We start from the raw sequence: 288,358 nt of genomic DNA on the forward strand, positions 1-288,358 counted from the left end.
CTCACAACTTAAGAACACATGCAGAAGGCTCATGGGTGATAATCATTGAGCAAAATGGTCTAATTCCATGGCCAGCCTGCTGGTCACAGAATCACATAAAATCCAACAAGCAATACAACTTTTTAGAGTGTGTACTTCAGGGGTACAATCCTAAGGTGTATACGTTTCTAAATTATAAGTTACAAAAACTTAGCTCCTTTTGATTTGCATGTGGGAATCTAATTTTGCAGTTTCTGCCAAGGATTCGTGGCCTCCACTCTCTTATTTCTGATGTCTTTTAACCCAAATGCTCCTTTTAGCCTTTAACCTGATATGTGTCTTCTTACTTGCCTTCAATTTCTACCTTTGCCCTATATCTTCCTGATTGTCACACATCAAAAGAGAGTTACTATTTAACATTGCAAAATATTCAGCTCATCAGTACCTTACTGGATATTTTTCAGAATAAAGTTGATCTCAGGGGAAAAAAAATGTATGGGCAAGTTAGGAATCCTGGCTTTTATTTTAATAATTAAAGATTAGAGCTGGAAGATCTGAAGAGTTTGTTCTATTATGACCCAGTGATAGAGATCTGATGCACAAAGAGCCCCTGATAAACAACAATTTGTTTAATGATAGCGCTATTTAGGAGAAACCCAAGACTGCTCCAGAATCACTGAAGAGTTTTCTTTCTGTGATTGATTGAGTTGTCCTTCCAAATCTAGGGTAAGGCCACTGGCATGGCAATTTCAGAAAAAGAGCATCTGCTTGCAATATACCTGGCTGCTGGATGTATTCTGGAATTTAATTTCTACTGCTGCCAATCTCTTGACCTTCAAAACACAAACATTGATCCTGGAAAAAAGGGTTTTATGGTTCAGTTTCATGACTTTTTTTGTCCCAAATGGGCCACTGATTAGGAAATCTTATTTATGTAAGTTGAAGATTTTAAAATATAATCCAAACATCCAGAGGGACAGAGACCCCCCTTAATGAAATTTTAGGGAGATTTGGTCTTTTATGTGCAGAACAAATTTCCCATCTCTGTCCAACATTGATTCTCTTTCTTAATTCTTTGTTGCTAGCAAATGTGACAAAGTCTTATTTTCTCCTAACAGGTACTACCCCCTCCTGCATATGTACAATCATTTCATCTCCATTCCCTCTCCAAGCCACTAGCTGATTTTTTTTTTAAGTGCTCAGACTAGAAGAGTGTGGCATGAAGTACACCTATTCAAATTAGTCACTGCAAATACAAACAGAGAGGTTCAAAATATTGCATTTGATCATTTTTTCTGTAATTTGCTGTTCATTCGGATGTTTTGTGTATGTTGATTAAATATGCACTTTCTACTGCCTGGGGAGCCAGAGCCCCTCACAGCAGACCAGTGTTATCTGGTCCCAGGAGACTGCAGCACTCCAGAGGGGCACTGTCACACGGACTACCTGCTTCAGCTTGTCTTAGCAACAATGATCACCATATGTGAAGCTGCAGGAAAACAGATGCTGTTTTTCCATTTGTGAAATCAAGTTGTTGGAAAGTAGTCAGGTTTCCAATGTACGAAAGCTCATCTAATCAACCTACGGAGACTGTGTGAGCTTTCTCAGAAATATTTGACAACATTCCCCAAGTACTGGTGACTAGAAACATATATGAAATCATACTTCCAAAATGATAATCCTTTCCCATACTTGTGTTGATAGTATCTGTTTTGATAGGTGAAAATGGAGTCTCTAACTTTCTTGAACAAAGGAAATATATAACCCAGTTTTCAGTTACAAAAAGGGCTTCAGGGCACAGTCTCTAGGTATTGGGTGGATTTACTGTAACATTTTATTTTATTATATGAGTCACAAGTATCAGTGATTATTTCTCCCCTGATGACCGGAACAAGAATGTGATTCATAATCCCCTTCTTATCAATTCAAACGTAAGTCTCCACAAAAGCCCAGTAAACGTTCTGTTCTGCACTCCCGTCTCACTCTTGCCCATATAGCAAGGACTTAACATTATTCTGCAATTTGTATAACAAAATATTTTACTCTTGCTGTTTGCAAAGCTCCTCTTCATTCATAAAACGTGACCTGCTTCTCAGAGTCACTGCCCTTAGCAAAGTATAGTTTGAAACTGATTAGCTAGAATACATACCATACCATGTCAGGAAGGAAAGAAATGTTGGAGAAATATAGTCATTTGCAACCAGATCAACTGCAGATATTAATTTATATGCAATTATTACTGTCTTAAAAGTTTTTTTTTTAACTTAGAAAGGTAGATAAAATCTGAATAGGAGCAGTACAAAATTCACATCCAAGGAATCTGACTGGTAATTCTGTTTCCATCCTGGTTTTATTACAGTCTGACATTTAACTTTTCTGTATATGAAATGTAAGTAATAATGCATAAAAAGTTGTCATAATAAGAAATACAACAAGCTTTAAGAACTAAAAATCTATAAAATACTCTGGTATTAATAACCTCTATTTTCCTCACTCATGAGTTTGTCCTGGACACCCTGGGTATCCTGAGCCAGGAGACGCAGCTTCCTAGAACAGTCATCTCCCTGACATGACTAAGAAACCAATGAATGATGACTTCATCATAGTAAAAATTGTTGTTTGTTCAGAAGACAAATACATTTTGCCTCCTTAGATTAATTTAGGAGTTAGCATTTGAGCTTGGCGTTGAAATGTAGAGATTCAATAGGATGGGTGTTTCCCATAGGAAAGAAACGGCAGGAGTAGGACAAACTTGCTAGCAGGAGAGCACAGGGCATTTGCAGGGGTGAGGGGTTTTAAGTTAATTTGGTCAGAGAAAGTTGAAGTCTAGTGAAGGAGAGCAAGGGGAAAAAGACAAGTAAGTTAAGGCCAGATCATGAATAGTCCTAAATGATGGTCTAAAGAATTCAGATGTGACTCTGAGCAGTGGAAGAGTTAGACAGCTTTTTGCAGCTGAGAATCAAGGTCAGAGCTGCACTTTGAAGATCAGCTTGGGATTTTGGTGCATAGCATAGGCTGAGCTTACTATGGGCTAACAGTCTCTTTATTAAAAGAGGAATCAACTATGGTAAAGTTCAGGAGGGAAAGACCAGAAACATGAAACAGTTATAAATAAGTGCCAGGGTATAATTAAAACTGTGTGGTAACAACAGTTGTCACTGAACTTTATAGTCTACAAATCACTTTCATAGTAATCTCAGCCCCTCAATAAATACTTCCTGAATGACTGAACAGTCACTCTTCGAGGTAAATAGGAAAGGTAAGGTATCTGAGAATTGAAGGCACATAGGCTGTAGGTGTTGATATAGGACTCAAAGCCAGATCTCATGGTACCTAATCTTCTACTTCTTATAGACTGATATGCAGGAGTTAAAGGGGAAAGGCATATCATTAAGTTCTTCTACCTGTCAGTTTACTAAGTACTACAGAGTAAAGGAAGAGAAAATATAGATTATGCTAGGTTTTAGCCCATGAATAATAGTTAAATATTTCTGTGTACAAAGCATTCCTTAAGTGGACATTTAATGACCAAGTATTATGACTGCTCATGGATATGATAGAAGTCTCTCATCAAAGATTTTGGACACATAAATGGCACCATTTCTCAGCCCTCTTGGCAATTCTGAAAGCTACGCAAGAATCTTTGAATAAATTGGATTTCTGCTTAAATTCGCCAAAACTGATTTGGTCTACTAAGAACCCTGACTGATACATAATTCTAGTAAATAGGTGTTACAAAGTCTTGCAAAGTTTCTGTACCTTCTCAAGTATGAGGACCCACATCAGAATCCCGGCTCATTACATTCTATGCATTTTGGGACATGTCCCTTGACCTGGATGAGCATATTTTATATCTATAAAATTGTAGAAATAATTTCTATCCCATCTACCTTTATCAAACAAATAAATGCATGCAAAATTAATCTATCAGAAGTAGAGTGATTTATGTTAAAGAAGTGAAAGATTTCATTTGCCCAGAGTATCAGAATTATTTTGGTATCATATTTCACCAATTGATGAGAAACAAATAAATATATTATTTTGAATGTTATTCGAAAGGGAAAAGTTATTTTATTCCTGATTTTTATGCTCTGCTATCCTCTTCCGTATTCTCAAGACATAATGACTTAATACTGCTCAAGGAAAAGAAGAGAACTCACTCAGTTTTCTGAGTCTACAAAGTTCTCAGAAAACTACTCAGCCATTCCACTGTGTGACGGAGAAGCTGAAGTGTTCCTGGGAGCTTGAAACTCAATATAGAAGAATTTCAGAGGTTGGGATACAGTGTATGGGTAACAAGGAGCAGAAACCTTCAACTCAGCAGTCTGATTCCCATTGGAAGATAGGCCAGTCAGCTTAAAATGCACATATGTGGCAGCCAAGTTCATGACCACCCCCTCATGTCATGAAGGGAAGATGCTCTCCTCCCTCTAGTAAATCTTTCTAGCCTATCTTCTTTCCTCAGAGTTACAACCTCCTGCTCTTCACTTTTGACAGATGACCAGGATTATGATAATGGAAACCATGTGCTGGAGATGTTTGTGGCATGGAGGGTTCAAGTTACTCTGTGGGCAAGTGTCACTTGCATTGGCTTTTGGCCACAGTGAGAGACATGGAAACAAGGCTTCCAAGTTGATTGGCAGCAGTTCCAAATTGTGCAAGCATCCAGGCTATAATATGACAGAAGGATGTTTTATTGAGAGGAATAAAAAGACCACAAATATTTTGTATCTGTAACTGGTAAATGGCAATTTCCTCAAGTCTCACAATGACCCAAAATGTTGCTTGCAGAGGCTAGATATTTGGAAGTTGTTTTATGAGCTATTCCTAAAAAGCTCTTATATTTTTCACTTGTGTTCATTCCAATAAATATTAAATGACCATCTAACATGAAGTAGATCCTGATGATATGAAGAAGAAAAATACACAGGCTTGTCCTTTTGGGATTTATAACATGGAAAATTATCTTCTGTTGGTGTGAAAACTCCACTGAGTTGGTCTGACCTGTTAACTTCTTCCTGAGTAGTAGAGAAGAGTAGTCCATCATCATGTTTATTTCATGACATTGCCTCTATTTTTAGATGGCTGCTGTTTTTTTGTTCAGAGTCCCACATTGTGTGTGTATATATATATATACACACACAAATCATTGTAAGGATTTCATTGTACTTTAGGATTTTAACACAGTTAACAGAGGCTGAGGCTTTCTATCACCTTTATACCACAGTGGCATTGTGGTAAGTCCTGTGTGATATCTAGCCGTATTATTGTCTCAGTTGAGAAAGCTTGCTTGTTTTCTGCATTTCTGAAACTATTTGGTTTTTTATTGGTTTATTTTTTATACAGTGACCTTGAGTAAAATATCCTTTATTTGTTTAGTTTGTTCAAGGGGAACAGGATCCAATCCATTAGCAAATATTGTCAGTTCTATCTTCAAAGAATGTCCTGTATCTGATCACTTTTATCTCCTCCATCCTTACTACCACAATCCAAGCTACTGTAATGTCTTGCCTGGAAAACAGCGATCATCTCTTACGTCTTTCTTGTTCTCCCCCTGTCTTATGACAGTCTATGCTGCACATAGCAGGCAGAGTGATGTTTGTAAAATGCAATCCAGATCCTGTCACTTCCCTACCATCAAGCCATTCCATCCCAGAGTCAAACTAAAGCCTTCAGGTTCCCATGAATTATAAGAGGGTTGGTGGTCGGAAATGGTGAGAAAGTTAACCTGGAGCCAGGTCTGATGTTTTTCATTTCCTCCCTTTCAAGCCTCACCCTCTGCTGGCCTGGTTATTATTTGAATAAGCAAAATCAGGAATTTGAGCCTACAGCTCCCTTTACCTGGACCTCTCTTCCCCCATACTTCTTAGGCTTTGCTTTCTCATTTCATTCTTTTTTTTTAATAATAATTTTTATTATATTATGTTAGTCACCATACAGTACATCCCTAGTTTTTGATGTAAAGTTCCATGGTTCATATATTGCAATATATGCCCTCCTTAATACCCATTACCAGCCTATCCCATTCCCCCACCCCCCTCCCCTCTGAAGCCCTCAGTTTGTTTCCCAGAGTCCATAGTCTCTCATGGTTCATTCCCCCTTCTGTTTACCCCCCCTTTCTTCTTCCCTTTCTTCTCCTACTGATCTTCCTACTTATTATGTTCCATAAATGAGTGAAACCATATGATAATTGTCTTTCTCTGCTTGACTTAAATGCTTTCTCATTTCATTCTAGTCTAATCAAATGTCCCTTTCTCAGAGAGACCTCTGCCCACCCCCATGTACATATCACCTTCCCACTGCCACCACCCTTTATCCTCTTATTCTGTGGTGTACCTTCACAGAACTTAAAACCACATAACTTTAAAGAATCCCTTTATTCCTGTTTTCTCCACTAGAATGTAAGCTCCATGACGGCAGGAACATTACTTTGTTCACTATTGCCTACAATAGGGACTGGCATAAAGAAAATATCTCATAGATACTTATTGAATGAATGAATCATCATATTTCATCCTCACCAAAAATATGAGATGCTCTTAACCTCAGTTAAAAGAAGAGGAGCCTGAGGTTCAGAAAGGTTAAATTATTTGCGGTTAAGTATGAGACAGATCCAAAGTATAAATTCAGTGCCTCCTGATATCGAGGCTTTGCTCATTCTTCCAAAGTTCTTTTCATATACATTATTTGAGCTAGTTCTTTGGATAAATAGTTTGGATGTTTATTCAAATATTTATTAAAGAATAGATTTTAAATGTATTTGAGAAAAATAACTCTAGCAATTTTAATTCTATCATTTAAAGTTTAAAGCAAAGAAATAACTTTTACAAGTCATCAGCATCTTTCATGGAATTTCTTCAGGATCATGGGAACCAGGGGCACTGCATCAGCAGCCAGCTTTCTCCTTAGCTACATATCCCTCCATCTGCACTGGTCTTACCACCCACTGCCCCCATGCTCCTGCCCTAAACCATAGTTTTGCATCATAATTGGAAGTGGACATTTTAAGATAAAAGCTGTACCTGGCAAATAAAGAAACATATTTGTTCTAAGTTTAATTAAATAAGTCTGGGCAGCCTTTTTGCAATATGGAGATTAACTGTCAAATTTATGTTAATATGATCTCAGAGAACGAAGCTGCTATAAAAAGTTTCTCCCCTCACCCCTCGCTTAAGCTCCTCATGTTGCCTTATTGAAGTTTCTTTAAATTGGTTGTGTTTTATTAAAATATCACCGGGTCAGTTCTGCAAGAACAAGGTAGTTAAAAATATCTAACAAATTCCAAATGTTAGTTTAAAGACATCGATACAAATAAACTGAAATCATATCTATTATACAGAGAGAAAACTGTCACAATGGTTGAATTTTCAGCATCTCTTTGGAATCATTCAATGCCAAGTTCTTCTTTATCTGATTAACACAGGATTATAAAGATCTTCTGAGCACTCTCAGTATTATACAAAGAGCCTTTCATTTCTCTGAGTATCCCCTCCTTTTTTTTTTTTTGCGTGTGAAAAAAATGTGCCACCCAATTTTTTTATTTTGTGATTTAAGAAAAAAATGCTAACAGTTTGAATCATGAATCCTGTTGTGGGGACTGAGTTAATTAAAAACCTGATGTATACATACAGCTGATCCTACTCACCCTAATGAAGAACATTAATTCTAGGACATGTGTGGCTGTAGTCACATTGCTACAAATTACTGGACTCTTTCCTTTATCTGTTTCCAAGAAAGTCTCCCCCTGTTAGTTAGGAAAAAAGAAAAATATGACGCCTTAGTTCTGGGTAGCATAAATTACACGCATCAATCAGAGAAAGCTTAAATTAAAATACACATTTGGCAAACAAATATGAATATGTTGATCTCATCTGTGAATCAAAATGATTTAGTGCCAGTGCTGACCCCCCACTGTTCAACATGAAGGTCACCGTGAGCAGCTTCTTTCTCATTGAGAAATGTTTTCATGTCTTTTAAGGATACAATTTTATGTATGCCTTAATGTTCAATGTAACTAGTGATTCCTATGTAGAGAGACTGATTTATTTTATAAAGAAAATACAGGCTCATTTTTATTTATGTAATCCAAAACAGATAGCTAAATTAAAATGTAGGGAAAAAAATACAGTGGTTTATGGTTTCTGGGCTGAGGATTCTCCAATGTGTTTATGATATTTTCTAATCTAGCAGAATACTATTTGTGAAATGGAATGCTACACCTTTCCGATATTGAGTGACCATAAATCAGTCTGCTCTTATCACCTACTGCATACATTCTTGGAACAGGGATAACTACTTGAGAGATGCCCATTATATGGCAAACCTTAAGTAGAGATGATCTTGGGTCTTTCAGGTTGCCATGTCTCGAAAATATCTGTAGGCAAAGCAGGCAGATTGAGTAAGGCAATGATCTTCCTGGACAGAAGCATGTTTTATGTTACAACATTTATTTTGAATATTCATGTTGTATTTTCTTGCTAAGATTTCATTCTCATAACTACAAACCAGTATAATGATCCTGTCTGTATTAAAGGGAGGAGTAGCGATGCATGCCTTTGATAGTTAGGTTGCAACTCAATACTGAGAACCTTCACAGCTAAACGGAATAAAGCAAATAACAAAACCAAGATAAAACTGTACAACATGTACATTCTAGTCTGCAAAATTACCTGAGGAACTTATTAAATTATAGATTTCCAGGCCTTACTCCTCCAAATTCCAATTCATACGTCTGGAATGAGGAATGAGATCTGCATTTCTCAGTAGTTTTCTAGGTATTTTTTTATTAAATATTACTCAGAAAAAACTTTGAGTAAGACTGCTGGAAAGATGAGTAGGTGAAAAGAAGACCAAGTGATACAGAATCAGTTTGTTTTCAGCAATATGACAGAAGATTATATCAAGAGATTAAATCCTGAGTTGGGATGAGCAATTTCTGCACAAACACTCACTTTCGACAGCAGAAAGCAGGCTTCTAGAGGGGTGTATCATGACAGCTATTTTACATTGAGGTGATTTTTTTTTTTTTTTTTTTTTTTTTTTTGCTGTTGGGGGGAGGGCAGGAGAAGTAAACATTATCAGAGAAGGGAGTTACCCAGAATAAGGCACCTTTTAGCTAAACAGCCAAACTTCTCAGATTTTTTTAAGCAAATTCCAATTTCAAGTATTCAGTTGCATTATCCTCATACTATGTGAACCAATTTTTTATTCAGGAAATATGATCACTATGTTTCTTGGGGAAATTCGCAGACAGACTCAGGTTTACATTCTAAGGTACTAATATACAAGCATGGAAACTTCTAGAAGGAAGAAATCCACTGAAGCAGGGTGAAATAATTATCATTATGTCTTACATATTTTGGGAGGTGGAAGAAAATAGTTTTGTCTATTCCTTCTATGATGCAATTAAGAACACTGAAGTCTTCAGAAAAGTAAAATTACGTGACAAGAAAGCTGATTGAGGAATATTGTGTCTTGAGGAGGAAAAACCCCAAGTCAATTTTGCATAGATCCATGTTGATTGTTAAGATGGCCAAGATGAATGGATTGGTTGTGCCACAGTCTGTTCATTTGGCTCAGATAGGCACTGCCAAGAGTTACTTGGGTACAGTTTTGCTCTGTGCTAATTAGAGTTGGTCAAATGGTCCTCTGATGAATTTCCTTCCCTAGATAGAATTTGAGAGGAAATACAACAAAGGAATTATCGGGGGTGCGGATTATCTATAGGGGCATCTATAGTGGATCCAGGAATGAAGAACCTTGTCTCAAATTCTCAGAAATTTTACTCCCCAACTAATGCAACCCCGTTAAAAGTTCTTTTTTAGTGGGCACACAACCAATACTGCATATGCTGATGGCATTTTCACATACAAATCTGATAGTTAGGCACGCCATTACCCAATTTACACATGCAAATGCAGTAATTGTGTGCACTGGGTGCTCAGGGAAACCTGGCACACGCCCAAAATGGAGGCCTTTTCAAAGCATGGCCAACCCACCAAATTCTTTTTCCACAGCAACTCACAGTACTGTCTTACCTCTATTATACAAAATTCTGTGGGATTCTGGGAGAAAGGATATATGCTTTGTGAATTTTCCTGAATAACCAAAACTTTTTATCTCTATTTGATTTGGACATGTTTTAAGTTCTCTTTCTTTTTCTTCAAATAATTGACTATAGACTTTCTCCCCTTTGTAGTAATCCACCATTTCATTCCTCTGCTTTAAAAAATCAACTCTAATTAGAAAGTACAAATTCTCTCATTATGACTTATTCTCATCTAGACCTTGAAATGAGAATGATTATGAATTGTTCTAAGAAATGATTTGTGCTTTTAAAAGAATGGAGATTACTGTTTACAGCTATGTGCACATGAGTTTACTCCAAGATGCATTTGATTATTCTAATTTACTGAGCTGCTGCAGAAGCAGCCATTAACTATTTCCTGTTTCTTTGTTTATGTATATCAGATATTCTGGGGCCTCTTGACTACTCAGGCAGTACAATGCAGGCAAAGTAATTTAAGAAAAATAAATAGGATTGAGTATATATGCTTTGCCAGTGTTTCTCAGAAAGGAGAAGTCTAAGAGTCTGATATCGATCATGGCAAGATTTTTAGGTTAGCCATTTATAGCAGGAAAATCAGAGGAAATATTTGCCTCTATTTAACAAAATGTGTCCAAAGTAGAGAAATATGGGATATTTTGAGAGGAAAACTTTCAATTAGAAATTATAACTCATTATTTGGGGCACCTGGGTAGCACAGTCGTTGAGCATCTGCCTTCGCCTCAGGGCGTGATCCCGGCGTTCTGGGATCGAGCCCCACATCGGGCTCCTCCGCTGGGAGCCTGCTTCTTCCTCTCCCACTCCCCTGCTGTGTTCCCTCTCTCGCTGGCTGTCTCTCTGTCATATAAATAAATAAAATCTTAAAAAAAAAGAAATTATAACTCATTATTTATTCAGAAAATATTTACTGTGTACTTATTACATTGTTTTTAAGGATCCTTTTATTTCCTTGCTCTGTTCTGGTTTCTATGTACATTCTTATCTCATCTCTATATGTCCCTAAACTAATGGGATTCTCTAGGATTCCAGATTTCAGTCCTCAACCTTTTATTCATTTTACTACCTCTTCTTGAGAAGCCTCATTTTCATTTTTGACCTGCTTATCTTTCTCCAGACTAGACTTCTCTTCTATATTCCAAATTTTTTTCCAGAAGCTTTTTCCTATTCCCATTGGAATGTTCAATGTGCAACAATCTTAACAGGTCCAAGTAGGATTTATATCTTCCCTCTACTTCATACTGGAATCATCTTTAGGTTCTCTCTGGATCTTCAGTCCACATATTCTATTGGTCACTGAGTGCAGTAGTACTCTAATTCAAAATATTTCATCTTGAATCTGTCCCCTCGGGTCTCTTCCTACTGCCTGCTTGAGTTCAGGACAATTGCAATGGTTTTGTAATTGTCATAGGTCTCCACCCTAGGTAACTCTATTTTCACTCTCTCACTTGGGTTGTTTTCTTAAAGTGTACTATGATTATACACTGTTTCACTTAGTGCCTTTCATTTCTCCCACCACATACATGCTAGAGTCCAAATTCCATTGTTTGCTGTGCCAGGTTTAATTGCATTGCCCCTGACTATCTGGTGTCACTGAATAAAGGATCGAGTTTCACCCTGCAATGTTACTGCTCATGCCATTTCCATCTATCAATAAGTTCCTCCCTCCTTATTAGCATTATCTTTCATTCTGTTGCTTTTATTCTTTTCATCCTTCAAAGTTCACCTTAAATGCTTTCTTTTTTATGAAACTCTTATAGCACCTTCTCCAGCAATGGAACAAACTATGTTTTCTTCTCTGTAATGATATCACTTTTTAACATATTAATTACCTACCTTTTTGCATAATAAGTGCTGACAAAGAGTTACCTGTTTCCACATTAGATTATACACTTCTTAAATCAGGAATTATAGTTTATTGATTGACTGTCAATGTCCCCCAGCCAAAGACCTACAAAAATACATTTACAGTTAAAGTTAAATTTATTGCTGTTTCAAAGAGGAAGACTATTAACCATAGGACATGTTAAAATGTTGGAAATGTCTAATTATATATAGTATTCAGGTTCACATTAGGTGCTTTTAGGGAGTATTTAGGGAAGCAAAGCTTTGTTTTTGGATTTGATGCTGACTTGAAGTGCAAGTAATTCTGATTGGTGATCCCAAAAAGTCTAACTAGAAGTAAGAAAACACAGACTGAACTTAGAGCTGTAATTGCCAAAGAATAAGTAGTCATATACATTAGCCATGATAGGTGGATGCTTGATAGTTCTTGTGGTTTAAAAATGTTCATGTTTTGTTTGTGTTTGGACAGAATTATGATATGCTCTTGCTTTTGTCTTGATCCTTCACTGTCATGGTCAGATAAGAGACCTTATCTGGTATTGGTGTTCAGAGAAATTGTTTATGTTTAACTGGAGAACATCAATACCTGGCTATGAGAATCAGGACAGCGCCTAGCAACACCAGGACCTGATAATGCCAGGAAAATTTTTAGCTGTCAGGTCCTGCTTTTTTTCTTCAGTCCTCCTTTTTGACCAAGAGAAGACAAATACAGACCATGGGATATTAATCCATGATATTTACATTTTCTTCATTGCCAGGATGTTGCTGATCAAGATCAGGAGGGTGTCCAGAGAGCATGATTGGTTATTGTACAAAGGTTAGTCCATCCTTTTCCTTTTCTTAAGAGGTGAGTTGTTGAGTCACCCTAATGTAAAAATGGCTGTGCTGTAGCACTTAAGATTCTGAATAAGATACATCAGCTAACTATAAAACAATTACCACAGAAAAATGATTACTAGTCCTTCTAACAAGTCTTGAAGCCAGGAGTATAAAGATTATAAAACCTAATCCAATGAAACGTGTACCAGAATCCAACTGTGTGTATTATTTTTCTTAGTCATGGGTTGTTTTACTTGCCTTGTAACATAAAGGTCAGGCAAAGAAGTATTTACTTTAGGATTCCTCTTCCTTAGCGAGGTAAAATAAAACCAATAGCTTTTGAGTTGTCCATGACAATGCTGGGCAATAAATTTAAAACTGTTGAGTTTCCAGGGCAGATTAGTGTCATTTAAGATGTTTGACAAGACCAGAGACAAGTTTAAGACTATCTATTACAGTCATATTATTCTCTTCTGTGGGATAATTGTAGTTCACAAAGTTTCTAATAATTAGAATGAATACATGGAATAAGTCAGTGTGTAGCGAATATATAAGTTTAATACTCATATCAGAAGTAATGTCCTACTGGGTCATGGACTATATTGAAAGTAAGGGTAATGTCCAGGATAACAGCAATGAAACATTTGCATTTCTCAAACATATAAGATTTCTCGAGTGGAGTTAAATAATTCCTTCAAAACAAGCCAGATTGTCTATGAGCAAACTATTATATTAATAGATTAATATAATATAATATAATAATTATACTAAGGATAGCCCCAATATTAATTTTCACTTCTGATGGGCTAGATTTTGCTGATAGGATTTTAATAACTTCAACAAGAGCTTTTAGTTAACATGAGGTCAAGGTTCAATTTTTATAAGCCTGAAAGGTTGGTATTAAATGATGTGAGGGGGCACTTGGGTGGCTCAGTAGGTTAAGCCTCTGACTCTGGATTTTGGTTCAGGTCATGATCTGAGTCATGAGATGGAGGCCCCTTCCCTCCCCCTGAGGGCTCCTGACTCAACTTAGAATCTGCTTGTCCCTCTCCCTCTGTTCCTCCCCTCCCCCCACTCACACACACGTGCACACACTCTCTCTCTTTCAAATAAATAAATTAATTAAATATTTAAAAAATAAAAATAAATGATGTGAGGCATACTTAAGTATCAGAAGAGGATGGTAAAAGAGAGCCTATTTTCTGAACTGTTTAATAATTAATTAGTAATTATTAATTTTGTTGGCAATAAGTTAAATTATAACAGTAGCTATTAATTTAGAAAAATATGCCAGAGAGTTTGGTACTGATTTAAGTGGCAAAAGAACGTAGGAAGTTAAAAGTAGCAGGACAAAGATAAGGAAGATATTTTTGAGAAATTTTTTAGTCAGTTAATAAATGATGTCAAGGTATACTAACAGGCAACATTAGTGGTAGAGCAAACGGTAAGAAAAAGAGTGCTAAAGAACCAGAAAATTAATTTTATTTCATTGTTTTGCATGGAAGTTGTCTACTTTTGCAATCACTAGCTTATTCCAAAGTTTTGGTAAGAATTGTCTACATATATACTTGTCATTTAAAGAGAACTCTCTGTTTAAGTTCCCTTTATGGAGTGGATGTTCAAAATTAAGAAAGAAGTAATGTTGCTTTAAATTGGTAAACATTACCCCAATTATCAACACCTTGGAATTTCACTGTTACATGAGTTATTAACAATACCTGCTCATTTCTTTTTCATCAAGGTTCAAGGGCAATTATTCTCTGGGGATTTTTTCAGAATATCAAATCTGTAGATTTCCGATTATACAGGAACTATTTAGGTGGATGTTTTAGAAATGCAGCTAATACCTTTGGTGACAAAGCCTTAGTTATCACATAAGTCTATTGCATTTATTAGTCATATCAGCTTGAAATAGCGTATAATCTATAATTGCAAGTGATTCTTAAAATCATGAGGAGCCTGTGTTAACCTAAAAGATAACTTGTGGCTTCTGGAGAGGATTGATCTTAGTACCACCAAAACAAATGACAGCACTCTGGGCCTTGGAAGTTTCATACATCATTCAATGAAATTTGCAGTATAATATACAATAAATGTATCATGTAACATTTAAAATTTAAAAAAAAACAAAGTTCATTACCTTGTATACATATATGTATATTTCCATAACTATTGTACCTACTTTAAATAATCATGTATGTAGATTTTTTTCTTTAACCAAAGCAATCATTTAGTTGAAAAAAAGTAATCATTTTTTCTCTCTAGACACAAGAGAAAACCAGAGAACAGAACAATCTTGAAATTGCTTATTTTTTCACATGAACACTTATTTAAGAAGGCAAAAATAAACATATATAATGTCATTCAAAATCATTTGCATATTTTGTTAATCTATTGCCATTATAAGACATAAGAATAAATTAAATTTAGGTTCAGCTAACCAATGTTTGTATCTGTTGCTTACCTAGAAATTGTGCAAGCTTCCAAAGATTATTTATTAATTAATTTAATCATTTGTCTAAGGTCTTAAATTTAGTTAAGTATCTAGAAATTACCGATTTTAGTTCACATTAAATCATAGTTTGTAGGATATAAGAATTTCATAAAATTGAATCTTTAAAAACCTAGTGTCCTTCAATAGATGGATGGATAAAGAAGATGTGATACACACACGCACATATACACATACATATATATACACACACACATATACACATACATATATATACACACACACATATACACATACATACACACACATATACACATACACACACACACACACACACACACACACACACACAATGGAATGTTACTTAGCCATAAAAAAGAATGATATCTTGCCATTTGCAACAACATGGATGGACCTAGAGGGTATAATGCTAAATGAAATAAGTCAGACAGAGATATATGCCATATGATTTTACTCATTTGTGGAATTTAAGAAACAAACAAACAAATGAAGAAAAAAAGACATGAACAAACAAACAAAAACTCCAGACTCTTAAATTGCAGAGAACAAACTGGCGGCTGCCAGAGGGGAGGAGAGTGACCGAATGGGTGAAATAGATAAAGGGGATTAAGAATACACATTGTGATGAGACCTGAATAATGTATAGAATTATTGAATTATTATATTGGTACACCTGAAACTAATACAACACTGTACATTGACTTAACTTCAATAAAGAGTTATTCATCATTATCATTCCATTTAGTTGAGCATAATTATGTACATATAATTTTAAACTTTGACCAAGTTATAGAAACAGTGACACTACTTAATTCACCAAACTAATGTAGGATATTTAAGAAGGTTAAATCATGAGAAATTTACTGTGGTGATATCATGCATATACAGTAATCTAGTTTTTAAAGTCTTTGAATTAAGCTAAAACACGTCTTTTATCTTAGAACTATACCTTTGTCTTATTTTGTATCTATAGTTACAAAGGCTATTATGTAAATACACCTAAAGAGAAACACAAAACAAAACACAAAAAGAAATGCAACTTAATAACTAATTTTTACTTTCCTTTGGACATTTTAGACAATTTATCTGGACTAAATATTCTTGAGTGGATACTTAACTGACTTTAAAAAAATTTTTAAATCAATCTTTCATGTTTCTTCAGAGAGGAGAAAAAAAGGGGAAAAGTCATAGGTGACAAGAGGGAGTCATCTTCATTAAATATGAAATTATTGGTGTAAAAAGTACTTATATGACATGATTGTTTATGTAGAAAAAAACATAGAATCAACAACAGCAAAAACTCCTGGAACTCATCAGCAATTATAACACAGTTACAAGATAGAAGATTAATATGCAAAAGCAATTATGCTCCCTCTGTAAGAAGAGGGAAGAAAATTTAAATGTAGAAAAATACCTGACATACATACACACAAAAGAGAGTGGCAGAAAACTGATTTAGACATAGTTTGGGTTTTTGACAATTTTTTCAACACTTACAATTAAAAGCCAGCATTTATTAGTCCCAGAAATAAAAACAAACAAACAAAAACCCACACAGAAGGATATGTCTCCTCTGTTAAAGTAATCTTTGAAACAAATAAAACAACTTCCTCATGAAGGTGTCTTTGCTTTTTGTTCTAAGCTAATTTCAATTTAATAATCTTTTTCCTGTCAAAAACTCCCCTAGATGGCCACTGAAATTCCAAATTATCCCTGGTGCTATTGTGTCCCTTAAAAAGAGAAACATACCAGTTAGCATCACTGTGAGAAAACATGAAGGAAGCAGGTTTTTGACCAGGAAGAGGCAGAGTTTTAGACTGAGAAGACCCATCAGAACTGTAATGGTTCAAAATATCATGTCGTGAACCTCTATCTCCATATTTTAACCATAGGCCTATCATCACTGAGCAGGGACGGGACAAAACCTGCGTCTAGGCACTTGAAACTATGAAAGCGTTCTCAGAGACACAAAGATAAGACTGAGGAAGGAGCGCCAGAGGGTTTTGAGATGGTGACCCACAGCAAAGTTTGCCCAGTGATCTCTGATCTGAGGAAAACCTCTGAAATCCTCAGACCGTAGGGAGGACTCAAGAACATACTTTTCGTGTACATGCTAATCTACTCCCCTAGGTTATTGTCTGAAAGATAAACAATACCCAAAAAAATAAACAAGGACACAGACCATAGGAGCAGGTGTTAGAAAACTAGAAAAAATTTTTTCTCAGGAAATAATATGAATCTGATTAGATAATAAAAATAACAGTAAAAAGTCCTAAGCGACCTTATTCTTAAGAAAACTAAATAAACTAATTGTTAAAAGACTTCAACAAATATCAGAACTCAATTTAGTGTCAACATTCCAAGCCATGGGCAGGCTGGCACTTCCAACAGGTAGAGACACAAAGTATCTTAGATGTGCACGCTGTAACTGATCTTAGTGCCCCAGTACAAAACAGTGAAGTCTTTAGCTGACTCTCAATGGAGCCTCCATTTCCTTTCACTAACATACTCTAGTGTATATAAAGTACCATGCTTGGCATTTGTAATAGCAAGTTTTCAAAAGTAGAAAATAGAAGTTCTTCCCTCAAGAGTTGCATTCCAATTGAGAAAACACAAACTACACACATACCGTATTAAGTTGTATTATGATTGTGATTTGAAGCTGGCTTTCTTTTTGGTGGACTCTATTGCAGTCAGCATAACTTTGCTCCTCGTGAACACAACACAGGTTGTTCTGAGCATTTAACACAATGCTTTGTAAGTAGTGGGTCGTCATCAAACAGCTGTGGGTTTGATTTGATAAGGCAGATAAATACTGAACTGATAACTAAACGTATGAAATAGTGAAGGTATGTTCTTTTTCTTCTTACTGTTTAAATGTATTTGTCAGAACTTATTCAAACCTTACAAGAAAACTTAGGATTTTCATCTCTACTACCCCTGAGAAATAACTGAAAGTTAATTAAATGAATAGAATATTGCCAGCCACACAAGTTCTTTGAAGACAAGAAGAAAAATTATTTTGCTCATTGAGCTCTAGCCTAGAGGGGCAGCAACTTGCTCACACCTTCTTATCAGTAGCAATAAATTGGCAGCCTCAACCCATTACAATTCTCTTGGGTGGATGCTGTTACACATTCAGTACTTGGATGCAAGTTTCTTCCGTGGAAGTGTAACAAGAGAACTGAGCTGCTATATCGGGCTCAAAATGTAGAGTCTCTCTTCAGAGATTTTAACTGGTTCATTTCATCTTGACAAATATATTGGGGGAAACTGAAGCTAATAGAAAAGAAGAACAGGAATTGTATTTTTAAAAAATAACTGCAATGGGACTCATACAGGTGGTATAGATGCTCAAGGATGATAGAGTGAGAATGACAGCATTACTTTTCTTTCTTGAAACGGAGACAGGATGTGCCATTGGGGCATACTTGGGAAGATATAGACAGTGAATGAGGCTCAATGGAATTGAACAGGTTTGGTAGATGACTATGTGGCCAAAGAAAATGTCCAAGGATAAGGGAAGGTTAGTAGTAATCCAGGCAGCAAGTAGCATTACAGTTTGTAGAATTGGCAGCAAGATCACAAGGAAATTTGGCCATGGATAAAAATCAGGAGCAGTCACCATCTGTATTCATCCATAGAATAGCAAACTCCAGTTACTCGATGAGTTAACGAGTGTGCAAGGATGAGGTCTGAGATATTCAAACACAAATGAAACCAAAGCTGCAAGCCTCACCATTGTGTTTCTGTCGGTGGAGAAAAATGGACTAAGAAGTCAATGAAAAGACTACTGCTTAGCCTGAGATACCTTGATTTGGTGGCTGTTCTCTACCCTTCTGTGGAAAACTCAGGTTATTTGAGTATGATTCCTGGCACATCATGATTGCCTCTGGACCTGGGCAGACGTGCACATTCTAATTGTAAAGCAGAGGCTTGAGAAATGAGGTAGGGTTACATTATGTAGGTCATGTAGCTAGAATGCTACCCATCTTTTAAGAAAGACCTAATCTTCTATGCAACCCACTGGCCCCATACACACACAGAGTACTACCTATTTTCTTATGTAAGCAAATCAAGAAAACAGAATTATATCATTATTGTTTAATATCTTCAGAGCTCAAAAACATAATCCTATGATATACATCTCCTTTAAAAACATGTATCCTAAAAAGTAGAAGTTGGTTTCCATATCTCTAGAGCATTAATTGCATGTTGTTTGTTCTTAAAATATGAAAGACCAAATAGCTGATAGAGAAGATTAGTTGTACTATAGTACCACTTGGTCTGAAGAATCAAGAACCTTGGGTTTTAAATCAAACCTCTCTACTCATTTTGTGATGTTCAATAACTCAATATCCAAATAGATAGTGAACCAGTCACTAAGATCAACAGAGCTGTTAGAAAATGATACATAATATTTAAACATTTCATGTAGTTTTAAGATGTTGGATTCATTTTGACCTATCCAAAATTCTCTGATTAATTTACCAGACCTGTGAAAATCAGGTGATTCAGGTATCCTATAGATACAATGTTTATTCCTTAATACCTCAATTTATCATTGGCCATGAGCTTCAGTGTTAGTCTTAACAAATGTATTCTTCCCTGTCAATCCACCATTAATCCTTAATCAGATGGTGATGTCAAATGGAAAGAAGCCCAATTTTGGTGTTATGTAACTGGATTTGAAATCTCGTTTTGCCTCTTTCTAACTATGCAAATCTGGACAAGGAATTGGATCTCTCTAAACCTCAATTTCTTTTCCTATTAAAGGGAGATTAAAGTAGTTATCACATAGGGTTGTTATAAGGATTAGAAATGATAGGTATACAATGCCTAGCACACATAGTAGATGCTCAGTAAATGTAACTATTATTATCAAGGAGAAAAAACGGTATGGAGTAGTAGGGGGATTAAGCCCTAGGTTAAATCCTGAACTCAGCACTCAGTAGTTTAAAAATTTAAGTTCACTGAACCTCGGTATACTCATCTGAAACATGGAGATAATAATAGCTACCTTACAGGCTTTTTCATCTGAACAATGTACCTGGCATAGTGTGTATCATGTAAAAGTCACTAAATAGTGACCATTATCATTGACACACTTTATTATTAATATCATATTAGGCTTACCAATGGGGGCACAGGTGGAACATATTCATGGTGACTTGCTGGCTAAAAAAATGAGTTTACCCTATTTTACAGGCCTCATTTGATCTTACTTCTCTGTTTTGGTTTCCTTGTTTTATCCTTATTCTCATAGATTAAATAAATATGAAGTGAAAAGCTGAAAATTATTTTAAAAATAATGTTGAATCCAAATTGCATACATCTATTTAGTAAATTGAGCTAAGTAGTTCTGATTTCTTCTTATTTGCTTTTTTAAAAAAAAAGCAGGTTGTGTTTTGGCTTTAGAAAGCGAGATCCTGCAGTTGAGACAGTATAGAAATAGCCTTTAAAAGCTAAATGAAATGAATAGTCTTGCAAAGGGGGAAAAAAGGGAATTTTTCACAAGTCCCTGGAAACCAGCAAAAAAGCGTTAGAACTGTTGTTTTCAGTAATAATTGTGATTACTTGGTTAAAATACCCTGTACAAGAAGCTTTCTATGTTTTTTGTGACTCTACGAGGAAAATTAAAACAGAACACACAGCATTGGGGCCAATTTGTTTCCAAGGAAGTCAATTATTAATACAGTATTTAGTATTTAATGAACTAAGCCTATTTATGTGGAATACTGCAAAGAGATCTCCATACCAGCAGAGAACAGGTGTTAGTATAAGCTTTTCCCGTATGTTTACCAGCTGATTAGTACCCATTAAAATGATAATAATAAAAATTACTTTATATCCAGTGAAAGTAGAAAGTCCCCTGTGTGTTAGAAAATGATTTTATTCCCATTGCCATGGCAGTGATAGGACTGGAGTGACAAGAGTGCACACCCAAGGCAGCCTGAATATCCTGAATTTCTATACCTCAGACTTCTCTCTTTAAGTATCCCTTCCTCCAATAGCCTGTCCCAGGCAGTCAGGACTGTTCACTTTTTTTCATGGCTTTAAGGGAAGCACTAACAGTGACCCCCTCACCAACACCCCATTTGGCAGTGGGAAGAGAGCTCAAATTCTCAGTAAATGATGCTTCTTTGTCTGCCTAAGGAGACTAGGTGAAACTAGGGATGTCCTGAAGAACCATCCTGGGCTTTACTCACCTCAGAGAGCCCTGAGTAATTGCTAAGAGAACTTTGAGTCTTCCCTGAACTGGAAGTTTCTTGGGAAATCCCTGATTTCAGGCTAGTTTATAGTCAAAATTGTGATGAACATGAAGTCACATTAACCCCAGCCTCAAAAATTCTTACCACTCCTCCTGACACAGTCTACTCATTCTTTCTCAATTGAACCCAGCATACTTTAGTTTCGCTCTTCTCCCAAAAGCTGAGCTCAGAAAATTTTTAGGAATTTAGTTACACTATAGAGATTGAAATAAGAGAATAATTAAAGGTTATTTGCATTGTAACCAGGATCTAATCCCTCAAATCTAACCAATTAAAGGTCCCCTGGGGGAAATTTAGGCATGTGGCCAACTGTAGGTCACATAGACTCATATGCATTCACCTGCCTCATTTATCTGTCAAGTTTTCAGGGCTCAGATTACTATACAATGGAGTTTGTGTCATTATGCTTACTGACTTTTCCCCAAAAGTATTGATGGAAACATAGTAAAAAGAATGAATTTTTGAGGTAGAAATGTATTTTTAATTGATTTATTTTAATAGTAGTGGAATGCCTATTGAAATTTGGGGTATAGAAAGGCATAGAGAAAAAACCCAGATGATTTCTGGAAATAAGTATTTTGTAGAAACTGAACAAGAAAGAAGCATCTCGATGCTAATGCCAATTGTTTATATGCTCTACAATATTGAGACTGTGCAATGTATTAAATTATCTTATACTCCTGATTGACATGAGGCTAGAATGACCGAGAACTGCTTTGATAAATGGAAAGTTTGACATTTAAAATAAAAGTTTACTTCAAATTGATTGGTGCAGAATAGAGTTCTTCTCAAGGAAGATTTGGGCAGGTCTCAGACGAAAGCAAGGAACACTGGTTATGGAAGGGGAAGTTTCAGTAGAATTATTTGTTGATCTACCCTCAGCTTCTCTGGGCTGCTACAGGAAACGGACATGAAAGAAAGAGGCTATAGGGTCATTTGGGACTTTGGGGCTTGAGGCAACCATGCAAAAACCTCATGGACTCAGACTCTTTCTCTCTCACAAAAGACACACTGTTAATTTGTCCCCATATGTGTATAGACTTGTGTTGTACCACAGTCACTATGCTGGCAGAAAAGCATTGCTGTTATTTCTATAAAGGAAGCTTTGAATTGTCATGTTCTTCTTTGCCATGATTGGTGACTCTTAACATTCAGTGAAAACCTCTTGTTCTAGCCAGTGGACTTGGAAATGGAAGACTCGGATTGGGAACCAAAAAAGGTACAAATCCCATGACGGTCAATTGGCCACTTTTTGGAAAAGCACACTTTAGAAAGTGTGACTAATAACTCTTTTGTATTCTTAGTTCTTTATCTTTAACCCAGAGGCCAATGAACTGGTACCAAGTTAACAGTTCTTACAGTGAACTTCCACCTGTTCTCAGAAAAGCAGCCTGAGCAGAAGGAAGAGGAAATCTGGGGTGAATGATTACAATAGCAGGAAATGTAATATAAAATTTGATCCTATCTTTTAGCACACAACCAGTTCAGGCCTGAACTTTTATCTATAATTTGTGATTTATTTGGCACAAGTTAAGTCCCCAGCTTATCTGTCTATTCTTATTTGTTATCTGTCCAATACATCTGGGTGAAAATACAATTACAGTGAGTATGCCTCAAAATCTCATTAAAAATAGACTATGCTTTCTTTAGGAAAATTTAGAAAAAGTATTAAGATTCAGTATGTATACATTGAGTTTAAGGCACCTAAGATACTTCAGGGAACTAGTGTGAACAAATGCTTTATGGATAATATATGAAAAAGAATAAAGAGGGGTTTTTATCAAGTTCCCCAGATATGCTGGAGTGGTGACTTCTTTACTCCAAATAGGTTAGAGGAGGATTAACGACAAGGAGCATCCCTCTAGACTGTAGGAGCTCTCCTCAAGCCTAGGGGGAGCCAGTGCCTCCGTGCTCTTTCTCAGAGCATGGTGAGGGATCTGGCTAGGTGGCTACAAGTGAAACATTGTGGGGCATCGTCGACCATGTGCTGCTGGCTTTTTATTCAAGGCCAATCCACCCATAGGCTAGCCCATGGCTCGCTCATAAAGGAATATATAACTGCAAATTCTAAGAAGTGAAAACTTTTGGGGCCCATATTGCTAACTCCAGTGACCTGACTGCTGGATCTCCTGGCCTTTATGATGTGCAGATACCACTTCTGATTTCTTGGACTTTAACATCCCTGTCCGATTTTTAAAAACTTATTCACTTCTTTGGTACTAGCATCCTTTGTAGTTTTAGGTAAGCTCACTCAACTCCAGCCTCAGAATCCAGTCATTTCTGGAGAAGAAGAATTGCAAAGAGATGACACAGATTATCCTCCAAGTTTAACCACAAGGCTTTGGGCAAGTTCTGGAGATAAGTTGGGTAACACAATGGCTATCAATAATGCTGAGTATCACATTTTCTATAATTTAGCTTCTAGAGATGATTGAAGAGGGACACTGGGATTTCCAGGAACCAAGAGTAATTCTAAAAGGCAAAACCTTAAGGGACAACCTCTTTTTTGGTTCTAGCAGCCAACTGGAGCTGTCACTGGACTAGCAGAGTATCATGATGGTGAGTCCTTTCTGTTAGAAGGGTCAGGCTGTTGTCACAATCTTACGGAATCTTAGAAATCAGTTGTTCCCCTCAACCAGACTCCTTGGGGCAGGACTTTGTAGCTCTGTGCAGTTTCCAGAAAGGATTCACCAACCCACAAATCAATAGTGAACAATGTGGAATTTTCTGGAGATTTTATCAGAAAGATAATAGAGGGGACTTACATGAGACATTGAACAGTATTGTCATTTAAAACTGCTCAGTGGACATGTTTATTTTCCAAACCTTTCTCTCCCTAACTAGAACCCACAGTAATTTTCCTTTCTGTTTTTCCATCACATAGGGTCCAGGTCTTGTGCTGGGTTCCCATCCTCCCCTATTTATTGGTGAAGTTACCAGGATTAATCCCCCTTAGAAGGCAAATGGTGAGCTATACAACAACAACAACAACAACAAAAGCAACAACAGCAAAACATTTCTATTATACCAGAATAAAAGCCTTAAGGAGAGGTGATCATTTTCATGTACATGATGCTATTTACCCTTCTTTGCAGCCAAAGAAGGCAAGTTTTATTCTCCATAGTTGGTAGGTTAGGGGACTGAAGTCCAGAAAGCTTTACAGTTAGTTTGCAAAAAGAGGGGAAATAAAAACCAAATCATATGAGTCCACGTCAGTGTTATTTTTGTACCCCACAGGGAACCAGGCACTCTTGGACACTTAACATCGAAGGGGAGGGAAGAGATTGTTGGCCTTTCATTATAACCCTAGTCACAGAAAGGTAATAAATTTTGACGAGAATGAGTTTAGAGGCCTTGATTTGATCCAGCTATCAGCTTTTCTGGAAAGGGTGTGTTCTAAGAAAGGAAGTGATCAAGCCAAAAGAAATCAGGGACTCTTGATTAAGAAAGAAAGGAGAGTCCTCCCAAAGGGTATTTTTCTACAGCTTTCTTATTTTTTTTTAACTAATTTTGTCAGCAGGGGTTCTCTTTGACTATGAAACAGAAGAAGAAGAAAATCTTTTCTTAACAATAATACACACGTGCCATGAGAGAGATGAAGCAGAAGATTAAGCAAGAAACCCAGCTATTTTATTGCCCTAAGGCATTACTCATTTTCCTGACACATTATGTTTTTAATTAAAATTGCATGTGAGTTAATTAAAGTATTCACTCAGGCACTTTTTTGCCTGTTCTTGCATGGGTTCCTTGTTACTCTTTTAGCTTTTTGGTAAAACTCAGTTTCGGTTTAACTCTGCTGCCTTTATCAGCTGCAGCTTTAACAAAGAATCTATATGCTAAGCTAACTAAAAAATATATAAATGAATAAAAATCTAATGTAAAAAACTCATCCTTAACTGACCAGAGGAAAGAAAAGTAGCCAGGGTTGGGATCATTTTGGCTCCTGCATTCTTCCCTGCTTATTTAATAAAAGCCGTGAAAATGGAATTGATAGAAAGTGTATTAATAATGAGTCCTGTGATTTTTCTTGCAATAGATGTGTTTTTCTTTAAAAGACATATTTATCCATCTATAGTCCTTTGTTCTGGAAAGGACCATTGTTTATGACATCTATGGTTATATAACCTCAGCTTTCCCTGATTACAGTTGATTACATCCCTTAAGCAAACACCTGTCTAGATCAACCTATCGATTGACAGGCCAGTAACCCTAAAAGACAGAATCCTTCTTGCAAATGTTGATATAGAGATACAGAGAGTTGGTCACTGGTCAGGTTCATATTAGACCTGTGAGGACAAATAGTGCAGGGCTGCAGGCCACATTGGCTCATTTGCAAACAGAGGAAGATTATTGAAAAGAATACACAAAATGCAGCATTGATGGCTGTAGTCACCTGGCCTATGAGACGGACAGTATCTTCCCATCCCACTTCACAGGAGAGATAGCTGCCTGAGTCCCTACTGTGTCCCCAAGGTGGCTTTTCTTTTTAACAATAAATTTCTCTTTTTCATGGTAGCTAAAATGAATTTGGATCCTTGTAAACGATGGGCTCTGGCTAAAGTATCCATTTTTAAGACTTCATGTATCCCTGAGTAGCCCTGATAGAAATAATATTAAAAAGCAAAATCATAAAATTAGTAATAAGAAACCAACTACAGTAATTCAGGAATGTACAGGCTGAAGCTCTATGGGCAAAGTGAAGTCCAGGGTTGAGAAGAGTACTTTGAACAACCACATTAGAACCTCTTTGTGAAGAGTTTGGGTAATTTTCTTCATTTTTTATTTTTGTTTTTTTGCATCTCCAGTGGTGTTTTAGTACCTCAGTAATATGTTAATGTGTTTGAGAAGCTAGTACCCTTGGGCAGCTATCTGGTTGACCCATTTGTTCATTTTTCTCTGCTACCTAAATTAAAGGCTGCCCTGTCTTTCTCTCCAGATCAGGTTTCTAAAGTATCATCATTAGCCCAGATGGGTGTGATGTTCACCCAAATTTGACTTTGTGCCTTGGCTGGACAGCTCCCTGCCAAGGACCTGGAATCAATTAATCCTCCAAACTCTTGCATGTCCTTCCCTGCTTAAATTCCATGGTCTAGCATGATAATTCCATCCCAACTCTTTACGGCAAAACCATGGCTGATAGTTAAATATCACTATCCATATCACTGCCTAGTTCTTGCCCACATTTGGACGGTGTGTGGGTGGAGAAAATTTACAACTTCCCTAACTGGCCTCCCTTTAAATTTATGATCATAAATCTCGGGTGCATCCATAATGTTGCCTGGCAGTCAAGCCTTTTTCCCTAGACCATCCATTCTCTCACTCTCCTAGACTACCCTTTTATCTCTCCTCTACCTCTGTACCCTTCCTAGATGCACTCATATTCTTGGAGACTGTGTAAAATATCTTCTGATTGCTTCAATATTTCTCAATTAAGGAGGATACAAAGTCATCAGCTGAGAGCAAGGATGGTAAGGTAGGAGCACATATTGAAGATTTGGGGCATGATATTCCCCATCATTTTACTTTCATACCTGCATTGTACCCTGCATATATCTACACATATTGTTTATATGGATGAACTGTCAATGGTTCTACGCATAATTAACCTCTCCACTTATGTGGTAGGTAGATCTCATCCTCTCTAAATGAGGATATTTCTCCAAGTCTCCTTCTCTTCTACATTATCCGTTTGCGCTTTCTTTTGGAGCTTTATCATCAGCATGGCATCTTACTGTTATTTTTCTCATCTTAAAATCCTTTTTTGATTCTTCTTACCCCTTTGGCTACTATCCCTTCATTCTCCCCTCTCATCAATGAACTTCTTGATGAAATTTACTGAACTAGTATTTCCTGTTCTTCTGCTCTCATTTCTTCTTCAGTCAACTCCAGTCAGGCTTTAGCCCTCACCCACTGCATCAAAATTTCTCTTATCACTTCTCCAATGCCCTTTACATTGCTAAACCAAATGGTCAGTCCTCATACATGTGGCTAATCAGTAGTATTTAGCAGAGTTGAGCACTTCTCCCACTGTGATACACTGCCATCATTCGACTTCCAGGAAATTTGGTTTTACCATTTCACTAGATCCTTCTTCTCAATTTCTTTTGCTGTTTATTCTTCTTCTCCCTGACCTCTTAATGTCATGGTTTCTCAAAACTTAGTTCTTTCACTTTTTTCTTATCTCTATCCATAACCCCTTGGTGATATCATTGAATCTTATGTTTTTAAATACAATTTTTATTTCAATGACTCCCAAATTTATATCTCCAGCTCAGACATTTCTTCTGAAATCCAGATTCCTATATTCACCTGTCTACTTGATATCTTCATTTGAATACCTATCAGGAATCTAATATTTCCATTAAAAACTCAACTCCTGGTATTCTTCCTGCTAATATGCCTTATTTATAGCCCTCTCTACCTCATTGGAAGGCAGCTCTATCTTCCAGTTTCTCAGCCCAAAATCTTCGAGTTATTTATAAGATTTCTCCTTATCTCTTTTTCATGCTCGCTATCATTACTTTATAAGATTCTAAGTCCTTTACCTTGAAAATATTTATCCAAAATCTGACCACTTTTTGCTATCTCCATTTCCACCACACTTGTCCATTGAACATGATTATTGCAAGAGCCTTATAACTGGTTTCTCTGATTCCTTGTTTGTGCCTCTACTGAGAGCACATATAAGAGAGCAGCAAGAGTGCTGTGCTTCTTTTAAAATGTAAATAAAATTAGGGGCACCTGGGTGGCTCAGGTGGTTAAACATCCAACTCATGATTTCTGCTCAGGTCATGATCTCATGGGTCATGAGATTGAGCCCCATGTCGAGCCACACAGCCCCACGTTGAGCCCTGCATCAGGTTCCACACTCAGTGGGGAGTCTGCTTGAAGTTGGATCTCTCCTTCTCCCTCTGCCCCACCTCATGCATTCTCTCTCTCTCAAATAAATAAATAAAGATTTTTTTAAATGTTAATCAAATTATATCATTCATCTACTAAAAAGTCTGCAGTGGCTCCCCGTTTTACTAAACTGAAGTCATTATAATGGGTAACAAGAGCCTTATATAGCTCACTCAGTTCTAAACAGTTACATCTTTGCTGATCCTTCAAAATTCCAAGAACACTCCTCTGTTCCTTCATCTTTCCTCTTAGATATTCACATACTAGATATTCACATACTAATTCCCTTATATTATTTAAGCCATTATTCAAAGTCACATTTTAATGTGGTCAAACCTCACCACCAATTTAAAATTTCAGTCTCCCTTATCCTGATACCTTGTAACCTGTTCTCTTTTGTTTTCTATAGAGCTTATATCTTCTAACATACTATATGATTTATATTTTTATTATTTGTTTATTGTTTTCATTCTATTTATTGTCTCCCACATATGCAAACATGATTGTCCTCTAAAATTAGGGTTTGTATGTTTTTGTATTATTTCCAAGCATCAGGAACACTATGCCTGGCATAGAATAGGTACACAATCAATATTTATTGGATGGATGAATGAATGCTTCTGAGGAGACAGATCAAAGATTGCAGAGGCAGAGATAACTAGAATTTGCATGGAAGAGTATAAGATAAAGAGTTCCAGAAACTTGAATAAGGATACCCTTAAATCTTTTGCCAGATACTAAACTGTGACATGTATAAGGTGAGACTCCATGAAGTTAGGGAAATAAGAAATACCAAGGAAAGAACAGATACTTGACAGTCATAAGCTAGAAAATTACCTGAGCCTGCACATATTTGTCCTGATTGACCAGAGTGTAGAGACTACTCTGAGGAAAGGCTACCCTACACTTGCCTAAACAAAGCTTGAAAATGAACCTCAAAATTGTCAAATTAATCTATAAATAAATTCATGCCTTGGCAGACAAATCTTAACACTCTTTAAAGGAACACAACAGAATCCAGACACAAAATCTAGACAACAAAAGGAAGACAACAAAATCCAAACACTGGATATTGTAACATTTACAATTGTAATTTTTTAAAAGTACTATACTTGCAAAGAAGTAGGAAAATGTGACCCATAACCATTGGAAAGATCAGCTAGTTCAAGGCAATATGGATAAAAGAGAAAACTGGCTTTGGTACTTTCTTCCTACACATTCGATGGAATCCCATATCTCAGAGCCTTCCCTTTTGCAACATACCCCCTAGTCTCATAGTGCTCTGAGCTCCACACAGTGTTCTATCTTCTTTCTCTTCCTCTATACCCATCTGAACTCACTTGATCTACCTTTACTTATTCTTTTTTTACTTAGGTTTTCTTTTCTGTATGTATCAAGATTACAACTAGCTAAACTTCACATATGCCTTCTTTTTACCACCCCATGGTATTGTCATCTTACTCTAAATTATAGGAACTTCACTTGAATAGGGAAAGAGATAATTGGGTTAAAATCACTTAGATTGCTGCAACTCATGGAACCACTTATTGATAGGGTATAGGTAGACACCTACTTTGAGTCTCATATCTGGGAGCCAAACAAGTCATAGTTTGGTACAGCTAAACCTAGTAAATTGTTATGGGGCATGAAATCAGGGATGGACAGGTGTGATGGTGAGGGGATACAAAATCACCGAGTGCTGGCCAGATTTCCTTAAATTTCTTTAGCCTTAAACTGGGGTTGTGGTACTTGAGACTGATGTGGGGTGCACCTGGTTATCAAGACTGATAAGGAGTGCGTAAGATACCACGTGGCCCCAGATGGGGAATAAAGTGGGTAAGATTCAAGGAGTTAGAGCCTGACAGGAAAACATCAGTATTGCTAAACAAAAAAGAAAACTCTTCGGTGAGCAACAGTTACTCTGTTTAAGACCTCCTGGATATTTATACATACAGATTCAGCCTCTGCAGCTCAACCTTTGACTTATCTTTGGAATGATCATTTTGTTTAGAAATATTGATTATTCTAACTAAACATTTACCAAAATGCTTAGTTTAACCTAAAATATGTTAATGTATTTCTTTCATGGAATCAGATAACTAACCACCTAATTTTGCAGAAAAATTACTAACGTTTCTTTATTTTTTTTAATGATTTAAACTCAGCAGGCATCTCACCTCAGAAATAGCAAGGCATTATTTAATTTTAAAAGTGCTTTAGTGTGACATTTTAGGCATTTTGAAAAGTGCATAAGAGATAAGGTTACCTGACAGTAGGGCTGTTTCACAACATCATTACACTGATAACTACCAGAGCCATTTCATTTGCATGAAACCATTTGATTATGGCATTAGGAATCAAGTGATATTGTGTTTGGAACCATTTGTGTATGCTATTTATTTTAGCATAATACATATTTATTGGTGTTTTATTCACAATATAAGTCACATGTTAATAACAGTTTAACAGGATTTAGAGCATTGCCTTTTCACATGTTCAGTAACAAGTTCATGAGCAATTCCACAAGGTACACTTATCCATAATCATATATACATAACAGCATTTCTTCCAGAATTGAGCGGATACTTGTATGATATAGTCCCCTTTTTAGGGTTGCCAGATTTAGAAAATTGAAATACAGGACCCTAAGTTAAATATGAACTTTAGGAGGACAATGAATAAACTTTTAGTATAAGTATGTTTCACACGATATTGGGGACTTATACTAAAAATTATTTATTGATTATCTAAATTTTAAATTTAATTGGATACCCTGTATTTTATCTAGCAGCTCTGTCCTTTGTGTCAGAAAGATAAACTTACCTACTTTTAAAAATATTCAACCACATATATTAACAAGTATAAGCCATATAGAAATTTCACTTCAGTAACATGACATTTAGAGATGCCTTAAGCTGTCAACTCCCCACCCCCTACAAATCCCCTGCCATTTGGGTCTTGGATTTGCTAAAGAGAACTGGGTGACATCTATTTCCCATAAATAAAATCTACTAAATTTTATTGCGCAGAGAGGCCTATTTGGTATAAAAGGATTTAGATCCCAGTTTAGAACTTCATTAGCCCTCAGGGAAGTTTAATTCTTTTTTTGCAGTGATTGGCTAGGGTGACCCTGATAGGAAACTCACCATCAATATTGGTGGAATCTAACTTGATGAGCTGGCCCCACTAACAAAGCCAAGTTCCAAGAGGCAGATGGATGTAATGTCTGGATTATCTTGAACACACTCCCCCATGGACTGTGTGAATTCTCAGTCTCTTCACTAGTGGTAGTAAAAGATGTATTTAAAATAGCTCCTTGCTGAGGGTTCAGCTTGGTGCTCCAACACAAGCAGGCTGCCATTAATGCCAATTGATGGTGCTAATGGCAATTCAAGAACTGTAGGTGGACTGATGGGAAACTAGTCTCAATTTTTTACTTTTTATTCCCATGCCCAACATTGTGCCCCAGTGCTAATCCCCACCCCTTATTTTTATTGAGAGTATTTGGAAGGGGGTTATAGATAAAGAACACGACCAAATCACATCTGCATCACATCTGCATTGTGTGGCTAAACTAGTAATGTAGAGGTTGATGCTGATTCAGAATTACTGCCAATGAATGAACAGCCCTACGTGTCAGGAGCTGTCAACACCATCTACCTGTGTGTGTGATTTGTGGATGATTTGTATGCCTCTTGCCAACAGAGTTCATAAACTAAAGATTAATGAGAGGAAGAGGCAACCCATTGGGGGCAAAGCATTAGTAAAGCAGGAGAGTCTTTTGCTGTTTGGAGCTGGAATAACCAGGAGAATTTATCATTGTTTCAGCTGACTTTGGTGTCTAGCCAAGCCAGAGGCACTGACTGCAAGCACATTTGGCTCCGTCTCCTCTTATACCACCTCCAGTGTCCCAGCAATGCTGCCACAACTGCACAAGTTGTTGACAGACTGAAAAACAGTAGTAATTCTCCTTCTTCCTCCTTCTTCTTTGCTATTTTAGAGAGATTTAAATAACAACTTATTCCCCTCATTTGTTATTCTTGATGAATAGTAAATTATTCTAATAGCATTGACTGTTCTATTCATTTATTATTTGAGGATGATTAGAAGTGAATAGCTATTATAAAGCCTTAGAAGTTCCAAAAATTAGACCTTAGAATTTTGTTTCCTTTTCCTTTTGGCTTTGAGCAATTTTCTGTATTGCTTCCTCTAATTCTGTCTCTCACACACACACACACACACACACACACACACACACACACACCTTTTTCTTCTTTCTTAGTCATGGTCTGTTTTGACTCCAAAACCAGGATGCCCAGTACTTAAAAGTTTATCCAAGGAGGTGATGAATGAGCCTCTGGAATGTGATCTCACTCAGACATACAGGGTTTTAAAATATGTTTAGTTTCAATAAGGTTTAATAACTTTCTCACAAATGTGTTATTTAAAGCTATGGAATACTGAGTAAGATATGGCTTGCAGATGACAACAGAGGTGTATGCCAAGATAAATCACATTGATATTTACAGAATAGACTGAGGTTGTAACCTGAGGGTAAAAGAAGATGTACAGTAAATACAAATTATTTTTTGATAATAAGACTTGCTATATAACTCTCTAATATAGGTATTTGAAGCCTTAACCTACTTCCTCAGTCTTATCTCCCTCACCACTCTCTAAATATTCCTCACCAAGTCAAAGTGGATCCATTCCTTTTCCCAAATATTATGTCAGCTTTCCCATAATCTAAATTTTTTGCTTTTGTTGGCCTATAATATTTTTCCAGTTTTTCCACATCACATCTCTGCCTGTGAAAATAAAATTCCTCTATGAAAACTTATTTTAAATCCCTCTAGATCATATGGTTCTTGACTCTTTTCTTGTTGATATGATCTATCACACTGATCGATTTGCAAATGTCAAACCACCCTGCATCCCAGGGATGAATCCCACTTGGTCATGATGGATAATCCTTTTAATGTACTGTTGGATCCTATTAGCTAGGATCTTGTTGAGAATTTTGGCATCCATATTCATCAGGGATATCGGTCTATAATTCTCCTTTTTGATGAGGGTCTTTGCCTGGTTGGGGGATCAAGGTAATACTGGCCTCATAGAATGAGTTTGATAGTTTTCCTTCTCTTTCTATTTTTTGAAACAGCTTCAGGAGAATAGGTATTATTTCTTCTTTGAATGCTTAGTAGAATTCCCCAGGGAATCCATCAGGCCCTGGACTCTTGTTTTTGGGAAGGTTTTTGATCACTGTTTCAATCTCTTCATAATTAGTCAGTTTAAATAATCAATTTCTTCCTGTTTCAGTCTTGGCAGTTAATAGGTTTCCAGGAAGGCATCCATTTCTTCCAGGTTGTTTAATTTATTGGCATAAAGCTGTTGATAAAAGTTTCTAATGATCCTTCCTATTTCATTGATGTTGGTTGTGATCTCTCCCCTTGCATTCATAATTTTATTAATTTGGGTCCTTTCTTTATTCTTTTGAATAAGTCTTGCCAGTGGCTTATTGATCTTATTTATTCTTTCAAAGAACCAGCTTCTAATTCTGTTGATCTGCTCTACTGTGCTCCTGGTTTCTAATTCATTGATCTCTGCTCTAATCTTGATCAACTGCCTTCTCGTGCATGGGTTAGGCCTGTTCTTCTTTTCCAGAAATCAGTTGCATTTCTATACATGAACAATGAGACTGAAGAAAGAGAAATTAGGGAATCCATTCCGTTTACAATAGCACCAAAATTTATACGTTATCTCAGAATTAACTTAACCAGAGATGTAAAAGATCTATATTCTAGAAACTACAAATCACTCTTGAAAGACATTGAAGAAGACACAAAAAGATGGAAAATATTCCATGCTCATGGATCAGAAGAATAAACATAGTGAAAATGTCTATACTACCCAGAGCAATCTACACTTTCAATGCCATCCCAATCAAAATACCAATGACATTTTTCAAAGAACTAGAACAAACAGCCCTTAAATTTGTGTGGAACCAGAAAAGGCCCTGAATCACCAAGGAATTGTTGAAAAGGAAAAACAAAGCTGGGGGCATCACAATGCCAGATTTCAAACTATACTACAAAGCTGTGATCACAAAGACAGCATGGTACTGGCACAAAAACAAACACATAGACTAATGGAACAAAATAGAGAACCCAGAAATGGACCCTCAGCTCTTTGGGCAACTAATCTTTGATAAAGCAGGGAAAAAACATCCAGTGGAAAAAAGACAGTCTCTTCAATAAATGGTGCTGGGAAAATTGGACAGCTACATGCAAAAGAATGAAACTTGACCACTCTCTCACACCATACACAAAGATAAACTCCAAATGGATGAAAGACCTCGATGTGAGACAGGAATCCATCAAAATCATAGAGAAGAACATAGGCTGCAACCTCTTTGATATCGGCCACAGCAACTTTTTTCATGACACATCTCCAAAGGCAAGAGAAACAAAAGATAAAATGAACTTGTGGGACTTCATCAAGATTAAAAGCTTCTGCACAGCCAAGGAAACAGTCAAAAAAAACTAAGAGGCAGCCCACAGAATGGGAGAAGATATTTGCAAATGACACTAAAGATAAAAGACTCGTATCCAAGATCTACAAAGAACTTCTTAAAATCAATACATGGGAATCAAATAATCAAATTTAAAAAACGGCAGAAGATATGAACAGACACTTTTCCAAAGAAGACATAGAAATGGCTAACAGACACATGAAAAAAATGTTCAAAATCATTAGCCATCAGGGAAATTCAAATCAAAACCACATTGAGATAAATTAACAAGGCAGGAAACAACAAATGTTGGAGAGGATGTGGAGAAAGGGGATCCCTCCTACATTGTTGGTGGGAATGCAAGTTGGTACAGCCACTGTGGAAAACAGTGTGGAGGTCCCTTAAAAAGTTAAAAATTGAGCTGCCCTATGATCCAGCAACTGCACTACTTGGTATTTACCCCAAAGATACGGACGTAGTGAAGAGAAGGGCCATATGCACCCCAATGTTCATAACAGCACAGTCCACAATAGCTAAATTGTGGAAGGAGCCAAGATGCCCTTCAACAGCTGACTGGGTTAAGAAGATGTGGTCCATATATACAATGGAATATTACTCAGCCATCAGAAAGAATGATTACCCAACATTTGCAGCAACATGGACGGGACTGGAGGAGATTATGCTAAGTGAAGTAAGTCAAGCAGAGAAACACAATTATATGGTTTCACTCATTTATGGAACATAAGAAATAGGAAGATCAGTAGGAGAAGGAAGGGAAGAATGAAGGGAGGGGATAAACAGAAGGGGGGATGAACCTTGAGAGATTGTAGACTCTGGGAAACAAACTGAGGGCTTCAGAGGGGAGGGGGGTGGGGGATTGGGATAGGTCAGTAATGGGTATTAAGGAGGGCACATATTGCATGGTGCACTGGGTGTTATACACAAATAATGAATCATGGAACATTACACCAAAAACTAAGGGTATACTGTATGGTGACTAATATAACATAATAAAAAATTATTATAAAAATAAATAAATAAATAAATCCCTCTGGAGTCCCCTTATCTCAAAAAGTTTTCTCCCTTCTATAATCCTGCTTCCTTTCTCTGAAGGACTCTATTCACAATTGTTCACTGTCATGTATAAGGACAGATTCAGGTTTTATTTGACTTTATGCTATATGAGATTGCCTCCAAAAAATATGAAATTACAATATAAACATAGTTACAAAAAAGAATGTTTTGGAGGTGATATCAGTGTAAATGGTTAAGTAAGGAACTCCAAAAGTCCACCTTTCATAAAAGCAACAGCAGCAGCAAACACTGGGGAAAAAGACAGAATTAACTTTTTTGAACTTTAGAAACTAGTAAATAGCTTGTTTCAATCTAGAGAGTGCTTATTCAAAAAAAAAAAAAAAGGCTGGTGTTTGGTAAGAACAATGAGCTTTGTGATATGTTCATTTACACTAGTTTCATCCCTCACCCCTCAAATCAGTGGTAGACTTGAATAGACCTTATTTGTAAGGATTATTATTTTTGACCAGTCTGGCTCAAAAGGCTTGTCTTTAACTTACCTAATTCACAACATGCCCCATGCTAAAATTGCTGTGGTTAGTAGGTAGGGGTAGGAGGTTGAGGATGGTGCATTTATTGAAAACATTCATAGGTAAATGTGTTAGTTGCTATTTTCAGAAGCAATAGATAACTTTTGGAGCAAACAATAGACTAACCAAAAAGCTTAGAAGGAAAGGCTAGGGAATGAAATGCTTTGGGAAGTAACAAGTTCAAAAAATTCTGAAATATCTTGAGAATCTTGAAGGCAGCACATACACCCAGGACTGTGGGTATACTCAGGGAAGACCTGAGAAAATCCTAAACTCTCACTTCTGGCTACCTTTGAAATTATGTGCAAGGAGAAAGTGAAGGCAGAGTTGTCAGCTGTCCAGAGAAGTGTTGAATGCATACCCCAATTAACACAGAGACCTGTGACAGCTAGATTTTTTTTGGTTCAAAGCATTTAAGGAAATATCTGTCTAATTATTAGCTGACTACTAAGCAAATGGAAAAGAGTCCAGTGACTACATAGGACAAAGAATACAGACTTTACAAAATTAGTTCAGAAAAATCACTAAACAATAAAAAAAAAATAACTGTGACAGATAGAAACGAGAAATCTTGGGGAGGGGCTAGAATTGAATTTCCAAAGTTACCACATTATACTATTCAGAATGTCCAATTTCATCAAGAAATTATGATGCATACAAAGAAACAAGAAAGTATGATCTAGAGACAGGATAAAAGGCAATCAATAGAAACTTTCCCTGAGGAAACATAGGTGTTGAATTTACTAGACAAAAACTTTAAATCACCTATTGTGAGTATCTTCAAAGAGCTCAAGGAAATCAGTCTAGATAATTAAAAGAAAGCATGAGAATGATATTTTATTAAATAGAAAAGGTCAATAAAGAGACAAAAATTATAAAAAGGAACCAAATAGAAATTCTGGAGTTGGCAAGTTCAATAATTGAAATGAGAAATTTACTGGGGCTCAACAGCAGACTTGAACAGAAGAAATAATCAGCAAGCTCAAACATAGATCAATTGAGATTTGTCTGGGAAATCTTGAAAGCTCCAAAATGATTAAGAGCTAATTTCTCATCAGAAACCATGGAGGCCAAAAGCCAATAGATGACATATTCAAAGTGTTCAAAGGAAAACAAAACAAAACAAAACTGTCAGCCAAGAATTCTATATCTGGCAAAATTATCCTTCAAAAATGAAGGAGAAAATAAAACTTTATTGGATAACCAAACTAGCAAATATGCCCTACAAAAACATACTAAAGGAAGACCCTCAGGCCAACATGACAGGATACTAGACAAAAGCAAGAATCCACATGAAGAAATAAAAAATATCGGTAAAGATGAGCCACCTGGATGGCTCAGTCAATTAAACATCCAAATCTGATTTCAGCTTGGGTCATGATATCAGGTTCATGAGATTGAGCCTCACATCAGGCTCCATGCCAGGAGTAGAGCCTGCTTGAGATTCTCTCTCTCCCTCTTCCTCTTCCTCTCCTTTCTCCACTCTCACTTTCTCCCTCTGTCTCTTAAAAAACAAAAACAAAAACTAAATAAAACAAAAAATAAAAAATAAATTAAAAAAAAAGCACAAGTAAAGATTACTTTAGAGGTAAATATAAAAAATAATATTAATGGGTTTTTCTTTGTTGGTAACTTCTGTGTTTTCCTATCTAAATTACAAGATAAATGCATAAAGCAACAATTATAAGTTTATCTTGATAGTCACTCAATATACACAGATGTAATTTGTAATCTTAATAGCACAAAGAAGGGAGAGAAGAGCTGTACAGAGCCAGTGTTTTGTATACTATTGAAATTAACTTGGTATTAATCTGAACTAAATTTTATAAATTAAAGTGTCAATTGTAATCCTCAGAGTAATAACTGAGAAAATAATTTTAAAATGTATAGTAAAAGAAATAATGAAGGCATTAAAAATAACACAAAAAATACTTATTTAACACAAACGGAGGCAGCAATGGAAAAACCAAGGAACAAAAAGTATAGAAAACAAATAGCTAAATGTTAGACTTAAGACCTTCCTTATCAGCAATTACATTAAATATAAATGTATTAAACTCTTCAACTAAAAGGCAGGTATTGGCAAATGAATGTTTTTAAATGATTTAACTACATGCTTCCAATATGAGCTGCAATTTAGATTAAAAAATACAAATAGCTTGAAAGAAAAAGGATGGAAACAGATATTCAACACAAACAGTAATCAAGAGAAAGATGGAGTGGCAGTACAAATATCACAGAAAAGAGACTTTAAGACAAAAATTATTAGGATCACAAAGAAGGACATTATATGATAATAAAAGGATCAACCCATCAGTAAGATGCAAAATTATAAACATGTGTGCATCTGACAAGAGACTCAAAATACATGAAGCAAAAGCTGATTGAAGTGGAAAATAGAATGTTCAACAGTTAAAGTTGGAGAATTCAATACTTCTACTTTCAAAAACGCATAGAACAAGACAGAAGATTAGCAAGAAAATAGCAGACCTGAGCATCACTGTAAACCAAGTAGACCTAAAAGGCTTCTATGGAACATTACACCCAACAACAGTAAAATACACATTTTTTTTTAATGTGCATGGAACATTTTCCAGATAGTCCCTCTGTTAGGTCCAAAACAAGTCTTAATAAATTCAAAAATACTGAAGTTGTACAAATTATATTCTCAGGTCACAATAGAATGAAATTAGAAACCAATAGAAAAATTAATTTGGGAATTAGAAAATAATTTGAGATGAACAAAAATGAAAATATAACATACCAAAATTTAAGAATGAAGAAAACAATGGAGAAAAAGAAATTGATAGCTGTACACACCAACATTAAAAAAGAAGAAAGATCTCAAATCAATAAACTAAGATTCTACCCTAAGAAACTGTGAAAAAGGAAAACAACCCAAAGCCAGAAAAAGAAAGGAAATAATAAAGATTAGAGCAGAGAAAAGTAAAATAGAGAGTAAAAAATGGTGTAGAAAATCAACCAAATTAAAAGTTGGTTTCTTGAAAACATCAACTAAATTGACAAATCTTTACTTAGATGGAAGAACGAAAAAGAGAAGACTCAAATTACTAAAATCTGGAACAAAAGCAGTATATCACTATTGATTTAACAGAAATAAAAAAGATGATTAGAGAATGCTATGAACTATTGTAAGTCAACAAATTAGGTTACCTAAAAATTCCTAACAAGACACAACCTACCAAAACTGACTCAAGAATACATAGCAAATAAAATAGACACAATAAGCTAGGAGCATCAATTAGTCAGGATTTTTTTTTAATTTCAACAAAGAAAAGTCCACAATGAGATGACTTCACTGATGAAATTTACCAAATGTTTAAAAAAAATTTACACCAAATCTTGTCCAACTGTTCCAAAAAATAAAAGAATAGGAAACACTTCCTAATTCATTTTATGAAGTCAGTATTGCCTGGTATCAAAGCCAGATAAAGACATTACTAGAAAAGAAGACTATGGACAATATACATTATGAATCTTGGTACAAAAATCTTCAACAAAATATTAACATTCCAAAGTTAGCAGTACATTAAAAGGATTATACACTACAACCAAATGAGATTCATCCCAGGAATGTAAAGTTGATTCAAAATACTAAAGTCAATCCATGTAATATACTATACTAATAGACTAAAAGGAAAAAAATCCACATCATCATCCGAACTGATGCAGAAAATAGACTTGACAAAATCAAACACGCTTTTTTATAAAAACATTCAATCAAATAGGAATAGAAGGGAATTTCCTTACCTGAAAAAGTGCACGATCATTCTTAATCATGAAAAACTGAAAGCTCCCCACATTAAGAACAGGAAAAAGATTAGGGTGTCTACTCTTGCCACTTCTGTTCAACATTGTGCCAGGAGTTTTTCCTAGAGAAATTAGGTAACAGAATAAAATAAAAAGTATCCAGATTGGAAAGGAAAAGTAAGATCATCTCTATTTGCAGGTGACATGATGCTATTTAGAAAACTCTAAAACATCCATATACACACACACACAATTATTAGACCTAATAAATGAGTTCAGAAAAGTTGAAGTATGTAAATTAATATTGAAAATCAGTTGTATTTCTATGCATTCATAATGAACAATCCAAAAAAATGAAATTAAGAAAACAATTCCATTTATAATAGCATTAAAAAGAATAAAATACTTAGAAATAAATTTAATGAAGGGAAGTGCAAATCTCATACACTGAAAACCATAAAACATTGTTGAAAGAAATTAAAGAAGACTAAATAAATCAAAAGCCGTCTTATGGTCATGGACTGGAACACTTAATATTGTTAGGATGGCAGTACTCCCTCAAACTGATGTACAAAGTTAACATAATCCCTATCAAAATTCCAGCTGACTTTTTAATAAGAATTGAGAAACTTATCTTAAAATTCAGATAGAAATGCAAGGGACACATAATAACCAAGACAATCTTGAAGAAAAAACACACAAAATTGGAAAACTATACTATTATACCACTACAGTAGTTACTATGGTATGCTAGTACAGTACAACAGTATACTGTAGTATACTACTACAGTAGTTAGCACAGTACGATATATATTTAATAGCCAAACAATCTTGTAAAAAGAACAAAGTTGGGGGCGCCTGGGTGGCACAGTGGTTAAGCGTCTGCCTTGGGCTCAGGGCATGATCCTGGAGTTCTGGGATCGAGCCCCACGTCAGGCTCTTCCTCTGGGAGCCTGCTTCTTCCTCTCCCACTCCCCCTGCTTGTGTTCCCTCTCTCGCTGGCTGTCTCTCTGTGTCAAATAAATAAATAAAATCTTAAAAAAAAAAAAAGAACAAAGTTGGAGGTCTCTTTCCAATTTCAAAACTTACTACATAGCTACAGTAATCAAAACAATGTGGTACTGGCATAAGAATGGACATATAGATCAATGGAATATAATTGAGAGCCAAAAACAACCCCCTAAAACTAGGGTAAATTGATTTCAAATGTGTCAAGCTATTGAATGGGGAAAGAATATTCTTTTCAACAGATGGTGCTGGGACAACTGAATATCCACATGCAGAATGATTTTGGACCCTTACCTCATACTGTATACAAAAATTAACTCCAAAATGTATCATGGACCTATAACTAGAGCTAAAACTATAATACTCTTGAAGGAAACAAAGGTGTATATCTTAGTGACATTTGATTAGGTATTTGCAAATAATGTATCTGATAGCGGCCCCTGGGTGGCTCAGTCATTAAGTGTCTGCCTTCAGCCCAGGGCGCAATCCCAGAGCCCTGGGATCGAGCCCTGCATCGGGCTCCCTGCTCCGCTGGGAGCCTGCTTCTTCCTCTCCCACTCTCCCTGCTTTGTGTTCCCTCTCTTGCTGGTGTCTCTCTCTCTCTGTCAAATAAATAAATAAAATCTTTAAAAAAATGTATCTGATAAGTTTCCAGTATCCAAAATATATAAAGAACTATTAAAACTAAGTAATAAAAAGAGAAACAACCCAATTAAAAATGATTAGAATTTGAATGACCTAATTTTTCCAAAGATACACAAATGTCCAATAAGCACATGCAAAAATCCTAAATATCATTAGACATTAGGTAAGTGCAAATTGAAACCACAGTAATATACCATTTCATATCCAAAAGAATGGCTCTCCTTTTTTTAATGGAAAATAGCAAGTGTTGGTAAGAACGTGAAGAAATTTGAACCCTCAAACATTTTTGGTGGGACTGTAAAATGTTGCAGACACTGTGGAAAACAGTTTTACAGTTCCTTAAAAAGTTTGACATAGAGTTACCATAGGAGTAATTATACTCATAGGTATATACTCAAGACAATTGAAAACATATATTCACACAAAAACTTATACACCAATTATTCATAACACTGTTATTCATAATAGCCAAATCAGCAAAATTCAAACATCTATCAGTTGATGAACAAATAAGTAACGTGTAGTACAGCCATACAATAGACTATTATCTAACCACAAAAACGAATGAAGTATTGATGCATGCCACAGCATGTATGAACTTTGAAAAACATTATGCTAAGTAAAAGACGTCAGACACGAAAGACCACATATTTTATGTTCCTGTTTATAGGAAATGTACAGAACAGGCAAGCACACAGTGACACAAGGTAGATTAGCGGTTTCCAGGAAATCAAGGAGGAGGAACTTGGAGGTAGAGGGTTAGTTTTGGGGGTGAAGGAAATGTTCCAGAATTAGATAGTGGGGATCGTTTCACAGCATTGCAAGTAGTCTAAACACCACTGAATTTTACACTTTAAATTGTCTAAAATGGCCAATTTTATGATAAATGAATCTTATCTAAAAATTCAGTAAACGAATAATTAATAATTACTTTAGAATTAGAAAATTAATAAAAAGTAATAAATTTAATATATAAGTAACAATATTTTTAAGTTGCCAGATATAAGGCTCACAACATCCAGAAATAATTGTTCATTTTGTTAATATATGTTTTTATATAATTGTTTATATCATTCACACATAAAACTATATAATACTTATGTATCATATATTCACTGCCTACTAGACCTCTAAAACTTTCTTTATTTTTAGATGCATACTCTTCGATTGCCTTTCATGCAATAGCAGTTTTATATTATTTTCCACAGAGAGAACAGAAATAAATCAGTCTTTCTAGTATGATTGATCAAAATTTTAATAATGTTTAATAATTGATATTTGGGGTGAATCAAACATGCAATTCATATACAACATACTGTTTGGAGTACTGTTTCAGGTTTTGGCCCTACAAACACAGAACTTCTGTTAAATTCTACTTCAAATGATTCCCCCATTAAAAAGGAAAAGAATGTATGACATGTTTATAATTGTATTCACTGAACATTGAACATATTCCTATTAGGAGAAATAATTTTTCTAGTTTTGACTAAGCAGTAGTGAAAACCAAATACTCCACTTACAATTTTACATGCCTGATATTTGGAAGCATTTCCTGCAGACTAGCTCCTTGCTCCATATATTTCAAATTTTATGCATCTGTCATGACTCACATTTGTCTTGTCCTCAACACATTTATATCATAACAGGCCTGCACATTCACATCACAACAGCACATGATTTGGCACAGGAATGGATGTTCTGGAAAGTTCATCCTATAGTGGGACAGGTAGGAATAATTTAAACTTAATAAATAGAAATCAAAAAATAAATAAACCATAAATATAGTCCACTAAATCCAACTTACATGTATTTAGAAATTCAATTCTTTTTAGCTCTATCCCTCAAATTTCTGTGGCCCTCCAGCTACAGAGCAGAAGGGAAAGTCCTGGAGGGGAGTTTTCAGTGAAAGAGACAGTGGTCTTAACAGATTATGATTAACATGGCTTGCTTTGGCAAAGTTTACAAAAACATATCTCATGACCTCAGGAACAAATTGCTGGGAGACCCCTCTGTGCCTAGAAAGGGGTTTGCAGAAGAGAGAGGCCCTGGCATTTATACGTTAATTGCTTATCACGAGATCTGCCTCTGGCCTGTTTCATTTTCTGTACTGTAGACGCCTGTGTATACCTATTACTTGGCTGATACGATATCTTGGTGAATGTCTCCTTTCTTCCAACAGGGTTATATGCTTTCTTTTGGGAGTTCCCCACTCTGTTAAGAGTATGGAATTCCCAGACAAAGAAGGATAGTTTGGTCATGGGCACAAGAGGAGCTTCACTCCTCTGCTAGACTCTCAAGATCCATTAGTATTCTGCCCGTGTTCAAATTCTGGCTCAGTCGTTTACTACCTCTATGAGGTTGGCCAAGTTACTTTAACCTACCTAGGTCTTATTTCCTCATCTGAAAAATAAGCACTGTTATATCTATACTATATACTATACCATTGCTATGAAGAGTACATGAAATAAATTATGTTAAGTACCCAGCATAATGCCTTGATTATAGTAGGTGCTCAGAAGGGGCAGCTATTGTTGTTTTATCCTTATGGTTACTTTATATTTGTCAGAGCCTCCTAATTGATTTACTCAAAAAGTTAAATTGTGAGCTCTAAAAGTGGAATATATCAAATGAATCGTCTTTATTTCCTCTATACTTTGTGTTCCTTATGTAGAATAGATGCATAGTAAAAATTATGGAATAGAATTGACAGAATTTGCACAAAACTCTCATATGCCCAGCTACAAACTTCAGAAAGGAGCCCTGCTACACTTTCCCAACACTATTTGCACAGACAACCTTCCCTCTCAGTGGGTCATTCCCTGGAGTGAATTACTATGTAAGGGGTATCACCTATTCCTCATTACTAATCCCAGCTCTGCCGTTACTAGTTGTGCTGCCTTGGACAAATGACTTTGCCTCCCTTTCTCTCAACCTTTTTATCTGGAAAGTGGGGATAATAAGTTTCTATTTAATGGGGTTGTTATAAAGATAAAGTGAGTTAATACACACAAAGCTCTTAGAAAAGTGCTTTATAGAGAAAATGTTTGATAAATGTAACTACTATTAGTCATCGCCAAAATATTCCAGGCTCTGTGCTAGAATTTGAGTTTTCAGAGCTCAGGAAAATGCTACCAAGCACCATTCTCTGGTGGGCTGTGTGACAGTCTTTCTTATTGTTTTTTATACTTGTCACTTTTCAACCTCTGTTTACTATTTTTCGCCTCCAACCTCCACATAGAACACATGAGGCTTCTGGCTGGTTCTCATGTTTTAATGACAGCTCATGAGGGTATTTACTTGCTTTTGAAATTCTTCACTCTCAACACCTGAATAAACTTTAGATTTGGTAAGATAAGCTGGATAGGAATCCATCCAAGGAATTTAATGAGAGGACTTAACAAAAGCTAACAGACCACTTCAGATTAATGCTCACCATATGTAAATGTGTGTCTTTCCTCTAGTGACTGAAAAGAAACATGATTAAGAGGAAAACTTGAGTATCTGTGCAGAAGATGTTTGTAATGTGGGTTTAATTTTAATAAACATTTTAGTATTTTACTATAATTTTAATGAACTAATTGTCCTTAAGAAAGAGTAGGGCATCACAATAGTTTGCAAAGTGAATATTTTCATATTCTGCAGCACCAGGTTATATTTCCAAGCACAGTACATCTTGTCCCTTGGATTTTTTTTTCCCCTGGGACTTGAGATGGTCATTGATCTACATAACCTTTAAAGCTTATTCCACATAATCCATTTTTGATTTTAGGTTCTCTATTAACTGCTAGTTCTTTTCAGTTTTTGTATTTGTTTCTATTAAATGTCAGTGGAAACAGCTAAAACCAAATCTGTCCACACCTCTCATTCTTAAAATTATTTCACCGATTGCTTCATTTTATTCATCTCTTTATGTGTTTATTTAAGCGCTGAAATCACATTGTGTCAAAGCATGTAGTCTTAGCCAACTCTAGTGAGACGTCAACATCAACTGAAAGGTGGCAGTCATCTGACAGGTGCAGTGATTTCTAGGCCAGGGTGATCTGACTCATGCACAGATCACGTGCTTCAATGTAGTCATGCCCGCAAATTCATTTATTGACTAACATGGGTAAATCTCTTGCTTTTTTGAGCTGGGGCATCATTTGTTAGAAAGATAAATGAGAGTAATTAAGCTTCAAGGCCATAAGTGTTCAAACTTTTTGGAATTAGTGAGCTATTAAAATGACGAAGTACCTGGCTCTGCCTAGGTAAGCCATGGTTTCTTCCTCCTGCTCTACTTTCTTAGAGTGACCTCCACAGGCTTTCCTAACAGTACATGCTGTTTCTGTGAGGCCAAATATAACCCTTAACTTAATGTTTATTTATCTATTCAATTAAATAAACAGACTAGCTGCTGATCAGCCATCTCTTCAAGAAAAATAGCAGTTACCTCTTTTTACAAAGTAGATCCTAGTTTGTGTAACTTTTGTTTCTTTTTCTTGAAAATAAAACATTTTTTTTTACTTTTCAAGCCTTTTAACTTTCTTAAGAGAAAAAAGATCTTAGCCAGAATCAATAAGTATGAACAGACATGAGAGAAATACACTTGACTTGTATTTTCCTTTCTAAATGTACTCTTAAATTCCGTGTAGTTTAGCAGATTCTGGGTGCGAAAATACCACAGTTACTGGGAGTTTGTGAATTATCCCTACTTGCTTTTTTTAATTCTTTGAGCTCCCACAATGCATCAGAGAACTTCACTAAGCACAGTGTTCTACATAATTTCCCTGGCCAGTACTCTTGCATTCTAAACTACATAGATATTATTTCACATTTCAGGTCTTTCTCATTATGAAACTTCTATTTTGGTGTGCACAAAATGAAGTGACAAACATTTTTACAATGGTATTTTTTTTTCAAAATGTGACAGGTTGCAAATATGAAGAAAATGTCAAGTGAGACATTATAGCATCTTTTGGGTGAGTTAAAGATGTAGAACTTCAACAAAGCAGATGACCATACTAAGAAGCATCATTATTCCTTAAATAGGATGTTCTAATTATAACCTCAGTGCTTTTATTATTTTATGAAAAGGTACTTTTAACATTATCCTAGTAAAAAATACTCCCTTGGAGTCTAATACTTCTTGGATTTAACCAAAAATCCAGCACAAATTTAAAAACATAAATCATAAAGAAAATACCAAATGAATGAACTTGAAAAAATACTAAAGACAATTTTCTGGTAAACCATTTCCATGCTAGTGATTTTTCTATTTTTCAAAGGCATACTCTGATTTCTCTAACTCTTCATTACCTTTCCAAATAATTTCCTTGTCAATTCTCTCCTATGAATTGACACACACAAGCATATGTTTTAAAAATCTTCCCATCTGATCGACCACATATTGAAGAAAGGAAATGCATAGTTTCCATTATTTAAAATATTTAACATTTAAACATTTTTGAAGTATTTGAAAGGTAAGTTATTTCAGAAAATCAGCATATTGTAACATTCGACATATCAGAACAAATTGCTTTTTCCCCCCACAATAATAGCATTCAGATGAGAATGTAAATTTCAGGGGACAGGAATTCTTGTTGTTACCTGTTGTAAATGCATCCAAAAAAATTGTAAATGAATGAACAATGGTTTACAGATTAGCAGTTAATATCACTCAGGGTCCTGCCTCTGTGAATTTACTCCTAATCTGATGCTCACTTAACAGGTCATTAAGTTGTAAGAGAAATTTTCTTTAAGTCAACATTACTCCTTACCTGGAGCACAGCCAATAAGATACATTAGTGGGCAAGATTGCCATTCGTGATGACATGGATGGAACTAAAGAGTATTATTCTAAGTGAAATAAGTCAATCAGAGAAAGACAATTATCATATCATCTCACGGATATGTGGAATTTAAGAAATAAGGTAGAGGATCATAGAAGAAGAGAGGAAAAAATCAAACAGGACAAAACCAGAGAGGGAGACAAACCATAAGAGACTCTTAATCTTAGGAAACAAACTGAGGGTTGCTAGAAGGGAGGAGAATGGGGGAATGGGGTGTTTGGGCGATGGACATTAGGAAGGGTATATGTTGTGGTGAGCACTGGGTGTTGTGTAAGACTGATGAATCACAGACCCATACCTCTGAAACAAATAATACATTATATGTTAATTTTAAAAAAAGGTCAGAGATGGTACTCTAAAAGATTTATGTATCCTTTCCTTTTTATGACTAATAAAGATTATTACTAAAAGTTTATTTTTCAAAAAAAAAGATACATTGGGGGGCCAGACCCCTACTTGCCATCAGAAGCCAAGTTTTGCAGAATTTGTTGAATTGGCAAATATAATTCTCAGAAATAGAAATCATATACTCAGTTCTAAATATAAGATAGTAATTCTTTTTTAGAAAAAAGTCCATTCTAAGAAATGATTAGGATTGTTTCTTGTCCTATCAATTATGTTCTTTCCAATTTGTTTATTCAACATCTTTCTCCCTGCTAACACTTTTTTTAACCAGCAAATAAATATGCTCAAACCACACCACCTTATAAAGCCCATTGTGCAACCCCAACTAATAGCCCAATTTTCTAACTTTCACCACCAAGCATCTTGAAAAAGTATCCTAAAAATTAGTGCCTTGACTTCTTTACTCCACTCACCTTTCTACTAATTACCATCTGACTTCTGGCCTCACCACTCAAAAAACAACTGAGGACCTCTTGGTTTTTATACACAATAAACTCTTCTGTGGGTTCTCTTCTTATTTGGCCTCATTGTAGTATTTGGCTTTAAAGAAAACTCTTTATTGAAAATTCTTTCTGATTTGTCTTATGTGGAATTATTCCTGCCTGTTTTTACTTCTGTGTCTCTGGCCACCCTTTTCTCAGTTTCCTTTATGGACTCCTCTTCCTCCATTTGCCCCTTAAATGTGTGCCATAAAGTACTACACATTATCTTCTGCTCCTCCATTCTACACACACTTCCTGGGGAATTTCATCTTTATACAGAAAAATGGATATAATGATGATTTCCAAATCTACCTCTCTAGCCCAAATCTCTTCTAAGGAAATACTTTCCGGTTCCCTCCAAGTAAATGGCTCATAGTTAGTCCTAACGTGACATGTCCAAAGTAAGAAGTCTAAAGATCAGCCTCAACTTCTCCTTTTGCCTCACCTCCCACATGTAATCCATCTCTGTATTCTAATTATCTTCCTCTTAAATATCACTCAAATCTGCCCTTCACTTTCTTCCCCAAGAGCAGAATCTTATTTCAAGCTATTTCTCATTGGTACTACTATATTGCCTCCTAAGTAGCCTCCAGTTTTCCAATCCTAACCCAACTGCTGTGAAGCAAAAGCTTCATGATTTCAGCATGATCCAGGGCAGAAGAAGAGCACCCCCAGAATGAGAAAGAGTAATTTATCTAGAAAAAGTATACCCTAAGACAACCTACACATTCCTCCCTAATTCTAGGATTATGAAACAATGTTTAGATTTCTAACTTGATCTCCTAAGTGCCCCTACCTACTCGAGGTATTGTTCATCACCTAAGTTAGTATCTCATTGGAAGCTATAAACTTTAGAGTGTAATTCATTTCCTCGTGAATTTGGTCAACAAGAGTCTGTTTCCTATAACCTGACAAATTGATAACATTAAGCTTCTGAATGTGCAAAGCTTAGAGCCAGATCTTAGTGGGTGATGACTTATGCTAACTGTGTGCAAATACCTCATAACTCCCTGTCTGACTACCTTGTCAGCTGGTCTTGGGCACATTGTGACTGTGGTATTAATGACAATATGCCATTTTTAGGGGCAATGAAAAACATCCTGTTTAATAATATTAACTCCACAATTTTCCCAGCTCTGAAACTCACAAATATTTCATTTTGTTTAAATCAAGGTGGATAAACATTGTAAGTGGGCTTCTTAGTATGATTCTTGGAGTAATCTGGAAACAGACCCTGTTCTACTCCTATAGTACTAAGCTCAGGAATATATTTGGCACAGCCTCTGTTAACTTGAAGCCTGAGCATGATGGATGACATAGTGTTCTTTCCTAAGAGTATGTACCACAGTCTGTAATCATGTAATCTCTGGCAGTTCTGTAAATCCAAAGGTTGACAAAGGGCATCAGAGAAAAATAATGTAGTCTCTATTATGCCCAGCCTAATCTATGTGCAGAATTACTCCAACCTGGAGTTTAGAGAGAACATGTTATGCTGCCAAATGATCTCTTGAACTTTGAGCTTTCTCCTTTTTCATTATTTGAGTGACCACAGAAGCCACCTCTCTTCCTGCAGCTTCTGTCCTCAAAATGTTATTAGCCTCTCCCCACTCCCAGACTATTGTCTCACATGGATTCCTCAAAAAGAGAGTAACAAGAAAACATCCTGAACTTTGGAATCAAAGAGAACTAGGCTCAAGTACCAGCTCCATCTCTTCTTTACTCTTTCTGTGACTTGAGTGAACCACATAAGTTTTTTAAGATTCAGTTTCCTCATCTATAATGTGAGAATAATTATTTTCACCTCAAGGCATGTTACTTAGATAAAAGAGATAAAAATAAGTTCCACATATCCAGTGTTTTAGATGTACTCTTATATTTGGTCTTTACAACAATCCCAATATATGCATATTATTATTTTTTAGAAGATTTTATTTATTTATTTGAGAGAGAGAGAGCATGTGTGCATGTGCAGGTGAGGGCCAGAGGGAGAGGGAGACAGAACCCTCAAGCAGACTCCATGCTGAGCACAGAGCCTGATGCAGGGCTAGATCTCACCACCCTGAGATCAGTACCTGAGCTGAAACCAAGAGTCAGATGCTCAACCGACTGAGCCACTCAGGTGCCCCCATGTATATTATTATCATCATTTTAGAAACAAGAAACTGTGGCAAGTTAAGCAACTTGCATAGTCACCAAGCCACTAAGAGAGGAGTCAGGATTTGAATCTGGCAGACTGGCTCTAGAGACACTCAATAATCGCACCCGCAATTACTATACTTTACTGCATATGCTAAGCATCTACTAGTTTCTGGTATATAGGAGATGTTAAATAAATGTCTCATTAGGACAAGTGCAATAGCTCCTAGTGGATTTCTTTGCATCAGGGGCTACTCTCTTCCAATTTATCCTGCAGGTTTTTCCAAGTCAACTCTTAAATGCAAATCTGATTCGGTCTCTAATTAAAATATAAATACAAAAAGATATATATTTTCCTATTGTTTCATGAAGGAAAAAGTTTGTACTCTTATCTATGCCATTATAAAGCTCTCCCCAATATGGTTATTACCTATCTTTAGAGAATCATCTTCTGACATTCTGCATCCCTGTTACACAACATACAACAGCTGATGACTCACTGTATCTCAGTACCCTTGTATAATTTGTTACCTCTGCTTGGCTGTTCTGCTTCTCCTGCTTACAACAATCTCTTATTCAGCCTGCCAGGGCAAACTCAAATTCTGTTCCTTTGCAAGGTACCCTTAGTCCCTTGACCATGTCTCTCAGCCAAAGGCAGTCTATTGCCCCTTCCTCTGAACTCCATAGGAATTTATTTATACATATTAACACCTCAACCACAAGATATCATGTGAAATCTGAACATGCACATGACCTGCTGTATTCTCAGGGACCTGAGAATTAAATTATGGCTTGTTTTGCATTACTTCTGCTGAAAAATAAAAGAAATCCCATTTCTGATTTTGAGGGAAGGAGAAGTGGAAATGTGGGTGTTCAAAAAAAAAAAAAATAAGAGCACTCTTTCATTCTTCCTACTTCAAGGAGAGTAAACAGCCTTTTTATGTTTTTATATATCTTTAATGACTGGAGGCTTCCTGAAAGGAAATCAAGCTTTTCGTAGAAGGAAGTTACTGAATGAGCCTTTTGTGTTTTGTGGATTGATAAAGAAAGCAGCCAACTCCCTGGGCGGCTGCCTGGATTCAGCAAAAGGGTTAGTGTTTGCTTGCTCCTCAAAGGACAGACGCCTAAATTCACTCAGGCCAAGCAGGTTTGAATTGGCAGAACTGGAGAAGAAAGGGAGTACATATATCTGAAAGTTCCAGGCACTAAGAGTGATGGGGGGGGGGGGCAAGTGACCAAGCTTCGTAGGGAAGGTTGGACTCCTAAGGACTCCGTCAAGTGAGAACTAGCAGCACTAGATTTAACAGGCAGCGCATTGTGGTGCAATGTGAATCTAAGGCAGCCATGGCAACATCAAATTCCCTACTTGAACGTGGCTGACTAATATACTTCATTTGGGGCTGTGTAAGGCCTGGGGCTTTTCAGTGATCCAGGTAACCCCAAGAGTGCAATAATAAACTTCTTGCCAGCAAGGCATTTGGGGTTCTCAGTTTTTATTTAATTTGAAAAAATGAAAAATGTGACACAGTTTGTATCATAAAGTATGCAACTTTTAAGAGTTTTATTCTGAATATATTTCAGTATTGAGGATGCCTTCGGTTCTATGTGCTTAATTTTCTAAATATCTCCTGAACACATCCATATCACTCCATTTTCGTCACTAGGCTAGTTGAAGATACCATCATCTCTCACATGGATTTTTGCAACAAACTGTCAGTGAGTCTCTGTTTCCCCTCTTGTACTCCTTGAGTCCATTCTTTTTGTTTTTGTTTTTGTTTTGTTTTGTTTTTAAGATTTTATTTATTTATTGGACAGAGAGAGACAGTGAGAGAGGGAACACAAGCAGGGAAAGTGGGAGAGGGAGAAGCAGGCTTCCTGATGAGCAGGGAGTCCGATGAGGGGCTTGTTCCCAGGACCCTGGGATCACGACCTGAGCTGAAAGCAGATGCTTAAAAACTGAGCCACCCAGTCACCCCCCTCAAGTCCATTCTTAATATGAACACTCACTTTAAAACAAAATTCTAATCAGACCACCTCTTCATTTAAAATTCTTTGATGGCTTTTCATTGGTCTTTGGATAAAGACAGAAACTGTAGTTCTCGGGGCGCCTGGGTGGCACAGCGGTTGGGCGTCTGCTTTCGGCTCAGGGCGTGATCCCGGCGTTACGGGATCGAGCCCCACATCGGGCTCTTCTGTTAGGAGCCTGCTTCTTCCTCTCCCACTCCCCCTGCTTGTGTTCCCTCTCTCGCTGGCTGTCTCTGTCTCTGTCGAATAAATAAATAAAATCTTAAAAAAAAAAAAAAAAAAAGAAACTGTAGTTCTCAGCCTGATTTAGCCCCTGCCTGCCTATGGAGCTTTACCTCCTGTCACACCTGCGCTTGCCCTCTGGGATCCAGCCGTGCCCATCTTGCAGTTCCTCGCAGGCACAGGCTCTCTTCCACCCTAGCAACTCTGCACATGCTTGCTCTCTCTGTATGGAACACTCTTGCCTGGGATGCAATTAAATCCCATTCATCCTTCAGATCACAGCTCAAATGTCAGGGATGTTTTCCAAGAGCCCTCTGTAACATCTCCACATACCCATACACATACCTACTCAGACAGGGTTAGACTATGACATTACTTGCTCCCATAGCTGCTTACATCAAAGTACTTATTACAGTTTTCAGAGATTGATTAATTTTTGTGATAGCTTGTTCAAGGGCTATCTCATCAATAAATGCTAAGCTTTATGAAAGCAGAGCTTTTTAAAATCGATTTTAGTCAGCAATTTGTCTTCCATAACACTTAGTGCTTGATCAAAGGTATTTGTAAAATCAGGCTCCACCTTGCTTAATTATACACACTTGAAAATAGTATTTGGGATAAGAGAGGGATGTAAAATGGGAATAAGGAAGAAGATATTTCTGTGGTGATATATTGGAAAAGATGAAACCAAATGAGAAAAGGTGAAGCTCATGATAGAACAGTTCTTCAGTGGAGTCTGGAATATATGAAGCTGTAACATGGATACTAGTACTGAGATGGGATCAGGGAGGTGGAAACATAGGGGGAATGACCTGTGGCTTTAAGAAGTGAGATTCGGGAGACAGGAAGTGGGTCCCTAGGGCATGAAGCAGATCCCTCCCTGAAGCAAGAGGCAAATCAGAAATGCTTTCAACATTTGGATGGGAGACCAGATGCAAGGGTAAGTCACTGTGCATATAACCGATAATAAAGTAATACTAAGCTAAAGTGAACAGTGAACTGAGACCATAGATGAAGACTTAAATACTTCGCATTCAGTGGTGCCTATAAATGGAAATTAATATTGCTGAGTACAGAATTACCAATCATGCTAATATAAAATATATAAAGTATTTATATTCCCCTATTGGATGTAACATTTTTATTTTGTTACCAGAGACAACCATTTATAAGATTTTTGGTATATATTCTTTTGACTTAAGTTCCATCACCCTATTCTTGCTTTAATCAGGTCTTAAACTTTTTAAATGGGGATTCTCCTCCTATTTTCAGGAATACAGTGCTAACTGTCACTGAGTACAGCAGCCTTGGTCTACTGCCTGTGTCTATCCCTTCCAGCCTTACAGTTGTAGTCGTACTGGCCAACTGCCAGCTGTCCGCTTTGATGCCTTTTTACCTGAGGGCCTTCTCTGAGCTCAAGTTGCCCTGCCCAGGACAGCTGAAGTACTAGACAATTAACTGCTCCTTCAACCAATGACTGATAGGCGGTGGTATATAAATATATGTTTCCTCCTGCTGTGGTTGGTGTAACTCTAAGACTCATATTCTACACTGGCTCCAAGAGTTGCCCAGTGGGAGTAAGTCCCAATTATTCACAATGGAAATTTGTTAACTCACCCATTATTGATGGCTTTTGCTTTCCCTGTCTCACTTCACTCCCCTTCTGCTACATTCTAGTATGGCCTCCAAAATAAATTACTTCTTTGTCTCCAGGTCTGGTCCTGAGGGAATCAAAATTAAGACAGTGAAGAAATAATAGGGAAACCCCTCCAATACTTACCTGTGTCATGGTTATTGTTCTAGATGCCTTTCTCTTTAATTTTAATTACTTGTGGGGAGAGTCCATTTGCATCTCTAACACTTAAACCCAGTATCTAGAATAACCTGTACAGTACTGCTTTATGAAATAATTAAACTATAATACCGATAATAGCTGACACTTGCATAACACATTTGTGCTAGACACCATATATTCACCATATTTTCATATGTTAACTCATTTATTCCTTGCAACAGCCCTATGAGGAAATGCACTGACCCAGACAGAATCAGATTAAATATAAGCCTTCCCCAACACAGAGCTTTAATAACCACCACCAGTGAAAGAAATGACAAGGGCCAACTATCTGATATGTCACCAGTATCTGGGAGTCCCTGAACTACGGGATGGAACTTCCTATTTCTGGACTGAGAAACACTTTGGTTCTGAATTAACAGATAATCACTACGTTTGCAGTCTAAGTAAACCCATGGAAGCTGCATATTTTCAAAGTATCCTCAATTTTATATCTCCTTAATCACGTAGCTTCATCCTAATCATATAGTCCATGTTAGTTTTCAATTTGTATTCTCCAATGGAACTGAGACTCATAAATCTATGATCTACATACAGATCAATTTATGATAACAGATTTACACAGATCAGGTGTACGCCCCTAAAAGCCTTCTTAGATAAGAACTCAGAAGAGAGTAGATGCTAACAGCACCTCCTGTTATCTTTGAATTATAAAAAAAAATTGTATGTTTTATATGGTTAACTATGGATTGCCTGAGGCATCTCTGAAAAAGGGAGGAATTGAGTTACAGACCTGCTGTTAATCCCTTTCTTCCCAGGTATTGCAGCTATTATCACCCCTATTTTATAAATGAAGAAATTGAGGTTCCAAAAGGTTATGTGACTTGGCCAAGGTCATATGGGTTGGTGGGTCTGGAAATGAACCCAGATCGGTGGGTTTAGAATGCAGTCTCAACTACTCTGGGAGATAGGTAGCAGGTAATGGTGTTATTAAGCACTCTCACAATGTCTATGTTTTTGTCATGGGTGATTTAACCTGGGTTTTGTGTTTTCTTTTCACCAGTCAAACCAGGAAGAAAAAAAAATTCTATTCACTGTTAAAGTTAGTGATCTCAGCTTTCAGATTGGGGTGGGGGAGGAAGCAAATAGCTAACTGTTACACAAACAAAGAGAGCCTTAGATGGGGCCGTCCAATGGAGAGGCCATTTTGCAGAGTACATTAAACGAAAGGAAATCACAATCATTGCAGAAATCTGCTGTTACTAAAGTTCACGAAGACTCATAAATTGGAGCAAATGCAGGCTGAATCTGAAAATTTTCTCAAGCTAATAATAAAGACCTTGTTATATGAAAGTGATTAGTCCATCACAAACGGTACAGAATTCATATGGCATGGAGATTGGTGAGCATGGACAACAAAAGGGCTAGAAAGCCTCTTAGAGAAATTTCTCTAACAGGAAGGACTCTTAGCCACATATGGGAAAGGGTTTTTATAATCACTTAGTGGGAAGACAGTTAATATCAGAACCGTATTTATAGAAGTTTCTGTTTGATACATGTGCATATATCATTTTAAAGTTAATTTACTCTGTTGTATGTAGTCATTATTTGAAAGTGTTGTTTCATTCTCTTTATGAACTCCTCTTTTGTTTGTTTGAATTTGAATATAAACACATTCATTCAAGTACTGGTTTTGATAAATATCTGAACTCCAAATAGCAAGTATAATAAACATTCTGGTTCCCAAAATTGTTCAGCCATGTAAACAGTGCCCTTACAGTATTCATTTTAAGCAAATCTTATTCTTGGCTGGGTCCATTATGTTCCTTATAATGCCATTTCTATAGGAGGCACTCAGTGGATTTTTCTTGAAGGAAAGTATTGTTTCACTGATATCTTTTAAATTCACCCTACCAAACATCCTGCTCCAGAAAAATATATGATTTTAAAAAGGATGATCCTGATGGGAAATTGAAAGTCACAGATGTCTCAATTATATTTCTATATACAAATCCTGCTGAAAAACAGAATTTTTATCCCTTTGCTATATAAGAAACCAAGGACTAAAAATTTACATTTGCCATCTCACCTCCGTGTCACCTTCCTGGGGTTTGATGTAATGCAACAGAATGACAGCTCCTATTTAATTAAACAGATATCTGGATTAGCTCCAGCTGTGAGCCATGCAATCAGTCCTTGTGTGAGCAAAAAGGGGTGTAATCCCTGGCCCATAGATCATTTCTGCATGGAAATCTGCTCTCACTCAAAGCCATCCGCAGGCCACTGAAAATGATTTTTTTCCCCTGTATGAATTACTTAGAATGTGCAGCTGCCCCCCCACCCCCCACTCCACCATCCTCACCTTATGAAAAGAACCAGAAAGGCTGAGCTTGATTTGTCCTCTTTCTGTAAGTACTTTTTAATCAAAAGAGACCCTGCCTGTTGATACACCCTGCATTTCTTTGTTTGCTGCAAGAAGCACTATAGATGTGGTTTGCTGTTTAATGCAGTTTTTTTTTTTCACATGCGTCTCTCCAGATGGGTGTAATTTGATTCTTTGATACATATTGAACAGATTTTTTAGAAATAGCTTCTTTAGAAGCAGATTTTTGTTGCAATATGACTTCATCTTTCTTCCAAAAGGAGATATCTTGATCTTTTTGAATGGGTTTACTCACAAAACCTATCCTTTGAATACAGAAGGCTGCAAGGGCCTGTCTCTTACAGATTTAGACCAACCATAGTGAATGGAGAGAGTAAAGACCTGTCTGTTTTCCTGGGCTTCATGAGAGTGGACAGAGATTCATCAATCTGGAGGTATAAAGAAAGCCCTTGAAGATATTCAGGGGAAGGAGTGAGTAAATATGCACAAATAAGGAGGCTCAATTATTATGTATAACTTAGAAGAGGATAAACTGAATTCACAGATGTCTTTATTGTTTCTACCCAGGGTAGGTGAAAGAGCATCTTCTTGCCAGAGAGAAGTGGGGGTGGGCATAAAAGGTTCCAAAGACATTTTGGGTTTATACAGTTATTCTTGACAGCATCTTAAAAAAAAATTAAAGTCTCAGGCTTTCTCCAGCGTGTTTCTGGTACATATAATTCTGCAAGCCAAGTCAAAATTTCTGTTACACACGGAAGGTTTTGCAACTCTGAGTGTTTTGCAGCTCTAAGCACTGAGAATACAGATGGGTTTGCTTTTCTAAAAATAAATAAATAAAATAAAAGTCCACTTGGCCTGGATTCTCTCTGATTGCCGAAACTCACCTGCCAAAACAAATTGGAATTTCAAAGCGAGCACGTTGAGTAACACGAAGTCAGCTTTGAGGTGAAACCTACAGTCACACTACTACAGCTTTCTGTCCTTTGGAACGGCAGGAGAAGAAAGGTGGTGGTAAGCACTTTTGCTAAAGCAGTACGGATTGCACACATGGGGGAGCTTTTCACAAAACAACAAGTGCCTGGGCCTGAGCTCCAAAGATTCTGATTCAATAGGTTTCAGTAGGGCTTGGCCATCAGAAGTTTTTAATAGGTCCCCATCTGATTCTAGTGTGCAACCAGGTGGAGACCCACTGTCATAGAGACAGCTTTTAAATATTTGACCCGGGACACCTGGATTAATATGTCATTGTTGAAACAGACCTTGACTGCTCCAGCTATAGAATTTATGCCAGCAGCAAACCTTAATACAGACAAAAAACTAAAGTCTAGTTCACAGTGAGAGGCGATTACCCTCTTAGTTGGGGCAGATAGCGAAGTGGAGCTCAGCTCTAATGTTAGCAGATCCTGGGTCTGTGCAATTCGTTATGAAACAGTGGTACAGAGGGCCACCATGTTACAGTTCTACATCAGCTTGTCACCGTGAATTATAATGCCCATGGCACTGGCCCACAAGTAGCTGGGCTAAATGTGCTTTTTTTTTTTTTTTGTCTTTCCAGGGGCATCATTTAGGCTAGTACTTTCTTAAGGAAAGAGCTATCTAGTGACTCATTATTATGAGGTAAAGGTATATATAATTGGTTACTTGAACCCCCAAATAAAACTCTGAAGGTTGTCATTTACCTCACCTAGTATTCTTGGGTTTCTTAATGGATTAGGTCAATCAGAGGACATTTTAGGCCACAGTTGGTCTCAGAAAAAAATGCCAATGTATCAAGTCCTATGTTATCATCAACTAGGACTGTATTTTCAAAGACAGTTGTTTTGGCCCAATGTTGTACAATGAAAAGAACACTGGTTTGGAAATCATTAAGTGAGATTCTTGTCCTAGCTCTATCGCTCACCAGTTGTGTGGTGCCAGAGAAATTAAATAGCAATGATAAAAACAATAACAGTAATGACCAATTAGTGAGCACAGACTAAGTGTAGATATCTCATTAAAATTTTACCAAAAAACTATGAAATAAGTATTATTATCCCATTCTTAAGATCAGATTTGGAGATGTTTGATGTATTGTTCAAGATCACCCAGCTCTTAGTTGGCAGAACCAGGGTCGAAATCCATGTCTGCCTGGCTCCCAAGCCATGCTCCTAACTATTATGTGATGCTTAATGTGTCCTTACGATATTCCACTTTAAAAACTTATGGGTTATTTCTGAGTGACCTTCAGCTGACAATACCATCTAATAGCTGTTTTAAATTTAACTGTGAGATCACTCATTTAACCCTAAACAGAACTCGCTAAGTAGTTAGTGCTGAATAAAGTGTTCAAGTATTTCCCATATCCATTTCCACACATTTGCCAAATAGCTGACCTAAGCAAGGGATTAGATGATAGAAATAAAAAATAGACCAGTTGGGGGCGCCTCGGTGGCGCAGTCGTTAAGCGTCTGCCTTCGGCTCAGGGCGTGATCCTGGCGTTAGGGGATCGAGCCCCACATCAGGCTCCTCTGCTATGAGCCTGCTTCTTCCTCTCCCACTCCCCCTGCTTGTGTTCCCTCTCTCGGTGGCTGTCTCTGTCAATTAAATAAATAAAATCTTTTAAAAAAAATAGACCAGTTGATTCCCCCACCTCAAGGAACATTCAGTTGTAAGTGAAATAACTGTAGGAAATTGCATATTGAATATTTATAGTGTAAAGAGTACCATAAAAGGGGCAATGTTTTGTAAAGCACAGAAACTTTTTTATAGGGAGTAGAAACATGCTTTAGCCAAGTTCATAAATTTGTGTTTTCCTGTATCAGGTGCTCTAGTCAATAACTAACAAGATTTTCTTGAATAAACATATCTCACACAATGATATTTGAACCATGCATTTCATTATGCTCTCCAATTTCCCATTTGACTCACACATTTGGGGATTTGTTTCTTGCAGAAGGGTGTTGGCAGGGCAAGTTCCCCACGTCAGCAGCATTGATGTCAGCCTCTTTGACAGGAATTGGAGGGAACCCAAATTCCTACCGATGGACTCACTGCTTTGGGTTAAGGCCTTGATAGAATATCAGTGTGATATATCAAGTGCCATAAATCAAATGCCTATCAATACCATTCAAACACATGCTTAAAGGACTTTCCATCCAGAGAATTCAGGATCCCTAAGGGAATTAAGCAAAAACAAGATAGAGCAGTTTCTATAAGCTGTGAAAGAACTGGGCAAGGTCCAGAACTGGGGGATGACTAAAGATAGCCAAAACTCATGTTGGTCAAGGAATGCAAATTGCCTTTGGTGATAGCTACTCCTACAGAGAATATAAAAGGCAATAGGATGCCGAAGACACACTTCCTGTCTTAGGTTAGGTTCTCCCAAAAGCAGAGCCTGAAATAAAGTCTTGGGTACAAGTAGTTCATTTGAATTTGATCCCAGGAGGTGGTAATGAGGTAGTGGGGACAATAAGACAGGGAATGGCAAAAAGCCAATAAAGGATGTGCAAATAAACCAGTTACTACTCAGAGTAACTGGAGCTCAATACCTCTGGGGCCCTCTGAGGAAGCGTGGAGAGTGTGTCTCACATTGTTGCACTTAAGGACAGGAAGACTGGAGCATTTCCCCACCCACTCCCATGCCCCCATTATTTGAGATTTGCGACCAAGGCATTAACTTCGCTCCTAGGTTTCACTGATGATTTGGCTTTGGAAAAAGTTCCAAAGATGCAAACCAGAGAGACCAAGTGGTTATGTTTGGTATGAGACCCTGTGCATGAAGCTATCTGCACCCCTGTGCTGAAATGAAGCAGCCCAAGGAGAGAAGGCATGGGGCTCCATAGGAGCATGCCAGACTGCCCACTTGACAGTTTTGTCAAGGACTAGGCCTGAGTTTTGTCATCTCCATTTTAATTTCATACTAGTAACCAGAAATATCATGATTTTAGTAGGCCATGAAAAACAGATTAATGGCCTTGCTATTCTCTCTTTCCTAGCTATGAAGATTAAATAGAACATTCTATTCAAAATAGCCACTTATTAAAAGGCAGACAAGTTAAGATTATTCCAACAGAAGGCAATTTCCTTTTAAACAGTGTAGCTAATAGAAACTGTTACCTTTACACCTCTATTTCTCTTACCCTGCAAATGTCAATAATTGAGACCAACTTCTTTCTGTCCAAAGATACTGAAGACTCAATTCACCAAGAGTTTCCATCTGTGAAAAGTGTAGATCACTTCAAGATAGGCCTCCTCTACCCTTAGAGAAAGGTGCATGGTCCCACTTTCTAGACTTACCTTAGTAATCATGTTAAAATGATTTGCTTTTGAGAATTCATCCCCGATGACTCGTAATAGAACGTGGTGGCCAGTGCTTGCTGACACATGGGAGGAAAGCCAGTTTTACCACCTAAGATAGAGCTGCTGTTTACAGCAGTTCATTTTCATTTTAAATTCCATTGATACAATATATATGTATGTATACATATATATTTTGCTTGATGATGGTTTCAAAGGGTAGGATTGGGATGAGAGGCATTGGGAAAGGATAAAATGTCCTTGCACAAAAAGAGTGCAGTGAAAATTGTATCAATATTCCTGTGATAAACTGCTAAACCCTGAGCTCAGTGCGGTCAAGTTTTACAAGCCTGAGCTGACATGCCAATCTGCCAGCAGTCATATGGTTCTCATATGGCGACACTCCACAGATGCCAGCAGAATGTGAGAAGTTTCTGGCTCATTTCCTTTGATTTTCTTGAGTGCCATGTTGCCTGTACACATGCACGCTCACGTGCAAGTGCACGCGCATGCATACACACACACACACACACACACACACACACCCCTACTTTTGTCATTTATAAAAGCATTGCTATTAGCTACTTAATCCTAGTAGGTCCATTAAAATGACCTTATCCATGCCTCTGCAGATTCATAATAATTCATCAGTTAACGTTTAACAATTAAGGTTTTTAGTTTCAAAATTTCAAACTGCATAAGAGTTTTCTTGTGAGTCTACATAGATTTCTTGTAAATCCACATAGATTCCTTTGAGCAAAAAAAATTTTTTTTGGAATGTTTTAGATTATGACTCATTTTTCACTCTTGTCATTATTTCTAAAAAATATGGTTTTCCCATAATGAGTTTCACAGCAAATTTTTTAGACTGAAAACTAAGATCTCTACAAATGATTGAAAGCATACAATTGCAAAAAATTAAACCATTTTGTTTTTTCTATTTCAACACAGTGATATGTGTCACTGTGTTTAAAGAACGTTTGCTTTAGCTGTTGTGTAATATTATTACATCATTTCACATAATAAAAAGTTCTTTAAATGTTTAAAAATTGACTAAATGTGTTTTCTCATTCGATCTATTGAATCACTGAGTTTAGACCATGCATATTTCAGCAGTGCATTCTTTTAAATCAACTTGAGCTATATAGTATTCCTTTGCAAGTGGTACTGAGCAAAGTAAATGGAAAATGAAATCAAAGTGACACACTCAAATAGTTATGACAAATGCAATTGTATACACAAATGAACCACACTTCTAGCCAAACTATCCTCAACTTCCAGCTTTGAGCAAGAAAGGCATGTCTGTTTCAACTCTGTATTTCCTTTATTCAAACCTTAATGGCACATAAATATTTGTGATTTAACGCATACAGTATTTACAAATATAAATACAATATGGTCTACCTTTACCTTCTAGACCCTTATATGAAGTGAGCTCTTTAGGCATACTGTATATAAAATGGATGGCAGATGGCAATTGGATAAAACTAATATACTGTCTGGCTCACAAATGAAGAAAAGTATCTAATGAGTACTATCTTCCATCCCCTCCCTAAGGATGTTGCCATTACAGAAGATATGATTTCAATAAATATAATGAATTATTTTCATTATAAACATACCATTGCCAATTTTTTTTCACAAAGCAATGTTTACATAAATATATCCCAAAGCAAAGAGAAATACATTCAAATCTAAATTCAATTCATTCTGAAGCCTAAATCACAATGATCTTTCAGAAAACTTTCCTTCAATGTTCAAATTAATGAGCATGCACTAATTGGATCAAAATAGCTACAATCTTTTGAGAGAGAAAAAAAACTAACCCCCTTTTTTGGTATTGATCATAATTTTGACAGAATCTCAAGCTCTTTCCAATTTCTGAGTAACCCAGATTAAAATACAACAATAATAAAACCATAGAGTATTATGAAAATTCTTATATCTTAGAAAGAAGAATTTAAATGTGTTTCCATTTCCTTATTATTTCTAAACAAGAGAAGGAAGGATAATATGGCTTATCTACACATTATTCCTACACTCATTCTTCAGCTTGTCTTCTACCAGTCAGTTTTATAAACATCTTTTGAGAAGTATTCTCTTTGGGCTGATTACAATAAAGGATAGGTGGTGATAAGGACATTAAAGAAACTGCAGTCAGGTAAGTTTAATTTACTGAAAAAATACTGAGTACTAAATGCCAAGCAATCGTTAGGTATTGAAATACAACAATGAATAAGAAACAAAGATCTTGGGGTGTCTGGGTGGCTCAGTAGGTTAAGGGTCTGCCTTCAGCTCAGGTCATGATCTCAGGGTCCTGGGATGGAGCTCCTCCTCGGGCTCTCTGCTCAGCGGGAGGCCTGCTTCTGCCTCTCCCCCTGCTTGTGCTCTCTCTCTGTCAAATAAATAAATAAAATCTTTTTAAAAAAGGAAACAAAGATCTTGTTCTCAAGGAACTCGACACATATCCACTTTTGAAGTTGTTGATGAATGATGCTTGGATAAGAAGAGTGTGCAGGACAGGTACAGAACAAAGGAGAACTCTGTGCTGCGTACAGATTAAAACCAGTTCCTAATCTTTTTTAGAGAAGAACTGTACTGCACACAAGGGGTTTAGAACATCCTTTGACTCACACATTCCCATTTGTCAATTATTGAATCTTAGGTAACATCTTCATAAAGTCATTCTGAAATAACTCAGACTTTGGAATTTTATATAAAGTCTAAACTGAGATTAAATTTCTTTTAGCACACACTTTCTTCAAAGATATAGTATTTTAAATTCTATAAATAAAATTATAATGGGTTTATTAACAAATTATTAGAGGACAAACTGATTTTAAGCACATAAGAAACACTTGACTTTCAGGTAATTGATAAATTCATTCCCAAACATTCTTAACATTCAACAAAACAGATTTTTTTAAAGAAATCTATTATATGAGAAATGTTAGTCTGGGCTTTAATGAATAAATAAAAAAGTCATTTTCTGAAAAAATTCAATAATTTCCCCCCTTATTTGTGGGGATGGGTGATTTGACTTATCTAAATGAATGAAGTTTCTGTAATTGAAGATTAAGATCATTCTCTAATCTACATTAAACGGTCAATTAGGGGTGCCTAAGTGGCTCAGTTGGTTAAGCGTCTGCTTTCAGCTCAGGTCATGATCTCAGGGTCCTAGGATCAAGTCCAGCATCCGGCTCCTTGCTCAGCAGGGAGCCTGCTTCTCCCTCTGCCTGCTGCTCCCCCTGCTTGTGCTCTCTCTCTCTCTGTCAAGTATATAAACAAAATCTTTTTTAAAAATGGTCAATTAAATAAGACTGTCTCAGTATTTCTAAAGATTAAGTCCTTTTGGGGGAAAGGGCACGTGGTACCATGTAGAGAGCTAGTCATAGGGTTTTGACCCCCAATTCCATCACTTGCAATTGGTGTCTCCTACGGCAAATTACTTAATTTCTTTAAACCTGACTTTCTTATCCATTAAATAGGGCAATAACAATTCTTATCAAATACATTTGTTCTGAAGATTTAATGACAGCATGCATGCAAACTCCTAGAATAGTGCCTAATACTTAGTAGGCACATAACACTAGCAATTAAGATTAATTTTTATTCTGTCTCAGGTCAGTCAGGTTTTTTAACTAACATTTCTTCTGGGAACAAAAATAATGTGTTATTGTAGACAACCTGGAAAAGTAAAAAGAATACAATTAAAAAAATAAACCACACTTTTAACCAAATTTTATATATCATTATTTTTAAATATTTTTTAAAATATATTGCTCCAATTTTCAATATTACCAACAAAATAATATTGACTCCCTTGTATGAAATAGAAAATAGCATCCTCTCTAATTCAAACAGCAATAGATAATCATATTTAACAATGTTGTCAGTATACTTTTAGATTTTTCCTGGGCAAATAGTTTTGTTGTAAAATTATTTATTATATAGCACTTACTCTTTAAAAAAAAATATATTTCATTAAGAGTTTCTTATATTATTAATCTTTCAATACGGTTTTCAGTGGCTGTATAGTATTCTATTTCATTAAAATACCAATCTATTTTTCCAAATTTCTCTTAAAAGAAATTTAAATTGCTTGCAAATTTTCTCCTATAAAAAAATCATTTATATTTAATCATAGAATTTATAAATTTACATTTTCTTGATTGTTGGATTCAACATATTTTGCTTCTCACTTGAGTTTCATTTTTCTGTAACTCATAAGGTTCTTTGTTCAGTTTTCTATTGAGACACTCATTTTTATTATTAATAATTTGTAAAAACTCTTTACACATTAACTTCTTAGTTCTTCCATATATATACTGCAAACATTTTCCTTATTTTGGTCTGTCTACTCCTGAACCACATCACACTGTTAAAACAAGTGTATTTCTACAAAACAAGTGTATTTTAAAATTATAGTGCAAAAAAAAACACCCTCTCTTTTTTCTTTTTCAAAATTTCTTGATTATTCAAAAGATGGCATTTATAATCATTTTGCACATATAATAATAGGAAAACTTATGACATATTATAATTACGTTAAATGTATAAATAATATGTGGATAATTAACATTTACAATATTAAGTTTTCTCAGAGTATATTTTTGTTTTTGTTTATTCAAGTTTCCTTTTATGTATCTCAATTATTTTAAAGATTCCTTTATAGAAGACTAGAATATTCATTGTTAAGTTTTTTGCTAGATATTTAATATTTTTGGTTGCCAATATGAATGGTGTTTTTATTCTCTTTACTACTGTAATCTGTATATGTTGAAATGTATGGAATTAGCTGAAATGTGTGTATATGCATATACATATATTTTTCTAACCAATCATATCAAATTTATTGAATGAGTTATATTAAATTTTCTTTTGAATGCTATTAGTGTTTTCAATAACTTTTTGACTCTCCAGGTAGTTCGGATGTACCATCTATAATTAATGACAATATATGCTTCTTGTTTATTTTATTATCTTTTTGGATTCATCAGAACATCTAGAATAATATTACATGATAGTGGTGATGGTGGGCATTATTGATTTTTCCCGTTTTAATATTTCAAACTGATTATAATTTTCCTATTGAATTAAGACAGATTTTTAAAGAAGTTAAATAAGTGTTTTCCATTCCTTCTTCACTGAAGAATATTTAGCACAAATAACAGCAGCTTTTATCCAATGAATTTTTGTCATCTATCATAATGGTGATAAATGTTCTCTATCTTTTTAAATTTGACAAGTAGGTCAAATTTTCCCCTTTGACCTATTGATGTTACCAATTTTAATAACAGATATCATAATATTGAAACTTTACATCTATAAAATAAACCTTACTTGATCATGTGATCATGGTAAATTGTTTTCTTAACTTATTATTGAATTTGTTTGATGTTATCATTTTTCTGATTCACAGTTTCCACTTGTATATTTATTAGCTACTTCCTCTTGACTACCATCTATCTGTCTATATATCTATACTAATAGATATAAGTATATAGAATATATATTTATTTATTTAACTATTTTAATTAAATGATAAATTCATTTATTTTAATTCTTTCCTCTTTATTAATGTTATAGAATTACCTCTAAATGCATTTTTAATCATTTCCTATAAGATCTGTAAGTGTGACTCTCATTTAAATATTTCTAAGAAAACCATAATTGCAAAAGTTTTTACTTCTACTTTGATCCGTGAATGAGAATATTTTAAAATCACCATGTATTTGGAATTTTACTATTCAGTTCTGATTTTACAATGCAGTTATTAAAAAATTGTACAATTTTTTACTTTCAGAACTTTTCCATTTCCTGTGGTTTAACATATAGTCAACTTTTGCAAACTGTAATGAAAATGTATATTCTCATTTTGTATGGTTCAAAATTACATAAATTATATAAAACCAGCATCAACTATTTTATTCTATTTCTCCATATTTTTATTCACTTATTATCTAATGATCTATTAAATCATGAAGTATATCAAAATTCCTCACAATTTCTGTTTTTTAGGTAATTTGGATTACATTTACAACTATTTTTAAAATATCTTGGTAACACTTTTCATCATAGAAAGTTTCAAGACTATTATCTAGTTTGTTAATTATGCTTTCACCAATCTAAAAAAATTCTCATTCTTTTATTTAATGTTTTCATTGAATTCTGTTGGGCAATATTAATATTTTGAGTACTGGAGAATTTGGAGTATGTTTTCCTGGTGAATATTTGCCCATGATTTTAACATTAGCCTGTTGGAATCACTATATCATAGATGCAACTCTTTTTTTTATTAAATGTTTTATTTATTTATTTATTTGAGAGAGAGAGAGACAGAGATAGCAAGAGAGAACATGAGTGGGGAGGAGAGGGAGAAGCAGGGTCCCTGCTCAGCAGGGAGCCCGACAGGGGGCTCATTCCCAGGACCCTGGGATCATGACCTGAGCCTAAGGCAGACGCTTAACCGACTGAGCCACCCAGGCATTCCCATAGATGCAACTTTTATATTGCACATAGATGGATTTTGTTCTTCTCACACAACAGGAACTCAGCTGGCCTCTGCAAAAAGATTTGGCCCTGTTTACATTTACACACCAGTTTACTCCAGCAATATTATTTTATGATTTCTTGATATTTTTGGCTTATATTCTGTTTCACATGTTTTTTATCATTTTCTACATAATATTTTTAAGAGTATTTATCTTTGTTAGTAATTAGGAAAAACACAGGCTTTTAAAAATTACATTAATACGCACCATTACTTTAAAATATTAGAACATATATTACTCTGATTTTCAATATCAATAGTAAAATATTACACCATATATAACAGAAAATTAGCCTATTGTTCTTTTTCTTTCTTCCATGTCTCCTTTTCATGCTTCTTGATATGTTTGGCATACTGAAATTTAAGGTTCAGGTATTATTGCCAAATTGTTTTCTACATTATGTATCTTCTCTTCAAGATCCATTTATGGTAACTATATTCTACTTTCTAAACATATTTATGACATTTTTGGAGTAATTAATATTTAAATGTTTTCAGTGCTATCAACCATGTCTTTCCTGCCATGATTTCTTCAAGTGTGATTTATATCTTGGTTGCAGGAGTATATCTTAAAATAATATAAGTGGTATATTTTCTGAGCCCTTGAATATCTAAGGATGTCCATTAGGTACCATTGCACATAAATTACAACATGCTGAATATAGAATTCTTAGATAACAGATATTTACCTGAAATATGAAGATATTACTCTTTATCTGTCATCTTCTAGTTTTATGTTGCAGAAGAGAATTTCTGTGGCCAAGGCCATTTCTTTTTGGTAGGCATCATATATTTTTCGATGTGTAATTATATTTTTTTAATAATTAAACTTCTTTGTCCTTAAAAACCTACACAGTATGCTTTGACATATTTAGGTACTGAGATTTTACACAGTTATGGAGTCAGCCCTCTCAGCCTGCAGGGTTAGGACATTTTTTCATCTCAAGAGAGTTCTCTCTATTATATACAGCTGATCGTTTGTTGGCTTCTAATCATTTGTTCTCCATATTGAGCATCTGCTTGTCTTTGTCTTTTTTCTTTCTTCTCTATTCTGGAAGACTAAATCAAGCTGAGCTTCATCATCAATAAAAAATTAGGGAGGGTCAATTCTGCTCTTCAGTACATCAACTATTGTATTATTGTGTCTATCTTCCCTTCAGTTTCAATACAATCTTTCCTTGCCCTCACCTTGTCAGTGTGGTCATCCCTTGCTATTTCTGCTTATTCTAGTCAGTCTGCATTTTCATATCAGTTGGCTGTACTATCATCTCATCTTCCATTTATTGTTTTAAAAGGATCATATTTTCTTGAATTTTTGTAAGTGAACAAAGTAGATGCACTCTAAATGTTACATATTTCTCATTGTGCATCTGTGTGAAAGTGTTCTTCTTTTGAACGCTATGTTTTCTTTTTTGTGTGTTGCTGAATCTTTTTATAGACCCAGTTTCTCAGTGTGTAATTGCATGTGTGTGCATGTGTGTGCATGTGTTTAGCAGATTGTTGTTTGGTTTTGAATGATGAGCATATGATGAGCATTCTAACTTGGTCTGGAATTACCTAGGAAAAGGGTGCGTGAATTTCTGTTACATCACCTTACTCACCCTTGGAATGCTAGTAGAATCCTCCCAAATCCAAGCTAGAAGCCAGTTTGAGTTAATTTTCCATTATCAGTTTAGTGAACTAACGATTTGAAATGAGTCACAAAAAGGGTCATGTATATAAATCTTGCAGGGAAATTTTTACTTTTTATATATTCCATGCCTCGTGAAGCAGCTGATTAGATGCATAGATCATCTTTTCATGTCTGAGATATTTCTTAAGTGGAAAAACTAGTCATTATAAGGCACACAGTTTGATTACATCTTTTCTCTTCTCTGGGGTCCTAACTGCCACTCCTAAGAGAAGCCTCACTGACCTTCTGCTTGCTATAATTGTGTATAACCTAATATTGCCCCACAGAGCTATTTTTGACTATGGGCAAGTTACTTAACCTCTCTGTGTTAAAATAATAGTAACTACCTCATTGGGTAATGATTCAGTGAGTGGGGAGCCCAGCCTTCCCGTGTCAACAGTAACAAGGCATCCAAAACCCCTGCAGAAGGCTGAATGGGAAGCCAGGACTGTCAGCCCCACAATGTGGTAACAAGTTCACCCCCATGATGTCAGTGAAGATCATGTGGGGAGCCTGGACTTTGTTCCCACCCAGCAGTAATGAGATGCCCTCTTCATATCCACTGTGGTAGTGTCAGAGAGGCCTAGAGGAGAATTGGAACATGGAACTTTCACCACCACCCCTTTCCCATGGTGTTTAGTGGAAACCATGTAGGGTGCAATGATGAGGTGCTACTACATTTCCCTGCCAGGGAGATATTGGTGGAGACCTAGCAGGTCCTAGAACTCTCATCTCAACTCAGAAATAAGGAGAAACCTACACACTTGGGTATCAGTGGAGGCCAAGTGGAGAACCTGGAATTCTAGCCTCACATGGTGATCATGAGGCAGCACCCCTCCCCCACCTTCCCTGCTGGAGAAGTGATGGAGGATGTAAATTAAAATAGAAGATTTAAATCAGATCCAGAGCTTTATAATATATTACCCCAAATGTCCATATTTCAATCAGAAAATCAGTGGTCATACCAAAAACCAGAAAGATCTCAAATTGAATAAATAAAGACAATCAATAGATGCCAATATGAGATGACAGAGATGTTAGAATTATCTGACAAAGATTTCAAAGCAGCCGTGATAAATATGCTTCATCAAGTAATCAGGAGCATGATTGAAACAAATGAAGTACAAAGTCTCAGTTAAGAGTTAGAAAATTGCAGCAAAGAAATAGTAGATATAAAAAATGAACTAAATGGAAATTTTAGAACATTAAAATACAGTAACAAATGGAGCACCTGGGTGGCTCTGTCAGTTAAGTGTCCAACTTTTGGTTTCATCTCAGGTCATGATCTTGGGGTCATGAGATCAAGCCCCACATTGGGCTCTGTGCTCAGCTTGGAGTCTGCCTGAGATTCTCTCCTTCTCCTTCTGCCCTCCCCCCCACCACTGCTCACATGTGTGCACATGTGTGCTCTCTCTCTCTCTCTTTAATAAATAAATAAAATATTTTAAGTAACAAATAAAAACCTCAGAGGATGGACACAACTGCAGAATGGAGAGTACAGAGCAAAAAAGAAAGGAAAAATCAGAGAACTGGAAGATGAAATAGAAATTGTTCAATCTGAACAACAGAAAGAGATTGAAAAAAAAAATGAGCAGGAACCAATGGGACTCTAACAGATCTAACATTCTAGTACTGAAGTCCTGGAAGACAGGAGAAAGGGGACAGGCTGAAAAAACATATAGCAAAGATACAATAGGTGAAAGCTTTCAAATTTAGAAAAATATATAAACCCACAGATTCAGAAATCTGAGAAAATCCAAAAACAGGACGAATCTAAGGAATCCACACCAACACACAGCATAGTCAAACATTTGAAAACTAAAGACAAAGAAAAAAAATCTTGATATCAGCAAGACATGACAACTTACCCACAAGAGAAAAGTAATTCAAATGTAAACTAATCTTTCATCAGAAACCATGGAGATCAGAAAAAAGTGGCACAACATTTTTCAAGTGCTGAAAGAACAGAATTGTCAAACCCCATTCCAGAGACAGTAACTTTTCAGAAGTGATGAAAGAAACCTAAGATAAATTGTTGCCAGGATACCTACATTAAAAGAAGGGCTAGAAAAAAGTTCTCTAATCAGAATGTTAATGAAAAGTAAGAAATATTGGAATGTCATCAGGAAAAAAGAAAACACGGTGAGTAAAAAAATGAGTAAATACAATAGGCTTACCTTCTCCTCTTAAGTCTTCTGAATTATGTTTGATTATTGATGCAAAAATTATAACACCATTTGATGTTAAAATTGTGTATAGAGGACATATTTTTAAACATTTATATTCTGAATAGGGGAGAGTAAAGTTACATACAAGGAAGTAAGTTTTCTACAGTTCACTCAAACTGGTAAAATGATGACACTAATAGACGGGTAAGTCATGCATAAATAATGTAGTATCTAGAGCAATCACTAAAAGAGCTATATGAATAGATACATTAAAAAACACTATAGATAAATATAGAATTCTAAAAAAAATGTTTAAGTAACCCAATGGGAAGGCAAGAAAAAAGAAAAGAGAAATGAAAACAAAGAAAAAACAGAAACAAAGAAATTCACTAACTTAAGCCCTAGTATATCAATATTTATATTCAATGTAAGTGGTCTAAATACTCAGTTAAAAGACAGATATTGGTAGTGTGGATTAAAATAATGACCCAACTATATATTATCTACAAGAAAATCACTTTGAAAAAGTGAATAAAATTGACGCTTATCTATGTCATATATCTGACAAAGAAAAAAAAAGGAGACACAAATATGTGAATATATTGATATGTACCAATGTATCATATATACTAATATTAAAAGCAAAACAGGAGCTATCACTAAGAATGTGCAGATATCGAAAGAATTTTAAGGAAAAAATATGAGCAACTACACACATAAATTTGACTACTTAGATGAAATGAGTCAATCCTAAACAATGCCAACACCAACAAAAAAACTACCATAACTCATCCAATTTGAAATTGATGATTTGAATAGCCTTGTAACTATTCAATAAATTGATTTATAATTTAAAATTTCCCAGAAAAGAAATATCCAGACATAGATGGTTTCACTGGAGAATTCTACCAAACATTTAAAGAAGAATTAATGCCAATTCTACACAGTTTCTTCCAGAAAACAGAATAGGTGGAAATACTTTCCAACACATTTTATGAAGTTATTATTACCTTATACCAAAAATAGGAAAAGACAGTACAAAAAAAGAAAACCACAAACCAATATCCTTCATGAATATGGACACAAATATTCTTTTAAAATATTAACAAAGAGAATTCAGTAATTTATAAAAAGAATTATATACCATGGCAAAGTAAGATTTATTCCAAAGATGCCAGGCTGCTTTAGTATTTGAAAAGCAATTAGTATAATCCAATGTATTAACAGGCTAAAGAAAAAAAATCTCATGATCATATCAACTGATGCAAAAAACTTGACAAAATCCAAATCTATTTATGATAAAAACACTCAGAAAAATAGAAATAGTGAGGAACTTCCTCATCTTCATTAAGAGCAACTATGAGATGCATATAGCTAACATTATACTTAATGGTGAAAGATTGGATGCTTTCTTCCTAAGATTAGGAACAAGGCAAAGATGTCTGGTCTCTCTTTTTCAACGTAACACTGGAAGTTCTAGCCAGTGCATTAAAAGCCACAAAAGAAAAGTACACATATCAAGGAAAAAGAAAAAAAAAAGAAATAAAAGAAATAAAACTACCTATTTGCAGATGACATAATTGTCCACATTAGAACATCAGACATAAAAGATCAACACATAACATTAATTGTATCTCTATATACTAACAATGATCATGTAGATATTAAAATTAAAAGTATAATACCATTTATTATTATTATTATTTTTTTTTTGGAGAGAGAGAGAGAGAATCTTAAGCAGCTCCACACCCAGCATGGAGTCCAACTTGGGGCTCCACCTCACAACCCTGAGATCATGACCTGAGCTAAAATCAAGAGTCAGATACTTAACCAACTGAGCCACCCAGGCATGCCAAAGTATAATACCATTTTTAATTGCTAATAAAAATGAGACAATTAGGTATAAATCTACCAAAACTTTCACAGGACTTGAATGCTAAAAACTACAATATTGATGAAAGAAGTCAAAGAAGATCTAAATTATGGACCATGTTCATTAGTAAAAGACTCAACACAGTAAAGGTGTCAATTATCCCCAAATTGATATAAATATTTAATGCAATTTCTACCAATATCTGAGCAAGTGTTTTTGTAGGTACAGATATAGATATCTGAAATTTATATGGATAGGCAAAGGAACTGGAATAGCTCAAATAATTTGAAAAAGAAGAAGAAAGTGGGATGAGTCAATCTCCCTGATTTTAAAGCATTATTTAGGTACAGTAATTAAGACTATGTTGTGTTGGTGGAGGAACAGACACATAGATTAATGGAAAAGAACAGAAAACCCAGAAGTCGATCCATACAAATATGTCAACTTATTTTTGACAAAGATGCAAAAACAATTCAGTGGAAGAAAACTTTTCAATAAAGGTAGTGGAGCAAATGAATACCAACAGGTTAAAAAATAAATAACTTCAACCTAAGTCTGACAACTTTTGTAAAAATTAATTCACAATGGGTCTTGAAATTTAATGTATAACATAAAGTCATAAATCTTTAAGAAACTAATATTGGAGAAAATCTTTGAGATTTGGAACTGGACAAAGAGCTTGTAGATTGACACCAGAGCACAATCCATAAAAGGAAAAAATGATGAACTGGATGGAGTTCACTAAAACTAAAAACTTATATTCTATAAAACATCCTGTTAAGAGAATGAAAAGACAAGCAAGATATGGCAGAAAATATTTGCAAACCACATGTCCAACAAAACACTAATATCTAGAATATGTAAAAACTCTCAAAACTCAGCAGTAAAAAAACCAAATAACGTTAAGTACAAAATAGGCAACTCCCTGAAGAGACATTTCACCAAAGAGGATCTACAAATGGAAAATTAGCACATGAAAAGACGTTCATAATTAAAACCACAGTGAAATATTACTATACACTTATCAGAATGGGTAAATAAGAAACAGTGACAATACCAAAGGCGAGAAAGGATATGGAGAACTGAAGAAACATTGCTGGAGGGAATGTAAAATGGATTAGCCATTCTAGCAAACAGCTTGGCAGTTTCTTTAAAAAATGAAACATTTAGCTACCTAATGACCTTGCAACAACAATCCTGGATATTCCAAAAAAATTGAAGACTTATGTTCACACAAAAACCTATACAAGTATGTTTATAGCAATTTTATTCCTAATAGCCAAAAACTGCAAATAATCCAGATACACTTAAGCAAGTGAATGGCCAAACAAACTGCAGTTTATCTACAATCATGGAAGACAGCTGAGCAGCAAAACAGAATGGACTATTGATACACACAACGACCTGGGTGAATCTCCAGAGCGTCAAGCGAAATGAAAAAAGCCAGAGTCAGTTGCAAAGTGTATGATTCCGTTTATACAACATTCTTCAAACGACAAACCTATAGACATCAACAGATTAATGGTGACCCAGTTAAAGAGAGACTGAACAAGAAGTGGATGTGGCTGAAAAAAAGGCAACATGTGGAATCCTGTGGTGATGAAATCTGTATCTCGACCGGACCTGTATCTCGACCGGACCAATGTCAATATCCTGGTTGTTTTGTATTACGGTTTTGCAAGTGTTACCTTTGGGGGAAACTGGATAAAGGATATATGGGATCTCGCTGTAGTAGTTCTTACAACTGCATGTGAATCTACACTTCCCTCAAGAAGTTTATTTTATTTTATTTTTTTTAAGATTTTATTTTATTTATTTGACAGACAGAGAGAGAGAGAGACAGCCAGCAAGAGAGGGAACACAAGCAGGGGGAGTGGGAGAGGAAGAAGCAGGCTCCCAGCAGAGCAGGGAGCCCGACGCAGGGCTCAGTCCCAGGACTCTGGGATCACACCCTGAGCTGAAGGCAGATGCTTAATGACTGAGCCACCCAGGCGCCCCAAAAAGTTTATTTTAAAAAACAAACTAAACTCCTCTCCCAAAAAAGGACACTAGAATTTTAAACAAATAAAGTTTATGTTTCAGAATGTCAAATGACCAAACAAAATCAGGAAAACTTAAAATCATAGTAATGAATATTAAAGAATTTTGCATGTATGTAATTTTAACAAAGTGTTAATAAATATGCACCAAGTCACTTCAAGGCAACTCCTGCAATGTCTTTTGAGTATGTGCAATAATGAGGTGCTAGAAAATGTGTATTTATTTTAATTGGGGGCAACTATTTAGAGATTTTCATTCTCAATTTTTTTAGAGCCTGCATTCCAGCCATTAGGTTAGATAACTGACCAAGTCATGATATCAAATGAATATAAAGTGGCTCAGGAATAATCATCTGTTAAGTATATATATGGACCTCCTTCAGCAGATGTCACTGTGTACACAAGTGTATAAGCACATAATTTACGTTTTCATTTGATATATAAAACTTCCAGTATCACAATTCTCTATCCATTTAAAAGTAAAAGACATATTTTGCAGCTCTAAAACCATATAAATTCTGTACCTGAATTTATCAATCAATGTTGGTACTGGTAGGAAAAAGTAGAAAGAACTGCAAATGGTCCAGCAATATCATTCCCCAAAAATTACCTTTTTAATTTCGTGAGGAGCAGTGATAAGTAAGTGATAAAATGAAGGGCACTTTATTTCCAATTTTAATTTTACTTAGAAAGGGGAATGCACAGGGATTTAATTCTGGCAAATGATGTGGAGAAACAAATGGATGTTTTAAATTGTGTGAAAAGCAATAGAGAAGAGAAATCACTACTGGGGATTCTCAAATAAAAAATCAGGAGCTTAAGAGAAGTATGAAGCAAATAGTTAAAGACTTTGGTGCCATTGCCAGAAAAGGCAAAGAAAGTGAGAAAGAGAAACTGTCAATAAGAAACACTTCAGGAACTTCAAGTTAATATTATCAATTCTGAAAACAAGCAAAAATCATATTTAAAAGAGAAAAAAGTGGGAACAGTTAAATATGTATCTTCCTTAAATCCTGTTTTAACATTTTGAAAATTAATAAAACAAAAAATTATAAATAGTAATATATAGTAGATACAAATATTTCCATGAATATTTGCATCTATAATTTAGGCAAATGTTTCCATTTAAAGTCTCTTCCTTGGGTATTAAGGAGGGCACTTGTTATGATGAGATGAGCACTGGGTGTTGTATGAAAGTGATGAATCACTAAATTCTACTCCAGAAACCAATTTTGCACTGTATGTTCAGTACCTAGAATTTAAATTTAAAAAAAAAAGTCTCTTGTTTAAGAAAACAAGATTAACCACATCATGTGCTCAGAAAACACACTTACTTACTTTTAGAGAAAGTCTTATCCACTGACAAGCACTATCATAAGGCATTTCATAATCACCAGCTATTTAGAGATATCTAATCATCACCTAAATTAGATACATAGTTTCAGTGGGAATTAATCTGTTTATAGCCAGGCACACTTTTCAAATCTAAAAATTTGATGAATTCTTAGCATGTATTTCAAACTTTTGTCTGATATAGTTCTTTCTGGATGCATATTTATGTTTTGCTTTTTCCTCCTTTCTCATGAGAGGTAATGGAGAAGAAGGCAACAGATCCTATCTCTATCATATTCTATCTTTCTTTTGTATTATCTTTTTCCTCCTAAATACAAATGTATATAGCTTTTCCTTCTAAATTGTGCATTTCATTTATTATATTACTTTTCTATCCTCTGGCAGAATACTGCAAATAAAGGGTAATGATGGTATTTATAGACATCCAGGTTAAAATGGAACCATGCCTGAAACATTTCTGCTCAACTTCCCATTAAAATGCCCATGAAGATATCAAAAAAGACAAAAACTGGCAATTGCATCAGACACTAGCTACAAGAGAAGATGACATGTCAAAGTCCAGGTGGAATGTGAACTAATTGCAATGTTGATTAAGATGACTTTATCAACACAGTCCTGGACTGTAGACCATCACGTACTCTAGCCTCTGAATCAAGCAGAACAATTCACTTTGAAGGAGTTGGGGGAAACCATTTTGACATGTCTCCACAGTTGAATCAGAAGATGCAAACTCGATCCAAGAGACTTGCATTAAAAGAATGCCAACTAGCCATTGTAAATTCCATCAACTTGGATATTTAGGTTTAAATCTGGGGGGGGGATATTCTAGCACAAGTTTATAAAAAAGGAATTTAGATTATTCCACTCTGGAAACTCCAGGAATAAATAAAGCTCTTCCTTTTCAATATGTATAAACAGAAAAGAAAAATTATCCACTTTGTAGAGACTTAAGTAAGGAATCATTGCTCTGGAGGTTAAGAGAATCATATTTCTGATTCTTATTTTCTTTTAAAAAAGATGAAAATTTTAGAAGAAATCTGATTAATGTCCTCCAAAAACTACAGAAAAATATGAACCATGGAGAAGAAAACACACAAAAAAAACCATAAATGAAAAATACATTATGAAAAAGAGATTTTAAGTGAGCTGCTTGAAGTATTAATGAAGATTGTGAAATATAATAGCAGAGGGGTGCCTGCGTGGCTCAGTTCGTTGGGCAGCAGACTCTTGATTTCTGGTCAGGTCATGATCTCGTGGTCCTGGGATCTAGCCCCAAGTCAGGGTCCACACTCAGTGGGGAGTCTGCTTGAGGATTCTCTCTCTCCCTCTCCTTCTGCCCCTCCCCCTGCTTGCATACATGTGCATACACATGTGCTCTCTCACACTCAAAAAATATATATGCATATAATAGCAGAAAAAGACAGGATACATAAAAATATAATACATGGGCTTTGGTCATAAAGTTTTTTAGATAACTGGGGAAAATGTGATTATGTGTTAGGTATTAGATGACATTAAGAAATAAAGTTATGTGTGCATTAAGAATGTATAATACATTTTTCATATTTTTAAGAGATGTGCAACAAAGTACAAAGAGATGAAGTGGCATAATGCCTGGGATTTGTTCTAAAATACTTTAGCAAAAGAAATGAAAGTTAGAGAATGGACACATGCCATGAATGCAGTGAAATCTAAATTGTTGCTGACGAGTGACTAGTTGTGCAGACGCAGATGCTGAGTTAAGTTGGGAGATGTTTCCTGGGGGTAATTCCTGTGAAAGATAAAGGGAGCTGAAGCAGGATTCATCAGGGAAAGCCTGTGGGTGGGCCATGATACACATCTGACAGGTAGGAGAACAGAGGCAGAAAGAGGCAGAATAGAGCGGGCGGGCCTCAGACTGTGACGCAGATCTGACAGCGTCAGCCAATCCAGTGGACGAGCTCATTCAGGAGTCCCGCACTGGGCAGAAATGGCAGACCCTCATGCCCTGCCATACTCGCTCTCTGGCTGGAGGCTGCCCTGGAGGAGAAGGATCCTGGCTTGGATGCTTGGCAAATCCCAGAAGTGCTACATCTGGAGATTTGGCTGGCTGCTCACAGCTGAAGCCCAAGTTCCTTCTTGATGAGAGGTCCAAGCAGCTCACCTCCCTGGCTGCATCACCGGTACACAAGCCAGTACACGTCATTGTGTCTTCTTTTTGTTAATATTTTGGAAATTTTCATTTAAAATGTTCAAAAGCAATAGCAAGATTAAAATATACTTTGGAGGCAAGACAGCATAGAGTGGAGGCTGCAGAAAAATGAAATCAATGATTGAAGGCAAATATGGAGACTCACCCAGAATATAGAAGAAAACAATAAAACGAAAAGGAAGCTCTGAGAAAAGACAATTGCTCTAAAGGACAGAAAATTACCAGAGAAAGGATGTCAAAAATCGGCCCAGAAATGATTATCCCAGATATTTATAGACTGCGTATTTCACTGGAAGAATTTACAAGCCAAAGAGCAATCTGAGCCCCTCAAATGAAAACACACCACTCACAATATAGCGAAACTTGCCTTTTGATGTTGTTTTTACAAAGGCAGAGCTCATGTATTTCTTTAAAAGTATCTTCTCTTTCTTACAATTCACTGTGTAGTAAATTTAGTCCAATCTGGTGAAAAACCAAACCTGATTCACTAAGTTGAACAGTCTTTTAGGTTTAATTCAGTTACTTTGGAACAAATTCTTTTCAGATTCCTTCCCTGCCCACCCTCCACCTGCTACCTCAACAAGGGCTTCCTGTGTTCCCAGGGCTGAGAAGGGCTTTTGGGAACTACTTTGTTTCCTGTCATTCCTGCGAACTATGGAGTGATAGCTTTTGTCTGCTCCGTTGCTTTTACCCTCTTGGTACCATGGTTGAAGTTAGGGGCCAAAGAATGCACAGGACCCTTGGTTCTCTCTGGCTGCCTCTTTGTCAGAGAATCTCCCAAATTCCCCAGCCTGTTGCTAGGGCCAATCCCTTCTGCACGCCCCCTTATGCATTGCCACAGCAGACCCCAGGGCCACAGTTCTGCCCCCCAACCCGGCCCCAAGGACCTATGGGAACCCTCGTTTCCACTCATGCTTTGCAGAAGCTCTAGCCATCTGCTGGCTGCCCAGACTTTGCCGCTGACTTCCCTGTGAGGCTGAGGTGCCTAATTTGGACTGACGACCTTTGAGGCAGCATCCTGCCAGAGTCCCCAAGAATGCCCTTGTTTTTCACATGCCCCTCACTCAGTCCAGCACACCCCCTGTGGTGGACAACTGTGTGTCTCCCTCCTTGCTGCCTTACTTCCCTTTTCTTGAACAAGGAGGAATCCTGAGAGCATCATGTTGGGCAATTTACAAAAGAACCAAAATAAGGCTCTCCTCAGACTTCTCCTTCTCAACACAAGTAGAAGCAAACTTTTGATCAAAACATTAAATATCAAGCCAAGCTATCACATGTACAAAAACTACGTGGACATATACAGTTAAGGAAGGACTTAGAAAATGAACCCCCCTCAGACAAGCAGCAGAAGAAATACACCCGCACATCCAAAAGATGTCTATCAATCAAGAATGACAAAGTCCTGGGGCTCCTGGGTGGCACAGCTGTTAAGCGTCTGCCTTCGGCTCAAGGCGTGATCCCGGCGTTATGGGATCAAGCCCCACATCAGGCTCTTCCGCTATGAGCCTGCTTCTTCCTCTCCCACTCCCCCTGCTTGTGTTCCCTCTCCTGCTGGCTGTCTCTATCTCTGTCAAATAAATAAATAAAATCTTTAAAAAAAAAAAAAAGAATGACAAAGTCCGATTATGTAAGAGGTGAATGAATTAAACATACACTATAAATTATAAATAGCTATTATAAATACATAACACAATAAAATACAAACATCAGTCTCTCTTCAAGGTAAGATTATTAAATTATATAATAATGTGATGAAACTATAATCCCAGATAAACTTTAAAAAGCTTGTAAAGTGTTGGGTGGGCGAGAGGAGCCAAACTGCCTCATATCCTATGAGGAAAGTTTTTATTTCTATGAAAAGAAATTTGGGCAACTTTTACATTCTCAAGAATGAAATCAAATTAAGATGCAAGTCGTTAAGGGTTATTAGAACAGTACATTGGAATATCTTAAATAGATATATTTATATATATTTATAGGGTAGCTTCCACAAGTCTATTCACTAATATAAGTTGGTGTTGATTGAGTGAACAGCTTTCCAACTGATTTTGGTGGCTCCTTGTCGCTGTGACTACAAAACAGTATTTTTCTAAGTTTGCAAGAACTGTTTTATTTTGCTTCCCTTTTGGTCTTCATTCAGGCAAAACTGCATGAGAGATTATCAGTGACTGGTCAGATCTTCACCACAGGAGAAGAATTCTTCTTACAGATAAATCTTTGTTTATACACATCTGGTTTTTTGTTTGAGAGTTGATCAGCATGAGTTTATTTTGTTTTTGCTTGAATCACTTGTAGAATCATCTGTCAGGACAATGCCCAGAAGCATATAAAATTCTATGTAACAGACATTGAACATAATGAGACAAATAAGTAGAAGTTTTATATTTAAAAGTAGGGGGAAGATCAGTCCCAACAATTCCGTGTCTTTGTGAAATAGCCAGATTGTCTTTTCTTTAGCTTAGCTACAGATTATTTTTTTTTCTTCTTATGAGTAGGGTTATTTCACGCAGCAGTGGTACAACTTCCCTGGTTGGCCAAAAGAAAATCTATGAATATTTTGTTACCCATGACTACTTTACTTAAGGAATTTAAACTGGTCTGTTTTATCTTCAGGCTATACTATTTACCATGTCATCCAATATGAGGGAACAAATGTTTGATGGCCACCTCGAGTTATCTGATTTCTAAGGAAGGAGTCACTATTTTTAGGAGTCTTTCCAAAAAAAAAGAGGGAGTGGAGGGAAGGTTTCCTATCCTTTTTGGTTGTCCATAAAGAGATACAGTCCTTTAGTGGCGTTATGTAGTCACATCTCTGGAATGACTTAACCCAAAGGGTTGACGAAGCATAACCTGCAGCCCAAATCCAGACTACAAGCTCAGAATGGTTTTTTCATTTTTAAAAGAGTATTAAAAAGACGAATATATGACAGAGACTGTATATAGCTCAAAATGCCTAAAATACTTACTATTCTCCCTTTGCAGAAAACATTTGCCAACTCCTGGCTTACCAAGAGCCATATTAATGGAAAGACTTTAACCTAAAGCCTACACTTAAACAAATCATTGTTATCAGTGAGGAATGTATGGTAGACTAAGCCAGAAGCACAGTTACTTTAAACGAGTAAAGAAATAAAACAAAAATAATCATAAACAAGAGTATGCAAGATGAGTCTGACACATAGAAGAATCTTGTTCCGATGGTCTTGGCCAGAAGCTTCCCACTTCATGTGATCATCAGCTCGTGGTGAGGTTGTGTCAGCCGTCGACCTCTGAGGGCCATCTACGTCTTGAGACTCTGGAGAACTTCTGTTCAGGCTCTGCCATGCTAAATTCCTTTCATTTTTCCAGAGAATTGATAGTAGTAGAGACAGATTTCTGAGTAAGGAGCAAAGCCTTGCATCAGATATATACAAGAATAACTCTATTTTCATATTTCACGTTAAATGTGTCCCATCTAAATGGACCGTACGTTAGAATTTCTAAGTAGGAAACGCAAAAGCCAATAGCATTTTAGCCATGGTGGGTGTCATGGTTTTCAACAGAAAGATGCTTGGATTCATTCAGAAAAAATCAAGTCTATTATTAGTACATATTAGGAACCCATAGAGGAAAGCAACCGCATAAAATCTGTTGGAAAGTATCTAAAGAGTGCTTTAGGCATGGACCCAGTCCATATGCTACCTCTACAGCTTTTCCAGATTAATTGAGCTACACATGAAACAAACTGGCTGTGTCCCCTCCTGTCCTGCAAAGTGATCCCAGTGTTTAATATTGCAGCAAATTTGTCCATACATGATGTTATGTTTCATGGAAGATTTTTTTCAAGTGTATATTTGAGATTTTATTTGGTGCTTCTGGTGGACATTCAGATTTTGCCATATCTTATTCTCATAAATAATACAACACGATCATTTCTAGAGTGTCTTTTCAGAATTTGTTTGACTTATGGTTATTAATGTATTTATATGGTATTTTTTAAGTACTAATATATTATTTATAAAGTAATTAAATAGCATTTTAAAGTATTTTATGAGATCTACAGTATAGCATACTACTTCCTATAGTACATTTTTTCTGTCCTTATTTTTAAAAAACAGCTTTACTGAGGTATACTTCACATAAAGCACTTCTGTTTTAAGTATACAATTCAATGGCGTTAAGTAGATTTATTGAGCTGTGCAACATTACCACAATCTGGTTTGAGAACACTTCTGATAAGTCACTTTTTTTTAAAAGATTTTTATCCATTTATTTGACAGACTGAGAGAGAGCACAAGCAGGGGGAGCGAGAGAGGGAGAAGCAGGTTCCCTACTGAGCAGGGAGCCCGATGCGGGGCTCGACCCCAGGACCCTGAGATCATGACCTGATCTGAAGGCAGACATTTAACCGACTGAGCCATACAGGTACCTTGGTAAGTCACTTTTGAAAGCGAGTATTTTAGGGAGTGTCATGGTATTTACTCAAAATTCATTAATCGACTTGTTGTTTGTTATTAAAAAGTACCTAAGGAAATTTTTAAGAACTATTTTTCTGCTGCATTTTAAAAATAAAGGGATTATTTAAAAATATACCAGCTACTAGTTCTATATTTACTATTTTATTTTAGTAATTTCATATGCCATTAGAGAAGGCCAGACAGGATCAGACATTTTTTTTATGTTTCTTTTATTATATTATGTTAGTCACCATACAGTATATCCCTGGTTTCTGATGTAAAGTTCGATGATTCATTAGTTGCATATAACACCCAGTGCACCATGCAATACGTGCTCTCCTTACTACCCATCACCAGTCTATCCCATTCCCCCATCCCCCCTCCCCTCTGAAGCCCTCAGTTTTTTTCTCAGAGTCCATAGTCTCTCATGCTTCATTCCCCCTTCTGATTACCCCCCCTTTCTTTATCCCTTTCTTCCCCTACCGATCTTCCTAGTTCTTATGTCCCATAGATGAGAGAAATCATATGATAATTGTCTTTCTCTGCTTGACTTATTTCACTTAGCATTATCTCCTCCCGTGCCATCCATGTTGCAGCAAATGTTGAGAAATCGTTCTTTCTGATAGCTGAGTAATAATCCATTGTATATATGGACCATAACTTCTTAATCCAGTCATCTGTTGAAGGGCATCTTGGTTCCTTCCACGATTTAGCTATTGTGGACAATGCTGCTATGAACATTGGGGTGCATATGGCCCTTCTCTTCACTACGTCTGTCTCTTTGGGGTAAATACCCAGTAGTGCAATGGCTGGGTCATAGAGTAGTTCAATTTTTAACTTTTTAAGGGACCTCCACACTGTTTTCCAGAGTGGCTGTACCAGCTTGCATTCCCACCAACAAAGTAGGAGGGATCCCCTTTCTCCACATCCTTTCCAGCAATTGTTGTTTCTTGCCTTGTCAATTTTTGCCATTCTAACTGGCGTAAGGTGGTATCTCAGTGTGGTTTTGATTTGAATTTCCCTGATGGCTAATGATTTTGAACATTTTTTCATGTGTCTGTTAGCCATTTGTATGTCTTCTTTGGAAAAGTGTCTGTTCATATCTTTTGCCCATTTTGTGATTTGTTTATTTGTTTCTCATGTACTGAGTTTGAGAAGTTCTTTGTAGATCTTGGATACCAGTCTTTTATCTGTAGTATCATTTGCAAATATATTCTCCCATTCCGTGGGCTGCCTCTTAGTTTTTTTTGACTGTTTCCTTGGCTGTGCAGAAGCTTTTAATCTTGATGAAGTCCCACAAGTTCATTTTATCTTTTGTTTCTCTTGCCTTTGGAGATGTGTCATGAAAAAGGTTGCTTTGGCCGATGTCGTAGAGGTTGCTGCCTATGTTCTCCTCTAGAATTTTGATGGATTCCTGTCTCACATTGAGGTCTTTCATCCATTTGGAGTTTATCTTTGTGTATGGTGTGAGAGAGTGGTCAAGTTTCATTCTTTTGCATGTAGCTGTCCAATTTTCCCAGCACCATTTATTGAAGAGACTGTCTTTTTTCCATTGGATGTTTTTCCTGCTTTATCAAAGATGAGTTGCCCAAAGAGCTAAGGGTCCATTTCTGGGTTCTCTATTTTGTTCCATTAGTCTATGTGTCTGTTTTTGTGCCAGTACCATGCTGTCTTTGTGATCACAGCTTTGTAGTACAGCTCGAAATCCAGCATTGTGATGCCCCCAGCTTTGTTTTTCCTTTTCAACAGTTCCTTGGAGATTCGGGGCCTTTTCTGCTTCCATACAAATTTAAGGACTATTTGTTCCAGTTCTTTGAAAAATGTCATCGGTATTTTGATCGGGATAGCATTGAAAGTGTAGATTGCTCCGGGTAGCATGGACATTTTAACTATGTTAATTCTTCCGATCCATGAGCATGGAATATTTTTCCATCTTTTTGTGTCTTCCTCAATGTCTTTCAAGAGTGATTTATAGTTTCTAGAATATAGGTCCTTTACGTCTCTGGTTAAGTTAATTCCAAGGTAACGTATGGTTTTTGGTGCTATTGTAAATGGGATGGATTCCCTAATTTCTCTTTCTTCAGTCTCATTATTCATATATAGAAATGCAACTGATTTCTGAGCATTGATTTTGTATCCCGCCACATTACTGAATTGCTCTATAACTTCTAATGGTTTGGGAATGGATTCTTTTGGGTTTTCCATCTAGAGTATCATGTCATCTATGAAGAGAGACATTTTGACTTCTTCTTTGCCAGTTTGGATACCTTTTATCCCTTTTTGTTGTCTGATTGCCGTTGCAAGGACTTCTAGTACTATGTTGAATAATAGTGGCAAGAGTGGGCATCCTTGTCGTGTTCCTGATCTTAAGGGAAAGGCTTCCAGCTTTTCCCCATTGAGAATGATATTTGCTGTAGGCTTTTCATAGATGGTTTTTATGAGATTGAGGAATGTACCCTCTATCCCTACACTCTGAAGGGTTTTAATCAGGAAAGGATGCTGTATTTTGTCAAATGCTTTTTCTGCATCTATTGAGAGAATCATATGATTTTTGAATTTTTCTTTCTGGATAAAATCTAAGACACCGATCGATTTGCGAATGTTGAACCACCCTTGCATCCCAGGGATGAATCTCACTTGGTCATGATGGATAATCCTTTTAATGTGCTGTTGGATTCTATTAGCCAAGATCTTGTTGAGGATTTTGGTGTCCATGTTCATTAGGGAAATCGGTCTATAATTCTCCTTTTTGATGGGGTCTTTGCCTGGTTTGGGGATCAAGGTAATATTGGCCTCATAGAATGAGTTTGGTAGCTTTCCTTCTGTTTCTATTTTTTGAAATAGCTTTAGGAGAATAGGTATTATGTCTTCTTTGAATGTTTGGTAGAATTCCCCAGGAAAACCATCCGGGCCTGGAGTTTTGTTATTTGGAAGGTTGTTTATCACTGACTCAATCTCTTCATAATTAATTGGCCTGTTTAAAAAATCAATTTCTTCCTGTTTCAATCTTGGTAGTTTATAGGTTTCCAGGAAGGCCTCCATCTCTTCCATATTGCTTAATTTATTGGCATAAAGCTGTTGATGAAAGTTTCTAATAATCCTTCCAATTTCATTGGTGTTGGTTGTGACCTCTCCTGTTTCATTCATAATTTATATATTTGGGTCCTTTCTCTATTCTTTTGGATAAGTCTTGCCAGTGGTCTGTCAATTTTATTGATTCTCTCAAAGAACCAGCTTCTAGTTCTGTTGATCTGCTCTACTATACTCCCAGTTTCTAATTCATTGATTTCTGCTCTAATCTTGGTCAACTGCTTCCTCGTGCGTGGATTAGGTCTGTCCCTCTGTTGCTGTTCCAGCTTCTTGAGGTAAGAATATAAAAGCTGCATTTTAGATTTTTCTATTCTTTTGAGTGAGGCTTGGATGGCTATGTATTTCCCCCTTAGGACTGCCTTTGCAGTATCCCATAGGTTTTGGACCGTTGTGTTTTCATTCTCATTGGTCTCCATAAATTGTTTAAATTGATTTTTGATTTACTGGTTTATCAAATCATTCCTGAGCAGGACGGTTCTTAGTCTCCAAGTGTTTGAGTTCCTTCCAAATTTTTCCTTGTGGCTGAGTTCCAACTTCAAAGCATTGTTGTCTGAGAATATGCAGGGAATAATTTCAGTCTTTTGGTATCGGTTGAGACCTGTTTTGTGTCCCAGAACATGGTCTATTCTTGAGAATGTTCCATGGGCATTAGAATAGAATGAGTATTCTTTGGTTCTGGGGTGTAGTGTTCTATATATATCTGTGAGGTCCAACTCATCGAGTATGGCATTCAAAGCCCTTGTTTCTTTGTTGATTTTTTGCATGGGTGTTCTGTCTATTTCTGATACTGGAGTGTTGAGGTCCCCTACTATTAACGTATTTTTATCTATATGTCTCTTTATTCTGGTTAAGAGTTGGCTTGTGTATCTTGCTGCTCCCCTGGTGGGGGCATATATATTTATAATTGTCATATCCACTTGTTGGATACATCCTTTAAGAATAATATAGTGCCCTCTGTGTCTCTAACTATAGTCTTTAGTTTAAAATCCAATCTGTCTGATATGAGAATTGCTACCCCAGCTTTCTCTTGAGGTCCATTGGCGTGAAAGATGGTATTCCATCCCTTTACTTTCAGTCTGGATGTATCTTTAGGTTCAAAATGAGTCTCTTGTAGACAGCAAATGGATGGGTCATGTCTTTTTATCCAATCTGCAACCCTGTGGTGTTTTATGGAAGCATTTAGGCCATTTACATTGAGACTGAATATTGAGAGATATGATTTTAATGATGCCATGTTGCCAGTACAGTCTTTGTTTCTATCAATTGTGACTTTCTGTTCTGTATCATTCTTGGGGCATTTTTACCTTTATAGAACCCCCCTTAATATCTCCTGTAGGGCTGGTTTCGTGTTTACAAAATTGGTCAATGACTGGCGATTCTGGAAGGTCTTTATTTCTCCATCAATTCTGAATGACAGCCTTGCTGGATAAAGGATCCTTGGCTGCATGTTTTTCTCTGAAAGAGCTTTAAAAATGACCCCCCAACCCTTTCTCTCATTCCAGGTCTGTGTAGACAGGTCTGACGTAATTCTGATACCTTTGCCTTGGTACGTGAGCAATTTCTTTGCCCTGGCCGCTTTCAATACTGTATCCTTGGATCCAGTATTTGCAAATTGCACTATGACGTGACATGACGTGGGGTAGGTTTGTCGTGGTTGAGCTTTGGATGGGTCCCCTCTGCCTCTTGGACACGGATATTTGTTTCCCTTGCTAGATTAGGGAAGTTTTCAGCTACAATTTGTTCAAATATCTCTTCTAGACCTCTGTTTTTCTCCACCCCCTCAGGGATGCCGATGATTCTGACATTGGAACATTTCATTGAGTCAGTAATCTCCCGTAACCTACATTCATGAGCATGTATTTTTTTAAGTCCAGATTCTATTTTAGTTTTCTCTTCTACTAACCCATCCTCCAATTCGCTGATACGTTCTTCTGCCTCATTCACCCTGGCCATCAGAGCCTCTAGTTTTGACTGCATTTGGCTCATAGAATTTTTAATTTCTGCCAGATTCGCTCTCATTTCTGCCCTTAGAGATTCTATATTCTCATTAACATTTTTGTTAATACTTTTTTCAAGTCTACACATCATCTTGACCATTGTTACTCTGAATTCCATTTTTGATAATTTGGTTATATCCATATCCATTAGTCCTGTGGCAGAGGCCACAGACTCATTGTCTTTTCTTTGCTGGGGGGGATTTCTCCTTCTTGTCATTCTGATGAGGAGAAGTTGCGGGGTTGTCCAGAGCCCAAATTATTGACCAGGACCCAGGCCATGTGCCCTTGTTTTATAGGGATCTTAGGGATGTGGGCTTCTTGATTTTTCAGCCTGCCTTCTGGGGGAGGAGCCTGCCATGCCAATACTCAGGCAACCCTGTTTGGGTAGAGTCTCTGTGTCCCCTGTGAGGGGGGATGGGGGTGGGCACACTGTGAGCCGGTATTTCCAGGCTTTTGTTCTCTGGCGGCTTTCCCTGGCAGTTTGCTGTGCCTCTTCTGAGAGTCAGAGCAGCAGTGGCCGAATCTCAGCCTCTGTCTCAGAACAGAGGGATCGAGGACCGTTCTCCACTGATGTTCTGGCCACTTTAACTCTGATTCTATTGGTGCTGCTCAACCTTGCAGCGTCCCGGGATGTGCGCCCCACACCCGGTGTCCCAGCCCTCACTTCCAGGGCCGGCGCGTCTCTGTCCTTTGTGTTTCTAACACCACCAGCCACCAGCCACCCCCACGCACTCCTGGAGCTCCCGGTCTCAGTCTGGATCCAGTGAGCGCACCGGAGCTCTGTTTCAGTCTGGTGTGCGCGTTCCCCGGCTCATGGTCTCAGTCTGCTCTCTCGCGGGTGCGTCCGCGAGTCCTCCCGCTCCCCCATGCAGGTGGCTACCGCTTCCCGACGCCCGACCATGGTGGCTCCCTCCCCCTTCCGTTTATCTTCCGATATCTGTGCATGGTTTCACGGCTTTGTACCTCAATACTCAGCGCTGGGGATGTTCATTTGTAGAGATCCAGATGTATCTTCCTGCGTCTCAGGCTGATTCCGTGGATGTTCAGGCTGGTCTGGTACCTATCCAGCTCAACTCCGGGGACCGGCTGAAAAAGGGGTCCCCTACTCCTCCACCATCTTAACTCCTCCAGGATCAGACATTTGAATAATTTTTCTTCTGGTAAGGAATTAAATTTTATAAGAGAAACTAGACTACTTCCTAAAAACATCAAGCCTAATATTGTCCTCCTTTTATTATAAATAAAGACCCATCAAGTCACCATTTGGTGTTGGAGGGTCCAAAAATTCTGTTTTGGGAATGAACACTTCTTGAATTGAAGAAATATGATGGGTTCTTCTCCATTGAGTAAGGGTTATGGAGCTTCTGGATTAAGAGTGTTATACCAGTAGATAGTGATACAGGAGAGGGTATCAATAATTCATAATTAGTTAACAAAATACTATAAAAATGTTGGATAGTTTCCAATAGCAATAGGAATTTCTTATATGTGGTTGCATTAAATTTAAAGGCCTAGTCCAAGTTCTAAAGGTGCTTTCATTATTTAGTTTATACCTGTATTTGTTCTGAGGCAAGGGGCCTGAGCACTGGCTGCAGAATTGAGGATAGCCTTCATAGTTGAGGATTCTTTGATGTGTACCATGTTATTGAGTAATTACCCTAGAGCATGGCTTAACCTTTTTATGTCGGAATGGAAAGAAAGGCTTATATAAGTCAGGAGGAATCTATTTGAATTCTTAAAAACTCATGCAATTAACCTGCCTTTTTCCCATAGTGTCTTTTATCCATAAGGATTCAGAGACCATAACTCTTTCTTTCTTAATTTCTTGAATCACACATGGTGAAAGTATATTAAGGTTCATATTTGATAATCATATCGTGTATAGAAACTTCAGAACATTTTTTCTAGAGGCAGATTCTACCTTTAAATTTGTAGGTGCTGTATTGCAAAGAATAAGTAAACATTCCTTTGATAATAATTTCAAATGTCTATCTCAGATTAGGTCGTAGAATGTTTAGGGATTTTAACTACTGGAGTGATTCAAACCAACTAAGGTAAATTAAAGTTTGTTTTCCCATAAGGCTTCTACAATTTACTATACATGTTCAAGTTTGTCTTTTATTATCTTTCCCACCATCTGGCACAAGCAGTCATTTTTACTTTAAGATAACATTTTTCTCTTAAAAAAATATTTTTGTTTATTACGCATCAATTTGCTTCTCTTTTCTCAGACAATTTTAAGACTTTACTTTGAAGGCTCTGATGTTCTATAGTAATGAAATTGATGGTAGATATTGTGAAACCCATATAACAAAGAAATCTGTATTATTGCATAGGTAATTAAAATACCTCTTAGAAGTTTAAGAGAAAGATGGAAATGTTTATAATGTACCCCATGGAGTGGTGTTAATGGTTAGATTTAGACAGTTTCCTTTTGTTTATTAGCCAATATCAAACATTGGTTTCTGCAACGGCCCTTCTGCTTGTAATATCTACAGGCATACTGTTCTATAAATTCTAAAATTTTAAAAAACAGGAAGCAACCATTTGGGTTGTTTTACCTAGAGAGCCATTAGCTGGATTGATTTATAGCTTGCTTATTTTTCAGGCTATCTAGAAAAGCCTAGCCACTTACTGGATATATTCTAAGTTGGCAATTTCACTCTATTTTTTCTTATTAAATTCCCTAATTTAGGGGTGCCTGGGTGGTTCAGTGGTTTAAGCGTCTGCCTCAGCTCAGGTCATGATCTCAGGGTTCTGGGATCAAGCCCCACATTGGGCTCCCTGCTAAGTGCAGAATCTGCTTCTCCCTTTTCCTCTGCCCCACCCCCCCATCCACTCATGCTCACTCTTTCTCTCGCTCTCAAATAAATAAATAAAATCTTTAATAAATGCATAAATTCCCTAATTTAGATTTGAGGACATTCACAAAAATAGAGGGCAAGGCTCCCTTTTTCAGTACTTGAGTCTAACCCAGAATAGAACTTGAAAGTTTTCTTAAATCTATTCTTTACCTTTATTTACTTTCAATTTTTGGAACTTAGTTTAATCTTTTATTAAAAGAAAGGCTTAGGGAATTTCCTACTTTGTTTGTTTTCCCACTTTTGTTTTTTAAATTTTACATATAGTATTCTTTAAGTTGTCTTTTTTCCACCCTGTTTTTCTTAAATATTTTTATCAGCTGAGGGGTTTTAACAATTAACTGCTTAATTGGTATTGATCTTCAGTTTAGAATAATAAGTATTTAGCAACTTCCTGTATTCTATAGGAAATTTTACCTATCCTTTTGAGGTTTAGGAAACTGAGGGCTTCAGAGGGGAGGGGGATGGGGGAATGGGATAGGCTGGTGATGGGTAGTAAGGAGGGCACGTATTGCATGGTGCACTGGGTATTATATGCAAATAATGAATCATGGAACATTGCATCAAAAACTGGGGATGTACTGTATGGTGACTAATATAACAAAATAAAAATTATTTTAAAAATTAAAAAATTAATTAAAAAAAAGGAAACTCAATTATAGCCCTTAACTCTAGAGAAGGTTTTGATTCAGTTTCTCTAGATCTGCACGCATTTTGTCAATCACATTCACAATGTGAATGTTCCTTCCTTAGAAAACCCTGAAGGAAAGGTAACTCTAAGAGAAGGTTAGGTAACGCTCACTAGAGAAAGAGAGGGATGCAAGGAGGATAAGTTTCAGAAGGTTTCAAAGTGTTTGAGAAAAACTATCTCAGAGTTAGAATTTTATTTAGAAGGTTTAGTAAATCTATTTTAAAAGCTGACTGTTGCCTTGTGTTAAGAGCTCAAACATATTAATTTGCTGATTTTTGATGTTTCAAATGTCAAATGTTATTTTGAAACTGTTATTTTAAGTCAATTTTTTACATTAAAAATTAAGTGCAACAGTTGGGTTTATAATACCCCTTAATGTGGAAAGGAGAAGTTTTTCTAGAAGTTTGAGGCTTTGACATAAACAGATCCATGACAAACTAGAAAGAGGAGCCATGATAGTTGGTCAACAATACGTGCTTATTAGTGATAACCCAGATCCGCAGACAAAGCAGAGGTGAGGAAGGGGCTTTATGATCGATAAAGGACTACAAATTAAAGAAAATTACTCTCTTTCAAAAATTGACAGGACCAGGAATATACGCATAACAGTTTTGTAGGGAACCTACATAGCTTGGCCACTCTCTTTTCCACAAGTTTGTTGCCGGTTTAGTGGACCTTTAAACTCAGGACCTACTTGGATTGGATTGGAGTCTTATCAGACAGATGCCTCAATCCACTCCCTTATACATATGAAAACATATTGCAGAACAAAAGAAAACCACTAGAAAGAAAACTTTGCATATACAAATATATGCAAAATCAAAGAAGCAGCAGGAGAACAAGCAGGTCAATGGAAAATATATTTATCAAATGGTATAATTCCAAAACAAAAAGTCTAGTTACCTCATTCAAATCGAAGAACTAATTACTGACTAAAAAAAAAAAAATGGGACCTAATTACCTTATCAAAGAACTAAGTCTAATGGCCTTCTACAAAGATCTAACTGGCTACCAGTCCTAGGATAACACAACTAATTCATCAAGAGCTCAATGAAACTAGTCAGAATTCAGATCGTTGCTGGATTCACATCCCTGGGCAGCAGCTACGAAGGATGAGTGGAGTTTGGGCAAAAGGGCCCCAATAAGAGTTGCATGGAATGCTGCCATGCAGAGGTCTTCAAAATTATGTCAGTGGCACTTTCTGAATTGTCCAAGAATGAGACCATCACTTAACACCTAAAATAAACGAAGCTGAACTTACTGCTTTCTAGTAAGAGAGCAATGTTGCTCAGGCACATTCTCTCTGAGCCCAACGCTAATCTTATTTGGGTTTTGGAGCAGCACAGAATTTGGGGATTGGTGGAGTTTCAGAGGCTACTTATTGGTGGAAGTGTGGTTACTCATGTGTGGCTGTTGTTGACTGATGAGCACTCAGCGGTGTTTTGTAGACTATCTTTACTTAACTAAATTACAGAAGCAAGAGGTTGATACTGAACTGACTGACTTGCAAAAGCATGTTCACTGAATTGAGTTGCCACGGATTAATTGAACAAACTTAAAATACATTCTAGTAGCTACTTATTACCATGGCTACTTTTGCTAAGTTCTGGGGAACTTTTAAATCCTTATTTTGAAGGAAGGCTGTACTGAGCTTGTTTCCCGGCTCTGTCATTTAATTTGCTCAATAACTCTGTATCTTGGCAGATTACTAGATCACTCTAAACCCCCAAGAAAAATGAAATAACTGTGTTTACCTTGCATGATAAGACAACAATATATTAAAACACCTTGTATTTAGTTCATATTCAAAAAATCATGAATTTTATTTCATAATCTAAAATTGACAAAAATAAAAACATATAATACTAGGGAGCACTTATTATGTACAAGGCATTTTTTCCAAAGACTTTTACATATTTTACTCATTTGAACCTATAAGCAGCCCTCTGGTATAGGTACTATTATGTCTTTCCAGATAAGAAAATCACACAGTTAGTAAGTGGTGGCTCTGAGACTTGAAGCTAGGCAATCTGGCTGCAGAAATTTTTGTGTTTAACCACTGTACCAAACTGCCAACCTAATGCACAATGAAGAAATATGTGATAAGCATAAATTTTTATAAATATATATGATATGATAATATGGATAAATTACCAGAGACCAATGAGGAAGGATTAAATTTTCAACCTATGTATTGGGGAAAGTGACAGAGGTTAATTAATATAAAAATCAATTAGAAAGTTCTTCTTCTTGTAATGGGAGACTAGTAATCTGAACCAATCTCTTCACCAATCTTATCATTGTGGACAATAAGAAAAGCTGGACAAAATTTTAAAAAGAGATGTGCTTGAAGTCATGGAAAACTTTAAAAAGTAGTCAAAAACCACTGGGATAATATCCAAGACAAGACCGATTTTAGAGAAATAGTCTTAGTATAAAGGGACATGTTTCCATGGGGCCATTCGCTAATGAGCAGAATAATATAATATGTAATATATAATTATTTCACCACTTATGAATTTCCATCTGCTAGCATTAATACATTTCAATAATTTAACAAAGTGATGAAATTCCACTTGTTGTAAATACCATTTTGTTATTTAAGCAGAAAAATATTGTAATTTGTCTCAGATGCGTTGTTGGTGCAGCCTGAAAGCAAATAGATTAGAAGCAGGTGGTCTGTATTTGTTAGCCACATAGGAAGATAAAGCATTTTATTAAGTATAGTACACATTCCAGTCTTGTGAGCAGATCTACAAACTCATATATTTAGAACTTACGCTGCAATTTCTGATTTTAAAAACAAATTTTGTGAGAAATTATTTAAAATTAAATTGCAACTTTTTATTATATAACTCTGAGTGAGTAGAGTTATGAATCCAAATAAGTAAAATAGGCCAATTTCGCAGTGAAAAGCTGTTAATGAGTAGCTTTTTGTCTGTATCTGTTTTAACCCTTTTTCTAGCATTCAATTTAAATCTAAAAAATCCCTTTGTATCATACTTAGGGACATACCAAAAGGACATAATGAGCTCCTACCTCAGAAATATAAACAAAGCCCAGCTACCTTTAAAAGTAAGAGATCAGATTAACTGAAATGAGTAACAATCATGAACCTAATCATAATTCTTAAACGAGATACTTCACTGTCCAGAAAATTGCTTCTGTAAAAAAATATAAGGAAAAATAAAGCATGTGATTAAGGAAAAGGAAAAATAAATAAATATACCCTCCTTTTCCCAACTATTTGCTCTCTTCTCCTCCTCCTCCTCCTTCTTCTTCTCTTGAATTGTAAGAAGATAGAATATTCAACTGTATCACTTTATTAAAGGAAGGTCAAGTCATTCCACAATTTTATTTAACTGACTGGAGATCAAATTATCCTACTCGCAAAGTTTTCCAGTGAAAATTACAATAACCTCTCTTGACTCTTGTGCCTTTTGACAAAAGTGAAGTAAATAATGATGTAAGATTTTTAAAAAGCTAGCATGTGGAAGAGGACTTAGAGCAGATTTATCATGTAAGCCATGCACACCCATCATGAGAGCATCCAGAAGTCATACGTTTCATCACTACTCAGAAATAAATTTGGAGGCAGGAACCCCAGAATTCTTGAAGAGGTCTATGGTCACTCTTTTCTATAGGACAGAAATTACAGTGGGAACTTCTACTTGAAATGAGAACACTAAATGCAATGGAGATAATGGGGTCCCAGGACGGCAGGAGCCAGGTGGTGGCACTTAATCATGATAGACAAGGTGGGCAGAATAGTCTGACTTGCATACACTTATGGTGTTGACTAGCTGATCAAGGAATATATTCCCTGAAAAATATATGGTTGACAGCCTACTAGTTTCTAACTTGATCTATATAAACAGAAGAGCTCTGGGTCTAGTGCACAAAAATCTGACTTGGATCACCAAAACAGAGTCATGGCCCCTCCCTCAGTCAATTCCTAGACTTAAACCAGCTTACAGACCCAGGTACAGAGCCACCTAGGTAGAAAAATGCTGCAGGGCTGGGGCAAGTTTCCCCAGGAGGCTGTATATGCTCTAAATCAGTGTCCAATACCTGGTGCTGGTTCTCCCGTAGCCAGTATCCATGGGTGCAGGAATAAAGAGGTGGAAATGGGAGTTGCTCTCCTACTAATCCCATTGATCCATCAGCAAAATTTTTGCTTCCTACCACCACGACTTCAGGCTCTGGTTGTCTAGAGGCCTTAATTCCACAGGGAAGAATGCTTCCACTAGGAGATACAACAGTGATTCTATTGAACTGAAAACTGAACCTGCCACCTGACTACTTTGGGCTATTCATCCTTTGAATGAATAGGCAAAGAAGGAGGTTACTATTACTGATTTGGATGACTAATCCTGATGAGCAAGGGAAAATTGGGTTGCTACTACACAACAGAGGTAAGGAAGACTGTGGTATCTCTTAGTACTACTATGTCCTATCATTAAAGTCAATGGAAAACTATGTCAACCCAATTCAGGCAGAACTAATAATGACCCAGAGTGTTCAGGAATGACGGTCTGGGTCACCTCATGAGACAATCAACCGTGGACAAAGAGGTGCTTCTCAAAGACAAAGGGAATACGTAATGGGTAACAGAAGAAGGCAGTTATAAATATCAGCTACAACTGTCTGTCTGGTTGCAGAAATAAGAACTATAAGAGTTATGAATATCTCTTCCTTACTTTGTTATAAACATGTTTGTGTATATATGTGTATATATACTAAATATTTTGGTTTTCTTTTCTCTTATCCCCCTATCATCTAACATAAGATTGAATAATAACAATTAACTTTATGTCACAGTGTTTAAGTTATGGGATATCAAAGAAGAGAGACATACTTTACATCCCCTATGAATGAAGGGTTACTACACTTTTGACCAGACAGGGGATAATTGTGTTATGTTAGGCAGAACTATGACTTTGTTATTGTCTTTACTGGGAGATTAAGTATGGCTTAAAGAGATGTGTATGGAGGCCATGTTGACAAGGGATAAAATGTTTTAAATGTCAACTTGGCTAGGTTACAGTCTCCAGTTATCCAATCAAACACCAATCTGGGCGTTTCTATGAAAGTATTTTTAGATGCAATTCAAGTCCGTAATCAGTTGACTTTAATAAGGAAAGTTAGCCTACGTAATCTGTATGGACATGACTCACTCAATTGAAGGGTCTTAAGAGAAGAGCTGGAGGCTTCCCTGAAGAAGAAGAGATTCTGCCTATGGCAGTAACTATAGACCATGCCTAAGGGTTCCATCCTGCCTCTCTGATAGCCTGCTTTCTGGATTTTGGACTTACTTAGCCCAGCACCACATTATGTGAGCCAACATTTCACAATACATCTCTTAATGTATATCTCTTATTGGTCTGTTTCTCTGGTTAAACTCTGACTGATACACCTATCTTATTCTCAGTACCAAAGCACTAAGCCTAAGGCCCAACATGTATTAAGGGCAAGACTTCAAACCTACTTTATTTAAATAGCTTTATTTTATATTTAAGTAAAATAACAAAAGTCCCTTTAATTATTTTCTCTTTATAGTCCATTACCTAGGTACAGTGCGTGGTGAATTAATGAGTATTTAATAAATGTTTACCAAAAAAGCAAATAAATGAGGGAATTAATTAATAAATTATGGTTACAGCTGCAGGGATTTATAAACAGTACATCACGGCAGAAAATTTTTACAAATTGCCACATTTTGTAGATTTGAAACAATTAAACAGATGCTAGCATTTAGTTAACTGCAATTTCACTTTGTTTCTCTGAAAATGATGCTCTTAAGAACTGTAATGAAATGACTTGGGGATAAGGATAATTTACTCCTTAATAAACATCTCTGTGAAAGAGTAGGCTATTACTTTTTTGAGTATTACACAACCTCCCTACGACTCTTGACTCGCAGGGCTGGGAAAGCTCCTGGGAGGTCATCAGTCCAGCCATTTGCTTCCCAAATGCCTCCCTGGTCTCACTCTAATAAATGAAGGAAATCCTGGGGAGAACACAATGCTAAAAATTGGCCCAGGCATAAGGTGGCATATTTAATAGTGGTGTAGGATAAATGATGTAGAATCATTGTTTCACAATAAGGAGAACAAGATAAGAAGAAAAGGAAGATGTAAGGGGAAGAAAAGAGCACCAAAGTTGCTTTGGACCTTTAAAAGTAAGTTGGGGGATGTTGATGATGATGCTGTCAACGAATATGTATCCGAGACCATGGAAAAGAGGAAATAGGAGGGGAAACCAAAGGAAGTTGAAGTTCTAGCAACTTCTTTCTCAGGAAAAATACTATCATTAGAATAGCTTTAATGCTATGACCAATATTGAGAGAGAAAATAGATTTGTACAGTGCAATAAGGTGGGAAATCAGTCAGAGTAGATGTTACTGAATTTCATCTGCCAAATCAGGCATAATTTTGAGAAATGACTTGGAAAAACATTTAAAAGATTATTTTGAACTCTGAGAATTGTGAAATCTTGCTGTAAGGAATACAGACTTGGAGGGTCCTATTTTCAGAACACCTACAAAATGGTCCTAATATTCCCATTTGAGTCGGAGAACGGTTCTAGGTGTCTGCAGTCCGAGGTCTCATATTTTCATCAAAAAGGTCTGAAACAACGGAGATTATTTTTTTTAATGGCTACAAATTCTTTGACATTCCATTAAGAGATGGGAATCTATCACCCTGGGCTGCCATGCCATGCTTAAAAGATAACCAAGCCACATGAAGGGTACTCTGATCAACCATCACAGCTGAACCCAGCCTGGAGTGATCCCAGATCTGACTCAGATACGAAAGTGAACACACTTCCAGTTTATTCCTGCCTACAGCCATTTTTGTCCTCGGAACTGAGGCCTCAGACATCGGGATACTGTGCAGCAGAGATAAGCTATTTCCTGACCAACAGAATCAGGGAGCATAACAAAATGGCTGTCTCCAATCACTAAGTTGGGGGTAGGTGGTTACCCAACATAGGTAACTGAAATCCAGAAAAATAAACTCAACTCATTTTGCAGACGTACTTATTTCTGTTGGGATGGTAACTCTCCCAGTTTGGGGATATCTTTAAATTTTTTGATAAGATAAAAATATTATTACCTTAGTATATATTTCCAAGCTTAGAAAGGTTTAGAAGTAAATAGCTGATGAAATTAAACCAACCTTTACTATGACAATTCTGTTAAATTCTGTTTTAAATCCATTCAAAATTGATAAAATTTTTGCATATTAAAATTCTGACAGATTTACCTTGCAAATTCCATTTTAAATTAGGTAATTGAATAATCGGTCTTAAATATGTAATCTTAAAGTAAAAGGTACCTAGTTCAAATGTTTCAGGGAATTTAAGTAACTAGGTAGTAAATTAGTCTCTGTTTAAAGGGGTTTACTCTCAATTAACTTTAGTTCATTGTTCATTGAATTTTTTGTCTTAATTTATATAACACAAAAATAACGACTTTTAAGAAAATAGAAAAACACATGAGGGGAACCTTTCTTGCAATCCACTATAAATAGGTCCGTGTGATTGCCTCCCTGGAAGACCGGGGCAGAAAGGCAATGAAGATACTCAAGTTAGAACCCAAAGCATCTCATCTGGGCTCAGCTTGCGTGGTCCAACATAAATAGGGTGACTATATAATTTATCATGCAAAGTAGGACTTTTTTTTTTTCAGAACGACAAGGGAATTATTAAAATTTAAACAAGAGTAAGAGCATTATCTGGGACTTCCTGGTAAACAGGACTTATATCTGAATCATTCACCTGCAGCCTTAATGTGTGACACGTCATCTGGGTGAGCCGCGAAGCCAATGAAGCATAAGCTTCGGGTCCCTCCACTGGATGGGGGTCCCTGTTGTTCATTGAATTTTAATCACATAAAAAGTATAGGTGACTGTTCTCAGTTTAGTATTAAAATCTAAATAATTAATTTTATAAACACTGAATATTAATTTAAAATGGAAGCATTCTAAATAGATAAATCTAAATAATCTTTGTACAAAAATATACTCCCTTCTCATGACATTAAAAATGCACATTAATATGAGGAAACAGCATAAAAAAGTAGAAAGAAATAGAAAAAGGAGAAGCCAATAATTTTCTCCACAGGACAAACACTAGAGTTAGAGCAGCAGGGAAAGATCAGTTTTCTGCCACATGCAAGAGGTCATTTGCAGCTTCTAAGAAATACCATAAATGGCTCACACTGATTTCTTCCAGAAACATGATGACCCCATTCTAATACTGAACAAACAGATTTGCTAGTAATTCCACACTGTATAAGACCAAAGTATTTTGGGCTGCAGTTTGGGGCAACTTCCTCTTATTTATTTATGAGTACAAACTAAAAACATCTGGTTATCAGCCTTTTCTCAATATAAAAATATTTGAGCCATCATTTATTCATTTGTTTAGGTAAACCACATACTCTGTGTCCAAGACAAATATAATATTGGATACATATGTTCTAGTGTTATATAAATAATGATGGAGGAGTAACAGATTTTAAAAGAGAAGTTCTGAGAACAGTTCTAACCAGAATTCGAAGAATTGTTCCAAATTCAGGAGAATTTCTTGAGAGTGGAGACCTAAATGTGAGGCACAATGGATTAAACAAATCTTTAGTCTATATTTTACTCTTTTTTGATGAAATGATCTCACCTCCTCTACTCTCACTTCCTCACCCCATAATCATTATTTTGTTTTCCTGGATTAAAAAAAAAAATTCTCCAAATTCATCTTAAGTTGTGGACCCCCAAACTGAATACCACGGAGCAATCACCAAAGATTTGAACTTCCACATAAAAGTTAAATTAGGAAAACTTCCGGATAGTAAAGGAAGAAACAGAACCAAGTGACATGCAAACAAACTCCATTCTGAAATTAGAACCAGTTACAAAACAAAATGTTCTATGAGGGGAGGGAATTAGAAAGAATCGCAATAGAAATCTTAAGGTGATAGCAAAATTGTAAACAGAATTTTAAGATACTATTACTCTTTTCTAAAAAATTAACCCAATGCTGGAAAGTATAACAGAGAAAAATGTCCCCCCATGCCCACAGCTGAACAGATAACATGTTAACAACTTTTTCTAAGCTCACTGTGGGCACACACAGCGTGGAGGCGGATGTTACCTAGACGCGTGCCTCCCCTCACTGGGCGGCTTACTCGACCTCCCCCTCTCAAAGCCATTAGAGTGCAGACCTCAGTCCTTACAGAAATGTAATCTCAGGCAGCATTTCATTTTTATTTCTTTGGACTAAAAGAGGATGTGGTGGTGTGTAAGAAGGGATCACATCACACACCATCCAGCACATGACCTCCATCCAAGCCCAGATTCCCATGACATTTGCCCATTCAGCTGTTTTCCAGTCCAGCTATTTCCCATCCTTTCCCCACACTGTGCCCGGTTTTTACTGTTACTTGTTCTCTTGCATATCCAGCCCTCACAACTCAACTGTGAAGAGCAGTTCAGCCCTGTGTTCACATCTACCTCCAAATTACTATTAGAAAGTAGGTTCCATGATGGTGGAATTGGGTGTGTTTTGTTTTTGCATCTCCAGCACCCAGGAAAATACAAGGCATATTATAGACACTCAACGAATGATTGTTGAATGAATGCATGATTGAGGAAATGAATCAACGGCCATGTGCCCCCATACAAATGGTGATGCTTTTTAAATCAGCTATTTGGACATCCCCTCATCCCCTCCTCCACACACACACCACAACCCAGAAAGCAGAAGATTAAGAAATAACACGTTTCTCTCTGGTTCATCTGCCCTGAGAGAAATACTCGTAATCCCATCCTATTTTGCTGATTCCTTCTTTCTTGAGGAGAAGACATAACAGTTTTCTTCCAGGATTTATATTGACACTGGCAATACCCAAGTCCACCATATTGCCTGGTTATAGGGTTAGTTGCTCACTTTTTTCTCTGGAAAACTTTTCTCAGAGCAGCCAAGTTAGCAGAATTCTCCAATGAAGTTATCAGTGGGTGGAATGGGAGTTTCTGTCCAAGAAAATTTATAACTGGCATTGATCAGATGTGATAGTACATTGTTAGGCTTTAACAGTGACAGTTCCCCTCCCCTGAAAGAATGGAATTCCCAGACTGCTCTTCTCCCACAGGGTTTCTTCTGGGAGGTTGGGAGTAACACCATCAGGCAAGTTCTTGAGACTGCTTGCCCCACCTCCTCCCTTCAAGAGGAGACCGAGGATTCGCATGCCTCTTTACTTTCCCCGTAGTATGGAAATACCTCTTTTTCAAACCTAATTTTTGGACAGGATTGGACTCTCTTTGTGGGTAAAGTCTATCACAAAATGTCCATCTTCTTCACAACAGTAACAACAAAATCTATAGGCATTTGTCCTCCACAGAGTCCTAGGCAATAGAAGGTTGGTTTGTTGGATTTTTACCTGAATCTGGCCTAAATATACCAAGTTAGGTTCCGGAGGGGGCACTCTTGCAGTAACTTACTTCAAATCATGTGTAAAAGTCTTTTCTCCTTCCTATGGGTGGAAGTGCTCCATCAAAGAACATAAGCTAAAAGATTCAATATATATTGTAAATTAACTTCTAGAATAATGGTATCTGCTTTAAATCCCACCTGCGTTGTATGAGTAAACATTTTTTCCCCACACTTTGCCTTTGAAAAAATAAACATGGAAAAGACAGAAATAACAATAGCCATCATGTTAGAATAACGTGTCAATGATTTGTTGTTTTCAAAACTGTCTGTGCTGTTATATTATTTCAGTAAAAATTTAAAATAAATATAGGTATGTGTTTTACTTTGAAGGGAACATGCTCCTAAGACACTGAGGTTACCTTCAGAAGAGCAGATGGATTAATTCAGAGGAGGAATAATGATGGTGGTGATGGAGGAGTGAGTTATGAGAAATGATTAAAGATAAAGATTATGTCTGGTGTTGCTAAGTAATGGCTGAGGGGGGACCAATAATTGACTACAAAAATCTGACAGGAGAAATACCGAACAGGCAGTAAGAATTATTCAATCAGGTTTAGGACAGGTTAGCTAGAAGTGTAAGGAAGGAAAGAACAATTTACCCTGCATGGGAGAGAAAACTTTCTGACGTAAAAATTATTATTTAAGAAAAATACTGCAAGAAAAGTGATGAAAGTCCATCCCTAGGGATATTTAAAATAAAGTTGGATGGAAACCAAGAAAACGTATATGATGGAGAACCACAGGGCTATGATTCGGGGCTAGCTTCCATCTCTGACTTTATAGCCGCCTTGGGGAAAAAATTGGTCAGTCAGTCATGGTGGAGGATTAAAACGTGGCTGAGGCACGTTTACACAGTTCTGCGTAACGTTGTGTTTACACAGTTCTGGGGTGTCCTGCTTCCATGCTAGACACTAAACTAACCTAAGCCGATGTCTTTGTCCGTAACATGACCTGCTGTGTGTAACTGGGAACTCCTACTAGGCCATGGCTACCACATATGTGATGGGGACGGGGTGTCAGCTGATTACCTGAGCCAAAATGTGGATGCCAGTAATGAGTTCCTGGATCGCAGAATACTACAGCTCGTAGAGAATGGATCTAACCACTTCCTTTGGAAATAATGACGAGCTCTACCTACTGGGTATGTGCCATGTACCAAGCACTGTGTTAGATGTAATCTCATTGGATTCTCCCAACAACCTTGGAGCATAGCTGTTGATATCCACATTTAAAAAATGAGTTGAAATAAGGATTTCAATCCAGGTATATGTATTTCTGTACATGCTGCTGTCTTAATAGACAAAGAGGGGAGTGACTCACACAAGACTGGACACTCCAGTTTAGAACTCAGTCTAGAACTTAGATCTAGAACTAGATTCTTGGCCTCTGTCCTTTACAAAAATCAGTTCTCGTCTCCATCTTCTTGGGTCCCCGCTCCACCCTCTTACCCTCTCCTTGTGATAAGAAGCAGAGGGAGAAAGAAAACTGTATTTTTGATGTTTTAAACTGGGGATTGGTAGAAAGAATGTGCATACATAAATTTAGTCTTTTGATTCTTTAGTTTATTTTATCTGATTCCAAAATTCACTGTGTTATTCAGCTGGTTGGTTTGATATTGTACCTTTTTAAATTATCTGAATCCAAAAAGTAATTTAGTCCTGTCGTAACAAAGCAAGACTCATTGTATATACGGTTCAAATACATATTTTTCAGTCTAATAATCTAAGATAAGTTGAATAATTAAAATAGGAATAATATCTATCACTGAGATGCTTCATTTTTTTATTTCCTTATATTTGTAATATTGCTTCATTATTGTTTGCAAGACGAAAGAAATCTATTAGGAACATAAAAGTTGTAACATACTATATATACTATGAATTTATTAAGGCCATTATCTACTTTGTTTTAATATTTATCTTAGTAGATTGCCTTCTTTCTGATGAATGTTCCTCATTTTAATAAAGTTAGTTAGTAGACATTCTGAAATGAATGCATTAAGTAACTTTGAGCAATCAGGAGCTAACCAAAAAGCAATAAGAATGAAGATTTGTATTACCGAGAAACATTCGGGCTGCCCTCAACTCACTAGAAAGGACTCAACACATATTCAAACTTTTCTTCTTTGTGCCATCCTCCTATATAGGAAGTGAATTCTATCTGGAAAAGGAAAACTATATGCCTTACAGCCTTCAGACATCCATTCCTCCAATCCTAAGAAACATTCTGAATAAAGCAAAATCAAATGAAACAAGTTAGTTTCCAATAGTGCTTAATGTGTTGAAAGAGGAAATGGAGTGACATTGGGGAGGATGGAGGTTGGAGAGCATAATGTTTTGCATCCTCTTTATGCTGCTCTGTTGCTTGGCTCACCCCTGGAGACAAGGGAAACAGCCATCAGGAGGATGTGCACACAAAAGGATGCTCTCCTGGAGAAAACACCTTTTATTCTACAAAGAGGTATTTTTTCTCTGCCACATGGTGGCTGAGGTCCCCACCTGCACGGGCCACTGGAAGAAACTGTAGAAACAGTGGAACCCAGTTCGGAGGAGCTGAACATGACACAGACCTGCGTACAAGTAGGAGCACACTGTTGCTGCGTTCCTGGCAGCCTTCTACAAATTTCCATTGTGCGCCTAGAGATTGTCACGTACAGCCATCACCTAAGTAGGAAAGGCATTTGGAGGCCAGGAAACCTGCAGTCCCTTCCCTAAGGCTCTGGGTCTGCTGGGCAGAAAAAGCCTAACTGAGAAATCCTTTCTAAAAGTCAAGTCTGAAATATTGAATTCTAGACCTGGTGGCTTCCTTTCCTGTGTTTGTGTATATTCTCACTTTTCTCATTATTTGCAAAACAGACAAGAAGGCTACCTTTCCTTTGACAAGATAAAAATAAAAAGCAAATAGTTTTCTCAAGAAAGCCACAAGTTTCATTATTGTGTTACTCAATAGTCCAATGTAAAACTCAGTTATCCACTGAAATACAAAACCAAAAATATGACATATTCATATTATCTTAAGCACAACATTAGTTTTATGTTCATATTAAATAAAATTTTTAATAATTGACTCTATATCTAAGGTTTCCATAAACACCCTCCCTATATTTTCTATCTCCACAGCATATCTTCTGATAATGAAGTCTCCTAACAATTACTGAAATTATACCCTCTTGATAAAATACTTTTGGGGTACAGTTTTGTTTCAACATAGCAATCAGAAAAAATAAAATTTAAGTTATATCTTGAAGCACTTTAATCACCTGCGAAACAGAGTCTGGATCACTAATTTTTTTTTTAAGATTTTATTTATTTATTTTACAGTGACAGACGGCGAGAGAGGGAACACAAGCAGGGGGAGTGGGAGAAGAAGAAGCAGGCTCCTAGTGGAGGAGCCTGATGTGGGGCTCGATCCCAGAACGCTGGGATCACGCCCTGAGCCAAAGGCAGACGCTTAACGACTGCGCCACCCAGGCGCCCCTGGATCACTAATTTTTTAAAAAATTATTGTCAAATTTAAGACACAGAAAATGAAACCAAATGTGAAATAATGGAAAATAGCCAAAATACAGATCTCACTTTGTTCCTCTAATTCAGCCCTTAACTGTTCCTCTACATTTTTCAGAGTTTCAAATCCTTTGTGTGTTTGACAGCATCTTACTGGTAATGGTTTACTTTAAATTTGAATTGTCAGAATAGTATGTAATGTAAAATTGTGCCCAACCACCACTCACATGCAAATCCATTATTCAGGTAGTCTTATGAGATAGTAATTCCTTATGTTAAATAATTTCCCCATCCTTTCATAGTAAAAATAATCAATCAGCTAGCAGTGAATTCAAACCTGCATTCCTGGGTGTTTGATCCTTAATTAGCTTGTAAGTTGATAAGCGTTACAGTAGAGCTAACACTTGTTATATTATAGAACTGGCAATACTACTATTAACTGGGAAGGAAACCAAGGCCCACAGAGAAATTACTTGGCCAGAGAATTGGCTAGGAAAGTTTCTAGAGGTGAATTTTCTTCATTTTTATGTGTAGTGATTTTTTTTTTAGAGAAAGAAAGAGACTGGGTGCGGGGAGGGAGAGGGGCAAAAGTAAAAAGAGACTCTTAAGCAGGCTTCACGCCCAGCACGGAGCCAGACTCAGGTCTCGATCTCACCACCCTGAGATCACCACCCGAGGTAAAATCAAGAGTCAGATGCTTAACCTACCCAGCCACCCAGGCACCCCGGTGTAGTGATTTTTTAAAATAACTCAATGCTGCTTCCAGGATTCGAATAGATCATAGAACCAAAACTTACTTTAAGTATGTTTTCACCTTTTCCCCAAAGCCTATTAATTAATTTGAACTAGTCTGAGGTTTTCTATCATTCCCTTATTACTAGCCAACTCTAGAGGAAATCACCAAATGCTAGGCACTGGGAGAAAACAGGGAAGGAGCTCTTGAAAACTGACAGTAAAGATCTCCAGACTCTAGGTGTTCAGGGATGGACTGCGTTCACCACGCATGTAGAAGTAAACAAGGTGATTGCCTTATAAATGATTCAAAGGGTTGCTTCTAAGTTTTTGTTGGAAGGAAGGAAGGAAGGAAGGAAGGAAGGAAGGAAGGAAGGAAGGAAGGAAAAGAAAAGAAAGAAAGAAAAAGAAGAAAGAAAGAAAGAAAGAAAGAAAGAAAGAAAGAAGAAAGAAAAAAAGAAAGAAGAAAAAGAAAGAAAGAAAGAAAGAAAGAAAGAAGAAAAGAAAGAAAGAAAGAAAGAAAGAAAGAAAGAAAGAAAGAAAGAAAGAAAGAAAGAAAGGAGAAAGAAAGAAAGAAAGAGTAAAGACAAAAATACTAGGACATAACCTCATCTTACTGATTCAAATTTCCATCTTGGTAAAAACAAGATGATTTGATCACATACAAAGAGGTGAACCTGTCTGGCGTATTGGCTCAGATCTTGGCTGTGGGGGAGGGGAGGAGGATCAAGGTGGACCCACGAAAATGAACCCTCCCTTGGGAATAGCTTTTTGTGAGTGCAAGTTGTGTCTGCCTAATTTTGTGAAACAATGAATTCCTTCTAAATATTGTTTGTGGGAAAGTGCTGAGCTGTGAAAATATCGGTTACTTCTGATATGGCTCAGTTTTCTTTGGCCAATGTTGTGCTCTCTCATGCTCAAAAAGCATGAGAAACGTCCCATAAGCAGCTCAACAGAAGTGACCACTGTGAAGGGCTGGCTACGTGGGAGTAACCTGTTCTAGAGAAACCTTTGTATTCATCCTCATGTTAGCTCAAGTTGTCCTGAAGCCCATGTCGTATGCTTCCATTGACGACTCTTCATCAAATAACCGTGTAGCATAGACTTGCCCCCTCTGTATTCACACACCAGTAATTTGCCTGCTGTATCTTTTATTCAGATTTTATAAAGTAATTAATTAATTAATTATATATAATGTGTGTTTAACATTATACATTAACATACATTAACATTAAACACTATATATGTGTGTGTGTGTGTGTTTAACATTTGATGTGAAAAAAATACACACATAACAACTACAAATTTTAATAGCTAAGCCTTCATTGTGTGGCAGGCCCTGTGCTAAGCACTTTACGTGCATCATTTCATCTAATCCTCACCAGTCCCATGCGGTTGATAGATACTGAAATTATCCCAAATTTATATATAAAGAAGCTGGAGCTTAAGCAGGTTAAGTAAATTACAGAAGGTCACATGGCTTATAAGTAGCAAAGGCAGGAAATGTAGCCGCAGAAGTCAGGTACCAGATCACAGGAATGCAACGTTCATGGAAAGGGCGTTTGGATGCTCTTCATAATGTGATGGGAAGACCGTGGAGGTTTCTGAGCAAGAGAACAGCATGATCTGATCTGTGTGTGTGTGTGTGCGTGTGTGTGTGTGTGTCTGTGTGTGTCTGTGTGTGTCTGTGTGTGTGTCTGTGTGTCTGTGTGTCTGTGTGTGTCTGGCAAATATACATAATACAAAATAGGCTGTTTTAACCCTTTCCAAGTGTACAGCTCAGTGGCATTAAGAACATTCATATTTTTGTGCAACCATCACCACCATCCATCTCCAGAATTTTCCTACTTCCCAAACTGAAACTCTGTACCCATTAAACACTAACTCCCCGTTTCTCCCTCCCCTCAGTCTCTGGTAACCACATTTCTATTTCCTGCCTTGATTTGGACAATTCTAGATACCTCATATGGAATCATGCAATGTGTAATTTTGCATCTGGCCCATTTCATTCAGCGTAATGTTTTCTAGGCCCGTCCATGTTGTATCATGTATCAGAATTTCATTCCTTTTATGACTAAGAAATATTCTAGTGTAGGGATATACTAATTTTATTTATCCAATGGATTAAGTAAACTCCGTTATCAAAATTAATTTCATTTCCTTCTTTTTACTTTTGAAAGATATGGCTCTTAGAAAAGGAGCAGTTACGTATATGACCCACATTTGCAGACTGCGTCTTATGTCTCTCGGACAGCTCTGCTTTAGAGTCTCTGTACAATTATGGAGAATGCATGGAGAAACTACCTTAATGATTTTTTAAGTGTCATGGGGAAGGAAGGAAAGCAGGTTGTTGCTGACTATAAGAGCCCCAAAGAAAAGAATTATGCCCTACAACAGCACAAATGCCCAGAAATAGCATTTTTGTATGAAGGATACATGATTTTATGGCCAAAGAAAGCATTTGTTATAGTGGATTGTTCACCAAAGAGAATTCACTGAGATCAAATCAACAGCTCATTCATTATGGAGGGTGGAGGATTCTAATGGGAAACAGGAACCATTTGCTCACGGCTAGCCTGATGAAGGTTAACATGAGTGTCAAGCAGTCAGTAGAACGAAACATGAATGTGTTCTATAAAATGTTTATTAACCTTTCTAAGCAAGACATCATCCTATAACAGAAATATTTTGCTGAGAGATTTTTTTTTTAAGTCACAAATCTGGTAATAAAAAAATCATGAAAGCTGAACCAAAACACACCAGCAGCTTGAGAAGCATTTGATGTACCGGACGGCTTCGTCATTCACCATCATTCTTGTTCAGAGATGCAGGGACAGAAGAAATGCCGACTTTGAGGGTTCAAGCTAGAACCTGACCAAAAAATGTAGTAGCCTCCAAATACCCCACTTTAGAGCTGATGTGAGCTCATATGATGGCATCCCACACACGCAGAACGGTACTCCACGTCTTTGTTCCAAAAATCAGTAGAGCTACGTCTGAGCTGTTTTACCAGCAGTAAGCCATCCACTCCCTCTTTTGACACAAGACAACACTGTCCTCTTGAAAAGAACTCCAAACGGCTCGGTGCGCAGAGAGCTTGGGAAATTAACATCCATTTATTAGTGTTATCACAAGGTCACGTCAGGCCAGGGGCATGCTTTGGAATGCTGAGTTTTTGGTAGATTGCCTATCTTTTTTGCATGCAAGTTTTAAAATTTCTGTGTAACCTCTCCCTTCAGCAGTGTATGCATCTTTCAAAAAAAAATAAATAAACAGCCCTCTCCATGATTAAAAATTACGCAGTCCATGTTGGAGCGACTGTCCATATGTTGACCACAAGCCATCCTTCTTCGGGTCTCAAAGCTGGTGGAACGAGGAGATCCGCACAGCCTCTTACCTGCCGCACCCATGGAGATACAGGGCGAGTGCATATATGCGGCATCGTAAAGATAGAGCTCTGCTGACAGACCGACGTTTTCAAATTACCACAGGAAACTTTCCCGAAGCAATTTATTATTTGGGAATGATAGGACATAAAAGAGAGTGATGATATACAGTTACCCAATTTGCATATGATCAGGTGACACTCCACACCAGAGAGGACTAGAATATAATGATCTGAATTTAGGCCAAGCTCTGATGACTAAACTTCATGCTGGATGTATGTCTCAGAACACGCATGCTCCATCGTAAGCTACCTCCTGGCCCCTGCTGAATTTCCCTGTACAATCTTCCTCCCTAAGGAAAGGGTTAGACCCGTTTGCCTTTCTGAAGCATTAGTCCATGCCAGCAACTGGAGTCTGGGGGAAGACACTCCTACCAAAAGACAGAAATGACCCGTCCTGCCACCCCTCCTTGTGGCCACGTTGATGAACATGTCTATTACAGAACCTGTCATCCTGGAGAGCCAAAGGCCGGGACACAGAATACACACAGCGTCCCCTGGGACAGGGCAGCCTGCCCCCACCAGCTCGCACGTCTGGGCCGTGTGTTCCACCAGAGCTATTACTGATGAGAATGCAAAGCCTGCGAGCCAGCGAGCCAGCCCGGCGGGAGAAGGGGCAGGCAGAGCACAGTGCCCATAAAAGAGCTGTTTGCTACCTACTTTTCTTCATGAGGTTTTATCTCTCAGCTCCTAGCACAGCCTCTACCTAGTAGGTGTTCAGTACGCAATAGATATTTCCTGAATAAATTGAGTCCTCTGCTCCTGGGAGACCACATGTCACTGTGATACATAACAAGTCAGCTACGCGTACGTGAAAAAGACAGTTCCTATGCAAAGTTCTTGCTATTCCTGTTTACTCGAAATGTGAGCCTTTTCTCGTAGTTTCTCTTGTTTTGTGTACACAGATTCGGGATGAAGCCCTCTGGTTGTGTTTGTGAATCTCTAGAGCAGGGCATTAGCATTCGGAAGCCCCTATGAGAGGAATAAAGCCTCTATGAGAATCCAGGACTCACCAATAAGATATTTCTCAGCTGTCAAACAAATAATTTACAACATGGATGATGGAGTCGGGGGCAGGAGCAGGAGTTGGATTTTAAATAAAGCAAGTATGCAGAACTAGAAGGTTATAGTTTCGAGCAGGAAAATCAATGGGCTGTTGGAATTTTGAGATCTCCTCACAGGCTTAATAATATAAAACACCAGGATCAGATCACAGATATTGGGTTCCTGGGAAACCACAAGGTTGGGTAAGTCGACTTTTGCTTGAAATGTACATTCCTGGAGCTTGGGAAGAACAACAGTGGAACTCTGCCAAGGGAGGAGGAGGGGAGGGAGGGGGAGAGGACTTTCATTCAGATCCATCATCTTTGACCCGAAATCAGTGCCCTCACCTCTCAAAAGACAGTACTGTATTTTTCTCCCACTACGGGTAACTTTTACTCATTCCCCTCAGTTTTATGAGCCGTTGGAGCTTTCAAAAATGTTCAGTCATGGAAGGGGGTCAAAAACGGAAATTTATCCAGACCTGCTGACCCCTACAAATCCCATACGATTTGTTCAGGACAAAATAATATGTCTGTATTTCACTGACCTAAGTCTAAGGCTTCAAGTTCACAGAAATCTATACTCAATAAACATGCATAGAAAAGGAAACAGATACCAAATTCATCATCAAGGCAGCCTGCTCTTAAAATAAAACATGGTACCAACAACACCGAGACTTCTGAGACTTTCTTCCCTCTCTTCCTTCCTTCCTTCCTTCCTTCCTTCCTTCCTTCCTTCCTTCCTTCCTTCCTTCCTTCCTTCCTTCTTCTCCTTTCGAGCATGTGTTTATACAACACACATTTATTGGACACCTAATACCCTTCACAGATCCATTGCCAGCTGATCTTTGCAGGCCAGGCACACATTTGCGTTTTATTTTCATATCCAAAAATCTGCCTAAAGTTGAGCAAACTTGGGCCGAAGACACAGGGCCCCACTCTCAGCGCTTGGGTGTCCCAGCACCTGCCAGCCGCGCGTCCCCAGAATTAAGGACATCGTGTTTTCAATTTTCTTCAATAAAGCAATGAATCTGGCAATTTGCTGGCCTGCCTCAGCCCCACAGAAAGGACAATTTGAGAAAGATCATAGTTCAGGCCCAGTCAGACGGAAACGATTGAAAACAGAGAGCTGGCCGCTATGTTTCCCCAGTGCAGCTTGCTGTCGCAGTTTGACTGACAAACTGACTTTTCTGAGGTGCTCATGCCCGTTTCAGTCAGAGTTTATTGAAGGTGATTTTGATCTTCTCCACGAGGCCGCAGCAGTGGCCATGCCATCTGTCACCTTGATTGCATCGTGGACTCTCTGGAGAGAGCGCCATGGCTCCTGATCATTTACAGATTGTGCTGCCTTCCCCTCCATAAGGACCACATGCACGGAGCCAGATGGTGAACATGCACGCTTATTATAAGTCTTTATCTCCGTGCAGGAAGGAGAGGAACCATTAGGTCTCCCTCAGGAGCTCTGCTCCTCTCTACCATCATGCTGCTCCTCAGCAAATACAGTCTTCTTCAGCTGTCATCAGCCTACCTCTGAAAATTAAAAAAATAAACAATAATTCCATCAGCCAAGGCCAGGAAACCAAGACCAGACCGCAAAGCAATCCCCCCTTGCCCTGCCTTCTTTTCTTTTCGCTAACCTCCCGCTTGCCTGACTGTCAGCATGAGGTAAAAACAAGTTTGTTTGCAAATGCATCATTAATGTGTTGAGTTGTTTTTTTTTTTTTTTTTGGAAAGAGGTCAGGAGGGCCTGCCGCTTGGAAATCAAGCAACATGATCCTATTTTCTGTTATTGGGATCATGGCTTCCACTTTATTGGCCTCATTCTGTTCCATTTAAGGACTTGGGGTTCGTTTGACATATTTTAAAATTCCATGTTGTTTTTCTACAATAATCCCAGAAAGGGGACCACCTGTGTGTCAAACAAACGTGAGGGACGTCGGTGCTGGTGACTGAGCGAGAACGGAAAACCCCAAGTACAGTGGAACTCTAGAAAAAGTCCTTTTAGTAAACTCTCCATTGGGAAAGAGATAGAATGTGGGAGGCTGGGGGCACGTCTGGAGAGCGGAGCGAGCACAGCTCAGAGAGCCAAGTGACAGCTGGTAAAAATGTGCGTCTTCTCCCAAACCACCACTGTCACTGACTGTTAGGGATTCCAAGAGGGACCAAAAGAAACCAAAGTGGAACTGTAACACATGCAAAAATAAATACTGACAAAATAAGTACACATTAGTTGTAAACGAAGTGATTCTCAACTTTTTGATTTTTATAGGTGCAGCTTACATATAGTAAAGCACATACTTCTTAAACCTAGATTTTGGTTCTTGCATATAAATACTCCACTGAGGTCCAGATGTAGGATATGTCCAGATCTCCAGCAGCAGCAGGCTTGTGATAAATACATACATAAAATAAATGCTTATAAGCAGATTCACTAAGAAGCCCACGTCCTCTGTCTGCACTGCTTTTTCCATAAAAAAGCACTCAAGCTAAGAAGTCTCTTCTCCTGTGCTCTCTCCCCCCCGCCCACCCACCACTCTCACTTTTTCCCTCTCTTCCTCTCTCTCTCTCTCTCTCACACACACACAGAAGAGAGAGGGGAAGAGAGTGGGGCTTAGCCTTTGCCACCAGGAGACCCCATCTCTGCGGGAAAATCTCCACCAGTGAGCAGCTGCATGAAGAAACCAGGGAAAGGTTTCCAGCGACCCATAACCTTGAAGCCTCACCTACATGGGTCATTCATTTCGAATAACTGCCACCTTAACCCAATGGTTGCAATTACTGAAATCCAATATCTTTGCTCAGATACTAAATCCAAGTGATCCCAGAGCCCACTCAGACAGTCACATAATCTCTTTTGGTTTAGGTTAAAATGGCATAGGATTTCTCTCTCCAGGAAATGCTAAGTCAAGACCATCTCCTACATACCATTTCTCAAGGACCTGGCTCTTCCAGAAGTATCAGCATTTGTTGGGAATGGATAAGCTACAACAGAGTAGTTATTAAAAAAAAATGACTATGAGAAATCCTACTGGAGCGTGCATGTGCTCACATGCACACACGTACACACACACACACACACACACACACACACACGCCCCCCCAAGCTGCTTACACATTCACGTCTCCTCAAAAAGTAATTGAGTCCAAATCACTTCCTAAACCAAGTCCAAAAGTTATTTCACATGTTTAGGTGACAAATTAGGAACCTTTCCAGTGTATATATGAATAGAAGACAATAATGTATCAAACAGACCAATTTCAGTTTTGTAAGCCCTTCATTTATAAACCCATCAACTTCCATGATGGTACTGCTTTATTTACATTTTCTGTGAAATAAAACAACTGCTCTTAACAGAATAAAGTCACTACCAAATATTTTTAGAGGAAGAAATTTAGTGTGGTTTTAATCCAATGCAAATGTTTTTTCAGAAGAGAGGTTTATGATACACTCCTATTCTTAAACCAGCTTTTTTTTTTTTTTCCACTTTGGGGCATGAGGAAATGTGTGCCCATAACGCTGTGTGAGGGTGTGGGTGTGTGCAGGAAATGTATGGATTTCATAGGCTTGTGTGCTCACAATACTTGAGAGATTTTGCAAACGATAGTTAAAAACACAAACAAGAAAAAATTAGTCATGCCTATCTAAAATCATTCCTGGTCCCTGAATATTGCCTCAAATACCTAAGCACAGGGACTTTTTTTTTTTAAATATCAGCATTCTCGCCCATGTTTATCATTTTTCTACCCAGCATAGATAGGAATAAGTGTGGAATTAGCTCTACCTAGTTAAACAGATGATCCTGATCTTGGTACCATCACACTGTTCTGTGCTTTTGGAACAGAAACCATTTATAGAGAGGCACATTGAAAACCAAATCAGCAAGTACAGTTCGCCCTCTCCAAAAGGAAAGAAGGTAATCAGAAATAATATAGTGCATTTGATTCAGAATAAAAATGTGGTCTTATAAAGTGAAAAAAGATGACTACGGCTCAGGAAAAGGAAAGGGAAACTGGGTTTGATTACTTAGTGTTAATGAAATGTGCTAAGATAGAGGAAGACTTCCTGGCCCCCACATGGGGAGAAGATAATCCTACAGCTCTGAAACGTGGAATGTTCCTATTTTGTGCTCTAGTTATGTCACTTCTAGCAAGGCTAGGGTCAGACGCTCGGTGCGCTGCCCCCTGGCCATGGCCCTGTGTTCAGGTGCAGGGTGAGGCCAAGAGACCATGGAATCAGGCTGGGGTTGAACTGCAGCCTTTTTACTTGGCCTTGCCCTTGGACAGGTTGCTCACTTTCTCCCAGTTGCATATTCCCTCTCGGCCAATGAGCAAAACAATTCCAATCGCCCAAGTGAGGATTCACTGAGATGAACGAGAAAACACCTCACATGTACCTGGCATTTACTAAGCCCTGGAAGTGTGCTACAACTGAAATGAAACCAGAAGAAACGTCACCATTTTTGGTAAAAGATGGGGCTGCAAACCCCAGTGCAATAATGAGGATTTTTAGGTGTCAGTGTAGAAATCATATTTTGTAAGTGCATATTTGATGGCAGGGAAGCGGGCAGGGTGATGAAGACGAGACGGCCCGCATCCAGCCCCAGGCTCCACCTGCCATTTGGTTATCCTGTGACCTTGTGCACCTCACTTAAATTCTCCGTGTTGCAGTTTCTCCACCTGAAAAAGGGAGTGGCAATGAGGACCCTACCTCAGGATTTGATGAGCTCGTGGAGGTGACGTGCCTGGCAGATCGTAACCATCATATGAAAGTTAGCCAGCGCTCCGAGTGCTCTGAAGGCTGTGAAACAGTAGCTCGTGATTTCATCCTTTGCTAACTTTTGGCCGCGGTGTAGCCATAAAACCTTATTGCAGCACAAAAGCCCAGGAAACTGACCAAAATTCATTGTTCAATTTTATTGGCTGTTTTGGGTTTCCAGTGTTTGCTAGGTTGGAACTCTTGTTTATTTTATTTCATTGCTGCAAATCATACCTATAAACTTACGAAGCGGCGTCGCATCTCAGACGCACACACGGACACACAGACACACATATCCTTTGGACAGGGTGGGGGTAGCCGGCCCCATCCTAACCCACAGCCAAAGTACAACGGAAGAGAGGGATTAGTTTGGACTCACAAGACTTGGATCTTGGTCCTCATTCTATTACTTCACCTTGGATAAAGCACTGATGCTCTCTGCAGCTATAAAATAGGTCTTGGATGCCTCTTTATTTCACGGGGCTGCTGTAATCTGTGAAAGGACTTTGAAACATCTGAAACACAATACTAGCCTAAATGTCAGGCATTGGTGTTCTGTATTAAAGACGGCATCGGCACCAAACATCAATGCGTAGTGCACAGATTAATGAAGATTTTGTAATAATGCTATAACTGTCAGAAATTAGATTCTGCTCGAGAAGCAAGAGCACCAAAGTCTACTGTCTTCGGAACCACGAGGCCGATATGGAGCTGTATCTAAATTCTGCTCCCAGGGGCCCCAGGGGTGCCTGGATCAAGTGATTTTGATTAATAGAGTGGACGAATAGGGCTCACATTTTAATTTTGCTTCTTCCTATCTTCGAGAATATTTCCAATATTACATTGTCTATCTCCCAAATAGCATAATACCCAAATGAAAGTAAATCCCACTAAATCTGCTTAACTCAGGCTGCTTTAAAATAAGAGTTCCTACAAAGGGACAGTTGGTCCCAATCCTGGTTTAATATGTCTGCAGTACAAAGGGTCTTTGCTGCCTCCTGTTTCTGCAGAAAAAGGAGCTTATTAAAATAAATGTAGAATGAAATTTAAGCTCCTAATAGGAATGGAAAAACAATAATTATTATTGTATATTAGTATTAATAATAAACAATAGACCTATTTTTCAGGATATTTCTTATTCTTGCACTGTAATTTAATTCAGTAATATTCAGATTTCAAGGGTTACTTCATACGAATGCCAAAAAAAATGGAAATAATTATTTTTCCTTAAAAAGTCCCAGAGATTCTTTTAAAGAATGATATGACAGCAAAAAGGCAGTTCTAAAAATAAATTCAAACAACCCATAATGAATAAAGTAATTCAAATCAAAATAGCATTAGAAAACATACAGGCACATAACCTTTTCTTTTTTCTTTCTGTCGTTAGGCAAAGTAAGCCTCAGCAGCTAATTGATTATGATTTTAAAAATAAGTATTTTTAAATAATGATATCATAATGTGGAAATAAACATCAGTGCGCGTACGCCTATGTGTTTGTGCACATTGCGTGTGCGCGTGTGCACATTGTGTGTGCACGTGTGTGTGCGTGAGTGTGCGTCTGCCCAAGCCAAGTTTAACTAGCAGGCAGCGATCACACGTCTCATCCTGTGAATGGCATTAGATATCTTGTTCAAAATCTCTGATTAATCTGATTAAGCTAGTGAGTGAATAATCCTTTAATCCTCTCAAGAATACAGTTTATGTCTGCTGAGTGTCAAATGTAAGACTAGTAAGCTGTAAATACTAAAATTTAAGTGAGAGAAAGGAAAGAGAGGCAGCCGCCCAAAGTCCAAGTGTGTCGCCTCTTTTCTGGATTCTGTCTTTTGTGGGTGACCTTCTCGGCTGAAATGAGAATGAGAAACATTAGGAAAAATAATAAATCATCCTCCAGCGGCGGCTCTGCAGCAGAGAGCGTATCAGTCACCGAGGACCAATCTGCTAGCATGTGCTTCCCTTTTCCCAACCAGTTTAATTATAAATTAATGGATACTGCCTTTCGCTTCTCATTTCATTCTGAAGCAGAAATGCTTAAAACCAGATATTTATTGGATAGTTGAGAAACTATCTCAGAAGCTGAAAATGGCTAAGTATTTTTGCGGAGTTACACAAACAATCAAAAAAACAGGAAAAGGAACATCCTTTCACCAGAGGACACTTCAGAGACTGTTACTGCATTTAGAATAACAGGGAGTTTTAGGTCAAATGACTTGAGGCGCCCTGATGCTGCTTTATCATTAGGCACCAACTATAAATAAGAACAATACGGTTAGAGAGTGCAGTGAGGTGGTTAGAGGAGGACGGCGGTGATTCTTTTGCTGCTCAAGGAAAATGAAAAGTAAACCAAAAAAATTATTTTGAACCAACTGGCTTACTTGCTTACTTGTTTAGGGCATTTGACCACCTACTTTCTTTTTCTTAAATATGGTTGAATACCCTTCTCCATTTCTGGGGCGCCTGAGGTCTCAGTCAGTTAAGTGTCTGCCTTCAGCTCAGGTCATGAATCCCAGGACCCTGGGATGGAGCGCAGTGCTCAGGAGGGAGTTTGCTTCTCCCTCTGCCCCTCCCACCCCTCCGTCTGTGTGTGTGTGTGTGTGTGTGTGTGTGTGCGCGCGCGCGCGTGTGTGTGTGTGTGTGTTTCTCAAATAAATAAAATCTTTTTAAAAAATACTCTTCTCCATTTCTGTACCAAACAACACCAAGATTTTGCTGCTTAAGATCTCTCTGTAGAAGCTATAGAGAATGCACAGGGTATGGTTTCCGGCCCCCCCCCTCTTATTTACGTGTTTGTATGTGTAAGTGTAATACATTATCAGTAATGCTGATTCACACATCAATACATAACGCAATATATGGACTGCCTGCTTCTAACTGGAATATAGACATATCATCCCAATCAGAAGTTATAATGTCTGTAGCCCAAAATGTGCTGTGAATTTGTTTGCCTGAAACATTTTTTGGGTCAGCTGTTTATGAAAATCATCCCCTGCCCCTAAAAACCTTAACTAATATCTGCTGGCAGGGCAAAGGGCAAGACTGCTACAGGCGATTAATTTGCCGGTCAACTACTTTTTCATTTACTAATTTAACAAGAGTCAAAGGGATCCGATCTAATTAAGGTATTGGCTCACCCTTAAAAGCAGAAAGTCCATATTATCCCTTAATTCCTCATGATGTGAGGAACTGAGGCAAAGGAAGTCTCCCTCCCAGCCCGTGCAGCTCCAGAATCAGTCGGGGAAGTACGGTAGAGACGGGATCAGCTCACTCTGCTCTTTGCTGTTTGGGCTCTGGTGTCACCTCCACTTGTCGACTTTTCCAGTAAAGACTGGGAAACCTGGGGAAACTGGGTGCTCAGTAACCAGACAATGGAGGGAAGCAGGTGGAGAAAACCTTCTCCTGACTTTCTCTATTTTTGCCTGAATGGAGGCGCTGTACATCTAAGTTTGCCCCAAATATATGGGGGGTAAGACAAGTGGTGAGGAGCCTCTGGCCCCAGCATAACTAGCCACACCCTCAGCCAACTGTACCTGTCACCCCAGAGCCTGCCAACCTCTGTGAGTAAAGCTTTCAGTGCTGCTAACTTCAGCATCTTTCTGTAATGTCAAACATCTGGCACAATCTCGTAGTTGGGGTCCCTTGTTTTTATTAAAGTAGGTAAATGTCTCACATCTCTGGCCCATGTGTTTAGCTCTAACTCTTTCTTCCTGAATACTCAGTGGTAATGATTTCTGTAATTTTGTCTTGCTACATTATCGGTGATCCCCATGGATATTTAGACTCTAACCCATCTACCTTTGATTGTGAAATTTCTCCCAGCACCCTAAGCTGGAGATGAGCTAATGCCTGATTTTGAAGAGCAGGACCAATGCTCAGGCCTTGAGGACTACACACCCCATCACAGCTTCTAGACTTAGAGAGACCCAAAGTCTGAAGGGGAGGTTTAAAATTTTTCTGCAAACTCCCTTGCAAGACATTAAAGAATGGACTGGAAGACTGAGAATAGTTTTCAGCCATTTCTGTCAATGAGCTGTGCAGTTGAGGAGGGACTGCCTGAACATGAATCCCATACTGGTAACAAATTATAGAATGACCTTGTGCTTTTGTTCAAATAGTAAGGGCTTCCCTAAAACTCCAAAGAACAGTGTTTACCAACTACATAAGATCATTTCTGTAATTATTTTATAATGAACCTAATTATGAATAAATATCTAAGAGGATATGTGTATAGATTGTACCATTTGTATTTTTCTTTCATTTTCTACAGATCCTCTAATTTGCTGTCTTTAGATCCTGTTCTTACCTTCTCATAATCACTGTTACTCATATTACAGAATAACAGACACACTCTTTTGCCTTTACCTGGCAATGAAGTTAATATGACCCTCTCTTTTTCTGTTCATTTATTCACTCAACAAATGTTTACTGGAAGTTTGTTAAGTGCATAGACATAAGGAAGCTGTTTAAAATGATGAATGGGAAGTGGGAAGATTCTGAATTCACTTCCTCCCATGGACACATCAAAACTACAGCTACATACTGATCATTTCCCTCTGAAAACTAATTGAAGTGCTTCTCCACAACAAAGGATAAAAGGACTACATTGAAATGAGTAGGAGAGGTAGAGACAAAGTATCACCAAAAATCTCACCCCTCTGCCTCCATACAGAGTAAAGAGGAATCTCACAAGTGTGGCACTTCTCCCAGAGAAGTGAGGGGTTGGTCCCCCAAAGCAAACCCCGGAACCCTAGGGATTGACGCCAGAGGGATAAGCCCCCAAAAATGTCTGGCTTAGAAAATCAATGGGGCTGATGTCCAAGAGACCCAAAGTGCTAAAAGAAACAGATTCTCTTAAATAGCTTGTGGGCAGTCTCACTAGCTCCAGGATCTGGTGAAAAAACGTTGACTTGAAAAATGCCCCAACTGTACATAAAGGAGACTCATTTTCTGGTCTGGAGCAATCTGCTGCAGGGGCAGGGGATAGTCGGAGCGCTCTCCGGAGATGGAAGCACTGGTGGAGGCCATTTGTGTGCTCTCCACCCACCCCACTAGTGCTGATGGTGTGTTCAGGCACAGCACCCTCCCGTAGCCTTGCTGAGTCAGGAAGGGGTGAATGGTCATGACAGTGTCTCTCTGCCTTGCCAAGGCCAGAGAGTGGAGGCAGTTGCAGTGATGCCCTGCTCCCTGGCTAGGGCAAGTGAACACCAATGATCATAACATTCTTACTAAAGTCAGTGAGCATGGGCAGTTGCAACACTTACTCTGCATCCTGGTTGGGGCTGGCAAACAGGAGCAGTCGTGGCATTCTTCAGCCTCTATCCTAAGGCAAGCATACACCCACAGCCGAGTCTCCCGCAGCATTGCTGAAGCCCCAGGACAGACAGTCAAGACATTTTCCCACTGCTTTTTCTGAAGCTGATGAGTGTGCCCCACCCCTACACTTTCCAGCTGCCCTACTAAAGCCAACAGGTCTACATAAACCACACAGGAGATGCCACTGTTTGCCTGGCCCAGGTGGCCAAGGGGGCTGGAATTTCTGAGCTCCAAGAGATTTTATCAGAATGGTAGACTTGGTGGGCCACCACCCCCACGGCACTGCACAGACAGCAGACTGAAACACAACCCCAGTCTTCCCGTGAAAAGGCCTATTTATTTATCCTGTACCTTCAGCCTACGAGGCAGGATTCAGTTTTTCCACACATCTAGAAGCTATGGAGGCACTCCTAGGGAATGTGAACAAAGTGACACCATCTTGGCACACTCCCTTGGCCAATTCCTCCCAGAAAGGAGCTTACACACACATCCAGAGCACCAATTTTTGCAACTGTCACCCAGGGGAAACCTCCAGATCTCCTGGTCAGGGGGCCAACAGGGTTTACAATTTGATCCCACAGGACTGTATGTATTTGCATATTTTAAAAGCTTCTGCCTAAGGGTCTGGCTTCTCAGCCTGAAACTAGGTGCTAACTGGGATTCCTCCCCTTGGAACACTGACAGGTCTTGGCACACCCTTAGCAATAGGAACATATCGAGAACAAACCAGGCTGTTGACTAAGAGGTAAAATGTGACATCAAAAATAAAATATGAGGGGGGAGTAAAAATGTAGAGTTTTGGAATGTGTTCAAATTTAAGTTGCTATCAACCTAAATAGACTGTTACATACATAGGATGTTATGTGTGAACCTCACAGTAACCACAAATCAACAACTTACAGTAAATACACAAAAGAAAATGAGAAAGAAATCTAAATATAACACTGGAGAAACTCATCATACCACAAGGGAAGAAAGAAAAAAGAAGAAAGGAACAGAAAGGAACTACAAAAACAGCCAGAAAACAATTCTTAAAATGTCAGTAAGTATATACCTATCTCTAACTACTTTAAATGTAAATGGACTAAATTCTCCAGTCAAAGGCTATGGCTGGATGCATAAAAAAACAAGACTTATCTATAAACTGCCCACAAGAGACTCACTTCAGACCCAAAGACACACTCAGGCTGAAAGTGAAAGGATGGAAAAATATATTCCATGCAAAGGAAATGAAAACTAATGTAACTATACTTACATCAGACAAACTAAACTTTAAAACAAAGACTAATAAAAGACAAAGAATGGCATTATGTAATGATAAAGGGGTCAATCTAGCAAGAAGATACAATATTTATAAATATATATGCACCCAACATGGGAGCATCAAAATACATAAAGCAAATATTAACAGACCTAAATGGGAAAAGAAGAAAACTGGGAAAAACACAAAAATCTGAGGATTAAACAACATGCTACTGCACAGTTGCTGGCTCATCAAAGAAATCAAAAGAGAAATTTAAAAATATTTAGAAACAAGTGAAAATAGAAATATGACACATCAAAATCTATGGGATACAGCAAAAGTGGTTCTAAGAGGGAAGTTCATAACAATACAAGCCTAGCTCAAGAAATAAGAGAAATCTAAAATAATCTAAATTTACACCTAAAGGAACTAGAAAAAGAAGAATAAATGAAGCCCAAAGTTAGCAGAAGGAAGGAAATGATAAAAATCAGAATGTAAATAAAGAGACTAAAAAAACAATAGAAAAGGCAAATGAAACTAAAAGTTGGTTCTTTGAAAAGATAAACTAAATTGACCAACCTTTAGATAGACTCACCAAGAGAAAAAGACAGAAGACTCAAATAAATAAAATCAAAATGAAAGAGGAGAAGTTACAACTGATATCACAGAAATACAAAGAATTATAACCAGTTATATGCCAACAAACTGGACAATCTAGAAGAAATGGACAAATTCCGAAAAACACAATCTTCTAACACTGAGTCAGGAAGAAATTAAAAATTTGAATAGGCTGATTACTAGTAAGAAGATTGAACTGGTAATCAAAAGCCTCCCAATAAGCGAAAGTCCAGGATGAGACTAGTGAAATCTACCAAACATTCAAAGATTTAACACCTACTCTTTTCAAAATATGCCAAAAATTGAAGAGGGAGGAACACTTCTAAACTTATTTTACAAGACCAGCATTACCCTGATACCAAAATCAGACAAAAACATCACAAAAATTATAGGCGAATATCCCTGATGAACACAGATGCAAAAATCCTTAACAAAATATTAGCAAACTGAATTCAGCAATACATTAAAATGATTATATTGCATGATCAAGTGGAAGTTAATTCAGGGATGCAAGGATGGTTCAGCATTTGCAAATCAATCAGCGTAATACACCACATTAACAAAAGGGAAGTTTAAAATCATATGATCATCTCAATAGATGACAAATTCAGTATCTATTTATGATTAAAAACTCTCAACGAAGTGAGTATAGAGAGAATGTAGTTCAACATAATAAACCCCATATATGACAAACCCACAGCTAACATCATACTCTGTGGTGAAAAGCTTAAAGCTTTTCCTCTAAGATCAGGAACAAAACAAGGACACCCACTCTCCGCACTTTTATTCAACATAGTATTGGAAGAGACTTTATTGCCTCTAGTCCTGTAACAATGAGCATGTAGTCAAATGTTTTCAAAAGGAATAGAAAACTAGATTTTATCACCTAGTTTTGCTTCCCGATTTTATGGGGAAAATAGCATTGACAGAAATAGCATTAAAAAGCTCAAGAAATTCATTAGATTGATTAAAATTGGAAAACTGAATAATGCCATTGTTGTTGGGCATATAGGTATATTAAAACCTTCATATGCCTGCTGACTTAAGCATAGACTGGTGCAGACCATCTGGAAACAACTTGGTAGTAGTACTTAGTTAAATAAACGTTGCCTATGACAAATAGTACTCTTCTTTGGATACAATTCTCAAAAATATTCTCATACAGTGGGGGGTATCTTCTATGATATTTATCACAGTGTTGTTTGTAGTGGTGGGAAGCAATCACGGAGTCTATCACTGGTGGGTAGGTCAAACAGCTATATGGATAGGTCTTAGAAACAATAGGCCATAATGATAAAAAGAAAACAGAATGATCTAACATAATGATATTTGTATAAACTAGAATGAATGAACAGATGTCTTATAAAAATATATGAAAACAAAAAGATATCATCAAACACGTTAATATGACTGCTTGTGATACGAGAAAGAACAAGAATGGCAGTGAGAAATTGAGAACTGGGAATTAAATGAGATAGATTGATAAAAAGATGAATGGGTAGATGATAAGAGATAGACGGATGACATATAAGTGAATCAGCCAGTTGGTTGAGAGAAGCCTATGCAAACTGATGATATGGTGTTATGAACTAAGATATATAATTAACAACCTTTTGAACTTAAAATCCAGAAATAAACTAGAACAGTCCAAGAAAGCTGGTAAGTTTCAAGGGGAATAATATATTGTTGATGTGGCACACTCCCGATCGAGATTAAGTCTAAACACTGAGCTGTGGTGTTGCTCAAACTTCACTCTCCCTTTAAGACTTACATTTGCCATGAACATCACGTCTGGTTCCGTGAAAGATCTGTCAGTTTCCAGCCAACACTGAGAGCCTAGAATGGGACCAGACCACCGGCTCAGCATCTTTGGCAGAGGAGGCATAAGCCACTGCTAGACAGCAAGCTGGAGTGAGACAGCCACTAGCAGGGAGTAAAGACATCTTAAGGTACCACCCAATAGTCTAGTCGTCAGCAGAGCCATAGCACGCTGCAAACTCTAGTGTCTGACAGCCCAACCTAGTAAATGCAGTAACGAGACAAGTAATAGCTCTGAAAAAGCTCAGCCTCTGCAGCTTAGACAAACCCAAGAGTAGCCTTCACATATATGAACAGAAAGCAGACTTCCCCATTCTCACTCCTTCTAGCCATTCACCCATATATACTCATAGTTTCGAGTCTCAAGATCACAGAGAAATGACAACTTTACAGCCTTTGAAATAAGTCATCCTTCAAAAGAGTCCCTCTTAGAGAACTCATATGCAGATGGAGGATTAACAGCCCAGGGCTAAATTGTCCAATATGGCAGCCACTACCCACATGCGGCCATTGAACACTTGAAATATGGCTAATTCAAATTGAGATGTGGAGACCTAGTCTGATAAAAGAATGTCAAATATCTCGTTAATAATTTTTATATTCATTAAATGTTAAAATGATATTCTGGAAATAATGGGTTAAATAAGACATGTTATTAAATTACTTTCACCTGTTTCTCTCCACTTTTTTTGAGGTAGCTAGTAGCAAGTTTTAAATTACATCTGTGGCTCACCTTCTATTTTTACTAGACAGTGTTGGTCTGGGGACTTACATGTTGATTTACAGCTTCTCTTTCAGTTTAGTGATGTGAAATTGAAGCCTAACTATTTTCCCACAACAGTGTTAGATTCTCTCTTCCAGATGTTACTGTTCAATGGAAGACTCAAAATCATGTTTGGTCCCCCAACATTTCTTATCAGTGGTGATTCCCTCTAGAACTTTTTGGCCTTTTCTATGTTTTTAATTCTGTCTTTTAGCCTAAACAAAGCATGATCAAATCACAATAGAACAAGAGGTCCACGTAGGTTTGGGACAGCCTGAAATACCCTGATGATGATGTAAATTACACTGGAGTTGCTCAGGTCTTTTGTGCCAAGATATCTTGTAGCATCCAGAAGGTCTCTTCTAGGCTTCTCCTTGCAATCCTGGTGTGAAATCTCACTGACAATCTAGGATAGAAAAGAAATGAAAACAATTCATACCCAAATATGTCACTTTCCACCATAAGGGAAAGTCAGGAAATGGAATTCATTCACCTCTTATTCCCAAGAGTCAATGTGATAGAAATTCAAGATTTTTAAAAACAAGATACTCCTTTGAAGTTAGGGGGCGGAGGAAGGTTTACTTAGTAAAAATACGGCTTGTGGAACTGAAATCCTGAAATGTCACTAAAGACCTTTATTAACTTGGGAATAGGGCACATTTTCTAGTTTGATTATTACCACATAAATATATCATCGCTCTTTTATTATTATTATTATTTTTCCCTTCATTTGAGCCTGATCCCTGGAGTCAACCCCTAGTTGTCAGGGGACTTGTTGTAAGTAATGGTCATTTGTGTTTCATAATTATCTTGAATCAACACAATTAGTTCCACATTCTGCTGTTTTCTTCCTAAGGCATCTGTAAACATTTTTTTTATACAATTCCAGCAAATAGCTTTTGGCAATAATTAAATTTTTCTAATTAAAAAAAAAGTAAAGTGATCCAGGATAGCTATTTTAAATGCGCTTTACAGACCCCTCCAAGAGTATTAGAAAATATTCTTCAAGATGCCAAGAGATTTTCTCTTTCAATTACCAACCACAGTTCCACAATTTAAAATGTCTTTGGTCACAGTTTTAACATGGTTAAACCAACATAAAGCCTGAAGGACATTTAATTTTTTAAAAGGTACTGTATTTGACTAACTTTTTAAGTTTCCTTGGAACATTTTTATTCATTTCACCAAAAAATGTATTGAACACCAGCTCCGTACAAGGCACTAGATGTGACAGCGTTGGATTTTTCATGTGTATCGGAATTACCTAAGTAGTATGCTAGCACCTCTGAGTCAGTGAGAGAAAGCAAATCCCAGGAATGTGCACCTGTAACATCTACCCAAGATGATTCTGAAATAGGTGGGACTCAAACCCCCACTTCTGAGAAATACTGAGAAAGAGCTTCGGACTCTGTCCCTTATCCTTGAGAGAGGCGTGGCATACAAATGCTCACCCCTGAAAATCAGAGGTGGTTATGTGTCTCACATAATTTCAGTAAAACAAAAATGATCTAAATGCAGTGGTCCTTACTCACCTGCAGCTGGGAAAGCATGTTTAAGAAGAAGGTGGAATGGTGGTGTCATTTCTAAAAAGGCTGCTTTGGATTTCTAAGAAGGCTTTCTTCAAGAACTGCTCCTAAAATAATATTTTCTAATGGGTTCTTCATAAACAGGCAAATCTTCTACTGACTGATAAAATCTGAAGACAGGGACTAAGCATGGAAAATGCATTCTCTCCTGGCCACTTACCCGAAAGCATTTAGAGCCATCTGGAGGGTGTGGCCGCCAAAACAGGGTCACCGAACACGGCCATTGTGCTGTGCTCTCTCCTAAGCCCCCGAGTCCGTTCACCAAGGCCATATTCAGATACATGTTTTGTTTTGTCTTGTCTTGTGCTGTTTCCCCCAAGGAAAAGGTTTGGCAAATTTTAAATAGTGTAATTACAGGCTGACAAGGGAGGTTTTTCCGGTGTTCTGAGGCCTGAAAACATATGTGGTGCTGCGGGCCCATAGTCTATAGACATAGGGAGGGAGAGAACCTGGCCTCCTCTCACAGAGGTGAGGGCAAAGGGCCGTGTCATTGAAAGCCCATCCTTGTGACACTCAAGTATGGATTGAAAGTCCTTCTCTATTTGTCACTCCTAGCTCTAACAGGATCCTAACCAGAGAGAGACGAAAATCAGAGTATATCAATAAAATACCGGAGTATATCAATATCAGTGATGCGGTATCATTAAGTATCGTATATCACTAAAGTGTATCAACGAAACTTGAAAGGTTAAAATTAGCGAGCCCCACCCTTGCCATAATGAAGAACAGCTCCAATCCCACCTCAGGAATAGAAATCGGTGGCCTCCGCCTGTCAGGATGCATTTCCCACAGTGGATTCAGCATCCTGTTTTAAATTATAGTATTATTTTCTTTAATTTCCCTCAAATTAATTTCCAGCAATAAAAGGTAATTTCCCTATCCACATTTGGCAACTGTGAGAACATTTAGCCACTTTAAAGTCAGGTGTTGGCACTGTAAGGAAAAGACATGAGGTAGTTAAAAATTTGAAGAATATGTCAATTGGTAAAATTAGATAAAAAGTTACGCTGTGTTCTGCCCTACATTTGGACTATCGCAAGTGAGGCAAACTTTTCTAGGCAAACTGCTGAGGACTGCCAATTTAACAAGCTGTTCCATGCTGCAAGGGACATATTTATGGACATACTTTCAACAAGACGTACCTAGTGCTACCAAGCTGTGCTGTACTAAAGAGCAGAGAGAATCAGAACGATAGATGAAAAAAAAAATAAAGGATTTCACACATGGGTCCTATTAAAATCAGATCAAGTATTCTGAAATTTACAGGCAAAAATATTTAAAATAATGACAGGGTTGTTGCATGAGCTCAGAAGAAAACACCCAGGAAATGTAAAAGATAAGATTGACACAGCATGTTTAGCTCAGGCTGTTGTACAACAAGGCTCTTGGAGAGAGAGAGAGGAAAAGCCAAACTACATTGTGAATCTTCTCATTTTTAATTAGTTGGGTCAACATGACTCTAGCGCTTTTCTCATGGATGGTTTTCAATACAAAAATTACCGTTCACAAAATCTTTCAAAAGAGATTGATTTCCTGTCTCTTTATCTTTTGACGGTCCAAAAGTCACCTGAAATGACTACTAGTACTACGACTACTAGCACTTACCTATTTTGAGAAGCCATTGGCTGTTCCCTGTGATATCACTTCCTTAATCTTGGGAGTGTGTTTGGGATACTGATGAGTCAGACTGTGCTCTATTTAAAACTTGCTACCTATTTCTATTTCTGGAAATGGAGCTATCAAATCAACTCAGAGCTTATCTTCTTTGTTCCGGCGGGAGAAAAATCATTGCTCTGGGGAAAGAGTATGAAAGAATTGTTGGTGGTAGTTTGACAAGGACCTGGCGTGTAGCTGCTTTGAGACTGGCGCTACCCCTCACACATGCATTTACATCGACCCATTTATTTGACTCCAGAACCTTGTAGGAGAAAAATAAACAGTACCAAGAACATTTGACTTTGATCATCAATGTCCCTCTAACGTTTTGGACAGTCACGGGTGTCTGAACACATTTTTCCCACAAAGGGCCAGGTAGTGAATATTCTAGGCTTTGTAGGCCACAGGGTGTCACCATGGGTCCTCAGGTCTGCTGTGCGAAAGCAGCCGTAGAAGCTGTGTAAACAAATAAGCATGGCTGTGTTCCAAGGAAACTTTATTTACAAAAACAGTAGCAGGCTGGATGTGGCCCATGGGCTGTAGTTTGATGACCCCTGCACTAGGGTGAACTCAACAGAGGCTGCCTGCGGGAGAGACAAAAGGACTCCTGAGGAGGAAAGGAGAGCCCAAATCTATGGTCAAGACCGCTAGAGAGGAAGACTGGCCCTAGGCCCCACAGCGACCAAGACTCAATTCCCTTCCGACTGTCACTCTGGAACTGCATGCCCAGGGCAGGGCTGTGGGTGTGAGAACCAAGATTGCTGCTTGGAAAGGGCTTTATCCCTGGAGGCTCAGGCCTCTTTGGGCAAGCTGTCTTCCTCCCTTCCCTGCTCCTCGTCCTGAGAAACCACCAACGACCCATGACAATCTCAACAGAGCAGCCTGTCTATAGGCAGGACATCAGCTCCTAAACTTGTGGGGTTTGCTGTTGAAACCAGCAACAGCAGCAGAGAAAGGGGCTCACTTGCAATTCGACCAGATGTACTAATTTCTTCCTTTGTAAAGTGATGCATCTATGGAGACTAAGCTCTTTGGACTGAGCAAGTTCCTAGAGGTCTTGGTTTTTTCATGGAACACTACAGGGAAAGGAAATTGGATGAAATACAGTTGAATAAAAAAGTAAATGTGACCTTGTCCTCTATCCTAATCTGGTGAGGGGGCCACACTGACTATGGTTATCAATTAATGCTACAAACCAGGAGAGTGTCTCCTCTTTGTTCTTGGGACAAAGGTGCTATGCTGGAGAGACCCGTGGGTTCAGATAGTCTCCTAAGACAAGGACTGTGATGCAATAATTAAAAGTCTACTTAGGTGGAAGTGAGAATAACTCAATGCATTAAAAAAATCAAGGTGGGTTAAAAGACAGTTGGTGTCCAGTGACCTAATCTGGGTTCAGTTATAGAAACAAATTATTTCCACTAGTCACTCTAAACAATGAGACAAATCAGGATTTTATTTGACATTAAAAATAGTTTGAGGCCTTTGGTGCTTCATATTTATATACACTTTAGAGTCTTCACATTGTATGTTCATGCCCTGCTTTATTTTATCCTGAGAACAATGTGTGAGGCAGGTGGAAACAGGCGCTCATATTACTCCCAGTATTTTTTCAGACAGAACGATTATGACCCCCCTCAAAATGCCAATGAGCAAGTGCCCATGGCTACACTGGTCTCCATCCCAGGCTGTTTATCTCGAATCCCATGTTCTCCCCACCCTAGCCGCCCCAGTACCTTTACTTGTGTGGCATCTCAACCAAGCCAAGGTCAATGGAAGCCCAGAAGGTGGCAACAGAGCAACTCAGATACTCACTGCCCTGGTCTCTTTGCTGAGCTGAGCTGCCTGGTGTTGCAAACACCTACTGATGATCTGTTCACCTTAGTCTGGTTCTTATTCTTATTGGAATAAGGTAGAAAGGATCACAGAAGAGAAACTGGAGGTCACAGAGCACACACCCAGGAGATGCACAGTTTCATGGGAACAGTACCAAGCAGAGGTCCAGCACATGCTGTGAGACCTTGGGCAAGTTACTTACCTCCTCCGTCCTCAATTCCTTTATCTGTAGGATAATAAAGGTACCTACTTCAAAGACATGCAGGACAGGTTAATTGGCTTAAAATGTATAATGCGCTCGAAGCGATGCCTAGTAGACTGTTAAGTGCTAGACAAAAAGTAAGAGACATAGACATTGAATGGTCTCAAGGAAAGAAGTCTTGAGCAAGAATCAGAAAAAGGAAGGAATCTGGTCTGGTTAGATGTGACCAAAAACAAGTTATTTTACTTCTTGGCCTCCTATTTTCTCCTCTATGAACAGGAGACAACACTATCTATCTAAACTGTTGTAGAGAAGGGCTGAGAGTGCTTTGTAAAGTACCGGTCAAATGGTAAACTATCTTGGTAATTACCTTCTTTGCAAGGGGCTTGTACCACACAGTGCAATTTTAGGACTATGAAGCAGAAAATGTCAGAAAGTGATTTATATAAAATGTAAATACAACCTGCTTACCCCTTCTTAAAATTCCTTCCATCACACTTAGAAAAAAAAAAAAGAAAGAAAAGAAAAGAAAGAAATGTCATCATCTGCCCCATCTCTAGCTGTCAAAATCCTAAGCATGCAGAGTATTCCAATAATTGCCACCATTTATTGAGTCCTCACTCTGCTGGGCCCAGGGAGTTGCATGGATTACCTCACTTAATCCCCATGGAAATGCGGTAAGTACAATAGACCTAGTTTTACAGACGAGGAATCTAAAACTTACAGAGGTTAAATAATATGTCCCATGTCAACAGCCAGCAAATAGTGAAATCAATTCAGTCCAGGTCCCTGTGGTACCAAGGACCATGACTTTAACCAACCACTCTACATCTTCCTCCCATTAAAAGGAATCTCTCCCTACTAGAAGATGATGTAGTACTCTGCTCGCTCATGTTCATTTCAGAGGAATACAATTCTATCTTGAATTACGATTTTTTGCATCCATGTCACAGCTTAACTGCTGGTTTACAGGCTTCCCAGAAATGGAGGATAAGTTTTGTGCATCTGCGAACATGCCCTAGTTGCCAGACAGGTGCCTGGGTAGGGTGGGCAAGAAGCATGACAAAGGGCCAAGAGCAAAGTCCAAACTTGCTTGAGCTTTAGGTGCCTTACCTGAGGGTGAGGGGGACAATCCCTACTTCACAGGACTGCTGTGAAGGTTGCCAAATGACAAAAGCAATGCAATTTAATAACAAGTCTGATACCTTTATTCAAGCAAAGACAATGCGCCACAGATTGGTGGAGTCCATTGCCTTGCAAGCAGCGGGACACTCTTCTCCAGGGATTTTGGGCAACAGCAAGGTCATAGAGCATTAGAAGTAGCAACATGGGTGCAAGGCATGATTGACGAGGAGGCCAGGGATTTCCTTATAGGGCTAGCAGGGCCTATTTTCTAGGGCAAGTTAAGCCTAGAGCTGAGTTGGAGGATTGTGACTGATGGGTGGTAAGTTTCCCTGACATTGAAATGTTTCCCCTAAGTGTAGGCCGACTGGGATTTAGATTTGTGACATGGGCGGGGCTACTGGGGTGGCCTCCATTTTGTGGAGAACCTTAGTCAGGGCCTATTAAGAGAACAAAGTTAAAAGCACTGTGCAAACCACAGAGTGCTACCGATGTGGTCACACTTCAAGTTGATTAAGTCGTTCTGAAATCAGAGTGGTTCGTAGGATAGACTGGCTCTTAACCAAGAAGAGGTAGAGTCAATAGGGATATAAACACAGCATGGAGAATGACCTGGACCACCTGCCCAGCGAAGAAAAAGAAAAACGTGTAAAAGAAAGACAGGTACAGAGAAGGGGTTAGTCCCTCAGGGGAGAGCAGATGGGTGGTCTACCTATAACCTCTCTCCCTCCCCAATCTGCACTGCGCTGCTGGGTTATGGGGGAGTGAGTCTGCTAGTTCATCTGAAGGCTCTCGGACGGTAAGTGCTACACGGGTGTGAGGTGCTGCTGGTCTTATTCTTACCCCAGAGCAGCACAATGGCCTCCTCAGTGGGAAAGCCCAACCTGGGTCAAGCCCCTTCCACCAGGCCTGTGAGATCACCAAGCTCATTCACCAGAGCTGGAGCTGGGGTTTACTATCAGGGATTCAAGCTCTCTTGTGGCATATTTTAGCTCTAGAAACAACTCCAGGTGAGTTCTGTGAGAGACTGTTATTCATCAATTCTTAATAAAGTTTCCACCAGGTTTACCAAGGGAGCCTTAAATGGGGAGAACAGCTTGTTTCCTTGACAGCAAAAATCGACAGTTTTTTTTTTTAAATCTTTTGTTGTCTGTCAAGAATTCCATAGAAATAATAGATGCCTAAAAACACAAGGAAACAGCATGCTTCCCCCCACCCCCCAACTTCGCGGTTTGCTTCCAAGAAGACTGACAAGAGGAAGGAGGAGGGTTTCTGAAATGTGAGCAGTGGGCAACAAAGACCCTCAGAGCCAATGGGGGGACAAGTTATGACTCAAAACTTGCCTTTCCCCAAGTCAAGGAAGTCTCTGCAGCCTTAGGACCAGCAGGCTGCTGGGGAAGCAGGAAGGCAGCATTTCAAAACAAAAACAAACAACAAACACTGCAGAAAGGGACGACTCCGTTTGCATAGCTAAACCCGGGCCCAGGCAGGCGGCTCAGGACCGGGCCTTGCTTTCAGCGGGTCTGCGGGGCTCAGCACAGCCTTCAGGGCAGCGCCGCGCCGCGCGGACATTCGGCCCAGGGGCTTCCTCCAGGCCGGGGTTTCCGTCGTGGGCGCGAGGTCCGCGGCTGCCTCGCCCCGGAGCTGTGAACCCCTGCGTTCGCCAGGCCCATCGATTATTAATGAGCCATCGTTAAAAGACTTGCTGGGGGAGGCTCCGCTTGACTTGCTTACTCTATAGAGAAAACAAAGAGGGTAGAGGTGGAGGGGGGACGGGAGGGGGCACTGGGGAACTAGGCGAAAATGCAGCTTTCAAGTTCAAAAAGCTTATTTTGCATGAGAAAACACATGGGGACGTGAGGATTGGTGGTAGGCATCCCCCCTCCCCCATCTTTAATATCTGCTCAGCAAAAAGTCAGGATTAAAACCATCGGCCTCTGGGACACCTTAAAAAAAAATCCCTTTCTTCTGTGTCCTTATGTACAAGGGTAAAGACCAGCTTTCTCTGTCCAAGTCGGGAGTGCTGAAGGGAGAGCTAGCAGTGGGGCGCCCAGCCGGAGCCTCTGTCCTCTGCCTGTTCCCGATTCCATGGCCTGAGGCGATGGTTTGCATTTTTAGGACAATAGCCGGCTATCGGCAAGCAGGAGACCTCTCGTCAGGCTTCATTACTGCACACAAAATGACACTAGCGAGCCTGTGGTCACAACTGCGCTTATGAAGTGCTGCGAAGCCATTGCCGCTCCCTGCAAACCCAACCCTTTTCTTCTGCCCACGCACACCCCGACTGATTGCCCCAAACCTGAGCTCTGTTTCTGTGTGCACTGCCTTACCTTCCAGGACTGCTGAAAATCAGGCTTTACCACCTTGCTTGCTGGTTGGCTTATACATTTCCAGAGAGACAGAGAAGAGCTGTATTTGCCCACTGGACTTCGCAGTGCAACCCACTCTGTCCCTTCCTTCCCCTCTGATATGCTTTCTGAGGCAGAGGCTCTGTTGTACCATCTCCTGATCTAGACGCTTTAGCCGGCATTGGGAGCACAGCTGGGAATACAGACCCCTCTCCTTACAAGGTCATTTAAACCTTTTTAGTTACCTCCCTAATTGCAATAATCTTATGTGTCTGGCCTAAATCATAACTGCCCTCTTAAAAAGAAATCCCACAGCCGACAGCTGCAGATATCACCATTAAATCCTATCTATTAAGAGCTAATGCCACTCCATGTATTTTTTCCAACAAGGGTGAATCTGTTTGCATCAGCCAGAGAAGGGGGCAGGATGGTTTGTTCAGTGCTGACACACCAAGCATTCTAAACCAATATATCGGAATAAGAATATGTAAGTACAAGATTGCTAATTATGAGGTTACTGATTATTCTGAAAAAATTATTTCGGCGGAAAACATTCGTGTCCTCAGCCAGGTAGATTGAACTTGACCTTGAATTTTTCTGAAGCCTCTGGAACTCAAGTTATGTGGAAGATTGCTGGGTGAAAGCCAACATCTGAATCTTTAAAGACGGCCACCAGGAGAGAGGTGATGTGGGCCACTAAAAGCAAATAGCAGACCACTGGCTAACAGTGAGGTGTGGAAAGGGAGATCACCGTATTACCTAGCAGCGGCTTCTTATTCCATTAGTTCAGCTATGCACCCAGCTGCGATACCAATGAGACCTCACATACATAGGACGGAGCTTAGTTTTCCTTTGCTGAGCGGTCCTGAGATGAGCTGGCCAAATTGCCAGAGCAAGTGTGTTCCACAAAATTATTCGAATCTAAGTTCCTTCTGCCTCATTGATTTAGCAGTCCCTGTGGCAAGGGTTCTCCAACTTCAATGCAGAGGATGGTAGAGTTTTCCTGTAAAGGCCATACAATAAATATCTTCATCTTGGAAGCCCACATAGAGTGTGCCAATTAAATATTCTTTGTTTTTATTTGTTGTTGTTGTGGCAACTTTTTAAAAACATGGAAACCATCCTTAGCTCACCAGCTGTGCAAAATCAGGCCGCCCAGTGATTTTGGCCCATGGCCATAGTTTGTCAGGCCCTGCTTTAGGGCATCAGAATCACCTGGAGGGCTTTCTGAGCCCACTCCAGAGTTTCTGAGTCATTAGGTCAGGGTGGGATCCAAGAATCTGCATTTCTAACACGTTCTTATGAGATACTGATGCTGACGTTTTGGAGAGCACACATTGGCAACCACAGCCCTACGGGGTTACCTTTGACTTTATGGGCAAAGCCGAATCTTTTGCACATGCAAGTTCCAGCACAAAAGAAAAGGGAAAAAGAGTCAAGAAAAAGTCTCTTTACGTATATGACCAGGAAATCGTACACCTCACTTTCATTCACATCCCACTGGCCTAATCTTAGGCATATGGCCATGATTGGCTGCAAAAGAAGCTGGGAAATGTGGCCTATAAATGGATGTTCATCAGTCCTGCTACAACTCGAGAGGTTTCATTATTAAGAGGAAGAAGGGGAGAATTCGCTTTGCAGAACAGTTAGAGATTCTGCCACACTAGGAAAGGAGGGACCAGTGGAAGTTCTCCCACGCTTTGTCACATTGACCTCACAGTGTTTATCCTGGGATTTATTGCAGCACCTCTCTGCTATGTTTTCAGGCAAAAAGTAAACTCACGGCGTATCAGAGGGACCTTAAAGTATGTATAGCAGACAGCTACCACAAGGAATAATTTAAGCTCCCATTTTCTAAGTAAATATCTGTTCTAGGTGCCCCTCAGGATGCTAAAAATTCTTTAAGCTTAAGGTCCTTCAGGATTTTTAGTCTTAATGAGTTTCTAGAAATTTACCAAACATTTGTGGTAAATAATAATAATAAAATAACAAATCTATTTCATATATAATAAATCAATAACAGATAAGTTAAACCTAAATGAAAAATAATGAGATTACCTTATTAAATGTTTTTTAAAAATATTTTTAGAATATTTATGTAATCCTGGTGCAGGAAAACACTCTTCCTAGTGGTAATGAGAATACTAATAAGGTAAAGAATGTCTGATTTGACTATAAGATAAAATAAGTCATATTCCTAAATATTCCCTCCAAAAAAAAAAAAAAGAAAAAACCAACCCAAAGATCAACAGACATATGGGAGAAAAATTCTTGCAACAAGTGTAACAATAAAAAATGCTAATAGTCTACCCAGGGGACATGGAAGGCAATTCTCAAAAGAGAAATGTACACATAACCAAGGAACATGGGAATATACACTTATTTTCAATTATAAACAAATACATTTAAATAAAAATGTATCATTCTCTATCAAATTGGTAATTTATTTTTTCAAATTGATCAATGTTATAAGAAAAAGGTCACACTAATTCTGTGCTAAGAGAGATACCTTTGCAGTTTGGTTATGTTCATCAGAAGTTTTAAACATGTATTATAGGAGACAGATAGTTAGGATGGCCCCCATGACCCTGCTTCTGGGTGTTCGTGCGCTTATGTCATGCCCTCCCCTGCAGTATCATGGGACCTGTAACTTATGCCAGCCAATAGAATGAATACAGGGGGAAAAAAAGGATACATGTGATTACATGATTGTTACATAAGACTTTAACACTTGTCTTGCTGGAGTATGTTTCTCTTGTTGGCTTGAAGAAGCAAACTGCCATGTTGGAGGCTGCCTCTGTGAGGAGGACACATGGCAGTGAACTTTCAGCTATCTCTAGGAGGTGAAGGTACCCTCTAGCCTAGAGCAAACAAGGGCTCTTGGTCTTACAGCAGCAAGGAAATAGATTCTTCCAACAACCTGAGTGAGTTTGCAAGTGGATGCTTCCCCGTACAGCCTCAAGTAAGACCACAACCTCTAATGATGACTGACACCTTGACTGGTGCCTTAAAGAGGGACCAGCTAAATCGCATCCAGACTCTTGACCCACAGCAACTGCAATCGTAAAAATGTGTTGTTTTAAGCTAAGTTTGAGATAATTTGTTATGCAGCAACAGACACTAATATGTGTATATTAACCCAAAAATCCCACTTCTAAGAAGTTATCTAAAGAAACTTAGCCACAAGGATACTAATCATCATAGTATCGTATAGTTATAAAAAATAGAAACAACCAATATTTGCAAAAATAGAAAATTTGTCAAATTATGGAAAATCCACACAAAGAAATATGATTCAGCTAACAAAGACTGCGATGAAAATAAATACATATTTTTAAAGAAAAATATTTTAAATACAACTATAAATTAAAATGTAGTTTCTAAACCAGGTTGCATAATCAATTCCCACTTTAACTTTTGAAAGGTTTATGCATGCATAGAATATAGTGCTTAAAGTTACATACCCAAGTGTTAATAATAGTTTTCTCTGAGAGGTAGTATTATAGATTTTTGTTATAAGACATATATTTTTACAGTTTTCTGTACTAAACATTTCACGTCTTTGCAAAACAACCAGAACCTAAAAATGAATTTTAAGTGCAAAATGAAGGGAAGAAAAGAGTCCCAGGTCCATGAAAAAGAAAAGGTTAAAGTCCAATGCAAATGTTAGTTATTTATGGTTATTAAATACAAGATGCAAATATCCCCAGAGGCTAATAAACTGCTAACAATAATGACTACCGTTCTTTGAGTATTTACAATGAGCCAGGCACATGCTAAAAATTTGGAGTGCATTTGTTTGTTTAATCATGGATAAAAGGTTAGATTTATCCCCTGTGTTCACAGAGAAGGGCAGCCCCTACTGGGCATTCTGCTGTTCATACCTCCACTTTACCCCTGCTGAAGGCAGTTAACTAGTGGGGCACATCATGACCAAGAGCAAAGGGGTCACTGGTCACCCAGGACCTGGGTCAACTCCCTTAAATGTGGTCTGGGCACTGGTGCCAAATCAATCAACTAGTTTTGCCATTGCACAGCAGTTCTCAAAACCTTGCAGTTTTGGTTCCAAGGAGCCAGAGAGACGTTCTTTATTTGTTGTGGAGTCTACCACAAAAATAGAAGAGGCCCTTACCGCACACTTTCCCGTTGAATGACTGAAAACAACAGTTGCTCTTACAGATGCATGGAAAGAGCAAAGATATTTCAGTAGGCTTGAGGACAAGCTAAAAATTACCAGCTCCTCAGGAATTACTCATTCTGCTAGAGAACAATTGAAGGTTAGCTCTTCCCAAAAATCGATCTCACTTTGTGAACTGAGGTTATGGACTTAGGTAAGTCAGGTAATGTCTAGGACCTCAGTTGTCCTCTCCGTAAAATGAGTTTTTGTTACTTTCCCTAATTAGAGGCTAGTCAGGGTGATCTCTTGGTTCCTATCAAATTGATGGGATGTGATTCTGAAACAGATTCCCTCATCCAGGTGTTTTATTAGTCAAAACTTTTTAAAAAAGAAGTCAACAAGACATATCTATAACATGGACTCAATGAATGAGTAAAGCTTTCAGAGAGCCTAATATATAGCAACTTTGGGCTTGCCAAAAACCCTTATACAGGATTTCCTTTTGATGAACTCTACACGCTTCTAGTATAGTGCCTTCAACTGACCTTCCAGTAGAGTCCCGTAGTCCTGTGGCTTGAAGGCAAGTGCCCTGCTCTTCCTTCCATGAGAGCAAGAGAACCAAAACACCTGCTCTTTGATAGATTGACCACAGAGAATCACTTCTTAGAAGGTCACTTTTATTCCTTTAAGTCAGTCTAAAGATGTTCTGTCTGAGAAAGTACAGCAACGACATCTGTTCATTCTTCAACATAGACCAGCCCTTTACCCATGATTTTTCAATATTTAAACAAACAGCCAAAACAAAGCTGTGCATCAGTGTTAACCTTGTAAACTTAAAAGTCTGCACCTGTACAATTACTAATTAGCATGTTCAGTAACAAAGCTGGTAGGTAACGGGTGACATTCACACCTCTTAATTGGTGCGATTAGCAGTCCTTTTGTTGTCAACCATTAGCAGCTCTCCTGGAGTGTAAAATGCCACAGGTAAAGGGACACTGCCAATGGGTGGAGTGAAGGGGGGAAGGTGAGAGTGAATAAAAGTTTGTAAAACAGATTGGGCTGATACAGAGGGAAGAAAAAATACGGTCACTACAAGAAACTGGCTAAAACTGCCAAATGAGTAGGAACATCAGCAATGGTACCTCCTTTTCTTCTTCACTGATGATGTAAATGCCGACTTTGTAAAAAAATCGACTCCTCCATTACGTCGCAAAATGGAAACTTCCCACTTTCAGTAAATTTAATCAAGAATGGGAAAATCAAATCAATTTTGTTTTTAAATGAAGGCAGGTATATCTGGGGAGCTTTTGCTCTCCTAGCAATACACTATAATATTTACTAGGAGATTCTTTAGGTTTTTAAAATAGAGCCATTATACAGGACTCTTCAGGAATACAGGAAGCAAGATATATTTCTGCATTTCTTGTTTACCCCTCCTCTCTTCTCTTTTTCAAAAAAAATAATAGCAGGCTCTCCTCCAGTTCCTTGAGTAACTTCCTTATATATCCAGTGTTGAACCCTCATCATCCATGACCAATAAACTTTTACTTAGATTTCCTAGAAGGCATGGCCCTGTAGTAGCATCAGTCTTGTTTTCAGGTTAGCTTCCAGGGTTGGCTTTTCTATAGTTTCCTCATAGGTTTGTCTTCTTTTCTTAAGGACATGGCTTCATATGAACCATGCAGAAATGTTACTGTTCTCCTACTGACTGGAAGGTCCCATATGTCTTCATAATGGGAGGGGTTACCGTGTTGTCATCCTGGGACCAAAATTTGATGTAATATGTTTGTGTGCTCCGTGAGGGCAAGAATTATGTCTCTTTCACCTATGAGCCACCAACTTCTAGCCCATATACACCTTCAATAAATACGCATTACTTACAGAACATGAACGCTGATGTCAATGAGATTTTTCTTTCTCCTAACTTCCCTTTCACATTACACAATTTTGGTTTTTACACATTTCTTCTGGGGTGAGTAGGAGAGGGTTATTTGCAATGCAAGTTGAATTTAACACAAATATGCACTTATAGACTCTCCAGTTACTAGTCAGAATAATGAGATCTGGAATAATGATTATATTTTTCAGTTACCTTGCTGCCATGTAAATATATTCTGTCTGATTCTATGTAAGCAGGAGTGTCATGCATGAAATCTGAGAAGTCCTTAAATAGGTACAACTGTTTACATTCTTTCCTCTTTCCCACTGGCAAAGGGAAAAATGATGCTTGGGGCTCTAGCAGCCATCTTGAATCATGTAGTGGACATCATGGTCTAGGGCTGGCAGAGCAATAAGATAGAAAGAGCCTCAGTTTCTGATGATTGCTCTTCCTACTCCCAGCTCTGTGCTACATATCATATTTATTTGTCCATGAGACAAACTTCTATCTTTTTTAGACATTGTTACTTGAATTTTCTGTCACTTGCAGTGAAACCTGGTTCTAATACATCCTTCTGCTGGTAAGGGTGGTTGGATAATTTAGTCAGGTTAAAACAACAACTAAATTTAAACTATTCTTCCAACAGACATAGTACATAAACTTGCAAAGGCTGATTAAATTTCACTAGGGCAGATCTTTATAAAAAGAATAAGTAACATATGTAAATATCACATCCGAATTTAAATACAGTATTTAACTGCCCTAGATTTCACAATGTATTCATAGCCTTGAGAGGGGATGAGAAACCACTTTCTAATCCATTGATCCTTGTAAATTCTGTTTACATGTGTTTTTAAAATATGACAGTTTTGTGCTGTGTTGATGGTCAAGAGCTCTGTGTTGTAAAATATCCTCCATGAACGCTCTGGAGAATAAACCAAGATGTGGTCTGTGACCTGGAAGCCCCTGCTGGGGTAGAGGGCAGTGCTTTGGGAAGGAATACCCATTTATAAAAGCCAATGGATTCTTTTTCTGAAATGGCTACCCGACACCACTGTTCTAATTCAATGTTCACTAGCTCTCGAAGCTTCCCCTCCCCTTTCCTCCTACAAAGCCTTCCGCACTCAGTCTACACGTTCCAAGTACCTGCTAGAATTAACCCTTTAAAAATAACATCTGATCACATCATTTCACCATAAAGACACTTGCTGATCCCTTGTTGCGTCTAGCTTGGTATAAAATGGCCTACACTTTTTCTGTCTTATCTCCATTTACTTGCCCAGTCCTTTATCACACTTGCTCTAGAGTTAAACATGATGAAATTTTCACCTTGTCCAAATTTGCCATGCCTTTCACACCTCTGCGTTTGGAACAGGCCATTTTCTGTGCCTAAAATAATCCCCCCACCCCGCAAACTTGCTTTTTAGAATGTTCAGGATACATCTATGCATTTCATGGATCTAAAAGCCTTTGCTCAAAAAGATTCAAAAGCCTTTGTCACTACTACAGACGAGTGAACCACTTCTTCCCTTGTCCATGCTCTGCATTTTGTTCTACTCCCTGTCACAGCACTTACCAGGTGACATTATAATTGATCTGTCTTCAAGTCTGATTCCTCCTGTGTGAGATGCCAGAGCTTTCCTAGTACTCAGCTCAGTGTCCATAACAGAGTGGCAACTTGCTGGGTCTTGCAGAATGGGCTAGATCCATGGCTGAGACAAGGTCATCCCAACAAAAAGGCATTTGTAACTAAATGTAGGTTTTAGGTCTGTACAATAACAGGAGAAATCAGGTAAATTATAGGACTTAAATAGATGTTTTCAACTTCTTGGAAAAGATATTCATAGGAATATGCATGAATATCCTACAACCCACAATATCTTTCTTCCCACCTTGAAGAGAAATTCAGCATTCCTTGGAGCTGAATTTTCCTAGAATTAAAATTATGGAGTCATAGAATTATAAAGCTAAAAAGGACCTTAAAAATTATTGACTCCAACTTCATAATTTATAAATGAGAAAACTAAGGCCCAGAGAGATTAAAAGATTAGTCAAAGGACACCCAGCTAGTTAGTGTCAATCAGATCTGAAATCCTGGTCTCTTGACTCCAGTGTTCTTCAAACATTTCAGTTGTAAGTCCCTGGTTAAGGGCAGCCAGCAGCTGTGAAGCACACGGACTTTAATTTCAAGTTAAATCAGAGCTAAAGCACAGATAAACCCAAGGGTTTCAGCTACAAATTAAACAGGTGAGAGAAGGTAAGTGAGATTATTTGATGAAAATTTTTAAATCATACACTGTTAGAGTGTAAAAGTCCAAGCCCCCAGTTTTCATAAATGAAAATAAGAAGGAAATGAAATGACTTCGTCCATCTCAATCATGAAGCCAGAGACAGACGAAACAAGAACTTTGAATGCAATTGTGATAGGAACTTCACAAAACTCCTGTAGATAAAATGAGATACTACATAGAAGAATAGTCCTCTCTTTCAAAAAATCAGAGACCGTAGTTGGTCAATTAATTAAAAGTTGGGTAAATTGGAAATTGATAAAAAAAATATTAAAAAATGAGACATACATACATACCACAATAATCATAATAAATTTAATTTTAAGCATGAATGTATTCTTATTCTTATTCTCCATATGTGGATAAACAAACTTCAAAAAAATATGTGAATTAATTTCCTATTGCTGCTGTAACAAGTTACCACAAGCACAGTGGCTTAAAAGAATACAAAATTATTATCTTGTAATTCTGGAAGTCAGAAGTCCAAAATGGATCCCACCAGGCTAAAAGCAAGTGTCTGTAGGGCTGCAGGGCTGCAGGGCAGCCTCCCAAGGAGACTTCAGGGAAGATTCTGTTGCTTGCCTTCCCCAGCTTCTAGACTTCCTCCACATTCCTTGGCTCATGGTTCCTTCCCATCTTCAAAACCAGCAATCACCCCTCCAGCCTCTGTTTCTCTCATTACATCTCTTTCTCTCACCATGCCTCAACTACCTTTCTTTCACTTGGGATTACATTGGATCCAACTGGATAAACCAGGATAATCTCTCCATCTCAAGATCCTTAATTTAATCACATTTATAAGGCCCCTGTGGCCATATGGGTCTGAGGATACCCACAGGGTCTGAGGATAAAGATGTGATATCTTTGAGGATGGGGTTGGAGCATTATTCTGCCAACCACAACATGGTTATATGATTGACAATGAGTTTTCTTTGCTTTGTCAGTCATTCATAAAGTGTATTGTCTATGATTTCTAGTGTGTGTCTTTATGTTTTTTTTAAGATTTATTTATTTGAGAGAAAGAGAGCACATGAGCAGGGGGAGGGACAGCAGAGAGGGAGAGGGACAGATAGAAGCCCAAGCAGATTTCCTGTGAGCACAGATCCCAACACAGGGGGCCCAATCCCACAACCCCAAGATCATGACTTGAGCCAAAATCAAGAGTCAGACGTTCAACCAACTGAGCCACCTAGGCATCCCTCTGCTGTGTATCTTTAAAGTTAAAGTAATAATTTAGAGCATTTGGAAAGCAACCTGGTTAGACTTCTTCGAGATTTGCCTCTCAATTTTTTTTATGATGTCTGTCCCACAACCAATTTCAAATTGATTTTTGATGTGACTTGTCTTTTTTGGTCCTTCTGAAGTATTGATTTAGATGTTATAGATACAGTTCTCTTTTTTGCACTCCTGTGTCACTGGTTTATATGCTAATACACACACAATTACAGTAACAAGTACTCCTCACTTAAACAGTTTTGAGTACAAACAGAACTTGGTACAAATTACTTCACTGTGGGGCACAAAGTTGATCAGGTTGTTAACAAGGGGCCGACTAGTCCCTGGTCATCAGTGTGCCCAGAAATAAACGAAAAGTTTTCTTCACCTAGTAGATTGTATATATGAAAGGGATTTAAGAAAGCTTCTGTTATACAAAGTGCCTTGTACACTATAAGGCATTCTATAGGTAAAAACTATCATTATTATTGCTGTTTTTACTATAAGATCTAGTATTAAGATCTGGTATTATACAACTAGACATTTATGATTGAATATGGATGATGCATGCCCCGTGGAAAAAAGCAGTCTAGGGACGTCTGGGTGGCTCAGTTGGGTAGGCGTCTGCCTTTGGCTTGGGTTGTGATCTCCAGGTCCTAGGATCCAGTCCCACCTCAGGCTCCTTGCTCAGCTGCTCAGCAGGGAGCCTGCTTCTCCCTCTACCTGCCACTTCCCCCACTTGTGCTCTCTCACTCTCCAATAAATAAGTAAATAAAATCTTTAAAAAAAAAAAAGAAGGAAGGAAGGAAAGAAAGAAAAAGAAAAAAGCAGTCTAGAAATTAGCCTGATGACTAGGGAAAGTCAGAACAGTTTGAAAAAACATTCTGCTCAAGCCAGGATAAAATGTAGAATTAAATTAAGTTAGTGAACAATATAGTCAAGTTTCAATCAATAAAGTCTTTAATTATAATTAATGGTTTATTTCCTTTATTAATCTGCTTTTAAGCCTACCCACTATCTCTCTGAAAATTTAGGTTTAACTGCCTAACTAAAGAGCTATTTTCAAAAATATTTAATTGGCTGGAAAGAGTGTATTGAACTCTTCTTTCAGTTGACCTATCTTTAGAAAACTGAGCTATTTGGCTCATTAAACTATAAATGTATCCAGGCATCCTCATGAAAGCATATTTTAACTCAGACTGGGTAGTGCAGGGTAAAGAGACACATACGAATACTGTGAGATAGTAAACACAGGTAGTAAAATGAGACAGTACATGGAAAAAATCAGTGCTAAATCTAGAGTTGAAGGGTCTTCTCACAGATGTGTTCTTTTGCCCTCAAACTCTATTATTTTTGACTGCTGAGTCGGGAACTGTCTCCATCTACTAGGTTGCTGAGGAGGACAAGAGAGATTCGAAGTGACCGGAAGAGGATCATATCCTAAGCACAAGGTATACTCACGAGCCAAAGACATGGGTTTCTTCATCCCTACCCAAAGCACAAGCAAAGCACACCTTCTGTATCAGTTTCCTGAAGCTGCCACGACAAAGAACCAGAAACTAGGTGACTTAAAAAATAGAAACTGGGGGAGGAGTTAAGATGGCGGAGCAGTAGGAGACACCGTTTTCAGCCGGTCCTCCGAGTCGAGCTGGATCGGTACCAGACCAGCTTAAACAACCACGGAACCAGCCTGAGACGCAGGAAGACGCATCTGGATCTCTACAAATGAACATCTCCAGCGCTGAGTATTGAGGTACGAAGCGGGGAGCCATGAAACTGTGCACAGATATCGGAAGATAAACGGAAGGGGGAGGGAGCCGCCGCGTTCGGGTGCCGGGAAGCGGTAGCCACTTGCACGGGAGAGCGGGCGGGCTCGAGGTCGGCACCCGCAAAACAGCAGACTGAGACCGTGAGCTGTGTGCACGCGCCACCAGGCATCTCGCGGAACCCCGGAATCCCGGTGCGCTTACTGGATCCAGACTGAGACCGGGAGCTCCGGAGCGCGCGCGCGGGGCGGCTGGCGGCTGGCAGCATTAGAAACACAAAGGACAGAGACGCTGGCCCTGGAAGTGAGGGCTGGGACGCCGGGTGTGGTGCGCACATCCCGGGACGCTGCAGGGTTGAGCAGCACCAACAGAAACAGAGTTAAAGTGGCCAGAACATTAGTAGAGAACGGGCCGCAATCCCTCTGTTCTGTGACAGAGGCTGAAATTCGGCCGCTGCTGCTCTGACTCTCAGAAGAGGCACAGCAAACCGCCAGGGAAAGCCGCCAGAGAACAAAAGCCTGGAAATACCGGCCAGGGAGTGCCCAACCCCATCCCCCCTCGCAGGGGACACGGAGACTCTACCCAAACAGGGCTGCCTGAGTATCGGCGCGGCAGGCCCCTCCCCCAGAAGGCAGGCTGAAAAATCAAGAAGCCCACAACCCGAGGCGCCGGGGTGGTGCAGTCATTGAGCGCCTGCCTTCGGCTTAGGGCGTGATCCCAGCGTTCCGGAAAGGAGTCCCTCATCGGGCTCCTCCGCTGGGAGCCTGCTTCTTCCTCTCCCACTCCCCTGCTTCTGTTCCCTCTCTCGCTGGTTGGCTGCCACATAAATAAATAAATAAAATCTTTAAAGAAGAAGCCCACATCCCTAAGATCCCTATAAAACAAGGGGCACGGCCTGGGACCCAGTCAATAATTTGGGCTCTGGAAACCCCGCAACCTCTCTTCATCAGAATGACAAGAAGGAGAAGCCCCCCCCAGCAAAGAAAAGACAGTGAGTCTGTGGCCTCTGCCACAGAAATAATGGATATGGATGTAACCAAATTATCAGAAATGGAATTCAGAGTAACGATGGTCAAAATGATGAGTAGAATTGAAAAAACTATTAACGAAAAGGTTACTGAGAATATAGAATCCTTAAGGACAGAAATGAGAGCGAATCTGACAGAAATTAAAAATTCTATGAGCCAAATGCAGGCAAAACTAGAGGCTCTGACGGCCAGGGTCGCAGAAGCAGAGGAACGGGTTAGTGAATTGGAGGATGGGTTAATAGAGGAAAAAATGAAAATAGAAGATGGTCTTAAAAAAATCCACGCCCACGAATGTAGGTTACGGGAGATTACTGACTCAATGAAACGATCCAATGTTAGAATCATCGGCATCCCCGAGGGGGTGGAGAAAAACAGAGGTCTAGAAGAGATATTTGAACAAATTGTAGCTGAAAACTTCCCTAATCTAGCAAGGGAAACAAACATTCGTGTCCAAGAGGCAGAGAGGACCCCTCCCAAGCTCAACCATGACAAACCTACGCCACGTCACGTCATAGTGCAATTCGCAAATATTAGATGAAAGGATACAGTATTGAAAGCGGCCAGGGCAAAGAAATTTCTCACGTACCAAGGCAAAAGCATCAGAATTACGTCAGACCTGTCTACACAGACCTGGAATGAGAGAAAGGATTGGGGGAGCATATTTAAAGCTCTTTCAGAGAAAAACATGCAGCCAAGGATCCTTTATCCAGCAAGGCTGTCATTCAGAATTGATGGAGAAATAAAGACATTTCAGAATCGCCAGTCACTAACCAATTTTGTAACCACGAAACCAGCCCTACAGGAGATATTACGGGGGGTTCTATAAAAGTAAAAAGGCCCCAAGAGTGATACAGAACAGAAAGTCACAGCCAATACAAACAAAGACTTTACTGGCAACATGGCAACATTAAAATCATATCTCTCAGTACTCAGTCTTAATGTAAATGGTTTGAACCATCCCATAAAGCGCCACAGGGTTGCAGATTGGATAAAAAGAAATGACCCATCCATTTGCTGTCTACAAGAGACTCATTTCAAACCCAAAGATGCATTGAGACTGAGAGTAAGGGGTTGGAGTACCATCTTTCACGCAAATGGACCTCAAAAGAAAGCTGGGGTAGCAATTCTCATATCAGATAAATTGGATTTTAAACTACAGACTATAGTTAGAGATGCAGAAGGGCACTATATTATTCTTAAGGGAAATATTCAACAAGTGGATATGACAATTATAAATATATATGCCCCCAACAGGGGAGCAGCAAGATACACAAGCCAACTCTTAACCAGAATAAAGAGACACATAGATAAAAATACATTAATAGTAGGGGACCTCAACACTCCATTATCAGAAATAGACAGAACACCCATGCAAAAAATCAACAAAGAAACAAGGGCTTTGAATGCCATACTCGACGAGTTGGACCTCATAGATATATATAGAACACTACACCCCAGAACCAAAGAATACTCATTCTATTCTAATGCCCATGGAACATTCTCAAGAATAGACCATGTTCTGGGACACAAATCAGGTCTCAACCGATACCAAAAGATTGAAATTATCCCCTGCATATTCTCAGACCACAACGCTCTGAAATTGGAACTCAACCACAAGGAAAAATTTGGAAGAAACTCAAACACTTGGAGACTAAGAACCATCCTGCTCAGGAATGACTCGATAAACCAGGAAATCAAAAATCAAATTAAACAATTTATGGAGACCAATGAGAATGAAAATACAACAGTCCAAAACCTATGGGATACTGCAAAGGCAGTCCTAAGGGGGAAATACATAGCCATCCAAGCCTCACTCAAAAGAATACAAAAATCTAAAATGCAGTTTTTATATTCTCACCTCAAGAAGCTGGAACAGCAACAGAGGGACAGGCCTAATCCACGCACGAGGAAGCAGTTGACCAAAATTAGAGCTGAAATCAATCAAGCAGAAACCAGAAGTACAGTAGAGCAGATCAACAGGACTAGAAGCTGGTTCTTTGAGAGAATCAATAAAATTGACAGACCACTGGCAAGACTTATCCAAAAGAAAAGAGAAAGGACCCAGATTATTAAAATTATGAATGAAAAAGGAGAGGTCACGACGAGCACCATTGAAATTGGAAGGATTATTAGAAATTTTTATCAACAGCTATATGCCAATAAACTAAGCAATCTGGAAGAGATGGAATCCTTCCTGGAAACCTATAAACTACCAAGATTGAAACCGGAAGAAATTGATTCCTTAAACAGGCCAATTAATTATGAAGAAATTGAGTCAGTGATAAACAACCTTCCAAATAACAAAACTCCAGGCCCGGACGGTTTTCCTGGGGAATTCTACCAAACATTCAAAGAAGAAATAATACCTATTCTCCTAAAGCTATTTCAAAAAATAAAAACAGAAGGAAAGCTACCAAACTCATTCTATGAGGCCAATATTACCTTGATCCCCAAACCAGGCAAAGACCCCATCAAAAAGGAGAATTACAGACCGATTTCCCTAATGAATATGGACGCCAAAATCCTCAACAAGATACTTGCTAATAGAATCCAACAATACATTAAAAGGATTATCCATCACGATCAAGTGGGATTCATACCTGGGATGCAAGCGTGGTTCAATATTCGCAAATCAATCAGCGTGATACATCATATCAACAAGAAAAGACTCAGGAACCATATGATCCTCTCAATCGATGCCGAAAAAGCGTTTGACAAAATACAGCATCCTTTCCTGATAAAAACCCTTCAGAGTGTAGGAATAGAAGGTACATTTCTCAATCTCATAAAAGCCATCTATGAAAAGCCTACTGCAAATATTATTCTCAATGGGGAAAAGCTGGAAGCCTTTCCCTTAAGATCAGGAACACGACAAGGATGCCCACTCTCGCCACTATTATTCAACATAGTACTAGAAGTCCTTGCAACAGCAATCAGACGACAAAAAGGGATCAAAGGTATTCAAATTGGCAAAGAAGAAGTCAAAATGTCTCTCTTTGCAGATGACATGATACTCTATATGGAAAACCCAAAAGAAGCCACTCCCAAATTATTAGAAGTTATAGAGCAATTCAGTAACGTGGCAGGATACAAAATAAATGCTCAGAAATCAGTTGCATTTCTATACACGAATAACGAGACCGAAGAAAGAGAAATTAGGGAATCCATCCCATTTACAATAGCACCAAAAACCATACGTTACCTTGGAATTAACTTAACCAGAGACGTAAAGGACCTATATTCTAGAAACTATAAATCACTCTTGAAAGACATTGAGGAAGACATAAAAAGATGGAAAGATATTCCATGCTCATGGATCGGAGGAATTAACATAGTTAAAATGTCCATGCTACCCAGAGCAATCTACACTTTCAATGCTATCCCGATCAAAATACCAAGGACATTTTTTAAAGAACTGGAACAAACAGTCCTTAAATTTGTATGGAAACAGAAAAGGCCCCGAATCTCCAAGGAACTGTTGAAAAGGAAAAACAAAGCTGGGGGCATCACAATGCCAGATTTCGAGCTGTACTACAAAGCTGTGATCACAAAGACAGCATGGTACTGGCACAAAAACAGACACATAGACCAATGGAACAGAATAGAGAGCCCAGAAATGGACCCTCGGCTCTTTGGGCAACTAATATTTGATAAAGCAGGAAAAAACATCCGGTGGGAAAAAGACAGTCTCTTCAATAAATGGTGCTGGGAAAATTGGACAGCTACATGCAAGAGAATGAAACTTGACCACTATCTCACACCATACACAAAAATAAACTCCAAATGGATGAAAGACCTCGATGTGAGACAGGAATCCATCAAAATTCTAGAGGAGAACATAGGCAACAACCTCTACGACATCGGCCAAAGCAACCTTTTTCATGACACATCCCCAAAGGCAAGAGAAACAAAAGATAAAATGAATTTATGGGACTTCATCAAGATTAAAAGTTTCTGCACAGCCAAGGAAACAGTCAGAAAAACTAAGAGACAGCCCACGGAATGGGAGAATATATTTGCAAATGACACTACAGATAAAGGACTGGTATCCAAGATCTACAAAGAACTTCTCAAACTCAATACACGAGAAACAAATAAACAAATCAAAAAATGGGCAGAAGATATGAACAGACACTTTTCCAATGAAGACATACAAATGGCTAACAGACACATGAAAAAATGTTCAAAATCATTAGCCATCAAGGAAATTCAAATCAAAACCACACTGAGATACCACCTTACGCCAGTTAGAATGGCAAAAATAGACAAGGCAAGAAACAACAATTGTTGGAGAGGATGTGGAGAAAGGGGATCCCTCCTACATTGTTGGTGGGAATGCAAGTTGGTACAGCCACTCTGGAAAACAGTGTGGAGGTCCCTTAAAAAGTTAAAAATTGAGCTACCCTATGATCCAGCCATTGCACTACTGGGTATTTACCCCAAAGATACAGATGTAGTGAAGAGAAGGGCCATATGCGCCCCAATGTTCATAGCAGCAATGTCCACAATAGCTAAATCGTGGAAGGAGCCGAGATGCCCTTCAACAGATGACTGGATTAAGAAGTTGTGGTCCATATATACGATGGAATATTACTCAGCTATCAGAAAGAACGAGTTCTCAACATTTGCTACAACATGGACAGCACTGGAGGAGATAATGCTAAGTGAAATAAGTCAAGCAGAGAAAGACAACTATCATATGGTTTCTCTCATCTATGGAACATAAGAACTAGGATGATCGGTAGGGGAAGAAAGGGATAAAGAAAGGGGGGGTAATCAGAAGGGGGAATGAAACATGAGAGACTATGGACTATGAGAAACAAGCTGAGGACTTCAGAGGGGAGGGGGGCGGGGGAATGGGATAGACCGGTGATGGGTAGTAAAGAGGGCACGTATTGCATGGTGCACTGGGTGTTATACAGAACTAATGAATCATTGAGCCTTACATTGGAAACCGGGGATGTACTGTATGGTGACTAACATAATATAATAAAAAATCATTTAAAAAAAAAAAAAAAAAATAGAAACTGATTGTCTCACAGTCTGAGAAGCTAGAGTTCTGAGATCAAGGGGTTGGTAGGGTCATGCTCTCTCTCCAAGTTCTAGCGAAGCCCTCTCTCTTAGCTTCTGATAATTCCTTTCTTGTGATAACAGAACCCCAATCACTTCATGAGATTCTCACTGTGTGCATTATCTGTGTCCAAATTTCCCCTTTTTATAAGGGCATCGGTCTCATTGTTTTAGGGGTCCATCCTATTCCAGCATAACCTCATCTTAACTAATTACATCTGCAATAACCCTATTTCCAAATAAGTTAATATTCTGAGGAACTGGGGGTTGAAATTTCAGCATGTGAAATTTTGGTGGACACAGTTCCACCCATAACACTCTCAGTGGAGGAAGCCATCATCATCATATGCTTCATACTAATTGTCTGAATAATTTTTAACTTTAATAACCAGTACATGGTCAAATTTAACCAGACACTTTAGTAATAATCATAATCATAAAAATTACAGTGAGTGCTAGTAGAAACAATAAACAAACAGACTGATAAAATAAAAGTTGATAAAAATTGGTGGGGTCTGTTACTAGCTATGAATAGAACAACATCACTAGTAAGAAAGAAGAAACTAACTGAGAACATGGAAATAAAAGAAGCAGAGAAAAGATTTTTATTTTATTTTTTTTAAGATTTTATTTATTTATTTGAAGAGATAGAGACAGCCAGCGAGAGAGGGAACACAAGCAGGGGGAGTGGGAGAGGAAGAAGCAGGCTCATAGCGGAGGAGCCTGATGTGGGGCTCGATCCCATAACGCCGGCATCACGCCCTGAGCTGAAGGCAGACGCTTAACCGCTGTGCCACCCAGGTGCCCCAGAGAAAAGATTTTTAAAAAGAAAAGCAGAGGGAATAGATCAAGTATAAGGGAGACCAGGAACAAGAAAAGGATGTCCACTCTCACCACTGTTACTCAACATAGCATTAGAAGTTCTAGCTACAGCAGTCAGACAAAAAAAAGAAACAAAAGTCATCCTAATTGGTAAGAAAGAAGTAAAACTTTCACTATTTGCAGGTGACACGATACTGTATACAGAAAAGCCTAAAGACTCCACCAAAAAAACTGCTAGAACTGATAAATGAATTCAGTAAGGTCACAGGATACAAAACCAATATACAGAAATCCATTGCGTTGCTTTTGAGATTTTATCTATTTATTTTAGAAAAAGAGCATGAGTTGGGGGGGGGGCAAAAGGGGATGGAGAGGGAGGTGGAAAGAATCCCTTAGGGCAGACTCACACTGAGCATGGAGCCCGACACGAGGTTCAATCTCAGGACTCCAAGATAGATGATGACCTGAGCCAAAACCAAGTAGGAGATGCTTAATTGACTGAGCCACCCAGTCACTCCAGATCCACTGCATTTCTATACATTAATAATGAAGTAGCAGAAAGAGAAATTAAGAAAAGAATCCCATTTACAATTTCACTAAAAATACTCAGGAAAAAACTTAACCAAGAAGATAAAGACCTATACTTTGAAATCCATAAACATTAATGAAAGAAATTGAAGATGACACAAACAAATGGAACGATATTCCATGCTCATGGACTGGGAGGACAAATATTGTTAAAATGTCCATACTACCCAAAGAAATCTACAGAGTAAATGCAATCGTTATCAAAACACCAATAGCAGTTTTCATAGAAGTAGAACAAATCATCCTAAAATTTGTATGGACCCACAAAGGCCCCAAAGAGCCAAAGCAATCTTGAAAAAGAACAAATCTGGAGGTTTCCCAATCCCAGATTTCAAGATATACTTCAAAGCTGTACTAATCAAAATAGCATGGTACTGGCACAAAACAGATGCATAGGTCAATGGAACAGAATAGAGACTCCAGAAATAAACCCATAATTATACGGTCAATCTTCAACAAAGGAGGAAAGAATATGCAATGGGTAAAAGATGGTTTCTTTAACAAATGGTGTTGGAAAAACTGGACCACTTTCTTAACCCCTACACAAAAATAAACTCAAAATGGATTAAGGACTTAAATGTGAGACCTGAAACCATAAAAATCCTAGAAGAGAACACAGGCAGTAATTTCTCTGACTTTGGCAGTGGAAACATTTTTGTAGCTTTGTCTCCTGAGGCAAGGGAAACAAAAGCAAAGTAAACTATTGGGGTTTCATCAAACAAAAAGCTTCTGCACAGCAAAGGAAACAATCAACAAAACAAAAAGACAGCCTACTGAATGGGAGAAGATATTTGCATATGACATACCCAATACAGGGTTAGTATTTAAATATATGTAGATTCTCCTCTGCACCGTCAGCCCAGCCTTGCCTGGGTCCATGGCCACCTACGCCTACCGTCCTCCCCCTGCCCGCCCTGCCAGAGGTGCGGTCCTGCCATACCAGGCTTTTGTGGAGCATTTTCCAGAGGCTTGATAAAGACAGGAGCCAAGTGATATCAGACAACGAGCTTCGGCAAGCACTGTCCGAAGGCACATGGACTCCACTGAATCCAGTGACTGTCAGGTCAGTCGTATCTATGTTTGACTGAGAGAACAAGGCTGGCATGAACTGCAGCAAGTTCAATGGCACCTGGAAGTACTTCACAGACTGCAGAATGTCTTCCACACCTATGACAGGGACAACTCTGAGATGATTGACAAGAGTGAGCTAAAACCAGCTTTCTCAGCGTACCGGCTCTCTGACCAGTTTCACGACGTCCTCATTCGAAAGTCTGACAGACAAGGACAGGGGTAGATCACATTTGATGACTTCATCCAGGGATGCATTCTCTTGCAGGGGTTGACGTATATATGCAGACATTATGATAGGGATCAGGATGGCTGAATTCGGGTGTTGTATGAACAGTATCTGTCCGTGGCCTTCAGCGTCGTATAACATTGGCCTTTGAGAATAGCTATGTGACTTAGGGGAGGAAGACTAAAAATATCAAATCTCTCTTTAAAGAAATGGAATGCATATGCAGCTTTACAGAATTAATATTTGGGGAAACCAACTGTACATATGTGGATTAGCTGATTAAGGTTTTTGCAAATGTAAAAATAGTTATATTCATTATTCACATACAAATATTTGATTTCAGATGTTCAATTGTGCCATGACATAAGATATAATAATATTTCAGGTATCCTGCATGCAAAAATTCATCACGTGCATTTCTAGATAGCTCCAGTTCTATAATGGAAAACCACTTTCTTTTATTAGCCAATAGGAATTTAAAACTAATATGGAATTTGCACAGAGCCTTTTATGGGCCTTACATTTTTAAAATGGGGTTTATTGTATTTGTTTGAATATGCAACATAAGCAATGAAGCAAATGCACCTCCTGTCAAATATATATATATAGATTAGATAGATAGATAGATAGATAGATAGATAGATAGATAGATAATAGATAGATAAATTTTTTAAAATGGGCAGAAGACATGAATAGACATTTCTCCAAAGAAGACATGCAGATGACCAACAGACACCTGAAAAGATGTTCAATATCACTAATCATCAGGGAAATGCAAATCAAAACCACAGTGAGATATCCCCTCACACCTGTCAGAAGAGGAAAAATAAAAAACACAAGAAACAGCAAGTGTTGGTGAGGATGTGGAGAAAAAGGAATGCTTGTGCCCTATAGGTGGGAATGCAAACTGGTTCAGTCACTAGGGAAAACTATATGGAGGTTCTTCAAAAAGTTAGAAATAGAACGACCCTATGATCCAGCAATTCTACTACTGGATATTTACTCGAAGAATACAAAAACACTAATCCAAAGGGATATATGCATCCCTATGCTTATTGCAGCATTATTTACAATAGCAAAAATTATGGAAACAACCTAAGTTTTCATTGATAGATGAATGGATAAAGATGTGGTGTATATATATACAATGGAATATTACTCATCCATAAAAAGAAGGAAATCTTGCCATTTTCAACAATATGGATGAATCTAAAGGGTAAAATGCTAAATGAAGTAAGTCAGAGAAAGACAAATATGATTTCACTCATATGTGGAGCTTAAGAAACAAAACAAGGGAACAAAAAGAAAAAAAGACGAACAAAAACCAGACTCTAGAACCAACCGATGGTCACCGGAAGGGAGGTGGGCAGAGGGATGGGTGAAAGAGGTGAAGGGGATTAAGAGTACACTTATCGTGATGAGCTCTGAGTAATGCATAGAATTGCTGAATCACTATATTGTACACCTGCAACTAATATAACACTGAATGTTAATTACACTGGCACATAAAAAGAAAAAGAAAAAAATCAGAAGAAAAAGGTAAAAAAGAACACATGGTCTCCTGTAGGAAAGCATGCTTATCAGGTAAGAAGAAATTCTCCAAAGACTGAGTGTTGGGATTCACAGGTAGCCCCCTATCCTATCTCAAACATCATAGCACCTTTTATTTTATCTTTGATGCCAGGGATTAACTTATGGCAGTGATGGTTTAGACGTGAAGGTTTAGACGTGAAGTTGGCTATGGAAAAAGAAGTCCATTTATCCAGTAAGATACTAAGTCGTATCTGTCATTTATAGTAAATATTTAAATGAAGTACAAGTACAAACTTTCTTTTTTTTTTTAATCAATTTATTTGAGAGAGAGAGAGAGAATGAGTGAGCAGAAGGAGGGGCAAAGGAGAGGGAGAGAGAGAATCCTCAAGCAGACTTCCCTGCCGAGCACAGAGCCCAACACAGGACTCGATCCCAGAACCCTGAGATCATGACCTGAGTTGAAACCAAGAGTCAGCTGCTTAACTAACTGAGCCACCCAGGCGCCCCCCCCCCCCAACACACACACCCTTATTTTTTAAATACAAACTTTCACTCAATGAGACAAGTGTCAGGAAACAAACGCTGGACTAAAATGTTGAACGCATTTGCCTCAAGTATGCAATAGACACTAAACTAGAAGAAAACATGTCCTCCAAAACTAAGTGTCTTTTTCTTGCCTAAGAATCATTAAAATTTGTCATCTACCTACAAGGCCTCAGTTACCTAGGATTATTCAATAATTTTATGGCTAGTTTAGTGCTCAAAATTTTTAAATTTCCTTCTTTTCCTAGCAACATTCCCCAGATGTGGACATATAGTTCTACACGTTAGTAAACGGAACTTATTGAACTTCTGGTCATCTGTGTGAGAGAGGCAGTTGGTTTGGGACATGAGGTTGACTCTATTAAACCATAATACATCTTAGAGTGAATTCTCCTCATTCGTCTTTTTCTTCTAAAAAGGGTTTGCAGAATGTGCTGGGGCAGAGCCTCCTATACCATGTACTTCCACAAGTACTTATTAAATTAAAGGCATAAAAATTTTATCTTAGTTTGTCATTTTGCCTTCAATAAAACTGTTATCAGCTCTAACCCACTTCATAAATGAGCTTTCAATTTATAAGGAAACGTCATTTTATCAAGACTTACAGTATTTGCTACTAAAGATCATGACTGTACAATAAATAACATTGTGTTCTATTTTCATTCTCTCATAACCACAAATAGACCTTTGCACCATCTTTTTTCAACACCTGATACATTAGTTGGGACTCTCCGCTGCAATTGCCAGAAACCAAATACAATGTAACATAAGTTTAAGAAAGAAACGTATTGGCTCATAAATGCGGAACGTCTAAAGTTGCATGTAGCATGGCCGGATCTAGGAATTCAAATGATGTCAGGTCTCTGTTTCTCCATCCTGTAATTATGTCTTCTCTTGCTCATTGCCTGTCCTCTCCTGCCTGACAAATAGCACTGAACCCCTGAAATACTTAGTACTCGTAAGTGGACAATCGTTTTGTTTTCCTGTTTTTGTTTTTGACTTTTTTCCCATGGATTTCCTGCAAGCATTGCAACTTATTATGCTGATACTGTAGCCCCCGAGCCAGGTATTACTCAGACAAAATATTGTTACATAATTGCCCGCAAGTATACTGGTTATAGTCACCTTTATCTACTCTATGTAATAAGGAAGAGAAACATGTTCATTTACTTAAGAATGGATTTTCTGTGGCTATATCTTTATGCTGTAAAGCATCTGGAAGAAAACCAAAGAAATCAACCAAACCAATAGCTACAACAACAGCAGCATCATCAACAAAAGCCCCAGCAGTCTCAGTATTTCCAAATGCCTATGCTATAAAATTAAAATATTGAACTTTTAATTTTCCTGAAGATAGTTCAATTTTACAACTGAGGCAAAATTCAAAGTGTACTTACGAAAAGCAACAGTTGACTTAATGGTCACTGGGCTCTTTCTCCAAAGACACAAAATCAGCATTTAGAAGCATTTTAGAATGAACAGGGATCTTGAGTTATATTTTCGAGATGCCAGGAAATCATGGGGATATTGATAAGTGTAATTCAGTCTCACAGCAGCAGTTTATAAATTTGCTACTTTTTAAAAATCCTGTCTGAGTTAAACAATACATTATGTTACATAACAAGCTACTTTGGAGGAAAACAAGAAGCTGGTTTACAATAAGGGTAACACTATCTTAAAATCCTGGGTGAAAGATGAAAATTTTTCCGTATTGGACTATCAGCTTGGAATTAAAACACCAGAGATGTTCATCTATGTGTTATAAAGAATCACCTGATACTTTTACTCGTTTGCCTTACACACAGCACTTTTACTAGACAATATTTTAATCTCAACTTAGTAGAATTAACAGGATTCCAGTATCTATACCAACTTCACAGCAGAAAGTATATTCAAAAAGTCAAAATATTCATTTCTACCCTGTTACTTGAATTAACAATTTTCAGGACTTTGGTATTTAAAACGAAAAATTCTCATTTACAAAAGAAGCATCATAATAGCACTGTTTCACATGTTAGTGAATCACCACCCTGAAAAGTAATAATAGAAAAGAAACAGAATAGACAGTCATCTATTCTTGTGAATGCAAGCAACAAAACATCTTCTGATTTAATCTTTTATGATGTTCAAATTTGATGTGAAAGAAACAACAAAGGCAAGTTTGATCTGATTAAACTGACCAAACTGTGAGGCTTGTCTCAAACACACAGCCCCAGACTTTATATCCACATGCACAAGCTTGACATTCGCCATGGTAAATGCTGAAGATAGTAGAATCAGCAATCCCTTGGTTCTAGGGATTTGGTTTTCAAAATCAGAAAATAGCTTCAGCTCTCAGTTTAAATAAACATTAGCAAGATGTATGAAGATAGGGTAAATGCCAGTGATGGGGTGCTTCCCCAAGATCTCTTTCAATGATGTTCTTAAACTGACATGATGTAGGCTAGGCTGCTTCCCTAGTCATGCTCCAGGGGAGTGTGGTCTATCTGGGACTTGTCCTAATGTTTGTCACCTACTACTGGAGACTCAATGGTATCACATACTTGGACAGACTAATGGATAAGTAGTAAGGATCTCCTGATGACATTAGATCTCCTAATCATTCCTCTAACAGCCTATAATTCTCCTTTGTATTAATCATATATCTATGAATTTCTTATTTATTAATCATATTTTTTTAAAGATTTTTTTTATTTATTTATTCGACAGAGATAGAGACAGCCAGCGAGAGAGGGAACACAAGCAGGGGGAGTGGGAGAGGAAGAAGCAGGCTCATAGCAGAAGAACCTGATGTGGGGCTCGATCCCAGAACGCCAGGATCACGCCCTGAGCCGAAGGCAGACGCTTAACCGCTGTGCCACCCAGGCGCCCCTATTAATCATATTTTCTATAACACCATAAATTCCACAAATCCAGAGGCTTTATCTGAATATTCTTCTCTCTATATTTACTGCCAAGAAGCATGATATCTAGAACAGATTAATGTAAGATAAATATTTGCTGAATGAATAAATGAGGCTATTCCAAGTGGTGTCCTCCCTGTTTGATATAAATTTATCTGACTTTCATAGTAGAAGAATGGGAGATGTAGAATAAATTGATGTTTCACCAGTTTGCTTATTTTTGAAAGTACAGATTATTAGGCCCTTCCCCTGGAGCTACCAATTCAGAAAGTTTGGGGTGGAACTCCAGCATCTGTGTTTTAAACAAGTTCCCCCAGGTAATCCTTATAGTGGAGCAGGTCTGGAAGATACCATATTAAGGATTTCACCTTAGCTTCATAATTCTAGAATGTTCCTCTTTGTTCAGTGATCTGAGGATCTCTGAAATCCTCATAATTCCTGTGCTTTTTAAAAGAAATGTTGATATTATTATACTTCTTTGTTCTGCCCACTTGGAATTTCTTGATTTGACATTTGTAATTTTGACTACATATGAGTGAACCTGAACACCTCTGGGTAACTCTTTGTCTCAGGCATGAAATTTCATCTGATGAACTATGTGCCCCTTCTTCAGGAAAAAAAATTTCAGCTAGTGTGTGAGTCTGGCTGACCACTGAACATGTACAGATAACATGATTTGACTGCTTTGCATTGCATGCTCTTTTACTCTAGGAAATTGTGTTTTGATGGTGTCCACAAACACAGAGGCTTGTAGTAGACATTTGATGTTTTATTCTTTCCAGTATCCTTCCCATCTCCTAGTAACAGACTCCAAATTTTGCTCTGGAGGAACCATTTTTAATTACATGGCATGGCATAGATACGATTGACTTCACCCCAAATTTTATTTTTAAAGATTTTATTTATTTATTTGAGATAGAGAGAGAGAACAAGCAGGTGGGAGGGGCAGAGGGAGATGGAGAAGTAGACTTCCCACTGGGCAGGGAACCTGATGTGGGACTCGATCCTAAGACCCTGGGATCATGATCTGAGCCCAAGGCAGATGCCTGATGGACTGAGCCATTCAGGCGCCCCTCCCTGTGGGGAGGTACCTGGGGGCGCCTGGGTGGCTCAGTCAGTAAAGCATCTGCCTTCAGTTCAGGTCATGATTCTGGGGTCCTGGGATTGAACCCCGTGTCAGGCTCCCTGCTCAGTGGAGGGCCTGCTTCTTCCTCGGCCTGTTGCTCCTCCTGATTGTACTCTCTCTCTCTCTCTCTCACTCTTGCTCTATCTCATGTTAAAAAAAAAAAAAAAGTGGTACCTGATAGGCTTAAACCCACTGGTGGATCCCCACCCCCTCTGACCAAGTAATTGGTTGATGACAAGGCACAGAACCTAAGAGAATCCTTGAAGCAGAAGAAATGTTTGCTAGGGCTTCTGGTAATGAAAAGCATTTCTCTTCCATGGAGGCTACCAAAAGAAACCTTTCATTTCCTTGCCAGTGAGGGGTGAAGATGTAAGGTCAGAACTGCTGGGGCCATTTTCAGATCATGAAGATAAGAGGGCTCTCAGAGGCCCTGTGTGGAATCTGAGGATGAAGGACAGGGGAATGAGATAAAACCGGTCCTGGACAACATCACATGAGTTTCCAGTGAAGTTTCAATGATAGCCAGTCCTGACTAGCCTTTTCAAGGGTATGACCTAATAATTCTCCTGTGTTTTTAAGTCAGTTTATGCTGGGCTCTCTATTACTTGAAATCTAAAGATTCTTAACAGATGGTAGATCCGTGACTGTATTAGAATACAAGCCTTCTTGGTCCTTGAAGGGGGAGATGGCGAAGCTGGGAAGCCGTGTGGAGCCAAAGATGTACATAGAGGCTAGCACACCTTCCGGAAATCGCATGGTTTTTGTTCCAGAAGCAAAAATAAAATCCCTTCACAAGGAGAGCTGTGGCCTACCTGGTAACCACATTTTCCAAGGAAATCCATAAACATAATCTAGCAAAATATTTTTTTCTGATATGCCAATTCATTATATGAAATCTCAGAATAATATAAAAAATTGAAATCACATTTCATTATGTATTTCACTAATTGCCTTTATTGGAATGAAAATAAAATTACATGAAATCAAGATTAGCCCAGAAAATTCTGGGCATATGGTGGCCATATCTAGGGAACATCCACCTTGTTTTATTGGAATAAATTATTGTTAAAATGAACACACTGCTAGGAATGCTGTTACCAGTCTGCAGGTCATAAAGATAAAAAGAGCTCAACCAACCTCTCAGTGCTGAATTGGCAAGTGAAAAGATGCACTCGGCACACAATAGGTATGCAGTGAATATATTTGACTGACAAGAACCCTGCTAGGACTAGCGGTGAGCTATTTAAGCCCTGCTGTTTCTTCTGGACTTTGCCAGGCTTGGCTGCAGAGTGAGGATTCTGTAGTCATTAACAAGAGCCCCAAGCTACAGCTCCTCTTCCTCCACTTCAAACTTTCATAAGCCCTACAGTCAGGTGCTGGGCTCTCATCAGTGACTGATAGGCGTATAGGGTCTGAAGAAGACATTTTTGTACTGGGTTATTTGTTGAGGATAATCATTTCACTGTGCCTGTGTCAACAGGCTTGTTACTATGGAATTTGTAAATATATTCACTAAACTGTAAAATGATAGTCTTGTGTTGAAACTGACCTGCTTTTAACCTATGTGTTTTAGGCATCTGGCATCCAAAATTCCGCTGCACAACACCAATCAAAGTAGATGAAACCAGTTAGCTGAAAATAAAAATGAGGGTGATCACGTCTTTCAGTGTCTGAAAGAGACTAAGAGAAACAAAGCAGAGACTATCTTTGAAAACCCAAATTACAAAAGGTTTTTTTTTTTTTTTAAATATTGGGAAGTATACATACCTATGTATCCACATATGTCATATGTGCGCGCACACACACACACACGCAGACCTTAAGCATTAATCAACCAAGGGTAGCAAAGCTTAGCCCTTGCCAGGTAAATCAGTTTGGTAGAGAAGGAATTATATTTCCAGAAATGGAGCCATGTGCTGTATTATAGAGTATTTGCTGAATCCTTATATTTAAGCTTCAACATCATAAGATGACAAAAGGTCACATTTTCTCGGCTAACCAAATGGAACATCTCATGCCCCCACCTGACCATGAAAGAACTCAGTGTCCCATCTGCCACCAAATGCCCCTGGTCATTTTCCTGCATTTTCCTTCCCACTCCCGATGAAGCTTTTATCATCTCTTCCCTCTAGACTTTTGACAGTAATAGGAGTAACTATCATTTATTGAGCATTTATTACGTTCTAAGCAGTGTGCTAGGTGATTTACATGCATTCTCACTGTATCCTAACAACAATAAGGCAGGTGCTCTTCTCGGTCATGTTACAAATAGAGAAACTGAGGCTGAAGTTCATAAGCTAATAAATGGCAAAGTCAACAGCTGAACTGAATTTTAACCCAGCCTGATTCCAAAGCCCATGCTCTAAACCATTACATAATTGATCTTTAACTATTCCCTTCGGAGGTCTTTAAAGGATTTTAAATTTCTCTCAATAATTGTAAGGTAATATACCCCAATTACATAACCTGGTTCTGATACATTCAACTGAAATTCTTCTGATAAATCATCCAGGCTTCATGGAAAAGGTAAAATGCAACAAACAGTATTTGCGCGACTTGTGGCTTTTAGAATCGATCAATTATATTTAGACAGAATCTGGTGGTTCAGACTCTAAGAGAACACGCTGAACTTGTATTTTGCCCATTTTAGTAATGATTCACCAGGCTTTATATGTGATTCCATCTGAACTTCATCAGTTCTATATCCAGGACATTTTTTATCTTTATCTGCCAATTTCATTTCGTGTTCTCACTTTGTGCTTTTCCTGTAGAAATATTAACGATTTTGGAGCACAGAGACTGTAATGGTGGTCTTCTGAATACTAGTATAACAGTTTGACTTCTGCTCACTCCTCTAGTCCTCTCTAGACATACCCAGTTTTTTTTTCTTTCTTCTTTTCTCCTCCTCCTCCTATTTCCTCTCTCCTTCCTCTCCCAGAAATTTCCCATACCATCATTCCTCTTGGGCCCCAAGGTCATTTTTCTTTGTTCTTGTGGTTAGACACATGCACACGATATGAAAGATCTCGATACCATACTTCGATCAGTTTGGGTGGGAGATAGATATGGATGTAGAACTAGATAAACATATTCAGACAGAGATACAGAACTTCTCACTGTTTGTAACATGGAAATTTTTCACATTGCAGCATTCAGGAGATCAGGTCCGATACAACGGGTGGTGCCTTTGACTTGATGAAGTTACAATAAATACAACCACTTTCATGATAGTGGTGTGTTTTCTAACAACCCAAGCAATCCTTGTGTTTTTTTTTTTTTTTAATCTCTCTCTCGTGCAGAAATACACAAATTTAATGTCTGTTTTTAAAACTCTCAGACACCTTTTCCTGTTTCTCCTTTCATGCTCCATGCAAAGAGATACGAGATCTGAGCTCTGTAGTTACGGAGGGTCTTTCCCTTATACCCCGATGCAATAATTTTTAGGAAATATCTATCAACCCTCCTTTTCCAGTCAAACCCCAAAACGGGTTGTTGATTTCTTTTTCAGGCATTTTCAAATATGCTCGCTTCTCTCTCCCTTCCTCCTCCCCGCCCTGGCCCTCTGGTGTGTGACAAGGTGCTACACACTGTAAGTCTAGGTTGCTGGAGCAGTGCTACTGGGCTCTAGCGTCGCCATGTGCACTAGATGTACATATTTTATTATTACCTTTCCTCCACAGCCAAGACTGTCAGAGGAAACATGGCATTCTTTACAGCTTTCTGCTAAGTGTCAGGCTTTGCATTTCAGAAATATTTGATAAGTGGAGCATAAGTTGCAGGAGCACATCCATGCAAAAGGCAGATACACAATATAACTTTCACTCTCCTATTAACTTTTTCATTTCCCTGCAGAAGTTGTTTCTGTCCATATTTTTACTTCAGCTGGGCTGAGTGGGAGAAAGAACTCAAAGGGAGGTCGAAGCAGATGGTTGTCACAAACTGCATACGGCAATTGAGAATTAGTGTGCAAGCATATGCAACCTGGTACAGTATGAAACATTCCAGCATATGAGTGCCGAAATAAATCAAGCCTGGAGAAGATCGGGATGGTAAAATGATGAGCTCTTCTTTCCCTGTTACATATATATATATAGGCCTTCTGAATTCATTAGGATATGTTCTCTGTTTGCAGTAGGCAAGTTAACACCTAAATTGAGCAGATTCATGTAGATTCTGGTATCTTGCCTTTTTCTCTCATCCACAGTGTGCTTTCTGAAAAGAAATATTTCTGAAAAGATACGCATCCTTTTCACATAAGGAAGATTGGGGACGTGGCATTAATGAACCTGGATAAATTTAATTGGCATAATACTTACTAGTCAGATACAACACTACGTTTGCTCTGCAATTTATTCACAACGATGCGCCAGGTACTAACAGGTTATATTTAATTCCCATGTACATGTTTTGACTATTCATGACCCTACCGGTGACCAATTTGAGGACCGCCATTCATTCACAAGCATGCGCTTCTGAGTGTTCTTCCAGGAAGAATGGTAATAAAGAGACACATACCAACAGTGGTTAACAGGAAGTGGAGCCAAATTCCCAGCCCAGAAGTCCGTAGAGTAGTAGTAGTGAGGAGATGAAGCTCTGCTGTGTTGCCTTTTATAGTGATAACTAACTGAGAGTCTTCCTTACTAGGACGCTTATCTAATCTCAGGAAAGGGGATAAAATGGGTCTTTCCCCCCATTACAAACGAAGAAGCAGGAGAGGAGGAGGGTTTAACTGTCGGTCACCTCTCTTCTCAGAAGAGCAAAGGCCGATGCTGCAGTCAGGTTTGGTCCTTGTGGGGCCTGTCTGCAGCTCTGCCCCAGTGAGCCGGAGGTTTCTGTGGCCTTGCCTAAAGCCAGGGCTGGTGAAGACGGGTCCACGGGCTGCCTCTGTTCCCGCGGGCAGGGCACCGCCACCCTTCCCTACCCTTAGTCCCAGGGAGTTTTTCTGAAGCTACAGTTGTTTTCCACAAGGCCCTTCCTGCCATTGCCTTTTTGCTTTGTTACCTTCCCATCTGTCCTTTGTGAGAGGACAGGAAGAAAGGTAAGAAGCAAAGAAACAGAAAAGGGGGAAAGTGAAAGGTATTGGCTCAAAACGAGATATTGAATTACATATTGGTAGACCAAAACACAAATCAACTCTGAACTACAGGAGTCCACCAACATGCACATAAATCATTTATAACGATAATCCAAGACTAGGTCCAAATCTCATTAAAGTATATGAATCCTTAATCTATTTTGGCAAAAAAGCGCCAATACACGTTTTTTCTTTTTATCATAAATTACAGTTCTGTGGCACTGTGCAAATATTACCAAGCTGTAAGACAGCTGTGCTCCATTAAAATGTGTAATGGTCGCTGATTTCTTACAGCACATGGTCATCAGGCTGAATCTACAGCCAGTAATTAGGAAGATGAAATGTTTAATTGTGCCTTAATTTTGATAAAATTTATCTGTCACACATCCCGCAGCCGAGCATTATGCTCACAAATCAATGTCATCGGGCCGAGCAGGAACTCAAGCACCAGACTCTTGTCCCTGACAGATTCATTTGAATATGTAACTGCATGATGAGCGACCAGGCTAAGGAAGAAAGTGCAAACTTTCCTTGTTGACGTTGTTCTGTGAGGTATGTCCTCTTACTTCCTTTAAGGAAAAGTAAGGCTCAAAAATAGTTCCACTGTTCCCTCCTGATGGCCATGCCTACCTCCAGCTCCGACCACGTCAAGAAAGACAACCCAGCGTCTGTTTTATCTTAAAATCTACTGGCGCAGGGAGAAGACACAGATGGAAGAAGGAGGAAAAAACTAAAGAGGTGAATCCAGTAATGCCCTTTTTAATCCTATATCCTCAAATCCTTATTTAGGGGTAGGTCGGTGAGGTAGGCAAGAGCCACCACTTTCAGCTGGGTAGCGAAACATCCTTCGGTTCAAAAACTGTTAGAATGGTAGAGATGAAACTCCTCTTGTTTCATACACAGGAAAATGGAAACCCAAAGAGGTCGCCCAAGGACCTGAGCATCATCAGAACGCGTTTGAATTACCACCATGCAGTCACAGTTGAGAGAGCCTACATTTTACAGAAAGTTTTATAATTCTTATAAGCAATATTTACAAATCATAATATTGAATTCATTTTTCAAATGGCAAGAAATATTATTTTAAGCACAGGGAAGTGTAAGTACAAATACCTGCCAATACTGAAAATTAATTTGTATCATGTTTTCCCCACAAAATGAATCAGTGATCATCTTTCTCACCCACAATAACGATGGCTCATTATCCAAGAGAACTTAAAGAACATATGTAGGAAAGTACTTTACATTTTTATTTCAAAGACTTGGAAATAAAAATCACTGAGGAGGGTCATGGCAAAGACTGTGGGAAGTGAGTGGAAGGCCAGTGAGAAGGACAGCAACCTGAGATCAGGCTGGATGGTCACGGGGGGGGGGGGGGCACAAAACAGCGCAGCCACCACATATGGGGAGTGAACAGTGTGTGGGGGGTCAGTCTCCCCAGGCCAGCATGTTAGATTCTAGATGTGCTTTTAATAGGCCCAAATTTTGCCAAAGGACACCAGCAAGTTTTCTCGGTTACTCATTCCTCACCAGGCAATTAATGAACCAGCTCAAGACGCAGAGCGTGTCCGCTTACTTTAAAGTAAAATAAGTCTCAAGATCAGGAATAATTTTAGAAGAGTCTTCAGGGAGAGCCAAATGGCATTAAGCTATAGCCTGCTAACAAGAAGACTCATTAAAACGCTTTTCTAAACTTAGCCATGGAAATAAGTCCAAGCTAAAGATACCATATTCCCCATTCCCTTTTGTACTATTTTCATGGGCAGATATATTCAGGGATTGGATAAGTGAGTGATATTCTAGTAAGCTAGTTGTATTTCATCCCACTAGCACACCACATAGGCTAAAAGAAGTCGGGTAGGCATAACGAGGAGAGCACAAATGGCACGGGGGCTAATACTAACTAACCGGCATTTTGCAAGGCTTCACGACAAACTGCTTTCATATCCATTGTCTTAGTTGGGGGTTACAGAGATTAAATTTGTCCCATGATCATCCAAGAAAGATTAACACCAGCGTGGGCCTCTCTTTTATACTAAACCACCATTTCCCAGACTCCTATGGAGTGAAGGCTCCGCATACGATTTAGGTATTGCTGCTCAGATGCTCTTGCCTGAGCCAATCCCCTGCAGGATTTTGGAGCCAGCACTCACGGTGGCACCTTCCTGATTTGTCAAGCAGTTCCCTCACTCAGCAGCTTCCTGTTCTGAGCAGAGGTGGCTTCCTAATTCTGCAGCCCCCTCTCCACAGCAGAGGCAGCATCTGCCTCACAGGGGCCATTCTGCAATGTGCTGGGGCTGCAACAGAAAACCTCCAACAGTATCTCCAAGCTGTGTGATCCTAACCCAGTTTTCTTTTCACTGCTTCTTACCACGAGGTGGAGAAAAATGCAAATTTATGTATCTGGTTTAGAATTTTGGAAGACCTAATGACTTTTGAAAATTATGTTTGAATTATTTTATTATGGCATAATAGAGATAGCAAGAAACTAGTCATGTGGGAGGGCTGGATTCTAGTCTCAGGTTTGACTCTCCAACTTGGGGCAAATCAGCACCTCTGCGGGCATACCTGGCCTCATCTTAAAAGTAACACGCACAGTAAAATCACTGATTTCTACAGTCCTCGCAGTTTCAATATTGTGCGATTCTGTAAGAATCATATATACTATATATTATATACTGTTTATGTAATATACAAAAATATGAATATTTAATATTATATATATATATATATATATATATATATATATATATATATATATATATGTATATATCTCCTTTGTCAGAGCTCTTAGGTGGAAACTGTATGGCCTTTCAGAGGGAGACTGATACATATTTGTTCCATCCTGACTAGCGCATTCAGCCAGAACCACAAATCCAGGTGCCAGTGTTATGATCTGATCTATATAATTCCACCCCTAAAATACAGAAAATATTTTACATATTTATGTTTTTATAATACCAATATGTACATTTTATGTTTTTATAATGATAAATGAAAAACTTTCCCCGTTTTCTTACTATGCCTCACACTTTATGGAATGTGGATGTGTCCAAAATTGCAATGTTAGAAAAGTGAGTGAAATTAGTGAACTCATTGGTAAATGACATATTCATTTAGTGAGTACACAATTACTGAATTTCCTTACTCATGCACATTCAGTGAACCCAGTGCTGTGCTGGGTAGAATGTTAGGTATTACAATCTGAAGGACACAGCTCCCACCCTGTGGAGCACACAAGCTAGAGGAGAAGAGAGACCAGGTGAGCACGCAGCTGTGGTTCAGGAAGATGAGGGACATCATAGCTGCAGGGCTGGGTGTGTTGAGGTCACATGGGAGGGGCTTAAAGAGACTTCCCTGAGACTGTGATCCCCTGGCTGAGTTTGAAGGCTAAGAAAGTGCTATCAGTGAGGGAGAGAGCTGACAGAGCTTTTCAGAGACTGGGAAGAAGACAGATGCGAGACGTAGACATTTTAGAGGGTGTGGCATATTCAGAACTAGGCACCAGTCCACGCAGGAATGTGAAACTGAGTAAATACGTTTTCTGTTTTCAACATTTTCATCTTCCCCAAATAAAAAAGCTTGCAAGGGCGCCTGGGTGGCTCCGTTTGTTAAGCGACACACTCTTGATTTCCACTCAGGTCATGATCTCTGGGTGGTGAGATCGAGCCCTGCATCAGGCTCCATGCTGAGTATGGAGCCTGCTTAAGACTCTCTCTCTCCCTCTGCCCCCCCAACCCCTGCTGCTTGTGCACTTTCTCTTTCTCCGTCTCATAAAAAAAAAAAAAAAAAAAAAAAAAGAAAAGAAAAAAAGAAAGAAAGCTTGCAGAAGGGGAGAAGCGTCAAAACAGAATGAAATAAGTCCGAACAGTTTGAGCTGCTGTTTTCTGGGGTGTGAAGAGTACACTGACCAAACTCACTGCCTCTCCACCCCTTGACCTTCCAGTCTTCCACACCACCACCACAAGGGGTCTGATTCAGGAGATTCTGGACATGACAACTTGATAAAAATGTGTATTTTCTGTGAAAATATAATTTAGCATGTTTTTATTAAAATTATTTAATTCTTTAAAACAGAAAGTAGGTAGGGGCGCCTGGGTGGCTCAGTCAGTTAAGCATCTGCCTTTAGCTCATTTCATGATCCCAGAGTCCTGGGATGGAATCCCGCATCAGGCTCCCTGCTCAGTGGGGAGTCTGCTTCCCCCTCTGCCTCTCCCTCTGTGTGCTGGTGCTCTCTCTCTCTCCCTTCTCTCAAATAAATAAATAAATCTAAAAAAAAATTTTTTTTAAAGTAAATAAAACAAAGTTGTGAAAAGCATCAATAAAAATAAATGTTTTAGTACATATTTTAAGATCTTTTTATTAGGAAAGCATCACAGATTTTAAATTAAATAGAAATTAAATAGAGAAGGGTATGGTAGGCTGGACACTGGCCCCCAAAATATTTAGGTCCTAATTCCTAGAACCTGTGAACGCTACCCCATATTGTAAAAACAGACTTTGCAGGCATGATTAAATTAAGGATCCTGACATGGGGAGATTCTCATGGATTATGTGAATGAGCCATAATTGTAGTCACACGTTTTCTTGTAGGAGAAGGTAGAGGGAGATTTGCATAAAGAAGAAGAAGGCAATGCAATGACAGAAGCAAGATGCTGCACTGCTAGCTTTGAAGATGAAAGGAGGACAGGAGCCAGGAATGTAGGCAGCCTCTAGAAGCTGAAAGAGTCAAGGAATGGATTCTCTCCAGAAGGAATCAGCCCCGGGACACACTGACTTTAGCCCAGGGAAATTGATTATGGACTTTTGACCTCCCGAAGTGCAAGAGAATACATTTGTGTTCTTTAAGGCTACTAAGTTTGTGGTAATTTGTTACAGTGTCAACGGCAAACTAATGCAAAGAGCAAATGAATAATTTTATAACATTTCCAAACCTGAGAACTGGCACGCATATATTATAGGAAAAGCATTATTCGTAGGCTAGGATTGTTAGGTAAAGCTCATGCCATAATTCAAATTTTAACTCTTCTTCACAATGTTTTCTTAGAGAAATTATTAAAATGTTGAAGTTTGTGGAAAAGCATACCAAATCAGTGCACAAAGTTCCAAAAAGAAGACAGAAAACCGGAGAGGGGAAAATTAAAGTTGAATACTATAATTTATTAAACAGGCTTGTCTCATTCACTAAATCTGCTGACAAATTACTTTAAAAGCTAGCAATAAGGTATTGTTTAAATATTTATAGTTATTGCCTTTTCTTTTAAAGTGATTCTTTCAATAAACATTTATTGAGTTAGACTTTGGGGATAAAACAGTGATCTAAACAGTCCTGAATTTCTTTAAAGAGCTCACATTCTATGTAGAGGCATATACAGTGAGAATAACAGAGAAACCTAGGAGAGTGGCATGTTTATATGGTACTAAGATTTTCAAATACTTAACTCCATAATGGAGAATTTTTGGAAAATGAAAATATACTGGAAAATTGGTCCAGCCATCCAGAATAGTTCTTTTTAAAACAAGACATTTAACCAGTGATGCAATTACATTAGTGTCTCATCATCTTCTTCCAGGTTAATATGCATGGTAGCTGGGAAAATGGCACATGCAAAATGATAAAAAGATGTCTTGATGCTAATTATTTATGTATACTTTGGGGAGAACATGAATAAAAATATTTTAGGGAATATTATTTTTAAAATCTTGAGATTTCCAATCATTATTTCAGATTCTATGGAAATTTGAGGCCTGCCTAACTAGCACTGAAAAGTAACTAAAATGCATGACATGATTTCCCTGGCATGGTGCTCAATGAATATTGTCCCACTCCTCCTTCAAGAATCAATATTAATGCTAGAATATAATGGCAAATATCACACAAAATGATCCGAGTTTATACATCAGTACTAAACACATTAATCAACAAATATTTGTTGATTGAAGGATAAATAAAGGACTTTTCACTTCCTTGGATAGCCTTGATATCCTCCATATGTCATTTTCCCTACTCAATTGATAGAGGGTAATAATATCTTGGGGGGGAAACTATAAATGAGGTATTATACAAATTGACCACATTACAAAGATAAGGGATTTACCAATCTACCCTGGAGAGTAAAATGATTAGTACTCAAGTAAAGAGGGATACTTAATGACCACCAAATTTCACCTACACTGGTGCACATGTATAGAAATAATGTATGACATAATGAAGACATGTCTTTTGAGCATCTATAGCTGATAACCTGGAGTTAGAGGCTTGACAAACACATAAAGGTAGAAAAGATGAGTAAAAGAATAATATGAAGTGAAATAAAATAGAAACAACCATTTTTAAAAAAAAATTTCAGAGTGCATGGATATCTGTAGACATACCAACCAGAGAAAAATATGTAAGTTCCTATTCCACAGTTCATTCTGATTGTTTCCTTTTAATGAAGTTCTGTTATTCCAAATATGCCTTCAGAATTTACACTCTCAATTAATGGGTTTTGTTCATACAACAAAGGCTATTTCTCCCCGTGTTCATGGAAATGATTAGCAAGTGGAAAATGGCTCAAAATAGAGACAATGTTAGAAAATCTCCAGCTCTGTTCCTTCCCTTGTCCTTACTCTGGGATCTTATTATGTAATGCAATGTCAATCAGAAGTTGGGAGTGTTTGGGGCACCTGGGTGGCTCAGTCAGTTAAGCATTTGCCTTTGGCTCAGGTCATGATCTCAGGGTCCTGGGATCGAGCCCCACGTTGGGCTCCCTGTTCAGTGGGGAGTCTGCTTCTCCCTCTGTCTCTGCTTCTCCCCCGTGCTCATGCTCTCACTCTCTCTCAAATAAATTAATAAAATCTTAAAAAAGAAGAAGAAGAAGAAGAAGAAGAAGAAGAAGAAGAAGAAGAAGAAGAAGAAGAAGTAGTAGTAGTAGTAGTAGTAGTAGTAGTAGTAGTAGTAGTAGTAGTTGGGAGTGTTCCAAAGGTGTTGATGCCATGGTTGGGATGTTTGAGGTGGAGAGGAATAAAAAGGGTGAAGGGTAATGATTCTTTGGGCACCCGGGTGGCTCAGTCAGTTAAGCTTCAGACTCTTTATTTTTTTTTCTCAAAGATTTTATTTATTTACTTGACAGAGAGAGAGAAAGCACCAAGTAGGGGGTGCAGCAGAGGAAGAAGAAGAAGCAGGCTCCCCACCAAGCAGGAGCCCGATGCGGGGCTCAATCCCAGGACCCTGAGACCATGACCTGAGCAGAAGGCAGACTCTTAACTGACTGAATCACCCAGGCACCTCAAGCTCCTGACTCTTGATTTCAGCTCAGGTCATGATCTCAGGGTGGCGGGATCAAGCCCCACGTCAGGCTCCATACTGGTCATGGAACCTGCTCGAGATTCATTCTCCCTCTCTCCCTCCACCTCTTCCCCTACTCACTCTCTCTCTCTCAGAAAAAAAAGTAAAAAAGAAGAATGATTCATTATTGCAGCATGAAACTTTAAACTCAATTCCCCTTCTCTTCCTACAAAGCAAATAACACAGAGTCAAGTTGTTTAGTCAAAGTGACATTTAAGTAGTGCCTAAGCATAGTTTTTGTGGCACTGTGTTATTTATTGTCCAGAATTCCTATTTTCAAAAAATCAGTGGGTGGCAGGAGCTAGCTGAACCAGGTGGCCATGGCATGGGACCATGGACCCAGCCCAACCAAGGGAAGAACTGACTGTAGTGAGGCATCCAGCTAAGTCCTCACCCATGTCAAATGCAGGACCAGAGGACCCCGTTAGCCTCCTTTCTCTAGCTCAATATTTCAAAGTCTATTTTTCTTTTTCAACATCACATTTGAGGTTTGAAAGAAAACTTTCATAGGATCAATTTCTACTCCAAGAAAGAAATGTCAAAAATTAAAAACTAGTAATTCTCTGTGATATAACTCTAGAGACAAAATTAAATGGAAGTCTCTGAAGAGTGGAGTACAAAAATATCCTAATAGGGTCTTAAAGAGCAGGTCAAGAGAGAGCCTGTGAGAGCTGAGAAACAATGCTGCTGACACACTGCAAACAAGACACCACTTTTTTAAACCAGGGTCTGGTGATTCATAGAATTAAATTCATACTTCATCTTATACCCACAAAACATGCATTTACATCTCTGTACATAACTTTCTTCATGATTCATGTAGGTCTAAATGAAAGCATTCAGTGACCCCAGTGACAATGCACAGTGGAGAAAAGAAAGTGAGTTATACTGGGTTGTATTTTCATTATTGAGAAAATTAAGAGAGTGGTAAAGGTAAGGGAAATGAACAGTCCCTCAGAAGACAGTCCGTGAAGTAGCCAAACATTGATATAGTAGCCCACACCCCAGTGTCTAATTCTCAGCTTTGCTGGTTCTCAAATGCAATGTAGTCAAAAAACCTATAGTCAATCGGTTTCCCAAGACTGATGTACATCTCTCAAACCCACAAGTGACATCAGAACACCAATTTATAAAAGAAATATTCTTCTAAAGCTGTAGTATTTGCCTCCTCTAGAGTTCCTATTTTTCTTTTTTCAAGACATTTTGGAGGCTAATTTCATAACCAGAAGGTTCCTTCTATAACTAGAATTGGAGAAAAAGAAGTTGCATAGTCAACAGGGGTTACTTTATCAAGACCTTATAAACTCTTAGGAACTATCTTTGGGCTTCAATGGAATGACTGGATTTTTTTCCCCTTCTGGTAATGCTGGATAAACAAGGATAAATTCTTGTTAGTTAGATTTTCCCACTCTAGGTATGTTATAGGTTACTTGATTCTCTCTCTCTTTCTCTCTCAATGCACAATTTAACTTGCTTCATTTTACTAAGAATCATATTTTCCTAGGACCAGTTGCCCTCATGAACCCACTGACAAACAACATATATTTGTATTTTTGCTTTCAATAGCTTTCGGGTTCCTTATTACTAGTCATGCTCCAAGACCATCTTATCTCCTAATTATTAGGAAAACTCCATTTCTCTCATGTACACTGACTCCACGGAGAACAAAGGCAGGGAAACTAAACTTGGCTATAGAGATGATGCATCAAATGGTGTCTCAGCATGGTATCCAAACTAGTCCAATCTGGGAATTATATCAAGAAAATAAAACATTGTAGCCAATGGAGATACTAGAAGACAAGCAGGTAACAATGTATACCAGATTCAGTGCTCCCAGGCAACAGGTGAAGGTTAAAAAAAAAAAGAAGAAGAAAGAAAAAATGGAGGGGAGCCTGGGTGGCTCAGTCAGTTAAGCATCCAGCTCTTGATTTTGGCTCAGGTCATGATCTCATGATCATGAGATCTATTCCCCAGTGTGGGGCTCCCTGCTCAGCAGGGAGTTTGCTTGAGATTCTCTCCCTTTGCCCCTCCCCCTGCTCCCTCTCACTGGTGCAATCTCTCTCCCTCAAATAAATAAATTTTTTTTTAAAAAAAGGAAAGAAGAAAGCAGGTCAGACATGACATCCAACAAAATGAGCTAAAGTTCAGGGTAAAGTTCCAATCTCAACAGGAGGAATTAAGAGCTAATTAGAGAGTCACAGTAGAGTTCAATCAGACTTTATAAGCCAACACAATGGAAAATAATGGAAGAATTTGATTAGGTAGCTATATGTGTGTCCAATGACAGCAAACACTGACTTTATGAAGGCAGAGTGATATGATGGTTAAGGCATGGGCTTTGGAATTAGAGAGACAATCCTGGCTCTACCACCTATCAGCTAGGTGCTAATAGGCGGCCTCAGTTTTTTCATCTGTAAAATAGAAATTATATATTTAAGTAGTAAAACACTTGGTACAATGCCTAGCACTGTAGATGCTCAATGAATGATAGCTATTATTATTCCAGCCTCTAGTTGAGAGGCTGCTGACAGACTGCCTGCTTTGGTGAGGATCTGTGAGTGTTTCTGAGCTAGCAGGATGAAGACACCCATGTCTGACACCCAGAGGGCCTGAGGAAGGCAAGGACCAACTGACTGATTCCTCAGCATGTGAAAACAAATCAAGATGAAGTGGGATGCAAAGAAGGAGTAGGGGCTTTCAAGCACAACAACCAGGGTTCGAGTCATGTCCCTTGTTCTTCCATTTATGACATATATAAGCAAAATATTTTCTCTTTCGAAGCATTAACAATTTTTCACTTATAAAACAGAAATAATTCTTCTCTCACAAGGTCAAAGTAAGAAAAAAATGAGACGATGGCTTTTTAAAGTGCTTAATACATAGTAGATATTTAAATGTATTTCCCCTTCCTTTCTCTTTCCAACTGGTTTCATATATGAAAGAAAAAGGACACTGTCAGATTTGTCAGTGTCTGGAAAGTATATCACCTTGTCTGCAAAAATTGCTCTTCCTATAGTTCACATCACAGAGGGATGATTGGAGGAAGTCATGATTGAGGGAGCTGTGATTTAATAGAACAGGCTAGAAATACTAAAGTAGGAGAGAAGTATTACAAATAATATCAGAAAAATGTTGACATCAGAGCAGCAGAAGCAGAATATAAAGTTTCTAAAATAAGAAGCTTAATCAAATGTATGGAGTTTTTTAGTTATAGATTGACAAAAAAGGGAAGGAAAGGATCTTCGGGGGAACAACTGACTTCATAATAAACATTTAAGTGTCCTCCAGGTCTTTTAATGGCTTAATAGCTTTTTTCTTTTAAGCGCCAACTAATGTTCCATTGTCTGGATGGACCACAGTTTATGTATCTATTCATCTGCTATCGCACATCTTGGTTGCTTCCAAGTTTTGGCAATTATGAAGAAAGCTGCTATAAATATCTCGGTGCAGGATTTTGTATGGATATAAGTTTTCAACTCCTTTAAGTAAATGCCATGGAGTGCAATTGCTGGATCATATGGTTAAGGGTATGTTTAGTTTTGTGAGAAACCGCTGAACTGTCTTCCAAAGTGACTGAACCATTTTGCATTCCCATCAGCAATGTATGAGAGTTCCTGTTGCTCCACATCTTTGCTGGCATTTGGTGTCATCTGTGTCCCAGATTTTGGACATTCCAATAGGTGCATAGCAGCATCTCATTGTTATTTTCGTTATCTCACACACCATTAACAGGCAGTCACCATGGTTAGAGTCAAAGCATTATTTCTGCCTTATCTTCTATAGGCAATAGTGCAAATTCAGTTCAGTTCTCTAGCCCTTTGCTGCACTGGTTTGGTTTCAACTCAGGTGAGCATTATTCAGGGACTAATCTGAGACTTGGGTGAAAGTTTCGAATCTCATTTCTGCTCATTAAGCCTTTGTTGTGTTGCTTTGGTCTTGTCTCCTGCTTGTAGCCCTCAGGGGTTAGACTGAGTCTCGTGTGGTTTCATAAACAAAAACTGGGGGCCCCATTCTTCAGCTTTCTCCCCTCCTGTATACTCCTCCACTCTCCTGCCTGGTTCCTCTGGCCAGAAGGATGGGGTTCTCTTGGAGTTTTAGTTGCCTATGCTTCAGTGCCAATCCATGACTAAGGACATGCCCTGGGGGAAAACTGAGACAGAAGAAACCCAAAAAGTTAGAGCAATAACAAAATCTCTAAGGAAAAGTGGTAAAAGTAATTAGAAAAGAAATTAAACAAATGATTATTACTATCAAACAATTTATTAAGTTTAAAATTCAGACCTAATACATTCCATAAGCCTCTGTTTAATCTAAACAGGAAAAAATACAAATTTTTAAAAGCTACACATAAGAAATTGCATGAAATATCAAACATAAAAATTTTTATTACAGAATACACAACTGTATGCTAGTAACATTGAAATTTCTAGAAAACATACAACTTTCCATTAGAAGTAACTTAAATTAAAACAAGACATCCAAAACAGGTATTTATGAAGAATTAAGAAAGTCATCAATAAGTGACCTCCACAAAATGGCTCCTGCCTGTAGTGTATGTACTATTGAACTTTTTCAAAATTTAAGGAGATAATTCTCATTTAACAAAAAAAGATGAGAAACTTTGTAACTTATTATGTGAAGTAAATAATCCTGATTCCAGGAGTTCCAATATTGACAAACCCAATATAAGAAGAGCCAGAAGGAGAGAACAGAGCAAACAGAGAAGAGGAAATTATTACCAAATATAAAAAGTTTTCCTAAAACTGTAGAGCATGAGTCTTCAGAAAAATAAAAGTACTGCTAAGCTCTGAGTGATCAAAGCTCCATGTAAAAAACTGACATAAAAATTTTCTATACAAAAGGTATAAAGAACAGTAGTAATAGTTGCAGTTAACATTTATTGAGCATTAGGTATACCAGCTACTCTTCTAAACACTTCACAAATACTAACTTATTGATCCTCTTAACAACCCTTTCCATTAAATAGCATTTTCTCCTATTTACAAATGAAGAAATACAGAGGATTTAAGTAACTTGCCAAGTTCATACTGAAAGTTAACAATGGAGCTGGGATTTAAACCTAAGGTAATATGACTCTAGAGCCCAAACTCTTGGCCACTAAGTCCAAAAGAAACAGCAGGTCCTTCTTAAAAGAATGAGAATCATACTTGCATCAAATTTTTCATTATCACTGGCTTTTAAAAAGACATCAATGGGGGTAGTATAATTCCAATATTCTAAAGGAAAATTATGCTTAATTGTATAAATGTGTCTACCCAGCTAAACTATCACCATTTCTGATAACAGAATGACATTTTTAAACATAAAAAAGACACAGAAATTTTCTTCTCATGCACATTCTCTAAGGAGTTACTTAACAGTGTTCTCCAGAAAAACAAAGACAAATGAAAAAAGACAATTCATGGAAAGAGGGAATTTAACCCAGGAGATCCAACCCAGGATTTAACCCAATATCCCAACATTGTAACAGGTCAGTAGAGCAACTAGGTCACTGCAGAGTAAGATAATTGATGGTTGTTAGGTACAAATATCTAGGATAAAAAAGTACATGATTCAATGGCAGCATGATTAAGAAGATGGAAAGACTTGGGTATATTACAGATATTTTATTAAAGAAAAAGTTATAAAGTCCAGAAGAACAAGTAAAAAATGATACACAAACTCATGGTCTAAATGTGAAACAAATCAGAATGTGGCATAATTTATTTATTATTTTTTAAAGATTTTATTTATTTATTTGAAAGAGAGGGAGCACAAGCAGTGGAGAGGAGCAGGGGAAAGGGAGCAGCAGGCTCCCCACTGAGCAGGGAGCTTGACACAGGGCTCAATCCCTAGACCCTGAGATCATGACCTGAGCCAAAGGCAGATGCTTAACCAACTGAGTCACCCAGGGACCCCTGTGGCACAATTTAAAGCAAATGCTAAAACGTAAGAAAATTCTATCCATTTTACCAGTGATAGGGTCTTTCTTCTTAAAATGGACATTGCCTCAATTTACATGGGAGTTGATATGCTGGTCAAAGCTGATGAAAAGTGAAATTAAGTGATTAAAATTTGCAAAGGTAATCAACTGAAAAGCAAAAGTAATAATACAATTTTCCAAACTTAGAAGGATGAGGGCAAAAGAGAGGGTGGGAGGAGAGGAATCTATCATAAACAAGAGTAAATAAATATTTCCTACAAGAAATAAATCAATAAAAAGAGAATACTTTTTAGAATTAGGAAAACAAATTTTAAAGGTGTGGGAAGTAAAATTGATAATTGGGGTGGGGAACAACTTATTCTTTCTCCAATATGTCCTTAATTGAGAAGGGACCTCATTAGTAGAACACTTCATCTTCTCCCCACCCTGGTTGGTGTGTTTCTGAAGAATGGGCACTAGCATATCTCCGCTCTGTTTTCTCTTCTCTCTTGAGACAAAAGCTACACACTGAGAGCTTTCATTCCTCCGTGTTCCCTCCTGTTCTACAGAAAGGTAGAGATCTTTGGTGCTTCAGCACTGCTTATGACTGAATAGGTAACTGTCTAATTCTGGGGAGTGGTCTTAGGAAAACCATTTGCCTACAGATGTAAGTCACATTTCCCACATCAGGTCTAACACTTATTAAGGTGTTATTTTAGTTCTAACCATTTTGCTAGGCAGACATACTTCTCAGATGCTTAATAACTCAGCAAGTATAAGGGTGTTATTTGTTGGCCTCCTTTTAAAGCCTAACCTTTGGTATCTTGAAAGAGTGACATTATTATCAGTGGGTGGTGAGATTCAGATGTCTATGTACATGTTCTAAGGACATCACAGCTGCAGAGAAATCTTGAACTTCATTTGGCATTCTCATTAGTAATAATATTCGGATCTTTATATTGAAAAGAATTTTTATTTGTTTTGTCAGATAATGAAAATAAGCAATTATGCTAATGTTAAGAAGCAACAGATTTTAGTGAAAAAAGATCCAAGCATAAGACACAAGAAGTTAAAGCTCATATGCTATTTCATTTATATTGGAAATATCAAAAAGAGCTCATTTTATTTTATCTTTTCAAAAATTCATATTTTGCTACTTCTTGTCTCTGTGCATTGAAAAGACCAGAAGCAAAGACTGGCAACGCCTTTCCTCTAGAAAGCAGATTTTTTTTTAAGGATTTTATTTACTTATGTGAGAGAGAGAGAGACAGAGAGAGCACAAGCAGAAGGGGCAGAGGGAACGGGAGAAGCAGACTCCCTGCTGAGCAGGGAGCCCAACGTGGGGCTCAATCCCAGACCCTGGGATCATGACCTGAGCTGAAGGCAGACATTTAACCAATGGAGCCACCCAGGTGCCCCTAGAAAGTACTTTTGTTATGGAGAGCACCTTGGGCTTATTTCACTATGATTACTCTTATCTTCCCCTCTCAGGCTCCCAGGAGTTTCTCACTCTCAAGCTAGTTCACCTCAGCCACCAGCAGTTAATCAAAATTATGATTTGAGCGCTCCTACCAGTTAACGGCTGCAGCAGCTTCAGCTCCAAGTATGTAGATCGAGTCAATGGTGCTCTGGATGCCCCTCCCTCTCCAGGTGTCAGCATGACAGGTTGCTCTGTTACCCAATTCTCTGATGAGTCCAAGGGAAGTCATCAATTTTGTTTCTCCAGTTGTTTTCTTGTTGTAAGGATGGGAGTGACAACTTCTAAGCTCTTCACTTGTTGGAGCTAAAGCCACAAGTGCTTTGCCACTATTTGCTTTGCTTTTGTGTGTTTGAAATCTTCCTTCCTTTCTTTTTTTTTCTCAAAGATTTTATTTATTTATTTAAGAGAGAGAGCAAGCACACTTGTGTGTTCACAAACGGGGGGAGGAGCAGAGTGGGAGGGAGAGGTACAAGCAGACCTCCCCACTGAGCAAGAAGCCCCACGTGGGGCTCTACCCTAGGCCCCTGAGATCATGACTTGAGCTAGGCACTTAGAACTGACTGAGCCACCTAGGTGCTCCTTGAAATCTTTCATATTAAAACTTAACAAGAGGGGCGCCTGGGTGGCTCAGTCGTTAAGCGTCTGCCTTCGGCTCAGGGCAGTGATCCCGACGTTCTGGGATCGAGCCCCACGTCAGGCTTTTCCGCTGGGAGCCTGCTTCTTCCTCTCCCACTCCCCCTGCTTGTGTTCCCTCTCTCTCTGGCTGTCTCTATCTCTGTCAAATAAATAAATAAAATCTTAAAAAAAAAACTTATCAAGAAAAAGATTGAGGAAGAAAATATAATAATTCCTCTGAAAATACCCCTCAGTGCCTGGGAAGCAGTATAGCCATATAGTACATCGATTAAGGGTGATATATCTTTTAAAACAAGCATGCAGTTTCATGTAATCTTGCTTATTATGTGATTCAAAGTCTTAATGTTGTATTCGAGTAGATATGTGCTACAGTCATGCCTGTGTAAACTCTGTACACATACAGGAAACACCTGAACGAAAAGACACACCACATATTGATATGTCTCCTGTGTGGGGTGTGTGTCTCATTAAACATTTATTCTTCAGCAAGTGCTACTGATCAGGTACTTCATATCCTTTGGATGCATTTTATTGGGGGAAAATGCTTTAAAATACCCATCTATAGGGGCGCCTGGGTGGCACAGCGGTTAAGCGTCTGCCTTCGGCTCAGGGCGTGATCCCAGCGTTATGGGATCGAGCCCCACATCAGGCTCCTCCACTATGAGCCTGCTTCTTCCTCTCCCACTCCCCCTGCTTGTGTTCCCTCTCTCGCTGGCTGTCTCTTCTCTGTCGAATAAATAAATAAAATCTTAAAAAAAATAAAATAAAATACCCATCTACAACCACTGCTTCTTTCTTTAGCTAATGGTTGAGGCTACCTTTGGCTGTCCTCTCCGAGCACACAGTTTCATATCTTTTCAGCAGTACAAATAGGGATAGTCAACCTTTTCACCTCAGTAAATATAACGCAAACCTGCAGCTGTGATTAGATTTACTAAAGAAGGACCCCGTAAGTCTGTGTTCTTAAATTTTAAAAACTTTCCACCATTTCAAATAGAATTCCTTTTGCTTCAGTTCAGTTGAACACATATTTGTATCCCTACACATATGACAGGCTCAGTGATTGGATTCTGGGAGAAATGGAAAGGTAAAGAAGCAATGCCTGCCCACAAAGATTTTTACAATGGAACAGAGAGAGAGAGAGAACGAGGTAAATAACTATCAAACAAGGTTGAATACTATTTACAACGGGAAGAGAGCACATCTGGAAAATCTTTGGGAAAGCAGTAGCATTTGTCACGGACCTTGACTAATGGACAGGATATGAGCAGACAAAGATGCAGAAGGGTAGGATTTCAGAGAGAGAGCCCTGAGCAAAGACACAGAGTCAGCAAGGCTTGAATAAGCTTGGAAAGTTAAAGTGATTATTCTTTTTACTGATCGAATTTAATGACTGAGATTATTTTATATCAAAATCCCAAAGCAGCCACTTGAAGAAGGTTTAATTTAGTCACTTCGAAATAAACTTTACCCTGAGTTCCAAAAACTGAATACATTTCTCAACTCCATCCTGAATGGAATCATACAAATCCGATCTGAGGTATATTACAGAAACAAATGAAGAAAAATTTAAAGTTCCCAGATCCTGATCTTTATTCCTTCATTCAAATGACACGTACAGTTTCAAATAATGTGTTCCCTAAATGCATTAGATTATGTACCACAGACCTAATAATTCTTGCTTAGAAAGTAGACTATGAACACCTTTGAGAATCAGAAAAACACCAAGAGGATCTTGGAGCTGGGGTCAGTGAGGATATGGGATGGCAGAAGACAGGCAGACTTGAGCAAAAAATCTGTTGTCACATTTTCTACACGTCAATTGCTAATAAAAACTTGGTAATGATGGCAGAAGTCTTTTCTGGAAACACTTACGACATTGGTAATGACCCATACTGGGGAGATAAATCCAGTATGTAGCCATGCTTAAGTAAAAGAAATTCTTATTACCTCATTTGTCTACTAATAAGTGTGTCTTTGGAGGGTCCTTTAAATATTATTGATATGGTGAGTGATAAAAGAAGACTGTTATTGCCTGAAAACACTGAATAACTTACCTTCATTATAGCACATCCACCGGAGGTTTCTCAGTTTGCATGAAAGGTTGAGTTCAGAAAAGTCCGCTCTTATTATGGAGAAGAAAAACCATGTCCTTGATAATTTTTTAAAAATTCAACATTATTAAAAAGATTTCAGCTGCCTTCATTTGTGTAGTTGTGATGTCAGCTTCAAAATCTAACTTAATACAACCCGTATCTATTCCACCCTTTCCTTAGACTTTGAGGGATGACCTATCTTGACTTGGAACTTATTCATTATTTATCACATATTTGCTAAATCCTAATATATGTCATGTATTGTGCTGGATGCTGGGGACTCAGCTGGAAACAATTCAGACAAGAGCCCTACCTCATGTCAAGTTTTCATTCCAGCACTACCCGTATGACCACAATATCTCTCCTGCTAAAGCGTAAGCTCCAGCACCTTTTCATCTTCTACATTCTGTCTGGTGCAAACACAAGGCCTTGAATGCAGGTGCTTGCTAAATATTTACTAAGGGGGCACCTGGGTGGCTCAGTCGTTAAGCATCTGCCTTCGGCTCAGGGCGTGATCGCGGAGTCCTGGGATCGAGCCCCACATCAGGCTCCTCCGCTTGGAGCCTGCTTCTTCCTCTCCCACTCCCCCTGCTTGTGTTCCCTCTCTCACTGGCTGTCTCTATTTCTGTCAAATAAATAAAGAAAATATTTATAAATAAATAAATAAATAAATAAATAAATAAATAAATATTTACTAAGTACAATTTCAACTTTCATTTTCTACGTCACATTATAGTTGATTGTGTCCTAGTATTCTTTCTAAGTTAGTGACTGAGGAGACAATGTGGCAGAGAAGATCTACTCTTCTGCCGGGACACACAGCTAGACTACATTTCCCAGCTTCCTTTGCAGTTGTGACATGACTAAATACTAACCAGTAGTATGGGAGAAGTGACACCCTAGAAACATACCACCTTTGAACCTGGTGATAAAATCCTCTCATAAGACATCCTCTGTACTGTTGGATGCTGACATCCTCAAAGTCATCAGAAGCCAGCAGAACCTGTCAGATGAGGTCACAGAATTACTGTGTGAAGCAGAACTCTCCTACTCACCTGAACCTGTCTTGGACTCTTGATAAAAATGAGAAATAAACTTCTATTATGTGTATGTCATTAGTTATTTTTAGTCTATTTATTACAACGGCAAGGTTATCCAAATTAATAAATGTCTTTGCACCTTGTACAGAGTAAACTTAGAATGCTAAATGATGGGATTGAATTTAGAAAAAGGAGTCTCCACCCTTTGTATCATAAACCAGCACTACCTGCAGTTGGCAGACGACTGCTTTTGCTGGAAAATACCAAAGATCAGGAAGTCACAAAATTCACTCTCATTGAGATGTGTAGTACTCAAATAAGTGACAGCAAAAGTGAATGACGATTTATAAGAAGTACCTTTTTCTCTGTATTAAGAATCCAAAGTTGGGGGAAAATTGAATATACTTATAAACTTCCCAAGCTCCACAGGCTCACTGTTCAGATGGAAGTTTGTTTAGACCTAACCAAGATAGTTGTCAAAATTAATCAACATATCTATTTACTTCTCTTTTTACCAAAGTTCTCCTTACCTTCTACTAGTTTACCTCAAAAGACTGGGAGGATGCCTTTCAAAGTCCCTTTTGCTCTGTATCCAAAATACTATTAAATGCATTTTGAAAGAAGTAAAGATAAAGCTGACATCACACACACACACACACACACACACACACACACACACACACGGATAGCTCTATGCTAGCTCACCAATAAATTACATGTTACTTCCTAAATAGAGAAAAACATTTATTTCAGAAAAGACTGCATATTTTTTCTATCACTTTGTGATTTCATACGAAGTGGATATGATTTAGCTAGAATACTTGGACCAGAAAATAAATGACTCCTGCTCATCCTGTGGGTGCCAACTACGTTCAAGCATGAGGGGTTGCTGGCCCGCAGTGCCAGCATACAGCACCTTCGCAGGGAGGCCAAGGCCCTCATGCTCCAGCAATACCAGACGGCGCTCCGATGAGGCGGGCTGCTTCTGGCAGGTGGTAGCACAGGAGGTAGTAAGTGAAAGCAGCTCAGCATAAATAGTTCCAGTGAAATACAAGAATAATATTCTGGCGTCCTCAACTCATTTTCTCTCATTCATGACTCACAATAAACACATATTCTGATGGGCAAATGGCTAAACTACCCCAAAGAAATGAAGATTCATCTCTAACCTCTAAATGGAAACCCTCCACTGATCTGGAAACCTTTCCCCCTCAACTTAAGCAAAGTTTGAACAGATATGATTCTCTCCTCATTGACCTTGGAAATCTGTCCCAGGCTGTCAGCCATTCTGGTCATCTCTTCTAGACCAGCTGCTGTCTTCATATCAAGGGGGATTTGGAGCATTCCATGGGTCAGAAGAAGGTAATGTGTTCTGGGCCATTTCTAATCCATGGAAAGCCCCAGGTGTATAAGATTGAACCAGCCAACAAGAGAAAAAGAGGAAGACACAGAGAAATAGAGACAAAGACAGGATTTGACCCAGGGGAAACAAATGAACTAAGGATCCTAACACATCCATAGACAACTAACAAATTAAAGGTGTAATATCTCTAAGAATTAAGACATTTCTTTGTAGGGGTGAAAATTAATTTTACTTTTGGGAGATAAAAATGAAAATGTACAGGGGCTCTTTACATTTAAAATATATTGTGTTGAAACTTGGTGATGAATAAAAAATAATTCATTATACTATATGCTCTCTAATATTACATAGATTTGAAAATTCCCTCATGAAAATTACAAAAATAAGAAAAATCTACATAGTCAATGCTAAGATTAACAAGTATTTCTCACCCATTTACCATGTTTGTAACTCTATTTCTATTAAGTTTCATTTTTCAGAAATGTTCCTATTTCTACGGATAGAATTACCAAGAGGTCATATAACTCAGCAACAATAAAATCCCTTTGTAAAGGAGAGGGGGAAAATTTTAAAAACTCAGAAGGAAGAAATTAAATGTTTCTGGAGTGACTAATCATGGACTATAGGAATTGCTGGGAGTGTAGCTGTTTCATTTAGAGCTCCAAAATTTGTCAAGATTTTACAATCTGCATCTACGTGACAGACTAAATGATACGGGGATAGGTACTGAAACCAACTGCATGGAATGGAAAACTCTGCCTTTTAATCTATTCACTGCAAAATTTACTAGGTCTGTTCAGGTAAATAGGCTCCAAAATGATAAGTAGCACGGACATCCGAGGTTTTAAAACCTGGTTCTTGTTTAAGAGGTCAGAATTTCAAGTTTGATTAAATTTTGCACTCCCCTGTTGCCTGATTTCTGTTCAGCCTAGACTAATTACTTTCAGGACCTTGCTAATTGGGATGACTATCAAAGACAATTTATCATGTGGCTCATTTTTTTTCTTAATATTTTCAATATTTAGTGTTCAGTATAAAGTTAGAGTAAATTAGATTAGTATTCACAAAAAGTCAACACGCGATTCCCACAATTTAGCATTTCAAGGTCATCACTGACCCTCCAATCTTCAATAAACCACTTGAGATTATGTTACTAAATTCTGTATGTAATTATAACTTGGCCATAGAAAAGTTTTCCTCCATAGGGATTCCTGGTAAATTGCTCTTTCTTGGCATTCTTTTTGCCCATGAAATGAGGAAAGCTGAAGTAATTCTTCCTTTAAATTGAGATGCCCCTTGAGGTGGCAAAATCTTAACAATGTGGGCATAGCAATCAGTGGGAAAAAAAATGACCAATAAGGGACTCAGTCTAAAAAGTTGGGAAAACATTTTCTATACAAACCTATCCCTGAAATCAGACCCCAAACTTCCTAGGGGATGCCGGTGACATTCCCCTCAAGTACACTATCTGTCACTCTTAACTAAACATCACAGTAACCCAGGACCTGAGACCCAAAGCCTGAAACTGTTGGGATATTTATGCTACTCTGTGATAGTCATTCTGGAAAAGCAGGTAATTGATAAGTGAATGAACTACTCAGGCAATTAATGAAATACACACATCAAACAATGGTTCAGTAAGATCATATGACTTCTGAGGCTTCACTATATGTCTGGTAACCTACATCCAGGATCCCATTTAGTCCTACCAGCACGGTAAAGCCGATGTTCGCATCCCCATTTTACAAATAAGGAACTGGAACAAGGTATTAACTAACTGGGTCAAAGTCGTAAGTGGCAGAGCCAGGATTCAAACTTAGATGTAGTAAATACTGTTGGTGCCTTGCTGATATCCTCTTGACCTGGCCATTGACTTCCAGTTCTCAATCTATAACTGCATTTCTTTTCCCGATGATTTCTCCTACCTCTGTTCCCTGCTTTGCCAGCTCTTGAAGCAGGCCAGAAACATCTAGGAAATAACTCCCCTCAATGACTGATGGGAATTAGTGTACAAATACTCCAGTTTTCCCTCACCTCAAGGGGAATAACACAGGCTCCCGGCTTTCCTTAACAGCAACAAACTCATTTCCCACAGTGATAAGTTACCCGATAGCATGCCCTTTACTACTCAAACCTGCGCCTCCACTCCTCCCCTAGGGTTTGCTAGGATCACCCTGCAAATAAACTACTTATCTCGGAGTCCACCTCAGAGGTAACCTGAAATATGACACAAAGTCTGTCTGATTCTAAATCCTTGTGATGCCTTTACTCTTCCATACTGGGAATATGGCAATTCAGGAGAACGATAAATGCCCAGGATCTGACACCGTTAATAATGAAGAAAATTGGTTGTTTAATACACATAATCTTTTTTATCAGATAGTAGGCTGCTTAATGCAGTGGCCTGATCTATTACACCTTATGCACCACTATGGTCTGGCACATCACTAGTGGGTCCAAAGTATTTGTTACTCTTTTTATTTCCAAGGTTGATTATATACACCTGAGTGGGGAAAAAAATGGACATCCTCTTTGCTCCTCGATTACTTATAGGTCTTTCACTGCTGACACTACATACTTTATCAGAGAGGTCTTTACTCCCAGAGGTTAGAAGACCATCCTTTCATTCTGGGAATGTGAGTAGTTAGGCTTCCCTGTTAAATCTCTAGGTTAGGAACTCAATAAATATGTGTTAGATTTGAATATAAAGTACAAGCTGAGATTAATCAATGAAAGATGATCTGGGGGCAAGAGAAATTTGTTAGAAGTGCAGTAGCTTCAAATAGCAGACATTGAGAACCCTATGCCCACTCGAAGAAGAGTCTAGTTCAGGCTAAATCTTTAGGAATTTCATTGTGCCCTTGCTTTGTGCTGTTTACCTTGTTCGGCCTTGAAGACTCATAGGTGGCACCACACAGGCTCTGGCTCCTGCAGTCCCTGTTCCATTGGGGGTGGCCAATTACAAGCCAACAGTGGAGAGAAGTACACCTCGAGAACTACAAGAAAAGTGAAGTGTTCAACGTGTTCTGGGATTAGTAGAGGGTGGGCAGTACTCTTTGTGTGGCTTATGGAGAAGTGGAAAGGTCTAAGAGGCTTCACAGAAGGTGACAGTTGAGCTGGATTTTGAAAGACTGAAAAGGAATTTATCAACAGAGAAGGGCAGGATAGCACGGGTGGTTTTGAGGAGAGAGGTTTAACCCAACATTAAGGCTCTCAGAAGGAAAAAAAAATTATTTCCCCTCAAAAGTCAAATGCTTAGAGATACAAAAGTTATGAAATGTTAAAGTTATACATTTCTACCTTGGAATTTGGGGGGAGGAAATAACAATAGCCAACCATCACATAGTGTTTGCTCTTTGCCAGACGCTGTTCTGTATGCTTTACATATAAGAGCTCACCGAATTTCCTCACAACAATTCTATGTGATAAATAGTATTATATCACTACAGGTGGAAAATTAAGGTACAGAGAGGTTCAGAAATTATGCAAAGTCACACAGCTATTAAGTAAAAGCCAAGTAATCTGGAATTAGAGTCTTTGTTCTTAATTAGTATAGTGTCCTTAGAAGTAAAGGTGAATTAGGACTAATAGTTGAAAATAACTATGGAAACTTGAAATCGGTAATACCCAAAGTGAGTAGCATTTTTGTGTAAAATTTATCTCTTACATGTGATTTGTGCTCTTATATGGCTTCTCAGCACGGTCACTTGAAGGCAGGATAGCGTATGGCTAATGGAGTACTGGCATCAGTCAAATGAGGACTTGAGTCCCTGGCAGCTCTGCTACACGCTACCTGAGAGAGCTAGATCCCATTTCATTACTTCTAGAGACTTTCACTTCTTCATCTGTCAAATAAGAATAATAGCAGTCCCCATCTCACAGGGATGTTATGATGTACATGCTGGACTTAGCACAGTGCCTTGAGCATAGTAAGTGCTTAATAAACGTCAGCTATTTATATCAGGAGCAAGATTAATGTTATAACTTTATTGTTTATTTTACAAAGCTCATGAAATAGGCTGTGCAAGAGTTAACCCAGAGCTGGAGAAGAATGGCAGAGAAGTAAAAGAACACTGTGGTTGGAGATATAGAACTCCCTTTGCTCCTGGGGAGTAGAAGCACCAAATCTTCCAAGTGATACCATGCATGACATTTCGTTCTTTGCAGTGGTAAGTCGGCCAAGGCATAGACCTCAGTATTTACTAAGAGTCAAGGTATCTAGTGTCCATAAATCCTGGTGATCAGGACCAGAGGGCAGAATTGCCGTGGCAGGCAGCACAGTAAGCGGGTTTGTCTTCTCTCTCCAAGGGCTGTTTGGCTTCTCTCTCCATCACTGATACAGATCCATTTCTTTTCTCCTTCTAAACAAAATATGTTCTTTAATAAAATATTGATAGAGTAATATAATTACTGTTAATAAGGAACTTGGTCCTGGGAGTTACCCTAAAATCCTGGGAATTTTCCAAGTGATAGGAGTGTCTCTGGTATTCATCATGGGCTCTGATAGTCTATGTCAATGCAGTGATTCAGGAAAAGATGTGGCCATACCAGAAAGACCAATCATGTGATTGGAGGGTTGTGGCATTGAGCCACAGGATAGCAGCCCAATCTCCTGAAGGGGAGAGGGGATGGAGATTGAGTTTAACCATGTTGATTCAATCATGTCGTCATAATGAGACTCGAGTAAAAGCTCTGGGCACAGAAGCTGAGGTGAGCTTCCTGGTTGGTGATACACACTGATGTGCTGGGACAGGGACACATCCTGAGGACACGGAAGCTTCATATTTGGGGTGCTTGCCAGACTTCACTGCGTGGGTCTCTTCTATTGGCTGATCTTGATTCATATTCTTATAATAAAACTGTAATCCTGAGTCTTGAGTTCTATGAGTCATTGTAGTGAGTTATCAAATCTAAGGGGGGAGTGGAAAAACCCAATTTTGTAACCAGTTGGTCTAAAGTGTGAGAGGTCCAACCCCTGAACTTGCTGCTAGTGTCTGAAGTGAGGAGAGTCCTGGAAGGGGAGGCAGGGCGGTGAGGGGGGACACTGTGGCTGTGAAGCTTGCCCTTTGGGTAGTTGGCATCAGAACTGCATTGCAAAGATCAACTTGAGAAATAAGTATGAAATGAATCCTGTAAGACATCATACTCCATCAGGAAAATTGTAGAAAATGAGATACCATTTTAAATCTGTCTAAAAGCAAAAGACCTGTGAAGCTTTTGAGAAACACAATCTTTCTTCATAAAATCTTGCTTGCTTACCTTTATTCACATTCATTTGCATGGCTCATGGTGGAGTCAGTGCCCAATGAAGGCCTTGCAGGCACCTGCAGGCATTTCAGATTCTCAATTAACTAAACATCAAATAAATGTAACTTCATCTAGACAAGAATACCAATGCAACAAGATTTACTTGTTTTCCTTCTCTGTGCTTGATTCCTAACTTCTTTTTAAGTTGTGCAATAAGCTGCTAGATGTTTAAGACACCCCTTGGTTACCCTAAATGCTTTTTTCCAATCATTCATTCATTAGACACGTATATATTGCAGCTTCTATGTGTCCAGCACAGGGCAAAAGATGGTGAAAAGAATGCTACACTTGACCTCAGAAGTTTTCTGGAGTTGGATTTCCTAGTTGGATTTCTGTGACCTTCAACAAATCATTTGCCCTTTCTCTAAGGTAAGAAGATGGGACTAGATCACATTACTAGGATTATAAAAGTCCTGTCCAATTCTGAATGCTATTGATTCCTTGAGTCAGCCTGTATTTCCTGGGAGACTGAAGCAGAGGCCCCTCTTCTTCACTGTGTGTTTGCCAACTCTCTGTGAGTCTTCCCTCAGCTCCTTCTCAAACACCCCTCCTTGTTCCATAAATCTGCATACGAAAGGACCAGACAGCTGTAGCTCTCAACAGCTTTGGTTTTCATCACTGCCTGTGTCATCCTGCTTGCTGAAGCTGCTTTTTAAAGGGGCCAAGCCTCCTTTAAACAATTCTAAATATTTTTGAAGTTACAAACCAGAACATAACAAGCTTACAAATAGATAAAACAGTAGCGTTTTTCCACAGGTGGTTAAACTAACAAGAGGACTTCTCTGTGGCAGCTATTCTGTGATGTGGGCTGGTCGGGGAGGGGGCCAGAGCAACATCAGAGAAGTTAAGGTAATGTGAATCAGTCAGAGAATCTCCAAGGAGAAAGGCAGCATCATGAAAAGAAGCAGGAGGAAGGGAAGAAATCCCACCTCAAGAAAGGACATCCTGTATGCCCCGCACTCTCTGCCAGTTGTGCTATTTATAGCAATTTAAACTTCCCCACACAACCAGAAGATTCATTACTGTTGTAAGCAATGATATTGAACTGAAAAGACATCACTGCTAGCACAGCAAAATTACTCTGGTCTTGCTAAATATAAGGCAAAGGCAGAGAAATACATACTCACACACTTGCACCCTGCCACTCCCTGCTATAAATCTTCTGCTAGCCTTACTCCCATGTCCCATCTTAGGTTGTGTCACTGATTTAGAGATGACGAATTGTTCGATGGCAGCTGACGTAAGCATACAGGCACCAGGCATTGAAAAAAAATAGCAAGACAATAGAAACAAAAGAGCAAAACAGAGCAGTATGGTAACTTAATATGAGATTTACATTTCAAAGTATAAAACTCATGGTCCAAGAATAAGCATTGTCTTTGAAATGACCTTGAGAAACCACTGCCAAAGACTAGGTTCTACAACTTACACCTCGACCCCCCTCCAACTGCTCTGAACAAATTACCTTTTTCTTTGTGATGGTGAAATCAGAACACCTCCAAACACTGGGTACTTTATTTATTTATTTATTTATTTATTTATTTATTTATTTATTTATTTCCAGCAAAAAACTGATTTGATAATAGCAGAGAATTATAATCCAGAACACAAAAGCTACATCAAAACCGTAGATTTGTCCACAGAACAAAGGATAGGAGGCTCTTTTATTTTTTTATTTACTTTTAAAGGAGAAGGCGGGCAGTTGGGAGTGGTAGTTGTAAACAAAAAATCCATTGGAGTAAACTGGGAGTTTGAAGTATAATGGCTTCTTATTGGCTGGCCTGTGTCTGTATCTCACTGGCTGGGCTGGTATCCTCATTGGCTGGGCTGTTGCCAGGGAAAAAGAAAACCTTCTTCCCTACTGCTCAGGTTGTAAAATACTATCAGCTAGCAGGGTGCATCTCTTCTTGTTGGGTCTGCAACTGACAGGAGTGCAAGGCTTGAGAGCTCCCCCTGCTGACCTCTCGACTCCATTCTTTTTTTTTTTTTTTTTTGGTTTAGAATAGCACTTTTTTTAATAATAATTTTTTATTATGTTAGTCACAATACAGTACATCCCTAGTTTTTGATGTAAAGTTCCATGATTCATTACTTGGGTATAACACCCAGTGCACCATGCAATACGTGCCCTCCTTAATTCCCAACTCCATTCTAAACTAGGTCTCATTAATTTTCACACAGATCAGGTATTACTGCCATAGAAGACAGTAAGTTTGGGCTTATTTGCCACCTATAAAAGCAAACATCTAATGTCACAGGAGGACAAGAGAAAAAGGGGAGGCTGAGATTTTACTAAACGAAGGTGGCACCCACTGCTGCGTACAGAAAGGAGGAAGGAAAACCACTGTGTTCCTTGTCTGGGGACATGGTATGGATGACGCCAGGGCTGCAGTAGGCTAGCAGGAGCAGCAGCAGTTTGCAGGGCATGGCATAGCCACAGGGTATGGGCACCGAGTGCATGCTGGGCACGGGTAGTCTCACATTTTCTTCATTGTCATCTGGGTCTAGAGGCAGGGACTGCCCCTCCTGGAAAGGCATGATGTTGATGACAGAGTAGGGGTTGACTTTGGGACCTCAAGTGTAGTGGGTTCCACCAGCACATCTGTGTCTGTTCCCTCCCAGTCAGGACCCCTTCCACCGTCCCTCAGAGCCCCTCATCCTGCTCCACCTCTTCAGCCCCAGAATACACCCCAGTCCCCCAAACACTGGACACTTTAGATTTGACTCTAATATATTGTGATGTCTGACCTCTTGTTGATATCTGATTTTCACTTTTTAGTCCTTTTCATCTTATAGTAATGCTCACTGACCTATTTCTTAAAAGAGATAAGCCTTGGCTGAAGAAATGGTGCCATCAGATTAAAAAAAAAAAAAAAAAAGGAAAAGATGTAGAACTTTATCAAAAGTTTAGCACTTAAGCCACTTTGGAAAACAGTATGGAGGTCCCTCAAAAAGTTAAAAATAGAGCTACCCTATGGCCCAGCAGTTGCACTACTGGGTATTTACCCCAAAGATACAGATGCAGTGAAGAGAAGGGCCATATGCACCCCAATGTTCATAGCAGCATTGTCCACAATAGCTACATCATGGAAGGAGCCGAGATGCCCTTCAACAGACAAATGGATTAAGAAGATGTGGTCCATATATACAGTGGAATATTACTCAGCCATCAGAAAGAATGATTACCCAACATTTGCAGCGACATGGATAGGACTGGAGGAGATTATGCTAAGTGAAATAAGTTAAGCAGAGAAAGACACTTATCATATGGTTTCACTGATTTATGGAACATAAGGAATAGCAGGGAAATTGGTAGGAGAAGGAAGGGAAGAATGAAGGGGGGGGTAATCAGAAGGGGGAATGAACCACAGAGACTATGGACTCTGGGAAACAAACTGAGGGTTTCAGAGGGGAGGGGGGTAGGGGATTGGGCTAGGCCGGTGATGGGTATTAAGGAGGGCACGTATTGCATGGAGCACTGGGTGTTATATGCAAACAATGAATCATGGAACACTACATCAAAAACTAATGATGTACTGTATGGTGACTAAGGTAATATAATAAAAAAAAATTTTTTTTAAGTTTAGCACTTAGAGCTTTTAGGAGTGATCAAATTCAGACTTCGTTCACATGGAAGTAAAAAAATGTGGTCATATGCTTTGCTTGTATGATAATAGATATTTATGAAGGTTACAGGCTGAATGTTTCCTGGCATCATTTTGTTGATAGACATTCTGTGGAATAGGACCCATGGGAAAATAGAAGAAGAATAATCTTTGGAGTCTAGAGAGCTGCATTTTAGTCCTAGCTTGTCCACTTAGAAGTTGTGTAGCTTCAGGAAAATGAATTGATCTATAGGGGCTTCAACTTTCCTTATCTGCTATCAAAAAAGAAGGAGGAAAGAGAAGGAAGAAAAGGAAGAAAGAGAAGGAAAGAACAAGTCAAGGAAGGAAAGGAAGGCAAAATATAAATGAGAACTAATAATATATACTCATATAACTCATAGGGTTATAACTCACAACTCATTGAAAGTAGTATATGCAATGTAAAATGTTTTTTAAAAACAGTATTATTGGTAAAAAATTATACTTTAGATATTGTTAAAGTCTTCTGTATATTGGAAAAAAGCCAAGAAACAAGCTATGCTTCCTAGAATAAGTAATAAAAGCATCACCTTCAGATAAATGTCAGAGTCTCCATCCCAGGACAACTGAGCAGTTTGCTTTGGTTGGGTAGTAGTGTAAGTCTGGCTTTCTGGGGCATTCAGCTCAAACCCACCACCCCCAAAGAATGGGTCTTTTTCCATCAGCACCTTTCACAGATTTCAGACTTTTGGGTTTGACTCTCCAGATTTTCCCTGTAGCCTTAAGTCCTACACAGGTTAGAACACTAGCCATCAGACTGTACAATAAGTACAGTCCCATGGACAACAGCCCCTGAACTGAAATAGTACCTGGTGAGTGTATGGTGACTGTCTTGCTGCACACTGGAGCTGTTTTGGTTTGGTATTCGGTAAAGAGAATATGAATCAGGACATGGAGTCTTGCAATAAAGAGGAACTAATGGAGGTAATTAGGAAAGAACACCTGTCGGTGAGAAATTGCAACCTCTACATTGGCCATAGCCAGCCATTGCTCCCAATTGTTATTCACAACAATGGAGAGCCTCTGGACTGTGAATGTGAGCAATGATGGACGGCAATAAAATTCGCAAATGAGTTTTCACATTGTCTAATAAAATTCTATGACTTTGTCAATCTGTGTTGACACAGACCTACACAGGACTAGATGGTAAAATGTTGTAATGGGAAGCTAATTGTTTCCTTGGGTTTACTCATTTGTCTTTTATTTCTATGGTTCTAGATGCAAATTCTGGCTGCCTTAAAAGTAACCATAAGGATAGAAGTCAATTCTGAGTCCCTAATAGTCAAATATCCTATTGCCCAAACCATTTCAAGCCAAACAGAGCTACAAATGGGCAGCAAAATGAAAGCCCCAACATGTGGATCTGAGTTTAGGGGTATGTGGAATCAGGGTTGCCTCAAACATGGCTCAGAATTGTGCATTTTAATTTTTTCCCTGTTTTTTTTAAATTCAAGCATTATTAACATACAGTGTTTTATATTAATTTCAAGTATACAATATGATTCAACAATTCTAGACATTTCTCAGTGCTCATCGAGATAAGTATACTCTTAATCCCTTTTATCTATTTCCCCCATCCACCACCCCCTTTCTGGCAACCACCAGTTTGTTCTCTGTATTTAAGAGTCTGTTGCATTTCTATACACTAATAATGAAGTGGCAGAAAGAGATATTAAGAAAACAATGCCATTTACAATTGCACCAAAAATAATACCTAGGAATAAACTTAACCAAGAAGGTAAAAGCTCTGTACTCAGAAAACCATAAAACAAACAAACAAAAAAAACACTGATGAAGAAACTGAAGATGACAAAAATGGAAAGATATTCCATACTCATGGACTGGAAGAACAAATATTGTTAAAATGTCCATACCACCCAAAGCAATCTACAGATGTAATGCAAAACACCCTATCAAAACACCAACAACACTTTTCACAGAACTAGAACAAATAATCCTAAAATTGGTATGGAACCACAAAACATCCCATATTGCCAAAGCAATCCCGAAAAAGAACAAAGCTGGAGGTATCACAATCCCAGATTTCAAGATATACTACAAAGCTGTAGTCATCAAAACAGTATAGTACTGGCACAAAAATAGACACACAGATCAATAGAACAGAATAGATGGTGCTAAAATAAACCCATACTTTTATGGTCAATTAATCAACACCAGAGGAGGCAAGAATATACTATGGGAAAAATACAGTCTCTTCAACAAAGGGTGTTGGGAAAACTGGACAGCTACATGCAAAAGAATGAAACTGGACCACTTTCTTACACCATATACAAAAATAAACTCAAAATGGATTAATGACCTGATTGTGAAAACTGCACGTTTTAGGTAAACTAATAAACAAAAAGTGAATACTGTCACAGAAGTTCTAGATTACAGATTGCTTTATACCTATTCTAAAGATGCCATCCTGAAAAATAAAATAAAATAAAATAAAGAGCATTTTATGCTTAAATTAGCCTCAGAAAATAACATTTTAAAAGTCTACTTCAATTCACAAATAGCTTTGGAAGTTGTACCCTGGGAAATGGAAATGGGGAGTAAGAATGAAAGTTCACAAAAGAAAACGGAGAGTTTTTGCAGATATACCTTATATTTATTTGACTTTACATGCTGAGCATGAAATAACTGAAGCAAACAAATAATTGTGGAGGGAAAGAGGAGGGAGGGGAAAAAGAAATTAGGTTTATATACACACAATTTCTATGTGGCCAAAAAATTTATTTCGTTTACTTGATGTTTACCAGAAGGGAGGTGGATGCGAGGGGAGGAATGGAATGGGTAGAACAGGTGATGGAGACTAAGGAGGGCATTTGTTGTGATGAACCCTGGGTGTTGTATGAAACTGTTGAATCACTATATTGCACACTGGAAACTAATATTATACTGTATGCTAACTAACTGGAATTTAAGTAAAAACTGTAAAAAAAAATGTTTAGTTACTACTCTACCCCCATTGGCTAGAACAGGGCAAACTTACAATAAATGTTTAATAAATATTTCTTAAATAAACAAATAAAAACAGCATATCAAATCTTGTCTTGTTGATTAGCAGACGAGATGTTCATCTAAGTCATCATTTTTAATGCAGCCTTAACAAATATAAAATTGACAACTCTCTTAAATGTTTGTCCATTGAAAATCCCACAAGCATGGACACACAAATATAGTATTGCTACCTAGGCATTTTCTATGTTAAATGTGAGAGGAAACATTATCTATTGAAACAATCACCTACTAATGTCTGCTTGTTAAGTATATATATATTACACTTTACTTGGAAAAGTACTTTATTGATCTTTGCTCCATTTCTGTGAGAGAGTAACTGAGGGTTAATTATGCTTGCTTCTAGACTGTCTCATGGAGGGCTTGGAATTAAAGCTAGTAGAATATTTTGAATTGTTGGAAATAAATTAACATAATAATTATTTTAGAAATAAAAATTTAAAAATTGGGAGAAAAATCACACTCAAATTTCACAGGGACTTAAATCTCATTAGCATCAGTTTTCAAAGCATTTTAACCAATGGAACCATAGTTCACGAGTAAATATAAATCAAGTGTGGAAGCCAAAATTACTTCCAATTTCTTATTCTCCTTTTGTGCCAAAATATATTCAAAAATCAAAGTATGAATTTAAGGGATACTTAAGTTTTTCTGACTACATAGACCCAAAGTTCTTGAGTAAATTAAATATGTTGTAGGACAGAAGAATATTTTGTATAGGATTTTCACAGAGAATTTTTAAAAACATCTGACAATTAAGATAACAAAAAACATATGACAAATTATCTTAAGTAAAAATAAATATGCTAATACTATATCAAGACGTGAATGCATATGATATATATAATATATAGTTTTCACTGTGGTTGGAATTTACAAAAGTGAAAATTTGGAAAATTTATACACAGACTCTCATTAAGAGAGGTTAAGTGATGACAGGTTCTTGGAAAGAAAGAACTGGCAGAGGTTCTCAGCCCAGCCCCCTTTCATATTATAAAAGACAATGAGGTACCCCTGAATGAAAGAGGAAAAGAAAGTCTCTTAACTTCAGTCAGCACTTAGACAAATCCCTCAGCCCTTCTGTGGACCTCTCTTTGTGGTTTCCTTTCCAATTTCTCTGGACAGGCAGATAAGCACTAAGTTATGAAGAAATACACATTTATTTTGTTGGCCTGGAAGACAATTGCTACATGAGTACTTACAGAAGACTGGCCAGGAATGTGAAAAGAGTGTTCAACCTGGCCATGGTTGGGGCTGGCCCAGACCCAAACTGCCCAGAATGTAAGTCCAACATCACTTGCCCGACCTCTACTTTTTGGCAGCCCCTCCTCTGAAATGCAATACTCCATCAAAGACAAGGGGACTCTTCCTATGCGGAGAGATTCCAAAATGATAGAGATATATACTCAGACCAGCTGGAAGACACCACCTTGAGAACAGAGTCCCTCCTCATCCTACCCAGCTAACAACGTGCACCTTGCATGCTTCTCCTCTACACCTACAAGGTGACCAGTGCTTTCCATGAAGCTCTAAAACTTCCGTCATCACACATAAGAATCAAGTTCACAAGTGTTTGTCTTCTCTGACATCTCAAAAAGCTCCTACTCAGGCACTTACTCTCTACAACATAGCTCTGATCATGTCACCCTCTTATGTAAAAACCACAGAAGTACCTAGCATTCCTCGAGGATCCATCTGCCTTCATACATGCAGTCTCTTGCACAGGATGTAGGTCTGGCCTGCGACACCCTTCTCAACCTCATGACAACCAAAATGATCTCTCTTCCTGAGGTCTCCATCAACACGCATTTCCTCCCCCTGCCCAGGCTCAGCAATGCATCCTCATCCTGAGTGCCCAGAGCACTTTGCATCTATCTCTACCCATTGGAATTCTATTTGAATTCAATAGTTTATATACATGTTTACATAACAGCTCTATTTACTAACTTGATATATGGCCTTGAGCGAGTTATTTTACTTCTCTTGGTCTCAGTTTTCTGATCTGTAAAATTAGGAGATGGAATAGTCAATCACAGTTACATCTGGATGCATTGTTCTTGGCTCTACATTAGATTTTAGAATACAGTGGTGAACAAGATTAGAGTTTTGCCCTCCTCATCTTACATTCTACTAAAAGGGAAAGGAAAACTAAATGAGTAACAGACATAGGAACAGAAACTAGCTTCAGATACCATTGCAGAGTGCATGACAAAAATAAAATAAGATGATGCTGTAGATGGTGACAGGGAGGGAGCTACTTTAGCCAGGGTGGAAGGAGAAGGCCTCTCAGAGGAAAGGAAACCAGTTGAGAATGGAACTGGGAATAGAGGCAGCCTTTGTACCTACGTTCCAAGTAGAAGAAACATCAAAGACACTAAAGCAGGAATGATCTGGGTGTGTGCAAAGAAGATGAAGCCAACAGCAGTGATAGTGGGCAGCTGAACACGGGGGCAGAGAAAGATGAGGTCAGAGTAGCAGATCACGTGGGGCCTTGTAGGAGTTTGAATTTTATTCTGCTGCAACAGGAAAACATCAGAGGATTTTAAGCAGTTGACATAATTTGCTTTTTACTTTAGAAAGATCAATCCGGCTGCTGTACGGTGGAAGGATTTTATTAGGACAGGTAGAAAGTGCAAACACATTAGGAAAATATTTCTACAGCACAGGTGTGTGATGCAACAGTTTGGGCAGTATTGCAGCAGTGAAATGATGAAGATCCAAAATGAAACTATTAGAGGTAGAGTGGAGAAAAGAAATTAATCAAGAATGATTGCTAAGAGTCAAGCCTGAGCAGCTGGATGAACATGGAGGTGGGGAAGGCTTGGGCAAGACAGTGTATTTGGCTGTAGAAGTTTCAGCCTTGTTAAGATTGAGGCATCACTGGACATCTGAATGTAGATGTAAAGTGGGCTGTGGACTAGGTGAGTCTAGAGCTCGCAGGAGAGGAGAATCTGGGAGTTGCCTCCTGAGTCTGTAGTTTCCTCTTGAGAACCATCAGAATGTCTCTAGGAAAAACTAGGGAATTAAATTAATTTGCCTAGAAAAGAGTGAATGTGGAGAAAATTAAAGAGCCAAAGAGATAATGCTAGAGCCTGCCGATATGCTGATCAAGGAGAAAGCACCAGCAAAAGATGTGGAGAAAGTGGAGAGGGAGTTCGGTAGGAAAAGAAGGGCAGGCATGTGTGGTGTCCTAGCTCTGGATAAGAGTGTGTTCCAAGAAGAGAGGTGAACAACTGATGTTGAACGAATAAGAGAGTATTGCACATTGTCTTTGGCAAGAGGGAGGTCATTGTTTTATTGTTGTTCTTGGAAACTATAATGCCTGACAGTTCCGAGTGCCTAGTTGATATTCATGATCATAAAGTGAGGTGGTTTCGGGGCGCCTGGGTGGCGCAGTCGTTAAGCGTCTGCCTTCGGCTCAGGGTGTGATCCCGGCGTTCTGGGATCGAGCCCCACATCAGGCTCCTCCCCTGGGAGCCTGCTTCTTCCTCTCCCACTCCCCCTGCCTGTGTTCCCTCTCTCGCTGGCTGTCTCTCTCTGTCAAATAAATAAATAAAATCTTTAAAAAAAAATAAATAAAGTGAGGTCGTTTCAACTACCCTGATGGTGTCATTTTGTCCACCAACTTTCAGCTGCCCTGGTCAAGGCACGGCAGAATGAACCACTGAGTTTAATCAGGATACGGGCTTGTTTGGCAGAAAGTCAGAATAGGTTACTTTAAGTTTCTGCTGATCTCTAAAGATTCATGAAATAAAACTAAAGTTTTATTTGAATCTAAAATGTCAAATGAACTTTTTAAACAAACCTTTTAAAATTATCCAAATTAAGATTATTATGACTGCATGCAAAAATTTGACAAGGAAGCGATGAGAAGAGGGATCTTTAGCAATCTTGCATGTTACTAAAATCACAAATATTGGACTAAGAATATGGATCATTAACCCAAAACAAATGGCATGGTTTATTCTTTCAATATTTTTCATTTATATTTGGCTTCCCTTCCTTTTCCAGTTTTGATCCTTGGGAAGTTTAAAAGAATGGACTGCGGTAGGCTTGATGCCCTGCCAAGTGTGACCAAGGTAAAGTTAGAACTGCCATAAAACTTCTTTTAAAACAAGACAAAAGCAAGGAATTTATGTATTAATAGAAATTATTTATCTCAGTGAATAATTCAAAGATTCGCTATTCCCCCAAACTCTGACATCTTATAGAAGGCAGCATTTGTCTTTTTTTGTTTCATTTTAGGAAAATCTAAAATTAAAACCTACTTTAAATTCTAAAAATAAGTGGTTTAACTCCTGAAAATTTATTCACTCACATTTTAAACTCCAACATACATATTTCTAGACTTGTAAACATATTTGCATTCTTTTAAATTTAAATAGAAATAGATTTGTTAAAATCCAGTTCTCTGAAATGTTCAGGAGTGTATCATCTGGCTTGATTTTTATAAATGATATGCAGTGTTTTTAATAAAATAGTATGGACTCCATGCTACCTTGGAACAAGAATCAATGATTTAACTCTCTTTCTCACACACCATTAATTTTTCCACCGTGTCCATGCAGGGGATGAAAAGAAGTGGTTGTCATTTTCAGTATGAAGTGATGTTTAACTCTTGCTAAATTCATTTTGTCATAATAAAGAAAACCAACTTGAATCCTAAACATTACAAGTGACAAAACATTTTATAGAGTGTTCATTTTGTATGTAGACTGCACCTGAAGCGCTCTGCTTTAATCTAAATGAAAAAGCCAAAGTGAAGTCAAAAGTTATTTACTGTTGCTTCTGCCTTGACACTTCTTAACAGGACGTAACAAGCTGGTAACAAGGGAAGGCTGGACAGACAGGACGCCCTGTCCGTGCAGTCAGTGAGGCCCAGCAGCACTGCCCACACACTGCCAGCGGCGGCCGCACCTCAGCAAGAATAGCGACGATGCCTTGCACTTCTACAAGGTTTTCTAGTTTACCAAGTGCTTTTCACATTGGGTTTGTTTCTTTTTAATGAGAGGGAAAGTTATGTGGAGGATTTTATTCCCTTAGAATACAGGAGACTTTTGGCAAGATTTTGAATCTTTCCTCTGTGGCCAATTAGTGACAATTCCACTTTTGCAAGACAGCCGTCTCCCTGTCCAATTTGACAAGGCAAAGCAGGAAGACTGGCACTGGACTCGATGCCAACAGTAGTTCAAAATCTCACCACCATCAAAATAGGAATTCGGATGCAAAATTCCAGGGCTGGCTTCGTCGGCTCTGGCCGCCACAGAGGCTGAACCATAACCAGAGTCGGCTTCTGAAAGAAGCAGGTTGATGGCAGTGTAACTGGTATAATGTTGCCGCAGAGGAAGTCTGGCAACACGTTTCTGATGAAGGCAAACCCTCATAATTGTGCAGTCATGTGCACACCATTACGTTTGCTTCAGCCTTGGTTATAGTAGGAAAAAATTAGAAGAGATGATACTAATCAATAGCTGGTCTGTTAATGATAAGTTAACTGAAGTACTACGGAACCAGTAATGAAAACACTGGGATGCCGTCTAGGAATGGATAGAGTAGATCTGAGAGTGTGGGACCGCGTAGGCTAAGATGACGCAAAAGTCGAACTTGTTCTCAGTGTGAAGCAGAAAGCCACTGGAGATATTTGAACAGAGGAGAGACAGGATTTGATCTCCATCTTCAAAGGATCACTCTGACTCGGGGTTGGAAAGAGACCAACAGGATTGTGGGAGGAAGAGAGGAGGATGCGCCAGAGGAGGGTCCTCCTGGCTTAGAGCGGGTACTACCAGCAGTGGAAGTGGGGGAAAGTACCTAGTGTATGAATCGTGAAAGTCACGAACGCAGGATTCTCTAATATATTGGACCCTGGGTGTGTGAGAAATTGAAGAGTCAAGGAGGACCCCCCAGGCTTTGATTAAATAGAAGTGCTTATGCATGAGCAGACCAAAGCACAATAAAATGCACCCCCAAAATAACACGGTTGTTGCTGAGTAATTGGTTTAGAGATCTTTATTTTCATCTTTATACTTCTGTTTGGGATTATGCAAGGAACATGTGTTACTTCAATAATTTAAAAGCTATTTAAAAAATAAACTAATGCCAAAGAGAATGAGAAACAGTGTGCCCTGGTATCTATATTTTTTTGGTCAGCCACCCTTTGTTGCATGACAACCAAACCTCGCAGAATAGCAAACAACAATTCTGGAATATGAAGCAATATCTGACCCCCAACCTGCCCAGTTTTAGGATTCATAGCAAGTTGCATCTCTTTATCTGTGTCTAACTGAAGGAGAGAATTCACTAGGGCCTCCCACACAATGAACCTGAAGATTAACACCACAGAGTCAGCACACCTGCCAACCAAACCACATAAGTAAACCTCCATCTGTGTAGTGAAATGACTCATTCTTATTCTCATTAACCCTCATAGTTAGCATATTTGAGTCTACCTCTCTTTCAAAATTTTTATTTTGTTTATATTTTCATAGGCCCCATGACATACATACCTTTTTTTTTTTTTTTTTGGTAAGCCACTTTGAATAATTTTTTAAACACGTGGGGGTAAAATAAATACATACATAAACACATGGATGTTTTCTCTCCACCCCCGCCCCCATTCCAGGTATATCTACGTGATTTATTCAAAATCATTCTCTTCACTCCCCTAACTGCTTCCCTCCTTACCGTGCAGTTGTCAGAAGTCATGAGAAGAACCACTGCAGTTAAGAAAAATATTCACATAAAGATCTGTATGCAGCGCTGAGCTGTTTGGAGGAAAGGTACAAGCAAATCTAACACACAAATAATACACTGGGCCTGCGGAGCCATGTATGAACGTGGGCAGATACCTCTTCAGCAGAACACAACACAGTGGGTGTACCTCTGCACGTGAATCTCTTCATTTAGCAGGGGACATTAATAAAATGTGATTGTTACCCAACAATGGTGACACGGTGCAAGGCAAGACGAACAAAATTGTTTTCGCGGCAGTAGTACGTCTTCAAGCATTGTATAGAAAGACTTCTGATGTCTTGTATAACACCAGGTCCCTCCTATTTCTTCAAACATTCCTTCCCCAGCGCAGCTGCACTGTTCACTTTTTGTCCTTCAACATGTGAGCACCTGGAACCCAATAATCGATGGTGATTCCAAGCTGTGTTTCTCCCCAGCTACTGATGATGGGGACTTTTGCATTTCTAGCTCATCTCATGGCAAATATTCGAACGCTTGGAAGTTAGGCACGCAGTCTGTGCATGTACTAAGCATGTGGCTTTCTGCATATGTCTGCACATCATTTTTCAGGAAACTCTACTTCACACTACACCAGCTTGATGAGTAGCTGTTGTTCACACCCACTGAGAAATAACTCCATGTGAGAATAATACCTTTACAACTTTGAAATGTCCTCAGACAGACTTCTCATCTCCAGGCCATCAACCTGCTGTGAACTCTCATCTTGACTTTTCACACTTACAGGCAACAGTCATGCAACATACTGTCAAACAATATGAAGGTTTGAGGAAACGTGAAGGAGTACAAAATTAAATTGGAGCCTGAACATCTTTTCAGTTCAGTGTAATTTTTATAATTAAAAGAAGTCCCCTACACGTGCAAGCATATTCATACTCAGGGTCAGCTTAAAATTTCTGCTCTGTGTCTTCAAAGTGTGTTTACATTTTCGATCGTCATGACATTCTTTTTGTTGAAAATTGGTATATGAATTCAGCATCTGAAGTCCCTGTCCTCAAGATGCTTTCTACTTACAAATTTCTTAAAGTAATTCTTTCTAGTAAAAAAATCTCAATCTTCACGTTAAGCCCCAATTACTATGATACCAAGGAAACTGAAAGCTAGTGTGGGTATGGTTTCAGTGAACTCAATTTTCTCTTTAAGAATTATCCAGAAATAATTTTACCAATCTTGTTCATTAAAAATCCAGCAAAATGTAGGCATTCAAAAAATGTTATAAGAAAAAGAATAAGCAACTCTTTCATTCCACAAATAATTATTGAGCCCCTGTGATGTACCAGACTCTTGTATTGCAGATTCAAAGATGAGTCTAATGTGAATCTAAACCTAAAAGAAACTCACTCATGCTCAGTAGAAGAGCTAACAGGTTGATTATACTTTCCTTAACTCAGCAGGAACTAAGGGCTAAAATACTCACACCAAACTTCTTATTAATTTTTAGTTAACCAGAAAGTTCAGTTGAGTGGGGGGAAAAAACAGTTCACTCTTAGTGCTTAATTCTTTCATGAATGCCCAATTTGTTCAACATCTGGAACTCAGTTCAACCCAAGAGATGTATTGAGTGAATATCTAGACTCCACACCGTGCTAGGCCTGGGGGATGCAAGATGAGAAGACAGAGGCTGGGAGGAAGAGGAATGAGTCAGTGATAGTCCTCACCTAATCCTGGGACAGCCAAGTGAACTAGTACAAGAGGAACAACAGAAGAATGTATAAGATATGGGAGCTGATCGTGGGGGTTAGAGAAAGGACAGGGCATAGAGGAGTGAATCAAAGAGGCCTCTTTCCATATGGGGATGCAAATTTAGAAGGCCTGAATGGGTACTAACCCAAGATATCTTTTAGAAGTCATTCTTAAAATTTCCAGTGTCAGCTTGTTTCCTTTTCATTTGCCCCATTCCTAGAAAGTCTCAGTAGAAGGAAAATAGGATAAAGCAAACCAAATCTTCTGAGTAGTTTTATTCTGTTTAGTAAAAATTGTCATGATTATACATCTTTACTCCTTGAATGTACAAGATGTTTTTGATGAAATTATAGTTTGGACCTGAAACTAAAAGAATTATGTGTATATGTGTGTGTGTATATATAAAACATAATAACATGTACATTTATATGTACATCTAAAACATAAGTATATACGTTTATTTAAGGATATATAAATACACATTTTATACAGATACACAGATAACAGGAACATCCTTGACTAGATATTTGCTGTTAAACATTTAAATAATTATCAATGCCAAATAATAATAAGAAGAGTTTCACTTCTAACTTAGAATTTGTACAGAAAGTTTAAGAAATGGCATATGGAAACATATGAACCAAGGGAAATTTGTGGTCAACCAATGAATGTAACAAGTCTTGTAGCACAATCAGTATAAGACTTGCCTCTTTCAAATTTCTTTCAAATTTCCCAATAGGAGGGACATAATTTTTCGCAGCTTAGCTTGGGAAAATGTTTTGAAGTATTTTATGATACACGAGTACACATATATCTTAGGAAAATGAAACTGTGGTTATCATCATTTATGAGTCTCAGAAAGCCATGTAAGATAAAGGTAACCAAATTTCCCATTAAAAAAGAAAACAATTAAGTTTCATAACAGTGAAAACTTTGAGAGATCATATGAAACAGTCATAATGTAGTTTACAGTGTTTAAAATTCTTACGAAAACTCAGTATGTGAACTGTTTTATCTGTGAAAGATTTTCAAATTATTTCTGAACACCAGGATGGAAAGTGAGCCACAAACTATGATGTCATTTGCCTGTTGTCTCCCCACTAGCATTGCTAGCCTCAGCACAGCCAGCCAGACAAGAAGTGGCAGGTGTCTAAAACATTCCTATTAATTGGCTAATAAACTCTTTGACCAAGTTCATCAGTAGTTATGTCCTCTAATAAAACAAAATGAAAACCCAAACTTTCCCATTAGAAATACAGAGATACAGAGTATTTCAAGAAGCAAGTGATTCTACTAAACAGATTCTCCTCTTTTACTTAGATCTACTGACCCGAAAGACATGGAGAGAGTAATTACGAGACAATAATTCGCTTAAAAGTATCAATGCTCCCTATTAGTTTTTCTGTGGTAAGAGTGAATTACCAATTTTTCTCAAAAGAGACATAAAGAAAAATTTCCAGTAAGACGTTTTTGAGAACTCAGAGAGGGTCAGGCAGAAGGAGAGGGTGCTAATGGCTGGTTTGAGTTTCTGAGTCATTGATCTACAATTGATAGTTGTGATAAAGCCTGTCCATCATAGCAGGAAGTAAACATGTCCCTCTTTTCTAATATTCAGCTTTTAACAAAGATTAATCACAAATTTTTCTTAGGCAATTTTGTAAAATAATCCAGAAATTTTTAGGTAATAGATATTTACTAAGTAACATCTCTTGTTCGGCACTGTGTGCTGTGGTGAGATACAGCACTGAGCGGGTCAACTGGGACTCTGCTCTCAGCTAGCATCCTATGGGACTGCTGGGCCTTCAAAGCCACCACTAGATCTCTACCATATTAGTATTTAGAAAAAATATCCTTGCTTGTGAAAGATGGGTTTGACTCACCTGTGACCCTTTTCCAGCTTTATGCTCCTTTCATTCCTTTGCAACTTGAAAGGTACATGGTGCTGGAGATCCAGATGATTAGCTCATCAAATGATTAGCTTGCCTTCAGGGAGTTGAAGAGCCAGGAAGACCAGAAAACACGTATCAATCCAAGAAAGTGTCCGTTCTATTCAATAATTTGGAAAACGAGGAATTCCTTCTCTCTCTCCAATATGTCATTCATCTCTGTTTACCCTTTCTTTTATTCTGATAGAGTAGAAGACCTGCTCTTTGGTATAGGGACATAAATTAATGGAATTACTATGTTAAACATTACTCCCAGTAAATGATTTTTGTGTCTGTAGTGTTTTTCTCCTTATCTAGTCCCATGAATGATTTCAATGATTCTCAGATTTTCCACAATTAATTTGCTGATAAAGGGACATAATTCCAGCTAACACTTAGCACCTCCTAGAGTATATCATACTAGAGTTCAAAACAGTGCCAGATGGCCACCTGAGTTTTAGAGACATCTAGTTTATTTATCAGAACCGAGCTGAAGAAATAAGTTGACACTGTCAAATGATGCTTTCAAATGACAGAGGCATAACTTTGCAACCTTTGTCTTTGACTTTGGTCGAGTTCCCCTCCCCCATCACTTGAAAATGACAATAACTGAGAGACTACAGATCTAAACGATAAACACTCAGCCTTGGGGAATTAGAACCACCCAGAATCTTAGGACCATACATACATATATTGTATTTTTACGTCAGAGAGAAGCACTGTATATTCCTCAGTCTCTGTTTTGCAGCCTCGAAGCCTGTTTCTGGGTATTGCATCAGAAGGATGTATTCTAGAAGTGATACACAGCTGCCAATAGGGACGGCATCTGTCTCATAGTGGTGTGTGTGTCTTCCAGGTCTTTACTAATGTGCTGCCTTATCATTTATCTCAAACAGTGGATATAGAGATATGGATTGGAGCACAGGTACTACTCTTTGAATGATTACATTGCAGAGCCACTTGGAGATTAAAACAGCTGTCTAAAGTATGGATGAAGTACTTAACGACAGCTGATAATCTGGGGAGTTTTGCAAATGGAACTCACTAGTGATCTTGTGTCTTTACTATAAAGCTAGGTTCTATTCACCAAACTCAATGAGCAACTTTTCTAATGATGTGGGCTTCTAGAATATACAAGGGGATGTGAATATTCTAGAGAAATATCATTAATCCAAAGGAGGAAACGTCTCCGTTTTATAGAATAAGAAGTATTTTATGCCTTCTGGGCTTATAAAGACCACAAATTAATGTGTCCATATGGATAGCTTATAAGTGTGCCTGCTTTAATAACTATGAAATCACACACCAACATCAAAGGGTAGCAATTTAAGAATATGCCAGCTTGGTGTCTGGCCTCTTTCCTTGCAATAACTCATGACTTTCATGTGCCATTATCCATTAGCAATTCCTTCTTCACTTCGTCTTCCATGTCTCATCTCTTTGGAAACACCATGATAATTTCATGTTCAAAAGATCTAGGAGACCTAACCATTATGCAAGGTTTCAAAACCATTTTTCACAAAACAAGGATCTGACACATCCGAAGCACCCCAAAGCACCATTTTTCTTGGTAAACACAATGTGTTCATGATTTTTAAAGCCCAAGGAACCACTAAACAAACAAAAAACTAATAAATAATTCCAAAGGAAAAAAAAGATTAAAAAATGAATTTACCATCCCTCACCATATTTATTCTATAAGGAACCAAATATGGACATAAGTTGTCATCTTCCTCAATAAAACCCTGCCTTAGAAAAGTTAATTACAAGATCCCACTGAGTCTGATATGTAGTAGGATAATGAAAACACTTTGGTTCTGGAGAATTACAGTACAGTACACAGTGCTCACAAACAGAATGAATAATTGAAATCCAGAGCTTTTATGCTTCAATGAAAAAAAAAAACAATATTTCATGGCACATAAATTTATTCAGCTTATTTGCATTAAGGTTGAATGATCAAAGCACTGTCCACAGGAAAATAGTGATGGTACCTTGATTTAAGTGTGATGAGCATTCATAAATATTCTTAGGAAGCAAGATGTACCTACATTTAATCAGCACTTATTAAAATTTTATTCCCTATAGTTATTCAACAGGATCTGTGGTATAAAAACATAATTACAAAAATCAGATTTGAGCTCATTTGACAACAGAAGGGTTTTATGGTGACCTATCTCCAAATGTTCCTATTTGTAATTAAATGCAGCGATCAGCAGTAAGGATTTTGAAGCTGTTTTAGTAGTTCCGCTATTCTGCTTAACATGTGGCACCCGTAATAATTAAAATGATACTAACACATGCACAATTTTATGGCCCTTATGGTGCAACCCATTATGCCAAATAAGGGCCTCTGTTTTCACAGCATACTGCACATGGTCTCATTACACCCACTTTTCTTTTCCTGTCTTCACACTAACAACTGTTAAAGTGAATCAACACACGAAACGTACTATAACAGCTTAGTGTTTATGATATGTGTGCTGTTAGTCAGTGAACAGGAAAATCTAAACATTTACTGTTTATGTAAAGAATAGCGTTAGTGTTAGCGAATTGCTCGGGTCTGCTTACTTTATTATCTAGATCACAAACGTAATGATGGGTTTCAATGGCATCTATATTTTCGCTTTGTTTTGTTTTTCAATGCAGATGTCTATAAAAACCAGAAAAATTTAGCATTTACATATCTTAGAATATTTCTTCTCAACCATAAGATAATTTAGGGATCGCTTAAAAAAAGATAGATAAGTCAGTATGTCATTCCCTTAAAAAAAAAAAAAAGAAAGAAAGAAAAAGAAGAGTGAAATATTCAAAGGTATTTGGAGATGATTTCCCCCACAACATTCTAAGGCTGAATCTGGTTTACCTAAGGTGTTAAAAAGCTATAAACCATTTTTATGTGGTTCCAGACTAAAATTTACAAGAAACTGGGAATTTGAGATCGGTGCCATTTTATCATGAATAATTTTGTAATTAAGAAGCTCCTCAAAGACCTCCTACACTCATTTTACAGTCATCAGTTCCGAATGGCGTTCAGTCTTTTTGTTCTGGGACACAGTCCAAAGTAGGTCCCATCGGCAGAACACCAACGGATTGGGCAAGATCTCATGTCTGCATTTTACATGGCCATTTTTCTGAAGATTAGTCGAAACTTCAGATAAAGAATAACAACCTTTCTTCATTTTTTTTCTTTTTAAGTCAAACTCAATTCTGTTCATTTAGGAATTTTGCCGTATTGGCGCTAACCGGGCGTAAGCTGAGCTGAGTAGGCCTTGAATGTTAACGGCTTAATAGCTCAATTGATTGCAAAGATACAAAAGAAAAATGCTCACAGATTGCAGCCTTCACATGGTTTGGCTGTGAGATCTCATCAACAGTGTGACGTCGACCAGTAGAGAACCATGTGGATGCTGTATGAAGACCATGCGCTCGTTACAGAACTGTGAAAATTTGTGGGACCGCAAAATGAAAATTATCAGCCAGGAAAAAAAAAAAAAACAACAACCCAGCAAGATGAGAAGTGGTAGGGGGAAAGCAGCTTGAGAAAGACCTAACACATTCTTCTATACAAGCTCCTTAGTAGAAAGACTAAGAACATTTAATGTTATGTAAATATCACCGCAGGTCCAACAAATCCGTCAGAGCCCTAGCAACCCCGAGCTCAGAGTGTCACACTCAGACACCGCACCCGGAAAATGCATCCCTGTCAGGGTGCATTCCCCAACCCTACCACTTACAAAAACAAAAACACACCCTGTTTCAACAATTAAAGAAGGCAAAAAGCCTTCTATCTGAACTTGAAGAAAGTTGCATTTCACAATCCCTATTCTTTGATTAAAATAAGCGTTTGTGATCAGCATTAGTATTTACTACCCTGTGATCAAAAACAAATAACCCACTTTGTTTGTTTCTTACTGCAAATGAATTAAATTAGAAGCCATTAGGAGGACTTGCTGTTTATATCCTTGTTTCAGCAGTGGTAGTATTTGAAGTTTCCTGCGGTAAGTTCATTACTCGTATTTTGTCCAGAATTAGTGAAGCGTGCTGAAAATTGCTAATGACAGATGTTTCTCCACTCTGTCACACTTCTTGTATCATTTGATTTGGAAAGCAACATACGGTGTTCTGCTCTATCAGTATGTCACAGACTGTCTGTAAACAGCTGGTCATAACTCAGTTCAGTGAAAACCATTACTTTCCAATGAAGGGCTGGACACCCTCCAAATTGCATTTTGGCATGGCCTCGGCTGCATAATGCACAAAGTTCCTCTGTTCAGAGGTTACCTAAGGAAGAGTTCTCACTTTCCCCACTTGTTTTTACTTTTCAGAAAATAAGAGTGTTTTCTCAGCAATAGTTAGAAATTAAGAGAATATGAAAAAACATATAATGATTATCTGAAGCACTAAAAAAAAAAATCTGTGAATGGTGCATTGCAAAAGACAATACAAAACCCATCTAAAGTGTGTATCTTATCAGTTCTGGTTGTTTCTCCAGTTGAAGGGAGCATGCATTATCAGGGTCAAGACCCACAAGAGGACATAATTTAAATGTCTCCTATAAAATAGTTGTGGCATATGAACATGACCATGTGGCTATTTCATGATATTTAGTCACCATGAGAAGTACTAAAATCATCCCTCTGTCATTTCTACAATGGTGAAATTCAAAGAAACTGTTCCTGTTTGTTTTTTTTTTCTTTCTGAAACTCACCAAGCCAAAACCAAATATAAAAATAGTGTTTAAGTACAGGGCCACACCTCACATTTTTTAACATGATATTCTCAAACATGCAGACAATTACATTAACAATGCCAGCTTATTTGAATAGTAAGCATATATGGAACACCAAGAAATCATCATCAACACCTTTCAGAAAGTTTGGAATTTCATCTCCCCATGGAAATAAAATCTCTCATTGAAAGCCTCTGGATAGAGCAGAGAGACAGAGATATCTTTAAAGTCACTTGGCACTTTCAGATCCATAGACGTTTTCTGATACATATGAAGGATCTAAACAGAAAGAATGGAGCCCATTTGAGGGACTGGATGATAAAGGAACATGCCCATCTCAGCACAGCACTCATTCAATCACATATCCATCAACAAATATCAAGTACTTACTTCTGCCAGATAACTGCTGGAGAGACTCTTAAGGGACTACTTTTCTATACATGGGGACAAAGGCTTATGAACACTGAACTCTAAAAGTATGCCTTTTTCACCTGGCAAACCACACTTCCTTGTAGATCAGACTCTCATCACCTTTCAGAAGGCTTCTCTGACTGCCCCAGGCAAAGCTGGCCACATCTGGGCCTTCTGCACACATTTCTAGTAACTCTACTGTAGTTACAGATAAGGTAAGAGTGGAGCCCATAAGAGAGAGCGATTCATTCTGTGAGTCAGGGGAGACATGAGAGGAGGTGACGTTTGTCTGGGTCTTAAAGAATGACTCACATGTGCAAAATAGACATTTTAAAACATCCCGATTAAGAGAGAGGTACGCACACACACACAGACACACATACACAAAGAGAGAGAAGGAATGAGAGAGAAGTCCTCAATTAGTAACAAGACAAAAAATCCAACACTTTGAAAATCAAATACCACGAGGGTAAAAGACAAATGCACGAGAAAATTCCAAGAAATCAACAGTATATACACTGTGAGAAATCTCTTTAAAACAAGATATTTTACCTGGATCTATTTTTCTCTCCTCTTCTAGACCAGAGGTTTATTACGCACCCTTTTCTCTCATAGATAAAATCAATATATCCTGTCTATGAAAGGATGAAAGATTTGACAATTTGCCAAAGATAATTTTTAAGTGAAAACACATGCACTTTAAAAGTCATATCACTTAAAATAAAATAAAAATTAAAATGTGAAAAAAAGAGTCATATCACTAATTACACCACTGAATACAACTGGTTTCCCAATACTAACGTTTCATTAGTATTGCAAGGTAATACTTGAGTAAAAGTTATTTCCTTGTGGTTCTGAATTTGAAGCCATTCCTGAAAAGTACTTTGTATTAGTCTTGCTTATATTAAAAAATAAAAAGGGAACGAGTTGCCTACTGTGGATGTGTCCACCCTTTTGTATAACAGGCTCTGTGCAGTTGCTATATCATAAGTTTCTTGGCTTAGGTTTACCTGCCCAATTGAGCTAGGCTGCACCATTGAAGAGTTTTATCATCTGTGAACACAGCAGCAGGAGTTAAAAATGGCATTTCCCCCCTGCAGGTTGCACAGGGCTTACCTTATTAAGGAATGTAGCCAGCTAAGAAAATGTGATGGATTCCTTTAGCTGCTGGAAGATGATGAAAGAAAATTAAAGGGAGGAATGTTTTCATTGTTTATCCTTTTTCTCAACCCTCACTCTCTCTTTCCTTCTTTGAATATTTCCCTCTGTTTATGGTGAATCCCCTTCTGCAGTGCAACTCACTCCTTTGCCTCTGCTAAAGTGCTTAGTGAAGGGCTATTGCTTTCTCATCACAGAGAAATACTCTCAGATATCATTACAAGTAAGTGCCTGGTCGTTTTTTCAAAAAGTGGTAGAGGAATTGCTGTAGACTGATTATGCCAGGTCGGTGAGAATATAAAATCAGGACTTTTGCACAAATATTACAAAGTGATTTGTCTTCTTTTTTGTTATTGCATTTGTTTGCTATTTTGATGATGTCCTTTTATTCTTCTTTTTTGACTTCTGTTGATGGTCTTTTTTTCCTCACTGTAAGTAACGCTACTTCTAAATATGAGCTATGGCTCCTAGAGCAGATGGGTGAGAAGAGAAATAATTTCCACCCTATAACTTGTTAGAAGAGCTCAGTGACTTGCCAGTTGGCCAGGAGTTTCAGTACTCAGATACAAAACACACAGATTCTCAAAGGTTGGTCCTCTATGTGGTTCTTATTTGAGTCTCTTGAAATCCATATAGGGCCAAAAAATTATTCATTGAATTTTTGACTAATGAAAATTGCAAGTTATGGCCAATATCCTATTGGTAGTCCCCTGTTGTCCTTCTGATCAAAACCTTGGCCAGAAAAAAAATGCTAACATTTCTGTCCAATATATCCAAAGAAATCAAGGCCATCAGTGGACATTTTGCCTTAATGAACATAATTTTTTTAACCATTTCACAAAAGAAATGCTTTGCAACAATACACAACTAGAGCTTTTCAAGAAGCAGTAGAGCAAGGATGAGGAGGCATAAAAAATTAATTTAGTGCGCCAAATATGTAAAATTTATAGTGGCACCCTGGCCCCACCCAGTTTGTGGATGGGACGATAAACCAACATAAATTATCCCTGATGGGACAACTTAATTTGATTTCAGTTTATTCAATTCCATTGAACAAATATTTATTGAGTGTCTACTAAGTGCAAAATAGTTTGCAAGGCATTAAAAGAAATTAAAGATGAATATATTCTCAAGTGTGGAAGAGTATTCCTAAGGAAGGTAATGGGTATAATTGAATAAATTATTCAAATTATTCCAATAAATAATTAGAATACAAGGCAGTATTACAGAAGTGCCTTGTGTATGTGTGTGTGTGTGTGTGTTATGTGTATAAAATATTTTTAAAAGTGTTAGTATATTTTGTAAGCTCCAATTTAAGTAGCTAGATCCCCATTTTCCACCAAAACAAACCCTAAGTCCCTACAATTAAATTACAAAGAACTTTTGATTACCTAGGGCCTGATTTAATAGAATTCCTATATAATTTATCATCCAAACAAGGACATTCTGAGAGTGAAAAGTGATGCTATTAATAATTACACTGAGTCAGTAGGAATAAACTGGGATTATCCCAGGCAAATAGGGACATATGGTCACCCTATTGATTACCTAATTTTAGTGTGACCAAGACAATATTGTTCTTTTTTTTCCTGCTTCTTCCTGCCACCTACCTTTAGTATTCCATGAAAGTCTAGCCAGGAATAAAATGAGACTGCAGTCCCCAGATCCAGCGGTTTTACACAAAATTAAGACTGGATAGGAGATGATTAATGAACACTTGTGGGACCACATACTGTGACAGGTGCTGGTGATACAAAACATGAAAAAGTAAATTCCTATCCATGCTTTGCTTCCATAAAATTGGAAAGTCATATATATTAATAAAATTTTTAAATATTTAAATATTTAATATTTTGTTATTATTTTAAAGTATTATAAAATATTTCTACAAAAAAGTATTTTTAAAACATTGAAGTATATATAGTAAGATAAGAAGAAAAGGGAGTAGTGAAATAATTCTTCCACAAATGACTTTAATTCAGTTTTCCCCATTCATAAGTCACGATACATTCCTCCAGAATGTCCCTTCTACTTCCTGCCTCTTTCCCACTTCTCCTTTTACGTTTTTCTCCAACTCTAACATAAAAGATTAATGAGCGAGAAAGGACATAAGCCATGCAGTCAAGGTTCCAAGGGCACGACAAAGGTTTGTGGCAGAGGGAGCAGCCTGGTATCTTTGTGTCCTGTCTCAAATTCAGGGTTAACTGGGAAAAATAGGTGCAACAAGCTAAGTCAAATTGAAGAAGACAGAAGATCAATTCGTTAGGAAACGCTTGAGAGTTTTTAAATTATATGTATGATGGGATGCTAGGTAAAGAAGGACAATATTATGTCAAAAACAGAAAAAAACAGACAGGCAGAGCTCTAGGGAGGAAACAAGTCATGGGGGATGTGGGGAGCATATAGAAACAGAGCACGCATGGCAAACTCAAATGCCTACAAGAATGTGCAAGTGATCCAGGCACAAAATGGTCAGGAACACATGACGGAATGGTATGGACTGTGGCAAATTGCAGAGTTACGGTCTAGCTAACGGTAGCAATAGCTACTCAGCAACAGCCAATTATTATGTGAAACTGTGGATGAAATGTAGCCAAATCTACCAACTTCCAAGAAAAACTAGAAAACCAAAATTTTTGCAAACTCTTTTTATTTAAGGGGTGCCTGAGTGGCTCAGTCGGTTGAGCATCCAATTCTTGATTTCGGTCAGGTCATGACCTCAAGGTCATGGGATCAAGCCCCACATCTGGCTCCACGCTCAGCTAGGAGCCTGCTTATCCTTCTCCCTCTGCTCCTCCCCCTGCTCCTTGGTGTCTCTTTCTCTCTCTCAAATAAATAAAATCTTTAAAAAAAATTTTTTTTTAATCTTTTTATTTAATGTGTCAATGAAATCAAATGGAAAGCTCTGTGAACCAAACCTGGCCCTCAGGCCTGCCAGTCTGGGATTTCTGCAAGAAAACCGTCTCCTGGCACACGGCTGCAGAAAACATAGAGGTTTTCCTCCCATATCCAGGCATATTAGCTTTTGCCTTATAGCCGATCCTTTCACAAGGAAACCTTGTGAGAGAAGGGTTTCTGTGGATGTGATATACGGGCTTTGAAATATTTTGTTTATGAAATGGGCGTTGACTGTGTATTTTTTTAAAAATGTATTCTATTATTTAAATGTGAAAAGTTGTCATATTAACAATTAAAGTCAAGTTGAATAGTACTAAACGTGAAGCTCCCTTCGGGAATTCAACAGTTCTATGAATCTTTGTCCACTCTACTTTCTGTTAAAAAAGTCCATTTCTACTCATTCATTCATTCACTCACTCACTCATTCATTCAACAAACATTTATGGTGCACCCTAGGTACTAGGCTCTATTTGAGGTGTTAGGGATACGACAAGACAGACAAAACTCCCTTCCTTCCTGGAACTTACACTCTAGTGGGGAAGAGAAGCGATAATTAGACTTAAAAAGCAAATCACACCATACATATACAGAAAGGAATATCTCACAATAGGTGAGCTTCAGGTTCAGAAGTTTCTATTCAAGTGTCTAAAACTAAAATATGATCTGACTGGTGGTTTTGAGATTTTTATGTATCAAATGCTAAAGGAAACTGTATGACAATCAATCACCAACATTCTTTAGGAAGTGACATAAAATGTTTCGATCACTGGAAGATAAATAAGGAAGTGAATTATTAACTATGTGATTTAGGAATAAGAGTGGAAAGACTTACTAAAGTCATTAGATTAGTATCACTGTTATATTACAATAATTCATTCCATCATTTTCTAAAGTCAATAAAAATGTTGTTTAAATTCAATCAGTACAGAAAAGTATAATGAAAAAAAATCATCCAGAAACAGGTATCATTAGTAGTATATGAATTTTGTCTTTGTATATATAAGATAGAAGAATGGATGGATAGATGGATGCTTGGATAATTGGATGGATGGACGGATGGACAGACGGATGGATGGACTGATGAAACAACTGGCTTTTACTAATTGTGATCAAATGACACACGCACAGTGTTATTAAATATGTCTGGGGTTAAAATCTTGCCTCTTCCACTTTCCAGTGAGTATATGTGACTTGACCAGACTGCATCTCAGTTTCCTTATTGGATAATGAAGATACTACTTACTCATAGTATTTTTATAGGTATTAAAGAAAGCAATCCATATATAGCACTTAGAACAGTGTGTGGACCATACTAAATGCTCAGTAAATGTTAGATGCTATTCTTATCTGCTTCATTAACTCATTAATGATATTTCTTTGATCCTAAAATTATTTTCTTAATTCTGCTGTTTCCCTTTCCTTTTCATTCTGTTGTTCCATCATCATCTTTGAGCTTTTTATTTTCTTACTAGGTTGCTCTAATGTGGGAAATGCTCATGAGGGATTATGTTTAGTTTCTTGCTAGACTGCATTCAATGATCACTTCTTCTCCCCTCCTGTCCCTCCTCTTCTTCATAGCACCCTTGCCTAGCTGCCTTGCTATCTATCCTTTCTCACTTTGCTCATGCTTAGCTGCTCATCTCTGTTTTCTGTTTACTCTGATACAGCATGAATGATTTCCCTTTGGCATGTCTTCTGTACCATATCTGTGCTCTGTTCCTTTTCCTTAAACCAATATTGTCATGCTGACTATTTAGTGTTCTGTGCATCCCTTCATAGCCCCTTGGGTATGGAGAGAAGAGGAGAGCTGAATAGACTCCATGCAGAGCTGGCTAGGGCACTTGCTCTCTGCTCTCCCTACTTAAACTCCTGGAAATGATCTGCCACACTTGCGTTCACTCTACCTAGTGGAGGGAAGGAAACAATCTCATTCCTGCAGGGAAGCTCTTTTACTTCAGATTATCTCCCCATTCAATATGGAACCTGGGGTCTTCACCACCATCTGATTCTGTCCCGTTTTTCACTTCCTCATTTTTCCAGCCTTTTCCATAGTCATTTCTCTTAATGCTTCTTCCTCCCCAGGGAATCTCAGCTCAGCACTATCCCTGTAAGATTCTAAATTATACCCTAACTGGTCAAGGGCACCCTCACTTGCCTTTCTAACAAACAGTGTCAACTTCTACAAAGAAAATTCATGCAAGAGAAAGGATGATTTATCTTATTTGTCAATGAGAGGAAAGCAAACTTACAAAGAAACCAAATGCCCAATAATAGGGAATAGTTAACAATGAAAGGAACATCCTCCCAGTGGGATACATGGAACTATTAAGAATTATATTGACAACAAAACCTTTAACAATATGGTGTCAACTATGTAAAACTTATTTATACATTTACTTATTTACTTATGGTGTGGAAAAATACATTAAAATATTTAGGTTGTGGGATAATGGGAGTTTTTTTTCTCTTCTATATTTTCTAAATTCCTAGATTATATTACTTAGATAATCAGTAAACAGGATCCATAGAACATTATTTAAAGAAAAAAGCAATTTTGTCCAGTGTGGCATTTTCAAATGCAAAGTAAGACGGAAATATATAATTAGAAAATTATATATCTCACACCAAGGCTCAATCTTATTTCTTTTTCTTACAACACATAGACCCAGACATTTGTTTTTCAGTAACCTAGACATCATAACCCACCAACTATGAATAAGGAAAGCCCTTTGTGTGACAAAGTCAACTCTGTGAAACTGTGATGGTGACTCTGGTGAGAACTAACAGATCTGCCAATATAACCTCCTCTCCATTTGTCATTCAGCTAGCTATTTGTGCTTTCAGAGGACTGCTTTTACCCTAAGGGCCAATTTCATTTAAAAAAAGAAGAAAATATGCAGATGAATTTTATGATTTTCCTGCCTTTTTCCACCTCCTGAAAATCAAGCCACATGATGCCAATGTTTTACCTTTTAGGGGCAGACAGAGATTGCCCCCACACAAATGAAAATCTCAGACTCTGCCTGGTCAGGAAGAAAGCTCCCGCTTGTCCAAAGAAAGGCATGAAATCAGGAGTTGACAGAGATTCTCATTCAGGAAAAATTGTCACCATTTTTGCTGTGCTCCAGCCAGAACAACATATGGCAGCCCAGCTGACAAATATAATCTTTTCCTCTTTTTTTCCCATTCCACATGCACATTTCATTTGTGGAATATTAAAACTTCACACAAAGTGCCTGTTAACCCCTTGGCACCACAGCATCCCTCGTCGGGGATGTGCTATTTCCCAGAATCCTCCCATCCAGCTGTGAGAGGGTTAAGGCCAAGAGAAAGAGAACCTGTGGTCAGAGGCCTTCTGACTTCCCTGCCTCCACCAGGAAGGGATGACTCGGAGGCAGGGTTATCTTTATGTTAGAAAATTTATAGCTTCCTGGCTTCAGTAGAAACTGCCTTGTTGCCCTGCATCCCAGAGCCTTTCTGCTGCCCAAACGAAAGGTATTTTCAGATACAGCTGTCCTTGCATCTTGCTATCCATGAGGGCCCATAGGCAGGCCCACTGTCCACTCACTCCACAAGCACACTGCTGGCCAGGGTCCTGACGGAAGAAATCCTGCACATGTGATTTAAATAGAAAAAGCAACTTTGTTCAGTTTGCTACCTCCCTCCCCAGATTTGAGCACTGGGTTCAGGTTTAGATATCTTTGTTGACAGAGGCAGGATAGGAGGGCTGCTCACACTCACTCATATTACACTGCAGAACTCCCCAGGCGGCCCAAACATGCTTCCAACAAGATGTTTCCACGTATGCCTCAATGTCTGATTTCTCTCTCCATTCACTCCTTTATATTTTGTTTTTCATTTAAGAAAATTGCCTAGCATAAAATAAGGCACTCAATATATATTCATTAATAAATTCCAAGTATACAAAAATGCAGAAAATAATACATGACCTATATCCATGGAATCACCACTGAAACTATTATTATTTGCATCCAATGACTTACTCCTTTTTAAAAAATAAGATAAAATGTTTCAGGAACATCTGACCCTACATTCCTCCTCTACCAGGTTGCAACTACTCTGAAACTGGTGTGCATCATTCCCTCGCAAGTGTCCTAATACACATACATGTATCAACTATATATATATATACACATATGTGTGTGTATGTGTGTGAGTGCGAGTGTGTGTGTGCGTGTGTATATATATATATATATATACACACGCACACACATATTTATGTATATATATGTATGTAGCTTGTTTCTTTAATATTTTCCGTGAATAGCATCATGCTACATATAACATTACATATATTTTGCATGTAGCATTATCTCTCTTTGTGAATTTTATTCATGCTGATTCCTGCAGATCTAGGTCACAATTTTAATTGCTCTATATTTTCCCATAATTTCAATAAACAAAACTTTATAAATTCCCCTAGCAAGAGACAGATTATTCCATGTGTTTATTATTACCAACAATCCTGCTTTGATCATCCTCAATCATGTCTCCTTACAGACGACGCCATATATTCAGTAGGCTGGACACCAGGAAGTAGAACTGCTGAGTCCTAAACTCAGCATCTTCAGTTTTACTAGATTGACAAATTGTTTTCCAAAGCAATCATATCAGTTCCTGTTTTCACCATAAATTATCAAAGTCCTTGTTTCCCCAGATTCTTGCCAACATTTGGTCCAAACTTACTCATTCTTGCCAAACTGGTATGTAGGTGGTAGTTATTGGTGAATTAGCTTTCAGCTCCCTACTTATAAGCAGAGTGGAGCAGCTCTTCTTATGCTTATTGAACATTTGTTTTATCTTCTTTGTAAATTATCTGTGTTCATTTTTCATTCAGATTATTTGCCTTCTCCTTACTGATTTGTAGTTCTTTATAAATAAAATCATTATCATCTTCTCCAAGCCTGCCAATAGCTAATCTTTTTACTTTGTTTTTCTATCATTTCTCCTATATGTAAAGTTGTTTTTTATTATTATTACTACTACTACTACTACTACTACTACTACTACTACTACTACTATTGAATATAGTCAAATTCATCCATGTCTCATTGTTTGTGCTCCTTTGGCTTATTTAGGAAATTTTTTTCCCCTACCACAATGCCAAAAAAATATATTCTCCTATATTTTCTTATATAGTCAGCTTGGCTGTAGTGTTTGTTTTGAAAATGCAAATTTGCTCCAAGACAATTGGTATAATAAAAAATATGAGCATAACACAAAACTCCAATTTGCTTATGGCAATTTTGTCACGAAAAAACAGGAGGTGAATGCTGAGAAAGACATGCAGCTTAATCAAATTGTGTTGGAATGCACAAAATATATACACACACAAACCACAAACGTCTATCAGCAACCTCAGTTCACAGATATGTTACATGCCACACCCATCTATATCTGGTGTTACAACTTTCCATGAAATTTCGGATAACCTACTCCACTCACCAATTGAACTCTTCTGATATCTATTCCACAAGCAACCTGTTTACTTGAAGGTAAAGTGCCATATTTATTGTAGTATTTATGTATTTTGTAACAATTTAACGTATGAAAAATTGTGCTTCTAGTTTTTTTCCCTTTTTTTTTTTTGTCAGTGATGACGTTTTTGACTATTGCCTTTCCATCCCATTTCTCTCCTAAGCACTATGCTTTTTAACGGTGAAATTTTTGCATGATGGAGTGGTTTTTAGGAACACATATGTTGTGGTATAACAAAACTGATTTATGAGATCTGTAGTCTGCATATGAAAGTCTTTAATCCATCTGGAATTTACTTTTATGAAAATTGTACTATTGAGATCTTTTTTTTTTCCAATAAGGAAAAATACTTAGCCTCCATTTTAATTGATAGATGTTTCTTTTACTTTTCTTGTCTCAAATCATTAGCTAGGACGTCCCTTAAAAATTTGAATTAAGACTGAGATCAATGATATCAGCGAATTTGAATGTTTCTCAAGTTTCATGATTCAAAATATTTGCTCTATGTTTTTGGAAGATATATTTTTCTCAGGATAATGAAACTGCCTTTTATTCACAGTTTACTAAATAGGATTGTCATGAATCATTGCTGAATTTTATCACATACTTTCTGCAGCTATTGAGACGATCATGATTTTCTCCTTTAATTTCTTAATGTAGTGACTTAAAATAATGGATTTGTTTACTGTTAAACTATCTTTTCTTTCAAAATCCAAAAATTAACTATGAAATAGATACATGTGATATATAGACATACATATATGTTTGTGTATGTGTATGACATATGTATTTTTTCTATAGTTTTATTTCAATACAGTTTATAAAAAATAAAATTCACTCATTTTAATTGTACAGGTTGATGAGTTTGGGGAAATGTGTATAGCCGTGTGACCATCATATTAATCAAAACATTCCAAAACCTCCACATTTTTATCTTCTGCAATGTTACTATGAGGTGCCTAGCTTTGATTTTCTTAAACTTTATCCTACATGAAGTTCATTGAGCTTCTGGGAACTATGAGTTAATGTTCTTGACAAAATCTGGGAAATTTTCAGGATTTCATCAAATAATTTTTCTACACAATTCTCTCTTCTCCTTCTGGATTTCTAATAATATCTATGCTGGAATTATTAATACTATCTCACAGCTCTTGAATATGTTTATTTATCTTTACATATTTTCCTGGTTTTTTTGGATTGGGTAATTTCTAGGTTCATCAATTCTTTTCCATGATATTTCAAATATGTTTTTAGTCCATCTGGTGGTTTTTTCATTTCAGTTAGTATAATTTTCATCTATAATTTCCAATTGGTTCTTTTCAGTTTCTATTTCTCTGTTGTAATTCTCTATTGATTCTCTTATCATGTTTTGTTTTAGTTCCTTGAACATATTTTAATCTAAGATTTGTCTGGAAGGTTTCATCTGCTAAATCCAATATCTGGACTCACTCAGAGCAAGTGCCTATTAACTAATTTTTCCCTTGAGTAAGGCTCATCATTTCCTATTTCCTTGAATGTCTAGTAAGTTGGTCAAAACTGAAAGTGTATGTAATATATTGGAGAGTGTATAGATTCTGTTTAGTTTTTCTGACAACTAGCAATTAAATTCCTGGATTCTAACTGAAGAATCTGTCCTTCAGTGGTATATAGTCACTGATGTCTTTGCTCGGGTTTTTTCTTCCAACTTCTGATTTTTAGCCTTGCCCCCTAACCATTTCCCCTTCTCCCTTCCTCTTGAGTTATTTAGTGATCATCCAAGGATTTGGGAAGGGATATACTCAGCCTCAATTTGTCAAAGTCTAAACTCACACCCTCATCACGACTACCTTGTCTTTCAAAGACAGATTTCTCTCTTTGTGTGCTTCTTCTCTGGGCTCTTGGGGGAGTTTCTCATTTATATTCATAACTTAGCAGTCAACTAGATATTTGGGAAGATTTTTTTTTTTAGGATTCAGATCTATATTTTAGATATGTGTTAAAGTCTAAATTGACAGGTTTTTTTTACAGTATTTTGAAGATGATATTCCATTGTTTCCTGCATTAGTAAATACTGTTACTAATTAGAAATCTACTCTCAGTTTAACTTTTTTTTGTTTTTAGAAAATCTATCTTTTCTCTCTGGCTACTTTTATAATCTTCTCTTTGTCTTTGGGGTTCTGCAGATTCACTGTGATATATTTATGTGGTTGCATTTTTATTTATCTTGCTTGGAATATGTTGTGTTTCTTGAATTGTTAGCTTCATGTCTATATACCAGTTCTAGAAAATTCTCAGCCATTGTCTTTTTGAATATTGCCTCTTCTTTTTTAGTCTCGTTTTGTTTTCTATTTCAGATACATCTTTAAGTTTGCTAATTCTTTCTTCAATTTTGTTTAGTTATTCTAATAATTTATCAATGGATTAACTGATTATTTTTGTGCTTCTGGTGATTTGAATCATGAGAGTTGTCCCCCACAAGACTACAGGCTCCATGACAGTGAAAGTCTCACAATTATATCTCCATTATGTATCACAGAACTACCCATTTGCAGATGCAAACTGACCAATAAACCAGCAATTGAGTCTTTAACAAAACTAATTTATTTCTAGACATCCTACTTGATTTTCTTCTTATCTGTTTATCATAGTATTTTGTCCTTTTAAGTTCTTGATTCTTTATTTTTTATCTTTAATAAATACACAACCACCATCAGATTGTTCTACTAAGGCCCTAATCCTCTTGTGTAAGTGTGAGTGTGTGTGCATATGTGTTGGCTAACTTTTGTTCAAGATGGCTTATTTTCTTACATGTTTTGTGATTTTGGATTGTGAGCTTATCCACGTTGAGATGTTATCCATGGAAATTCTGTGTAATAGGGGCTGAGAAAATGTTCCTCCAGAGTTTAAAGCTTGCTTCATCCCAGTACCAAATTTCATGTTGATATCTTGGCTTAAGAGTTCCCAAATAATGGTACTTGTATAACTGTAAGCCCCAACCCCTCATGAAGTTCAGTTTTGGGGTTTTAAATTTTTATGGGTATATTATTATTATTATTACTACCACTACTATTTCCAGACGTGAAACTAGTTCTCTTTGGTTTCCTAATTCCAAGCACAAAACTCTTTCCACAAGGCAATGCTCCCTTCTGGAAAAACTGGTTAAACTGTAAAAAAATGTATGCTTTGTGACAGTAAGAAATTGGAAGCACATGACACACATTCTTTTGACTGTCATCTTTGTGGGCACTAACTGTTTCTACTGAAATTCATCAGCATACTATATTAGCCTGTACCTAAACATGAGATGCAGCAGTGAAACAACTTGTGAAAGAAACATTTCTAACATTCTAAACACTTCTTAGCTAAACTTCCCATTTATTTTTGACTTGCATATATTTTCTAAGGTCTCAATATTATTCACTTTATAGATGTCTCAGTTGTTGAAACAGCTAAAGAATTTACAAGATATTTGATGGGAAAACTCACAGAATTTTGACATTGCGTGAAGCAAAGCCTTTGGTTTTTAAAAAAAAGCCTTTAGGGGCACCTGGGTGGCACAGCGGTTAAGCGTCTGCCTTCGGCTCAGGGCGTGATCCCGGTGTTATGGGATCGAGCCCCACATCAGGCTCCTCCGCTATGAGCCTGCTTCTTCCTCTCCCACTCCCCCTGCTTGTGTTCCCTCTCTCGCTGGCTGTCTCTCTTTCTGTCAAATAAATAAATAAAATCTTAAAAATAAGCCTTTAATTTTTAAGAAGAGTTAAAATGGTAAAACAAGAAGATATGTCATGTCTTGTCCAAGTTCAGCCATATTCCATATTTTTTTAAACAAACAACACAAATTTAGTTAAAAACTAGATCCAATTTCAGCAAATTGGGCAGTTTATTTATTTGAACATATTTGATTTTTACTGTTTATTAATTTCTTATATGAGAGGGGGAAAAAAAGGGAAAGGAAAACAGCTCAAAGTCGATGATTGCAATGATCACAAATCTGTTCAAGCACCTTGACTGCCGAATCAGTACTTCCCATCAGTACACTTATCAAGACTCTCGAGTCACAATACCACTTTTGTAGATACTTTTTACCCATTAAACATTTTGCAAGTGTTTGAATTCTATGGTAATTGAGGCTTGTTGCACAAAGAAAAGTCTATGAAGGAGCTAGTCCTGCATCCCCTCAACACATACTTCTCAGCATTCAGAGAATTTGTAGGTCCACCCACAGGATTACCAAACATCTCTGTCTACTTTCTCCCTCCAACAGTCCTGGTTTAGATCTGTTGTCCCAGTGTAATTATTAGTGTCCCCTTTCACACTCAAAACTGTCCCAGTTTGGACAATGGTTTATATGGAAAGCCATACATACCATCTTAGAGACTACGTTCTAATACAGTGCCTGGTAAGAAAAACTTCAAAGTTTTCTGGGAAGAAAGTTATCAATCAATGCTAGTCCTTCACAAAGGCAAAAAGTCACCTGGGAGCTGATCCTCTTTAACTTATTTGTATAGACGAGTGGCCTCTCTTGGCTGAACACATGTTAAGTATGAAGTCACTCAAAACCGTGGAGGAAAGGTAAAATGGGACTCTTTGTAGCTTGTCAAAGACTGTCCCTCATGCTCCTTAGTAGACAGAGCTGGATACCAAGGCAGCAGATAAGTTCATATAAAGATCATGGGGTATTCCTGGGGGAAGGAAATTAAAATTCTGACCTCTTCCTTTTTTGGAGTCAATCACATTGTATTTTTCCAATGGATTTGATTGTTCTAGCTGAGTTTTGCTGGCAAGAAAGGAAACCAAGGGCCCCAAAGAGGGTCATTTCATAAAGAGGCAGGTAATCTAAATTGGGAACCTAGAATGAAATCCAAGTCCTATAAGTGGAGAGGTAGATGCCAAACAGTAACTTGATGTTTGTATTTTGGGAATGATGGCAGATCATGTTATGTGTAAATTGAGACCTGAAACCATGAAAGCCTGAAAGGGAAGTGGATAAGGATGGACTAAACTGAGCAGCATCAGCTTTCAGCAGCCTGAAATCAAAAGCCATCTAGAACTGTAAACCATTGAAGGACTGATAAGAATTCCTAGTTCTCTCCTTGCCCAGCATGTGGAAACACAAGTCACCTCTTAAAACGAAGTAAATGCCTAGATGCTTAGGTAATTTAGAGTCAAGGAAAATCATAACAGGCAGAAAATGGACTTCCTACTAATGTGAGCAGAGGAAAGGGATTTAATGATTAATTGGGAAAATAAAAGGGATAAGATAGTACTCTTGCCAAGAAAAAAAGATATCACTTCAAGCCATCATAATTCATATATGACACAATTAGGGTATTTTCTAATGTTCAAAGAATTATCAGTTCATTGTGAGGAATGGAGGAAGTGTCCCATACATGGTACCTGGAGCAGAAAGGACACTGCTCTAACCAAGCCTCCTTAATGCCCATCTCTCCCTATCAAAGTCCATGGACAATGTGACTTAGAGGCAGCCCTATGGACAGAGATAGGCAGTTATAGAGACATTTTCAACTCTTGACAAGAAATCTGCTCCGGAAAGAAAATAAGCAAGCAAGGGCTAATTAGTAAGTGTAACACTGGCTTCTTAATTAAAATCTCCCTTTAGATTCAATCTATTCCATGGGATGACATTTAATAATACTGAGTTATAGTTATGAATGAGTTTGCCCAAATGTCTTCATCTTTGATTAAGATAAGCATTGCCCATAGAGAAACAACCTTCCCAAGTTAAGTCATCTATAAATGGAGCTTTAGCAAATCTTTTTATTCTGGAGCTTAGAAGGGCTGGAGCTATTGCTTACCACAGGGTATTCTGAGTATACACTTTTCTAACTGCCACCAAGCAAGACCAGATGTCCAACACCATTGCCACACAGTTCAACAGTCAGAATATACATATATACATATATTGGCATGTATATATGCATATATAACAACAAAAGATATCCCTTCCCTTAGAGAGCTACGAGAGAATGAGAAAAAAAGAAGTCCTTATTGTACCTTCGAGATAAGACTGACATTTTCCTATGACATCTTCTAAAACCCTGATGGCCAATCTGCCATTGATACCACTGAAACATTTTGTTGAGGCTGGGTAAAAGAGCAAAGGAAGAAAAGAAATAGTAACAAAGTTTTGGGTTAAAAGGATTTACTTTTTTCTGGAGTGAGTTGCTTTTGAAAAATAATATCAATGCCCAAATATTTGTATCCATTGCACTTCACTTCCACTATTGTTCATGGTGGGCCACTTGCCTGGGGAACCACAGATCCTCTGGGACAACAGAGACAACAGTATTTGCTATTTGCAATATGTCTCCAAGGGCATTCTGCCTTCTGATTTTCTGATACATTCAAGACTTGTCAGGCTTTATTCATTTGGGCTAAAATGTCACATCAAAGATGATTTTCTTTTTTGAGAGAGAGAGAGACAACATGGTTGGGGGGAGGGGGCAGAGGGAGAGGAAGAAAGAATCCTCAAGCAGACTCCCTGCTGAGCGCAGAGCCCATTGCAGGGCTCTGTCCAAGGACCCTGAGATCATGTCCTGAGCCAAAATCAGAATCTACCTTTAACCTACTGAGTCACCCAGGCGCCCCAAGGATAATTTTCTTTTGCTGGGATTATAGTTAGTTGTGAATATGTCTAGTTAATGAGATGTTTAGGATCAAAATCTATGTTTTATTAATTATTATATCTCAAAATAAATACTGAAACTGGACTACTATTACCATGATCTTCTAACTAGTCTTCAGTTATAAGTGACAGAAAAACTAACCCAAATAGCTTATGCAAAGAGGCAATTTATTGGTTCATAAAACTGATAAAGTCTGGTAACAGGATTAGCTTCAAGCATGGCTGAATTCAGGAACTCAAATGAGTCATCAGAACTTGAATCTTCAGTTTAGCTCTCTTTTCCTCTGTGTTTTGGGCATTATTCTCTGGCAAATTCTAACCTTTTCAATGCAAGATAGTTCCTGACTCTTTAGGTCCTGCCTTCTCACATTTAATTGCTGCAAAATAGAGGAAGCCTGTTTTCTAGTGTTCCATGAAAAGCCTTGAGACTTATAATTGGGTAAGTTTAAGACTAATGTTCACCCCTGAATTATTCAATATAGCCAGAGATGGGCACATCCACTATGGAGCCAGGGCAACATCCCATGCAGAGGTGTCAGATTATCTGTCAGCAATATAGCACCATTTTCCCTCTTTCATGTTCTCCCCCTTACCACAGATTTGGAAGCTTGGGAGCTACTTTGCCTTGCAAGACTCCAAGTTGGGTTCTAACAGTGAGAGAACAAGCCTGAGATTTGAAAGTCAAAGGAAATACAAAGCATCATTTCTCCTGGGGCAGTGGCAGGTGGGTGTGTGTGGGCTTTGGCAGTGGGTGGTTGTGAGGTTTTGATAGCAACTTCCAGGTATCTTCCTGCAAATCATTAACCTTTGATGCTACAAGTAGTTGAGATCATTGCCCGAATTTCTATGATTGTGGCATCTTTTGATTTCCTGCCCATGAGCAACAGTTTCCCTGACCCTCACTTCTCACTTCTTTCACTGGTTTCATAAGCATCTAATTCCTGTATTAAACCCTTCCTGCTTGAAGTTCCTAGACTGGTTTCCGATTTCTGCTACATCTGTTCAGAGGAGCTGATGAGAGGAGAGTGAAGGGATGATACATCTGCAAACCAAATCTTGATTTGCAAAGAGGTAGGAGAAGGAGTGGCAAAGAAGTGGAAACAAAGGTTCACTCCACTTCCCTTCAGTAGCATCATCCTAACATTCTAGATATCATAGGAATTTCTCTTTCAAAAAACCTCAATGGCATGGATTTAAAAACTATAGCAGTTTCCGTTGTTTACCAATCTTGAAAGAGATATTTCAGCCTGTCCTTCCTGGCTTTTCATAATCAGGTCACACTTCTCTTTCTCACCCTAGCATTCACCACCCTTCTACATGGCCCCACAGAAGAAATTAAAGAGACTAGATCCTACTCTTGGAACATACCCTAAGCTTTCCTGCCTCTAGGCCTTCCTTCCTGTCATTCCTCCCATCTAGCCTCTTAGTTTCAGGTTTTCACAAACCCCATAGCCTCTTTTCACATGTTCCTCAAGCCTCATCTTATCCTTTCAAATCTTCCTCCTTGTCTTTTTCTTCCTCCTCCTACTCTTCATCCCAGGTGGTAGGGGCTATAAGCCCCAACCTATAGGCAAGGAGCCTGAGGCTTAAAGAGGTCACATCCTTGCTGCAACAGCCAGTGGTAAGTGGCAAGACTATCACTCAAATCCAGGTCCATTACTCCTAGTCAGAGAAACCCCCATCTTCCCTGAAGGGCCTCACAGAATTTATATTCTACCTTGAATATGAAAAATATAAATGAGTCAGTACATTTCCAAGGTATTTTGCCCAAAGGACTGATGAGAGGCCCTCAGGCTGCAAAGCTCAGCCACTTGCAACACATACCTCCCAATCACTAAGGAGTTCCCTCTGTCATGACTTTTCAGCTTGCTCTGTATCTTGAAGGCACCCATCTCCTCTCCACCCAGGCCTCTTTTCCCTCCATGTCTATTGTCCTGGCATCTGATAACACTTTCTTCAGACAACTTCACATGTGCCTGACACATGAATTTTTTATGTAAAATGTATGAAACAGCAGTGTGTTATTAACTACTTAACTACTTAACAGACAGCATATCTGAGCCTAACATTGTCAGGTGAATCTGCTGTTTTGATATTTGACCAAGGACTTCCTTTCAACATAGTTATCATGTCAGGTGCTCGACTGAGGCCTCCTTAGATCTAAAAATCCAAAGCAAATTTTAAGAATGGATCAGTACCACATTAAGCCTATCAAGTTCACTCTTGTACTGTTACTGCTGCCTCATGGCTTTAAAATGATGATATCACTGAGTATAGGTAATGAGATACAGTGTTTTTCCTTCACCGTGTTATTTGACCACCAAAATCTATTTGACACCTCTGCCTGGACATGTGACTTCCCCAACGATCAGTGCATTTTCCAGCCGGCATTGGCAAATTAGAATATGAGCAGAAGTGATGTGTGCAACACCTGTATCACTTTCTTAAGAGAGGATCCTTTGCCTTCCATTTATGTTCATCTTTCCTGTGAGTGGAAACACAGATGTGCTGCCTGAAATCCAGGGATGAGGGCAAGCTATACCCCAAACAGGACAGCTCACTTTAGGGCATTTATATGGTCTTATAAAAGAGAAAAACAAACCTCTATTTTCTTTCAGCAACTTTAATTTAGATCTTTGTTTAGAGATTTCTTTAGAGGCTAAGCATCGTCCTCGCCAAGAGTAATACACGTGGGCCTCAAACAAAGCAGAGATTTATGCTCTCTTACACTGAAATCCAGTGTAGTCTCCTATAACATACAGTTGACTCTCAACATCTGCAGATTCTCTATTTGCAAATTCACCTGTTCACTGAACTTCATGTGTAACCCTAAAATCAATACTGTGGCTCTCTGACAACCACTCAAGGATATAAGCAGAGTGGAGCAAAACCTGAGTTGCCCAAGGTGGATGTCTCCTGCTGAGACCTTAAAAGGCAATACTCTGCCTTCTTGTTTCAGCTCTCACACTATAAACCAGTATCCTTTTCATAGTATATTGAGTGCCATGTTTTCCACATTTTTGTGCTTTTTGGTGGGAATTCCACTGTTTGAGATTAAAATTAAAATTCCACTGCCTGCAAACATCATGCTGCAGTGCTGTCTTGTGCTGTTAAGCACAGAAAAGTTGGATGTACCCACAGAGACAATGCGTGTGCTGAATGAGCTTCCTATAGACATGAATTATAATGCCATTGGCCCTGAGTTCAATGTTAATGAATCAACAACATGTATTAAATATATGTGCCTTTGAACAGAAACACACATAAACAAAGTTGCATATGACTGGTTGATGAAAAGTTGTAACCAGAAGCTTGAGGGAACCTAACCTTCTGTTTCCCCTCAGAGTAATGGTTCAGTATTCAGTAATTCAGTATTCATGGCCACTCAGAACTGAACTACAAAAAAAAAAAAAAAAAAAGAACCGACTGTTTTTAATAGTCTTGCCTCCTATATTAGTAGCATCATGCGGTCCCATTCTAAGTGACACTTGCAGGTAAATGAAAACAAAAACAAAAATAAAAAAACCTACCACCTTTACTTCCACACGTGGTAGCAAAGGGGAGGAATACTAATTAACAGTAAATAAAAAGCTTGTCTGTCTGCATTATAGGCTTTTTTGAGCAGTAAGACTGAGAATAAATGTAAGTCAGGCACAGCCATCTTACCCTCTCCAACATACTCGTGACAGAGAAATGTAATTAAGAAGAACACCAGGAGGTATCCAGCTCAATACTTTCTAAACTCAGAGGAGGAAACCAATGCCCAGATGTCCAGGACCACACTACTGACTAGCTGGTACTAAGGCAGAGCAAAACCCCAGGTCTCCCAGCTCCCAAACCAGGTCTTCGCAAAGCTTGCTAGGTAAGGTGATGGGAAGAGAACTGATTCTTTTGGTGTAATGAAAGGAAGTAGAGTAACTGAGCACTGGAAGCAGGGAAAGTTGGACAGAAAGCCAGGGCCATTTGATTCTAGGTTCTTATGTTCCTGACTTGGGGCTTATGTTCCTGACAGTCAAGCTCTAATCTCCTATTTGAAATCAAGAAACAGTCCTAATTATGCCAGACCCTGAACTATTGCTATGTCCCTGTATTTGACTGTTTCTCAAGCAATGAGTTCATTTCTCCAAAGAACAATAACTCTATGTTATTTTTTCCCTTAAAGACTGTATTTATTTGAGAGAGAGAGCACGCAAGCAGGAGGGGCAGAGGAGGGAGAAGAGGGAGAAGGAATATGAAGCAGACTCTACACCAAGTGTGAAGCCTGATGTGGGCCCTGATCCCATGACCCTGAGATCATGACCTGAGCTGAAATCAGGAGTTGGACGCCTAACCGACTGAGCTGCCCAGGTGCCCCAGGAGTTCTATGTTTTGAATTGAGTTAGATGCCTGGTCCTGAGCTCTGGTTGCCACCCAGTTTTGATCATATAATTTTGACATTCTTTAAGTGGCCTAGTTTTAAGGACCCAAACCTCTTCCTCCAATATGGTCACTTGCCCCATCATCATTAAGTACTTATCACATCTAAACAGTAATTTCTTGATTGTAAAATATTCTATGGTCTTTTTTTTTTAACTTCTGAAGCAGTTATTTGAAAAACAGATTTTTTTAAAATGACTATCAGGCTGTATAAGGATACTCATCTGGTGAAAAGAAAAAGATGTGTATTCCTGAAGATCAAACCAAAGCCTCCCAACAGCATTACCTGTGATGGGTGGGTGGGTCAGGAGGCCTGAGAAGGTAAGTTCCCAGAGGACAAGAAACAACATCAAGCACCAACTACACACAACTAATATTGTGTGGGGATTTAAAAAATATATATATTAGCCTGCATTGTGACTTCAGAATGCTGAAACAATGTCTGCGCAATGCCAAAAACATCCAGATGGATGTGGAGAACTCAGCCACCACCACATGCTTCATCTGCACCGATGTCTTACGGAAACAGCCAGCACAGATCTCTGGGGCCTGGAACAGTTGCCGGGCAAGAAGCCAGAGGGGAGAAATATTGCCAATATATGTTTAAATTAAATTAATTAACATTTATATAACTCTCTACATTGTATAAGGAACTTCTATCAAGTATAGTGTCTCATTTAATCAGAACAACCGCCTTATAAATTAGCTATTATTATTTGCTGTACTTTATAGATAAAAATTTAAGCCTCAAAAAAAATTTAGATCACACAGTTACTAAAGAGTGTAGCCAGGACTCGAACCCTTCTCATGGAGTCTATAATAATGATTGAGGACTTACTGTGTGCCAAGAACATCTGACACCAATGAAATCATATTCTTGTAGTATAATTAATGTCCTCTACATAGATATGTTGTCAGAGAGGGAAGGCAAACATAAATGTTTCGTACTGCATTATACACCGGGATTTCACATATCTAGACATCTATCTATATACATATTGATATCTGTATCAACCTATATCTGTAATATATATGTGTATATATTATATACAGTGAATATATATAAAGTGAATATATATCACTTTATGTTCCTACAAAGTAGCAGGAAACAAAAAAGGAATGCAACAGAAATGGAAGGATAAATTGGATCTATCTGAAATTCAGTGGATTGTTCTGTGAGGCCCTGATACCACAAACATGAGCCCAGACAGGTTTCACATACCTTCTTAGACTATCCACACCTAATAAGGCATATGCTTCAGTGAAGACAGACAATAACAATCCAATATGTTTGTAAGATTTGCAAGTTGACAACGTGGGGCAAGTTGCCAATTCTGCATTCCTGAAAATTATTCTAAGTAATGGCCCTAGTTTGATGACATTATGCTCCAGAAAGACTTCATTCTTATTTCTAGAACCATCCAGATCAACACAATTCTGTTTGCACTTTTTTTCACCAGTATATTTTTATTCACTTCTTGGTCTTCATCTTGATCATATATATCCATGAGAGTAGCTTGATTTTAGGGGCAAAAAAAAGAAATGCATAGAAATGCAGCACTGCATTTGGAATCACCAGTTTCTACAGATTAAAAAGAGGAGAACCAAAGTTCCCTTCAGAAAATAAGGGAACGTGGTATCACATGAGGGACAGACACCACAGCCATGTACAGTGAGTTTCTGACGTTTCCTCGTGACTAGGAGAAAAAAACAAGTGGTGTGTGAAGGATGCAGCCATTTACATGAGTCCAAGACAAATACAACTTCCTGAAGCCTCATTCCTCAGTCAGATCTCATATTCAGGGCAGCAGGTTTTTCTAGAACATTAGTCTCTACCAGTTATACTTCCACCCACTGTGAGATAAGTTTTGATGCCAATCAGATATTCACAGATGTCTACAATCAAACCCCTGCCTGGACTTCTAAATTCCACCTATTCAACAGGCTCAGAAAAAATCAAGATTGTAAGTTACATCTAAGCAGACAGATTTGGGGATGATTATGCCCCTTCTATGCTGCAAACTATATAACTCAATAAGAACGTATGATTCATGCCCTATTTACACAAGCATTATATTTTCAGCATCCAACATAACATGAATTATGCATGTTAGAATTTCATCACTTTATATAATCCTGCACATGAAATAGGTGTCCTGGGCTCTTCTTAGAGTTACATCTACAAAAGATTTCAATGGTAAACACTACAATCATCTTTACATACTGTAAAAACACAATGTTTTACATTAGAGGTCAGCAAACTTTGGCCAATGGGCCAAATACATCCTGCAGTTTGTTTTTGTATGGTTCAGGAGCTAAGAATGATTTCTATAGTTTTAAATAATTGTTTTTTTAAAAAAAAATTCGAAAAAGAAAAACAAAAAAGTAAACAGAACCAAATAAAACCATGCAACAGAGAGACCATGTATGGCCTGTAAAGCCAAAAATATTCACCACCTGGTCCTCTACCGAAAAAGTTGGGCAACCTATTTTATATTTTAAATGATGAACTGCAAATAAAACTGTTTCCCTTATTTACCTTCTTTTCTTTATTTCTCTTATTTATTGGATTTGATTAATGTGTTTTATTTTATTTATTTGATTTAATGAGGTATAATAATACGACATACCCGAGCTTTGATCTCTTACTTTTGACAGTGGCTACCCAAAGTGCTTTTTAGACAACTCTCAGATCATACTTGAACATGGCAGAAAGGATGCTATTATCAATTAGTGAAGCCTCCATAGATGTGGGAGGGTAAAATGGGGGTATAAGCCCCACAAATTGCCCTCTTTGCCTTGGGAGAGATTTTTAAAGTGTAGTTATATTTACATATGCAATTAAATATGCAGGGGTAAGAAACAAATACGTTAACCATGCAAGACTCCATGAGCAAAAGCCAGCACTAGCCTGGAATACATCGTGCCACATGTTCACTGCGTGACTGAAATTAGCTTTGCAGAGCTGCATACATTAAATGCTTGCACCCAGAAATTCAGGTCATTTTTTTCAACCAGGCATCTCCACAAGTGTGGGCTGTAGCTTAGGTACTCTAGAACCCCAGAGACTCTACACTTGAGCTTTACAATGAAGCACTTAGATTATTTTGGCAAATATTCATAAATACTGGAGGAGTGTTACAATAGCCAAGGATGGCCTGGCTGGCTGCTTCCTTATAGCAGATTACACATTTTCATGTGCCAATTCTCTTCCTCTACCTATGGAAGAAGGGAAACCAAACTCCGAAGAGGAAGGCCACTTCTTAGGTCTGCAGTTATAGGTGGAGGCCAGTAAGTAAATCCCCTTTCACTATGACAAGGGCATAAGCTAGAAGCGCAACCTCACTGTCATACTTCAGTTTCAAAAGCACAACATGGTATATTTCTGTGGCATTGCTTCAAAATGTATTACCTCATCAATTCATTTCTGAAAAAGTCAAAATAGTGGAGGCAGTCTATTTTGCCAACATTTTGAATCAAAGCTGTTTTGAGCTCTTCAGGCACCAGAAAGCAGCCTTACTTAATGAGCTGCATCCTCTCCCAGCATTGGTGCAGCTCTTGGGTTCAGAACTGAACATCACCTATCTATTCATTGCTGTCAGATACTCTGTTCAGCTTTGGAGACACGAAAGTGATCAGAACATAGTCCCTAGACTTAAAATCTAGGAGGAGAGGTAGATGAGTAAGCAAGCCTTTAAGGGGCAGTGTAAGTGCTGCGAGAAGAAAAGCTTACATTTCTGGGAGAACACCTAGGAGGGTGGAGCACTTAGCCCATACCCGTGTGGACAGGGAGTCAGGATATGCTTTCTGGAGGAATGGAGACCTCTGCTAAACTCTGAAAGTTGAGAAATAGCACAATATGACTTGACTTGCACCAATACCATATGTTCTGGGCACAAAATGCATAGGACGTTTTGGGTCTCCGGTGAGTAGCAGGAACCACAAGGGGAGCAGGATGCACACGAGATGGCTCAGCTGTGGAGCCGGGACTGGGCCCCATCTTTAGTGTCCATCAACTTAATGGCACACTCTGTGTTCTCTCCTCGAGATATCTATATTGAGGGCTGGGACATAAAGACTATAACATAAAGATCTAAAACACGACTATCACAAGTTCTGGGGAGAGTATCTGTTCCAAAGACTCCTTCTATATTAGTTTGCTAGGATGGCCATGATAAAGTATCAGTAAAAAAAAAATTAAACTTAAATTTAAAAAATTTTAAAAAGACCCTAATGCTTATAGTATTCCCGCAAGGTATTATATCTTTGTATCCAAAGACATATGCCAGCTTCCTGTTTAATTTTGCTATAAAATATCTGAATGGGACCTGCCCAGTGAACCTAATTCACACTTGTTCACTTCAACAACAGAAATATCTTGTGTCATAGTTCTGGAGTCTAGAAATCCAAAACTGAGATGACGGCAGCAGGGTTGGTCCCTTCTGCGGGCTGTGAGGGGGAATCTCTTCCATGCTTCTGCAAACTCACTTCTAGAGTTTGTCAGCAATCTTTGGCATTCCTTGTAGATGATGTGCTCCTTTGTCTTCACATGACTTTCCCTCTTTACATGCCTTTTTCTCTTCACATGACCTTCTTTTTATAAGGACACCAGTCATAGTGGATCAGGGGCCCACCCTACTCCAATCTGACCTTGTTTTACTAATCACACTGGCAATGACCCTATTTCCAAATAAGGCCACATTCTGAGGTAGTGGAGGCAAGAACATCCATATATGAATGAGGGGAAGGTATAGTTCAACCCATAACATCCTCATTTAAGACAGAGTAAAGGGGGGCACCTGGGTGGCACAGTCATTACGTGTCTGCCTTTGGCTCAGGGCATGATCCCAGCGTTCTGGGATTGAGCCCCACATCAGGCTCCTCCGCTAGGAGCCTGCTTCTTCCTCTCCCACTCCCTTTGCTTGTGTTCCCTCTCTCGCTGGCTGTCTCTGTCAAATAAATAAATAAAATCTTAAAAAAAAAAAAGACAGAGTAAAGGAACTTCCTTTCTGCTTCTCTCCACAAAGCAGCAGCAACAGTGACAATCCAATGTTGCCTAAAAATGGAAGGGATGGGATCCAACCCTCAAAGCTGGGGCCTCAGGGGCCCAGGAACTATGGGGAAAAGCCCAGGATAAGGATAAAAATCTCTGTCTTTCAGCTTCAGGCTCCTAAGTAATCATTCCCTCCACCTTGGCATTTTACTTGTCCTAGTCACTAGATCACAAAAAAAATACCATGAGGCTCCCTGGAGGTAAGTACGTCCTGATGAATCCCATACTGGGCAACGAGGTCAGCTAGCCCTCCCTCACCATGCAAAGCAGGCTGCCTTAGCTGTTGTCAGGTCAGAAGGCACAAGGCTGGACCCTGCAAGCAGAGCCTCCAGGCTATGTGAGGATGGGAAAGGAGGGCAGGGGAGAAGGGAGAAGAGTGGAGAAGGGTGGAGGTCATCTGGTTCTGTCCTGTTTGAGATGCCGGAGCCCAGGGCTGAATGTTATTTTAGAATTCGGTATGTCACACGGGCACAGCATCACCTGCCTGCAGCCACCCTCCTACCACTGGGGGAATTAGGCTAATTGTATCTCCAGGCAGGTATTCCCCTAGTTTTAGGGCAACAGAGACATAAGTAGGAAAGTTGCTGTAGAAAGAAAACTGTGTGCCGTGACAGGATGGCAGGTTAGCAATGAATGAATGCCCCAAAGGCCTGTGCTCCCCAGAGCCCTTGCATTCCTACCTCTGAACCAGCTATAGAAGAAGCAAGACAGAAGAGACCTCCGATGGGGTCACTGAGGAGGCGTGAATGTCACAGGCATCGACTCACCTAATCCTAACCTTCTTGTTTTACAGATGGGAAAACTGAGGACTCAACACACATGGAGATATGCTCCCTTCCCCCAGGGGGAGAACAACAATAAGCCCTACTACCTATGACCAAACTTTCTGTTTCAAGCTCTTTTCATCATTCTACCTCAAATTGCTGGCCAGCCTGTATAGGTTCACTAGGGCTGCCATATTAAAATGTCACAAACCAGGTAGCTGAAATGCCCAGAACTTTATTTTCTCAAAATTCTGGAGACTCAATATTTGAAATGAAGGTGTCAACAGAGTTGGTTTCTTCTGAAGCCTCTCTCCTTGTCTTGTAGATGGCTTCTTCTCCCTGTGTCTGTACATGGTCGTTCCTCTGTGCCTATGTTTCTTTTTCTTATAAAGACACCCATAGGGGCGCCTGGGTGGCTCAGCTGGTTAGGCGTCTGCCTTCAGCTCAGATCATGATCTCAGGGTCCTGGAATGGAGCCCCACATTGGGCTCTCCGCTCTGCAGGCAGCCTGATTCTCCTTCTGTCTGCTTCTCCCTCTGCTTGTGCCCTCTCTCTCTCTCTCTCTCTCAAATAAATAAATAAAAAATCTTAAAAAAAATACACCCACCATATGGGATTAGGGCCCAATGTAATGATCACATTTTAACTTTATTATCTTTTTCAAGGTCCTATCTCCAGAAACAGTCATGTTCTGAGACACTGGGAATTAGGGTCCCAACATACGAGCTTAGGGGGACACGATTCAACTGTAACACTCCCCCAGAGCCTTTTCTCAGGAGTTCCTGCTCCATAACTTGCTCTGCTGGTGGCCCTGCCCCTCTGATAAAAGCTGCCTGGACCAGGGCCCCTGAGCTCCTGGTTCCTCCTCCTGGAAGCCCAGCAGCCCTAAAAGTGTTTATTGTGACAGCTCTGCCAGTGGGAACAATGAGCTGGACCAATTCAGGCTCTCTTGGGCAGTTTGAACTCAAGACATGGATCCTAGTGCAGCAGAAGCAAAAGGAGCAGGCACAGAGAAGCTAAGCCTACAGAATGGTGAACTCTGGAGTAGAACCACATCTCCTGCCCCGATCAAGAGAGGAAATACTCTGGACACCAGAGCCTGGCTAGACTCTAGATGCACTTCCACTAACCACACTGCTCAGCCCTGGCAAGGTCCCCAAACTGCCTGGGTTTTGAAGGTGCCAGCATAGGACACTCCTTATTGCCAGGGGTAACTTGACGTTAAAAGCAATCAACAAGTCAATGTAACCAATATCTGAAATAACGGTGGTAAGCCAAAAGAAACCTACCCTTTTTTTTCTTCTCTGTCAAGGAAATGCATGTTACCTGCAGATGAAAAACAAACAAACAAAGAAGAACCAAAACAAAACCTCGAACACACGTTTTCTTTTTTTCTGTGAGACTATGGAAGTTATGAAGGTTTGGAGTAGAGCTTAAATGGTCCTGCTGTTCCCTGAAACAAGAATAAATGGAAAGCAAGGGCCTGGGGAAACAGTGTATGATGGCCACACAGTAGCCGACTGCATTCTTTCTATCTGTATCTGGAATTGTGTATGGATAAATCTGATATCGAATGCAGTGGAAAGAAGGAAGAATGGCGAATCCATTCAACAAATCTACCATGAACGTCCTGCCCACAGTTATACTCCTGACTGTCCTTTTGAGAACGCTTCAAAACAGAGAAATTTCAAAAGTCTCACATCATTTATCCCATTTTTTTCTAGGTCGTCCCTTTACATGGCAATTGATTATCTGTTAGCCCTTTTCATGGTAGGTTTTTTTTTTTTAAGATTTTATTTATTTATTTCACAGAGAGGGAGACAGCGAGTGAGAGAACACAAGCAGAGGGAATGGGAGAGGGAGAAGCAGGCTTCCCGCTGAGCAGGGAACCCGATGCGGAGCTCGATCCCAGGACCCTGGGATCATGACCTGAGCTGAAGGCAGACGCTTAACGAGTGAGCCACCCAGGCGCCCCCCATGATAGATTTTTAAGCAGTTAGATTCCACCCTTTGCCATTACATTGGAAGGAATGATTTTTTTTTTTTTTTTACTTCTTTATATTTTTCCCTTTTCGATTAAGCTGTCTGTTCCTTTGCCTATATCTGTTATTCCACTCTAGGCTTCTTTAGTTTGTCTTTATCTTTCTGATAGTCACAATCCCCAAAACACTATAAGATTTCAGAATCAGTTGCAAGCCCCTCTGGGGTAGAAATTAAGCTCCTGATTTTTGTTCTATTTCCCCACTGTGTCTGTGTGGTGCCCCCCACACAGGAGGCAGGAAACAAATGTTCCCTGACTCATTCTTTCATTCAGACTACTTCTCCCCCAGGACAGCAGGACTGTTAACATATCTCACAAGGAAAGATGAAGATTCCGGATCCCTCTTACCTTCTAAATAATGGTTAGTCACATCATGTTTTTGTAATATCCCTCTGTTGACCTGAAGCCAATTTACTTTTCATCCCTGAGTTATTCCATCAGTTCTGGGAAAATCCAGATTTGCAACATAAACTCTTCTCTGACCCTAAATTTGCTCAATTGCCAATGGAGGGATTGCAAGTTGGTCTGAAAAAGCTTCTTAACCTTGGCACTACTTCCCCCGGCAACTTAGAGATCCCTGGACCAAGCCTTCCTTTTTAGAATTAACAATCTCTTGCCACGAGATGCCCCAAAAGGCTTCAGTGGCAAAACCACAGGGACAACTGATGAGGACGCTGCAGGGTTAGCTGAGCAAATTCGTACTGTGTCTTCTATGGGAAAGGGCTGGGGGAAGGGGGAGAAGCCTGTGTGGATTCAAAAAAAAAAGGTGACTTTTTCTAATCATGCCTAAGTATCCTTTTTTTTGTAAAACAGTTGAGCTGTTAACTTCTATGCTAAGGCACGTATGCACTTTGGAAAGGTAATTTGAAAGCGAGTTGAGCCATGACAAATAGGGACAGCTGGCCTAATTGAATCATTTGATCTAAGACAGCTCAACTTGGTTATCCTCACTGCAGCCCACACTGATATTAGTGAGTGAATCATTAGCCATGAAATCATGTCGACTTTCCCGACTGCAGCGTTCTTGACATGACAGGATCGCAGTCTGCCTTTCATTAGAGCCCCAGTAAGTTCTTTCGTCTGTCAGGAAAACAACAAAGCAGCTTGGAAAACTTTTAGGCTCTGCTTCAGAAAGTCATTTGCTCCAACATGCCATACAGAGCCTTTCAAAGAAAGGGCATGAGTTCGCTACAGGAGCAAGCGAGGCGTACCGAAGCAAGTTTAGCCGGGCTGGGTGCACCGAAGCCTCTCCAGCATCCACACCTGCACTTAAAATGCAAGGGCAGCTTTATTTTGTAAGCACCAGTTTGTGGTCACTCAGGCAAGTGGGCTATAAATGGAGTAATGATAAATACCTTAACACTTGACCCACAGACATCCCTAAATGGGAGTCTTCATGTATAGAGGACATTCCTGCCATCTTTAATTTCATTTTTGCAAAAGGAAGGAAAGGGGCAGGTTCCTCTTTTTGCTGGATTTGTCAGAAGTGGTGAGACATTTAAGAGAGCGCAAATGGAGGGACCAGTTCTTTGAAATGCAGAACTAAGCCTTGGGTCCTTAGAGCTCTCAAGCTTTATCCGTAACTGGGCCCCTCACAGCTAGACTCCTTCTTTAGGTCTCCCTCTCAAAACTGCACCTGAGGATGCACTAGCCTCAATTCCCCCCACAGGCAGACACTGTGAGGATCAGGAAGAGTGAGACAGAGCAGAGAAAGCCAATGCAAGATGCATCAGCCTTGGCTTCAAGCAACTCTGCCTGATCCTATGGAACCTTCTGAGGGTTGTACGAAAGGTCTTTCAGAACTGTCTGCAAGGGGAAGAAAGGAGGAAGCTCTTACTCACTTGTTCCTGCTCCCCGTTGGTCAGAGATGGACCCACAAGAATTAACTCCTTGCACTTTTGGGTTACACGTGGTGAGTTAGGAGCACTTTCCTCGGCCGTCCCCCATGAAGCATCAGCAACGCCTGGGACAACGCAGCAAATCAAAGCACCATCCTGTTGCTGCACAAGTCTTGCCAAAGCCTGCTGAAAACTGGTCTCTCCATCTAAGAGATGGACAGTAAGATTCTGAAGAAACTGTGCTGATAAGAATGATCAGAAATAGAAATATAGCTTGGATGCAGTTCATGGTAGGGAAAAAGTAGACAAATGGATACATTCAAAGATTTCCAAAGAGTCTGAGTAAACAATGACATTTGCAGATAACTTTATGCTGAAATGACATGAGATTTAGAATGGAATACACCAAGACCAAGAAACAACTGATACGGCTCAAGGTCACAGATGTCTAAACAGAAGGTGAATCAGAAAAGCAATGGCAAAAATTGTGTAAAATGAATGTTGAGTTGGATAACACCCCAATACTGTAGGGGTGCATGCAATGGGTACAATAATCAATCTGAACCACAAAATTTCAGAGCTGGAAAGCAACTTGGAAGTCATGTCCTCAAACCCTCTATTATTACAGAGGAGACAATCAAACAACTTCAGATTCCCCTGCTAGGTGGTAGCAGAATAGGTTCCTGAACTCAGACCTTTCTTCACTTGCCTGTGAATTTGGCCCACGAGCCCATTTTTACCATCTGATGGGAGCGCGCCACTCCAATAAGAGTTACTGGACATCTAGAGTGGGTCATTTTGTAAACACCACTCCAAAAATATTTTCACAGTAACCATAACATGAAACAAAGATAACAGCCAGAAAAGAACTGTAGATGATAAAAAAAATTTTAATGTACAGCATAAATGCAATTTTTCCAGGGAAAAATAAAAAAAATTTTAATTAAATATACTACCAAAAAAAAGAAAAAAAGCATAACTATTTATCCAATGGTTTTTAAATATACCTAACAGTTTGAACTTCAATCCATTGCCTACAGTTTCATATAACGGTATTTTATGGAAATCATTGTCCAGTAGCTAATTTGTAAATTTTAATAAAATTATAATGTCTGGGGTGCCTCATTGGCTCAGTCAGAAGAGCACACAACTCGACCTCAAGGTTATGAGTTCAAGCCCCACGTTGGGTGTAGAGATTACTTTAAAAAAATTAATAAATAACTTAAAAAAATAAACTAAAAAAATAAAATTTCTTTAAAGGGTACAATTTAGGAATTATTAAATAGTACCACTTACATAACTTTTTATTTTCTTGATTTTTAAATAATTTTACAGCAATTTATTTTAAAATAATATATTTTAATTTTAAATGCATATTCAGATTCAGTGAAATATTTCACACAGAGCTAAATTTGTCTTTATCAACAAAAATCTATATTTGCCTTTTGCACTCAGTTTTACTGCTTTCAGTTGTAAATAACAATAAAACCCCCAAATTGTCACATAGAATGATAGAATTGAAGAAACACGAGTTCTCTTTCTACATCTTCACAATCACTACACTATCGTTTATTTCTCTCTTTTTTTTAAGATTTATTTACTTATTTAGAGAGAGAGAGAAAGAGTGCAAGCATGAGCAGGGGAAGGGTCAGAGGAGGGAGAGGGACAAGCAGACTCTGCACTGAGCACAGAGCCCATTGGGGAACCTTATCCCACAACCCTGAGATCATGACCAGAGCCAAAATCAAGAGTCAGGTGCTCAGCCAACTGAGCTACCTGGGTGCCCTAACACTATCGTTTCTTTCTAATCTGTTTAAACTCAGGAATATGTCACACCATAGGGATCCGCACACCTTCTATACCCACAGCAATATGGGACAATTCTGAACCAAAGGAACATTCTCTTGAGATGAACACATAGTGTCACATGTATGGGGGCCAACTATATAACTAGGAATTCTTTAAATTAACTTTCCTGTAGAATACTGTTTATTAAAGGATGAGGAATAGCAATATACTAATTTAACTATTATTTAAACTCGACAGTAATCTCAACAATTGTTAGAACTCAGATCATGAGGTTTTTTTCAGACAGTATTTTGTCACTGACATTGTTTAGAATTGCTGGCAAATGGTGACAATAAAAAGGCCAGCTTTTGGTCAGTTTTGTAATTGTTTTTGAATGCTGCACAGATGATTCACCCCTTACCGCATGCCCCTGATGGCCATTCCGTATAGTGAGCACTGTTCTTGAGCAATGTTACTGATGTGCATGACGACAGGTTGGCTCTGGTTTAAGAGCACAGGATCCAGCCGAGCACATGCCAAGGGTTCGTTATCAGGACAGATTCTGTTTCATCTCCTGCAGTCTCTCTTCTTTACGCTCACGATCTGAGATAATGACAGAGCTTTATTTCCCTGTCACCTATTTCTGAGGCTTCACACTTCAGCCACTTTTTCTATCAAAAACTTTCTTCCATTAAGGATTTTTATCTTTTAGCATGTTCACAGTGTAGAGACAAAGATAAAGAAGCCAACCTGGATTCAGGACTTCAGCCTTTAAACCATGACTTTTTAAAAATCCCATGCATTCACACATGTATAGAAACCACATGCCAATGCTCCATAGCCCTGCTCATGTTTAAAAATTAATTTGATTTAATCAGGTCAACTCAACCATGTCCATTAAGTAATGGACTAGGTGAGGCATAGCAAAATAATACTTTCTAATGATTAAAGCACCTGCATAGAGATGAAGACTCCAAGAAACAAAGAGGATAAAAGATTATCCTATAGTCACACAGTGATCAGTTGTAGACCCAGTTTCCTCATCCCCCGCTTAGATCCTTTCCCACTTATTTTTTTTAAAGATTTTTATTTATTTATTTGACAGAGAGAGACAGCCAGCGAGAGAGGGAACACAAGGAGGGGGAGTGGGAGAGGAAGAAGCAGACTCCCAGCGGAGGAGCCTGATGTGGGGCTCGATCCCAGAACGCCGGGATCACGCCCTGAGCTGAAGGCAGACGCTTAACGAATGCACCACCCAGGCGCCCCAGATCCTTTCCCACTTAAAAGCCATGTTCCTTACATACATTACCTAGAATCCAGAGTAGGAAAATACCATTGCAATACATGAAGTTGTTCAGAGACATGACAGTGTGTGGTCAAATGCTACAATGAGATCCCTGGAAATCTAGGGAGGTAAAAGATGGCTGGAGATGTCAGGAAAGGGCCCGTAGAGAAGGGGAGGCTTGAGCTGGCCTTAGCAGCTCTTCAGGATGAAAGAAAATGGAGAAGGAACGGATCACTCCAATGGTCTGTCAGCAAAGACAGAGGAACCCTAACGCATGAGTGAACCATGGCCAGCAAGTCACCTCACCCTCAGAGCCCGTTTTATTCTCCCTGCAGGAAGGGGCACAGTCATGATGACATAGAGAAATGTTATTCACTGGAATCCCTCATGACTCGAGTCTTTATTTATTAGAAAGAAATGGTTTGATAAGCAAGAACAGACTCAGGTACCAAAGGCATTCCATTAACTGCTATGTGTAAAATAAAAAGAACTTACTTTTTTTTTTTTTCTGAAATGAAAGGGGTAGGAAAATGAGAAGAGGAAAAAAGAGGGAGAGGGTCAAAATGACAGAATGTGGTTATGGCGTATAACGTGACCCCCCTTCTAATGACCTCTCAAAAGCTCATGAAAGCATACCAAAAAAATTATAATGGTGTTAAGTGTGATGAGATTTCTTATATAGAAACTGGCAGGGGATAGAGTTCTGCCCAAGTGGTCATGGGTAGAAAAAGATGTAGCATCAAGCATGTGGGAGTCAACTGGCTTCTATGCTATGCTCTGTGAAGCCTCTATATTCATTGCCTAGGGCTGCCATAACAAATACCACAAACTGAATGGCTAAAACCAACACAAAATTATTCTCTCACAGTTCTGGGAATTAGAAGTCCAAAATCAAGGTATGAGCAGGGCCAGGCTGCCTCTGGGGATCTTTCCTTGCCTCTTCCAGGTTCTGGTAGTTACAGGCAATCCTTGGCATTCCTTGGCTTGTAAGAGCCTGATTGCAATCCCTGCCTCTGAAATCACATGGCCTTCTTTCCTGCGTATCTCTGGGAGTTTCCAATTCTTTCTGCCATTATAAGGACACTATAAGGACACTAATTTTATCACGTATTCACATTATTTCAACTGGGTTATCAACCCCTTGAAGGCAGGAATCGTGTCTTGTCCTTCTCTGCATGTTTTATAGTAATTTATCACAGTGTCTAACATGTGGTAGGTGTTCAAAAAGTATAAATATCTTTAAATTGAGGTTGGAAGGATTATCTTCCTTTTTTTCAGGGCCTGAGCTCCCCTGAATCTCAGCATTCTAAAGGCAATGAAGCTCACAAAAAGACATGCATTTATAGCATCCTATTCATCTCAAAAGAAGAGAGTATGTTTAAGGAGATGGTGTAATTCTTCCAGGAATGGGACAAAATTGTGCTAAAGATCTGGAGATAAGGGAGAAACATAGCATAGTTTCCAGTGAAGAAATCAGGCTTGCAGAAGGAAGCCACTTTAATGCACTCTTAAAATGCTGCAGCAGAGACACAGGTGTATGCAAAGTGAGATGCAAAGCTGCTGCTATTGCAACAAAATTGGGAAAATCCTACTACCAGACTGACCTCTCCTCTCCTTTTGAAAGAGGACTATTATGCTCACCCTACCCTTTCTGGGCTTTCTGGCTGACTTCTTCTTGCACTGTTACAGGTCTGTCTGAAAAAGCAAACTTTTGAATCAAGATACTATAGACTGAATATTTGTTCTCCCCCAAAATGTGTACATCGAATCCTAATGCCCAATGTAATGGTGGGCCTTTGAGATATAGTTAGGTCACCAAGGGGGAGCCCTCATGAGTGGAATTAGCGCCTTATAAAAGGGCCTCCAGAAAGATCCTTTGCCCTGTCCACCATGTAAGAACACTGACAGAAGGTGCTATGAAACGGAATCTGCCAGAATCTTGATCTCAGACTCTCCGCCCTCCAGAACTGTAAGCAATAAATTTCTACTGAAACAGTAGAAAGCCCCCAACCTGTGGTATTTTGTTAGAGCTACAAAGCCTAAGACACAAGGAGACCAGTAAGGCTTCCACACAAGCCCCTTTAAATGCCATGTCACCAACCAAAAGTTAGGAATAACGGAATCCTTGGCAATGTTATCAGTTGCTTTCAAATTTGTGATTTTGTTTCCATTTTTCACAATGCAAATACCACTCTGATTTTTAAGGGTTAACTGAACAATTTGGAAGAGAACATGCCCACCTTTTCAAAGATGTCTAATGTTTACCCCAAATATTTCCATCTTTATTCTTCCCTGATTTACACATCATTTTCTCCTGAACAGACAGCACGCTGTGTGCCAGCTGGACCTGGACTGTAGTGGGTTTGTTTCCAAAGAAGGTTCATGTCCACAGTACTGATAAAAGACCAAAGAAAACTGACCAGAAGAAGGTTTTTTTGGGAATATTTGAAGTAAAACAGTCCAAATCGGGATTGTTATCATTTTACAGTGGAAGGTGGAAAAGTTTTTTTGAGTATAAAATGCAGATACCCTGTATCTACAAATTTGTTGCCAACCTAGAATTTCTACACCTCCATGTCTTTACCTACTACCACCTGAAAGAGAGAAAGAGAGAAAGAGAGAAAGGAAGGAAGGAAGGAAGGGAGGGAGGGAGGGAGGGAGGGAGGGAGGGAGGGAGGGAGGGAGGAAGAAGGAAGAAGGGAGGAAGGAAGGAAGAAGGGAGGGAGGAAGGGAGTTAATCTGCAATAATTTGTTTTAAAGAAGACCAAGTAGTTTTAGTCAATCTTCACAGCATGTTATTATAAACATCACTAATGCTTTGTGATTAATAATGTAAGAATTTACCCTCACTCAACAACAAAATACTCCAAGCATTGTCAGGGAGTCACTTTTAAGTCATCTGTTACCCCGTTCCTATTAAAAATCCTGCTGTTAAAAGTTATATAAACAAGCAAACAAAAAATCAGGTTATGCAGCAGCTCACCTCCCCTCACTTTATCCTTCAACTTCTGTGAACTATATCTAAGTCCTTCACAGACGTGCTTTCCCTGAGCTGCAGTTTTACAATAAGGGAAATCCATCCCTGTATCTATGATTAAAATCTTATCATCGAGGTGAAGGACATGGTCCACTGACCTTGTGGCTACTCTGCCCATACAGTAGTCCCTCCTTATCCAGTTTTACTTTCCACGGTTTCAGTCTCTAGTGGTCACCACGGTCCAGAAGCAGACAGTCCTTCTTCTGACATATCAGAAAGTCACAGCTGCCTCACGCTATGTCACAATGCCTACAACATTCCCCTCACTTCATCTCATTCCATAGGCATTTTATCATCTCACGTCATCACAGGAAGAAGTTGAGTACAGCATGGTAAGATATCTTGAGAAAGGAGGCCACATTCAAATAACTTGTATTACAGTATATTGTTATAATTGTTCTGTTTTATTATTAGTTATTGCTGTTAATGTCTTACTCTGCCTAATTTATAAATTAAACTTTATCACAGTGTGAATGTATAGGAAAAAACAGTATAAAGTGTAGAGTTTGGTACTTTTTGCAGGTTCAGGCATCCACTGAGGGTCTTGGACCACATCCCCTGAGGCTTATAAGTGGGAGCTATGGTATTCTCCCATAGGCGATTTGCTTCAGAATTCAAGGGAAAGAAAAACTGTTTCAGCTGGGAAATGGACTGGTGCCTGTAATGAGAAGTCTGACTCCAGTTTTGATCTTTGATGGCTGACAGCTTTTTTTTTAAATATTTTTTTATTATATTATGTTAGTCACCATACAGTACATCCCTAGTTTTTGATGTAAAGTTCCATAATTCATTACTTGCGTATAACACCCAGTGCACCATGCAATACGTGCCCTCCTTACTACCCATCACCAGCCTATCCCATTCCCCCACCCCCCTCCCCTCTGAAGCCCTCAGTTTGTTTCCCAGAGTCCATAGTCTCTCATGGTTCATTCCTCCTTCTGTTTACCTTCCCCCTTTCTTCTTCCCTTTCTTCTCCTACCAATCTTCCTACTTCTTATGTTCCATAAATGAGTGAAACCATATGAAATTGTCTTTCTCTGCTTGACTTATTTCACTTAGCATTATCTCCTCCAGTCCCGTCCATGTTGCAGCAAATGTTGAGAAATTGTTCTTTTTGATGGCTGAGTAATATTCCATTGTACATATGGACCACATCTTCTTAATCCAGTCATCTTTTGAAGGGCATCTCGGCTCCTTCCACGATTTAGCTATTGTGGACAATGCTGCTATGAACATTGGGGTGCATATGGCCCTTCTCTTTACTACATCTGTATCTTTGGGGTAAATACCCAGTAGTGCAATTGCTGGATCATAAGGTAGCTCAATTTTTAACTTTTTTTTTAACGCTTTTTTATTATGTTAGTCACCATACAGTACATCCCTGGTTTCTGATGTAAAGTTCGATGATTCATTAGTTGTGTATAACACCCAGTGCACCATGCAATACGTGCTCTCCTTACTACCCATCACCAGTCTATCCCAATCCCCCACCCCCTCCCCTCTGAGGCCCTCAGTTTGTTTCTCAGAGTCCATAGTCTCACATGCTTCATTCCCCCTTCTGATTACGCCCCCTTTCTTTATCCCTTTCTTCCCCTACCGATCTTTCTAGTTCTTATGTTCCACAGATGAAAGAAATCATATAATTGTTTTTCTCTGCTTGTCTTATTTCACTTAGCATTATCTCCTCCAGTGCCATCCATGTTGCAGCAAATGTTGAGAACTCGTTCTTTCTGATGGCTGAGTAATATTCCATTGTACATATGGACCACATCTTCTTAATCCAGTCATCTGTTGAAGGGCATCTCGGCTCCTTCCACAATTTAGCTATTGTGGACAATGCTGCTATGAACATTGGGGTGCATAGGGCCCTTCTCTTCACTACGTCTGTATCTTTGGGGTAAATACCCAGTAGTGCAATGGCTGGGTCATAGGGTAGCTCAATTTTTAACTTTTTAAGGGACCTCCACACTGTTTTCCAGAGTGGCTGTACCAGCTTGCATTCCCACCAACAATGTAGGAGGGATCCCCTTTCTCCACATCCTCTCCAGCAGTTGTTGTTTCTTGCCTTGTCAATTTTTGCCATTCTAACTGGCGTAGGGTGGTATCTCAATGTGGTTTTGTTTTGAATTTCCCTGATGGCTAATTATTTTGAACATTTTTTCATATGTCTGTTAGCCATTTGTATGTCTTGATTGGAAAAGTGTCTGTTCATGTCTTCTGCCCATTTTTTGATTTATTTGTTTCTTGTGTATTGAATTTGAGAAGTTCTTTGTAGATCTTGGATACCAGTCTTTTATCTGTAGTGTCATTTGCAAATATCTTTTCCCATTCCGTGGGCTGCCTCTTAGTTTTTTTGACTGTTTCCTTGGCTGTGCAGAAGATTTCTATCTTGATGAAGATGGCTGACGGCTTTTAAGCCTCTCCCATCTCCCTCTTCCCCTTTTGTTCACAAAGCAACAAGCGGATAACAAAGCCCCTTCTCTGGTGCCCCTTGGAGATGGAAACCACACAAGCACTCCAGAACCTTCCCCCAGGCCCAGCTCCTAACAATAAAAACTCATGCCAGGCTTCTGCCCTCACCCCAGCCATTCCAGTCTACTTGAGAGGAGGGCCCTGCTCTCCACTGAGACCTCAATGATGTAAGTAACAAATTTTTTCAGAACCTTATGGAGTGTATGTGGTGCTATCGGTCTCAACATCCCAGACAAATTTCAGGTGGGGGGTCCTTCCTGCTTTAGCAAGGGTGACTGTAACAGCTACCTTCTTTCTGAAGTGAGAACTAGAAAATATACATCTCCCTTTTGATCTTGACCAATATAAATACCAAGTAAATACAGCAGGCCAGTGTGGTCTGTACATCTGAGGACCCCTCCAAGACAGGCAGATGGGCATCTCATGTTTATGGACACAAACTCCCATTTGTGCATTCTTAGCACCCTAGACAAGGGAATGTTTACCTGCCTGACTCTCCACTGGGCTGTAAACTCTGCAGGGCAGCTCTCCACCCATGGTGTTCATCGTGGTCTTCCCAGTAGCTAGCACAGGACAGGCACGGAGCAAATAAATACTTGATCAATGAATGACCGAAAGAATGAAATTTAGGTAGAGAAATGATTTGCAAGAAAGCAAGGCAAAGATTAATTAACAAGTGTCCCAGAGGGTAGGGGCAGTTGGGTGGCTCAGTTGGTTAAGCATCTGCCTTCCACTCAGGTTGTCATCTCAGGGTCCTAGGATCCAGCCCCACATTGGGCTCCCTACTCAGCAGGGAGCCTGCTTCTCCCTCTCCCTTTGCTGCTCCCCCTGCTTGTTCTCTCTCTCTCTCTCTCTCTCAAATAAATAAAAATCCTTTAAAAAAAAATAGTGTCATGGGGGCCGGGGGGAAGGTTCTTCTGTAGCTTAGAAAATGAGGGAAGTACCTAACAGAAATCCTAACCTACAGCCTTCTGATACAGTTAAGCTGCCAGTGTGGCATCTAATTGCTCAGGCCTTACACCAGCACAGCCACCTGCCTTGAAATACTGGCACAAATCACAATTTACTTCCCAAAAGTTAAATTTCATTAAATATTAGTTTAATTTAATGTTTTCCAGATTAATTTAAGATTAATTTATAGCCAGGCATTTGCACAGCCCAAGCAGTATCTCTCCTTTCTGTCATTTCTATCATCTCATAGACAACAGAAAAAGGGAAAATGTATGGTTAAGAAGCTCTATGATAAAGTAGGGGGAGATTTAATTAAACTATTACATATCTTTTCCTCGAATGTGGGAAAAAAACATAAATTTGCCAGTGAGTACAGTAGTATGCACATCAGGAAGCCCGATAAACAAAAACTTCGCAGATATGAAAAGTGATTCTTACAAAACTACTTGGGCTGAAAATCCGATATTGTATTTAACCCTACATTTTCTTCCTAAGTTTAAAATTGTGCATTTATACCAAAAGAATCTTTGATCCGTTGTTGCTAGAATTTGTTTTCAAAGAAAATGGAAAAAAAAGCTGTTCATTGATATTCAATGTCTCTTTTTGTGCACAACTGTCTTTTCCAGAATCATAGGATCGTAGCGCCAAAAAGGGCCCTGGGCAACATCTAGTCCTATGGAGTTCACACCACTTTAACATGGTGCCCTTTACTCAAATGGCATGTTAAATGGAAATCACCACTTAAAGCAGGTCAAAGCACCACTGCTTTGGTGAAATTGAGAGGAGGAATCTGAGCCTTCCCTGAAACCCCCTCATTCTCAGAAGCTGCCCCCACTTCATCATCAGTTCCAGAGCTCTGTAAACAGTCTGAAATTCACTAATTTAGGCAACCTCCCTATTTTACAGATGAAAAAATACTGAAGCAAGCAGGGCCAAGATACTAGTCAAACTGTACTGGTAAACTGCAGCAAATCCAAGTTAGGACCCCTCATCCCCTCCTCCCTCACTGCTCTTCTGGCTGCCTTCATGGCACCCAGAGCTCCTGTCCTAGAGGATGTGGCAGCCAAACTCACCATGCAAGTGTGGAAGAGGGTCTGACTGGGGGAAATGGTCACAAAACAGGACCCTGTGAGAGAACGGCTGAGCCCCTATGTCATGAGACTGCCTGCCTGTGACTCTTTTTTCATCACTAGTATCTGCAGATCGTTTTAAGAAAAATCAAGTCTTACAGAACTCTAAAAATAAGTAAAAGTGTCCCTTCCTCCCACCCCACAGGTTCCACATCTCAGAGATAATCACTTTCTTCTTCACTGAACAGATGCAGATTCTGTTTCTAAAGTTATCAATCTTAGATGAGGAATTTGATAATGACATGACATTCCAATTCTGCTTTCCTTATAGACTGAGTTTTGCATTGTCAAGGTTTCTAACATTCATTTCTGTAGTTATAAGTACATTCTCAGTGCTTTGTTGATTCTCGCACATTTTCAGGGAAACTGGAGTTGTTGTTCTGATTTTTGTTTGGCGGTTTTCTTTTCTTTTTTTTTCCCCCTTCCTCTCTGGAAGCATTCAGGATGTTTTTTCTATCCTTTTGTTCTCAAATTTCACAGGTTATATTCAAAGGTAGAAAATGTATGTGTGAATATATGTAATTTCATTTATCTTGCTCAGAATTCAATGTTGCTTTTAATCACCAGACTTAATGTTTTTCTTAAGTTCAGTTGAAATGGTCTACTTTTAAGATATCTATTATTATTATTATCATCATCATCATCATCATCATCATCATTATTACATCATCATTATTACCCGTCTTCCCATTATCTCTTGTTTTGCTTTTGGAACTGCAATTAGTGGGAGGAATGTCGACCTCCTGGGACTATCCTTTATGTTTCAAACCACTTTTCTTTTATTTTTCATAACATTGTCTTTTTGGGTCTACATCTTAGGAGATGTTCTTGATTTGGTCCTCCAGATTATCAGCTCAGTATTTACCCTAACCTTTTATAATAGATTGTTCTCCCTTATGTATGAGTATCTTCTCAAATCTCTAAGAATCCTCAATTTAAACATTTTTTTCTATGCCTCAAATTATACCTTTTTCCTCGTGTGTTACTGTGATTTATAATGTTAAAAAATAAAATTCAAGTGAGTAAATTCAAAAATCTAATTGGCTTTATTCAACAGTTCATGCATTGGGCAGCATCCTATCTAGTAAATGAAAAGGAGTTCCAAACAGCTGTACAAAATGGGATATTCTCATGGGCCTAAGGGGACAGAAAAAGGATCTTATTATCAAAGAGTGAATTGCTTCAGGCAAGGTTACCTTCTTCTGGGGGATGATAGGGATCTATCAGGAGGATTTCCTCACTAATGCTGACCAGGAACTTCCAGACTAACTAGTTAAGATTACATTCTGGGAGAGGCTAAATCGCAGTTACCTTGGGTATTAAGTCTCCGTTTGGTGACCTGGGCTTAGCAAAAGTGACTCCATTTGGAGTTTATTGTCTCTTTTTTTAAATAAGAAATATATTTAGTGTCCAGCCCTGTTGCCAGCAGAGTTTGTAAAATCACTGGAATTTCCTAAGTAATAAGAGTGATGGTGTCTTTTGTTATTCATAACAAGCTGCTTTCAACCACACCTGAGTTTATGTTAATGAGATGACTTTTGGAAAACCCCTATGGATGGGACCCAGTTACTAGGTGAACCAATCAATATTAGAGGATTGGAACTTGCAACCCCACATCCCCACTCCTCCCTTACACACCTCTGGGGAGGGTAGAAGAGCTGGAAGTTGAATCAGTCACCAATGATCAATGAGTTAATCAATCATGCCTATGTAATGATGCCTGCATAAAAACCCAGAAGGACAGAATTCAAAGAGCTAATAATGAACAAGAACAAATCACATCCTAGAAGGATGATGCACCCCAAATTCCACAAGGGCAGAAGCTTCTGTGCTTCAGACCCTGACAGACCTTGCCTTATGTATCTCATCATCTAGCTGTTCATTAATATCCTTTAATATCTTTTGTAATAAACCTATAATCTAGTAAGCAAATTGTTTTCTGGAGTTCTGTGCAAGTTGATCAAACCCAAGGAGGGGCTCTGGAGGAGGATGGCAGTCTTGTGGGAAACCCCTTATCCTATAATGATCTAATGCTATCTCCAGGTAGATAGTGTCAAAATAAATTGTAAACACTCAGCTGGTGTCACAGAATTGCTTGATGTGTGAAAATCCCACACATCTGGTGTCACAGATGTGAGAGTTCTGAAGATGAGTATAGTAGAGAATAGAAACACGGGAGTGTTTTCCTTTACACCTGGGTCATGATTTTTCTATTTATTCACCATGACCTTCTTTGATAACAGTATTTTTAATTAAAAGCATAGTGATCTTCAGTTGTCCATTCATATTTGTGGTGTCAAGATCTAGGTAGACTATTCAGGAAGACCACAACAAATGCGTAGGTTGGTTTTCCCTGCAGGCCCTTTCCCTGAATGGAAAGACAAGCTGCAGGAACATAAGTGGCTGACCATGTCCCAGGAAGACTTCCCTGAGGGGTTCTGACAGGCACCCAAATGAGGACTTTACTCAAGGATAGAGAACCTTAGTGCATTTCACTTTCAGGCAGAGCTGCCCTTTCATTTAGATTTTTCTAGTGTCTGGTGTGACTGTCCTGAATTTGCCTCAAATCTGCTCTAGTTCTTTCTCAAGCCCCATTACTCACTTCTAGATTATTCTCAGACAGATTATCTAGCGTATTTATGGTATGTTAGTCTGGTACTAAAGGTACCACTCCATATGCTCAGTAAGTGTCACAAACTTAGAAGGGTAATCCTATAGGCTCAGCTGTTTGAGAAGTAAATTCTTTCATGAAGTACCCTGGTGACTTTCCCATGCTTCACACTCCATTCCTGGTCTTACATGTGAGTTTCACTCTTCCCTGGAATGTTCTTGTTGATGATGGCTCTTACCTCCAAGAAACAGCATTTTCTCTGTTATTGTTTTTCAATCTAAGCCCATCCATTTTTCATCTTACAGTATTTCCTCAAATGTTCTGGTCTGCCATCAGTTTCCTTTTCTTGGTTTCAATACTGTTATGGCTTTATTTTTATTCATTTTTTAAAGGTCTTTTCAGTCACTTGAACAGGACATAGGAAAACAGAGGAAATGATGTCTACCAAACACCTGTTCATCTTGAATAATGTTCTAGTATTTTGGATCTTCAACTAGAACACTAAAAGCTTCCACAGCTGAATGTAAAAATAACAAATGTGCCCACATACATGAAGTCATGTACTCAGTGACCTGCCAGCTCTGAGGACAGGTGAGGCAGACCACCTGCAAGCTTTCGTCAAGCAGGTCAGCCCTATACACACTCAGCCATCTCTCCACTACCATACAGGTTAATATTACACCTACCATCTACCTACATAAATAAGGAAACCTGACAAAAAGAAGAGAAAGACCTAGAGTCTACAGTCCTGACCAAGGCTCACAAAGATCAAAAAACAAACATGAGGGAAGTACAGATGTAGGGAAACTCAGTGATCATCTAGATCAATATCTTATGTTGGCCCATGGATATCATGAAACTCTAAGACTTAAAGCTATTTTCTCAAGGCTACACAGTTACTAGTGATACACTTAGAACCTGAATCCTGATCTTTTTATATCTAGATTATGGCTTTCCACACTTCTGATTGTCTTTTCTTCTCTTTTTCTTTTTTTCCTTCATGTTTTTTTTTCCTGAACATAAAAGCAGAATAGTTACCCTAACCAATAAGTTCCTCTCCTTCTATCCACCCCTTTTGCCACACACTCTTCTCCATATAACATTCAACAGTAGAATTCACTGTGTTTGTGATGTCTAAGATGTCTTACTTTGAATAATCAGAGGCACCAATATTACCCACTGACTACAGTTCAGGTGAATTCTATGAATATTAAGCACCTAAGACATAGAAAGCACTGTACTAAATGTTGTAGGAAATACTAGGATGAATAGGAACTATTAAGAGACTAGAGAGATAAAGAAAATGGCCCAAACATTGCAAGTGTCCAATGGTATTTGGTGCTTCCCCCACTCCAGCACTTCTCAGCAACCTTGCAGTTAGATAGGTCCAGGAGACTCATTCTGCCCAATGGAGAATATAAACAGCATGTGTCATTTCAAGAAGAAAAGCATACAAATGATTTTCCAGATTTCTTTTCCTGCTGTGGCAACTGAGGTGACCATGTGCCGTAACTGTACAGCTACAAGATGGGGGAAGTGTCTCTAAGCCTAGGGTCCCAGTTGACTGTGTGGAGCAGAATCTCTTGCCAACCCATGTGGGACATATTGCATGATCCAGAAATAAATATTTGTCCTGCTAAACCATTGTAATTCTTGTTACTGGAGCATAATCTAGTCTGTCTAGTATAGTCTATCCTGACCAACCAGAGGAACCAGTTAAAGAAACAGAGAAGGAGCAGGAAGCAAAATGAGACGACAGCAAGCAAGAGAATATCATGTGGTCATGAAAATTAAAGAAGCAGTGGGAATTTGTTGCTAATATAACAAGAAAAATTCCTAAAATATTTACCCTCATTGATAATCATTCTATCAACACTTTGTTCTTTAATACAGATTCACTCTGATTCAATAATTTCCTTGGATCGAAAAAGCACATGCAAAAATACCTCATTGCAAAAGTATAAACCTGAAATGTGAGAAACAAATGCATATTACAATCAGACCAAAATATTTACATGATGTAAAACATTAAATAAATAAACCATTAGAATAATCCTATTGAACTAAGCAAATGGAATCCAATAGAACAGCTGCTAATATTATCTTCCTCCATAAAGAGAAACCTTTATGACTCATTTAGAGCTTCATAAATTGTAGTCTTTTCCCTGCTTGGTATAAATAGGGCTTTCTCCATCTAGTATGTTATTTGGTATATATTGCTAGAATTCGTACGCATAACAACATAAGATCTTATCTGTCCATTGTGTCTCCTAGACCTGGAAATTCCCTGTCCACCCAAGCACCGTGCACCTCATCCAGGCAAATCCGCTCAAATGAGGCTGAAAAAAATACACAGAGATTTAGTGGTAATCTAATTCTTCCTATTTATTTCTTCATAAACCAATTTCCAGGATAGCATACTTTTTAAAAATATATGTATTTATTATGCATTACAGAATTGTAAGTTATTCTTAAGAAACAAAACATCATCAAAATAACTTAAAGTATTTGTGTATTCCCCTGAAATTGCATCCTTCTCCTTTTATGTGCCTAACCCCATTGTCTTGGTGACAATTCAGAATACCTTCTGGCCTTGTTTTCCAGCACTCTAAATATTTCACTGGACCCCTTGAGTGAGCAGTCCTGGTTCGGACTTCCCAAGGACCTTATGTGAGAGAACTCTGTCCTAGTTCCATATCTATGATACTTCCACCACCCAGGCAAGCACTCTGTGAAGAGAAAGGGCAGGATTTGTCTACTGTCCTTCCCTTTACAACATAGGGGATATTGTGAAGGGTAGAGATCAGTAATATTTCTGAGCATCTTGGTCTGAAATTGGGCAAAAGAAAGGAGGAGAAAAACACTTGTGGCGGGTCTACCACACTCTTCTCAATAAAAGCACTACTAATTCTCAATTATCAAAGCATATACTATTTAGTTTAGAGCACATAGATGGCCACCATGAGGATTTACAGTATTTTCAGGGATTTAGAGCTGAGAAACCCAGCTCACTGACACAAAACTATGAACAACCTTTACTACTGCCTAGTTTTTGGCAGAAAGGAATTTTCACCAATGAACAAAGAAGCTGAAGACAGTACTAATAAGTGGAAGGTGAGATGGTAAAGGTCTCAAGCTGAAGCTTCCACATACAGATCTTTAAAACTTTTAAGTTCAAGCCCTTTAGTTTAACCATGTATAGGCAAGGCAAGAATGGGACTCTTTGAGAATGCTTTAACCAGATAAATGGAAACAGAATTGTGCCACCCACAATCTTCCATGTTTTCTTGCAAATGTGATAATAATAATCTAATTAAAATCAATGAAATCAACAGAATTTCTTATATTTTGATACCTGATACAACCACATTGTGGAAAAATTTGTATCACCTAGTAAATCTGAACTAGCACATATAACCCAGTAATTCTACACATAGGTATATACCCTGAAATATAGCCTTATATACCCATAACTCTTTCACAACTATGAGATATGTTACAGAAATATTTATGGCAGAATTGTTTGTGAGAGGAAAAACTGAAACTACTAAAGTCCACAAAAGGAAACAGGATAACTGGAATATTCATACCTGAATTACAATATACGTAAATGAATAAACCATAGGTATACATGGATGAATCTCATAAACTTACTCCAAAAGGGGACAGGTAAAATAATCCATAGAGCATAATTCCATTTTGCCAAACCCTGGCAAAATCAAGCAATGCATTGTTTAATCATACAGAGTAAAACTCTAAAGAAAAGAGAATGATTCATAGAAGATTCATGACAATGGCTACTTAGGGAATGAGGAAAAGAAAGGATGAGATTCTGGAGGGACAAATGATAGGCCTCAAAGAAACTAGTAATTTTCTACCTCTTAAGCTTGGTAGTCGGCAAAGAGGTTAATAGTCCTTGATGCATGTATGTTACATATAAAATTATATATAAAATTATTAAATCAAATCATTATTTATTATTTATTCTTAATATTAAATTATTATTATTAAATTTAGTGTACATAAGAATTCCTGTTTTAAAATTTATTTATACAGCCCAACGCTCAAGGAATCTGTTTCAGTAGGTTTAGGGAGCAAGAGGATACCTCAGGCTCAGCTTTTTTTTTTTAAGATTATATTTATTTATTTGTCAGAGAGAGAGAGCAAGAGCAAGAGCGAGAACATAAGCAGCAGGAGTGGCATGCAGGGAGAAGCAGACTCCCTGCTGAGCAAGGAGACTGATGATCATGACCCTGGGGATCATGACCTGAGCCAAAGGCAGAGGCTTAACCGCCTGAGTCACCCAGGTGTCCCAGGTTCAGCTTTTTAAAATACACATCCCAGGTGCAACTGGAAGCAGTCCATGCAGGTGTATGTGCCATCCTAGTGGTACATGCCAATCTAATAAATATTAGATTATTTTTCCTGAGTTATCAAGTTTTATACCAAAGTTTACAGATATCTTTTTCAAATGAAATCTAATTTTTTAAAAAACCCAGTTTGTAGAAAGGATCAAAACAGAGAGTTTCTAGTTAGAGTTGGGGGGACTTGTTAATGGGCATTCCCTTCCCCCATTACATCTGCAGCCTTGGAAGCAGCTCTAGAAGTCCATGACTTTATGACCAATGGCAAAGAAACCCCCAGTATCGATCCTATTCAATGAATTTCAAGATAAAAAGAAATTATGCAAGCTTGGCAGTAAGACAAAGGCAAGGTGGAAAATAAGCCTTGGGAATATTTTAACTAGAATTTATAAAATGTGTATGCTAGTGTGGCTTGATTATGCACACACAATTTACACAATTTGCATAAGTGAAAGTACAATGTCTGGCACATAGTAGGTATGCATTACAGCTCAAGTGAATCAATACCTGATTCATTCCAGAACTTGGGATAAAATAGGATTTAAGGCAAGAGACTTGTTATTCTGTGATTCTAACTTTTGGGTGCAATTTACAACATAGTATTAGCCACAACTTCTTCCACTGGAATGCTTCCAGGCAAAAAAAGTAATGGATTTGCTAAGTTACCCTCCGCAAACCACAGCACCCCAAACACCTGCTGAAAGAAAGAATTTTCTAGTTACAAATGTAGTTTGAACATGCTGTCTAGAGCAGATCTACTCTGCATGAAACATGTAGCCAAAGTGAGAAAGGAATGGAATGGAATATTCAAATAGGAAAAAATAGGTGGGTGGCTACATATTGGTGTAAACGGAACATCATGTAGAGAAATGTGTTCTCTCTTTCTGAATTTACATTTTATACACAAATTGTATAATTAATACTTGGCCATAAGCAAAACTTCATGAAGTGGCTTTGGAAATGATTTACTAAATTGTTGCCACATTCGGATCCCCTCCCCACCAAATATTGGTAAAGACTTATACTATCTATAATGGCAAAAAGAACACAGAAGTTAGTATTCTGGGTGAAAACCCTTCTCCTCATAAGCCCATTGGTTTCTGTTGATTCTCTTGGCCTTCATTCAAGAGAAGCTGGCATGGGCTGTTGCCTAGCAACAGCATGCAGTGCACTTTTCTACCAGCCCATGAAAACGCTGTCTCTGGACCTCATGCCATTTAGCACCATGGTTTTGTAAATGATGACAATCTCTTAGGAACTTTTCTCTCCTCCCTTTAAATGAGTGCCTGAGGAAGACTATTTTAATACTCATTCCTTCAACATAAATATTGCACTTGGCTTAACAAAGACCAGAATATAAGAAGGCATATCCATTGGCAATTCTCCATTTCTCTGACCACGGACAGAGAAACCAGTAGGAACACACATCTTATTGAGAATAGCAGTACATTTTGTTTGAATGAAGTGTGACTATTTAATGCCATCCATACTAATATTTAATTAATGCCTCCTATGTGTTTAGGATATCATATCTCAACAACACAGACACTGTTCTTATCCTTCTGGAACCTACCTGCCTATTCTTGAATCTCCCTAGAGGCTAAATGTTCACCCATAAGAACACATTCCAAATCCTCATGTATTCCAGCTAAAAGGGAGGTCCTACTTTTTAAAACCAAGAAATATTTTCAAGCCCAATTCAGATGACTAAAACCCTAGTTGGTCAGGGCCAGGTGAATCCAAGTTAGAAACTCCAGAAAATCAAGTCAGCAGACCAGGAATCCTATCTGTGTGAAGGTCCCATGTGTGAGGGTCCTATCTGTGCGAAGAAATGGTAACAGCACTTTTGAGACTCATAGTCATGTCACATGATTGAGATTCTCAAATCAAAAACAAAGGATGAAGGTTTTCAAAGAAATTGTCTCTGAAAGGCCAGAAACTAACTTACCAACAGTTAAGAAAGGGTGAAAGGATCTGTGTTCATCCTGTATCGTAGCATACAGGCTCAAGGACACCTAAGGAATATAATGGAAACTTCATTCAAAACATCCTCTAAGCCATTCGGTGAGAAGTATGTCCTAAAATCCTCAAAAAGAGGACCAAGAGAGCATGACAACTCTTTGAGAACCCAAAAGAAATCTGGCTACGTAACTCTTTAAAGAGTCACATCACTTAGGAAGAAAATTCGTCCAATTTGAGGAAGAACAGAGCAAAGCTACCAGCAAATGTTTGGGAGTAGAAAATAATGACAATATTAAAGAACCACAATTATTCAACGAACCACGAGTTACTGAGACTTGTAGGAAAGGGACAGGGGCCACTGGGGTGGGTAGAAAAGTATTAGGGCCAAATACCTAGTGATTGTTATGGAAGTTTGTATGACGTGATTTTCATTGTAAATATATAAACAGATCTTGAGAAAGTAATATGTTCCTCAAGTTGATTTACATATGAACCAACCACTATTCAAATCTGTCACAATGAACCTAAATCCAAAGAGCCCACCTGCTCATGAAAGACTGGAAGGCATCATTAGGTTTAGGGCCCTTTGACTGTTTCAGACTAGAAATAGATGAGATACTTTTTTAAAGTTTCAGGAAAGGAAGAAAAGAGAAGAGAAAGAGAATTTCACCAGAAGATTGTATTATGAAGAAAGTTTTTGGAACTGTTCCAGCCTGATTTTCACCTTATGTAATGCCAGCTAAGTGTTCTCTCCCCCCAATTTTTTAACTAAAAAATAAAAAAGGCAATGCAAAGTTCTCTCAAACTTTTTTTCCCTTCAGATACAAAACATAGTAGTAATGGAAAAGCAATCCTATCATTATACTTACAAGATGAGCAATTTCTTAAAAAGAGAAAAATAGAGATTGAAAGAAAGCCCATGTCAACTAACTTCCATGTTCTTGGTTGATAGAAATTACTTTAGTGACATCTCTACATGTACATAAATATACTGCCTTCAATAGCAAAAACAACATGCAAAAAAGGCTCTATGTGCTCTTTTTTTTTAGAGAGAGAAAAAGAGTGAGTGTAAGCAGTGGGGATGGGGCAGAGAGGGAGAGAGAGAATCTTAAGCAGGCTCCATGATCACTATGTAGCCTGACATGGGGCTTGATCTCACAACCCAGAGATCATGACATGAGCTGAAATCAAAAGTCAGCCACTTAACTGACCGAACTACCCAGGCACTCTATGTGCTTTTTTTAATGGTACTGACTGTCTATATAAACTCCCACGTACATGGGTCATCCAAGCTTAAATTATTGGCCACAAATATTTTAGATTCTTACCCAATGCACCTCAAAACTCTTGCCTTTTTCAAATTACAATGTGTCAGTGATTTCCTCCTTTTTAGGGCCCCTGTGCAAACTGATATCCTTTCTCCACATTCTGATCGAACCGTCATCTATATGCTGGAGTGCCTGAAACCACAGAGCCTCTGCGGGGTAAGTCAGCCAAACAGCACTCATGACTGAGAGTGAGAAATCTTCCCAGGGGAGGGGACATTTGAGTGAGACTCCCAAAGCCACATTAGCTCCAACACTCCTTACCAGCTGTGCTAAGTGATAAAGCTGAGTCCTCAGGTGCTCTTGTTCACTCAGGAATTACATGGACTCTCTAACATAATTATAGTGGCTATTGTATATTTAAAAAACATTTCCCCATTGATATGACTGTACTGGTGAGGCATTTTCTCCACCACAGCACATCCCCCCATGAGACTGGATGGAAAAGAGGCTGGTGACTGAGGACTCATCTCCAGAGAGAGAAGACCAAGTGAAAGGAAATCCCACTCCTTCCAGCCTAGGAGGGTGTGGGAAGGAGGGAGAGATAGGAAGAGGAGCTTGGAGGAGTGCCCAGGGATTTAAGAGTATCCAGATTCACTCCCCATGCCGCCTCTGTTAGAAAAGGAGAAAGCCAAACACAGGGGGGTATTCCCTGTTTTCCATCTAGGACTCTGAGAGGAGATTGCCCCACAGGGTAAGCACAAAATCAGGAAGGGCCTGGTTTGGTTCCCATAGTTTCCCTCAGTTCCTGTGTGCCATCTGAAGGCAGCTAGAAGTTAGCAGAAGGTACCCCTGAAGAGCTTCTAGGGCTGGAGAAAGATGACCAGGCCCGAGACAGAAGGTGAGTTTCAGGCAAACCTCAGGAGCAGGGAAAGAGGGGCAGTAGGCCTCAGTCAGCAGGGAGGAGCACCAGGCCTGACCATCAGGGAGCAGACCCCAAGTTCAGCAGCTGGTGCCAGAGGGTTCCACTGCTCCAGAGGCCTGCACGGAGGCACACACACAGTCACAGACACACACATGCTCCTTCTCATCTGATCCTAACTTTATTAGAGTCAGAGGCCTGTTCCCCACCCCCACTGCCACCAGAGGCTCATAGCACCTGACGCTCCTCAACCACCTACAGTTTTCCAAAGGTGACATTCTGCGTTGCATCCTATCCATGCCTTTGCACTGCAGTGGTGTCCTGGGGACCCTTTATCCTCTTGTTCATATGATCAATTTATCTGCAAGACTTAACCCTAGCCTCTGAGAAGACTCACCAGTCCCGCAGACCGAAATTATCACTCACTACTCTTCTTCACTGCATCTATGGTAGGACGCATCGGGGATTCGTATGTGATTTTACCTTCCCCGCCAGACTGAAAAGCACGCCTCCTTCATCTCCACATCCCAGCTCTAATGACAGCACCTGGCTAAGAGGAGGCACTCATAGCTTTATTTGTTTGTTTAGTGAATTTATAGACATGGACAAAATAGAAACTTTGTTAGGAGGTCCAAAAAGTGCATATGCACGATTTCATCTAATCCACACCCCAGCATGCAGAGTATTATCATTGTCATTGTACAAATGAGTACTCTGAGTCTGGGGAAGATGAAGGGACTCATTCAAGAACACTTAACTAGGAAGGAAAAGGCCAGGGTTAAAATCCATGTCTTCCGATTCTAATAGGAGGACTCCACAACATCAGTTTCTAAATAGCTTCTACCACTGCACTCTACTAGAGTAGAAAGGTTGATACATGGTAAAAAAAAAAAAAAACACATGTAAACTATGGCTTATATTTTATCTTTAACATCTCTTCATATGATTATAATTTAATAGCATCAATTCACATTAGTCACTTAAATTTTCTGTCCTAGTGGGTAGCTGATAGGGTAAGGAGGAGACTGGAAGGCATGGTGCCAATATCCCCCACCTTGTCGCAGGCAGCCGATACCTTACAATAGTTATTGGGTCTCCATGAGACTATGATCAAACAAAGAATAAATGTTGTTGGAATCAACTGTGAAGCCGCAGCTGCATGGAATAAGGACTGGAGGGTGACTTCAACAAAACCAAGTGAAGTGTTTTAATGATGGATACATTTTTCAATGAGACGAGCTTTTCCTAGACCCTACTGGATGTTTCTTTGAGCTATCACGGTGAGTCACGGGTTTCACAAAGCTTTCCCCCACAACTTTGAGGCATTAGGAGGTTGTCAGAAAACTCACACTTGTGGTGTAAGTCTGTTTTTGAAGTTGTACAGAATTACCAATTAATGAGTTCTCGTATTATTCTTTTATAGCTGGGTGCATCTGGATGAGACTCAACCACAGAGGGGCCGAGGTTTGTATATCATTAATTCTAACTTCCAGAGACATATCTGGTCTCACTGTTACCTACTCTATTTGCCTTTGTTTTCTGGAGACCTGGTAATTCCAATTAATAGGCTGATTAGCAAAATTCTTAATTCTTTTCAAGGAGCTCTTTTTTTAATTACTGCAGATGCACCAGATCCTCTAAGCAGGGCTATAAAGCATTTGGGTTGTCTGTCTGTAATAAGCTCTGCAAGGCAAATACCCATGTGCCAACCCATAGGCAGACATGGAATTATACAATGGATTATAAATTCTGAAAAGTATTTCATTGGTAGTAAACACACACTTAGAAAAGACAGTTGGTCATTGCATAGTACTCAAAGGGTCAGCCTGACACCTGGCAGGTAATAGAAGCTCTTAAAATATTTCTCAAATAAATGATGCTGCTAATAGACCCTCTACCATGACATCAGCTATAGGATCCTTCAACTTGCTGTCTCATACACATTATAGAGAATAGATTTACTTTTAATCAGAATAATTTTTAAATTTGCCTAAAAACGCTAAGTATAACAAATACCCATATTCCTGCCATTCATCATTAATCAATGTTAATCATGTGTCACATTTAAGATTTTTAATAAAAGAAATAACATATATTGAGATTTAACCATGTATAGGCAGTATTCCAAGTATTTTACATACATTAATTTGATTAAATCTTTTTTAAAAAAACTTCTATGAGATACGGTTGTCATTCTCTCAATTTTACAGAAAAGAAAGTAAGGTATAGAATTTTAAGACTGTGCCAAATCATACAGATTTAAGAGGGTGTATTAGTTTGCTAGGGGTGCCATAACAAAGTACCAAAGGCTGTGTGCCTTAAACCACAGAAATTTATTTTCTCATAGTTCTGGAAACTAGAAATCTGAGGTCAAGGTGTCTACAGCATTTCTTCTGAGGTTTTTCTCCTTGGCTTATAGATGCCTGCCTTCCCCTGTGTCTTCTCATGGTCTTCCCTCTTTGCATATCTGTGTTCTAATTTTCTCTCCTTATAAGAACACCAGTCATATTGGATTAGGACCTACCCTAATAACCTCATTGTAACTTAATTACTTTTTTAAAGGCCCCGTCTCCAAATACAGTCATATTCTCAGTACTGGGGGGGGGGGGGGTAGGACTTCAACATATCAATTTCAGGGGAACACAACTGAGCCTATACCAGAGGCAGAGCTGGCATTCATTCCCAAGAAGCTGTGACCCAAAGCCATGTACTTGCTGTCCATAGTATAGCTGTCTCTGATTAACAGTGAAGTCCCCATTGCACACTTTCTCAAACCCAGTCTCCCTATCCCATCCATTTCTCACAGAGGCAACACTATCACAAAGTTTACGCTACTTTTAGAAGTTAACCTACATAACATGCATCTTTAATCTTATGTTTTTCTAACAAGTATTAAATTAAAAATACCACCCTTCTCCCAACAAGACAAGAATCTTAAAGTGTTTTAACTTCTCTCCAAATAGCATCACATGCTCACACCTTTCATGTTATTGGTGTCTAGTATACTAACCATCATTTTAACCACCTCCCCACCCAAATAAGTTAATAGTGCCAACATGTATTTGGGCTTACCAGTATGTTCAATTGATTTCATTGGTCATGATTTCTTCCTGCATTTGGGTTCATTTTCCTAGTTGCTGAAGTGTCTGCATGAAAAGTTCTTTCAATGAGGGACTGAATGTGCTCCATCTATGTATATCTGGAAATGTCTTCATCACTTTTACTTGATAAAATTTTAGGTTCAAGTTATTTTCCCTCAGTGCTTTAAGCACTAAGCATTAAGGATTCCATTACTTTTTCTTACATCTATTGTTCCTGGTGATTAACTCATAATTCTAATTGTCACTTGTTTCCAAGTTTGAAAGTAATCTGGTTTTCCTCCCTGGTATCTTTAAGTCTTTTCCCTCTTTTTCCTTAAAGTTCTGCAGATTTATTATGATGCGTCTAGTTGTGAATTTGTTTCTATTTACCTGGCTTGAGACAAATGTCTTTTTCCATTCTAGAAAACTTTCAGTCATTATCTCGTCAAATACTCTCTCATGTTCTTTTCATTTTATCCTTCTAGATCTCTAATAGGAAAAGTTATAGCTGTTCATTGTACCCTCAATATCTTCCATGTCTCTTAACTTACCTTCATTTTCTCTAAGTCCTTGTCTCAGTAGCGAGTTCCAGGTGATTGCCCCAACTCTGTTATCTACTTTACTTCACTAGTTCTCTCTCGTTATGTATCTAGACTATTGTTTAGCCTGTAAAGCAAACATTTCCTTCAAAGGCACAAGTTCTTTCAAAAATCCTCACTTGCCAGCACCCTAGGATAGGCTAACATTCATTTCAAAGAGTTTTGTTCATTAAGCCCATAACACTGTAGTGAAATGTTTTCCCCAGATGCAACAACAGTAAAAAGGTCCAAAACCTTATTCAAGTGATCATTTTTAAAGTAGTTCATAGATTACCTACTGTATGCATTGCATTCATTGAGAATGAGTACTAAGAATGGCAGTACAGTCAAGCAATGCATTTCCAGAAATGGTAATGAAGTACAGCCAAAATAGAGATAATTATTTTAATTAATGGTAATGATTTTAACGGTTGAACATTTTAACTAATTAATTATGATTGATTGCTTGTTACTAATCAGGAATATGATTTGAAGTTGTAATTGAAAAACCAGGAGCAAGAGGTTCTGTAGAGAGCATATTACAAGCCTACTGAGATCAGGGACATAACTTTTGCCTTGAAAACTGCATCCTGGAGTATTCCAGTCCTTTTTCCTTCATATGTTCATTAAAACAAACTGCCCAAACACAGATTTTGGTTCCATGTTTAGGATACTTTATGGAAAACAAAACGTAAATACATATGATGAAATGTATTATGGTATTATGGCTATAGTTTTTAATACTATATTATTCATCTAAATTTTATTCTTGTTAGTCTTTTGAGTCTAAGTTGTCTCTCTTTAGATAAACACTTTGGATATAAGAAGCTACTCAATTAGTCTACTCAGACAATGTGAAACTTTTTTTTATTTTAATAAGCACTGACTGAGAATTTGTTTTCCATATAATTTATATACAGTACTTTGGACATTGGATTGTTAAGCCTTTTAAAATCAGACAAATTAAAAATATCACATAGAAAACTGCTAAAACCAATGAGATAAGCTTCTTTTCACTCTTTCATCTATTGTTCTAATGATTCTATCTAATTTGGCAGGTCGCTTTTTCAACGTAACCTAAGGTTTATCTTGTAGTAATTCATTCTGCATTAATATGTGTTACCTTACCATGGTAAGGTGGCTATTTTCATCTAATCCTTTACCGTAAGGAAAAAGCCACATTGCTCTACTTCTATCTGTCAGATAAGGAGACGTGGGGAGAGAGACAGAAGGAACAGTAGAGTGACATAATAAGGCATGGCAGGTTTGGAAAAGGGCAGAAGGTCAGTGTAGCTCTGGTGCAGGGTGTGAAGATAGGAAAGTGGAAAGAAGTAAGACTGGAGGGGTGGGTGGAAGCCAAGTTGCAGAGTCCCTTGTTTGTCACACTACAGAGTGCTGTGGACAGGGAGGAAAGGCTGGAGATCACTAGGAAGGGGATGACATAATCAAATATATTTTCGGGAAGGCCGTAGGGGAGCACCTATTGGAAGACTGATGGGAATCAGGAGAAAAATTAACTTCCTATAGTCCAGATGACAGACAATGAAACCTTGGAGTAAGGCAATGTCTGGGGGCATTCCTAGAATAGGACTGCCTGGATTTGGTTAACAATTAACTGTATATAAGCACTTAATTAACAATTAAATGTATGATGACTATGGAGGAGATTCAAGTTCGAGGGAAAAAACTGAGCTCAGTTTGGGACATATTAAAATCAAGGTGCTTTGAAAACACTTTGTTCTAGCCTCATGTTCTAGCCACTTCTTTCCACCTATCCCATTCAACAACTGCACCTCAGCAATCTATTGTCCACAGCTATGGTCTCCAGATCATGTATCTACTTTTCAGATTGGATTTACATAGCCAGGTTCTGCCAGCAGAGGAAGCAAGAGTGGGAGCAGGGCCTGTGCCATTGATTGGCATGCAAGCAAATGCACAAAACGTTGCCAACACTGGACCATTTTTTTCTACATCTCATAGTCTAATCACTGATTTTTCAATCACATAATTTATACTGCCTCCTCTAATATTATTTTAATCATAGTCTTTAAAAGCATTGGCTCTGAGTCACTTTTGCAGAATGTGTTCAGAAGTTCAGATCTCCCTTTTTTCCTCCTAGTAAATTTCAGTACCTAATTAGCTACAATCAAATCTTTCTCCATTGCTTAGCCCATTCTTATGAGAGTCTAGTTATAGATTACTGGACCCCTCCCCATTTTCTCTACCCTGTAGTGGCCAAGTTATGATAAATACCAGCACACTGAGGCCCAGAGGACTAGACTCAAAGTCCCTGTAATTCTTCCCATCCATAGACAAGATTGGATCCAGGCCCTCTGTGATCATGGAGTCTTCAGCTAGGGGTCAAATGACTTAAATGTGATGATAAGGGAGCTGTAAAATATGAAAAGTCAAGCAATTCCCCAACGTTTTTTGATATTAGTAGCATTTGCAAACATTTATCCATTTCATAATCTTGTACTAAACTCTGGGGCATAATCTTTATTCCTTTCAGGTATTATCAAGGTTAAAGTACACTAGTTATATTTCAGCCAAGAATTTTTTTTTTTTAACTCAAGGGGGAAGTGGACACAGAGTTGAAGGAATAATGATATTCAGATCATCAGCTTTTTCTTTTTATCTTGCTGTAGATCGTCCACTCAGTAATTTACCCTTGGACATTTTTAGTCTCAGGTCAGACTTCCTTCTGCCATTTGGCATTCTCCCAGGCACCATCTTTTTCCATCAGTCAGTGTAAACATTAGCCAAGCATAATTAGGAAGGTAAATCTGCTGTAGAAATGATCATGATTTCATTTAGATTTAGCCAATGTTAAACAATGGATAGTCAGTTAATTTTCTTTTCCTGGAAATTTAAAAACAACAGACTCATCATCTAGACACATCTAAACTGTCTAAGTCACCCACTGCAGCTTGTTTTTCCGATGATAATACTTTCAGTTATGTTCTCATTTCAATACTAAGAAATGAATTTTTGGGTAGGAAGAAGGAAGGAGCACAGAGAATGAAGGGAAAAGTAGAAAAGGACAGCAATAGAGACCACTGTGTATCATAAGACTATCATATAATTTAGGTACTTCAGCTGCAAACAAAATTCACTACTTAACACTGGTTTGCAGAACTGACAGTCTGTTTTGCCAGAATGATCAACATTAGCAAGCAGCATCCTACTGTTCAGCTGTGGATTTAGTCTGGAGTCATAGAAGAGGATAATATGCTTACGAATAGCACCTCTCAGAGTGTGAAGTGCACCTCCTGGGCTGGCAATCTAACCTTGGTTCTGGCAGGGCCCCAAGCAAGGTGAAGGAAAAGGGGGGAGAAATGAATGAATAATATTTCCTCTTTTACTTGAGATTTGCCAAAACTAGAACCTGGCATTGAATACTCAGAGCTGAAATACTCCACAGATAGTTCCATGTGCTGGATCAAAACTGATATGGCTTAGTAAAGTAGAAAAATGAGCACTGGATGCTCTATCCATATGGTAAAAGTAAGAGCCTGACAACATCTCCCTTTTCTTCCCCATTACCAACTTTTGCATGTTCCTAATGATCTGCCTTCAGAAGGGATCTGAATCTGAGATCCTAATCAGTGAGTTTTTAAAAGTTCTTATGGCAATGTCTTCAAGATCATGATGTAGGCTGGATGTCCCCAGACAGAGCGAACAGTAATATTCTTATGTATGTATTTAGCTAGCCATACCCACTAACCACAATGAGTTAAGCATCTCACAGTAAATAATCCTGCTGAAATAAAAGCCTTAATTTTCTCAGCCCCAAATGAATTATAAAGATAATCCATTTACCAATTATAAATATGCCCAGCGGAAGCTATTATGGTGCAGCAAATGTGTATCTTATATCCAAAAATGATGTTATTGTTATATTCTGTGATAGGGTTTTCTCTTTGGATTGTCTCTCCAGCAGTGGTAATGAGTTCACACACAGCTATTGACATGCTTTCTTTCCTTGTTGCTGATGACCAAAATCCCCATTTGTTAGATAGTTGGCCAGAATTGGGGCCATCACAGCACAATAGTTTAAAGCTTGTAGATTATTGTTACTATCAATGTTAATTTTTTTTTACTATGAACAAAATTTGTATAGTCCATAGAGTAAGGGTTTTTTTAATGTTATATCTATATCTATAAAGCAAGTAAAGCACAGTAAGTACATTATATCACATGCACATTTAATTGGTTAAGGTAAAGTATTAGTTTCAGTAAATAAAATATTATTAAGACTAAGAATGATTGTAAAGAAGAATTCCTTATATGTGATGATGATTAAGTTATAAAGAGAATCAATGGATTCTTTCTCAAGACATTTATGAGGATGTAGTTTAGGTGATCTCCTGAAGGGGTTTCTTCCAGTTCTTGACTATATATTTGGATAATAATCATTAGAAGAAAATGTATTATCTTTTTAATTTGACATTATTATTTCCCTCTTCTCCCATTGATAAGACCTGTGCTTTGAAGCAGCATGATGTAATAGATGAGAGCAAGGAAACTGTAGTCAGAAAATACAGAGCCTTTTCTCAACCATTTAGAAATTCATTTTCTTTATAATTATAATAGAAATAGTAATGAGACTTTCCCCCATATACTTCACATGGTGAGTTTCAAATGATACGGGAATGTAAGAGCAGTTTGTAAAACTTAAAGTCCTATATAAAGTTTAAAGTTGAACATTTAAGAACATTTATTTAGTTGTTTTTTCTAATTATCATAATGACAAACACTAAATCAGACCTTATTGATATTGAGGACATGCATTTTCTCAATAGCCATGATTTAGAAATGCAATCTGATGTTGAAAAAGTTTAGAATTATTTAAAACTAAGGGACAAAAATACAATATCTATCATTAAAAACTCAGTAGGTGGGGCACCTGGGTGGTTCAGCCATTAAGCATCTGCCTTTGGCTCAGGTCATGATTCCAGGGTCCTGGGATCGAGCCCTGCATCGGGCTCCCTGCTCAGCAGGAAGCCTGCTTCTCCCTTTCACACTTCCCTTGCTTGTGTTCCTTCTCTCGCTGTCTCTGTCAAATAAATAAATAAAATCTTCAAAAAAAAAAAAAAAAAAACCTCAGTAGGTGAATTTATCATCAGACTGGACACATCAGAAGACAGGATTAGTAGGCTAAAAGAAAAATAGAAAATATTCCAACTGAAACTTAGGTTAAAAAAAAAAGAATAAAGAGAGAAATCATAAATATATGAGAAGCATGGCTCAAAAGTTCTAACATGTGTGCAATTGGAGTCCTAAAACTAGAGAAGAAAGAAAAAGGAGCAGAAGAAATATTGGAAGACATAATTGCTGAGAATATTCCAAAGACATCAAGAGGCTCAATGAGCCTCAAGCAGAATTAATACAAAAGAAACCACACATAGTCATATCCTAGTCAAATGCTGGAAATCAAAGATAAAGAGAAACATCTCAGAAACAGAAAATTCTCCAAGGAGCCTGCAGAAGAGTAGCATTGAAGCTGATAACTAACTTCTTGTCAGAAACTATGCAATCCAAAGAATAATGGAACATCGGTAGCGCAGAAAGAAAAATCCATCAAGTTAAAATTTTGCACCAAGCAAAAAATATATTTTAAAAAATAAAGGTCAAATAAATATTTTGCATACAAAATGAAGATATACAATTAATAACCAGCAGTCATGTTACAAAAAAATATACTAAAAAGAGTTCTTTAAGGTAACAGAAGATAATTCCAGATAGAAATATATAAGGACAAGTAGAAATAGAGCACCAGGAAGGCTTTTGTTGCATGAATATAGGATGTTTAGAACTTCTTCAGCCATCCAGCAACCATGAAAAATGTTCCTGATGAAGAGGATGGTCAAGCCAAAAGATAGTAGTCCTGAAGGTATTGTTGAACTACTGAACCATTCTGGAACTAATTATTATAGAATTCTTAAGTTAGATGATAAATTTCTCATCGCTTAATAAAATATATCTTTTTTTCTTTTAGAAAGCTAGCAATTTTTGCTTCTAGCATTATGGCATGTTAGATGCTCCGAGAGATACTCCTTTGGCAGAAAGAATATATTCTGGATAGGACACACTTTGTTGCATTGCTTTTCTTCCAGGGAGTATGTGAAGCCTCCAAGGAACACTTTCCTCTCCTTCCTCCCAAAACAATCACCTGTCAGCTAATGGGTTACGGTTGCCCTGTGTGTGCACATTAATATCACCACTGTTTTGTGGATATTGAGATGTGGTGCAATGTTAAGGTTTGGAATAACTAAGCCTGGGACTCTGTGCTAGCCAAGACCAAGGAGAAAGTGTAAAGGAAAAAGTCTTCTGTGGAAGAAAACTACTGTAATTTAGATCCATATGACTCCCAGGTTAAAATTAAGCAATGAGCTTATAAATTTTTAAAAATCACAAAGCATTTGAGAATGCAAACCACCACATGTAAAAGTCAGAAGTTGTAAACAACAGAATTGGCTACCCAAGAAACTGCAGATATAGAAAATAGAATATGATGACATGTATGAAAAGTTTCTTTTAAACTGCTTAAAGAAATAAAATGCACAACAATTAATATGAGCAAATAACAAGAAACTACCCAAGTGAACAGGTAATTTGAAAAACAATGTAATTTATTATATTTACATATAATAAATTATATTTATTTAAAATTAATAAATAATAAAATAAATATGTATAAATTTTAAATTAAAAAAATTAATGGACAGGATAAACAGCAGATCATGCACTGCTTTATATAAAACAAGAGAGCAATCTGATAAAAAATATAAAGTAGCACAGTGAAATAATAAAATATAAAGTATTAGGAGAATAAGAAATATGAAGAGTAAAATGAGGATATAATGGATCAGAGACACAAGAGGAGATAATGGGAGAACAGAAGGAAAGGCAATATTTAAAAAGTTAATGCCTAGAAGTTTTCCAGAACTATATGGATTCATGGATCCAGGAAGCATACAGTATCCCACACAAAATAAATAAAAATAAATTGATATCTACCACATAGTAGTAAAATTACAGAGCACCAAAAATCTTCAAGGGAGCATGAGATAAAATTCATATCGCCTACAAATAAAGGACAATTCAAATGACAGAGATTTCTCAGCAGTAACAATGAAGCCAGAAAACAACAGAATGCTGTTATCTTAAAAAGATGTTGAAAAAGGTAGCTTAGGAGCACCTGGGTGGCTCAGTCAGTTAGTGTCTGCCTTTGGCTTGGGTCATGATCTCAGGGTCTTGGGATCAAGCCCTGCATGGGGCCCCCTGCTCAGCAGGGAGCCTGCTTCTCCCTCTCCCCCTGCTCTCCCTCCCCCTGCTTGTGCTCACTCTCTCTGTCAAATAAGTAAATAAAATCTGAGAGAAAGAAAGAAAGAGAAAAGAGAAAGGAAAGGAAAGGAGAGGAGAGGAGAGGAGAGGAGAGGAGAGGAGAGGAGAGGAGAAGAGAAAAAAGAAAAGAAAAGAAAAGAAAAGAAAAGAAAAGAAAAGAAAAGAAAAGAAAAGAAAAGAAAAGAAAAGGTAGTTTAGCCTGATTGGACTGCTATAACAAAATACTATAGACTGAGTGGCTTAAATAACAGACATTTATTTCTTACAATTATGGAGGCTGGGAAATCTGTACTTTGCAAGTTTCACTGATATGTCCTGGTGTTGACCTGTTTTTGTTGATTTTGAGAGGAACTCTCTGTGCCTCTTGGATTTGAATGCATGTTCCCTTCCCCCAGATTAGGGGAGTTCTCAGCTATAATTTGTTCAAATAAACCATCTCGTCTCATTCTGGAACTCCTATGATATGGATATTATTGTGCTTTGTGGAATCGCTGAGTTCCCTAAATCTATATTCATGATCTAATAGTTTTCTTTCCCTCCTCTTTTCAGCTTCATTGTTTTCCATACTTTTATATTATATATCACCTATTCATTCCTCTGCTTCTTCCATCCTCATTGTGATTATATCCAGTTGGTGTTGCATCTCAGTTATAGCATTTTTTATTTTGGCCTGACTAGTTTTTAGGTCTTTTATCTCTGCAGACAGGGTTTCTCTGGTGTCTTCTATGTTTCTTTAAAGCCCAGCTAGTATTCTTACACCTGTTGTACTAAATTATTGTTCAGATATATTGCTTTTATCTGTTTTGAGTAAATCCCTGGCTGTGATTTCTTCTTAATCTTTCTTTTGGGGAGAATATCCTCCATCTTGTCATTATGTCTAGGTTTCTCTCTTTTGCATATTATGAAAGCTTACTGTGTTTCCTGCTCCTGAGAGTAATACTAGATTAAGAAGAGGTCATACACTGTCCAGGGCCTGCCACTTCAGGAAGTATTTCTGATGTATGCTGGGTGCACTCTGATGTTGCGTTTTGGGTGTACTTTCTCACAGGTCAGTCCTCTGCAGAGTTCCTCCTGGCTTGTAGTGGGGAGTGTTTGGACCTTTAACTAGGTGTGCTTTGATTTGCTGGTTAAGCCTGATATTTAAAAAAAAAAAAAAAGCCTAATCTAAGAAATCAGAAAAGGAAAAGGAACAAAAAAGCAAACAACCAAACAAAAAACTATTAGCCTGATTCCAAAGAAAAAGAAAGAAGGAAAGTGGGGGGAGAGAAGCCTGATCTAAAAAAATGAGAAAAGGAGGGGCGCCTGGGTGGCGCAGTCGTTAAAGCGTCTGCCTACAGCTCGGGGTGTGATCCCGGGCGTTCCGGGATCGAGTCCCACATCGGGCTCCTCCGCTGGGAGCCTGCTTCTTCCTCTCCCACTCCCCCTGCTGTGTTCCCTCTCTCGCTAGCTGTCTCTCTGTCACATAAATGAATAAAAATCTTTAAAAAAAAAAATGAGAAAAGGAAACAAACAAACCAACAAATGAACAAAAAACTATAAGCCTATTTCCAAAGAAAAAAGAAGAAAAATAAAATAAGTAAAAACTAAAAATAAAAGAAAAAGAAAAAGGAAAAGGAAAAAGAAAGCCTGGTCCTATTTCCACCAGAACTGAAGCTGACACTTTGGAGCACTCTATGATCAGGAGACTTGGTACATGCAGGGGGGCCTGTGCTCTGAGGGAGAGGTCCACTGCACTGGCTCAGAGTCAAACCTCCCCTTCTAAAGATGCCCCTGCCTGGCACAGGGTGTAACTCTAGCCTCCAGTGGAGGCTCTGTCTTTCTCTCTAAAGTCCAACTGTGCTGGGGGCGGGGGGAGGAGGAGAGGGTGAAAGATGGTGTCACCCTGTGCTCTCATCCCAGAGGAGGGCAACTCTCACCTACCACTGTTCAGGACGCCCTCAGAAAATCGAACAACCTCCCCTCCTGTGTCCCAGGCCCTCGTCAGATCCCCACCTTCAACCTGTCTGTGCCCAGGCCATCAGCACACCTAGCAATACAGTTCTCTCGTTTTATCTCTGGCTGGCAGCTGGGATTCAAAACTCCAAATCTTAAAAGACCTAGCAAGGCACGGACCTGCTCTCTCCCCCAGAAGAGAGCCTCACAGCACTGTGCCCAGCACCATTCTGTCCCAGAAAAACCAGTTGCATGGCCACGGAGGTGCCTGGAATCTACGGTGAAGTACAGCAAAAAGCTGCAATCAGGTTATCTGCCCTCTGTGAGCACCTCTGTCCCTGGCTGTTGAACAGCCACTCAATGGTGTGTGACAGGTTCTTTGTCCTTGGATAGGCACCATACCCTCTTCCAAATGTACTCCAGGAAGGGGAACATTCATTCTCTCCCAGTGCAACCCATGGGAACCCCACACCACAGTGTCTTGCATGAACCCTATGAGCTGCTCTCTCTCCCGTTCTCTACCTCTCTCCCTGACTTCTCTCTACAAAAAAGGTCTCCCTCTCCTCCATGGCACTGTGGCTTTTCTCTCCCCCAATATACATGCCATGTTCTCTCCTTCCAATTGTGCAGATTATTTTCTTAATCCTCAGATCAATTTCCTAGTTGTTCAAAATGACTTGATGTTGATCTAGCTGTGTTGGAGGGACAAGGCAAGCTCAGGGTCCCCCCACTACTCTGCCATCTTAACTCCTCTTCTGGGGACTGGGAAATCTGACACTAGGTTGCCAGGATGGTTGGGTTCTGGTGAGAATCCTCCTCCTGGCTTATAGATGGTTGCCTTCTTGCTGTGCCTTCACATGGCAGAGAGAAAAGCTCTGGCATGTCTTCTTTTAAGAGCACTAATGCCAACATCTGGGTGCCATCTTTATGGCCTCATGTAAACCGAATTATCTTCCAAAGTACCCCTCCTCCTAATACTATCTCACATGGGGGGTTAAGATTACAACAAATGAATGGGGGGACACAAATATTCAGTCCATAACAACAGATATCAATCTTGAATTGTTTATTGAGTTAAATTCTTTAATCAAGATAAATACAGTCAGAGATAAAGAAAAACTGAGAGTTTACCTCCAAGAAATTTATGCCATAAGAATTTAAGTATTTTTTAAGATTTTATTTTTAAGTAATCTCTACACCCAATGTGGGGTTTGAATTCATGACCCTGAGCTCAAGAGTTGCATGCTCCACCAACTGAGCCAGCCAGGTGCCCCCATGAATTTAACTATTTGTGAAAGAGGAAAATGATTCCAAGTTCTTATGTTCCATAGATGAGAGAAACCATATGATAATTGTCTTTCTCTGCTTGATTTATTTCACTTAGCATTATCTCCTCCAATGCCGTCCATGTTGCAGCAAATGTTGAGAAATCGTTCTTTATGATATCTGAGTAATATTCCATTGTATATATGGACCACAGCTTCTTAATCCAGTCATCTGTTGAAGGGCATCTCAGCTCCTTCCACGATTTAGCTATTGTGGACAATGCTGCTATGAACATTGGGGTGCATATGGCCCTTCTCTTCACTACATCTGTATCTTTGGGGTAAATACCCAGTAGTGCAATGGCTGGATCATAGGATAGCTCAATTTTTAACTTTTTAAGGGACCTCCACATAAGAACTAGGAAGATCGGTAGGAGAAGAAAGGGATAAAGAAAGGGGGGGTAATCAGAAGGGGGAATGAAGCATGATAGACTATGGACTCTGAGAAACAAACTGAGGGCTTCAGAGGGGAGGGGGGTGGGGGAATGGGATAGGCTGGTGATGGGTAGTAAGGAGGGCATGTATTGCATGGTGCACTGGGTGTTATACGCAACTAATGAACCATCGAACTTTACATCAAAAAAATAAATAAATAAAAATAAAAAATTAAAAAAAAAAAAGGTCCTGAAAGGCACAATTCACTAAGTAGTAGAAGAAAAAAGGATTGTAGAGTGGGCTGGAACACCCAAAGCCAAAGTTCCTCTAGGTCCCAGAGTCTTGGCAGGGATCAGGCAGCAGAGACACAACTATTCGGAATCCCAAACCCAAATAAACTTGTATTGTTCATTAAAAAAAAAAAAAAGAGGAAAATGATTCCAGAATATTTTAAGATTAAAGGAGAATGATAAAAAAATTTAATTACAAACATATGAAAATCTAAACAAATACTTATATGAAAGAATGTTAATAATATCTAAGTTATAAGACTGGAAAAGAGCAAAACTAAAGTGGTAGGTAACAATTATTTTTAATTTAGAGAGGATGATCAAATGTAAAGTGTTGTAAAGCCCTGATACTAAAAATGTGGTCTACTGATTGCCAGCATCAGCATCATATGTAACTTTGTGTGAAATTCAGACGTTCAGGTTCCTTTAACAAGATTCCCAGGTAATTACATGCACACTAAAGTTTAAAAACTGTCTGAAGTTCTACAACCATTTGTAGAGGAGAATTAAAATATTGTGTTTAGTTTATACATGATAAAATGACAATGGTAATCATGTGAAATTTTAAAAACACCAAAGCCTTGGTCCCACCCCAGAGATTGTAATTAAATTGGTCAATAGTATGGGACTGGGACCATGATTTTTTAAAGTTTCCCCAGATACCTGTGACCCATTACATCAAGTAACTGAACTAACATAAATATTTTCTTAGTATCTGAAACTCAATAGGGCTAAATATAAAATAAATATTCTTTAATATGTCCTAAAGAAAACAAGATATATCCAACTAAATAACAAACACATATGCTTAAGAAGGAGTAGCTTTTCTGTCTTGAGTAATGTTTGAGGAATATCTTTTCCTTTCATTATGGAAAAAACAACTTCTCTCCAGAATAAAAAGGGAGTTATGGAAGGCTAGTATCACTGAAGTAAAATGGAATAGCTTTTTGGATATCCAGAGGTCTGATGTTTTAGAGTTTAATAGAACCTTATAGGTTATATAGTTTTCTAAATCTGACTATATCCTTACTTTTAGTAAGTACTTTTAGTATATTGTGCATTTTCATATATTCTTATGTTACTAATTAGTGTCCTTCTACTTCAGCCTGAAGAATTCCTTTCAACACTTGTTTTAGGGTAGGTTTGGTGGTCGTGAATTCCCTCAGCTTTTGTTTTTGGGAAAGTCTTCATCTTGCCTTTATTTCTGAAGGACAGCTGTGCTGGGTAAAATAGTCTGGATGGCAATATTTTTTATTTCAGCACTTTGAATATATCATCTCACTCTTTCTTGGTCTGCAAATTTTCTGCTGAAAAATCTGTTGATAGCCTTGTGGGGGTTCTCTTGATGCTTTTAAAATTCTGTCTTTGATTTTAGACATTTTCATTTTCATGTGTCTTGAAGAAGAATATTTTGGATTGAAATTATGGAGTGACCTATCAGCTTCATGAACATGGATGTCCTAATCTCTCTCCAGGTTTGGGAAGTTCTCAGCCATTATTTCTTTAAGCAAGCTCTCTGTCCCCTTCTCCTCTTCTCTTTCTGGAATTCCAAGAATATATAGATTGTTTCTCTTACTGGTATCTCACAACTCCCATAGGCTTTCTTCATTTCTTTTTATTCTTTTCCTTTTTGCTCCTTTGACTGAATAATTTTGAACGATCTGTCTTCAAGCTGTTTCTTCTGCTTGGTCTAGTCTGATGATGAAACTCTCTACTGAAATCTTTATTTTTTAATTTTTTAGAAAGAGAGAGCATGCACAAGCGGGAGTGGGAGGGGAAGAGGGAGAGGGAAAGAAAGAATCCAAGCCCAGCACAGAGCCAGACGTGGGGCTCCACCTCATGATCCTGAGCTCATGACCTGAGCCAAAATCAAGTCAGTAGCTTAATTGATTGAGTCACCCAGGCACCCCTCTACTGAAATCTTCAGTTCAGTCATTGTATTCTTGAGCTCCAAAATTTCTACTTAGGCCTTTTTTTTTCTTAATGTTTTCTTTCTCTTTATTAAACTTCTCATTTTGTTCTTCTATTGTTTTCCTGATTTCATTAAACTGTTTTACCTGTGCTACAAGAGATTCTCTCTGAGCACCTTTAGAACAATTATTTTTAATTCTTTGTCAGGCAATTCATGTATCTCCACTTGAAGCTTACTGTGTTCCATTAGTAGTGTCATGTTTTCCTGACTTTTTTTTTAAAGATTTTATTTATTTATTTGACAGAGAGAAAGACAGCCAGCAAGAGAGGGAACACAGCAGGGGGAGTGGGAGAGGAAGAAGCAGGCTCCCAGCAGAGGAGCCTGATGTGGGGCTCGATCCCAGAACTCCAGGATCATGCTCTGAGCTGAAGGCAGACGCTTAACGACTAAGCCACCCAGGCGCCCCTGTTTTCCTGATTTCTCATGATTCCTGTAGACTTGTGTAGTTGTCTGCACATTTAGAGAATCAGTCACCTCTTCTAGACATTATGGACTAACTTTGGTATGGAAATATGTTTACCTGTAGGTGGGAGCATGTTGGAGCATGCTGTTACACTGGATCTAGTAGTAGAGCACCAAGTGCAGGGTTGTGTGGCATCTCCAGGTTTGAGTCATGTGATACTTCATTGACCCAAAACACTGGGGCCCATAACATTGATAACCGTGTGCTCTTTGTCAAGTCCTATGGGGGTTGCAGTGGCTGCAAGGACTGTTAGGATTTTCAGTGGCACCTCTAGGTCCACTGGATTAGGGACCAGGGTAGGCAGCAGTGGTGGCCAGAGCCACTGATGTGCACACACTTAGCTATGGGGACCAGCTGCAGGTGCTGTGTAGTGGCAGGGGATTGTTGCAGACACACACATAGTGGTGGCGGGCAAGGTCATCATCAAGAACCAGGGCCAACTGCAGGCACACTGATAGCTGTAAAGGCCCTGGCTACAAGTGTGCATTCATGTGGCTACAAAGTCTCACCTTGGGCATGTGCCCAGCACTGGAGGCCAATGACAGATGTTGGACCAGCAGGGTGCAGGGACATAGCTAAAGAAGCTAACTCAGGTGAGCCCATTGGTGCAGGAGACAGAGTTGGATCTGAGCTCACAAGCAGCTATGGGGGCCCTGGCTATGGACGTGCACTCCTATTCCTATAGGATCTCCCCACTAGCGTGCATATAGCACTGTTGGCTGGTGACAGGGGTGAACCAGGAGCATGCAGGTGCACAGCTAGGAGGACTAGTGGAAGGTGAGCCTAGTGGCACAGGCCAGTAACTGGAGATAAGGCCAAATTTGGGCCCACAAGCCACTGTGGGGGCCTTGACTGTTGGCATGCACTTCTGTGGCTGTAGGATCTCCCCAAAGGCACATACATGACAACAGTGGCCACGGCAAGTCAGGCTGGCAGTGTGCAAGTGTACAGCCTAGCCGCAAGCATGCACATGGCAGCAGAAGTCAGCATCTAGGCCAGCATGTTCCATTCGCACAGCCACAGAGGCCTGGGCTGGCTGTCAGTATGCATCTCAGACTCCAGTTGTGGCAAGACGAATGAAGCAGTGGGGAGAGAACCAGGCAGCTGGTATTGGTAAAGAATACACATGGGGCAAAAACCAGTGAAATCTGCTGGGGGTGTGTGGCAGCCTTACTAGCTATTGGTTTCTTCAGTGGTGAAAGCTGCTGGGGTCCTCTGCAGAGCAAGTCACTGAGAACCATGGCCACTCCTACTGCATGGCTAATACTGGTAGCCCCTGACCTTCTTCCTTGCTCCTAGCCATCTCTATATGTCTCAGCTTTGCCAGTTTCTGGGTGGGGTGAAACCAAAGTAGCTCTTTCATGTGATGCCCCAAAAGGCTTGGGATGCTGTTGCTCCCCATACTCTCCCTTTCCTGGCAAAGGGAACTCTTTCTAGCTGGTAAGTTCCCTCTTGGTGCTGAGCTGGTCAATGGGATGATGCAAGCAAAATGAAGCTGTTCTTCCTTCTCTTTTTATGCAGTTATTCCCAGGTGTTTTATTGCACTATCTTGCTGAAATCAGACCTGTTTTTTTCTGTGGATAGCTGTCTCGTTGATCTTTGTGGGGGGATGGAAGCTGGGGTCTCCTACCTCACCATCTTGGTAATATCACTCCAAATATTTCTAAATACAGTTACTATTGATAAGGAGTTCTCTGGGCAAGCTTTCATTATTAAATGGTTCATAATATTCTCTAGAGCAGCACTGTCCAGAATTTTCCATAAAGGGAAATCTGCTAGCCACATTCATCTGTTGAGCATTTGAGAAGTGGTTAGGGCATTTGAGGCACTGAATTTTTAATTTTACTTAATTTTAATACATTTAAACTTAAATAGCCACAAGTAGCTAGTGGCTACCATATTGTTCAGTGCAGCTCTATAGCCTTGCTACTCAAGGTACAATCTCAAAGCCCAGCCATATCAGCATCACCTGGGAGTTTACTAGAATCTTGGACCCCACACCAACTGAATTAGAAAGTGCATTCTAATATAATCCCTGTGATAATTCATATGTATATTGAAGTTGATAAGCCCTGTTTTGGAGATTTTGCTCCTTAAATGAGGCTACATTAATTGGCTGGAGTTTTGGTTGTTTGTTTTGTTTCATTTTAATGTTTTCTCATTCTGAAAGAATAAATCAAATGACTGTCTAGGCCTGAATCCAAGGAGTATAAGACCTTAAACATACAATGTCTTTGTGTCCCAGTTTCCATGTATCTCATATACAAGTCTCAGTTCCATAGCAACCTATGTCACAAGATTGTACATGGGATTTTTTTTTAGCACCCTGCAATTATAAAGTATAATTTGCAATAGGAAATAAGCATAATTTGAACTAGATAATGTTACCCCTGGAAGGACCAATACAAATAACATTTAATAACTAAGAAAAGTCAGGCCTTCAAAAGTCATTTTCCCTGATTTCATCCTTCCGAGCTTCTCTTCTTGTCTCATGCCCCCAAGCCCACCTCTGCTCCTTCAAATGTCCCATTACCATATAGACCAACATATGGGCAACACACAGACAGCTATAGATCAACAACTTGCTTTTCCCAGTGGGTTGTAATTGGCTGTTCAGGACCACATGTCTGTTACATTGCATGTGTTCTCCTTACCCAGAATTTTCTTTCCTGCTCCTGACTGGCAAAATTCAACTCATCTTTCAGGATGCTGGTCATTTTTTTGTCCCTGTCCCTAAGCAAAGTGAATGAATCCCTGCCTTTTCTAAAGCTTTATGGTACCCGTATCTGCTGCCATACAGCATGTATCACACAATATTGCAAGGGTTTATTTATCTGTGTCTCCACCTCACTACACTATTAGCTCCTCGAAGAAAAAGAAACTACATCTAATTCATCTTGTAACCCTTGGGACCAGTACATTATTGGCATATAGTTGGAGTTCAATGAATATACAATGAAATAAAAAGAATGGATGTTTCTCCAAGGTCTCATGGCTTCGGTAAGAGCTGGAACTGGAACCTAGATTTTTCTTTTTCTTTTTTTTTTTTTAAAGATTTTATTTATTTATTGGACAGAGATAGAGACAGCCAGCGAGAGAGGGAACACGAGCAGGGGGAGTGGGAGAGGAAGAAGCAGGCTCACAGCGGAGGAGCCTGATGCGGGGCTCGATCCCACAACGCCAGGATCACGCCCTGAGCCGAAGGCAGATGCTTAACCGCTGTGCCACCCAGGCACCCCTGGAACCTAGATTTTTCAATTCCCATCCAGGCCAATGCTCTTTCTACTACATCCTGTAGCGTGTTTTAGCACAGACAGCGATCTTGGAATATTTGGAGCAACACTAAGGAAGAGAATTCCATTTTCCAAAGTGATACAAGCCGAAAGGAAAACAGAGCAATACCACCTTAAAATTCATCCAGTTTATCAGAGGCTCCCTTAGAGACTGTGTGTCACTTATGTACCCCATGAAATTAAGCAATGAAAATCCAAAAACAGATTAAGAAAAGAACAAAAACACAAAACGTGTATTTAGAAATACCAGTTAATGCCTATTAGGGTTTGTGAAAAGATGACAGGCAGTTCTACATAGTCACTGCAGCGAGGAAAGTACAAATTTCATCCGCTGTTCTGACTGTTAAAGTGCGTTATGCTGACTACACTTAGAGGTTATCTGGGTCAATGGCCCAACAGTAATTGAAAATGAGCATGTGAGCAAGACTGGATGAAGAAGAGAAGGAAACACACAAAGTTGGAGGGAATGCATGCAGCTGGTAAGAGAAGGCAGAGGGACAGAAGGAAGGAGCTTGGATGAATAGTTGAAGATTTCAAAATTAACGGCAAACTGATTTAATATACGCATATGAACAAAGGGCACCTATTCCCCCCCCTTTCTTTTCTCAATTATGAAGGGTTCTCTTCCTTCTATTCTTACTTCCTTTTACTTGAGTCGTTCCATTAAGAATAGGTGAAGACAATGAGTAACCAAGAAGATAGTCACACACGAAAGCTGTGAGTTGTCTGGTGTGATGAAGTCTGGAACATATTGGGGAAAGTGATGGGAGATGGGTAGGGGAGGGAAGCAGGAAACGGTTCCCCAACATCATGTATGTGCATCAGAGTAAAGAGTCTGGATGGCACCTCAAAGGCAATGAGAATCCATTAAAGGATTTAAGTAGACATGTAATCAGATTTTCTTATTTAAAAGGTCACTCATGAAGCAGATAGGGAAGAACTAAAACTGTAAGTTTGAAAATGATTTCCAACCTATTCACTCAGTAGGGAAGGATATCTATACAGGCATGTAAAAATGAAGACATAGGAGCAGGTATGAAAAGCTGTTAAATGCTACTTCCTCTTTCAGTCTCCACTTGTGAATTCTTCCTGGTAATTATACAGGAACAACCTGAAGGCACTTTTTTTTCTCAGATAACCTGTTGTGGCCATGTTCCAGGGAGATCTCAAACTCCTTCACTACCCACCAACACAGGATCTCCTTCCCCACACACTGGTCTCTGCTTTCTTCAAAGCACTACCTTCCCTTCCTATAGTCCTACTCAATTTCCTGGGAAATGATATCACATTTTAAATCCAGTAAAAGATATTTCTATTTAAAGAAATCCTGCACTTTCATCTTTTCTGAATATAAAAGTAATACATGTTATAGTCTAAAATTTGGAAAACTATAAAGTTTTGATGTAAATTCTTTCATCTTTTTTCTATAAGAAGGAACACTGTGATTATGCTCTAGTGCTTTTTTACCTCCTTTTTTTTCTTTACTTATTAGGAGAATTATTTTGCCCTTAAATATTATTCTAAAGTATGTTTTAATGTCTTTATAGAACTTTACTGTATGAAAGCACCATAATTTACCTAACAGCAATTTACTAATCTCCTAGTATTGGTTCTTTCTTCTTTTCTTTTGCTTTTTTTTTTTGATAGTATAATTAATACTGTAATAAAACTATTTTTTTAAGATTTTATTTATTTGACAGAGAAAGAGACAGCCAGAGAGAGAGGGAACACAAGCAGGGGGAGTAGGAGAGGAAGAAGCAGGCTCCCAGCGGAGCAGGGAGCCCGACTCGGGGCTTGATCCCAGGACTCCGGGATCACACCCTGAGCTGAAGGCAGATGCTTAATGACTGAGCCACCCAGGTGCCCCTGTAATAAAACTATTTGAAGCACCTGTGATTTTCTGAACATAAATGCACTACTTTTGAGTTGTTTTTCTTTCACGTGCACTCAGAATTTAATTTTTTTAAAAAATTCATTAACGTATATCTGGAGCCAACTGTTTGATACTCCCTTCTTAAGAAAAACAAAGGAAAAATGATGTGTAAATACTGCCACAATTCTTTTTGGAGAAAGGAGAGCCAGGACACAGGCAATATCTGAAATTTGCAGGAAGAGAATTATTTTAAAACAAGGAATTAGCATACACAGAAGGATACAAACGTTTATTAAGCACCTACCACTGAACAGCTTCTATTCTGAG

At 38.5% G+C, this 288,358-nt stretch overlaps 1 long non-coding RNA gene and 1 pseudogene across 1 annotated transcript; both read left to right on the plus strand.

Annotated features, from left to right (window-relative positions):
- Positions 1-12,395: 12,395 nt before the first annotated feature.
- Positions 12,396-122,562, plus strand: LOC130542904 (uncharacterized). Its single transcript, XR_008957780.1, has 3 exons — positions 12,396-12,704; positions 83,550-83,702; positions 106,177-122,562. It is a non-coding gene; the product is annotated as an uncharacterized LOC130542904 (long non-coding RNA).
- Positions 122,563-153,404: 30,842 nt separating this feature from the next.
- On the plus strand, positions 153,405-155,141 carry LOC113268143 (programmed cell death protein 6-like; annotated as a pseudogene).
- Positions 155,142-288,358: the final 133,217 nt, after the last annotated feature.

Source organism: Ursus arctos, unplaced genomic scaffold (genome assembly GCF_023065955.2).
Source record: "Ursus arctos isolate Adak ecotype North America unplaced genomic scaffold, UrsArc2.0 scaffold_6, whole genome shotgun sequence".
NCBI lineage: Eukaryota > Metazoa > Chordata > Mammalia > Carnivora > Ursidae > Ursus > Ursus arctos.